General features: G+C 50.3%; 10 protein-coding genes and 2 pseudogenes across 42 annotated transcripts; 10 read left to right on the top strand and 2 right to left on the bottom strand.

Annotated features, from left to right (window-relative positions):
• Positions 1-36,888: 36,888 nt before the first annotated feature.
• Positions 36,889-36,949, top strand: LOC112429166 (small nucleolar RNA U13; annotated as a pseudogene).
• A 19,279-nt stretch (positions 36,950-56,228) lies between these two features.
• On the top strand, positions 56,229-90,717 carry LOC105495388 (F-box protein 27). Of its 12 annotated transcripts, none has more exons than XR_011617533.1 (8): positions 56,234-56,707; positions 57,113-57,508; positions 57,967-58,078; positions 58,164-58,259; positions 62,763-62,898; positions 75,122-75,239; positions 79,468-79,641; positions 90,193-90,321. XR_011617533.1 is itself a non-coding variant. In XM_071086672.1 (7 exons), the coding sequence occupies exons 2-7, from the start codon at positions 57,139-57,141 to the stop codon at positions 79,497-79,499; spliced, it is 864 nt and encodes a 287-aa protein (XP_070942773.1). In that variant the 5' UTR covers positions 56,234-56,707; positions 57,113-57,138; the 3' UTR covers positions 79,500-79,937. The 12 variants fall into 12 exon arrangements, 7 of the variants coding, with proteins under 7 accessions (XP_070942769.1, XP_070942773.1, XP_070942775.1 ...); XR_011617532.1 differs by lacking the exon at positions 90,193-90,321 and adding an exon at positions 89,353-89,472; XR_011617531.1 differs by lacking the exon at positions 90,193-90,321 and adding an exon at positions 89,350-89,470.
• On the top strand, positions 76,852-79,457 carry LOC139360256 (putative uncharacterized protein CCDC28A-AS1; annotated as a pseudogene).
• Positions 90,718-106,310: 15,593 nt separating the features above from the next.
• LOC105495387 (F-box protein 17) lies at positions 106,311-142,528 on the top strand. The gene is made up of 6 exons (XM_071086678.1): positions 106,311-106,910; positions 132,382-132,747; positions 134,386-134,497; positions 137,462-137,557; positions 138,518-138,653; positions 141,218-142,528. Exons 2-6 carry the CDS (start codon positions 132,399-132,401, stop codon positions 141,359-141,361), a joined length of 837 nt encoding a protein of 278 aa, XP_070942779.1. The 5' UTR covers positions 106,311-106,910; positions 132,382-132,398; the 3' UTR covers positions 141,362-142,528.
• Positions 142,529-144,418: 1,890 nt separating this feature from the next.
• On the bottom strand, positions 144,419-146,648 carry LOC105495386 (mitochondrial ribosomal protein S12). Of its 3 annotated transcripts, none has more exons than XM_011764844.2 (3): positions 146,251-146,648; positions 146,080-146,147; positions 144,419-145,107 (listed from the first exon to the last, which is right to left on the bottom strand). In XM_011764844.2, the coding sequence occupies exons 2-3, from the start codon at positions 146,126-146,128 to the stop codon at positions 144,737-144,739; spliced, it is 420 nt and encodes a 139-aa protein (XP_011763146.1). In that variant the 5' UTR covers positions 146,129-146,147; positions 146,251-146,648; the 3' UTR covers positions 144,419-144,736. The 3 variants fall into 3 exon arrangements, with proteins under 3 accessions (XP_011763146.1, XP_011763147.1, XP_011763148.1); XM_011764845.2 differs by having other exon boundaries at positions 146,424-146,648; XM_011764846.2 differs by having other exon boundaries at positions 146,438-146,648.
• On the top strand, positions 146,648-163,996 carry LOC105495384 (seryl-tRNA synthetase 2, mitochondrial). 2 transcript variants are annotated; one of them, XM_011764843.3, is made up of 17 exons: positions 146,648-146,952; positions 151,610-151,705; positions 156,342-156,371; positions 156,534-156,610; positions 157,017-157,086; positions 157,167-157,221; positions 158,425-158,488; positions 158,706-158,811; positions 159,802-159,849; positions 160,090-160,198; positions 160,487-160,532; positions 160,618-160,705; positions 160,794-160,903; positions 162,948-163,041; positions 163,133-163,225; positions 163,357-163,422; positions 163,514-163,996. In XM_011764843.3, exons 1-17 carry the CDS (start codon positions 146,686-146,688, stop codon positions 163,655-163,657), a joined length of 1,563 nt encoding a protein of 520 aa, XP_011763145.2. In that variant the 5' UTR covers positions 146,648-146,685; the 3' UTR covers positions 163,658-163,996. The 2 variants fall into 2 exon arrangements, with proteins under 2 accessions (XP_011763145.2, XP_011763144.2); XM_011764842.3 differs by lacking the exon at positions 156,534-156,610 and having other exon boundaries at positions 156,946-157,086.
• A 121-nt stretch (positions 163,997-164,117) lies between these two features.
• Positions 164,118-170,406, top strand: LOC105495389 (coiled-coil glutamate rich protein 2). The gene is made up of 6 exons (XM_011764852.2): positions 164,118-166,433; positions 166,934-167,014; positions 167,243-167,283; positions 167,442-167,529; positions 168,011-168,528; positions 170,057-170,406. Exons 1-6 carry the CDS (start codon positions 166,403-166,405, stop codon positions 170,144-170,146), a joined length of 849 nt encoding a protein of 282 aa, XP_011763154.2. The 5' UTR covers positions 164,118-166,402; the 3' UTR covers positions 170,147-170,406.
• A 66-nt stretch (positions 170,407-170,472) lies between these two features.
• LOC105495392 (NFKB inhibitor beta) lies at positions 170,473-182,642 on the bottom strand. Of its 6 annotated transcripts, none has more exons than XM_011764858.2 (6): positions 182,522-182,642; positions 175,357-175,462; positions 174,941-175,274; positions 172,053-172,141; positions 171,703-171,963; positions 170,473-170,636 (listed from the first exon to the last, which is right to left on the bottom strand). In XM_011764858.2, exons 2-6 carry the CDS (start codon positions 175,381-175,383, stop codon positions 170,535-170,537), a joined length of 813 nt encoding a protein of 270 aa, XP_011763160.1. In that variant the 5' UTR covers positions 175,384-175,462; positions 182,522-182,642; the 3' UTR covers positions 170,473-170,534. The 6 variants fall into 6 exon arrangements, with proteins under 6 accessions (XP_011763160.1, XP_070942776.1, XP_011763161.1 ...); XM_071086675.1 differs by having other exon boundaries at positions 175,357-175,406; positions 182,522-182,540; XM_011764859.2 differs by lacking the exon at positions 182,522-182,642 and adding an exon at positions 182,459-182,500.
• Positions 182,588-209,277, top strand: LOC105495391 (sirtuin 2). Of its 7 annotated transcripts, XM_071086666.1 has the most exons (17): positions 182,596-182,755; positions 183,342-183,466; positions 183,834-183,880; positions 188,396-188,444; positions 188,731-188,844; positions 192,348-192,389; positions 192,530-192,636; positions 192,746-192,802; positions 193,337-193,405; positions 204,116-204,245; positions 206,381-206,440; positions 206,716-206,771; positions 206,969-207,045; positions 207,129-207,180; positions 208,146-208,216; positions 208,332-208,398; positions 208,521-209,277. In XM_071086666.1, coding segments are annotated over exons 4-17 (1,059 nt in total). In that variant the 5' UTR covers positions 182,596-182,755; positions 183,342-183,466; positions 183,834-183,880; positions 188,396-188,443; the 3' UTR covers positions 208,677-209,277. The 7 variants fall into 7 exon arrangements, with proteins under 7 accessions (XP_011763158.1, XP_070942767.1, XP_070942768.1 ...); XM_011764856.3 differs by lacking the exon at positions 183,342-183,466 and having other exon boundaries at positions 182,588-182,755; XM_071086667.1 differs by lacking the exon at positions 183,834-183,880.
• Positions 209,278-209,356: 79 nt separating this feature from the next.
• LOC105495390 (Ras and Rab interactor like) lies at positions 209,357-221,226 on the top strand. 4 transcript variants are annotated; one of them, XM_024797128.2, is made up of 13 exons: positions 209,358-209,597; positions 211,100-211,188; positions 211,392-211,551; positions 213,921-214,023; positions 216,335-216,407; positions 216,494-216,558; positions 216,978-217,127; positions 217,213-217,457; positions 217,554-217,635; positions 217,941-218,258; positions 218,520-218,651; positions 218,814-218,977; positions 219,058-221,226. In XM_024797128.2, exons 1-13 carry the CDS (start codon positions 209,514-209,516, stop codon positions 219,118-219,120), a joined length of 1,728 nt encoding a protein of 575 aa, XP_024652896.1. In that variant the 5' UTR covers positions 209,358-209,513; the 3' UTR covers positions 219,121-221,226. The 4 variants fall into 4 exon arrangements, with proteins under 4 accessions (XP_011763155.2, XP_024652896.1, XP_024652897.1 ...); XM_011764853.3 differs by having other exon boundaries at positions 209,357-209,597; positions 217,213-217,635; XM_024797129.2 differs by having other exon boundaries at positions 209,368-209,653; positions 217,213-217,635.
• A 13,558-nt stretch (positions 221,227-234,784) lies between these two features.
• LOC105495393 (heterogeneous nuclear ribonucleoprotein L) lies at positions 234,785-251,124 on the top strand. Of its 4 annotated transcripts, XM_071086660.1 has the most exons (13): positions 237,174-237,515; positions 239,784-239,902; positions 240,812-241,049; positions 241,170-241,257; positions 243,423-243,517; positions 243,606-243,678; positions 246,946-247,017; positions 247,129-247,409; positions 248,496-248,617; positions 248,909-249,110; positions 249,846-249,903; positions 250,014-250,109; positions 250,716-251,124. In XM_071086660.1, exons 1-13 carry the CDS (start codon positions 237,249-237,251, stop codon positions 250,772-250,774), a joined length of 1,770 nt encoding a protein of 589 aa, XP_070942761.1. In that variant the 5' UTR covers positions 237,174-237,248; the 3' UTR covers positions 250,775-251,124. The 4 variants fall into 4 exon arrangements, with proteins under 4 accessions (XP_070942763.1, XP_070942762.1, XP_070942760.1 ...); XM_071086662.1 differs by lacking the exon at positions 237,174-237,515 and adding an exon at positions 234,785-234,912 and having other exon boundaries at positions 246,946-247,409; XM_071086661.1 differs by lacking the exon at positions 237,174-237,515 and adding an exon at positions 236,100-236,120 and having other exon boundaries at positions 246,946-247,409.
• Positions 251,125-255,272: 4,148 nt separating this feature from the next.
• On the top strand, positions 255,273-265,458 carry LOC105495395 (enoyl-CoA hydratase 1). Of its 2 annotated transcripts, none has more exons than XM_011764866.2 (10): positions 255,273-255,419; positions 255,624-255,807; positions 255,951-256,039; positions 263,327-263,451; positions 263,538-263,586; positions 263,773-263,837; positions 264,381-264,451; positions 264,549-264,620; positions 264,879-265,029; positions 265,163-265,458. In XM_011764866.2, the coding sequence occupies exons 1-10, from the start codon at positions 255,368-255,370 to the stop codon at positions 265,265-265,267; spliced, it is 963 nt and encodes a 320-aa protein (XP_011763168.1). In that variant the 5' UTR covers positions 255,273-255,367; the 3' UTR covers positions 265,268-265,458. The 2 variants fall into 2 exon arrangements, with proteins under 2 accessions (XP_011763168.1, XP_011763167.1); XM_011764865.2 differs by having other exon boundaries at positions 255,346-255,533.
• The last annotated feature ends 2,073 nt before the right edge of the window (positions 265,459-267,531 follow it).

Here is a 267,531-nt window from a genome sequence, read left to right as displayed (position 1 = left end):
GCTGGGACTACAGGCGCCCACAACCGCGCCCGGCTAATTTTTTGTATTTTTAGTAGAGACGGGGTTTCACCGTGGTCTCGATCTCCTGACCTTGTGATCCGCCCGCCTCGGCCTCCCAAAGTGCTGGGATTACAGGCGTGAGCCACCGCGCCCGGCGAGTTTTTTTTTTTCTTCCCACTCCCAGAGTCTCCATTACAGCCTAAAATATAACGAAAGTAGCTCTCATAGCCAAACTTGAATACCTGCCACTCCTGTGGCCCCCAATTATAACCTCCCCTTATTCTTAATTCTTCCAGAATGGGAGGTTCCTAAGCTTTTTTATCCTAAAGATGCCTCTGGCAAGCTGGTCAAGCCCTTCTCAGAATCATATTGTTACATGTATAAAATAAATACACAGAAATACAAAGGAAACCAGTGTTATTGTGATATAAGGTGTAGCGGTGTGTGTGTGTGTGTGTGTGTGTGTGTGTGTGTGTGTGTGTGTGTGGTTTTTGTTTTGAGACAGAGTCTTGCTCAGTTGCCCAGGCTGGAGTGCAGTGACACGATCTCGGCTCACTATAACCTCTGCCTCCTGGGTTCAAGCGATTTTCCAGCCTCGGCCTTCCAAGTAGCTGGGACTACAGGCATGAAACACCGTGCCTGGCTGAAAACGACAAGTTTTAAAAACACACGAATATACATGCATATATTTCTATTAGCCATCAGAGTGATGACATTATCACAGGTCAGGTAGTCACTGGAGAATGAAAAGGACAAACATCTTAGTATAATTATGAAAATACTTTTGACCTCACTAACCCCCTGAGAAAGGTCTTGGGGACCCACAGGTGTCCCCAGACCCATTTTGAGAACTGCTAGATTAAAGCGTAGTAAAAGGAGAGGTAAAAAAAATTTCCCCTATCCTTCACATAGCTCCTGAATTTCCAACCACCAGCCCAGGTGAAAAAAACCCACTGGAATTGCCTCTGGTTGGACCCTGACTGGCAGATGAGGGCTTATAGCTCAGGTATAAGCTTGTGGTGGGGAACGGAGCATTGACTCTGGGGCTAGATGGCCTGCTTATAAATGGATCTTCAGCATTGACTAACTTAGACAAGTGATTTAACCGCAAGGTGCCTCAGTTTCCCCATCTGTGAAATGGGAACAATAGTAGCGCCTTATAGGGTTGTTGCAAGGATTAAATAATAAACCCCTTAGAACAGTGCCTAGCACAGAGCAAGTGCCCCCATACAATCTTCTAATTATCATTATCATAATTATCATTATAATAATTAGAAGATTATTATCAATAATCTTCTAATTATTACCAAGACATCTAGTCTGCCCAGTTAGTAAGACAGAGTTTTAATAAGCCTAGTTTTCTAAGTCACTTTACTCTGTGCCCCAGGCTGTAGTGCAGTGGCGCGATCTCGGCTCACAACAACCTCTGCCTCCCAAGCTCAAGTGATTCTTATGCCTCAGCCTCCTGCGTAGCTGGGATTATAGGTGTGTGCCATCACGCCCGGCTAATTTTTGTTTTTTCTTTTTTTAATTTTTTATTTTTATTTTTTTTTGGAGACAGAGTCTCACTCTGTCGCCCAGGCTGGAGTGCAGTGGCGCAATCTCAGCTCTCTGCAAGCTCCTCCTCCCAGGTTGTTGCCATTCTCCTGCCTCAGCCTCCTGCGTAGCTGGGACTACAGGCGCCCGCCACCACGCCTGGCTAATTTTTTGTATTTTTAGTAGAGACAGGGTTTCATCGTGTTAGGCAGGATGGTCTCGATCTCCTGACCTCGTGATCTGCCCAGAGATGGGTTTTCATCGTGTTAGGCAGGGTGGTCTCGATCTCCTGACCTCATGATCTGCCCGCCTCGGCCTCCCAAAGTGCTGGGATTACAGGCGTGAGCCACTGCACCCGGCCTTGTATTTTTAGTAGAGATGGAGTTTCGCTGTGTTGGCCAGGCTGGTCTTGAACTCCTGGACTCAAGTGATCTCCACATCTCGGCCTCCCAAAGTGCTGGGATTACAAGTGTTAGCCGCCGTGCCCCGTCAATTTAAACCTTTTAAATTGTGAAATGTGATATACATGCAGAAAAGTACATGAGACATAAATGTCCCACTGAATCAATAGGACAAAGTGAACACACCTGTGTAACCACCAATCGGGTGGAAGAAAAATAATCTTACCGGCTTCCCCCAAGCCCCCTCCTGCTTCCTCTCCAGCATAGCCTTCCTCCTTCCCGGGAAGGAATCCACTTAACTTTTACCTGACTTTAGTTTCCCCACCTGAGTATGCCTCCCTATACACAGTGGTTTCATTTTGCCTATTTTTGCACATGGCGTAACTAGAAATATACAGGATTAACTCTTTCACTCAACTTTATGATAGGGAAATTTATCTGAGTTGGGCGTATAATTGCAACCCATTTTCATTCTCATTGCCAAGTAGCCTCCATTGTGTGAATGCACCCCAATTTATGTATCAATGGTGGGGTTTTGTTTTTGTTTTTGTTTTTTGAGACGGCGTTTCATTCTTGTTGCCCAGGCTGGAGCGCAATGGGGTGATCTCGGCTTATTGCAACCTCTGCCTCCCAGGTTAAAGCGATTCTCCTGCCTCAGCCTCCTGAGTAGCTGAGATTACAGGCATGCGCCACCACACCCAGCTAATTTTGTATTTTTAGTAGAGACAGGGTTTCACCATGTTGACCAGGCTGGTTTCGAACTCTCGATCTCAGGTGATCCGCCTGCCTTGGCCTCCCAAAGTGCTGGGATTACAGGTGTGAGCCACCGCGCCCAGCCTTCAGTGATTTATTTATCAATTTGTTTATCAGTTGGTTTATCTATCAAAACCAATTGTCAATGGAAATTTGAGTTACTTCCTTTTTTTTTTTTTTTTTTTTTTGGCTTTTGCAAATAATGCTGCGATCAACATTCTAGTACATATTTTGTTAAACATATATATACATTTCTCTTGGATGTAAACCAGGAGTATAAGATGGCTGGATCATAAGGTGTCTATATATTTATGTTTGGTAGATATAGCCAAAGAGGTTTCCAAAGTGATCATAATAATTTCTTCTCCTCTCACCAGCCACGTTAGAACATTTCCATTGTTCCACATCGCTGCCAACACCTAAAACCAATAAAGCATTGTCAAGTGCTTTATTTTTAGTCATTCTTGTGGGTGTGTAGTGGTAACTCATTGTAGTTTTAATTTGCATTTCCCTGCTGAGTAATGAAATTGAACATCTCTTCATTTGCATATCGGTCTTTTGGATATCCTTTTTGTGATGTGCTTGTTCAAGTGTCTTGTCCGGTTTTCTATTGGGTTGTCCATTTTTATTGGTTTATTTACTTTTATTTTATTTTTTTAGAGATAGGGTCTTGCTCTGTCACCTAGGCTATAGTGCAGTGGCATCATCATAGCTCACTGCAGCCTCTACCTCCCTGGCTCAAGCAGTCCTCTCACCTCAGCCTCCCAGTAGCTGGGACCACAGGCATGCACCACCACCATGCCTGGCTAATTTTGTTTATTTCTATTTCTATTTTTATTTATTTATTTATTTGAGACAGAGTCTCACTCTGTTGCCCAGGCTGGAGTGCGATGGCATAATCTCGGCTCACTGCAACCTCTGCCTCCTGGGTTCAGGCGATTCTCCTGCCTCAGCCTCCCGAGTAGCTGGGATTACAGGCACCCGCCACCACACCTGGCTAATTTTTGTATTTTTAGTAGCGACGGGGTTTCACCATGTTGGCCAGGCTGGTCTCGAACCCCTGACCTCAGGTGATCCACCTGCCTCGACCTCCCAAAGTGCTGGGATTACAGGTGCGTGCACCACGCCCAGCTAATTTTGTTAATTTTTTTGTAGGGACCAGGTCTTGCCATATTCCCCAGGCTGATCTTGAACTCCTGGACTCAAGCGATCCTCCCGCTTTGACCTCCCAAACTGTTGGCATTACAGGTGTGAGCCACCGCACCTGGCCTCTTCTGTTACTTTCCAACAGCTTTCTCATTGGAGTTACCCTAGGTTGTCAATCTATCTGGAACTGATTTTTGTGTACGGTGTAAGTTAGGGTTTTAAATTTTATCAAAGTAATGCACATAGCTAATAAAATAAAAACAAATGAGTCTACTTCCTTAAGGAGACTTCTTTTTAAAAAACTATTTCTCCATTATGAAAATAGTAACATCATTGGAGACAGCTCACGCCTGTAATCCCAGCACTTTGGGAGGCCGCGGTGGGCAGATCACGAGGCCAGGAGTTTGAGACCAGCCTGGCCAACATGGTGAAACCCCATCTCTACTAAAAATACAAACATTAGCCAGGCATGGTGGTGAGCGCCTTTAATCCTAGCTACTCGGGAGGCTGAGGCAGGAGGATCACTTGAACCCGGGAGGCGGAGGTTGCGGTGAGCCGAGTTCACACCATTGCACTCCAGCGTGGATTTTAGCTGGGTGCGGTGGCACACACCTGCAGAGCCAGACTCTGTCTCAAAAAAAAAAAAAAACTACTAAAAATGAAAATATTCGCATCTCATTACTGAAAACTTAAAAAGAGCCACGGAGGTTTCATGGCTCAAGGAACTAACCACCTTGGGTTTCGTTCTTGTTTTTGGAGACAGGGTCTCACTTTGTCACCCAGGCTGGAGTGCATTGGTGCAATCATGCAATCACAGCTCCCTGTGACCTCAAACTCCTGGCCTCAAGCAATCCTCCCACCTCAGCCTCCCAAAATGCTGGGATTATAGGCGTGAATCACTGCACGTAACCACAAACCTGGGTTTGAATTCTGGTTCTGCCACCTTATGACTGGGTAACCTTGGGTGAATGTCTACTCTTGTGTTAGCCTCAGTGACCTAATATCTAAAACTGATATACAGCGCCTACTTTGCAAGTGCTTGGAAAGATACAGCAAGTAAAACATGTAACACGGGGTGGGGCTGATCAAGAAAGAGCTCCATAGATAATAGCCACAATTATTTACAAAAGATTTCATTCAATCACTCAGTGGCCATTGAGAATGCTTGGAGCATTTTTTCTTATACACAGGAATTGGGTTGAATCACAGTCATACCACAGTCTGACGTTATTTTTACTGGACTGTTCTAAACATTCTTTGATACTGGCTCATAATATTCAATTGTGTGGTTTACTTTACCCAATCTGAGAGACTGCATCCATGGAGAAAAGCCAGAGCTTTGGAGACAGACAGCTTGCGTTTAAACCCAGCTCCGACATGGAGCAGCTGTGAGCCATTTGCCTCTCTGTGCCTCAATTTCTCCATCTGCAAAATGGGGATAATAAACCATGCTGTATATTTGACGTATTTTAGAGAGTTGTGAGAATTAGATGAGTGAATGAATGGATGTAATGAACTAAGACCTGTGGTAAAAACAGCACTTGGTGTAAACCAAGTCCTTAAAAATCTTAATAGAAATATTTCAAGGTTTTAGCTGGGTGCGGTGGCACACACCTGCAGTCTTAGCTACTTGGGAGGCTGAGGCAGGAGGGTTATGTGAGCCTTGGAGTTCAAGACCAGCCTGGGCAACATAGTGAGACCCCCATCTCTAATTTATATATGTATAGTTGTATATTTTATATATATATATGCATAAAGAATAGTAAGATGTGGGCTTTTTGGGTTTGGTTTTGTTTTTGTTTTTGTTTTTTGTTTTTTGTTTTTTTTGAGACGGAGTCTCGCTCTGTCGCCCAGGCTGGAGTGTAGTGGCCGGATCTCAGCTCACTGCAAGCTCTGCCTCCCAGGTTTACGCCATTCTCCTGCCGTAGCCTCCTGAGCAGCTGGGACTACAGGCGCCCACCACCTCGCCTGGCTAGTTTTTTTTTTTTTTTTTTTTTTTTTGTATTTTTTTAGTAGAGACGGGGTTTCACTGTATTAGCCAGGATGGTCTCGATCTCCTGACCTCGTGATCCGCCCATCTCGGCCTCCCAAAGTGCTAGGATTACAGGCTTGAGCCACCGTGCCCGGCCTGTTTTTTGTTTTTTGAGTCAGGATCTTGCTCTGTTCCCCAGGCTGGAGTACAGTGGTGTGATCTCCACTCACTACAACCTCGACTTCTTGGGCTCAAGCAATCCTCCCACCTCAGCCTCCCGAGTAGCTGGGACTACAGGCTCACACCGCTATGCCTGGCTAATTTTTGTACTTTTTGTAGAGACAAAGACTTGCGATGTTGCCCAGGCTGGTCTCAAACTCCTAGGCTCAAGGAATCCTCCCACCTTGGCCTCCCAAAGTGCTGGGATTACAGGCGAGAACCACTGTGCCCGGCCAATAGTAAGATGTTAATGATAGAATCCAGTTGGATATATGGTGGATATATGTGTGTTCCTTGCAAAGGTCTTTCAATTTTCCCGTGCATTTGAAAATGTTCATAATAAAATTGGGGAAAACGCTTGGGGACATCCACACAGTTGCTTTTGTCGACAATCATGGTGAAGCCAGAGCAGCAACTGATTCCCAAGTGATTGACACACCCTGTATGTTCATTTAATGACCCTGACAATCTTTAATGCAGACTTTAGAAATTTTACAGATGAGGACCCATTTTACAGATGAGGAAACTGAGGCTCAGCAAGGCAAAGCACCTTGTTGTGTGACCTTCAGGTCACTGACTGGGTGGGGAGCAGACAGGGTGAACTGTAGAAGGACAACTCCTTTTCAGAAGGAAGGGCGGCATGCACCTGGGGACAGGGACCTGGGCTAACAGGTCTTGGGGTCTGCCCGGGAATGATCCCCGTTATTGCAGCTTCCCTGTATGGAGTGCTTGGCTGTGTGCCAAATGCTCTGCATGAATAATCCCATTGATACTGCATGCTCCTTATTAAGCCCATTTTATAGATGGAGAAACTGAGGCTAAAGACATTGAGTAATTTACCTAAAATCACACAGCTGTTGTGTGGCAGAGAGACGCCAGGACTAGAGCCCCGGTGTGTCTGATTTCAAAGCCTGGTGTGTGATTTTTTTTTTTTTTTTTTTTTTTTTTTGAGACAGAGCTTCGCTCTTGTTGGCCAGGCTGGAGTTCCATGGCACAATCTCGGCTCACTGCAACCTCCGCCTCCCAGGTTCAAGCGATTCTCCTGCCTCAGCCTATGGAGTAACTGGGATTACAGGTGTGCGCCACCATGGCTGGTCAACTTTTTGTGTTTTTAGTACAGATGAGGTTTCACCGTGTTGGCCAGGCTGGTCTCAAACTCCTGACCTCAGGTGATCCACCCGCCTCAGCCTCCCAAACTACTGGGATTACAGGCGTGAGCCACCACACCTGACCGTGTGAATACTTTTAGGAGCGACTCTTCCCTGCTTAGAATATTATCCAGTGTGAAATGCTGTCAGCTCCACCTTCCAAACTATCCAGGACCTGCCCACTTTTGCAGCTCCTACCCATCCTCTCCTTCCTGGGCTGTCTCAGCAGACCCTTCCCTGGTCTTCCTGATCCCATCCTGTCACCCTTCTCACCCCTGCAGTCTGTTCCTCACATGCAACCAGAGGGGTCCTGTGAACACCTCAGTTAGATCACGTCTCTCATCCACTCAAAGTCCTTCTGATCCTCTCACTCAGGGGAAAGCCAGAGACCTCCCCATGGCCCACGAGACCCCACGTGACCTGCCAGTCACTTCTCTTTCCTTATCCCTTACTACTTGCCCCTCACCCACACTGGTTCAGGCATGAGGCTTCTACGCTGTTTTTTGTTTTGTTTTGCTTTTTTTTTTTGGAAAAAAGCCCAGGCTGGAGTGCAGTGGCACAATCTGGGCTCACTGCAAGCTCCGCCTCCTGGGTTCACGCCATTCTCCTGCCTCAGCCTCCCGACTAGCTGGGACTACAGGGGCCTGCCACCATGCCCGGCTAATTTTTTGTATTTTTAGTAGAGACGGGGTTTCACTGTGTTCACCAGGATGGTCTTGATCTCCTGACCTCGTGATCCACCCGCCTCAGCCTCCCAAAGTGCTGGGATTACAGGCGTGAGCCACCGCGCCTGGCCTGTTTTGCTTTTTTGAGACAGAGTCTTGCTCTGTTGCCCAGGCTGGAGTGCAGTGGTGGGATCTCAGCTCACTGCAACCTCTGCTTCCTGGGTTCAAGCGATTCCCCTGCCTCAGCCTCCTGAGTAGCTGGGACTACAGGTGCCCGCCACCACGCCCGGCTAATTTTTGTATTTTTAGTAGAGGCAGGGTTTCACCATGTTGCCAAGACTGGTCTTGAACTGCTGACCTCAAGTGATCCGCCCACGCCGGCCTCCCCAAGTGCTGGGATTACAGGTGTGAGCCACTACGCTTGGCCTCTACATTGTTCTTTGAACTGTTAGTCATGTCCCCACTTCAGGGCCTTCTCATTGCCTGTTCCCTCGATCTAGAACATTCTTCCCCGGTCCCGGTACACATATAGCCCCTTCTCTCCTACCTTCAGGCCTTACCCAGATGACACTATCTCAGGGAGTCCTCCTCTTGACTAATACAAAATTATAATCCACCTCCACACTCTACTCCCCATCCGCCAAGCCAGGAGTCTGCAAAAGTTTTTTGGTAAAGGGCAAGATATTAAATATTTTAAGATTTGCAGGCCACATAGCCTCCATCACAGCTACTGGACTCTGTTATCACACAAAAGTACCTATAGACATTATGGAACCCAATGAGTGTGAGTGTGTTCCAGTAAAACTTTATGGAGGCCAGGCGCAGTGGCTCATGCCTGTAATCCTAGCACTTTGGTAGGCTGAGGCAGGAGGATTGCTTGAGGCCAAGAGTTCAAGACCAACATGGCCAACAGAGTAAGACCTCATCTCCAAAAACCAAACAAACTTATAGACACTGAAATTGGAAATTCATATAATTTCCTTTTCTTTTCTTTTTTGTTGAGATGGAGTTTCTTTCTTGTTGCCCAGGCTGGAATGCAATGGCGCTATCTCAGCTCACTGCAACCCTGCCTCCCGGGTTCAAGCAATTCTCCTACTTCAGCCTCCCGAGTAGCTGGGATTACAGGCGCCCACCATCACATCAGGCTAATTTTTGCATTTTTAGTAGAGACGGGGTTTCACCATGTTGGCCAAGCTGGTCTCGAACTCCTGAACTCAGGTGATCCACCCACCTCAGCCTCCCAAAGTGCTGGAATTACAGGCGTGATCCACCACGCCTGGCCAAAATTCATATAATTTTCATATACCAGAAAATATTATTTTTATTTTGTTTTTGTTTTTCAACCATTAAAAAATGTAAAAATCAACCAGGCATGGTTGCTTATGCCTGTAATCCCAGTGCTCTGGGAAACTGAGGCAGAAGGATCACTTGAGTCTAGAAGTTTGAGACCAGCCGGGGCAATACAGCAAGACCCCATCTCTTAAAAAAATACTAAAATTAGCAGGGCGTGGTGGTGCACATATATAGTCCCAGCTACTTAGGAGGCCGAGGTGCAAGGATTATCTGAGCCCGGGAGGTTGAGGCTGTAGTGAGCCATGATCACACCACTGCACTCCAGCTTGAGTGAGAGAGGTGAGATTCTGTCTCAAAAAAAAAATTTTTGTAAGGTTAAAACCAGGCCAGGCGTGGTGGCTCATGCCTGTAATCCCAGCACTTTGGGAGGCCAAGGCAGGTGGATCACTTGAGTTCAGGAGTTCGAGACCAGCCTGGCCAACATGGTAAAACCCTGTCTCTACTCAAAATACAAAAATTAGCTGGGCTTCGTGGTGTTTGCCTGTAATCCCAGCTATTCGGGAGGCTGAGGCAGAAGAATCGCTTGAACCTGGGAGGCGGAGGCTGCAGTGAGCTGAGATCGCACCGCTGCACTCCAGCCTGGGTGACAGGGAAAGATTTGGTCTCAAAAAAAAAAAAAAAAAAAAAAGTAAAAATCATTCCTAGGGTATAGGCTGTATAAAAACAAATGACAGGCTGGATTTGGCCCCCGACTGTAGTTTGCTGACCCCTGCCCTAAGCTTATCCTGGCTAATACTTGTTTCATAGCATTCATCACCTTCTAACAGACTGTAATATTTACTTGTTTATTATGTTTATCGTCTAGCATCTCCCCTGGAGCTGTCAGCTCCAGCTTCCTAGCAGCTCCAGGAAGGCAAGGATGTTGGCTGTCTGGCACATAGCAGGTGTGCGGTAAGGATTTATTAAATGATCAAATACATGGATGAATCCTAATGACTGTTGCGATCATGAACCATTCTTGCTGCCTGGCTAAGTACTGGACCCTAGAATTTGAGATTGAAAAGAGGAGGCGAGCACAGAACCATTTTCCCCTTCCTTCCTCCCTCCCTCCCACCCTCCCTCCTTTCCTTCCTTCCTTCTTTTTTTCTTTTCTTTTTTTCCGAGTCTTACTCGGCTCACTGCAACCTCCGCCTCCCGGCAGAACCATTTCCTTTTTTTTTTTTTTTTTTTTTTTTTTTTTTTTGAGACGGAGTCTCGCTCTGTCACCCAGGCTGGAGTGCAGTGGCGCGATCTCGGCTCACTGCAAGCTCCGCCTCCCGGGTTCACGCCATTCTCCTGCCTCAGCCTCCCGAGTAGCTGGGACTACAGGCGCCCACAACCGCGCCCGGCTAATTTTTTGTATTTTTAGTAGAGACGGGGTTATCACCGTGGTCTCGATCTCCTGACCTTGTGATCCGCCCGCCTCGGCCTCCCAAAGTGCTGGGATTACAGGCGTGAGCCACCGCGCCCGGCCGAACCATTTCCTTTCATCCCCAACTTTGAACTCCATGATTTCATCCTGACTGCGTGTGATATCACACGTCAGGGGACCTGTGAGCCACCGGAGGTGAGCAGCACGCCCAAGGCACAGCTCACCTCCCGAGAAATGCCACCCTGCTTCAGATTCCAGCAGGAAGGAAGAGTGACTCAGCCTCTCAGATGTGGAGACTTCCTGTGACGGACCCAGGACAGCCCACCCCAGGCTTCACCTCGTAATCATGGCTGTAGCCAGTTTGCTGGAGGCTCCCTGTGAACCGTGTATGATTGCATGGATTCCTCACCGCTTCACATAGTCCCATTTTCTATTACAGAAGAGGAAACTGAGGTTCAGAGGAGTGAGCTCACTTACCTGACATCACACTGCCAGTACGAAAAACAGCTGAGCCAGGTGCGCGGCTCATGCCTGTAATCCCAGCACTTTAGGAGGCCGAGGCAGTTCGATCGCCTGAGGTCAGGAGTTCGAGACCAGCCTGGCCAACATGGTAAAACTCTGTCTCTACTAAAAATACAAAAATTACCTGGGCGTGGTGGTGGACGCCTGTGTTCCCAGCTACTCAGGAAGCTAAGGCAAGAGAATCTCTTGAGCCTAGGAGGTGGAAGTTGCAGTGAGCTGAGATTGCACCACTGCACTCCAGCCAGGCCAACACAGCAAGACTCTGTCTCAAAAAAAAAATAAAAATAAAATAAAGAGTTGAGATTCATTCCCTTATGCCCTCTTGGCCTTAACCACCAGGTCCCACTGTCTCCAGTTCATCCCTCTGCCATCTCGTCCTGGATTTCAGGCCTCAAGTCCTGTGTCATCTCCCAGCATGGTTTTGTTTTGTTTTTGTCTTTTTTTCTTTTCTTTTCTTTTCTTTTCTTTTTTTTTTTTTGAGATGGAGTTTTCCTCTTGTTGCCCAGGCTCGAGTGCAATGGCACGATCCCGGCTCACTGCAATCTCCGCCTCCTGGGTTCAAGCAATTCTCCTGCCTCAGCCTTCCGAGTAGCTGGGATTACAGGTGTGCACTATCACGCCCAGCTGATTTTGTATTTTCAGTCGAGTCGGGGTTTCTCCATGTTGGTCAGGCTGGTCTCGAAGTCCTGACCTCAGGTGATCCACCCGTCTTGGCCTCCCAAAGTGCTGGGATTACAGGCGTGAGCCACCGTGCCTGGCTATGTATTTTGTTTTTTTGTTGTTGTTATTTTTTCTTTTTTTGAGACAGCATCTCCCTCTGTCGCCTAGGCTGAAGTGCAGTGGCGCGATCTCAGCTCACTGCAACCTCCACCTCCCAGGTTCATGTGATTCTCCTGCCTCAGCCTTTCGAGTAGCTGGGACTACAAGGCGTCTGCCACCACTCCCGGCTAATTTTTTTATTTTTAGTAGAAACAGGGTTTCACAGGCCGGGCGCGGTGGCTCAAGTCTGTAATCCCAGCACTTTGGGAGGCTGAGGCGGGTGGATCACGAGGTCAGGAGATCGAGACCATCCTGGCTAACATGGTGAAACCCCGTCTCTACTAAAAATACGAAAAACTAGCCGGGCGTGGTGGTGGGCGCCTGTAGTCCCAGCTACTCGGAGGCTGAGGCAGGAGAATGGCTTGAACCCGGGAGGTGGAGCTTGCAGTGAGCCGAGATCGCACCACTGCATTCCAAGCCTGGGTGACACAGTGAGACTCCGTCTCAAAAAAAAAAAAAAAAAAAAAAAGAAACAGGGTTTCACCGTGTTAGCCTGGATGGTCTCAATCTCTTGACCTCGTAATCTGCCTGCCTCAGCCTCCCAAAGTGCTGGGATTACAGGCATGAGCCACCGCGTCCGGCATATTTTGTTTTTTTAAGACAGGTTCTCATTCTGTTGCCCAGGCTGTAGTGCAGTGGCATGATCATAGCTCACTGCAGCCTCGAATTCCTGGACTCAAGTGATCTTCCCACTTCAGCCTCCCTAGTAGCTGGGACTGCAGGTTCACGCCACCTCACCCAGCTGATTTTTAAATTTTTTTGTAGAGACAGAGTCTTGCTTTGCTGACCAGGCTGGTCTCAAACTCCTGGGCTGAAGTGACCCACCTGCCTTGGCCTCCCAACGTGCTGGGATTACAAGTGTGATCCACCATGTGTGGCTTCTAAGCACAGCTGTATCATGGGGTGGACATGACAGTTCCATTAAATCCAGAATTGAGGCCAGGGACAGACTAAACCCTCAAACAAACATGAGCTCTTGTAAATATTGGCCCAACTATTTATTTTTATTTTATTATTATTTTTTTGAGACAGTCTTGCTCTGTCACCCAGGCTGGAGTGCAGTGGTGTGATCTTGGCTCACTGCAACCTCTGCTTCCTGGGTTCAAGTGACTCTCCTGCCTCAGCCTTCCAAGTAGCTGGGACTACAGGCACATGACACCACACCTAGCTAATTCTATTTTTTTTTTTTTTTTTTTTTTAGAGACTGGGTTTTACCACATTGGCCAGGCTACTCTCAAACTCCTGACCTCAAATGATCTGCCCACCTCGGCCTCCCAAAGTGCTGGGATTACAGGCGTGAGCCACCATACCTGGCCCCAACTATTTATTGTACCATTGTTGGGTACACCATTTTCCACTGGAGTCACGTTGAGGAGTGTTGGAAGATTTTAAAGTCCTACAGGGGTGTGCTCGGGAGGCTGAGGTGAGAGGATCACGAGATCCCAGGAGGTTGCAGTGAGCTGTGATGGTGCCACTGCACTCCAGCCTGGGCAACAGAGCAAGACCCTGTCCCCCCAGAAACATTGCCTTAAAAAATATCTTATTAGTCTGGATGTAGTGGCTCACGCCTGTAATCCCAGCACTTTGGGAGGCCAAGGCGGGTGGATCGCTTGAACCCAGGAGTTTGAGACCAGCCTGGCCAACATGGCGAAACCTCGTCTCTACAAAAAATACAAAAATTAGCCCGGTGTGGTGGTGCGCACCCGTGGTCCCAGCTATTCGGGAAGCTGAGGTGGGAGGATCAGTTGAGCCTGGGAGGGAGGCAGAGGTTGCAGTGAGCCAAGATCTCACCACTGCACTCTGGCCTTGGTGGAGCCTGTCTGTAAACAAATAAATAAAAACCCACTAGAGAGCAAGGCTCATCTTTCTGTATCAGGAAAGGGCAGCCTGGCCGCTGTTGTATGAAGGATGAGCTGGGTCATATCAAGGTCAAATCTGGTGTGAGCTTCCCTGAGGGTCTACACAAACCCCTCCTCGTGAGTTCAGTGCGTGAAAACAGGAGTTGAGTCCTAGAGGGCACATGACCGACCACCAACCAGGGGATCTGTCAGGGCTGAAGCGTGGGTCACGCTGTGCATTGTGGGCAGAAGGGCGGTCAGCTCTGTGTATGCTACCTCCAGGAACACCCCAGCCCTCCACAGGCTCCCAGGCGTGGACCAAGCAGCACAGTTACTAGAAGGAAATGAGTATATCCCCGGGTCCACGGCAGGTCACGCAGGGAGAACAGGATCTCTGCCACAGTCAAGGCAAGTCACGTGTAGACAGGAATGTGGGCCGGGTGTGGTGGCTCCCAGCACTTTGGTAGGCTGAGGTGGGAGGATCTCTTGAGCCCAGGAGTTCAAGAGCAGCTTGGGTAATATAGTGAGACCCTGTCTCTAGTTAAAAAGAAAGAAAGAATGTGGTTCATGTTCAGCCAGCCATACTCTCCTCAACTTAAAAAACAAAACAAAGGCCGGGCACAGTGGCTTATGCTGCAATCTCAGCACTTTGGGAGGCCACGGGGCAAGGTGGTCAGATTGCTGGAGTTCAGGAGTTCAAGATCAGCCTGGGTGACGTGGTAAAACCCCATCTCTACAAAAAATACAAAAACTAGCTAGGTGTAGTGGTGTGCTCTTGTCATCCCAGCTATGTGAGAGGCTGAGGTGGGATGATCATTTGAGCCCAGGAGGTCAAGGCTGCAGTGAGCTGAGATCATCATACCACTGCCCTCCAGCCTGGGCAACAGAGTGAGACACTATCTCAAAAAAACAAAACACAAACAGTACAATAGCAGTTGACATGCTGGCGATGATTGCCCTCACCATGTCGGCCCTCATGAGTCACACGGTCCTATCTGGACTGGTTGCCCTCTAACCTTTTCTCTTTTATTTTTATATAATATAAATCAATAAATAATTTGTATATTATATAATTATAGAAATAATTTTATATAATAGACATAAATATTATATATTTATTTTTATACAATATTTTTACATCTATATTAGAGAAAGGGTTGCTCTCTGTCACCCAGGCTGGAGTGCAGTGGTATGATCATGGCTCACTGCAGCCTCGAGCTCCTGGGATGAAGTGATCCTCCTGCCTCGGCCTCCCCAGTAGCTGGGATCACAGGCACACACCACCATACCTGGCCTGCCCTCAGACTTTGATGCCCTGCTGCCATGCTGGGACCTCCTTTGGTGCCATCCCGAGGTGCCCCTTCACTTCTCTCCTGTGTCAGGTCCCGTGTGTCCTGGATCCCAGTGCTCCCCTTTGTCTTGGTGGTGCTCTCATTTCAGTGGAGCGCATCCTGGAGCTTTTTTTTTTTTCGTGAGACAGAATCTTGCTCTGTCGCCCAGGCTGGAGTGCAGTGGTGCAATCTCGGCTCACTGCAACCTCCGCCTCCCAGATTCAAGCGATTCTCCTGCCTCAGCTTCCCAAGTAGCTGGGATTACAGGCATGCACCACCATGCCCAGCTAATTTTTGTATTTTTAGTAGAGACAGTGTTTCACCATGTTGGTCAGGCTGGTCTCGAAATTCTGACCTCGTGATCCACCCCCCTTGGCCTCCCAAAGTGCTGGGATTACAGGCATGAGCCGTGTAATCCGTGCCTGGCCATCCTGGAGCTTCTTGAGCAAGGTCATGGGAGGTAAATGTTTGAGACTTTACACATCTGAAAATGTCTTCAACCTCCCCTCTGACTTGATTGACAGTTGACTGGTCACAGAATTCAGGGACCAAAATTCATTTCTTTCAGAATTTTAAAGGGATTGTTCTCTCATCTTCTTGTTTGCAATATTTTTCTTGGGAAGTCTGGGCTTTTTGTTGTTGTTGTTTGTTTGTTTTGTTTGTTTTTTGTTTTTGAGACAGAGATGATAGTGGCAAAGTAGAGAGTCAAGAGGCCAGTCAAGGGGTGGTGACAGAGAAGGTGGTACATGGAGGGGGAGGCATAAAAGAGGTTGATGTGGCCGGGCGCGGTGGCTCAAGCCTGTAATCCCAGCACTTTGGGAGGCCGAGATGGGCGGATCACAAGGTCAGGAGATCGAGACCATCCTGGCTAACATGGTGAAACCCCCTCTCTACTAAAAATACAAAAAACTAGCCGGGCGAGGTGGCGGGCGCCTGTAGTCCCAGCTACTCGGGAGGCTGAGGCAGGAGAATGGCGTAAACCCGGGAAGCGGAGCTTGCAGTGAGCTGAGATCCAGCCACTGCACTCCAGCCTGGGCGACAGAGCGAGACTCCGTCTCAAAAAAAAAAAAAAAAAAAAAAAAGAGGTTGATGTGAGGGGAGGAAAGGCATGGCAGGGTCCACCGGCTGTGGACCATGCCAGGCTGAGAAGTCTGGTCTTTAAAATTCTGTTTTATTTTTCTCTCTGTTTCTTTTTTTAAGAAACAGGGTCGGCCGGGCACGGTAGCTCATGCCTGTAATCCTAGCACTTTGGGAGGCCGAGGCGGGCAGATCACCTGAGGTCAGGAGTTCGAGACCAGCCTGGCCAATATGGTGAAACCCTGTCTCTACGACAAATACAAAAATTAGTCGGGCGTGATGGCAGACGCCTGTAATCCCAGCTACTCAGGAGGCTGAGGCAGGAGAATCACTTGGACCCGGGAGGCAGAGGTTGCAGTGAGCCGATATCATGCCACTGCACTCCAGCCTGGGGGAGGAGAGCGAGACTTCATCTCAAAAAGTAAAAAGAAAAAAAAAAAAGAAACAGGGTCTTTCTCTGTTGCCCAGGCTGGAATGCAATGATGCAACCATGGGTCACTACAGCCTCAAACTCCTGGCCTCAAGAGATTCTCCTGCCTCAGCCTCCCGAGTAGCTGGCATTATAGGTGTGCACCACCATCCCCAGCTAATTTTTGTATTTTTAATAGAGACGGGGTTTCACCATGTTGACCAGGCTGGTCTCAAACTCCTGACCTCAGGTGATCCACCTGCTTTGGCCTCCCAAAGTGCTGGGATTACAGGTGTGAGCCACCGTGCCCGGCCCTATTTTATTATTTTATTTTTAGAGACAGGATTTCATTCTGTCACCGAGGCTGGAGTACAATGGTGATCTCAGTTCACTGCAGCCTCATCCTCCCTGGGCTCAATCCATCCTCCCACCTCAGCCTCCAGAGTGGCTGGGACTACAGGTGTGTGTCACCACACCTAGCTAATTTTTTTTTGAGACAGGGTGTCACTCTGTTACCGAGGTTGGAGTGCAGTGGTACGAACATGGCTCACTGCAGCTTGACCTCCTGGGCTCAAGCAATCTTCCCGCCTCAGCCTCCCAAGTAGCCGGGACTCATTTTTAATTTTTTGTAGGGAGAGGGTCTCACCATGTTGACTAGGCTGGTCTGAAACTCCTGGGCTCGAGCGGTCCTCCTGCCTCAGCCTCACAACTGAGATTTCAGGCATGAGCCACTGCAGCCAGCACAGTGAATTAAATTTTAAATACAAGGTACTATTATTAAGGTTCTTTTTTTAAAAAAATTTCAAATATTTTAGAGACAGAGTCTCACTGTGTTGCCCAGCCTGGAGTTTAGTAATTTGATTATGGCTCACAGCAGGTTGAAACTCCTGGGCTGAAGTGATCCTCCTATCTCAGCCTCCCAAAGTCCTGGGATTGCAGGAGCACCACAGTGCTGGGCCAAGAATTCCATTTTCACCATGTTAATCTGGAGACATGTGTCGGTCATTCACACGGAGATATTTAATAGGCAGTTGGATAAGGGGTCTGTAGTTCAGGCTGGGGAGATAATTATTTAAGTATTTAAGGCCATGAGACTGAATCTGAACACCCCTGGGAAGAGATGAGGACCAAGGACTGAGCCCCGAGAGACAGAGAAGGAAGAAACGCTTAACCATGTCCAACGCTGCTGGTGGGCCAAAAATATGGAAAATAAGAATGGAGGCCAGGCACGGTGGTTCACGCCTGTAATCCCAACACTTTGAGAGGCTGAGGCGGGCAGATCACCTGAGGTCAGGAGTTCGAGACCAGCCTGGCCAGCATGGAGAAACCCCATCTCTGCTAAAAATACAAAATTAGCTGGGAGTGGTGGCGGGCGCCTGTAATCCCAGCTACTCAGGAGGCTGAGGCAAGAGAATCGCTTGAACCCAGGAGGCGGAAGTTGCAGTGAGGCGAGATTGTGCCATTGCACTCCGGCCTAGGTGACAAGAGTGAGACTCTGTCTCAAAAAAAAAAAAAAGAAAAGAAAAGAAAATAAGAATTGAGGCTGGGCGTGGTGGCTCACGCCTATAATCCCAGCACTTTGAGAGGCCGAGGTGGGCAGATCACTTCAGGTCAGGAGTTCAAGACCAGCTGGCCAACATGGTGAAACCCCGTCTCTACTAAAAACACAAAAATTAGCCAGGTGTGGTGGCACATGCCTGTAGTCCCAGCTACTCAGGAGGCTGAGGCAACAGAATCGCTTGAACCTGGGAGGCAAAGGTTGCAGTGAGCCGAGATCACACCACTGTACTCCAGCCTGGGTGACAGAGAGGGATTTCATCTCAAATAAATAAATAAATAAATAATTGAACTTTGGATTTGGCATCATGGAAGTCACTGATGACCTTGATAAGCTGTTGGATTTGTTTTTCATGACTGCACATTATGCTTTAGGTCCCACGGCTGATACAGTCTGGGTGCTATCACCACCAATCTCATGTTGAATTGCAATTTCCAATATTGGAGGTGGAGACTGGTGGGAGGTGATTGGGGGTGAATCCTTCATGAATGGCTTAGCACCATCCCCTTGGTAGTGAGTGAGTTCTCAAGAGATCTGGTCATTTAAAACTGTGTGACAGCTGGGTGTGGTGGCTCACACCTGTAATCCCAGCACTTTGAGAGGCCGAGGTGGGCAGATCACTTGAGGTCAGGAGTTCGAGACCAGCCTGGCCAACATGGTGAAACCCCACATCTATTAAAAGTACAAAAAAATTACCCGAGCATGGTGGTGGGTGCCTGCAATCCCAGCTACTTGGGAGGCTGAGGTATGGGAATTACTTGAACCTGGGAGGCGGAGGTTGCAGTGAGCCAAGATCTTGCCACCGCACTCCAGCTTGGGCGACAGAGCGAGACTCTGTCTCAAAAAAACAAACAAAAAAATATGTGTGTTATCGCCCCACTTCTCTCTCTCTCTTCGCCATGTGAAGAGGTAAAGTGTCTGCTCCTGCTTCACCTTCTGCCACGAGTCAGAGCTCCCTGGGGCCTCCCCAGAAGCTGAACAGATGCTGGTGTCATGCCTCCTGAACAGCCTGCGAAACCACGAGCCAATTAAAACCTCTTTTCTTTATCAGTTATCCAGTCTCAGGTATTTCTTTACAGCAACCACAAGAATGGCCTAAAACAATGGCTGTTGTTGTTTTTCTTTTTTTTTGAGGCAGAATTTCACTCTTGTTGCCCAGCTGGAGTGCAATGGCGTGATTTCGGCTCACTGCAACCTCCGCCTCCCGGGTTCAAGTGATTCTCCTGCCTCAGCCTCCCGAGAAGCTGGGATTACAGGCGTGCACCACTGCACCTGGCTAATTTTTGTATTTTTAGTAAAGGCGGGGTTTCACCATGTTGGCCAGGCTGGTCTCAAACTTCTGAACTCGTGATCTGCCCCCCTCGACCTCCCAAAGTTTTGGGATTACAGGCGTGAGCCACCGCGCCTGGCCTGAGGGTTATTTCAATTGTTGCCGATCTTTTGCTATTTCATACAGTATGGCAATGAAGAACCTTGTAACACACTAGTATTTTTGTACTCAATACAGGTGTATTTCTTCTAGGTGTGAATTTCTAGGTCAGAAAGTGGGTGCGTTTCTAATTCTGACAGATGTTAGAAATTGTTTACCATAGATACTGCTCCAGTATATCCTCCCACTAGCAACCTGTGCCCTTTCCCCCCAGGTCCTGCGAGTACAAGATACTGCCGATCTCTTTGTGCTTTTCCAGTTTGATTTACTAAACACTGGTATCTCAGTGTTGGTTGAATCTGCATTTAACTTCAAGTCAGGTCTTACATCTTCTCATATACTTAAGAGCCATTTTTTCTTTTTTTTTTTTTTTTTGACAGTCTCACTCTGTCACCCAGGCTGGAGTGCAATGGTGCAATCTTGGCTCACTGCAACCTCTGCCTCCTGACTTCAAGCAATTCTCCAGTCTCAGCCACCTGAGTAGCCAGGATTACAGGCGACCACCACCATGCCTGACTAATTTTTGTATTTTAAGTGGAGATGGGGTTTCATCATGTTGGCCAGGTCTGGTCTCGAACTCCTGACCTCAAGTGATCCACTCACTTCAGCCTCCCAAAGTGCTGGGGTTACAGGCATGAGCCATGGTGCCCGGCCTTAAGAACCATTTTTATTTCCTTTTCTATGAACTATTTGTTTACATTCTCTGTGCATTTTTCTCCCCTGATGAGATTGTTCCTTTTCTTATTCATTTGTGGGAAATCTATTAAAATTAACCTTTTGCATGTGATGCAATTTGGAAGTATTTTTCCAGGTTTGTTCATGTTAATTCTGGATTGATCAAATATAGACATCATTATGAACGATGAGCATTCAGCTCTCACCCCAGCACTCTTTTTATTCCCCATCCCTGTGATTTCTGTTATTAGAACTCACTCTACCACATTTAATCCTCTTTCAAACACAAGCTTCTGACTGTTAATCTTCTCAGATAAAATCATGATGATCTAATCATATCTCAGACATTGCTGCAAAAGAAGTAAGAGATCTGTTTGAAAGTCTGGCGAGTACCATTTTAGTTTTTCCAATGTTTTTGACTACAATTCAAAATAAGACATGTACTTACATCACAACCTAGCACACATGCACATATGTATATCTATTACATAATTAAAAGTTTATATAACTTGGCCAGTTGCAGTGGCTCACACCTGTAATCCCAGGACTTTGGGAGGCCAAGGCAGGTGGATCACTTGAGGTCAGGGGTTCAACACCTGCCTGGCCAACATGGTGAAACCCCGTTTCTACTAAAAGTACAAAAAAATGTAGCTGGGTGTGGTGGCACACACCTGTAATCCCAGTTACTCGGGAGGGTGAGGTAGGAGAATCTCTTGAACCCAGGAGGCAGAGCTTGCAGTGAGCTGAGATCGTGCCACTGCACTCCAGCCTGGGTGACAGAGTGAGACTCCATCTCAAAAAAAAAAAAAAGGTTTTACATAACTTGTGCAAGACTCACAACGTGGGCAGTGCCAGCCTCTAATCTCTTCTGTTTTTGCTTTTGTTTTTAAATGCTAGTCTAAATCCACTTAATTGATTTCAAAGCCTTAGCAGATCTCTATCTGCTTTCTAGAACAAGCCTATGTTTTTTGTTTTCTGTTTTTTGAGACAGGGTCTTGCTCTGTTGCCCAGGCTGGAGTGCAGTGGCGAAATCTTGGCTCACTGCAACCTCCGCCTTCTGAGTTCAAGTGCTTCTTGTGTCTTAGCTTCCCAGGTAGCTGGGATTACAGGCACCCGCCACCACACCCAGTTAATTTTGGATCTTTAGTAGAGGTGGGGTTTCTCCATGTTGGCCAGGTTGGTCTTGAACTCCTGACCTCAGGTGATCCATCCACCTTGGCCTCCCAAAGTGCTGGGATTACAGACCTGAGCCACCACGCTTGGCCAAGTCTATGTTTTTAAAGTTTCTGTGCAGATATTTTAAAATTTGTTTTATTCCACTCGAGTGAGGTATAATTTACATTATAATTACAGTAAAACGCGCCCACTTTAAGTGTGCAGTTGGATGAGTTTTGACAATTGTACACCACCTCAATCAAGGCAGAGAACATTTCTATCCAGAACATTCCTTTGTGCCCTTTTGCAGTCAATCCTCTTACCGCCCACCCCCCACCTCCAGGGGTAACTGCTGTTTTGATTTTTAGCATAGATTAGTGTTATAATAAATATTTTATATGCTCCTTTTACCACCCCGAAATAAAGTTTATGGATAATATAACCCACCCACGTATAAAAAAATGTTTTTAATCAAGGTAATGTCCTTACTATAATAAAGAAAGAATAAGTGGAAAATAATTTATAGTAAAAAGTTCAAAAGGCTCAGACTTAAGCTATAAAACATAATAAAGGGTTAGGGGTGTGCCAGGGGCAGAAGCTTTGCAAATGCCTTCTGGAGAGCCACAAATGAAGACACAGGTGCGTTGGCTTTGTGACTCAGGCACCAAATGGTGAACAATGAACACACATCCCTGGTGACATCACAACTACCCAGTAGTTGCATTCCTGAAAAATTTTAAACTGTTTACAGGCCCGGTGCGGTGGCTCACGCCTGTAATCACAACAGTTTGGGAGGCCGAGTTGGGAGGATGGCTTGAGCCCAGGAGTTTGAGGTTACAGTGAGCCATGATCGCACCACTGCACTCCAGCCTGGTGATGGAGCGAGACCCTGTCTCTAACAACAACGACAACAAACCTGGTTATGAGTATAATGGAATTCCAGGCAGGGCATAGGTAATTTTGTTTTTTTGTTTTGAGACAGGGTCTTGCCCTGTCACCCAGGCTGGAGTGCAGTGACATGATCATGGCTCACTGTAATCTCAAACTCCTGGGCTCAGGCAGTCCTCCCACCTTGGCCTCCCAAAGCGCTGGGATTACAGTCATGACTCACTGCATCCACCCCAGGGCACGCACCTTCCTTCCTTCCTTCCTTCCTTCCTTCCTTCCTTCCTTCCTTCCTTCCTTCCTTCCTTTCTTCTTTCCTTCCTTCCTTCCTTCCTTTCTTCCTTCCTTCCTTCCTTCCTTTCTTCTTTCTTTCTTTCCTTCCTTCTTTCTTTTCTTTTCTTTTTTTGAGACAGAGTCTCACTCTGTTGCCCAGGCTGGAGTACAGTGGCTCGATCTCAGCTCACTGCAACCTCAACCTCCGCAGTTCAAGAGATTCTCCTACCTCCGCCTCCCAAATAGCTGAGACTACAGGTCCCCGTTACCTCGTTTGGCTAATTTTTTTTTTTTTTTTTTTTTTTTTTTAGTAGAGACAGGGTTTCACCATGTTGGCCAGGCTGGGCTTGAACTCCTGACCTCAAGCAATCCACCTGCCTCAGCCTCCCAAAGTTCTGGGATTACAGACGTGAGCCACTGCGCCACCTGGCCTGGTCACATTTCTTTTTGTGTTTGTTTGTTTTTGAGATGGAGTCACTCTGTCACCCAGGCTAGAGTGCAGTGACGCGATCTCGGCTCACTGCAACCTCTGCCTCCTGGGTTCAAGCGATTCTCCTGCCTCAGCCTCCCGAGTAGCTGGGATTAGAGGTGCCTGCCACCACAGCTGGCTAATTTTTTGTATTTTTAGTTGAGACCCGATTTTGCTGTCTTGGCCAGGTTGGTCTTGAACTCCTGACCTCAAAAGATCTGCCCGCCTCGGCCTCCCAAAATGCTGGGATTACAAGCATAAGCCACCATGCTGGGCCTCTCAGATATTTCTTTTTTATTTTTATTATTTTTTGTTTGTTTGAAAAGGAGTCTCGCTGGCCGGGCGCGGTGGCTCAAGCCTGTAATCCCAGCACTTTGGGGGGCCGAGACGGGCGGATCACGAGGTCAGGAGATCGAGACCATCCTGGCTAACACAGTGAAACCCCGTCTCTACTAAAAATACAAAAAAAACTAGCCGGGCGTGGTGGCGGGTGCCTGTAGTCCCAGCTACTCGGGAGGCTGAGGCCGGAGAATGGCGTAAACCCGGGAGGCGGAGCTTGCAGTGAGCTGAGATCTGGCCACTGCACTCCAGCCTGGGCGGCAGAGCGAGACTCCGTCTCAAAAAAAAAAAAAAAAAAAAAAAAAGGAGTCTCGCTTTGTCGCCTAGGCTGGAGTGCAGTGGTGCAATCTTGGCTCACTACAATCTCCGCCTCCTGGGTTCACGCCATTCTCCTGCCTCAGCCTCCTGAGTAGGCACCCGCCACCATGCCCGGCTAATTTTTTGTATTTTTAGTAGAGATGGGGTTTCACTGTGTTAACCAGGATGGTCTCGATCTCCTGACCTCGTGATCTGCCCACCTCGGCCTCCCAAAGTGCTGGGATTACAAGCATAAGCCACCATGCTGGGCTTCTCTGGTATTTCTTTTTTATTTTTATTATTTTTTGTTTGTTTGTTTGAAAAGGAGTCTCAATCTGTCACCCAGGCTGAAGTGCAGTGGCGCAATCTTGGTTCACTGCAAATTCCACCTCCCAGGTTCACGCCATTCTCCTGCCTCAGCCTCCCGAGTAGCTGGGACTACAGGCGCCCGCCACCTCGCCCGGCTAGTTTTTTGTATTTTTAGTAGAGATGGGGTTTCACCGGGTTAGCCAGGATGGTCTCGATCTCCTGACCTCGTGATCTGCCCGCCTCAGCCTCCCAAAGTGCTGGGATTGCAGACGTGAGCCGCTGCGCCCGGCCCTCTCAGATATTTCTTTATAGCAATGCAGGAACAGACAAATACAGGTAGCTTGTCTGATATTACAGCTTGTAACTGGTCTGGGTCTCTCCCAGTCCGCAGCTTCACCCAAGACTCCGAACTCCGCCCATCCTCATTCTCAGCATTAAAACACACAGGTGTTTTAAAACACACAGAGATTTCCTAAAAGCCTCAGTTTATTTTAAATCACTGCAAGTGTAGCCTTTTTTATATTTTTTTAGACGGAGTTTTGCTCTTGTTGCCCAGGCTGGAGTGCAATAGCGCGATCTTGGCTCACCGCAACCTCTGCCTCCCAGGTTCAAGCGATTGTCCTGCCTTGGCCTCCCAAGTAGCTGGGATTACAGGCATGCGCTGCCATGCCCAGCTAATTTTGTATTTTTAGTGACGGGGTTTCTCCATGTTGGTCAGGCTGGTCTTGAACTCCTGACCTCAGGTGATCCGCCCTCTTCAGCCTCCCAAAGTGCTGGGATTACAGGTGTGAGCCAACGCACCCGGCCAAGTGTAGCCTTTTTAAAGACTCCCAGTGGAGAGACATCGCTGCTTGGTGACAACCCTCAGCTCTCATGTTGGCCGGCTGAGTGCCCTGCTCTGTACATTTGAAAAGAAAACCCAAGAAGGAACAGTGAGTCTCGCCCCCAGGCCAGACAAACGGGGGACCATCGCTGGGGGCAAAAATAGTGCAGGGTTTCTCTAAAACCAAGTTACCCAAACTTCAGTGGCTCACATACCACTTGAGATTTTTTTGTCCTATTCAAGGACTACTTGAACTCTCATTTACTTAATTTCTTTAAATAATGTTTAGACTTAATTCATTTTGAAGGCAACATTGTATCACCACTATAAAGATAAAACCAAAATCACTTAATCCTTTTTCAAAGAAAATAGAGACTGGGCGCAGTGGCTCACGACGCTAATCCCAGCATTTTGGGAGGTCGAGGGGAGTGGATCACCTGAGGTCTGGAGTTCAAGGCCAGCCTGGCCAACATGGTGAAACCCCGTCTCTACTAAAAATACAAAAACTTAGCTAGCATGGTGGCAGGTGCCTGTAATTCCAGTTACTCAGGAGGCTGAGGCAGGAGAATCTCTTGAACCTGGAGGCGGAGGTTGCAGTGAGCTGAGATCAAGCTATCGCACTTCAGACTGGGCAACAAGAGTGAAACTCCGTCTCCAAAAAAAAGGAAATACATACAGAGCTGGGTTGGGTGTAGTGGCTGATGCCTGTAATTCCAGCATGTTGGAAGGCCAAGGCAGGAGGATTACTTGAAGTCAGGAGTTCAAGACCAGCCTGGGCAACATAGCAAAACCCCATTACTATGAAAAAAAAAATTTTTGAATTAGCTAGGCACTGTGGTGTGCGCTTGTAGTCCCAGCTACTTGGGAAGCTGAGGTGGGAGGATCACTTGAACCCAGGAGGCCGAGGCTGCAGTGAGCCAAGACTGCACCACTGCACTCAAGCTTGGGTGACTGTGTTTCCCTATCTCTTAAAAAGAAAAAAAGAAAGCAAACACAGAGCTATTCACATAACGAATGTTTTGTGTACTACCTAAATGTGTAAAATCCCACCAGCATATTCCACTCTTTGGGAAATGCTGTTCTAAGTAGAAATTAGTGACAATTTCCAGAGAGATCTCAGCACGTTTGAACAAGCAACATCTTGGAGTCACCTGTCAATCAGACCATTGGGCTCAACTTCCCAGAGATCTGTAGCATGGGGTAGGGAAAGAGGCCTTGTTGGAGAGAATACTGGCTTAAGGGGCTCAGAAGTGGGAGAGAGGCCTGAAAAAGCACTAGTAAAAACAGCCTATGTTCAGAAGTCTCAGAAACCCCCCAGTGCTTTCGGGAGAACATTTCACACACACAGACACACATATACAAACTCCATATATGAATGCTTTGGGCTGCAAGTAATAGCAAACCCACAGAGATGTGTAGTCTGTCCAGATGCTCACTGATGTCACTGACATCCTGGGTTCCTGTTTCTCTGCTCTGCGATCTCTATCTAGTTTTATCTTCATCCTGAAGATAAGGTTGTTAGTGAAAGGCTGCCAACACCACTGCGACATGCTTGCTTATTTGAGTTCAGCAGAGGCAAGGGAGAGAGAAAGACAGAATGAGAGAGAGAGAAGCTGTCTTCCTGGGGGACTCCCTCGAGAGTGCAGAGGGAGCTGTGGGGTGTTTGAGGGGAACGAACAGTAATGATACTGATCAACAGTTACATGCGACTTTCTGTGCTGCAAGCACTGCTCTTAGCCTTCCCGTGCGCCCTATTCCACCAACTCTAAGGTGCTCTGTGCATAAGAGCCATCTCAGAAAGAAAAAAAAGCAGCCAGGTGCAGTGGCTCATGCCTGTAATCCCAACACTTTGGGAGGCCCAGGCAGGCAGATCACCTGAGGCCAGGAGTTTGAGACCACCCTGGCCAACATGGTGAAACCGTGTCTCTACTAAAAATACAAAAATTAGCTGGGCGTGGTGGTGGGCACCTGTAATCTCAGCTACTCAGGAGGCTGAGGCGGGAGGATTACTTGAACCTGGAAAGCGGAGGTTGCAGTGAGCCGAGATCGTGCCACTGCACTCCAGCCTGGGTGACAGAGGACAACTCCATCTAAAAAAAAAAAAAAAAAGCCTGGCGTGGTGGCTCACACCTGTAATCCCAATACTTCGGGAGGCAGAAGAGGGCAGATCACCTGAAGAGTTTGAGACCAGCCTGACCAACATGGAGAAACCCCATCTCTAATAAAAATATAAAATTAGCCAGGCATGGTGGTGCATACCTGCAATCCCAGCTACTCAGGAGGCTGAGGCAGGAGAATTGCTTGAACCTGGGAGGCGGAGGCTGCAGTGAGCCGAGATCGCGCCACTGCACTCCAGCCTGGGCAACAAGAGCGAGACTCCATCTCAAAAAAAAAAAAAAAAGCAGAAAAGACCACTGTTGATTAAACCGCAACAGATCGTCTATTTTAACACCCATCCCAATTCCATGGATCAGTGAAATACCCCATAGTAGCTCATTCGATCCTCTCCACAACCCTATGAGGTAGGTAGCATTATCATCCCCATTTTATACAGGGGGAAACGCAGGTCAGAAAGACTGAGCGGCATGCCCAGAGTCCCCCAGTGAGCCAGAGGTGGAGCCTGGATTTGAACCCGGGCAGTCTGGCAGCAGAGCCCTGGCTCTCATCTGCTCTCCACACTGCCTCTCTGCTTCCAGTCTGAGTTTGGAGAAGTAGGCCCAGGAATCACACAGACAGCTCAAAGTATCTGCCTATTGGCATATGAAAAGGTGCTCAACATCACTGATCATCAGAGAGATGCATATCAAAACTACAGTGAGATACATCATCTCACCCCAGTTAAAGAGCCTTATATCCAAAAGGCAGGCAATGACAAATGCTGGCAACGATGTGAAGAAAAGAGAACCCTCGGCCGGGTGCGGTGGCTCAAGCCTGTAATCCCAGCACTTTGGGAGGCCGAGACGGGTGGATCACGAGGTCAGGAGATCGAGACCGTCCTGGTGAACACAGTGAAACCCCGTCTCTACTAAAACTACAAAAAACTAGCCGGGCGAGGTGGCGGGCGCCTGTAGTCCCAGCTACTCGGGAGGCTGAGGCAGGAGAATGGCGTGAACCCGGGAGGCGGAGCTTGCAGTGAGCTGAGATCCGGCCACTGCACTCCAGCCTGGGCGGCAGAGCGAGACTCCGTCTCAAAAAAAAAAAAAAAAAAAGAGAACCCTCGTACCCTGTTGGTGGGAATGTAAATCCGTACAAACACTATGGAGAACAGTTTGGAGGTTCCTCAAAAAACTCAAAATTGAGGCCAGGCGCAGTGGCTCATGCCTGTAATCCCAACACTTTGGGAGGTCCAAGCAGGTGGATCCCGTGAGGTCAGGAGTTCAAGACTAGCCTGGCCAACATGGTGAAACCCCATCTCTACTAAAAATACAAAAATTAGCCAGGCGTCATGGTGCATGCCTGTAATCCCAGCTACTCCAGAGGCTGAGGCAGGAGAATCACTTGAACCTGGGAGGCAGAGGTTGCGGTGAGTGAGATCACACCACTGCACTCCAGCCTGAGGGACAGAGCTAGATTCTGTCTCAAAACAAAAACAATGACAACAACAACAAAATCCACCCTAAAATTGTGCTACCATATGATCCAGCAATCCCACTGCTGGGTATATATCCCAAAGAATGGAAATCAGTGTATCTGTTAAGGAAATATCTGCACTCCCATATGTATTGCAGTACTGCTCACAATAGCCAAGATTTGGAAGCAACCTTGTCCATCAGCAGAGGAATGGATAAAGAAAATGTACATATGCACAGTGGAGTACTATTCAGCCATAAAAAAGAATGAGATCCAGTCATTTGTAACAACGTGAATGGAACTGGAGACCATTATGTTAAGTGAAATAAACCAGGTTCAGAAAGACAAACATCACATGTTCTCACTTATTTGTGGGAGCTAAAAATCAAAACAATTGAACTCATGGACATAGAGAGGCTGGGAAGGGTAGGTGGGGGTTGCGGGGGAGGTGAGGATGGTTAATGGGTACAAAAAAAATAGAAATAATGAGTAAGACCTACTATTTGATCACACAACAGGGCGCCTATAGTCAATAATAACTCTCTATTTTAAAATAACTAAAGCAGTATAATTGGATTGTTTGTAACACAAAGGATAAATGCTTGAGGGGATGGATGCCCCATTCTCCAGGATGTGGTTATTATATATTCTGTGCCTGTATCAAAACATTTCATGTACCCCATAAATAAGGACAACTACTATGTACCTACAAAAATTAATAATTAAACAAATATGTATCAGCCTATTGGTCAAGGCTTAGCTGGGTGGCCACAGTGCGCTTCCCAATACCCCCAAATGAACTTACTGTCTAAAATGGAGGCTCCTTGGCCAGGCGCGGTGGTTCACGCCTGTAATCTCAACACTTTGGGAGGCCGAGATGGGCAGATGACCTGAGGTCAGGAGTTCGAGACCAGCCTGGCCAACATCGTGAAACCCCGTCTCTACTAAAAATAAAAAAAAAAAAAAAAAATTAGCCAGGCTTGTTGGCACACGCCTGTAATCCCAGCTACTTGGGAGGGAGGCTGAGGCAGGAGAATCGCTTGAACCCGGGAGGCAGAGGTTGCAGTGAGCCGAGATTGTGCCACTGCACTCCAGCCTGGGCAACAGATAGACTCTGTCAAAAAAAAGAACAAGGTGGGCGCGGTGGCTCAAGCCTGTAATCCCAGCACTTTGGGAGGCCGAGACGGGTGGATCACAAGGTCAGGAGGTCGAGACCATCCTGGCTAACATGGTGAAACCCCATCTCTACTAAAAAATACAAAAAAAACTGGCCGGGCGAGGTGGCGGGCGTCTGTAGTCCCAGCTACTCGGGAGGCTGAGGCAGGAGAATGGCGTGAACCCGGGAGGCGGAGCTTGCAATGAGCTGAGATCCGGCCACTGCACTTCAGCCTGGGCGACAGAGCGAGACTCCGTCTCAAAAAAAAAATAAAAAAATAAAAAAAAGAACAAGGAAGTGGGCAGCCTGGATTGACAACGGCCACTGTCCTTGCTCAACAGGGAGACCAGTGCAGAATGGACCTGACCCTGTAAATGACAGGTGACCACAGGTAACAATATAAGTCACCATTTTGTCTCCACATATTGTGAACCACCAGTGCTCCCTTAACCGTGGCAACAGGGTTGATGATGCTCTTAAGCCCTCCAATTAGAAAACCGGCTGCAGATGCCCTTCCCTAGGGCTCTGTTCCCCTAGAATCACTATCAGTCAGGAACTGATTATCAGTAGGCTGAATCACGGCCCCCAAATATATTCAGGACGGCGATGGTCTCTTTTTTTTTTTTTCTTTTTTTTTGAGATGAAGTCTCGCTCTGTCGCCCAGGCTGGAGTGCAGTGGCCGGATCTCAGCTCACTGCAAGCTCCGCCTCCTGAGTTTACGCCATTCTCCTGCCTCAGCCTCCCGAGTAGCTGGGACTACAGGCGCCCGCCACCTCGCCCGGCTAGTTTTTTGTACTTTTTAGTAGAGATGGGGTTTCACCGTGTTAGCCAGGATGGTCTCGATCTCCTGACCTCGTGATCCGCCCGTCTCGGCCTCCCAAAGTGCTGGGATTACAGGCTTGAGCCACCGCCCCTGGCCGCCAGTGATGGTCTCAATGTTTGTATCCCCTCTGAAATTCACATACCGAGGCCGGGAGCAGTGGCTCACGCCTGTAATCCCAGCACTTTGGGAGAGCAAGGCGGGAGGATTGCCCGAGCTCAGGAATTCAAGGTCAGCCTGGCTAACATAGTAAGATCCCTATCTCTACAAAAAATTGGCCAGGCATGGTGGGATGCACCTGAAGTCCCAGATACTTGGGAGGCTGTGGTGGGAAGATCACTTGAGCCTGGGCGGTCGAGGTCGCAGTGAGCTGTGACTCCAGCCTGGGCAACAGAGAGAGACCCTGTCTCAAGAACAAACCCCAAAATTCATATATGGAAATCCCAACCCCCAGGGTGATGGTATTAGGAGGTGCAACCTCTGGGAGATGATTGGGTCAAGAGGGCAAAGTCCACATGAATAGGATTAGTGCCCTTATAAAACACGCCACAGGGAGCGCCCTTGCCTCTTCCACCATGTGAGAACCCAGGGACAAGACCCCCTCTATGAGGAAGCGGGGCGCTTATCAGACACCGAATCTGCCAGCACCTTGATCTTGAACGTCCCAGCCTTTACAACTGTGAGAAATATATTTCTGTTGAGTTTAAACCTCCCAGTTTATGGTATTTTGTTACAGCAGCCTGAACAGACTAAGACGGGAACCCAATCCCTGGAACCTATAAATGTTATGTTATACAAAAGAAGCGTCTTTGCAGATGTGAGAAAGTTAATGATTTTTTTTTTTTTTTTTTTTTTTTTTTTTTTTTTTGGAGATGGAGTCTTGCTCTGTCACCCAGGATAGAATGCAGTGGCGCAATCTCAGCTCACAGCAACCTCCGCCTCCTAGGTTCCAGCAATTCTCCTGCCTCAGCCTCCTAAGTAGCTGGGATTACAGGCGCATGCCACCATGCCTGGCTAATTTTTGTATTTTTAGTAGAAACAGGGATTTGCTGTGTTGGCCAGGCTGGTCTCGAACTCCTGATCTCAGGTGATCTGCCCACCTTGGCCTACCAAAGTGCTGGGATTACAGGTGTGAGCCACTGCACCCGGCCAAGTTAATGATTTTGAGATGAGATTATCCTGAACTACTTGTTAAGCCATATATGCCATCACAAGTGTCCTTATAAATGAGAGGCAGAAGGAGGTTGCACACAGAAGAGGAGAAGGCAAAATCACTCCAGCGGCAGAGATTGGAGTGATGCAGCCACAAGCCAAGGAATGCTGGCAGCCTCCAGAAGCCAGGAGAGGCAATGAATGGCTCCCCCTTGCCTCCAGAAGGCAGGCAGTCCTGCCACTCCTTTGACTCCAACCCAATGAAACTGATTTTAGACTCTGGCCTCCAGAGCAGCAAGAGAATAAATGCCTGTGTTTGAAGCCATGAAGTTTGTGATAATTCGTTACAGCAGCAATGGGAAACTAATACAGGACTCCAGCAGAGAGGCTGAGCTGACCAGCCCTCCTGGAGCCTGCATACAGTTAACAAGTCACAGTGACAGGGAAGGTGGCCATGACCAGTCGCTGGATGAGTGGGACGGTGAGAGGGAGCTGTGAAGTCTATGGAAGGTTTCTGAGAAAATCAGAGTAGGCAAAGGGGGTAAAAGGGGCAGGGTGGTGGCCAGGTGTGGTGGCTCACACCTGCAATCCCAGGACTTTGGGAGACTGAGGTGGGAGGATCACTTGAGGCCAGGAGTTTGAGACCAGACTGACAACATAGTGAGACCCCATCTCCATAAAAAATTACAATTATAGGTGCTGTGTGTGCACCTATAGTCTCAGCTCCTTGGGAGGTTGAAGTAGGAGGAATTGCTTGAGCCTAGGAGTTCAAGGTTGCAGTGAGCCACGATCACGCCACTGCACTCCAGCCTGGGCAACACGACTAGACCCTGTCTCAAAAAATAAAAATAAAAATAAAACACTAGGAGTTCAAGAAAAGACAGGGTGGTTAAAGGCAGTGGTCAGGGGAAGCCTGACTGGGAAGGCAATATTTGAGCAAACTTTGGAAGGAGGGTAGGGAGTGACCCACAGGGAGGGACAGCCAAGCAAAGGCCCTGTGGTGGGAACAGAATAATAAGCAGCAGCTGGGCTGGGTGAGCAAGGAGCCCATGGGAGGCCACAGAGTCAGAGCAGGGCGGGGCAGATCATGTGAGACCTGGTGGGCCCTGGGGGAGGACTTTGCCCTTTACTCGGGGCAGGATGCCACCCCAGGCGGATTCTGGGCAGAGGAGTGACACAGGTGTTCACAGGCCCCCTATGGCTGTGGAACAGATTGCAAGGGTGGGGTGAGGAGGAGCAGGGAGTCTGTGGATGGGAGTGATGGTCCAGATGGAGACAAGGGTGGACGGATCCAGGGTGGTGGCCATGGTTGGGGGAGAAGGAGCAGGTGCTACACTGGTTTTGTGCAGCTGGAGCTGCCTGGGTTTGCTGAAAGGTTGGGTGTGGGCGTGAGAGATGGACTCGGCCTGGGCACCGCAGGATGGAGCTGCCTGGTACTGCCCAGGGCACAGGCCACAATGAGGCTGCCTGTGCCAGCCCTGTGGGGGCCGTGCTGCCTTCTGGTTCCAGATTGTGAGCCAGGATGCAGCATGGTGTCCTGGGTGTGGACCGGCTGAAGATGACTGTTTGCCACTGTCCCCAGGTGGATGGCAATTTCCCAGCCTCTCCCACAGGCCTTTGTATGGGGACCAAGCAGGGCCGGCGGCACCTGGGCTGGGTGGGGCTGTGGCCAGCTGGGTTACAGCAAGGCACAGAGGCAGGAATGGATGGGAATGACTCCTGTGGCCCCTTGGGGGCAGGCAGGAAGCCCCCAGTGCCCTGACTCCTAGAAGGAGGAGGGAAGTGGGCAGAGGGAGGCTCGGAAAAGCCTGGCCTGGGGCAGGAAGGGGTTAAGGTGGTTCTGTGAGCCTAAAGTGGGCTTGGGCTCAGAGCACACTAAAATCTGCCTCCTCCTCTGTCTAACACCTCGGCAAGGTCTTTCTAAGCCTCCCTTTGTTCCCCCTAAACAGGATCAAAATGCCCATTGTTGTTGAGACTAAATGAAGTCATTTATGAAAATGTTTAGCATCATCAATGCTTTACAACCTCGTGTGGAATTGGGGCAGGCAACACCTGGGGGTTATGAGGGAAATGGTTTCACATCCTTGCTCTGTGCTTCTGGGCTTTCCTGAGCCTCATTTTCCCCAAAATTAAGCCCCGATTTTCCTTTTCCTTCCCCTAATCCTGCCCCATTCCCCTTCCCAGTAAATGGCAACATGGCTGGAAATCTTGGAGAACTCCCGAGTCTGGAAATGCTGGACTTCGCTGTTTCTCTCACACCCACCAGGAACATCCTTGGACCAGGCAAGTGGGGGTCCTGCACTGTGTGGTACTTTCCTCTAAGTCCCTCTCCAGTAGCTGGCGCCAGCCAAGCGACAGTGCTCTCAGGGCAGGGCACGCCCAGTTCAGACCAGGACCTGTGCAGGCCCGTCCCGTTTCTCCCCTTTAGGGTGCTCTGCAGAGATCTAGTGCCACCTCCACCACCGCCCCTGTGGGCATAGGCTGGAAGCCGCCAGGAACTCTAGGACTCTTGCTCTGTGGCTGGACCCCAGTTCCAGGACTGCTGCCTTGCAAGCACATGGCGCCCCCTGGTGGCCACCAGACTGGTGCCGCCACGAAGATTCTGGACGTCCCTGGGCACAGGACACATTCAGGGCATTGGGTCATCAATGGTCCATGACCATCTCTTAGAGTGGAGCCAGGTAGATGGGTCCATGTATCAACTTTCTTTTTTCTTTTTTTGAGACAGAGTGTTACTCTATCACTCAGGCTGGAGTGCAGTGATGCGATCTCGGCTCACTGCAACCTCTGCCTCCCAGGTTCAAGCGATTTTCCTGCCTCAGCCTCCCAAGTAGTTGGGATTACAGCTGCGTGCCACCACGCCCAGCTAATTTTTGTATTTTTAGTAGAGATGGGTTTTTGCCGTATTGGCCAGGCTGATCCCGAACTCCTGGCTTCCAGCAATCCACCTGCCTCGACCTCCCAAAGTGCTGGGATTACAGGCATGAGCCACCATGCCCAGCTAAAATACAGATTATATACACATAGGATGTCTTCTGGTACTTCATATTTAAATAGCCTATTATCTCAGAATTGTACTTTCCCCAGTGTTTAGACTGAGGCTAGTTACTTCGTAAACTTTGGATTTACAATAAGGCAATGCCCCTATTTTATTTTATTTTATATTTTATTTTTTTTTATTTTTTATTATTATTTCTTTTGAGACAGAGTCTCACTTTGTTGCCCAGGTTGGGGTGCAGTGGCATGATCTCCACCAACTGCAACCTCCGCCTCCCGGGCTCAAGCAGTCCTCCTGCCTCATTCTCCCCAGTAGCTGGGATCACAGACGGGTGCCACCGTGCGCAGCTAATTTTTGTATTTTTCTGTAAAGACAGGATTTTTGCCATGTTGCCCAGGCCAGTCTTGAACTCCTGAGCTCAAGCGATCTGCTTGCCTTGGCCTCCCAAAGTGCTGGGATTACAGGCGTGAGCCACCGTCCCTGGCAGGCAATGTCCTTTTAGAAAGGAGCTATTTTATTTCCTTGCTATCTGCGAAGATTCCTTTGTTTCTCCCGCAGAAACTGGTATTCATGGCCTGTAACTCCTGCTGCCGGGAAGAGAGACATCAGGCTCTTGAAGAACTGGCCAGTTTCTTCTCCATAATGGGCAAATTGTGCCTCTTCCCTCCCCTGGGCCAGATGCTGTTCGGTCAGTCACAGCTGGGCTCCAGGAGGGACAGACACGTGGTCACTGTATCCGCTTTGCTTATTTATCCCGGCCCGCGGGATAGTCAGTGTAGGCCCTGGAGGAGGGAGTGGGAACTTGGGGAACAAGAGACACGAGAAACGGAGACAAGACAGTGCTCTGATCAAGTCTCGTTTAATGGCGGTAATGCAATGCCTTATATACATTTGGAGGGGAAGGGGTTGGGCTAAGGCGGAAATGACCTAAAAAAGGAAGGCGTGGCCAGATAGGTTTCGGTTTCTCCGGTCGGACGTCATGCTGCGCCTGCGCTGTCAGGTAGTCTTTTCGCGGGCGCGGGAAAAATGAATGAAGAAGAAGCGGGAAGAGCGCCATCTTTTAATGGCGGTATTAATACAGGGAAGAAGGTAAATCTAGGGAGAAGGTGTGGGGTGGAAATGAATATAGCTCAGGCGTTTAATCCTTAATTATTATTCGCTATGGCCGGGGCGTGCAGCTCCGGACACTTATTCTCACAGGTTGAAGGGGTATTGAAGGCTAAGACAAGGTCCGTGTTGAAGGACTCTAGTGGCCAGGCACGATGGCTCACGCCTGTAATTCCAACACTTTGGGAGGCTGAGGCAGGAGGATCGCTTGAGCCTAAGAGTTCGAGATCAGCCTGGGTGACATACTGAGACCTCAGCTCTAAAAATAAAATTGTAAAAAGTTTTTAAAATCTTGGCTGAGTGCAGTGTCTCCCGCCTGTAATCACAGCACTTTGGGAGGCCGAGGCAGGCGGATCACTTGAGGTTGGGAGTTTGAGGCCAGCCTGGGCAACATGGGGAAACGCCATCCCTACTGAAAATACAGAAAAATTAGCCAGGCGTGGTGGCGTGCACCTGTAGTCTCAGATACTCAGGAGGCTGAGGTGAAAGAATCACTTGAACCTGGGAGACTGAGGTTTAGGTGAACTGAGATCGCTCCGCCTGGGCGACAGAGTGAGACTCTGTCTAAAAAAAAAAAAAAAAAAAAAAAAAAAACTTTATGAATGCAGGGATGATGGCCTAAGGACAGACTTGGGTGGAAGGTGTGTGGTTCTACATTTCTATCAGGAAATTCCAAATATGGTCATTTAACATGACCAGAAATTTCTTGCTCACATTACTCTGGTTAAAACTTTTTGGGGCCACGTATGGTGGCTCACATCTGTAATCCCAGCAGTTTGGGAGGCCGAGGTGGGCAGACCACGAGGTCAAGAGTTCAAGACCAACCTGGCCAACATGGTGAAATCCCATCTCTACTAAGAATTCAAAAATTAGCTGGGCGTGGTGGTATGTGCCTGTAATCCCAGCTACTCAGGAGGCTGAGTCAGGAGAATCACTTGAACCTGGGAGGCGGAGGTTGCAGTGAGCCGAGATCACGCCACTGCACTCTAGCCTGGGCGACAGAGCAAGACTCTGTCTCAGAAAACAAACAAACAAAAAACTTGCGTTACGCTGGGTGCAGTGGCTCATGCCTGTAATCTCAGTACTTTGGGAGGCAGAGGTTGGAGGATTGCTTGAGGCCAGAAGTTCAAGGCCAGCCTGGGCAACATAACAAGACCTCGCCTCTGCTTAAAACATCTTTTTAAAATTTTTAAAAGATGCTGAGGCAGGAGAATCGCTTGAACCCGGGAGGCGGAGGTTGCAGTGAGCCAAGATCGTGCCTCTGCACCCTAGTCTGGGTGACAGAGTAAAATTCCATCTCAAAAAAAAAAAAATTTTAAGAGACTTGCATTTGATCCTTTTGTAGTTCGTAAACTCGATGATTGGGTTTTCACACTCTTATGTGAGATGCGTGAAATGGTTTGGCTGTGTCCTCACCCAAATCTCATCTTGAATTGTAGCTCCCGTGATTCCCATGTGTTGTGGGAGGGATCCAGTGGGAGATGACGGAATCATCCAGATGGTTTCTCCCATACTGTTCTCATGGTATTGCATAAGTTTCATGAGATCTGATGGTTTTGTAAGAGTTTTTCCCCTTTCACTTGGTTCTTATTCTCTCTCTTCTCTGCTGCCGTGTAAGACGTGCCCTTTGCCTTCCGCCATGATTGTGAGGCCTCCCCAACCACGTGGAACTGTGAGACCATTAAACCTCTTTTTCTTTATAAATTACCCAGTCTCAGGTATGTTTTTATCAGCAGCGTGAAAACGGAGTAATACAATGTGCCTCCCTTTTAAACCCTGTTATGACATTGGCACATTACTGTCTGACAAGAAGAATAAAGATTGGCATTGGCGTTTGTGTTCGTCATCCACCCAGCCCAGGAAATCCTCTGACAAAGTCGCCAGAAGCCGGTACTCATGGATGTCACAACAGATGAAGCAGCCTCCTGAGGCAGTGTCATGAGGAACGATGTGACCAGTGTTAAACAGATAGCCGTACAGATCAGCAGAGGTGGCCAGGGGCAGTGGCTCATTCCTGTCATCCCAGCACTTTGGGAGGCTGAGGTGGACAGATCACCTGAGGTCAGGAGTTCGAGACCATCCTGGCCAACATGGTGAAACCCCATCTCTACTAAAAATACAAAAATTAGCTGGGCGTGGTGGCACTTGCCTGTAGTCCCAGCTACTCGGGAGGCTGAGGCAGGAGAATCACTTGAACCCAGGAGGCAGAGTTTGCAGTGAGCCAAGATTGGACCACATCACTCCAACCTGGGGACAGAGCAAGACTCCATCTAAAAAAAGAAAAATAGGCATAGATAAATAAAAAATAAATAAAAATAAAATAAATAAAAAATTAAAAAATCAGCATAGGCAAGGATGTTGAGTGTAACAGCAATGCTGCCTCTTTTGCATGCTGAGGGATATTAAGTTAGCCCAAAATGACACAGGATGACAAAAAAGGAATATGAGGAGATGGTACCTGGACACTCTGGAGGATTTCATGGCCATGGGTTCAACAAAAAGTAAGTATCTAAGTATCCCTTCTCTATGCATTATTCTATGTCATTGATAAATCACTATACCTCACTTGGGTCCATGAATTTGGTAACAAATTTTTCTTTTTTTTTTTAATTTTCCCTTTTTTTAGGGTGCTGGTAATCCCAGCACTTTGGGAGGCCAAGGCGGGCAGATCCCAGCAGTTCCAGACTATCCTGGGCAACATGGCTAAACCCTGTCTAGTCAAAAAAGAAAAAGAAATTAAATTGTTTTTTCCTTTTTTAAAAAAAATAGAGATGGGCTCTCTTCGTGTTGCCCAGGCTGGTCTCAAGCTCGTGACCTGAAATGATCCTCCCACCTCATCCTCCCAAAGTGCTGGGATTACAGGCGTGAGTCACCACACCTGGCCACATCTTTCAATCAAATTGTTGCTATAGACAGGGACTTCACAAAAAACATCACCTGATATCCTGAACATGTTCTGTGTGGCCCAGTATCTCATGCCCAATTCTTCAGCAAATGCTCTGGGCACCTTCAAATCTATCCAGAATTAGCCACTTCTCCTGGCGCCTGTGCCCTGGTCCTGGACTGGTCCATCCTTCTGTCTCACCTGTCTCTGAGCAGAGTCCTTCTTTCTCTGTTCCTTACTTCCTCCGGCCCCCACACACAAGAAAAACAAACCTGGTTTCTCCTGCTGCATTCTCACAACACAGAATACTTCAGGGACTCTGGATGTATAGGGGGGTTTTCTCTTCCACACCAAGTAATTCGACAGCAGACACCAGTTGGGTGTCTTCTCATTCAGTTCAGTTCTGACACTCGCTGGGTGTGGTGGCTCATACCTGTAATCCCAGCACTTAGGAAGGCCGAGGAGGGCGGCTCACTTGAGGTCAGGAGTTCGAGACCAGCCTGGGCAACATAGCAAGACCCTGGCTCTACAAAATAATTAGTTAATTAAAAAAATTTCAGGCCGGGTGCTGTGGCTCACTCCTGTAATCCTAGCACTTTGGGAGGCCAAGGCGGGAGGATCAGTTGAGCTCAGGAGTTCAAGACCAGCCTGGGCAAAATAGTGAGAACCTATCTTTGTTGGATTTTGAAGTGAAGGTGAGGGTTAAAGAAAGACACACGCACAGAAGGAGGGTGGCTCGACAGCAAATACAGGCTCTATGTCCAGCATAAAACCAACAGAAGTGGGGGACCAGCCTAATGCCAGAGCCCATCGCTATTTACAGGCTGGGGCAATTTATAGGTATGGGTGGGAGGGGTCTGGGCAGTCTGGCTTGCTGCCCGGCAGGATATTGTATTGATAATATCTTCCAGTAGGATGTCATCATGGTGTTCCTTGGACTTTTGTCCAGCAAGATATGATAAGGATGCTTTTTTTTTTTTTTTTTTTTTTTGAGACGGAGTCTTGCTCTGTCACCCAGGCTGGAGTACAGAGGCATGATCTCAGCTCACTGAAACCTCTGCCTCCCGGGTTCAAGCAATTCTCCTGCCTCAGCCTCCCAAGTAGCTGGGACTACAGGCATGCATCACCATGTCCAGCTAATTTTTGTATTTTTAGTAGAGACGGAGTTTCACTATGTTGGCCAGGCTGGTCTTGAACTCCTGACCTCAAGTGATCACCCTGCCTTGACCTCCCAAAGTGCTGGGATTATAGGCATGAGCCACCAAGCCCAGCCGACTGTACATACATCTTATTGTAAATCACAATATCACAATGCCTGAATCAGATCACATCCCTCCTTCAAACCCTCCCATGGCTGCATCTCACTCACAGGACAAGTAAGTTCCTACCACAGCCCACAAAGCCCCCACAGTCTGCCCCATCACCTCTCAAAGTGCATTTCCTACCACTCTCCCCTTGGCTCTAGCCCCACGGCCTTCTTGCCCCTTGCTCCTGCCTCATGGCCTTTGCACTTGCTGTTCTCTCTTCTAAGAGCACTCTTTCCCCAGATAGTGATCTTGATGCTGGACAGGAAAGCATCAGAATTGGGGCTTAGCCTGGGAGGGATCTTGTCTTCACTCAGGAAGGAATTCAAGGATGAGCCCGTGGTGTTTGACAGCAATCTTTTAGAGAACAGTGCTGCTCCTTGCAGAACAGAGCTGGCTCATAGGCAGTGCACCCAGACTAGACAACTTATAGGCTGTTGGCAACTATTTATACTCACTTCTATCCACTTTCAGTGACATGCAAATTAGGGGGCGGGTTAATGCAAATTGAGAGGGTGGGTCATTTAGAACTGTGTGAAATGGGAGATAACTTCCAGGTAGCAAAGGGGCGGTAACTTCCAGGTCGTTGCCATGGCATTTGTAAACTGTCATGCTCTGGTGGGAGTGTCTTAAGCTAATAGACAATGAGAGCAGCTAGGGATTCCTGCCTAGGGGTTGGCTGGTTTCTGCCAGTTTCTTTACTTCATCCCGTCTGGACCAGATCCTGTTTTGGTCAGCAGGGTTGTGACCAGAAAACAAGTCCTGCTGGTCTCCTATCTCAATCTGGCTTAATACTTTATCCCCTCCAGATCTCAGCTCAAAGGTCAGCTTCTCAGAGAGACCTTCCCTGGGTGCCCTGCCTGAAACTTACAGCTCCCTCCCGCTCTTCCTACCGCCTCCCTGGCTTAGTTTGTTTTCTGCCTCCACAGCACTTACCACCCTCGTAGGTTCTATTTATTTACATCCTTCCTTACTGCCTGTTTTACGCTATAGAACGTCAGTTCCTGGAGGGCAGACATTTTACCCCTCTCTTTTTTTTTTTTTTTTTTGAGGCGGAGTCTCACTCTGTCGCCCAGGCTGGAGTGCAGTGGCGCGATCTCGGCTCACTGCAAGCTCCGCCTCCCGGGTTCCCGCCATTCTCCTGCCTCAGCCTCCCGAGTAGCTGGGACTACAGGCGCCGCCACCACGCCCGGCTAATTTTTTTGTATTTTTAGTGGAGACGGGGTTTCATTGTGTTAGCCAGGATGGTCTCGATCTCCTGACCTCGTGATCCGCCCGTCTCGGCCTCCCAAAGTGCTAGGATTACAGGCTTGAGCCACCGCGCCCGGCCTTACCCCTCTCTTTCACTGCTGTGTCCCCAGTGCCTAACCCAAAGCCTGGCAAACAGCTGGTGCTCAGCAAATGCTTGCGAAATGTGAGTGAGGATGGCACTTCCTCACGGGGCCATGGTTTCATGTTAACTAGCTTCTGTGTGGGGCTGCCACATGAGGATGGTTACGAGCCATGTCAGGAAATCATTGCGTGGCTATGGGAATAAAGGTGCCAGCCCATGTTTAATTCAGGAAGAAATTTGTTTGTTTATTTATTTATTTATTTATTTATTTTGAGATGGAGTCTCACTCTTGTCACCCAGGCTGGAGCGTAGTGGCATGATCTCGGCTTACTGCCACCTCTGCCTCCTGGGTTCAAGCGATTCTCCTGCCTCAGCCTCCCAAGTAGCTGGGATTACAGGCACTTGCCACCACACCTGGCTAAGTTTTGTATTTTAGTAGAGATGGGATCTCACCATGTTGGCCAGGCTGGTCTCAAACTCCTGACCTCAGGTGATCCACCTGCCTCAGCCTCCCAAAGTGCTGGGATTGCAGGAGTGAGCCACTGCACCCAAATTTCTACTTGATTTCTTTTTTTCTTTCTTTTTTTTTTTAATGGGGGTCTTGCTATGTTACTGAGGCTGGTCTCGAACTCACAGGCTCAAGTGATCCCCTTGCCTCAGCCTCCCAAGTAGCTGGAATTACAGGCACACACCACCACATCATGCTGCCAGCTGGAAATATCTGATGGGCAGAACTAATGATTCCAAAAGTCCTTATTCCCTTCTGCCTCATCTGTTCTTGCTTCAAAGGTCAGTTCAGCCTTGCTGGGAAGACTCTCTTCTCCCATAAATGATACACATTGGAAAAAAAAAAAAAATGATACACATTGGATTATTTTCTCCTTTTTCTACAGATTGTTGTTCCAAAATTATTACACTGTATAGCATTATTTTATGTGCTTTTTGTTTTGTGTTTTGAGACACAGTCTTGCTCTTTCACCCAGGCACGAGTGCAGTAGCATGATCTTGGCTCATTGCGGCCTCAACCTTCTGGGCTCAAGTAATCCTCTCGCCTCTAGCTGAGACTACAGGCACGTGCCACCACACCCGGCTGATTTTTATATTTTTTTTTTGTAGAGAGGGGGTCTTGCTATTTTGCTCAGGCTGGTCTCAAACTCCTGGCCTCAAGCAATCTTCCCTCCTCAGCCTCCCAAAATGCTGGCATTACAGATGTGAGCCACTGTGCCTGGCCAAGGTTGTGGTTTTTGCAGAGTCTTTCGTGATAGTTTTGTGATCAGGCACACAAGTGTGAGAACCCTATCTTCATGGCCTTCCCCAGCTCTGTTTTTCAGGGTTTTCTTAATCTTAGTGACTCCACAGTGACTCTGACAACTTTCACATTTCTCCTTTTTGATTAAGATCTTTCTCCAAAAGCATCACTGATTGATCATCCTGTATTTGGGTTTTGATGTATCTTGGTGCTGTGATGTACCTGTCCCAGTTGCAATTCATGTTGTGGGGAAGTGACTGGTGTCCAGAAGTATCAAAACTGTAGCAATCCCTCCTCCTTTTTTTTTTTGGGACAGAATCTCACTCACTCTGTCACCCAGGCTGGAGTGAAGTGGCGTGATCTCGGCTCACTGCAACCTCCATCACCCAGGTTCAAGTGATTCTCCTGCCTCAGCCTCCCAAGTAGCTGGGATTACAGGCACACACCACCACACCTGGCTAATTTTTGTAATTTTAGTAGAGATGGGGTTTCACCATGTTGGCCAGGCTGGTCTCGAACTCCTGACCTCAAGTCACCCACTTCGGCATCCCAAAGTGCTGGGATTATAGACATGAGCCACTGTGCCCAGCCTCAAAACACTTTTAATCTAAAGCCTGAGAAGGAACTGGAAAAAACAATGTATTTGAACAACAAGGGAAGTGTGACGGGAGTGGCTCTCAGACTAAGTCTTCATGGCATCTATTATTAAGTTCAGTTTTATCTGTTCTGTAGTCTTTTATTAACATCTCAAAATGCTGGGCCAACGTTATTTTGTTAGGAGTTGTACTGAATGCAAAAATTTAACAACATACAAAGTTGTTTTGTTTCGTTTTGTGTTTTGTTTTTTAGAGACAGGATCTTGCTTTGTTGCCCAAGCTGGACTGCAGTGGTACAATCCTAGCTCACTGCAGCATCCACCTCCTCGGCCCAGGTGATCCTCCTGCTCGTCTGCCAAGTAGCAAGCGTGGGAAATGTGACTGGGGGCTACATGCATCAGCTAACGGAACAAAAAGTTTTACAATGCTTTTTTTCATACAGTGTCTGGAATTTACAGATAACACAAGTAGTTTAGGTCAGGAGTTGATGTTATTATTATTACTTTTTTTAACTCCTAGGGCCAGGTGGTGGTGCCAAGGTTGTCTGGCTGTTTATCTTACTTTTGTTTCTTTCTAACTTTTTGCTCTCTCTCTTTCCTCATGTCTTGTGAACGAAGCAAGGTAGGGGGAGGAGGGCAGCAGGAGTAGCAGTGGTCTCCTTCCTTACTGCCAAATGAAAAGGATAGCATTAAGGGGGTAAAAATCTTATTATGAGTTAGTCTTGTTCCAAATGTCTTGGGAAAAGCCGTCTGCAGTGTGAAAACATCAACTTCTCCTGATTTTCAGTTTGTACGTCTTTGGTCATGATGTCAGACAGTTTGGTGAGCTTTTGTGTGGCCTATACATTGGGCACAAGGTTTGTTCCTTAAAATTGGTCTCATTTCAGTTTATAGAGCTTTGGAAACAGAGCAGCTTTTACTTTATTTATTTATTTGTTTGTTTGTTTGTTTGTTTGTTTATTGAGACAGAGTCTTACTCTGTTGCCCAGGCTGGAGTGCAGCAGAGCAATCTCAGCTCACTGCCACCTCCACCTCCCAGGTTCAAGCAATTCTCATGTCCCAGCCTCCCGAGTATCTGGGTCTACAGGTACATGCCACCAAGTGCGGGTAATTTTTGTAATTTTATTAGAATGGGGTTTCACCGTGTTGGCCGGGCTGGTCTCGAACTCCCAACATCAGGTGATCTACCCACCTCAGCCTCCCAAAATGCTGTGATTATAGGCATGGGCCACCTTACCCATCCAGCTGTTGCTTTTAGTTGGAGAGCTGTAGCAATACATTGGAGGAAGTCAGGAGAATTCAGGAACTCGTCCAGTCTATAGGTAGATAACAAGAACTTAAAAACAATGCACAGGGCTGCAATCTATTAATAGGTATATTATAGTTTTTCTTTAGAAACGTAAATTTTTCTCTCCACATTTATCATATAGGAATCTCAGATTTAAAAACCTCTTGAGGCTCAGAAGCCAAACCAAGGCAGACTTTAGATTTTACCAATAGGTTCTTAAGGTTCTTAAGGTCCTTGGGCCTGCCAGAAATGGGCCATTTTTACTCATTCACTGTAAGACTGAGAACTCTTGAAGCCAGGCATTTTATGTATATTTTAAAATACAATATTTCAGGCCAGGCATGGTGGCTCACACTTGTAACCCCAGCACTATGGGAGGCCGAGGTGGGTGGATCATCTGAGGTCAGGAGCTCGAGACCAGCCTGGCCAACATGGTGACACCCTGTCTCTACTAAAAATACACACACAAAAAAATTAGCTGGGCATGGGGTGCACACCTGTTATCCTAGCTACTCAGAAGGCTGAGGCAGGAGAATCACTTGAACCTGGGAGGCAGAGGTTGCAGTGAGCCGAGATCACACCACTGCACTCCAGCCTGGGTGACAGAGTGAAACTCGGTCTCAATAAATAAATTAATTAGTTAATTAAAATAAAATATGACACTTCAGTCAGAGCCTTGTGATATAGCCAGTGTTTTCTGTTGTATCTTGCTTATAAAGAAAGGGCAGACTTTTTCTGAACTTACATAAATAAAAATAAGAATACTCACAAATAGTTTCCAGATTTTGGAGGAATCAAGTGAGGGGAAAAAGCAAATGCTTTACCTTTGTTTTTTTGGTTTTGTTTGTTTGTTTGTTTGCTTTTTGAGGAGTCTGGCTCTATTACCTGTCACCCAGTCTGGAGTGTAATAGCAAAGTCTCAGCTCACTGCAACCTCCATCTCCTGGGTTCGAGCAATTCTCCTGCCTCAGACTCCCAAGTAGCTGGGATTACAGGTCTGTGCCACTATGCCTGGCTAATTTGTGTATTTTTAGTAGAGACAGGGTTTCACCATTTGGCTAGGCTGATCTCAAATTCCCAATCTCAAGTGATCTGCCTGCCTTGGCCTCCCAAAGTGCTGGGATTACAGCCATGAGCCACCACGCCTGGCCAAGATCTGATGGTTTTATAAGGGGCTTTTCCCCCTTTGCTCAGCACTTCTCTCTCCTGCTGCCCTGTGAAGAAGGGCATGTTGCTTCCCCTTCTGCCATGATCGTAAGTTACTTGAGGCCTCCCTAGCCACGCTGAAGAACTGTGAGTCAATTAAAACTCTTTCCTTTATAAATTATCCAGTCTTGGGTATTTCTTCATAGCAACTTGAGAATGGACTAATACAGTAACCTTAAATTTTAGTGAAAACCTGGGAAGTAAGAAATCTTGAATTGTCTGTCACATATCAGTATTTTATAAATGAAAGTCATTTAATAACTTTACAAACATGTTTTCCCATAATTTTTATATGTATTAATAGACTCCAAAATATTTAGTTTTTATAATTATAAGAAGCCAGCTGGAGCTGGGCATGGTGGCTCATGCCTGTAATGCCAGCACTTTGGGAGGCTGAGGTGGGTGGGTCACTTGAGGTCAGGAGTTCGAGACCACTCTGGCCAACATGGTGAAACCCCATCTCTACTAAAAATACAAAAATTAGCCCAGCATGGTGGTGGGTGCCTATAATCCCAGCTACTTGGGAGGCTGAGGCAGGAAAATCTCTTGAGCCCAAGAGGTGGAGGTTGTAGTAAGCTGAGATCATTCCATTGAACTCCAGCCTGGGAGACAGAGCAAGACTCCATCACAAGAAAAAGAAGAAGAAAAAAAAAAGAAGCTAGCTGGGCACAGTGGCTCATGCCTATATTCTAGCACTTTAGGAGGCCAAAGCAGGCAGAACACTTGAGCCCAGGAGTTCAAGACCATCCTGGGCAACATGGCAAAACTTTGTCTCTATAAAAAATAAAAAATTTAGCTAGGCATGGTGGTGCACACCTATAGTTCCAGGTACTTGGGAGGCTCAGCTGGAGGATCACCTGAGCCCAGGGAGATTGAGGCTGCAGTTAGCTGTGATCATGCCACTACACTTCAGACTGGGTGACAGAGTAAGACCCTGTCTCAAAAAATAAATAAATAAAAATTTAAAAATATAAGAAGCCAAGAACAAACATATATATTTCAGCAATTTGTTTCTGTTTATCTTATTTAAAAATGACCCAGAAATTTAATGAATATCTATTATTTAATTTACCATAACATAATTTAGAGATTTCAAGTTATATAAAAAGTTCATTTTTAAGCATATATCCCATTTACACTTACCCAAATTTTTTTAACATTTACCTAGATTCCTTAGGAAAATTTAGATATTAGACAAACCTAGCAATCACTTTGTTATTTCTCATTTCACAAAATTTGTAGCCTGTAAATATATGATTATTTTGCCAATATCTCAGAAGACACAGGTATTTTTATTAAACCAACCTTACTTTAAAAAATTACACCAGGATAATTCTATTTTAGACTAGGTTTATAGCTTTATAAACTTTGTGCCAAATCCTGTCATATTATAATATCTAGCAGTGACAAATATAAAACTGACCATTAAACCCAGGAAAAAAAGTTTATACTGACAATTTTGAAGATGTTTATGTTTTTAATTTTACCAATAATTTAAAAACCAGCTTATTTATTAAAGATTTACTTAACTTACATGAAATAAAAGGCATTTGGGTTATTATATATTTTATATTTTGTATTTTATATGAGCACTCTTTTTTTTTTTTTTTTTTGAGATGGAGTCTCACTCTGTCTCCCAGGGTGGAGTGCAGTGTCATCCCAGCACTGTGGGAGGCCGAGGTGGGCGGATCACTTAAGGTCAGGAGTTCGAGACCAGCCTGGCCAACATGGTGAAACCCCATCTCTACTTAAAAAATACAAAAATTGGCCGGGCGTGGTGGCTCAAGCCTGTAATCCCAGCACTTTGGGAGGCCGAGACGGGTGGATCACAAGGTCAGGAGATCGAGACCATCCTGGCTAACATGGTGAAACCCCGTCTCTACTAAAAAAATACAAAAAAAAAAAACTAGCCGGGCGAGGTGGCGGGCGCCTGTAGTCCCAGCTACTCGGGAGGCTGAGGCAGGAGAATGGCGTGAACCCCAGAGGCGGAGCTTGCAGTGAGCCGAGATCCCGCCACTGCACTCCAGCCTGGGCGACAGAGCAAGACTCCGTCTCAAAAAAAAAAAAAAAAAACACAAAAATTAATTGGACATGGTGGCTCATGCCTGTAATCCCAACTACTCAGGAGGCCGAGGCAGGAGAATTGTTTGAACCCAGGAGGCAGAGGTTCCAGTGAGCCAAGATCAAACCACTGCACTCCAGCCTGGGCAACAGAGCGAGACTCCATCTCAAAAAAAAAAAAATGTGCACAAGAATAGGCCATAATATGTGCCAGCTGGAAACCGCCCCCCCAACAGAAAACCTGACATGCCTTAATGTTTGAGAATCCCTTTCCACTTCGTATTAATCTTCCAAGAGCAAAGAAAATCCTGTAAATCCTGTCAGGGAACGTCAGGAGTTTAGACAGGTATTTTAGATAATGGTGACCACCCTGGTGGCTGTTAATTAGCCATCACACACCCACCATTTAGAAGGTTTATTTTTCACATGCCTATAATCCCAGCTACTTAGGAGGCTGAGGCAGGAGAATCGCTTGAACCTGGGAGGTGGAGGTTGCGGTGAGCCGAGATTGCGCCATTGCACTCCAGCCTGGGCAACAAGAATAAAACTCTGTCTCAAAAAAAAAAAAAAAAAAGAATTTTTATTTTTGCTCTTGAAAGATTTTTTGGAAACAAGCGAGTGAAGGGTCAAACCAAATCAAAAGAAACCAAGATAAAAGTGTTCACAGAAATGTTAACTGAGGTGTGCAGATCAAACAAAATATGAAACTAGGTGCACAAACCAGAAGAGGCGTGCCTCACAGATAGAACGCAAACTCTGCAGAAACCAAGAGTACGCAATTCACAAAGACACTGCTCTCTATACCGGGAAGGGCTTACCAGAAAAGACAAAAAAGTATTTTATCATTTCAGGAAGGATGTATGGTCCTTTACTAAGGTGGTCTTGTCCAAGCCGGGCACGGTGGCTCACGCCTGTAATCTCAACACTTTGGGAAGCTGAGGCAGGTGGATTACTTGAGGTCAGGAGTTCGACACCAGCCTGGCCAACATGGTGAGACTCCATCTCTACTAAAAATACAAAAATTAGCTAGGCATGGTGGCTCACCTGTAATCCCAGTGACTTGGGAGGTGAAGGCAGGAGAATCACTTGAACCCAGGAGGTAGAGGTTGCAGTGAGCCAAAATCGTGCCACTGCACTGCAGCCTGGGTGACAGAGGGAGACTCCATCTCAAAAAAAAAAAAAAAGGCGGGGGGTCTTATGTAAACCAGATCTCAAATAATACCAAAAAGACTCTAACAAAATAAATCAAAAAGCCTCTTAACAAAAAGAAGGGAGGCTCAGCCTGAGATGGGACTCACCATGGTAGAAAAGAAGAGCCATCCATGTAAGGAGAGAGCTCAGAGAGCCCAAGTGAGCTGCACAGCAATTCCAAGAACCACCAATTCCTTCAGATAGTAATCTCATGCAGGTCCCATTTCTGACACCATATATATCAACTTAATCAACAAACAGAAGAGGTTCTATAAAAGAAGAGATGTTTGCCTCAGGCCCGTTGGCTCACACCTGTAATCTCAGCACTTTGGGAGGCTGAGGTGGGCAGATCACCTGAGGTCAGGAGTTCGAGACTAGCTTGACCAACATAGTGAAATCCCATCTCTACTAAAAATACAAAAAAAGTAGCTGGGCGTGGTGGTGGACGCCTGTAATCCTAGCTACTCAGGAGGCCAAGGCAGGAGAATCACTTGAACTGGGGAGGCAAAGGTTGCAGCGAGCTGAGACTGCGCCACTGCACTCCAGCCTGGGCAACAGAGCCAGATTCTGTATCAAAAAAAAAAAAAAAAAAAAGAGAGAGAGAGAGAGAGGAGAGATGTTTGTTTGGGAATACAGGATTGCAATGAGAATCTGCATGCCATAGTGAACTATGTGCAGATTCAGGCAGGTAAAGGAAGACAAAGGCTCTTACAAGAAAAAATGAGGAGGAGTTTTGAAATAATTATCCTTGGCTACAAAGATCAAGATCAAGGGTGATGCCAATTCGAGGTCAGACAGGCAGTTCTTCCACAGAAGGCTTTGTAGAACCATTTTTTGTGTAAAGTTGTAATGCCCTTAGGGCAAGTTTATGGTTTCTGTAGAGTCTTTTGTAATTGTTTTTGTTATCAGGTGTATAAACGTGAGAACTCTGTCTTCATGGCGTTCCCTGGCTCTATTTGTCAAGGTTTTCTTTTTCTTTCTTTCTTTCTTTTTTTTTTGAGACGGAGTCTTGCTCTGTCGCCCAGGCTGGAGTGCAGTATGACGCCATCTCGGCTCACTGCAACCTCCATCTCCTGGGTTCAAGTAATTCTCCTGTCTCAGCCTCCTGAGTAGCTGGGACTTCAGGCACACACCACCATGCCCGGCTAATTTTTGTATTTTTAGTAGAGACGGGGTTTCGCCGTGTTGGCCAGGCTGGTCTCGAGCTCCTGATCTCAAATGATCCGCCTCCCCCTCAGCCTCCCAAAGTGCTGGGAATAAGGCATGAGCCACTGCGTCCGGCCCACCCAGGAAAAAATTCAAGGGCAATCCAGAGGTAGGAGAAACAGCTTTATTGAAGTGGCAGTGTCACAGCTTGGTGGCCGCTACTGCAGAGCAGGGCTATTCATAGGCAGGCAGTAGCAGCCCAGGGCAGTTCCGCAGTCATATTTATACACACCTTTAATTTTGCATGTAGATTAAGGGGCGGTTCATGCAGAAATTTCTAGGGAAGGGGGAGTCATCATTGGGTCATTGCTACAGAAAGGGGCAGTAACGCTACGGTGTTGCCATGGCAATGGTAAACTGACATGGCATACTGGTGGACCTGTCTCATAGAAAGCTGCTTCCAGCTGAGCGCGCTGGCTCACACCTGTAATCCCAGCACTTTGGGAGGCCAAGGTGGGTGGATCACCTGAGGTCTGGAGTTTGAGACCAGCCTGGCCAACATGGTGAAACCCCGTCTCTACTAAAAATACAAAATTAGCCAGGTGTGGTGGCGGGTGCCTGCAATCCTAGCTACTTGGGAGGTTGAGGCAGGAGAATCACTTGAACATGGGAGGCAGAGGTTGGAGTGAGTTGAGCTTGCACCATTGCACTCCAGCCTGGGCGACAGAGCAAGACTCCGTCTCAAAATAATAATAATAATAATAATAATAATAATAATAATAAATAAAGCTGGTTGGGTGCAGTGGCTTACACCTGTAATCCCAGCACTTTGGGAGGCTGAGGCAGGTGGATTGCGAGGTCAGGAGATGGAGACCATCCTGGCTAATAGGGTGAAACCTCGTCTCTACTGAAAACACAAAAAATTAGCCAAGCATGGTGGCACACTACTGTAGTCCCGGCTACTTGGGAGGCTGGGGCAGAAGAATCGCTTGAACCTGGGAGGCAGAGGTTGCAGTAAGCCAAGATCGCACCACTGCACTCCAGCCTGGCAACAGAGTGAGACTCCATCTCAAATAAATAAACAAATAAATAAAGTAATAAAGCTGCTTCCCACCCTCCCACCCTCCCGCTGTCCCCCACCGCCCTGTTTTACCAAGTCCTCAGTCTGATCTGGTGTCCGAGCCCCACCTCTGGAGTCAAGTCCCGCCTCCTACCTCACTCTAATCTTGTTACAATGGCCTCTAGGGAGAGCTGTAGTCAAGAAAGTCACATTGGTGGAACCTCTAACACCCTTGGAATTATTTGTGCAGCCCACTTCTCTGTACCCGGAGGTCCATGACATTTCTACTTCTGCAAACCGGACCAGCAGGACTTTCCCCAGCTTCCCACCCACACCCCAAGCAGAGAGAGAAGCTTGCAGCCCCTACTCACCTCTTGCTTTGCATCAGTGTTGCTCAGCCTCATCAGAGCCAATGCCCCTGATTTATAGCAAATAACTTCTCATGCCGCCTTTATTACCTTGAAATGAAATACTTAGGTAATAAAACCTAGCTCCAAAATGCCCTAACTATAATGTAAAGGGGAAATAAAATGAGAGAAATTTAAGTTAGCTGGGCGTGGTGGCATGTGCCTGTAATCCCAGCTACTTGGGAGGCTGAAGCAAGAGAACCACTTGAACCCAGGAGGCGGAGGTTGTAGTGAGCCAAGATCGCGCCACTGCACTCCAGCCTGGGCAACAGAACGAGACTCCATCTCAAAAAAAAAAAAAAAAAAAAAGAATACGTGTATCAACATGCAAGGGATGCTTGGCTTGATTCCTGTAAGATTCAGCTACTCAGTGCTTTGTCCTGGAAGCATCAGCTTTGGCATCTTCTGGGAATTTGTCACAAATGTGGACCTGATGATTTGGAATCCCCAAGGGGTTTGGTATAGCTCTAGAACATTTCCCCCTCTGTGTGGAGTCTCTGAAGCAACAGCTCCATAAAACCCACAGCTGGCCCTCCTAAATTAAGAGATTTTCTGGTTTGCTGAACTGAAGAACAACTCTGCTTTATCCATTACAAAGAAGGTAATTTTGAAAGTACCAATCTGTTTTTTTGTTCTCTGTTTCTGCTCTCCTCAGCCCTTTTCTTTCTATAAAGTATAGAGACAAGGCCAGTGTGATGGCTCACACCTGTAATCCCAGCACTTTGGGAGACCAAGGCAGGAGGATTGCTTGAGGCTAAGAGTTTGAGATGAGACTGGACATTGTAGCAAGACCCCATCTCTGCAAAAAATTTTTTTAATTACCCAGACATGGTGGGACTATAGCTGTGCCTATAATCCCAGCTATTCGACAGGATCACTTGAGGCTGGGAGGTCAAGGCTGCAGTGACCTGACTCAAGCCTGCAATCCCAGCACTTTGAGAGGCTGAGGTGGGAGGATGGCTTCAGCCTGGGAGGTCAAGTCTGCAGTGAGCCAGGATCACACCACTGTACTCCAAACTGGGTGACAGAGTGAAACCTCATCTCAAAAGAACTTTTTAAAATTTTTAACAAGTGAAGGGACAGGTGAAACTTTCCATCCACCATCTCTGAAGGCTTGATCATTTGAGTCTCTGAAATAAACTTGACAGTAGACAAATTAACCAGAGAAAAGGCACACAAATCCATTATGTGCACACACAGAGAAACCCCACAAAGTATGAGATTCAAAGACAGGCCAGATGGTTGAAGCTTAAATAGCATTTTGAGATACAGAAATAGATAGGGGCTAGGAGGCTTCTGGACCATGGCGGTGATAAGCTAAGGTAGGGTGAGGGGCAGAACTGCACTGAGAACAAAGGTCATCTTATTTGCAGATAAAGTCTCTCAGGTAGCAGTCCTTAGAGGGATCGGTGAAAGTCTGTCTGGGTGTGGTGTCTTTGGGGTGGAGTCCAAAAGTCTTGCCCTTGGGAGGAGAATTGGGGACTGGAAAAAGACACTGACTTTTCAGTATCTGCCCTTTTGACCTACTTGGATTTTTTTTTTTTTTTTTTTTTTTGAAATGGAATCTTGCTCTGTTGCCCAGGCTAGAGTGCAGTGGCGCAATTTCAGCTTACTCCAACCTCTGCCTCCCAGGTTCTAGCAATTCTCCTGCCTCAGCCTCCTGAGTAGCTGGGACTATAGGTGCATGCCACCACACCCAGCTAATTTTTTATTTTAAGTAGAGATGAGGGTTTCACCATGTTGGCTAGGCTGGTCTCGAACTCCTGACCTCAAGTGATCTGCACGCCTCGGCCTCCTGAAGCGCTGAGATTACAGGCATGAGCCACAGTGCCTGGCCAATGTACTTGAACTTTTTAAACATTTTAACTGTTTAAAAAAAATCAGGCCAGGTGCAGTGGTTCATGCCTGTAATCCCAGCACTTTGGGAGGCCAAGGTGGGAGGATCACTTGAGGTCAGGAGTTCGAGATCAAGCCATTGCACTCCAGCCTGGGTGACAAAGTGAAAAAAGTTTAAAAAAAAAAAATCAAATACTTGGGTCATCATATCTCATTATCAACAAGATTCCCATGCTTACACATTACATTAAAACTAATATATTAGTTTTAGTGGGCACAGTGGCTCATGCCTATAGTCCCAGCACTTTGGGAGGTAGAGGCGAGAGGACCACTTGAGCTCAGGAGTTCAAGACCAGCCTGGCAACAGGAAGACCTTGCCTCTCCTTTAGTCCCAGCTACTCAGGAGGCTAAGGCAGGAGGATTGCTGGACTCCAGGAGTTTGAGGCTAAAGTGAGCTATGACAGAGTGAGACCTGGTCTCAAAAAATATATATAAAAGATTTTTTTTTTAGACAAATTTTCACTCTTGTCGCCCAGGCTGGAGTGCAATGGCGCGACCTCAGCTCACTGCAACCTCTTCTTCCTGGGTTCAAGCCATTCTTCTGCCTCAGCCTCCTGAGTAGCTGGGACTACAGGCACACACCACCACACCCAACTAATTTTTGTATTATTATTATTTTTAGTAGAGATGGGGTTTCACCATATTGGCCAGGCTGGTCTCGAAATCCTGACCTCGTGATCTGCCCACCTCAGCCTCCCAAAGTCCTGGGATTACAGGCGGGAGCCATCGCGCCCAGGTTTTTGTATTTTTAGTAGAGACGGGGTTTTACCATGTTGATGAGGCTGGTCTCAAACTCTTGACCTCAGGTGATCCACCTGCCTCGGCCTCTCAAAGTGTTGGGATTACAGGCATGAGCCACCGTGCCCAGTTGAAACGAAATTTTTAAAATGAAAATATATGTATTGAGAAGAAATTAAACCAGCACAATAGTTCATCCATCTCTCCTAATTCAGGGTCTGCCTCTCCTATCCACTCAACCCAACCTCATTATGCCCCATTTTCCCTTGTCTGCTCTAATTTTTCATAGCACTAATCACTGTTTAACACACACACATACTTATTATGTTTACTGTTCATCATGGCAGATGCACATTACAGGCTCGTTTAAAGTGTATGCACTAATACAACTGTTTCATTCTTTTTTTTTTTTTTTTGAGACAGGGTCTCGATGTGTAGCCCAGGCTGAAGTGCAGTGGCAGAGTGCCAGCTCACTGCAGCCTCAACCTCCCGGGCTCAAGCCATCCTCTCACCTCAGTCTCCCAAGTAGCTGAGACTACAGGTGCACACCACTATTTGCAGCTACTTTTTAAATTTTTTTGTAAAGACGGGGTCTCACTGTGCCGCCAGGGCTGGTCTCAAACTCCTAGGCTCAAGAGATCCTCCTGCCTCGGCCTCCCAAAGTGCTGGGATTACAGGCGTGAGCCCCCATGCCGGGCCCCATTTATTTCTTTTCTGCATTTGTGGAGAGGATTCTAAGAGGGTCAAAACGAGGTTTTATTCTATTTATTTATTTATTTATTTAAGACAGCATCTCACTCTGTCACCTAGACTGGAGTGCAGTGGCGAGGTCTCGGCTCACTGCAACTTCTGCCTCCCTTGTTGAAATGATTCTCATGCCTCAGCTTCCCAAATAGCTGGGATCACAGGCATGTGCCACCACACCCGGCTAATTTTTGTACTTTTAGTAGAGACGGGGTTTCACCATTTTGGCCAGGCTGGTCTCGAACTCCTGACCTCAAGTGATGTGCCTGCCTCAGCCTCCCAAAGTGCTGGGATTACAGGCATGAGCCATCCTGCCTGGCCTGGAGGTTTTATATTTAATTATTTCCCTGATACTATGTAATTTGCTCATTATGCCAACAGTTTATCATGTCTGTCCCTCTAGAAGGTAAGTTCTTTGTAGGGAAGAATCCATGTCTGGTTTTGTTTGTTGAGGTCTTAAATTATGTATACGGCTCACAGTATGTCGAAGCCAAATAAAATATAGAGATATAGAGACAAATCTCTAAATTTAAAATGTTTTATCGCGGTGGCTTATGCCTGTGACCCCAGCACTTTGGGAGGCCGAGACGGGCAGACGACCTGAGGTCGGCAGTTTGAGACCATCCTGGCCAACATGGTGAAACCCTATTTCTACTAAAAATACAAAAATTAGCTGGGCATGGTGGCGCGCACCTGTAATCCCAGCTACTCGGTAGGTTGAGGCAGGAGAATCACTTAAACCCAGAAGGAGGGGGTTGTAGTGAGACGAGATTGCCCCACTGCCCTCCAGCCTGGGCGACAGAGCGAGACTCTATCTCAAAAACATAATAAAACGTTTTATTTGGAAAGCAAGAATTGAAATTCGAGGCATCCACACAGACCAGGTGGTCTTCAGTACTTTCAAAGAACAAAGAGGTTAGAGGTTTTCATAAGAAACAGAAATGTTAGGTATTGTTTTGCAAGAAAGATCATTGACACTGGCAACGTTGTGGGGAGCTGGCAAGTTCTGATTGGTAAGTGACAGCAGAGGGAAAAACCAGTCTTAAGAGTCGCAGCAGGCTGTTTCAGTACCAGTTAGACTGCTTCCAGGTTACAACAGGCAATTTTAACAGCCAGGCTTGCAGAGAATCACATTCTTGGGGCAATGGTATCTGCCCTAAGTGTTTTTTTCCCCCTGGTCTCTCAACTTTGTTTTAGTTGGATATGACAAGAAGGATCCAATTCATATGATCAACTCTCACAATAGTTTTTTTCCTGTTTGTTTTTTGAGACAGAGTCTCACTCACTCTCTTGCACAGGCTGGAGTGCAGTGGTGCAATCTCTGCTCACTGCAACCTCCGACTCCTGCGTTCAAGTGATTCTCCTACCTGAGCCTCCAAATGAGCTGGGATTACAGGTGCGAGCCACCACGCCCAGTTAATTTTTGTATTTTTAGTAGAGATGGGGTTTCACCATGTTGGCCAGGCTGGTCTCGAATTTCTGACCTCAAGAGATCTGCCCGCCTTGGCCTCCCAAAGTGCTGGGATTACAGGCATGAGTCACCGCACCCAGCCACAATTGTATTTTTATTGGACAGAGCTGATCTAGAGGTTAAAATGAGGTGTTCCGGAGCTAAGCTGGCTGGATTCAAGTCCCTACTAGCTGGTGATCATAGGCAAGTCACCTGGCCTCTGCTGGTCTCAGTTTTTTCACCTGTGAAGTAAGGGGCGTAACAGCACCTACTTCATGGGGTTGCCAAATTGGCTGTCAGCAAAACCGTCCATAAAAGTTGGCTGGTGTTACTACTGGTTGCAGCATTCATTTTTAGCAGCTGGAGCCTGTTTTCTCCTGTGAAGATAACCATGCCCGACCTTATAGGTGATGGAAATTTTTTAACACGTTAACGGATATGAGGCCTCCCACTCAGAAGCCTGACCAAAATAACAACGGTTGCTCGGAGCCAGACGTCTCATTGCCACTAACGAATTAGGGACATTTCAAGGGGCCGGCTGGAGGGGAAGGCAGTGAGCGGCAGACCCTGGATCCCCACCTGGCCCCCTCGCAGGAAGCAGGTTGGGTCTGGAGAAGGGAAGGGAGTAGGTGGGAGGGGCTGGGGAGTAAGAAAGAGGATGCAGGGGTGGGTGACGCTGGCTAGTAAGAGGGGAGGGGCGTGGGGAGCTTGCAACACAGCTAGGGTATCCCGGGTAGGAGCGCCGCCAGGCCCTGGGGTAGGATTTGGGGTGGGGTGTCGGTGGGGCCGCCGAGGGGGGCTGATTGCACGCAATTCGGGGCATACACACAGACCGCGGGGTCTCCGAGATATCGGGGCTATCAAGGACGGGCTGGGGGAGGGGGATTCGGGGACGGAGCTCTGGGATGGTGAAGGTAGGGGTGCGGCTGGCTGAGTCAGGGCAGGCAGAGGCTGCGCGCCGCGGAGGCTGCTGGTCCCTGACGCCTTGACCCTTCCTCTCCCGCAGCCACAGCCGGGCCTGGCGGGGGGACCATGGGCGCCTGGGCCTCTAGGGGCCGGGCCGCCCGGGTCCCCGCGCCGGAGCCGGAGTCGGAACCCGAAGAGGCGCTGGACCTGAGCCAACTGCCCCCGGAGCTGCTGCTGGTGGTGCTGAGCCACGTCCCCCCGCGCACGCTTCTCGGGCGCTGCCGCCAAGTGTGCCGGGGCTGGCGAGCCCTGGTGGACGGCCAGGCCCTGTGGCTGCTGATCCTGGCCCGCGATCACAGCGCCACCGGCCGCGCGCTACTGCACCTCGCCCGCAGCTGCCAGTCTCCCGCCCGTAACGCCAGGCCTTGCCCCCTTGGCCGCTTCTGCGCGCGCAGACCCATCGGACGCAACCTTATTCGCAACCCCTGCGGCCAAGGTGGGATCTCGAAAGAGGAAGTCCAGGATGCTGGGCCACGGTGGGAGCGGTGGAGGGGCCGGAGGGGCGGGGCCGCAGTGGAACCGGTGGGAAGGGCCGGAAGGGCAGGGCCGCAGTCGGACCGGTGGGAGGAGTCGGAGGGGCTGGGCAGCATCGGGAGCCGGTCGGAGGTGTCGGAGGGGTGGGGCAGCATCGGCACGCCGGGTGCGGGGCTGGCTGGGCAGAGCTTCACTGGTTGCCTGTGGGAGGGGTAGGAATGGGGCAGTTCTGGGAGCCAGAGAGAGGGGCTGGAGGGGCAGGGCTTTGCTGCAAATGGGTGAGAAGGGTCAGAGGAGCGGGGCTTTGAGTGAGCTGGTGGGAGGGGCAGGGGGCGGGGCCTCGGTGGGGGGCCAGGAGTCTCACTAGGAACCAACAGGCGGGCGACTGGAACTTGGGCACAAGCCTTTTTTATTTCACAGAAGGCCTCCGAAAGTGGATGGTGCAGCACGGTGGGGACGGCTGGGTGGTGGAGGAAAACAGGACAACCGTGCCTGGGGCCCCTTCTCAGACGTGCTTCGTGACCTCATTCAGGTGAATGCCCCTGCTATCCTAAGGTCTGGCGCCTTGTTGAGAAAGGCCTGCCTGTTCTCATTACCCTGTCTCCTGCATTTCCCAGCTGGTGTCGCAAGAAGCAGGTCTTGGACCTAGAGGAGGAGGGTCTGTGGCCAGAACTGCTGGATAGTGGCAGGATTGAGATTTGTGTCTCTGACTGGTGAGTGTGACGATTAAAATAGCCCCTTGCTAAGCACTGACCACATGTGACATGACCTTTTTATGGGTGACTTAATTTAGGCCTCCTAACCCCTCCTTACAGATAAAAAATCTGAAGTTCCGGCCGGCCATGGTAGCTCACACCTATAATCCCAGCACTTTGTGGGGTCGAGGCAGACAGATCACTTGAGGTCAGGAGTTTGAGACCAGCCCACCCAGCATGGCAAAACCTCGTCTCTACTAAAAATACAAAAAAATTAACCAGACCTGGTAGTATGCACCTGTAGTCCCACATACTTAGGAGGCTGAGGGAGGAGAATCGCTTGAACCCAGGAGGTGGAGGTTGTACCACTGCCCTCCAGCTTGGACAACAGAGTGAGACTCAGTCCTGGAAAAAAAGAATAAAAAGAAAAGAAACTGAAGTTCAGAGAGGTGAAGTGACAAACATACTCACAGTTCTAGTGATTAGCAGAGTACACGCCCTGAACCTCTCTGCTCATGCCCAAAGGGATGTGGATTGGAAAACGGAAGATGAGAGGCCTCGGGCCCAGCTCAGTCTTGTCGGTAAATGAATGAGATGCTCCTTGCCTTAGGAGGAGAAAACATAGCATAGTTGGCCAAGAGCTTAGGTTCTGGAGCCAGACCTCCCAGATTCAAACCCTAGCCTGTGGCTTTGTAGCCTTGGGCAAGTCACAGCATGCCTCTGTTTTCCCTGTTTACAAGATAGGGCTTTTGCAGTGACAATTATTACATGGCAAGCACATAGCAAGTACTTTATATGAGCACCTTTTTTGAACCTTGATCCTGTGGGAAGGTGTATTTCAAGCCCTCAGATCATTCAGAGCTTCGCAGGAAACTGAGAGGTTGAGAACGGGGAGAGGTTCGGCTCACTGCAACCTCCGCCTGCCAGGTTCAAGTGATTCTCCTGCCTCAGCCTACAGAGTAGCTGGGACTACAGGCACATGCCACCAACTGAGAGATTGGGACAGGCTGGGCATGGTGGCTCACCCCTGTAATCCCAGCACTCTGGGAGGCCGAGGTGGGCGGATCTCTTGAGGTCAGGAGTTCGAGACCAGCCTGGCCAACATGGCAAAACCCGTCTCTACTAAAAATACAAAAAATTAGGCAGGAGTGGTGGTATGCGTCTGTAATCCCAGCTACTTGGGAGGCTGAGGCAAGAGAATCACTTGAACCCGGGAAGTGGAGGTTGCAGTGAGCTGAGATGGTGCCACTGCACTCCAGCCTGGACAACAGAGTGAGATGCCACCTAAAAAAAAAAAAGAAAAGAAAAAAAAAGGAGGAGATGGCTTGCCTGGGTCACACAGCCTGGGCTTAGCAGAACCTGGTATAAGGCCCAGACTCATCTGACTCCGGAGCTTGTCCTCTGTGTCGATGGTCTTGAAACTGGGGTGCATGAAGACTTTCCAGGGGGTATATGACCCAGATGGTTTTATGGGAGTCAAATTTCAGGTCCACTACAGCCAGAAACCCCCTATTATACAATTAATCTGCTATAGATTACATCTGTGTGGGAAGCATCATATGGTTCTCCTTCCCCAATCTCTTTCTCAGTGTCCCCCTTCTCTAGTTTTATAGGAAAAAAGCCCCTCACTAAGGTGTCATCCCCAGATGTAAGGACTACTAGGGAGCCAGGCAAAGTGGCCATTGGAAATTTGGGGCCTTAGCAAATCAATTTTTTTTTTTTTTTTTTTTTTTTTTTGAGACGGTGTCTTGCTCTGTAGCCTGGGCTGGAGTGCAGTGGCCAGATCTCAGCTCACTGCAAGCTCCGCCTCCCGGGTTTAGGCCATTCTCCTGCCTCAGCCTCCGGAGTAGCTGGGACTACAGGCGCCCGCCACCTCGCCCGGCTAGTTTTTTTTTTTTTTGTATTTTTAGTAGAGACGGGGTTTCACGGTGTTAGCCAGGATGGTCTCGATCTCCTGACCTCGTGATCCGCCCGTCTCAGCCTCCCAAAGTGCTGGGATTACAGGCTTGAGCCACCGCGCCCGGCCTACTTTTTTTTTTTTGAGACAGTCTTACTCAGTGGCCCAGGCTGGAGTGCAGTGGTGCGATCTCAGCTCACTGCAACCTCTGCCTGCCAGGTTCAAGGGATTCTCCTGCCTCAGCCTCCCAAGTAGCTGGGATTATAGGTGTGCACCACCACACCTGGCTAATTTTTGTATTTTTAGTAGAGATAGGGTTTCACCATGTTGTCCAGGCTGGTCTCGAGCTGCTGATCTCAGGTGATCTGCCTGCCTCAGCCTCTTAAAGTGCCAGGATCACAGGCCTGAGCCACCTTGTCTGGCCAGCAAATTCACTCTTAATCAAGGCACCATAACCCTACTCCCCAACTCCATCTCATTAAGAGATACATCTCCAATAAGATTTTAATTTTTATTTTGTATTTTTTTTGGAGAGAGAGTCTTGCTCTTTCACCCAGGCTGGAGTGCAGTGGCATGATCTCAGCTCACTGCAATCTTCACCACCCGGCCTCAAGCAATCCTCCCACCTCAGCCTCCTGAGTAACTGGGACTACAGGTGCACACTGGCTAATTTTACGTGCCTGGCTAATTTTTGAATTTTTTGTTTTTTTGAGACAAAATTTCAGTGGTCGCCCACGCTGGAATGCAATGGCACCATCTCAGCTTACTGCAACCTCCACCTTCTGGGTTCAAGTGATTCTCCTGCCTCAGCCTCCAAAGTAGCTGGGACTACAAGGATGCACCACCACACCTAGCTAATGTTTGTATTTTTAGTAGAGACGGGGTTTCACCATGTTGGCGAGGCTGGCCTCGAACTCCTGACCTCAGGTGATCTGCCCGCCTCTGCCTCCCAAAGTCCTGGGATTACAGGTGTGAGCCACCGCGCCTAGCCATATTTTTTGTAGAGACAGGGCTTTGCCATGTCACCCAGGCTGGCCTTGAACTCCTGGATTCAAGCAATCCTCCCACCTCTGCCTCCCGAAGTGCTGGGATTACCAGTGTGAGCACCCACACCTGGCCAGATTTTATTTTTTATTACTATTCATCAAACTATGTGATGTATTTGTGTTGTTTTGATCAGTGGGGTACTATTTGATTGTGATAATCAGTGGCTCCCAAAGTTTGCTGCACATCATAAAGGTAACTTTTAAAACATACAGTGCCCAGGGACCAGTCATACCAATTAAATCTGAGTGTCTGAGGGTGAGAGCCAGGCACCAATATTTTTTTGGGTTTTTTTTTTGAGTTTTGAGACAGGTTCTCCCTCTGTCGCCCAGGCTGGAGTGCAATGGCACGATCTCAGCTCACTGCAACCTCCACCTCCTGGGTTCAAGAGATTCTCCTGCCTCAGCCTCCCAAGTAGCTGGGATTACAGGCAGCCACCATGCCTAGCTAATTTTTGTATTTTTAGTAATTTTTGTATTTTGTATTTTAGTAGAATATTTAGTAAATTTTGTATTTTGACCACGTTGGCCAGGCTGGTCTCGAACTCCTGACCTCAAGTGATCCACCCGCATTGGCCTCCCAAAGTGCTGGGATTACAGGCATGAGCCACCATTCCCAGACAGGCATCAATATTTGTGAGAAGTTTAGAGCTCATTACAAAGTTTGGGGATGGAATCCCTTAGACCATCCTCACTTCTGACACAATATGTCACAACAATACAAATATGTAGTTTGATGAGTAATAATTAAAAACAAAATCTGATTGGGCATGGTGGTTCATGCCTGTAATCCCAGCACTTGGGGAGGCAGAGGCAGGAGGATCGCCTGAGTCTAGGAGTTCAAGACCAGACTAGGTGACATGGCAAAACCCCATCTCTACAACTCTACCAATTGCAAGTTTGGAGGACTTCCAAACCACCTTCACAATTCAATAATTCATTGGAAGAACTCACAAAAAGCTACTACACACTTCTGGTTTATTACAGGGAAAAGATACAGATTAAAGTCAGCCAAGGAAAGGAGGGCATAGAGCAGCATCCAGGGAAAAGATCAAACACAGAGCTTCTGTTATCCTTCTCCCATGGTGTCAGGACGTGTTACCATGCTGGCACTGATGTGTGACAAGATGCATGGAATTTTGTTGACCAAGGGAGTTAACTTGAGCCTCGGTGTCCAGAGTATTTCTTAGGTTCATTACATAGGCGTGATGGATTGATCAATTGCCCACATGGTTAATCTCAGTCTCCAGGTCAACTGATGTTCCCTGACTCCCAGCCCCCACAGAAAGTCACATGGTGGGTCTTTCTGGAGACTCCCCACTGCGACTATTTCTATGAGTGTGACTGGCCCCTGCCCTAAATCACATTGGTAGACTATCCAGTACCACCCGGGTCACCATTAAAGACACTCCTGTCTGACACAACATTCCAAGGGTCCAGAGATCACCTCCCAGGAGTCCCTTTAGAGGAACTGGATTTGCATACATGGGAAGGGCATTCGGACAAGGCAGGACAAGGTAGGCAGATACCCAAAGAGATGGGGTGGCAGGTCCAGCCTTCATGGCCTCCTTCCTCCCACAGGTGGGGAGCCCGACACGACAGTGGCTGTATGTATAGACTACTTGTCCAACTTCTAGACGCCAACCAGACTGTTCTAGATAAATTCTCTGCTGTGCCTGATCCCATCCCACAGTGGAACAACAATGCCTGCCTTCACGTGAGTCTCCTATGGGGGTTTGGGGAAAGGATGTTGGGGTCCTATTGCTGTGAAATAAATCACCCCAAAACTTAGTGGCTTAAAATCAATGACAGTCTGGCTGGGTACAGTGGCTCACACTTGTAATCCCAGCACTTTAGGAGGCCAAGGCGGGCAGATCACGAGGTCAGGAGTTTAAGACCAGCCTGGCCAACATGGTGAAACCCCATCTCTACTAAAAATACAAAAATTAGCTGGGCGTAGCAGCGGGCGCCTGTAGTCCCAGCTACTCGGGAAGCTGAGGCAGGAGAATCGTTTGAACCTGAGAGGCAGAGGTTGCAGTGAGCCGAGATCACGCCACTGCACTCCAGCCTGGGTGACAGGGTGAGACTCTGTCTCAAAAAAAAAAAAAATTAATGATAGTCATTTGACTACTTCTCGTGATTTCTATGAGTTAGTAATTTCAGGAGGGCTCACCTGGGCAGTTCTGGCTCCTGACTTTCAAAGTTCAGACAGTGACATTCTGACGATGTCTGGAGCTGCAGGCCAGGGCGGTGGGTGGTGTGTGTGTATAGCAGTTGGTGGCTGGCCAAACATCTCTTTCTTCATTTCGTCTCAGAGCTTCTCCATGGGATCTCTCTGCTTGGGCTCCTTTGGGCTTCCTCACAGCATGGCGGCTCCTAGGCAGTCAGAATGCTTATGTGGTTGCTCAGGGAGGAGGGTTCTAGAGAAACAATGGAAGCTGCCTTGCTTTTTCTGACCTAGCCTTAAAAGTCACTTGGCCAAAGTCACTGAGCATAATTTTCACCACATTCTTGGTGACAAGCAAAGCCACCTAGATTCATGGGGAAGCGAATTAGATTCTACTTTTTTTTGAGGCAGAGTCTCACTCTATCATCCAGGCTGGAGTGTAGTGGCGTGATCTCGGCTTACTGCAACCTCCGCCTGCCAGGTTCAAGTGATTCTCCTGCCTCAGCCTCCTGAGTAGCTGGGACTACAGGCACATGCCACCAAGCCTGGCTAATTTTTTTTTTTTTTTTTTTTTGTATTTTTGGTAGAGACGTGGTTTCGCCATGTTGGCCAGAATGGTCTGGAACTTCTGGCCTCAAGCGATCCACCTGCCTCGGCCTCCCAAAGTGCTGGGATTACAGGCGCGAACCACACCGCGCCCATCCAGATTCCACTTTTTGATGAGGGAGTGGAAGATTCTATAAGATTCTAGAAGAACATGTGGCCCAATGGGAGATTTTATAGCCATCCTTGGAAAGTAACCATCTGCCAGAAGGCCCCAACCTCAGCTTTAGAGGGGAGGCTGTGGCACAACGGGGCTGAGCCCCTCCTCTGCCTACAGGTCACCCACGTGTTCTCCAACATCAAGATGGGCGTCCGCTTTGTGTCTTTCGAACACTGGGGCCAGGACACACAGTTCTGGGCTGGCCACTATGGAGCCCGTGTGACCAACTCCAGTGTGATCGTGCGAGTCCATCTGTCCTAGTTCAGGACTATCCTTCTTGCAAGACAGCCTGACTGTGCCTTCCAGGGCCCAGGACCATTGGCTGGGACTCACCATTAACCAATTGACCACTTGTACCTCCCTGGCATACTGAGAATTCCTGGGTCCAATCAAAGGCCCTGACGGGCCCCGTCTTCAGGTTCTAGAAACTACCAGAAGAAGCTTCTTCCATCTTATCTACCTACTGTAGCTGCTGCTTTGGGGGGGCCTACTCTACTGAGGGGAACCCACAGGTGAGCCTGGGGGAACGCCCATCTTGGAGAAGAATTCTTGCCCTCCCCTCTCTTCTCTTCCCACCCAAAACCCTCCGATCCAGCCCCAGACCCCTCTGTCCCATCCCCTCCCCTCCCCGCCATTGACCTCTTGTCTCCTATTGTTTCTGCCATAGGGACTTCTTTGGTCCCTTCAGAGAAGCCCTCTACTCGTCTCTGAACTTAGAGCCTCATCCTTAGGGCTCAGAAAGTCCTAGCCCTAAGGGTGCGAACCTCACCTCCTGGGGCTTCCGAGCTGCAGGGCTGGGACCAGGTCATGCAGCTGAAAATCCACGTTAAAAAAAAAAAGTCTGGGCCGAGCACAGTGCCTCATGCCTGTAATCCCAGCATTTTGGGAGGCCAAGGCAGGCGGATCACCTGAGGTCGGGAGTTCAAGACCAGCCTGGCCAACATGGTGAAACCCCGTCTCTACTAAAAATCCAAAAAATTAGCCGGGTGTGATGGTGGGCGCCTGTAATTTCCAGCTACTCAAGAGGCTGATGTAGGAGAATCGCTTGAGCCTGGGAGGCGGAGGCTGCAGTGAGCCGAGATCACGCCACTGCACTCCAGCCTGGGCAACAGAGCGAGACTCCGTCTCAAAAAAAAAAAAAAAAAATTGGGCCGGGTGTAGTGGCTCACACCTGTAATCCCCGCACTTTGGGAGGCCAAAGTGGGAGGATCCCTTGAGCCCCAGAGTTCAAGCCCAGCCTGGGCAATGTAGTAAGACCCCCATCTCTACAAAAAATACAAAAGTTAGCCAGGTGCGGTAGTACACACCTATAGTCCAAGCTACTTGGGAGGCTGAGGTGGGAGGATCATCTGTGCCCAGGTTGAAGCTATAGTGAGTCATGATCATACCACTGCACTCCAGCCTGGGTGACAGAGCGAGACACTGTCTCAAAAAAATAAAAATAAAAAATAAAAAAAGAATTTGGAGATGGATCTGCCCACTCTGATTTCTCTGAAAAACGAGGTAATTCCCTGAGCCCAACCCCGATCCTCAAGGACCTGTAATTGTGTGGTATTTAAAATTAAAATAACATTATTTTTCATTTTGACTTTTTTTTCAAACAGTAAGAATAATATATCAGCAGCATGTATCTGCCAATCATATGTAATAAATTTCTTATTTTGCCAAAACTGCTTCAGATCTTTTTAGTAGAAATGCAGTGTTGCTGCCTTGGTTGAGAATCGTAAGTAGTCCCAGTTGAGGAGGGAAACCGTACAAAAGAAAACACCGGCTGAGGCTGGGCGCGGTGGCTCACACCTGTAATCCCAGCACTTTGGGAGGCCGAGGTGGGTGGATCACTTGAGGTCAGGAGTTCAAGACCAGTCTGGCCAACGTGGTGAAACCCCGTCTCTACTAACAATACAAAAAATCAGCTGGGCGTGGTGGCAGGTGCCTATAATCCCAGTTACTCGGGAGGCTGAAGCAGGAGAATCATTTGAATCCGGGAGGTGGAGGTTGCAGTGAGCCAGGATCGCATCACTACACTCCAGCCTGAGTGAAAGAGCGAGACTCTGTCTCAAAAAAAAGACAATAGGCCAGGCGCGGTGGCTCAAGCCTGTAATCCCAGCACTTTGAGAGGCCGAGACGGGCGGATCACGAGGTCAGGAGATCCAGACCATCCCAGCCTACACGGTGAAACCCCGTCTCTACTAAAAAATACAAAAAACTAGCCGGGCAAGGTGGCAGGCGCCTGTAGTCCCAGCTACTCAGGAGGCTGAGGCAGGAGAATGGCGTAAACCCAGGAGGCGGAGCTTGCAGTGAGCTGAGATCCGGTCACTGCACTCCAGCCTGGGCAACAGAGCGAGACTCCATCTCAAAAAAAAAAAAAAAAAAAAAGACAATAGGTCCAGCCTCTGGAGAGCTGACTCCCTGGATCCCCTGGCTGATTTTGGTGAGTGCTGGCTACAATAAGGAAACAAAAAAGCATGGCCCGGCCGGGCGCAGTGGCTCACGCCTGTAATCCCAGCACTTTGGGAGGCCGAGACGGGCGGATCACGAGGTCAGGAGATCGAGACCATCCTGGCTAACACGGTGAAACCCCGTCTCTACTAAAAAATACAAAAAACTAGCCGGGCGAGGTGGCGGGCGCCTATAGTCCCAGCTACTCGGGAGGCTGAGGCAGGAGAATGGCGTGAACCCGGGAGGCGGAGCTTGCAGTGAGCCGAGATCCGGCCACTGCACTCCAGCCTGGGTGACAGAGCGAGACTCTGTCTCAAAAAAAAAAAAAAAAAAAAAAAAAAAAAAGCATGGCCCAAGTGACACCTTTGGCTTTTTTCCCTCTCTTCTGTGGGCTGCAAGAGAAAGGGCCAAGACTTTCCCAAAATGAGTTTTTGGTGGGTCAAATACAGTTAACAGTTTATAGGTACCGTCTCCTCCAAGTGGGAGTAAAAGAGATTAAATCCATTGCCGGCCAGCTCAAAGCTTTCGATAAGCCAGATGGAAAAAAAAAAAGAATAAGAAAAACATACACAGTTGGCCGTCTGTGTGGGTGACTTCTGCATCTGTGGATTCAACCAACTGTAGATTGGAAATATTCGAGAGGCTGGGCACGGTGCCTCACGCCTGTAATCCGAGCACTCTGGGGGACCGAGGCAGGTGGATCACCTGAGGTCACTTCGAGACCAGGCTGGCCAACATGGTGAAACCCCGTCTCTACTAAAAATACAAAAATTGCTGGGTGTGGTGGCTCATGCCTGTAATCTCAGCACTTTGGGAGGCTGAGGCGAGCAGATCACCTGAGGCCATGAGTTCGAGACCAGCCTGGCCAATATGGCAAAACCCCATCTCTACTAAAAATACAAAAAAATTAGCCAGGCATGGTGGTGGGCACCTGTAATCCCAGCTACTTGGGAGGATGAGGCAGGAGAATTGCTTGGACCTGGGAGGCGGAGGTTGCCTTAAGCCAAGATCATGCCATTGGTATCCAGCCAGGGCAACAAGAGCAAAACTCTGTCTCAAAAAATAAGTAAAATAAAAATGCAAAAATTAACCAAGCGTGGCAGCGGGTGCCTGTAATCCCAGCTATCTGGGAGTCTGAGGCAGGAGAATTGCTTGAACCTGGGAGGCAGAGGTTGCGGTGATCCAAGATCGCACCACAGCACTCCAGCCTGGGCGACGGAGACTTTGTCTCAAAAACAGACAAACAAACCAAAAAATTAGCCAGTAATGGCAGCACACATCTGTAGTCCCAGCTACTCAGAAGCCTGAGGTGGGAGGATCACTTGAACCTGGGAGGCAGAGGTTGCAGTGAGCCAAGATCACACCATTGCACTTCAGCCTGGGTGACAGAGCAAAACTCTGTCTCAAACAAAAGACGATATTCGGGAAAGACTGGATATGGTGGCTCACACCTATAATCCCAACGCTGTAGGAAGCCTAGGCAGGAGAACTGCTTGAGCCCAGGAGTTCAAGACCAGCCTAGACAACATAGTGAGACCCATCTCAACAAAAAATTTTTTAATTAGCTGGGCGTGGTGGGGGGGTGTGTGCCTGTAGTCTCAGCTACTTGAGAGGCTGAGGTAGGAGGATCACTGGAGCCCTGGATATTGAGACCACAGCACTCCAGCCTAGGAAATGGAGTGAGACCCTGTCTCAAAAAATAAATAAATAAATAAAAATAGAAAATACTTGGGGAAAAAAACTTCTACAAAGTTCCAAAAAGTAAAAACTTGAATTTGCCCCATGCCAAGTACTATGTTGAATCCATGAGAATGAAGTGATGTGCGAACATTACACGGTTGATCCACACATTATACAGTTAACCCATGAACAACGTGACGGTTGGGGTGCCGACCCTCCTTGCTGTTACAAATCTGAGGATAGCCAGGTGTAGTGGCCCACACCTGTAATCCCAGCGCTTTGGGAGGCTGAGGTGGGTGGATCACAAGGTCAGGAGTTCAAGACCAGCCTGGTCAACATGGTGAAACCCCGTCTCTACTAAAAATACAAAAATTAGCTGAGTGTGGTGGCGCAGACCTGTAATCCCAGCTACCCGGGAGGCTGAGGCAGAAGAATCTCTTGAACCTGGGAGGCAGAGGTTGCAGTGAGCCAAGATCACGCCATTGCACTCCAGCCTGGGCAACACAGCAAGACTCCATCTAAAAAAAAAATTTTTTTGAGTATAAATTTTGATTCCCCTAAAACTTAACTACTAATAACCTACTGTTGACCAGAAGCCTCACTGATAGCATAAATGGTCAATTAACACATACTTCATATGTTATTATATTATATACTGTATTCTTACACTAAACTAAAGAAAAGAAAATGTTGGGCAAATTGTAAGGAAGAGAAAGTACATTTACTGTTCAGTAAGTGGAGGTGGTCATCATAAAAGTCTTCATCCTCGTCGTCTTCACAATGAGTAGGCTGAAGAGGAGGAGGAAGAGGAGGGCTGGTCTTGCTGTCTCAGAGGTGGCAAAAGTGGATGAGGTGATGGAGGTGGAGGGGGAGGCAGGAGAGGCAGGTACTTCACAGAAATACGTCATAGTTTCTGTCTGACTTTTTGCTTTTTCATTTCTCTAAAAATGTTTCTATATGGCACCAAACCTTCTTCCACGGTTTGCTTTAGTGTCAGTTCCTGTATCATAGAAGGGTCCATGTCATGAAAGAAGTCAAAAACATCTTCAATTAACATCTTCTGGCCGGGCACGGTGGCTCACGTCTGTAATCCCAGCACTTTGGGAGGTGGGTGGATCACCCGAGGTCAGGAGTTTGAGACCAGCGTGGCCAACATGGCAAAACCCTGTCTCTACTAAAAATACAAAAATTAGCCGGGCATGGTGGCAGGCGCCTGTAATCCCAACTACTCGAGGCTGAGGCAAGAGAATCACTTGAACCTGGGAGGTGGAGGTCGTAGTGAGCCGAGATTATGCCACTGCACTCCAGCCTAGGTGACAGAGTGAGACTCCATCTCAGAAAAAAAAGAAAAAAAAATATTCTGTTAATTCCTCTGGTGTAGAATCTATTAGCTCTTGAATTTCCCCAAGATCCATAGCTTGAAACCCTTCACCCCTTACTTTTTTTTTTTTTTTTTTTGCCATATCCACAATCTCTTTAATGATTTCCTTGATTGGCTCTGTTGTAAATCCGGTGAGGTCATGTACAGTTTTCTCCTGCAGGAATTTATTATTTTCACTCAACGGCATTCATAGCTTTTCTCTAACAAGGACGGCATCTTCAGTGGCGTCATCCTTCCAGACTTTCCTAATGTTCTCTATATCAGTCTTCTCTTCCATGGTGTTGACAGTCCTTTCCACAGTGTGTAATGAGCCTTAAAGCTCCTTATCACCCCCTGATCTAGAGGCTGAAGTAGAGGCATTGTGTTTGGGGGCCATGAGATCACTTTGACACCGTCAGTGTTGAATTCATGAGGTTCTTGGTGGCCAGGGACATTATCTAGTATCAAAGTAACTTACTGGCAAGGTACTTCCTAACTTCAAGGACAAAGCGTCGGTGGAACCAACCCAGAAGAAGGGTTCTCGTTGTTCAGGCCTTCTTGTTGTACAACCAAAAGACTGGCAGCCTTATCTTTGAAGGCTTGGAGGTTAGCAGTTTTCTGTGTAAGGGCAGCCTGATCATAAATCTGACAGCATTTGCACACAACGGTAGGGTCAGCCTATCCCTACCTGCCTTAAGTGCTCACCTCTCTTCCTTACTAATAAATGTCCTTTGAGGCATTTTTTTTTTCCAGAATAGGGCACTTTAGTCTGCATTACAAACCTCTTCATGACGGAGCAAGGTGTGGTTCATGCCTGTAATCCCAGCACTTTGGGAGGCCAAGGCGGGCGTATCGCTTGAGGTCAGGAGTTTGAGATCAGCCTGGCCAACATGGTGAAATCCCATCTCTACTAAAAATATAAAAATTAGCTGGGTATGGTGGCGGGTACCTGTAATCCCAGCTACTCAGAAGGCTGAGGCAGTAGAATCGCTTGAACTCAGGAGGTGGAGGTTGCAGTGAGCTGAGATTGCGCCACTGCACTTCAGCCTGGGCAACAGAGTGAGACTCTGTCTCAAAAACAAAACAAAACAAAAACCCCTCTTTAGGCAGATATCTTTCCTCCTCAATGATTTCCTCACTAGCACCTGGGAACTCATCTGCTGCCTTTTGGTTGACAGAAGCTGCCTCTCCTGTTACCTTGATATTTTTTTAGCCAAACTCTTTAGAATTATCAAACCATCCTTTGCTGGTATTAAATTCTCCAGCTTTATATCCTTCACCTTCTTTTTTCTTTAAGTTGTCATATAATGACTGCACTTTTCCTAGAATTATATTAGAATCTATAGGTATGTCTTTTTTACAGCAATTCTGCACCCACAGAATTTTCTTTCTTTCTTTCGTTTGTTCTTTTTTTTTTTTTTTTTTTTGATGGAGTCTTGCTCTGTTGCCCCAGCTGGAGTGCAGTGGCGTGATCTGGGCTCACTGCAACCTCTGCCTCCCAGGTTCAAGCGATTCTTGTGTCTCAGCCTCCCAAGTAGCTGGGATTACAGGCACCTGCCACCATGCCCAGTTAATTTATGTATTTTTGGTAGAGACAGGGTTTCGCCATGTTGGCCAGGCTGGTCTCAAACTCCTGGCTTCAAGTGATCTGCCCACCTCAGCCTCCCAAAGTGCTGGGATTCCAGGCCTGAGCCATCACACCTGGCCTTGCATTTTCAGTATGAGATAAAAAGATATTTCACAAAAAGTGCAAGGATTTCCTGCCTGCCAGCATAACTGCGACCACTTCGGGAATGTCATTTTCTTTTTTTTACAATGCTCCTCAATGCTGAATTCATCTTGAAATATCAGGCACCTGCAGCTGCAGACCTCAATCTATGATACATATCAAGCAAATCAACTCTTTCTTGTAATGTCATGACTTGTCTATTTCTTGGGAGCACTTTCAGTTTCACCAGTGGCACTCTGTATGGGTCCTGTGGTGTTATTCAGGGTTTACGATATTGCACTCAACAAGATGAAAAATGAACGAGAACCAGAAGAGATCGCTGTATACTGGCTATGCAATTTGCTGGAGAAACGGACTCCTTGGAGACGATTAGCATCACATGGTGTTTAAGCTAATACTCACAACACTTCAGGTCACTGCAACAACAACAGGAGGTGGCTACGAAATTATTACAGTAGCGTTACTTCAGTTAATTTCGTTCAATTATGATTTCACACTGCATCTTTGCATTGGTTTACATTTCTCTCAACTGCAAATAGTACCATGCAAAGTCTGTGTTTATGTGTGTAAGTTTCGGCCAACATGGTGAAACCCCATCTCTACTAAAAATGCAAAAAATTAGCTGGGGGTGGTGGTGGGCGCCTGTAAGCCCAGCTACTTGGGAGGCTGAGGCAGGTGGATCGCTTGAACCTGGGAGGCTGAGGTTGCAGTGAGCGAGATCACGCCATTGCACTCCAGCCTGGGTATCAAGAGTGAAACTCCATCAAAAAATAATAATTAATAAATAAAGTATATGGGAGGATGTGTGGAGGTTATATGCAAATATCACTGCATTTTATATAAGGACTTGAGTATCTGTGGATTTTGGGATCTGTAGGGGTTTCTGGAACCAATCCCATGGATACCAAAGGCTGCCTGTAGATTCTATCCATATCTTTAGCCTACAGGTTGCAGCAACCCTGCCTTCTATTCCAACTATTAAGTGTTTAATTTATTGATAGACATTTGAGTAGATTTGCAATGAGAAAAAAAAAATGGAGAAATTTGAAAAGCTCCTTTGTATTTTGTGACTGTTTCATCTAGATGTATGATTTTATTTTATTTTATTTTATTTTATTTATTTTTGAGACAGTGTTGCTGTCACCCAGACTGGAGTTCGGTGGCTCAATTTCAGGTCACTGCAACCTCCACCTCCCAGGTTGAAGTGATTCTCAGACTCCCAAGTAGGTGGGATTACAGGCACGTGCCACCATGGCTGGCTCATTTTTTTGTATTTTTAGTCAAGACAGGGTTTCACTATGTTGGCTGGGCTGGTCTCAAACTCCTGACCTCAGGTGATCCACCCGCCTTGGCCTCCCAAAGTGATGGGATTACAGGCGTGAGCTACCACACCTGGACTAAATGTATGATTTTTAAAAAAAATCAATGTAAAATGTTTATGCTTGCAATATACACTATGGAGATCATCTGAATTAGAGAAAGCTGCAAAAGTCGTTGTGTGTATATAAAACAACTCCCTTGCTTTTTGCCAACAATGGGAGGATTGGAATTTTAATTCCGAGTATTGGAAACAGAACAAGTAGAGTCTCTGTAAATGATGATTTTTGCCATGATTTTGGCTTACTGAAGGCTTTGGAGAAAGCAAGAAGCAGTAAAAAGAGCGACGCAATCTCTGGATGGAAATAAACTTTTGGAGTTTCACTTTAAAACAAAAATTTATTTTTTGAGACAGGATCTCACACTCTCACCCAAGCTGGAGTACAGTGGCGCGATCATGGCTCACTGCAGCCTCGACCTCCTGGGCTCAAGTGATCCTCCTGCTTCAGCCTCTGAGTAGCTAGGACTACAGGCACGTGCCACCACACCCAGCTACTTTTAGAGTTTTAAAAAACACTTTTTAGTCTGCTAATAAGCCCTTGTTAAAATCAAGTGCTGGACCCTTAAAGGCAGCTGATGGGGCAGCCTGGTGTGCATATTTTTTTGTATGTCTGAAAAAGTTTTGTTTCTTTAATATACTTTTTGTTTTTTGTTTTTTTTTTGAGACGGTCTCACTTTGTTGCCCAGGCTGGAGTACAACAGTGCGATCTCGTCTCACTGCATCCTTGACCTCCTAGACTCAAGCAATCCTCCCACCTCAGCCTCTTGAGTAGTTGGAATTACAGGTGTGTGTGCCACCACACCCAGCTAATTTTTTGTTTACTTGTTTGTTTGTTTGTTTTGACAAATTAGAGACAAGGTCTCACTATGTTGCCCAGGCTGGTCTCGAACTCCTGAGTTCAAGTGATCTTCCCACCTCAGCCTCCCAAAGTGCTAGGATTACAGGCGTGAGCCACCGCACCCAGCCTAGACTTTATTTTTAGAGCAGTTTTAGGTTCACAGTAAAACTGAGCAGAAAGTATATAATTATCCTATATCCTCTGTTTCCCCCAGCCCCTCACACACACACACACACACACACACACACACACACACACACTCCCGTCCCCTATCAACATCCCCCACCAGAGTGGTACATGTTATAATCAATGAACCTATGTTGACACATCCTTATCACCCAAAGTCCATCGTTTGCATTAGGGTCAAACTTGGTGTTGTACATTCTCTGGGTTTGGACAAATGTGTAACGACATGTACCTACCACTGTGGTATCACACAGACTAGTTTCACTGCCCTAAAAGTCCTCCATGCTCTACCGATTCACTCCTCCCTCCCTCAACACCAGATGACCACTGGTCTTTTGTTGGTTTTGTTTTGTTTTTGTTTTGAGATGGAGTCTTGCTCTGTCACCCAGGCTGGAGTGCAGTGGCACGATCTTGGCTCACTGCATCCTCTGCCTCCCGGGTTCAAGAGATGCTCCCACCTCAGCCTCCCGAGTAGCTGAGATTACAGATGCCCACTACCACGTCTGGCTAATTTTTTTGTATTTTTAGTAGAGATGGGGTTTTACCATTTGGCCAGGCTGGTCTCGAACTTCTGACCTCAAACGATCCACCAGCTTCAGCCTCCCAAAGTGCTGGAATTATAGGCATGAGCCACCCTGCCTGGCCAACCACTGATTTTTATATTGACTCCATAGTTTTGCCTTTTCCAGAATGTCATATTGTTGGAATCATACAGTATGTATCCTTATCAGATTGGTCTCTTACTTCTTGATATGCAGTTAAGGTTCCTCCAGGTCTTTTCATGGCTTGAAAGATCACTTTTAGAGACAGGGTCTCACTCTGTTGCCCAGGCTGAAGTGCAGTAGCATGATTAGACCACGGCTCACTGCAGCCTAAAACTCCTGGGCTCAAGTGAGCCCCCTGCCTCACCTCCCGAGTAACTGGGACTACAGGCGTGTGCCACCACACCTGCCTCTTTTTTTTTTTTTTTTTTTTTAAGATGAGGTCTTGCATTGTTACCCAGGCTGGTCTGAAACTCCTGGGCTCAAGCGATCTGCCCACCTTGGCCTCCCAAAGTGCTGGGATTACAGGCATGAGTCCCCAGACTCAGCCTTTTTTTAGAGACAGAGTCTTGCTCTGTCACCCAGGCTGGAGTGTAGTGATGTGATCATGGCTTACTGCAACCAGTGCCTCCCAGGCTCAAGCAATCCTTCTGCCTCAGCTTCCCGAGCAGCTGAGACCACAAGGGCACACCACCACATTCAACTGTTTTCTATTTTTTGTAGAGATGGGGTTTTGCCACGTTGCCCAGGCTGGTCTCAAACTCTGGGATTCGAGCAATCCACCCACTTTGGCCTCCCAATGTGCTGGGATTACAGGTGTGAGCCACTGCACCTAACCTCTTTTTTTTTTTAAGACAGAGTTTTGTTCTGTTGCCCAAGCTGGAGTGCAATGGTGCGATGTCAGCACACTGCGAACTCCGTCTTCCAGGTTCAAGTGATTCTCCTGCCTCAGCCTCCCAAGTAGCTGGGATTACAGGTGTGTGCCACTCCTATTGAGTTTTAAGAGTTCTTTGTACATTTTGAATAACAGTCCTTTATCAGATATGTCTTCTGCAAATACCTTCTCCGAGTCTGTGGTTGTCTTCTCTTTTTCTTGAAGGTATGCATTTTTGTTTGTTTTTTTTGTTTTTGAGACAGGGTCTCACTCTGTTGCCCAAGCTAGAGTACAATGATGCAGCCATGGCTCACTGCAGCGTTGACCTCCCGGGCTCAAGCAATCCTCCCATCTCAGCCTCCTAAGTAACTGGGACTGCAGGTGCCCACCTCCATGCCCAGTTAATTTTTAATTGTTCTGTTTTTTTTTTTTTTTTTTTTTTTTTTGGTAGAGACACAGTTTCACTATGTTGCCCAGGCTGGTCTTGAACTCCTGTACTCAAGCAATCCTCCCCGCTCATCCTCCCATAGTGCTGGGATTACAGGCACGAGCCACTGCGTCCAGCCCGTGCATGTCTTTGAGTGCATCATTTCCAACTCTAAGACTGACAAGGGAAAAGGGCTCAGGAAAGCCTTGTTTGTCACTTGCACTTGAAACAGAACCTTCTAGCCTGCATCGTCTTGGCTTTGCTGCAGCCAAAGAACAACCACTGATTTGTGGCTTCTTGAATGCACAGATCCTAATGGCCTGGACCTGACTGTAAGCCAAAACCTGATACTGCTCTCTGTTCTGTGCTGTTTCAGTCTCAGCATGTGCTGTGCTAAATTGAAAACGGGCACACACTCCAGGAACAGGACTTTGACTGTGAGACCATTGCAGACTTAGGGCACCCTCTGTGGGACCTAAACTGAAAACATCATGGATGCTGGCTGGACCATCTGGATCACATACAAATGCCCACAGGAAAGGGCTTCTTATTCTTCTTCTTCTTTTTTTTTTTTTCCTAGACGGAGTCTCACTCTCTCACCCAGGCTGCAGTGCAGTGGCCAGATCTCAGCTCACTGCAAGCTCCGCCTCCCGGGTTCACGCCATTCTCCTCCCTCAGCCTCCTGAGTAACTGAGACTACAGGCACCCGCCACCACACCCAGCTAATTTTTTGTATTTTTAGTAGAAATGGGGTTTCACGGTGTTAGCCAGGATGGTCTCGATTTCCTGACCTCGTGATCCGCCCACCTTGGCCTCCCAAAGTGCTGAGATTATAGGCTTGAGCCACCGCACTGGGCCAAGGAAAGGGCTGCTTCTTTGAGGAAACCATCTACAATCAACTGATTTCTTGACTTTTTGGCTCTTTATTTATTTCTTTTCTTTTTTTTTTTTTTTTTTTTTGAGGCGGAGTCTCGCTCTGTCGCCCAGGCTGGAGTGCAGTGGCGCGATCTCGGCTCACTGCAAGCTCCGCCTCCCGGGTTCCCGCCATTCTCCTGCCTCAGCCTCCCGAGTAGCTGGGACTACAGGCGCCGCCACCACGCCCGGCTAATTTTTTTGTATTTTTTTTTTTAGTGGAGACGGGGTTTCATTGTGTTAGCCAGGATGGTCTCGATCTCCTGACCTCGTGATCTGCCCGTCTCGGCCTCCCAAAGTGCTGGGATTACAGGCTTGAGCCACCGCGCCCGGCCTTTTTCTTTCTTTTTCTTTTCTTTTCTTTCTTTTTTTTTTTTTTAGACAGAGACTCCCTTAGTCGCCCAGGCTGGAATGCGGTGGTGCGATCTCGGCTCACTGCAACCTCCGCCTCCTGGGTTCAAGCAATTCTCCTGCCTCAACCTCCCGAGTAGCTGGGATTACAGGCATACACCACCATGCCTGGCTAATTTTTGTATTTTTAGTAGAGACAGGGCTTCACCGTGTTGGCCAGGCTGGTCTCAAACTCCTGACCTCAGGTGATCCTCCCACCTCAGCCTCCCAAAGTGCTGGGATTACAGGCGCAAGCCACCACGCCCAGCCATTGAATGCATTTCTAACCTGTGATTCCTGCCAAAAGCTGTAAGTTCAAGGAGGGCACCTCTCAGGGACTGTGACCTCTCTGGCTGCTTCTGACAGGTTGGACACTTGGGAGATGCCTCATTTCTGTTGCCTTGTGCTCAACTTTCTGGATTGGTTGCAGTTTGCAACCGTGGCCTGTAGCCTGACTCTACTTCCCCACTTCTCTCCTGCTACACACACCTTAGGAAGGCAGTTTGATTACTGAATGCAGCTGTCCCCAGAAAGGGACTGAGCTTTTGCAGGAAGCTCATTGGATGATGATCAGTTAAGAGGTTGTAGGAAACCATTTTGAAAATTTAGGATTTTTGTGGGTTTTTTTGTTTTTGTTTTTTGAGACAGGGTCTCACTCTGTTGCCCAGGCTGGAGTGCAGTAGTGCCATCTTGACTCACTGCAACCTCTGCCTCCCAGGTTCAAGCAGTTGTCCTGCCTTAGCCTCCCAAGTACCTAGGACTACAGGCCCACGCCTCCACATCTGGCTAATTTTTGTTTTTTTTTTTTTTTTTTTTGTAGAATCGGGTTTTCACCATGTTGGCCAGGATGGTCTCAAACTCCTGACCTCAGGTGATCCAGCCTCCTTGGCCTCCCAAAGTGCTGGGATTACAGGCATGAGCCATCGTACCCAGCCTCTGTTCTTGATATATAAGCTGGTAACAAAAAAAAAAAAAGAAGAAGAAAATTTAGAATTTCATCCTGACCAATTCCTGGACACGATGTGTCTTTCTAGTCAACCTGTATAAAAATGTTTTTTCTGTGAAATGCTTCCATCCCTTTTGTACCCAACCCTTCTGGATGAAACATTTAGATGAGAATTTAAAAATGAGGCTTGGCGCGGTAGCTCACGCCTGTAATCCCAACACTTTGGGAGGCTGAGGCGGGTGGATCTCCTGAGGTTGGGAGTTTGAGACCAGTCTGGCTAACACAGAGAAATCCTGTCTCTATTAAAAACACAAAATTAGTAGGGTGTGGTGGCAGATGCCTGTAATCCCAGCTACTCAGGAGGCTGAGGCAGGAGAATTGCTTGAACCTGGGAGGCGGAGGTTGCAATGAGCAAAGATCGTGCCATTGCACTCCAGCCTGGGCAACAAGAGCGAAACTCTGTCACAAGGGAAAAAAAAAAAAAAAAAAAAAAAAAGAGTTAATAAATTCAGGAAAGTTTTGGGATACAAATCAATATTGAAAATCAGGGCTCAGCTCAGTGACTTATGCCTAGAATTCTCAATACTTTGGGAGGCGAGATGGGAGGATTGCTTGAGGCCAAGAGTTCAAGACCAGCCAGGGCAACAAAGGGAGACCCCCCCCCATCTCTGCGAAAAATAAGAAAAGAAATTAGTTGTATTTCTATACACTAGCAATGCCAATCTGAAAATGAAATTAAGAAAACAATTCCACCTGTACACTGAAAACTACAACATTGCTGAAAGAAATTAAATAAAAGCTAAATAAATAGATACCCCATGTTCATCAATTGGAAGACTTTTTATATATATATTATATAATATATATATTATATATATATTTATTTTATATATATATTATATAATATATATTTTTTATATTATATATATATATATTTTTTTTTTTTTGAGACAGAGTCTCACTCTGTCACTCAGGCTGGAGTTCAGTGGCGTGATCTCGGCTCACTGCAAACTCTGCCTCCCAGGTTCACACCATTCTCCTGCCTCAGCCTCCCAAGTAGCTGGGATTACAGGCGCCTGCCACCACGCTCGGTTAATTTTTTTGTGTTTGTTTTTTTTTTAGCAGAGACAGGGTTTCACTGTGTTAGCCAGGATGGTCTCGATATGCCGACCTCAGGTGATCCTCCCGCCTTGGCCTCCCAAAGTGCTGGGATTACAGGTGTGAGCCACCGCGCCCAGCCTATATTTTTAAGATGGCAATACTCCCTAAATTGATCTACAGATTCAGTTGCAATGCCTATCAAAAAAAATTTTTTTTGAGAGAGAGAGTTTCTCTCTGTTGCCCAGGCTGGAGTCCAGTGGCACAGTCTCAGCCCACTGCAATCTCCACCTCCCAGGTTCAAGCAACTCTCATGCCTCCGCCTTCCAGGTAGCTGAGATTACAGGCAAGTGACACCACACCCAGCTAATTTTTTGTATTTTTAGTAGAGATGGGGTTTCACCATGTTACCCAGGGTGGTCTCAAACTCCTGACCTCGGGTGGTCCACCCGCCTCAGTCTCCCAAACTGCTGGAATTACTGGCATGAACCAAATTTTGATAGGTGCCTGGCCACCTATCAAAATTTTAAGAGCCTTTTTTTTTTTTTTTTTTCCAGAAATGGGCAAACTGATCACAAAATTCACATAGAATTGCAAGAGCTTCCAAATAGCCAAAACAATCTTGAAAAAGAAGAACAAAATTGGAGGATTCATACTTTCCAGTTTCAAAACTTACTACAAAGCTACAGTAATCAGAACACTATGGCCCTGGCATAAGTGATGCTGGACAGGTGAGCCCCAAAGTGGGACTTAGCCCATGAGGTTCTTGGCTTTGCCCAGGAAGGAATTCAAGGCCAAGCCAATGGTAGAAGAGAAGAGCTTTACTGAAGGGGCAGTGTTACGGCTCCAGCCCTGTTACAACTCTGACTACTCCTGCACAGCAGGGCTGTAGGCAGAGACTAGCAGCTCAGGGCAGTTTTGCAGTCATTTATATCTACTTTTAACACATGTAAATTAAGGGGCGATTTATGCAGCAATTTCTAGGGAATGGGTAATAACTTTTGGGTCATCGAGTCATTGCCATGGAAGAACGGGGGATAACTCCCTGGTGGTGTGACGGCAACAGTAAACTGACATGGCACACTGATGGGCGTGTCTTATGGAAAGCTCCTTCCACCCCAGCCCTGTTTCAGCTAGTCCTCAATTTGGTCCAGTGTCAGAACCCTGCCTCTGGAGTCAAGTCCCACCTCCTACCTCATAGGGAGAGACGTAAATCAATGGAATAGAATCTAGAGTCCAGAAATAAACTCACACACCAATGATCAATTGATTTTTAACAATGGTGCCAAGACCGTTCAATGGGGGAAAGAATCATATTTTCAACAAATGGTGCTGGACAGTCACATCAAAGGAGTGCAACTGGGTCCCTATCTCACACCATATACAGCAATTAACTCAAAGTGCCTCAAACACCTAAATGTAAGAGCTAAAACTATAACATTCATAGAAGAATACAGGGATACATCTTTATGACCTTGATTTGGTGATTGATTCTTAGATAATACTAAAAGCACAAGCAACAATAGAAAAAAAAAAAAAAGGAAATTTGACCTCATCAACATTTTAAACTTTTAGGCTGGGTGCAGTGGCTCACACCTCTAATCCCAGCATTTTAGGAGGCTGAGGCAGGAGGATCACTTGAGCCCAGGAGTTCGAGACCAACCTGGCCAATATGGTGAAACCCTGCCTCTACAAAAAATATAAAAATTAGCCGGGTATGGTGGCAGCCACCTGTAGTCCCAGCTACTCAGAAGACTGAGACCTGAGAATCACTTGAACCTGGAGGGCGGAGGTTGCAGTGAGTTAAGATCACGCCACTGCACTCCAGCCTGGGTGACAGGGTGAGACTGGGTCTCAAAAACAAACAAACACACAAACAAACAAAACCACAACTTTTGTGCATCAAAGGATGCAACAAAATAATGAAAAGACAACCCACAGACTAGGAAAGAATGTTTTGCAAATTATATATCTGATAAGGGTCTAGTATCCAAAATATATAAAGAACAACTCAACAAAAACAGACAAGCAACTCGATGGTGGTGATGGTTGTACAACATTGTGAATGTACCAAAGGGGCAAAGGACTTGAATAGGTATTTTTCCAAAGAAGATATACCAATGTTCAGTAAGTACATGAACAGATGTTCCACAGCATTAATCCTTAGGGAAATGCAGATCAAAGCCACAGTGAAATACCACTTCCTACCCACTAGGATGAATATGAGTAAAAAGAAAAAAGAAAATAAGTGTTGGTGATGATATGGAGAAATCGCAATCCTCACACATTGCTGATGGGAATGTAAAATGGCGCATCTGCTTTAGAAAGCTGTTTGTCAGTTCTTCAAAAAGCTAAACATAGAATTCTACTGTATGACACAGCAATTCCACTCCTACATATATACCCAAGAGGATTTAAAACAGGTGTTCAAATAAAATCTTGTACACGAATGTTCGTAACTGCATTATTCATAAGAGACAACGAGTGGAAACAGCCAAATGTGCTTCAACTGATGAATGGATAAACCAAAAGTGCTCCATCCATACAATGGGAAATTATTCCATCATAAAAGCAATAGGCCAAAACACAGGCAGGGTGCGGTGGCTCACACCTGTAATACCAGCACTTTGGGAGGCCGAGGCAGGCAGATTTCTTGAGCCCAGGAGTTCGAGCCCAGCCTGGGCAACACAGGGAAACCTCATCTCTACAAAAAATGCAAAAATTAGCCAGGCGTGGTGGTGCGTGCCTGTAGTCCCAGCTACTTGGGAGGCTGAGGTGGGAGGGTCACTTGAACCTGGGAGGCAGAGGTTGCAGTGAGCTGAGATTGCACCACTGCACTCCAGCCTGGGTGACAGAGCGAGACTCCATCTCAAAAAAAAAAAAAGAAAAAAGAAAGAAAAAGAAAAATAGCTCAAACACAAACTTGGCATCTGAGGAGGTGCAGTTAGGGGTGGGCAGTAGTGACTTTTGTCTTTCAGAGCTACTCCTGGAAGCTTTCCCCTCCTCCCAAAGAAAAATAATAAGAAACACCCTGTCTTGCCTTTCCAAGCGGCTGGACTGCTTTGAATTCAAATTGACTGTGACCCTCCGCTTGACCCCTATCCTTCCACCTGCTCACCTGCTGCCTGGGGCGGCCCAGCTCCCGGATATTCCACCAGAACGCCCACCTGGGGTTGCTGTGCACACCCCTCAGGCAAAGATACTGTTGTGATGGACATGCAAAACCCGTCTGGAATTGACTGCCTTGGGCATTCCCTCTGACAGCAAGGACTGAGCAGAACGGTTTGGACTAGTCTGGCAACTTTAGGGCTGAAGGACCCAGGCTGCAAGACCACACTGGGGCCCCTGAGCCTCTAATGGATGCACCTCTGGCCTGGAGTTCCCTAAAAACTGTCAACTCTCCGTCTCCAGGGGGCACCACGTGTGCCCTCTGGGATTGTACTTTTCTCTCACCTTTGTTTTTTTTTTTTTTTTTTTTGAGACGAGGTCTCACTCTGTCACCCAGGCTAGAGTGCAGTGGTACGATCTCAGCTCACTGCAACTTCGAATTCCTGGCCTCCAGTGATCCTCCTGCCTCAGCCTCCCAAGGAGTTGGGACTATAGGTGCGCACCACCATGCCTGGCTAATTTTTGCATTTTTTGTAGAGATGGAATTTCTCTTTTTTTTTTTTTTTTTTTTGAGACGGAGTCTAGCTCTGTTGCCCAGGCTGGAGTGCAGTGGCCGGATCTCAGCTCACTGCAAGCCCCGCCTCCCGGGTTCCCGCCATTCTCCTGCCTCAGCCTCCCGAGTAGCTGGGAGTACAGGCGCCCGCCACCTCGCCCGGCTAATTTTTTTTGTATTTTAGTAGAGACGGGGTTTCACCGTGTTAGCCAGGATGGTCTCGATCTCCTGAACTCGTGATCCGCCCGTCTCGGCCTCCCAAAGTGCTGGGATTACAGGCTTGAGCCACCGCGCCCGGCCGAGATGGAATTTCTCTATATTGCCCAGGCTGGTCTTGAACTCCTGGGCTCAAGTGATCTTCCCGCCTTACCCTCCCAAAGACATAGGCATGAGCCACCACGCCTGGCCTGGGATTGTACTTCCTGTGCTTATTGTCCCCTGATTATTAGGACACTGTCTCAGCCCTGAACACTATTCAGATCAACTTCAACTTAGTGGACAGCTGTATCTGCTGTGCCTGAGTCAATGTCTTGAACCATATAATTCATACAGAAACAGGAAGCCACCTGGCTTTCGAAGACAGATCTCTATGGTTACTGGGATGTGCATTTTTTTTTTTTTTTTTTTGAGACGAAGTCTTGCTCTGTTGCCCAGACTAGAGAGCACTGGCACAAACTTGGCTCACCGCAACCTCCACTTCCCAGGTTCAAGCAATTCTCCTACCTCAGCCTCCCGAGTAGCTGGGATTACAGGCATGCACCACCGTGCCCGGCTAATTGTTCATATTTTTAGTAGACACAGGGTTTCTCCATGTTGGTCAGGCTGGTCTCAAACTCCGAACCTCAGGTGATCTGCCCACCTCGGCCTCCCAAAGTACTAGGATTACAGGCATGAGCCACATGCCTGGCCAGGCCAGTTTTTCTTTGTACAATGTCTCTCCTTTTGCTTTTGTCTGATGTTTCTTTGTAATTAGATTCAGATTATACCTCTTTGGCAAGAATATCACAGAAGAGACTTTTTTGTGTGTCCCCACTGCATTTTTCATGTGCTGCAAGGTTTCAGTTTGTCCCAGTATTGATGACATTTCACTTTGATCACTTGATTTAACCATCACTGTCAAGCTACTTTCCTCTTTGTAATTAGTGTTTCGTAAGTTCTTTAAAACAGTGTAAATATCCCATTCTTCATCAACCTTTCCATTCATTCATTTATCTATGTATATCAGTATTTGACTTGTGGTTTCCTATTTTATTCAGTGGGTTAAAATGTTATTCTCTGTATCCATTGGCCGGGGCTCCCGGAACAAAATTCACAGACTTGGGGGCTTCAACAACAGAAATTTACTTCTCACAATTCCAGAAGCTGGAAGTCCAAGATCGGGTGTTGGCCTGGCCAGGCGCAGTGAGTGGCTTATGCCTGTAATCCCAGCACTTTGGGAGGCCGAGGCGGGCGATCACTTGAAGTCAGGAGTTTGAGACTAGCCTGGCCAACATGGTGAAGCCCTGACTCTACTAAAAATACAAAAAATTAGCTGGGCATGGTGGCTCATGCCTGTAATCCCAGCCACTTGGGAGGCTGAGGCACAAGAATCACTTGAACCTGGGAGGCAGAAGTTGCAGTGAGCCAAGATCATACCACTGTATTCCAGCCTCAGCCTGGAGGACAGGAGACTCTGTCTCAAAAAAAAAAAAAAAAAAAAAGAAAGGTGTTGGCAGGTTGATGTCTTTTGTTTCTTTTGAGTGTCATGCTCTATTACCCATGCTGAAGTGCACTGGTGTGACAATAGCTCACTGCAGCCTCAACCTTCCGGGCTCCCTGGGCTCAAGCTATCCTCCTGCCTCAGCCTCCCGGAGTAGCTGGGACTCCAAGGCGTGCACCACCACACCTGGCTAATTTTTTTTTTTTTTTTTTTCTTGAGACGGAGTCTCGCTCTGTAGCCCAGGCTGGAGTGCAGTGGCCGGATCTCAGCTCACTGCAAGCTCCGCCTCCTGGGTTCACGCCATTCTCCGGCCTCAGCCTCCCGAGCAGCTGGGACTACAGGAGCCCGCCACCTCGCCCGGCTAGGTTTTTTTTTGTATTTCTTAGTAGAGACGGGGTTTCACCGTGTTAGCCAGGATGGTCTCGATCTCCTGACCTCGTGATCCGCCCGTCTCGGCCTCCCAAAGTGCTGGGATTACAGGCTTGAGCCACCGCGCCCGGCCACGCCTGGCTAATTTTTAAAATTTTTTTGTAGAGATGGGATCTCCCTTTGTTGCCCAGGCTGGTCTAGAATTCCTGGGCTCAAGTAATCCTGCTACCTTACCCATGAGCCACGGTGCCCAGCCTGGCAGGCTTGCTTCCTCTTAAGGCCTTTCCTTGGCTTGCAGATGGCCGCCTTCTGGCTGTGTCCTCTCTCTCTCATGGCCTTTCCTCTGTGGCACACATCCTTGTTCTCTCCTTCTTACAAAAACATAGCATAATTGGCCGGGCGCTGTGGCTCACTCCTGTAATCCCAGTATTTTGGAAGGCCAACGTGGGCAGATCACCTGAGGTCAGGAGTTCAAGACCATCCTGGCCGACGTGGCAAAACCCTGTCTCTACTTAAAAATACGAAAATTATCCAGGCATGGTGGCGCATGCCTGTAGTCCCAGCTACTCGGGGAGTGAGGTGGGAGGATCATTTGAGCCCAAGAGGCGGAGGTTGCGGTGAGCTGAGATCAAACCACTGCACTCTAGCCTGGGTGATGGAGCGAGATTCCATCTCAAAAAAAAAAAAAAAAAAAACAGTGCCGGGCGCGGTGGCTCACGCCTGTAATCCCAGCACTTTGGGAGGCCGAGGTGGGCGGATCATGAGGTCAGGAGATCGAGACCATCCTGGCGAACACGGTGAAACCCCGTCTCTACTGAAAATACAAAAAAATTAGCCGGGCGTGGTGGCGGGCGCCTGTAGTCCCAGTTTCTAGGGAGGCTGAGGCAGGAGAATGGTGTGAACCCGGGAGGTGACAGAGCTTGCAGTGAGCGGAGATCGCACCACTGCACTCCAGCCTGGGCAACAGAGCGAGACTCCATCTCAAAAAAAAAAAAAAAACCCAAAGCATGATGGAGTAGGGTTCCATCCTGATGACCTCATCTGATCTTAATTACCTCTCTAAAGACTCTGTCTCTAAATACAGTCACTCTAGAGATTAGGATTCAACATATGAATCCGGGACAGAGGCACAATTCCGTTCATCACACTCTTCTTATTTATTTTGGTTCTAAAATTAGCCGAGAGTGGTGGCTCATGCCTCTAATCCTAGCACTTCGGGAGGCCGAGGAGGGCGGATGACCTGAGGTCAAGAGTTCAAGACCAGCCTGGCCAACATGGTGAAACCCTATCTCTACAAAAATACAAAAATTAGCTGTGCATGATGGTGGATGCCTGTAATCCCAGCTACTCGGGAGGCTGAGGCAGGAGAATCACTTGAACCCAAGAGGTGGAGTTTGCAGTGAACCAAGATCATGCTATTGCACTCCAACTTGGGTGACAGAGGGAGGCTCCATCTCAAAAAAAAATAAATAAATAAAATTGCCCCAGATTCGGCCATTTAGAGATCCTTCAGGCTGATTCCTGTGTCCTTTTAATACGTCCTCATCATTCTTCAAGCACTTCCTTACTTTTCTGGCACAACAATACGTGCCAGGTTCCTCTCATACTTCCATAGTGGAGGGATGTAGAAGCCAGTATCTGGGTGCTTGGTGTGTTCATTACTACTGGGGTGTCATCGCTCCCAGACCCTCTCAGTGGACAGAACTAGGGAGTGTGTGTATGTGTATATGTGTGTGTGTGTGTGTGTGTGTGTATAATGTTGATAGATGAATACGTGGATAGATGGAGATAAACACACATTCTATCTATATTTATTTTCATTTTTTCTTTTTAATTTTTCTTGCCTTTTAACAGTCCTACTGCAGAATATATTTATTTATCTAAATCTTTATATACATATATTGACAACCATAAGTTGCCACTGCCCTGTAGTAGAGCCAGAGATGTGCCACTCAGATCCCATTCCAAGAAAGAGCTTGCAGTGAGGTGTGATGGCTCACACCTATGATCCCAGCACTTTGGAAGGCTGAGGCAGGAGGATCGCTTGAGCCTAGGAGTTCAAGACCAGTCTGGGCAACATAGCAAGACCATATCTCTACAAAACATACACAAAATTAGCCAAGCATGACGACACATGCCTGCGGTCCCAGCTACTCAGGAGGCTGAAGTGGGAGGATCACCTGAGCCCAGGAAGTTGAGGCTTCAGTGAGCTGTGATTGCGCCAGTGCACTCCAGCAAGACCCTGTCTCAAAAAACACAACAAAACAAAACAAAACAGAAAAAGAGAAAGAAAAAAGCACTAGCCCCTCAGCTACATGGAGTTTGCTAAACAATGACCTTCTTCCAGTGGCTCCTTCAGGGTCTGCTTTGGCTTGGAGCCAAGTCAAGCTCTACTTGTGGTGGTTTCCAGTCAATGAATGAACAAGGTGGTAACAGCTGAGCTGTGGCAGCCAAGCCATTTCCACACAATGCCAACTCCTCTAACAGGCAGCCTTTGCTCCAGAGCTCCCCGCCTGGCTGCCAGAGATGTCCTCAAGTTTGCATCACGGCCTGATAGCTTCCCTTCCCTTCCCTTCCCTTCCCTTCCCTTCCCTTCCCTTCCCTTCCCTTCCCTTCCCTTCCCTTCCCTTCCCTTCCCTTCCCTCCCCTTCCCTCCCCTTCCCTCCCCTCCCCTCCCCTCCCCTCCCCTCCCCTCCCCTCCCCTCCCCTCCCCTCCCCTCCCCTCCCCTCCCCTCCGCTTCCCTTCGCTTCGCTTTGCTTTGCTTTGCTTTTTTTTCTGAGGCAGAGTTTTGCTCTCGTTGCCCAGGCTGGAGTGAAATGGCGCCATCTCAGTTCACCACAACCTCTGCCTCCTGGGTTCAAGCAATTCTCCTGCCTCAGCCTCCTGAGTAGCTGGGATTACAGGCATGCACCACCACGCCCAGCTAATTTTTTGTATTTTTAGTAGAGACAGGGTTTCACCATGTTGGTCAGGCTGGTCTCAAACTCCTGACCTCAGGTGATCCGCCCACCTCGGCCTCCCAAAGTGCTGGGATTACAGGCATGAGCCACTGCACCTGGTTAATACTTTTCATTTCACAAGTGTTACTCCTTGAAAATGCTTTTGCACTTTTTTTTTTTTGGAAGCAAGGTCTTGCTCTGTCACCCAGGCCCAGGAGTACAGTGGCACAATTATAGCTTGCTGCAGCCTCAACCCCCTGGGCTCAAGGGATCCTCCTGCCTTAGCCTTCTGAGTAACTAGGACTACATGTCAACCACTATGCCCAGGTGATTTTTTATTTTTTGTAGATACAGGGTCTCACTATGTTGCCCAGGCTGGTCTCAAACTCCTAGCCTCACATGATCCTCCCAAAGGGCTGGGATTATAAGTGTGAGGCACCGTCTCTGGCCTGCACTTCAAAATCCAACTCAGGATTGCTTCTTAGTGAAGCAGAACCACACAGCTTCTACCAGGAGTGGTCTGAGAAGGCAGATGGTAACATGAGGCTTGGGAACCAAATCTCTCGGCGCCTGGCTGACAATGAGAACACCATCCCAGGGGCTAGGGGAAGCACAGTCCCTGGCACAGGCGACAGTACAGTTGTTCAAACTGTCACCAGTGGAGGTTTAGGAGAATGTGCTGGTTGAGGAGATGCATGGGCAAATGAGTTGATTCAGCCTTTTGAGATATACGACAGGAAAACTAAATACAAGGAAAATGGAACTGGATGATTATTACCACATTGCCTGATATCCTCAGGCATCAAATGAAAGACTGGGGGGTGAGGCTGAGCACAGTGGCTCACACCTATAATCCCAACATTTTGGGAGGCTGAGGCGGGTGGATCACTTGAGGTCAGGAGTTCAAGACCAGCCTGGCCAACATGGCGAAACCCCATCTCTACTAAAAATACGAAAATTGGCCAGGCATGGTGGCTCACGCCTGTAATCCCAGTACTTTGGGAGGCTGAGGCAGGGGGATCACCTGAGGTCAGGAGGTCGAGACCAGCCTGGCCAACATGGAGAAACCCCATCTCAACTAAATATACAAAAATTAGCCGGGTATGGTGGCACGCACCTGTAATCCCAGCTACTCAGGAGGCTGATACAAAAGAATCGCTTGAACCCAGGAGGCGGAGGTTGTAGTGAGCCAAGATTGCACCACTGCACTCCAGTCTGGGTGACAGAGCAAGATTCCGTCTCAAAAAAAAAAAAAAAAAAAAAAAAAAAAAAATTAATGATTAAATGAGTTATCACGGAAGTGAGTGCGTTATCACTACAGTGGGTTTGGCATAAAAAGCCAGTTTGGCTCTCAGTGCGCCACTCTTGGCCGTGATGCCTTTTGCCATATTATGACGCAGTACAAGACCCTCACCAGAGGCTGACCAGAAGTAAACCCTCAGCCTTGGACTCCCCAGCCTCCAGAAGTGTAAGAAATAAACCTCTTTTCTTTATAAATTACCCAGTCTCAGGTATTCAGTCACAGCAACATAAAATGGACTAAGACAGTTCTTTAAAGGTAATTTTTCTTTTTTCTGTTTTTTTTTTTTTGTTTGTTTGTTTGTTTTAGACAGAGTCTCGCACCTTCACCCAGGCTGGAGTGCAGTGGCGCGATCTCGGCTCACTGCAAGCTCCGCCTCCTGGGTTCACGCCATTCTCCTGCCTCAGCCTCCCAAGTAGCTGGGACTACAGGTGCCCGCCACCACCCCAGCTAATTTTTTGTATTTTTAGTAGAGACGGGATTTCACTGTGTTAACCGGGATGGTCTCAATCTCCTGACCTCGTGATTCGCCCACCTCGGCCTCCCAAAGTGCTAGCATTGCAGGCGTGAGCCACCGCGCCTGGCCTAAAGGTAATTTTTCTAATTAAGTTGGATACGTGTTACAGGATTTTGGTAGGTTCCTTTTATCAGATTGAAGACTATTATCATGGCTTATTGTAGCCGCAAACTCCTGGACTCAAGCAATCCTCCTGCCTCAGCCTCCTGATTAACTGGGACTACAGGAGTGTGCCTCCACACTTGGCTAATTTTTTAATTTTTGTAGCAACAGGGTCTTGCTTTGTTGCCCAGGCTGGTTTCAAACTCCTGGCTTCAAGTGATCCTCCCACCTTGGCCTCAAAAAGGGCTGGGATTAGAGGTGTAAGCCACTGTGCACAGCCTAGAGTGTCAAATTTTATCAAATGATTTTTATCCTTTCATCTGTTAATATGATGTATTACATGAATATATTTTCTTTCTAAATTTTTTTTTTTTTTTTGAGATGGAGTCTCTCTCTGCCACCCAGGCTGGAGCACAGTAGCAAGATCTCGGCTCGTTGCAACCTCTGCCTCCCAGGTTCAAGTGATACTCCTGTATCAGCCTCCCAAGTAGCTGGGACTGCAGGCCCCCGCCACCACATCCGGCTAATTTTTGTATTTTTAGTAGAGACGGGGTTTCACTGTGTTGGCCAGGCTGGTTTTCAACTCCTGACCTCAAGTGATCTGCCCACCGCAGCCTCCCAAAGTGCTGGGATTACAGACGTGAGCCACTGCGCCTGGCCTCTTTCTAAATTTTTGTTGTCAAATACATCGTAGGTACAAAGGCGTGCTGGATGCTGTAATATGCCACCCACATCCGCCTCTTCAGGACTGAGGCATTCTTTCTGCCAGCTGCCTGGGGTGTTGGTAGCTGATGGCTTACAGCTGCACCTGTCTTGGGGACTTCAACTGAAGAAAGCCATCTGGCTCAAGGTTATCCCCAATCCCCAGGGGCAGCCCACATTCTACATCTGGTTCATAAGGAAGTACAAAGGCCTGGCCCCATGCCTCAGCCAGGGATCCCTCGGACAGGCCACCCCAGCTCCGCATTCTCTGCTGTCCTGGCTGAGGCTCTGGTGGCAAGCACATCACGCTTCCATGTGTCCCTCTGCCCACCTTGCCCTCCTCGCTTCCTTAGATGTTTCCCCCCACAGAGCACTCCCCCAAAACCATCTGCCTGCAAATCTCCACCTCACAGTCTGTTTCCCAGGAAACCCCACATAAGTAAAAAAGTATGTGTGCTTGTATATTTATTTTTAAACGATAATAAAATACTTATCTGTCTACCAACTAAGTTCTGAAATGGAATATTACCAGTGCTTTAGGAGCCTGCTTTCCTTTCCCTTCCATTGTACTCAGAGATCATCAATAATCTGATTTTTTTTTTTTTTTTTTTTTTTTTAAGACAGGGTCTTGCTCTGTCACCCAGGCTGGAGTGCAGTGGTGCAATCTCTGCTTGATCTTGGCTCATGGCAACCTCCGCCTCCTGGGTTCAAATGATTCTCCTGCCTCGGCCTCTCGAGTAGCTGAGATTACAGGCATGTGCCACCACGCCCAGCTAATTTTTTGTATTTTTAGTAGAGATGGGGGTCTCACCACGTTGGCCAGGCTGGTCTCGAACTCCTGGCCTCAAGTGATATGGCCACCTCGGTCTCCCAAAGTGCTGGAATTATAGGTGTGAGCCACTGCACCTGGCCTGATTTGTTTTTTTAGAGAGGTAGAACTGAGAATGATAACTTTCAATTTTTAGGTCATGACCCATGGATAAAAGTCACAACCAGCACAATTTTTTAAAAATGAAATTCAACAGGAAATATCAGATTGCACCGCACACAGCAAGGGGTAAATATTGCTGCAGAAATTCTACTTTTAGGTGTATTGATTGTTGTGTAAAATACATTTCTGTTTTTGTTGTTGTTGTTGTTGTTTTGAGATGGAATGTTGCTCTGTCACCCAGGCTGGAGTGCAATGGCGCGATCTCGGCTCACTGCAATCTCTGCCTCCCAGGTTCAAGTGATTCTCCTGCCTCAGCCTCCCGAGTAGCTGAGATTACAGGTGCCCACCAACACACCTGGCTAATCTTTGTATTTTTGTAGAGACGGGGTTTCACCATGTTGGCCAGACTGGTCTTGAACTCCTGACCTCATGTGATCCACACCGCCTCGGCCTCCCAAAGTGCTGGGATTACAGGTGTGAGCCACCGTACCCGGCCAGAATGCATTTCTTACTCAGGTTATGGTTACAAAATTTAGAGAAACATTGGCCTGGAAGTTCATAGCACGTGCCCAGAAAAAACTGATTTTGCAACCTTCTGAACCTATTCCGATTCCGCACGCTATCTTCAGGGAGCGGCACTCTGATTTCACCAGCTGCCAGACCCAAGAGCCTGGCTTGTCCTGGACTCCTCTCTCTCCCCATTTCTCACACTAAATCCAGTCCAGCAGCAAATCCTTTTGTCTTTCCTTCAAAGGACATTCAGAACACGCCTGACTTCTGCCATCACCCCTCAGACAGGATCACCGCACAGCTGGGTTATCACTCCTCCACCTTGGAGACAGCAGAACCCTGAGAGAGCGCCCTGCACATAGCAGGTGTTAGGCTGGGCGTGGGGGCTCACACCTGTAATCCCAGCACTTTGGGAGGCTGAGGCAGGAGGATCACTTGACCCGGGAGTTCAAGACCAGCCTGGGCAACATAGCAAAACTGTTTCAATTTAATTAAAAAAAAAAAAAAAAAGGCCGGGCGCGGTGGCTCAAGCCTGTAATCCCAGCACTTTGGGAGGCTGAGGCGGGTGGATCATGAGGTCAGGAGTTCAAGACCAGCCTGGCCAACATGGTGAAACCCTGTCTCTACTAAAAATACATAAAAATTAGCTGGGTGTGGTGGCGGGCACCTGTAGTCCCAGCTACTTGGGAGGCTGAGGCAGGAGAATGGCGTGAACCCAGGAGGCAGAGCTTGCAGTGAGCCGAGATCGCGCCACTGCACTCCAGCCTAGGGGACAGAGCAAGACTCCGTCTCAAAAAAAAAAAAAAAAAAAAAAAAATCAAAAAATTAGCTGAGTATGGTGGTGCACACCTGTAATCCCAGTTACTTAGGAGACTGAGGCAGTAGGAATGCTTGAGTCCAGGAGTTAGAGGCTACAGTGAGCTATGATGGCACCACTGTACTCCAGCCTGGGCAACAGAGTGAGACCCTGTCTCAAAGAAAGAAACAAAACAAAACAAAAAGGTGATGCATGCAGTAGGCGCTCATCTCTGGATTGACTGGTGTCAGGGCTGGGCTTGGAGGCTGCTTGGCCAGCCTCCTCCTTCCATCCTCCTCCAGCCTGCCCAAAGCCTGTTATCTGACCTGACCGAACATGGGCTCCTCGCCCAAGCCTCCAGCCTCTGAGGTTTGTAATCTGAGCCTGGCAGCTGCACACGGTGCCGCCCCTAGGCTGGTAGATGACAGATGAGTTGCATCCCCCTTGCACTCTGTCGACATTGTGAGAGCCGATCCCTCCCAGGAACAATCTACAGCGTCCCCAAGGGGCCCTCTGAGACCTGCCTGTTCATCTCTGGGTCACAACCCCAACATCAGCCTGGCCAGGAGGAAAGCCGGCCAAAGGGGTGACAGGGAGTATCATCTGCACGCCAGGCATCATGTAACTACTCTCAGGGGCCGTGGCCAGGCCAGACGGTCAGATGGAATGCAGAAGGAATGTAGAATAGAGCTGGGCGACAGAGAGACCGGCTGACGCCAGTCCAGCCTCAAGCCACCTGGGTAGCTACAGACATCCCTCTAATGTCACTGGTTAGGAAAGTGAGCTGATGGTACACCATGAACCCAGATCGAAGGCCAGAGGACCAAACCTTTGTAGCCCACGAAGTCCATTTGTTATGGTAACAATTTTAAAAGGGCTCAGCAGGGTTTTTGAAAAGGTTGTTTTTTTTGTTTTGTTTTGTGACAGCGTCTTGTTCTGTTGCCCAGGCTAGAGTGCAGTGGTGCGAACACAGCTCACTGCAGCCTTGACCTCCTGGGCTCAAGCGACTCTCCCACCTCAGCCTCCCACATAGCTGGGACCATGGATGCGTGCCACCACACCCATCTAATTTTTTAAATTTTTTGTAGAGATGGGGGTCTCCCTAGGTCGCCCAGGCTGGTCTCGAACTCCTGGGCTCCAGTGATCCTCCTGCCTCAGCCTCCCAAAGTGCTGGGCTTACAGGTGTGAGCCACCATGCCAGGCTAAGGTTTTTTTCCATAATTAGAAAGTCAAAACTCCCTTTCCAATAATAAATTATCTGGCCAAGAATTAATCTCACCTCGCTAGCAACATTGTTATCTTTTCTCTTTTTTTTTTTAAGAATAGAGGCAGGAGGCCAGGGACAGTGGCTCACGCCTATAATCTCAGCACTTTGGGAGGCCGAGGTGGGTGGACCACTTGCGGTCAGGAGTTCTAGACCAGCCTGGGCAACATGGCAAAACCCTGTCTCTACAAAAAATAGAAAAATTGGCTGGGTATGGTGGCACGCACCTGTAGTCCCAGCTGTTCGGAAGGCAAAAGCGGGAAGATGGCTTGAGCTCAGGAAGTTGAGGTTGCACTGAGCCATGATTACACCACTGCACTTCAGCCTGGGCTGCAGAGTAAGACCCTGTCCCCACCACAAAAAAAACAATAATAAATAAGAGGCCAGGTGCGGTGGCTCACACCTGTGATTCCAGGACTCTGGGAGGCCAAGGTGGATGGATCATTTGAGGTCAGGAATTCAAGACCAGCCTGGCCCACATGGTGAAATCCCATCTCTACTAAAACTACACAAAAAAATTAGCTGGGCGTCGTGGCAGGTGCCTGTAATCCCAGCTACTCTGGAGGCTGAGGCAGGAGAATCACTTGAATCCGCGAGGCGGAGGGTTGCAGTGAGTTGACATCACACCACTGCACTCCACACTCTAGCCTGGGCAACAGAGCAAGACTCCGTCTCAAAAAATAAATTAATTAAATAAAATAATAATAATAATAAATAAGAACAGAGACAGGGTCTCCCTTTGTTGCCCAAGCTGATTTCAAACTCCTGGCTTCCAGTGATTCTCCTACTTTGGCCTCCCAAAGTACGGGGATTACAAGCGTGAGCCACTGTGTCTGGCCAGTAAAATTGTTTTCTTATGTGTGTCTTTTCATGTTCAGCCAGGAAGGCTTAAAATCGAATAGAGAGATGAAGGAAATCAAAGCCCCAGAATTAAGACTTTTATGTTATATTTAAGAATCCTCAGGCTGGGCACGTTGGCTCACACCTGTATCCCAGCACTTTGGGAGACTGAGGCGAGTGGATCACCTGAGGTCAGGGGTTCAAGACCAGCCTGGCCAACATGGAGAAACCCCGTCTCTACTAAAAATATAAAAGCTAGCCAGGAGTGGTGGTGTGCACCTGTAATCCCAACTAGTTGGGGGGCTGAGGCAGAAGAATCATTTGAACCCGGGCGGTGGAGGTTGCAGTGAGCCAAGATCGCACTACTGCACTTCAGCCTGGGCGACAGAGCAAGACTCCATCTCAAAAAAAAAAAAAAATCATCTGGGCTATTTGGTATTTTAAGTATTTGTAATGTTTAAAAGAGTTTGGGTCAGGCACAGTAGTTCATGCCTGTAATCCCAGCACTTTGGGAGACCGAGGTAGGCTGATCATGAGGTCAGGAGTTCGAGACCAGCCTGGCCAACATGGTGAAACCCTGTCTCTACTAAAAATTCAAAAATTAGCCTGGCATGGTGGCACGCACCTGTAATCCCAGCTAGTCAGGAGACTGAGGCAGGAGAATCGCTTTAATCTGGGAGGCCGAGGTTGCGGTGAGCCAGGATCACACAACTGCACTCCAGCCTGGGTGACAGAGTGAGACTGTGTCTCAAAAATAAAAAATAAAAATAAATTTAAAAATAAAAGAGTTTGGAGGCCAGGCGTAGTGGCTCACACTTGTAATCCCAGCACTTTGGGAGGCCAAGGCAGGCAGATCACGAGGTTAGGAGTTGGAGACCAGCCTGGCCAACAACTTCATCACTATTAAATATACAAAAATTAGCTGGCCATGGTGGCGGGCGGGCACCTGTAATCCCAGCTACTCAGGAGGCTGAGGCAGGAGAATCGCTTGAACCCGGAAGGCAGAGGTTGCAGTGAGCCAAGATAGTGCCACCGCACTCCAGCCTGGGCGACAGAGCTAAACTCCATCTGGGGAAAAAAAAAGAGTTTGGCATATTAGGAAATGTGACACGTTTATCCTGTAAATTTAAGTCTTCCAAGGTAAAATGTAATTGTATAAATTCACTGCTGTGGACTTGTAATTTTTCACCGAAGCGTGAGTAAAAGAATTTTACTCTAGGTAAGTAAATGCTACTGGGATGTTTTAAAGATTTTGATATGTTTAATTTATTATAAGAGTTAAGTACTGGCCAGGCGCGGTGGCTCATGCCTGTAATCCCAGCACTTTGGGAGGCCAAGGTGGATGGATCACACGGTCAGGAGATTGAGACCATCCTGGCTAACACAGTGAAACTCCATCTCTACTAAAAATACAAAAAATTAGCCAGTATGTGGCTGTAGTCCCAGCTACTCGGGAGGCTGAGGCAGGAGAATGGCGTGAACCCAGGAGGCAGAGCTTGCGGTGGGCCGAGATTGCGCCAGTGGACTCCAACCTGGGCAACAGAGCAAGACACCGTCTCGGAAAAAAAAAAAAAAGTTAAGTACTTGGAAAGGTTTTGCTTCTTAGAAGCGTCTGTTGAGCTTCCCCAAAAAATCGAACCGTCTAAATTTGTGAAAGCAGAGCACTGAACAGAATGTAATTAAGATTCTAAATGGAATGTGAAGCTGCTGCAACTGGAATTGGTTGGACATTAATCAAAGGCCTCCCTAAAAGTGACTGCTAAAATGTATTAGGTTTATAAATAGAATAGTATCTGTAAGTAGAACTTTGAAGCTTAAGGAAAACAATGTTTACATTGGTAGCTTTAATACATTGAAAATTAATTTAAGGGCTGGGCGCAGTGGCTCATGCCTATAATCCCAGCACTTTGGGAGGCCAAGACCGGTGGATTGCCTGAGGCCAGGAGTTCAAGATCAGCCTGGGCAACATGGAGAGACCCTGTCTCTAAAACATAAAAATAAAAATGAAAGAAAATTAACTTAAAACAGGAAGTCATACAAAATACAAAAGTGAGCCAGGTGCGGTGGCTCACGCCTGTAATTCTAGCACTTTGGGAGGCTGAGGCAGGCGGATGACCTGAGGTCAGAAGTTTGAGACCAGCCTGGCAAATATGGTAAAACCCTGTCTCTATTAAAATACAAAACTTAGCCAGGGTCTGAGGCAGGAGAATCGCTTGAACCCGGGAAGCAGAGGTTGCAGTGAGCCGAGATCGCATCACTGCACTCCAGCCTGGGCGACACAGCAAGACTCTGTCTCAAAACACAAAACAAAACAACAACAACAACAACAACAACAACAACAAACACCAGGAAGTCATTGGTCTTTTTTTAAATATATATATAGAGTCTCACTCTGTCACCCAGACAGGAGTACAGTGGCGAGATCTCTGCTCACTGCAACCTCTGCCTCCTGGTTACAAGTGATTCTCATGCCTCAGCCTCCCAGGTAGCTGGGATTATAGGCATGCGCCATCACACCCACCTCATTTTTCTATTTTTAGTAGAGACAGGGTTTCACCATGTTGGCCAGGCTGGTCTCGAACTCCTGACTACGGGTGATCCACCTGCCTCAGCCTCCCAAAGTGCTGGGATTACAGGCGTGAGCCACCGTGCCCAGCCTCATTAGTCTTTTCTGTGCACAAATACCTTCCCCAGTGCCCCCAGAAAGTTCACAGAGACACTCTGTCCTCCATTGGTGTCTAGAAGCCATCCCCTCACCAGTATAAGTTTAACTGCCCTTCCCCTTAGAGATGCAGCGCTAGACACAGTGAATTGTCCCCAGCCTCCATCTCCTCTTTGTCCTGAGTTGTGGGAGGCAGCCTCTGGGATGGCCTCCGATGGGCCTTGCCTCCTGGTGTTCACAGTTCTGTGTAATCCCCTTCCCTCGAGTGTGAGTGGAACCTAGGGATTCACTTCTAGCAAACAGAAAATGGCAAAAACGAGCTGGGCAAGGTGGCATGCGTCTGTAATCTCAGCAACTCAAGAGGCTAAGATGGAAGGATCCCTTGAGCCTAAGAGTTTGAGATAGATGAGCAACATAATAAGACATCATCTCAAAAAGAAAAAAAAACCGAAGGAAGGGAAGGGAAGGAAGGAAGGAAAGAAGGAAGGAAGGAAGGAAGGAAGGAAGGAAGGAAGGAAGGAAGGAAGGAAGGAAGGAAGGAAGGAAGGAAGGAAGGAAGGGAGGGAGGGAGGGAGGAAAGGAAGGAAGGAAGGAAGGGAGGGAGGGAGGGAGGAAAGGAAGAAAGGAAGGAAGGAAGGAAGGAAGGAAGGAAGGAAGGAAGGGAGGGAGGGAGGGAGGAAAGGAAGGAAGGAAGGAAGGAAGGAAGGAAGGAAAGAAGGAAGGAAGGAAGGAAGGAAGGAAGGAAGGAAGGAAGGAAGGAAGGAAGGAAGGAAGGAAGGAAGGAAGGAAGCCAGGCATGGTGGCTCACATCTGTAATCCCAGCAAGACTTAATATATACAAAGTCTTAGGAAACCTCTGCCCAGAGAAGGGGGCATCTAAGTGTAACTGTGGTTCTTTTTTTTTTTTTTTTTTTTGAGACGGAGTCTCGCTCTGTCGCCCAGGCTGGAGTGCAGTGGCCGTATCTCAGCTCACTGCAAGCTCCGCCTCCCGGGTTTACGCCATTCTCCTGCCTCAGCCTCCCGAGTAGCTGGGACTACAGGGCGCCCGCCACCTCGCCCGGCTAGTTTTTTGTATTTTTTAGTAGAGACGGAGTTTCACTGGGTTAGCCAGGATGGTCTGGATCTCCTGACCTCGTGATCCGCCCGTCTCGGCCTCCCAAAGTGCTGGAATTACAGGCTTGAGCCACCGCGCCCGGCCAACTGTGGTTCTTGTGCTTGTAAATGGGGTATCCTGGGGTGGTGATTAAGGGCTCCGGGGTCAGACCAGACTTCACTGTGGTTTTTTCTTTTCTTTTTTTTTTTTTTTTTCTTTTTTTTTTTTTTTTTGAGACGGAGTCTCGCTCTGTCACCCAGGCTGGAGTGCAGTGGCCGGATCTCAGCTCACTGCAAGCTCCGCCTCCCGGGTTCCCGCCATTCTCCTGCCTCAGCCTCTCGAGTAGCTGGGACTACAGGCGCCCGCCACCTCGCCCGGCTAGCTTTTTGTATTTTTTTAGCAGAGACGGTGTTTCACCGTGTTAGCCAGGATGGTCTCGATCTCCTGACCTCGTGATCCGCCCGTCTCGGCCTCCCAAAGTGCTGGGATTACAGGCTTGAGCCACCGCGCCCAGCCTCTTTTCTATTTTTTTTCTTTTCTTTTTTTTTTTTTTTTTTTTTGAGATGGAGCCTCACTCTGTCACCCAGGCTGGAGTGCAGCGGCACAATCTCAGCTCACTGCAACCTCTGCCTGCCCGGTTCAAGCAATTCTCGTGCCTCAGCCTCCCGAGTAGCTGGGATTACAGGCATATGCCACCACGTCAGGCTAATTTTCAGAGCCTCACTTTGTCACCCAGGCTGGAGTGCAGTGGAGCAATCTCAGCTGACTGCAGCCTCCACCTCCTGGGTTCAAGCGATCTTCACACCTCAGCATCCCAAGTAGCTGGGATTACAGGAATGCGCCACCACGCCAGGCTAATTTTTGTATTTATATTTGTATTTTTTAATACTTATTTATTTTTGAGACAAACACTTGTTCTGTCATCCAGGCTGGAGTGCAGCGGCACGATCTCAGCTCACTGCAGCCTCTGCCTCCCGGGTTCAAGCGATTCTTCTGCCTCAGCCTCCCAAGTAGCTGGGACTACAGGCGCCCGCCACCACACCCAGCTAATTTTTGTATTTTTAGTAGAGACGGGATTTCACTATGTTGGCCAGGCTGGTCTCAAATTCCTGACCTCGTGATCTGCCCGCCTTGGCCTCCTAAAGTGCTGTGATTACAGTCGTGAGCCACCGTGCCTGGCCTAATTTTTATATTTATAGTAGAGATGGGGTTTCACCATGTTGGCCAGGCTGGTCTCAAACTCGCAAGTTCAAGTGATCCACCTGCCTCTACCTCCCAAAGTGCTGGGATTACAGGGATGACCCACTGTGCCTGGCCCATTGCACCATGTTTAAAACACAGCACCTGACCAGTAAGTACAGAAAAATGGGCAAAGGTGACTAACAGATAAATTATGGAGAAATCAATGCAAATAGCTCTTAAACACATGAAAAGATGACCAATGTCCTCACCTTAGGAGACATGCGAAGGAAGATACCAGGACAATACCTCTTTTTGTTTTCTTTTCACTTCTTAGATAGGCAAAGATGTAAACTTTGTTTGTTTTTGTTTGCTTGTTTGCTTGTTTGTTTTGAGACGGAGTCTCGCTCTGTTGCCCAGACTAGCAGTAGCACAATCTTGGCTCAGTGCAACCTCCGCCTTCCGGGTTCAAGCGATCCTCCTGCTTCAGCCCTCCTAGTAGCTGGGATTGCAGGCACACGCCACCACATCTGGCTAATTTTTGTGTTTTTAGTAGAGACAGGGCTTCGCCATGTTGGCCAGGCTGGTCTGAAACTCCTGACCTCAGGTAATCTGCCTGCCTTGGCCTCCTAAAGTATTGGGATTATAGGCGTGAGCCACTGACCCGGCCTGTTTGTTTGTTTCGAGACAGAGTCTTGCTCTGTCACTCAGGCCTGGAGTTCAGTGGCACGATTACAGTTCACTGCAGCCTTACCTCCCAGGCTCAGGCGATCCTCCTGCCTCAGTCTCCCGACTAGCTAGAACCACAGTCACGCACCATCATAACCAGCTAATCTTTAAATGTTTTGTAGAGATGGGGGGTCTCACTATGTTGCACAGGCTGGTCTTGAACTCCTGGTCTCAAGTGATCCTGCTGCCTCCCAAAGCACTAGGATTACAGGCATGAGCCGCTGTGCCTGGCCAATGTAAACATCTGATAACACATCAGATTGGCAAGTGTCAGGGCCTCCTAGTTCAGTTCTTCATGGTTGACGGGAATGACAGTTGGGGTTTTATTGTGATGGAAGGCTTTAGATTTAACTGGGTAGAAACAGGCCTTGCTTAGCAGAAAGAGCTGCAGAGTAAGCACATCAGCCTGCACCACGTGAGGAGATACCAGGAACAAATGTGACTCCGAGGGAAAGCACGACCGAGACCATAAATAAAACCTCCCTTCCTGTTCAGATCCAAGCATGTGGACAGGCTCGAGTGACAACCACATTCAGTGGGCTGCCCTGCTAGAGGCTCCCCAGGCCTCGCCACTGGCCCTGAATCATCAGCCTTCCTGACATTGGCTCCGACCTACAGCCGAAACCTCAGCAAGTCCGAGGCAGTAACCGGGGCTCCTTACGTTGGGTGAGTCAAATCACACTCCCTGCATGAAAGGAGCCTAAAAGCTAGAATAGCAATAATAAAGAAACAAGGCCAGGTGCAGTGGCTCATGCCTGTAATCCCAGCATTTTAGGAGGCTGAGGCAGGTGGATTGCTTGAACTCATGAGTTCAAGACCAGCCTGGGCAGCATGGCAAAATCCCATCTCTGCAAAAAATACAAAAATTAGCCGGGCGTGGTGGCGTGCCCCCTGTAGTCCCAGCTGCTTGAGGGACTGAGGTGGGAGGATCACTTGAGCCCAGGAGATCAAGGCTGCAGTGAGCTGTGATCGTGCCACTGCACTCCAGCCTGGGTAACAGAGCCAGACCCTATCTCAAAAATAAATAAATAAATGAAAAATAAACAATTCCACTTTTTGTAATAATAACAATAATAAAGAAACAAGCTCAAATCCATGGGTATCAGCACACTGGTGACACGTGTCAGCACAAGTATGCATTAGCTTTGTAATCATTATAATAACACACAATTGCTTTGTCTATTTGTTAAGGTATTTACAACAATCGCAAACATCTGACATTAGATTTGTGAACGCTTTAAGCGATGGCCTTTGGAAGGAATGTTGAAATAATTAGGGAAGTCTGGTTTGGAGGAAGATTTAGAGGAACAACTGTTTAATGATTTTATCAAAGAACAAAGATTAGTTAGTACTCTTGTCCTTACATACGCAAGCCCCTGGATGTTAGATGATTGAGCAGCATGAAGAAATGGCTACTTATGGCCGGGCGTGGTGGCTCACACCTGTAATCTCAGCACTTTGGGAGGCCAAGACAGGAGGATCACCTGAGGTCAGGAGTTCAAGACCAGCCTGGCCAACATGGCCAAATCCCCTGTCTACTAAACATACAAAAATTAGCCGGGCGTGGTGGCACGTTCCTGTAATCCCAGCTACTCAGGAGGCTGAGGCACAAGAATCGCTTGAGCCCGGGAGGCAGAGATTTCACTGAGCCAAGATCCAGTCACTGCACTATAGCCTGGACAACAGAGCAAGACTCTGTCTCAAAAATAAAAAAGAAATAATAAAATTAATTAATTAAAATAAAATAAGGAAGCTCCCTATGTAGTGATATGGAAAGAGCATCAAAATGTATTAAATGGCCAGGTGTGATGGCACACACCTGTAATCCCAGCACTTTGGGAGGTTGAAGCAGAAGGATCTCTTGGGCCCAGAAATTCAAGACCAGCCTGGGCAACACGGCAAAACCCCATCCCAACAAAAAATACAGTGCTATGGTCCCAGCTACTCAGGTGGCTGAGGCAGGAAAATTGCTTGAACTGGGGAGGTCAAGGCTGCAGTGAGCTGAGATCACACCACTGCACTCCAGCCTGGGTGGCAGAGCGAGACCCTGTCTCAAAAAAAAAAAGAAAAAAGGCAGAGAGGATGGGCTCAGATGAGAGTCTGTCTGTCTGAGCCTCCTGTGCCCTCTTCTCACCCTCCTCCCCAATGAACAGGCCACCCAACATTCATGTGTAGGAAAAACAAGAACTGAAGGGTGGTTCCCTAAAGAGATCCAACTCTGACAGCTTGAGGTGGTAATTACGGTAGATGCTGGCATCTGAGATGGAAAAAAAAAAACAAAAAAAAAGCAGCCAGTCCTACCCTGGCACTTGGGGCAGAGGGGAGGGGAAGCTGGAAGTGGGGTTCCTGGACCCTTCTCTGCCCACAAGTGAGACCAGCCTGTCAGCAAGCCCCCCAGCCCGAGACACAAAGCTCCATTCATGCTCTAATGCAGGCCCAAGATGGCGGGAAAATTGTCTGATATTTAGAATAGGAAGTGCACCCCTATCACCTACAAACACCAGCTTATCCCTTGTTTGGGAAAGTCAAGAGACAAGCAAGTCTGACCAAATAGGAAGAGAAAAATCAGCACCCAGCAATGGAACCCAAAGTCAACAGCTAATTCAAGACCCAATCAAGGTGCAACTACTGCACTTGGTTGTGAAGATCTCTTTGGTCTCTTTTGTGATTATTCATACACTGACTTTTTGAAAAGTCCTGGCCAGTTATCTTGGGGATAGCCCCCATTCTCAACGCATGATGATTTGCCTTTTTGTTCGTTTGTTTGTTTTTGTTTTTGAAACAGGGTCTTGCTCTGTTGCCCAGGCTGGAGTGCAGTGGTGCAATCATAGCTCAGTGTAACCTCGACCTCCTGGGCCCGAGCAATTCTCCCATGTCAGCCTCACAAGTATTAATAGCTGGGACTATAGGTGTGTATCACCACACGTGGCTAGTTTTTTTTTTTTTTTTTTTTTTTTAGAAATAGGGACTCGCTATGTGACCCAGGCTGGTCTCAAGCTCCTGGGATCAAATGATCCTCCCGCTTCAACCTCCAAAAGTGCTGGGATTACAAGCATGAGTCACCAGGTCCGGCCTATTTCCTCATTATTAAATTTAGGTTCAAAGTTTAGGTCAGGCCAGGCGAGGTGTCTCACACCTGTAATCCCAGCACTTTGGGAGGCCAAGGCAGGAGGATCACCCAAGGTCAGGAGTTTGAGACCAGCCAAACCAACATGGCTAAACCCCATCTCTATTAAAAATACAAAAAATTAGCCAGGCGTGGTGGTGGGCACCTGTAATCTCAGCTACTTAAGAGGCTGAGGCAGGAGAATCCTTTGAACCCGGGAGGCAGAGGTTGCAGTGAGCCAAGATCATGCCACTGCACTCCAGCCTAGGCTATATAGCGGGACTCCATCTCAAAAAAAAAATTAGGCCTAACACTTTTTTAAAATAAGAATTGCATATAGAACCTGGGCAACTTGGTGAAACCCCATCTCTCCAAAAAGTACAAAAACTTGCCAGATGGAGTGGTGCACACCTATAGTTCCAGCTACTAGGGAGGCTGAAGTGGGAGGATCACTTGAGCCTGGGAGGTCGAGGATGCAGTGAGCTGTGATTACAGTACTGCACTCTAGCCTGGGTGTCAGAGAGATACTCTGTCTCAAAAAAAAAAAAAAAAAAAAAAATTTATATAGGCAATTTTGTGTCACATCACGAGACATTGACATCACAATGTTCCATTATTGGGATACTGTTCTATCACTCGGTTAAGAAGTTGCTTTCAGCTGGGCACAGGCAAGGTGGCTCACGCCTGTAATCCCAGCACTTTGGGAGGCCGAGGTGGGCAGATCACAAGGTCAGGAGATCGAGACCATCCTGGCTAACACGGTGAAACGCTGTCTCCACAAAAATACAAAAAATTAGCCAGGCGTGGTGGCGGGTGCCTGTAGTCCCAGCTACTCGGGAAACTGAGGCAGGAGAATCGCTTGAACCCGGGAGGCGGAGCTTGCAGTGAGCCAATATTGTGCCACTGCACTCCAGCCTAGGTGACAGAGCAAGACTCCGTCTCAAAAAAAAAAAAAAAAAAAAGAAAGAAGAAGTTGCTTTCCAGAGTTCCCCCACCCCACTGAATAGGTACATTTTTTTCCCCTTTGTAATGAATAAGGCGTCTATTGGGTGATAGTTTTGGACTACTCCCCAACAATCTCTTACCAATCCTTTTGCATCCCTTGATTATCCAAATTATTTAACTTCAGACCCCCTGTGCTGCTTCTAATTTATCTGTAATAAACAGATACTATCTGTAGAAGTAAATTGTTTCGTGCCTGTAAAAGTATGTAGGCTGCATCACAGCAGTCGCTTAATAACAGTATTGATTTTAAAAATCATCCCAGCGCCAGGGCTAAAATCTCTTATCTGCAAACCTACGGTTTCTTCATAAATTAGGCCCCCAACTCTTCAAATAGTGAGACCTGCCTGCACCCACATTAGGCTATTTATACCGTCTCTTCCACTGAGTGCGTATTTCTCTCCACACAGCTTTTATTTTTTATTTATTTATTTATTTATTTATTTATTTTTGAGACAGAGTCTTGCTCTGTCACCCAGGCTGGATGCAGTGACACAAGATCTCAGCTCACCACAACCTCTGACTCCCGGGTTCAAGCAATTCTGCCTCAGCCTCCTGAGTGGCCGGGACCACAGGCGCGCACCACATACCCGGCTAATTTTTGCATTTTTAGTAGAGACAGCGTTTCACCATGTTGGCCAGGCTGGTCTCGAACTCCTGACCTCGAGTGACTCACCAACCTCGGCCTCCCAAAGTGCTGGGATTACAGGTGTGAGCCACTGCTCCTGACCTCCACACAGACTTTGAAGCAGAAATATCATGCACTTTGGAGTACTGCCCCCAACCCAGGGGGATATTGCAGAACTCTGTATGGATATCTGAACTGTATTTTAAAATCCAGGCCTGGCTCATGCCTGGAATCCCAGCTACTCGGGAGTCTGAGGCAGGACGATCCCTTGAACCTAGGAATTCAGAGTTGCAGTGTGCTACGTTCGAGCCACTGCACTCCAGCCTGGGTGACTGAGCGAGACCCTGTCTCAAAAAAACTAGATAAATAAAAAATAAATAAAATAAGACCGGGCGTGGTGGTTCACGCCTGTAATCCCAGCAATTTGGGAGGTCGAGGCGGGTGGATCACCTGAGGTCAGGAGTTCGAGACCAGCCTGGCCAATATGGCGAAACCCCATCTCTTCTAAAAAATACAAAAATTAGCTGGGCGTGGTGGTGGGCACCTGTAATCACAGCTACTCGGGAGGCTGAGGCAGGAGAATTGCTTGAACCCGAGAGGCGAAGATTGCAGTGAGCCGAGATCGAGCCACTGCACTCCAGCGTGGGCAAAAGAGCGAGACTCCGTCTCAAAAAAATAAAATAAAATAAATAAAACCCCCAACATCCGGAATGCAAAACGAACTAGGCCTACGCCTTTCACATAAGGAACTGCGTGTGGATCTGTGCTAAAAACTCTACCAATAATACAGTAATTTTACAACTCACGGCAGAAAATGCTTTCAAAGGCGGTTGGTACAAATAATAACAATAGTAGTCAAATTAGCGTTGGCTCTGAGCCCAGCACTGTGCTCCGCGCTGCACACGCAGACTCTCACGCCGTCCTCACGATGGCGCTGTGGGGCCTGGCTGAGGTTTCTAGGGGAAGGGTCCTTGGGGAATCCAGACTCTCTGGCTGTGTGACCCCTCCAAGCTAGCGACTTGGACTACGTGCAATAGACCAGATATCTCTGGACTTCAGTTTCTCAGGAGAGGCGTCCATGAGGAGGTCATGCATGTAAAGCATGTAGCACAGTGGCAGATACGAGCCAGTGGGTCTGGAGAATGATTTACCAGCGTGGGCAAGGCCTGGCTTCCAGAAAACTAGCTCTGGGGTGTCTGAGATCAGTCACCTTGAGGTCCCTGCTGCAATCTAGGGCCATCAGAAGGGACTGCAAAGGCCCAAGGGCAGAGGTAAAGGGAGAAAATGGGTGGTGGCCCCAGCCGGATTAATTCAGTTGTCTATAGCTGGTGGGGATGGGGAGGACGGGGGAGTCCTAAGGTGGGAGGGTGCAGAAAGTGTGTGTGCTGAAGGGATTTAATTTAAGATCAGGCCCGGGCTGTGAGAATCTAGCCCTGGGAAGCAACGTAAATACAAGAAAATCCCTGTGACCAGGGACTTTGATCCAAGTGTTTCGAATCAGGCCCTGGGTCGGGATCACAGCTAAGCGGTTTACCAACTGTGGACCTGGGCAGGATCCCATACATGTGAGGGGTGGAGACGGCCGCAAGCAGGAGGCCAGAACCAGAAGGAAACGGAATTTGAATGGGGGTGGGGAGCTAGGACCAGTCCCTCCGCGGCAACTAGGCCTCCCGCTTGCCGCACGCAGCCCTCCCAGCTCCCCGGCCCGCCCTCGCTCCCGCCCGGCCCAGCCGCCGGAGGAGGGGCGGCCTCCCGCACCCGCCCGCGGGATCTCAGAGTCACCGCCCCCGGCGCCGGGCTGCAGCCGCCACGCCCCGGGAGAGGACCGACTGCCTAGACCGCGGGTCCCGGGGCTCCCTAGGCCACGCCGATCACGGGAGGCCCCCGACTGCCTCCCAGAGCAAAGGGAGGAAAGGAGCTTAGCCCTCCGCTGCAGCCTCCGAGCAGCCCGCCGGTGAGCGCCGGGACAGGTAGGGGACCCGGGTCGGGACCCAAACGTCAGTCCCATTCTCGCCCACAGCTGGGGCGCCCCGGGAAGGATTCCCGCGCCAGGGCCTACCCGGAGGGGCGGGTCCCTGAGAGTCCCATAACCCGCAGCGTCCCTTCCCCGGGCCCTCCCTCGGCCCGAGGCTCCTTTAAACCCAAAGTTATACAGATGCACGTTAGAAAGTCCCAAATCTGGAAGGGCTTTGCTTTGAACGTGGGTGTTCGAACGCCCAGGCCTCTCCACCCCTGGCGCGCGTCCGCGGAGGCTACCATCTAAAACCCCTGCCAAACGCTGCAAACCAACACGTGGGCGCAACAGCCCGGGGAAGGCCTGGCCGCTTTTTACCGTTGCTTGATTTTCTGTCTTCTGGCCGTCAGTCCCTTCGCAGAATCTGTGAATCAGAAGCCTCGGAGGGCGGTTTCTTGATTTAGCTACTTGGGCACATTATGTGTTTCGCTATGGCCCCAACTCTCAATTTAAATTTTGTTCTGCCAAGTTACTTTTGCAATGTTCAGCGGTATGTTCTAAAGCTCTGTATACTGTCTCTTCGACTTTAGACAGCGTCTATTTACTCCATATTTTGAAAGACAAATATTACGGGAGTCTAGTTGTAATTAAATGATACTTCTTTAAAAATGTTCCAGTAATACACGACACTCAGACACGTAGGACAGGACAGAGCTTTGCATGGAAAACAACCCGCCTTTAAACAACAGCCTCTCCCTCACCACTGCCCCCAACCCCTGTCGGCCAGATACATTTTTTTGTAACTACATTGCTTTTCAAAAATGGCAAAAAGTAACTCGTGATCGCTGGTGCCTTGTTTTTAACGTTTTCCACCTTTTATTCCTTTGGTATCTATTTCCAAATCTTTAAAGCAGATTTTTGGATTGTTATTTCTTATTTCATCAACTTTTAGAGGACGCGTCCATGGATCCCTTGCTAAAAATAGCAGACAACTTTAATCATCTCCATGGTTTTCCTCCTCCCTATATAATCACCTCCCTGTATAGTCAGGACATTACTTTTGGCTTCTCTATTGGCTACTTTTCTAACATAAAATATTTTTTTAACTTGAATTTATTGTTCCATTAAATATACCTAGTATCCGTTGACTCTCTCTTTTTTTTTTTTTTTTTTGAGACGGAGTCTCGCTCTGTCCCCGGGCTGGAGTGCAGTGGCCGGATCTCAGCTCACTGCAAGCTCCGCCTCCCGGGTTTACGCCATTCTCCTGCCTCAGCCTCCCGAGTAGCTGGGACTACAGGCGCCGCCAGCGCGCCCGGCTAGTTTTTTGTATTTTTTAGTAGAGACGGGGTTTCACCGTGTTAGCCAGGATGGTCTCGATCTCCTGACCTCGTGATCCACCCGTCTCGGCCTCCCAAAGTGCTGGGATTACAGGCTTGAGCCACCGCGCCCGGCCATGACTCTCTTTTTGTAAGTCTTGGCTAAGGAACTTCTTTCTAAAAAATACATTTTTAGGCCGGGTGCCGGCGCGGTGGCTCACGCCTGTAATCCCAGCACTTTGGGAGGCCGAGGCCGGGAGATCACCTGAGGTCAGGAGTTAAAGACTAGTTAAAGACTAGCCTGGCCAAGATGAAACCCCATCTCTACTAAAAGTTCAAAAATTAGCCTGGCATGGTGGTGGGTGCCTGTAATCCCAGCTACTCAGGAGGCTGAGGAAGGAGAATCTCTTGAACCCTGGAGGTGGAGGTTGCAGTGAGCCAAGATTGCGCCATTTGCACTCCAGCCTGGGTGATAAGAGCGAGACTGTCTCAAAAAAAAAAAATATACACACACACACACACACACACACACACATATATATATGCATTTGAGACCCCATCTCAGTCAAATCAAATCAAATCAAAACTGTGTTGCCCAGGCTGGAGTCCCGTGTCTTAATCATGGCTCACTGCAGCCTCGACCTCCTGGGCTCAAGAGATCCTCCCACCTCAGCCTCCTGAGTAACTGGGGCTACAGGTACATGCCCCCAAACCCCACTACTTTGTGTATTTTTTGTGGATACGGTTTTGCCATGTTACCCAGGCTGGTCTCGAACTCCTGGGCTCAAGCCATCCACTCATCTTGGCCATCAAAAGTCCTGGGATTACACGTGTGAGCCACCGGCGCCCAGACAAAAAGATAAATTTTTAAAATAACATTTTTGTATTTATGTAAATATTAATTTCTTCAATTCCAATCAAGTTCTACATATGGCTTACAAATCAGATAGAAAAGCTTGCCTTAATTTTTTTCTATAATAAAAGTAATAGAATCTCTTTTAGAAAAATGGAAAACGAAGTGTTTTAGATTAAAAGAGATGAAACCTGCCACCCCCAATGGTGTTTGAGCCCCCATGGGGATCTTGTTAGGAGGAAGCAGCCACAGAAGACCTGCTAGAGACAGTAGGGGAAATTGTTCACGGAGTGGGTGTTGACAGCAGAATGGATTTTTTTTTTTTTTTTTTTTTGAGACGGAGTCTTGCTCTGTCGCCCAGGCTGGAGTGCAGTGGCGCAATCTCGGCTTACTGCAAGCTCCGTCTCCCGGGTTCATGCCATTCTCCTGCCTCAGCCTCCCATGTAGCTGGGACTACAGGCGCCCACCACCGCACCTGGCTAATTTTTTGTATTTTTTAGTAGAGACGGGGTTTCACCGCGTTAGCCAGGATGGTCTCGATCTCCTGACCTTGTGATCTGCCTGTCTCGGCCTCCGAAAGTGCTGGGATTACAGGCGTGAGCCACCGCGCCTGGCCTCAGAATGGATTTTTGAGACGGAATCTCATTCTGTCGCCCAGGCTAGAGTGCAGTAGCACAATCTCGGCTCACTGCAACCTCCACCTCCTGGGTGCAAGCGATTCTCCTGCCTCAGCCTCCTGAGTAGCTGGGATTACAGGCATGTGCCACCACGCCCAGCTAATTTTTTTTGTAATTTTAGTAGAGATGGGGTTTCACCATATTGGTCAGCCTGGTCTCGAACTCCTGACCTCGTGATCCACCAGCCTTGGCCTCCCAAAGTGCTGGAATTACAAGCGTGAGCCACCACACCCGGCCAGGTTGCCCTTAATCTTAAGAGATTCATTAGGAAGTACTGAAGAGTAGTTCATCAAGGCCGCCAGGTGCGGTGACTTACGCCTGTAATCCCAGCACTTTGGGAGGCCGAGGAGTTCGAGACCAGCCTGGCCAACAGAGTGAAACCCTGCCTCTACAAAAATAAAAATTTAGCAGGGCGTGATGGCAGGTACCTGTAATCCCAGCTACTCCGGAGGCTAAGGCGGGAGAATCGCTTGAACCCGGGATGTGGAGGTTGCAGTGAGCCAAGATCACACCATTACACACCAGCCTGGGTGACAAGAGTGAAACACTGTCCAAAAAAAAAGAGAGGCAAAATGTGGAGCGTATAGCAATGTTCATTTGATTACTCTTTCAACTTGTCTGTATAATGAAATTTCTTTTTTTTTGTTTTTTTTTGAGACGGAGTCTTGCTCTGTCGCCCAGGCTGGAGTGCAGTGGCCGGATCTCAGCTCACTGCAAGCTCCGCCTCCCAGGTTTACGCCGTTCTCCTGCCTCAGCCTCCCGAGTAGCTGGGACTATAGGCGCCCGCCACCTCGCCCGGCTAGTTTTTTTTGTATTTTTTTAGTAGAGACAGGGTTTCACCGTGTTAGCCAGGATGGTCTTGATCTCCTGACCTCATGATCTGCCCGTCTCGGCCTCCCAAAGTGCTGAGATTACAGGCTTGAGCCACCGCGCCCGGCTATAATGAAATTTCATAGTAAAAATTGAGAGAAAATAAAGTAAGATGATTTTGAAACAAAGAAAGAGACAGAAGACATGTATACAGTAGCACAGACTATGGAGTCCTGTATACCCCCCAGCAGGTTTTTTTTTTTTCTTTGAAATGGGGTCTCACTCTGTCGCCCAGGCTGCAGTGCAGTGGCACAATCACAGTTCACTGCAGCCTTGACCTCCTGGGTTCAAGCAATTCTCCTGCCTCAGCCTCCTGAGTAACTGGGATTACAGGTGTGCGCCACCACACCCGGCAAATTTTTGTATTTTTAGTGGAGATGGGGTTTCACTATGTTGGCCAGGCTGGTCTCGAACTCCTGACCTCAGGTGATCCACCTGCCTTGGCCTCCCAAAGTGCTGGGGATAACAAGAGTGAGTGAGCCACTGTGCCTGGCTCAGTTTTTTTGTTTTTTGTTTTTTTTTCTTTTTTTCTATTATTCTTTTCCCTTGGTCCCACCTTACAAAACCCACCATTCTCTTACTACCCAGTGGGGGTCTCAGTCTGTTTTGTAGAATGGAGGCTGCCCCATTCAGGAATCTTGAATAAAAACCCATTAGATCTATAACTAAATTTGTTGTAATTTTGTCTTTTGACGTGGCTCTGTTGCTTCTTTGCTGGGTGACCTTGGGCATGTTGCTTTCATCCTCCAAGCCTCAGTTTCCCCATGTGCCTACTTCATGGGGTGGTTTGAGGCTTCTGTGAGGTTTTGTAAAGCAATTCCCACATGCCTAGAGCAAAATAAGTGCTCAGTTAACAGTAGCTGTTAGTATTTTGTGAAGGTATTTCCTTAACTATTATAGCCTGTTCACCTATGACTGACACTGTTAACTGCTGCAGCTGAGCCCTTTCTTTCTCTTTTCTTCTTTTTGTTTTTTAATTGAGACAGGGTTTCATTCTCACCCAGACTGGAGTGCAGTGGCACAGCCTTGGCTCACTGCAACCTCAACTTCCTGGGCTCAAGTGATCCTCCCACCTCAGCCTCCCGAGTAGCTGGGACCACAAGCGCACACCACCATGCCTGGCTAATTGTTAAATTTTGTTTGTAGAGACAGGAGTCTCACTATGTTACCCAGGCTGGTCTCAAACTCTTGGGCTCAAACCATCCTCCTGCCTTGGCCTCCCAAAGTGCTGGGATTACAGGCGTGAGCCACCGCACCCAGTCACCACTCATTTTTCTAGGGATAGATTTGGAACTTTGTATTTTGTTTTTCCTTTTGCAAATTCATCGAACGATCGTGCCAGAGGTTCAGTTTTTGTCCTACTGTGTTTCGCCTTGTTTTTTCCTAAGCACGTCTGTCCTTATCCCACATTCTTCTAGTCTCTGATGGGAGCATATGGAGGTGCCCACGTGAACTCCTCCAATCCCATAGCTGGGCATTTGCTGCTAATCATAGTAACTCTTCACAGTGGCAGCAAACATTTGTCGAGGGCCAGGCCCTGATCTCATGAAATTTCCCTACAACTGTGAGGGGCAGGGATTATTAGAGGTCCATCATCTCTGATCCAAAACTCTTGGGCCACATGCATTTGGGAATCTAGACTTTGATTTTTTTTTAAATTTTTTTTTTGAAGACAGACTCTCCTTTGTCACCCAGGCTGGAGTGAAGTAGTACAATCTTGGCTGACTGCCACCTCCACCTCCTGGATTCAAGCCATTCTCCTGCCTCAGCCTCCCAAGTAGCTGTAATTATAGGTACACACCACCACGCCCAGCTAATTTTCATATTTTAGTAGAGACGGGGTTTCACTATGTTGACCAGGCTGGTCTCGAACTCCTGACCAAGTGATCTGCCTGCCTCAACCTCCCAAAGTGCTGGGATTATAAGCGTGAGCCACCATGCCCAGCCTAGACTTTGAATAGTAAGCAAGTCGTACAGAGCCTATTTGGTATGTTACGTAAGTCCCCTAGTAGGGCTGAGGAGAATTTGTGTAATCAAACACTAATAGGCCTTCAGTGAAATGCACGTTCATTCTCAGGGGAGTAACTAAAGACTATACAAAACCTCATGACAGCTTGAGTCAGCTCCTGCCACCAAATGGGTCGGGGAAAAACTTTTGGTTTTCTGAGCTTTTAAACATGTAGATTGTGGATGACAGATGTGGACCTGCATATTTCCCATCTTGCAGAGGGGACATTCTCACACACAAATAAAGGACCAGGCGTGGCGGCTCATGCCTATAATCCCAGCACTTTGGGAGGCTGAGGTGGGCAGATCATTTGAGGTCAGGAGTTCAAGACCAGCCTGGCCAACATGGTGAAACCCCATCTCTACTAAAAATACAAAAATTAGCCAGGCGTGGTGGTGTGTGCCTGTGGTCCCAGCTCCAGAGGAGGCTGAGGCAGGAGGATCGATTTAGTCCAGGAGTTGGAGGCTGCGAGCTATGATTGCACCCATGTACTCCAGCCTGGGCAACACAGTGAGACCCTATCTCAAAAAAATTTTTTTTTTTTTTTTTACTTTTGATAATCATTCATGTTCTGGGTACTTGTGGCTTAGTCCTTATTTTGTATTTGTATTATTTATAATACTTGTATTTGTGCTATTTGTATTATTGTGCTATATAGTAGTCCATCTTACCTTATTAATGACTTATTTGTATGTGCTACAGTGGACGGGCATCTGGGACTTTTTCAGTCTGAAGCTGTTAGGAACAAGACTGCCATGAATATTCTTGTATGTGTTTTCTGGCTCTGGGGTGGAGTTGCTGGGCCGTGGGGCAGGCACATTTTCATTTTTACTTCAGATGTCCAATGGGCCAGGCACAGTGGCTCATGCCTGTAATCCCAGCACTTCGGGAGGCCAAGGCAGGCGGATCACTTGAGCTCAGGAGTTTGAGACCAGTCTGGCCAATATGGTGAAACCCTGTCTCTACTAAAAATACAAAAATTAGCCGGGCGTGGTGGCAGGCGCCTGTAATCCCAGCTACTTGGGAGTCTGAGGCACAAGAATCACTTGAACCCAGAAGGCAGAGGTTGCAGTGAGTTGAGATCGTGCCACTGCACTCCAGCCTGGGCGATAGAGTGAGACTCAGTCTCAAAAAAAAAAAAAAAGTACAGCGGTTTCCAAGGTGATTCCAAATGGATTCCACCAGGAATGTATGGGAGTTCTCTTTGATAGTATTTTTAGTGAATTGCAGTAACATTGCACTGTTTCGTTTGCTCATTTTCTTTTCTTTTCTTTTCTTTCTTTTTTTTTTTTGGAGACGGTATCTCACTTTGTCACCCAGGCTGGAATGCAGTGGCGGGATCTCGGCTCACTGTAGCCTTGACTTCTGGGCTCAAGCAATCCTCCCACCTCAGCCTCTCAAATAACTGGGACTACACACACATGCTCCATGCCCTGCTAATTTTTTTGTAGAGATGGGGGTCTCGCTATGTTGTCCAGGCTGGTCTTGAACTCACAGACTCAAAGGATCATCCCGCCTCAGCACTAAATCCCAAAGTGCTGGGATTACAGGCGTGAGCCATCACATGCAGCTGTACATTTGCTTTTACATTGTTAAGGGGGAAACATCTACATTCTGTTCTGTTTCCATATTTAAGCCCTACATGCTTTAACTGCAAAGTTTGCAGTGTTTTTTTAAATCAGCTTTTTTGAGGTGTAATTTACACACCGAAAACTTCAGCCCTGTTAAAGTGGACAACTTCGTGGTTTTTAGTGACTTTGTTACAGAGTTGTGCAACCATCACCACTGTGACAAAGCATTTTCATCAGCCCCAAAATATCCCTTGTGCCTATTTGTAGTCAATCTGTTCCCAGCCTAGCCCAGGGCAACTACTAATCTACTTTATGATCAAATAGATTTGTCTTTTCTGGTCATTTCATAGAAGCACATTATATAATATGTGGCCTTTTGCGTCTGGCCTCTTTCATGTAGCGTGTTGCTTTGGGGTTTATTCATGCTATAGCGTGTTTATTCTTTTTTATTGCTTAACAATATTCTATTTTGTGGATATGGCACATTTATCCATTCATCAGCTGATAGACATTTGAAGTATTTCCAAATGTATAATGCTGCTGTGAACATTAGCATACAAGAGTTTGCATGGAGGTAGGAGGTATGTTTTCATTTCTCTTGGGTAATCTAGTTGTAGAATTGCTGGGTCTGGTCTCATGTAAGTTTATGTTTAACTTTTTTTTAATTTTTATTTATTTATTTATTTTTTTTTTAGAGACAGGGTCTTATTCTGTCTCCCAAGCCGAAGTGTGGTGGCGCATTCGTAGCTCACTGCAGCCCAGAACTCCTGGACTCAGGCGATCCTCCTACCTTGACCTCCCAAAGTGCTGAGATTACAGACATGAGCCACTGCACCCAGCCGTGTTCAACTTTTTCTTTTTTTTTTGGAGACAGAGTCTTGCTCTGTTGCCCAGGTTAGAGTGCAGCGGTGCAGTCTTGGCTCACTGCAACCTCCACCTCCCAAGTTAAAGTGATTCTCCTGCCTCAGCCTCCCGAGTATCTGGGATTACAGGCGCCCACCACCATGCCCGGCTAATTTTTGTGTTTTTAGTAGAGACAGGATTTTACCATGTTGGCCAGGCTGGTCTTGAACTCCTGACCTCAGGTGATCCACTTGCCTCAGCCTCTCAAAGTGCTGGGATTACAGGCGTAAGCCACTGTGCGCAGCCTTTTGTCCATTTTTTAACTGGTTTATCTCGTTGAATTTTATGAGTGCTTTATATATTCTGTACACAAGCGCTTTATCAGATCTATAATGTGCAAGTACAAAAGTTTTAACTTATGATAATGTCTAATTTATCCATTTTTTCTTTTATGAATCATAGTTTTTGGTGTTGGATCTAAAAAATCTCTGCTTAACGCAAGATCATGAGATTTTCTCCTGTTTTCTTCTCAAAGTTTTATAGTTTTAACTCTTAAATTTAGATGTATGATTAATTTTGAGTTGATTCTGGTATGAGGTAATGGTCTAAATTCATCTTTTTGCGTATAGATTTCCAGTTGTTCCAGCACCATTTTGTTGAAAAGAGTCCTTTTCCCAAGAAAACCCATAGGTAAATCCAATGTAAAGAGAATGCCCCTAGCCTCCAGGTCAAAAGGATTCCTTTTTTGTGAACTTTATCAAATAGCTGTAACACGCATACAGTTTTATGTTTTTCCTAGAGTTTCTCATAGCTTTAATTTTTCCCTTTTGAAAGAAGTGTTTTTCTGTTAGTAACTCATCCAATCCTTTTATTTGAATTTCTTTTTCTTCTTGTAGACATTCTTCCTTTTATAGTATCCTGTTCTTACTCTGTTTAGAACATCTTTGCAAATCTAAGTGTTCCCAGGACTAGCTACATAATTTGCACGGCCGATTGCAAAATGAAAAGGCAAGGCCACTTGTTCAGAAATAATTAAGAATGTTGAGGCCAGGCTCAGTGGCTGAGGCCTGTAATCCTAGCACTTTGGGAGGCTGAGACGGGAGAATCATTTGAGGCCAGGAGTTGGAGACCAACCTGGGCAACATAGTGAGACCCCGTCTCCACACACACATACACACAAAATTTTATTTTATTTTATTTATTTATTTTTTTTTTTGAGACAGAGTCTCACTGTGTCTCCCAGGCTGGAGTGCAGTGGCGTGATCTCGGCTCACTGCAAGCTCCGCCTCCCGGGTTCACGCCATTCTCCCGCCTCAGCCTCCCAAGTAGCTGAGACTACAGGCGCCCGCCACCACGCCCGGCTAGTTTTTTGTATTTTTAGTAGAGACGGGGTTTCACCATGTTAGCCAGGATAGTCTCGATCTCCTGACCTCGTGATCCACCCGCCTCGGCCTCCCAAAGTGCTGGGATTACAGGCTTGAGCCACCGCGCCCGGCCACAAAATTTTAATTTAAAAGAATGTTGGCCAGGTGTGGTGGCTCACACCTGTAATCCCAGCACTTTGGGAAGCTGAGGTGGGTGGATCACCTGGGGTCAGGAGTTCGAGACCAGCCTGACCAACATGGTGAAACCCCGTCTCAACTAAAAATACAAAAATTAGCCAGGCCTGGTAGCGCGCTCCAGTAGTCCCAGCTACTCGGAAGGCTGAGACAGGAGAATCGCTTGAACCCAGAAGTGGAGGTTGCAGTGAGCCAAGATCATGCCACTGCACTCCTACCTGGGTGACAGAGTAAGACTCCATCTCAAAAAATAAATAAATAAATAAATAAATAAATAAAAATAAAAAGAATGTTGAGGCTGGGAGCCACAGTTCATGCCTGTAATTCCAGCACTTTGAGAGGCTGAGGCAGGCAGATTGCCTGAAGTCAGGAGTTCAAGACCAGCCTGGCCAACACAGTGAAATCCCGTCTCTACTAAAAATACAAAAATTGGCCAGGAATGGTGGCTCACACCTGTAATCCAAGCACTTTGAGAGGCCAAGGCGGGTGGATCACCTGAGGTCAGGAGTTTGAGACCAGCCTGGTCAACATGGCAAAACCTTATCTCTACTAAAAATGCAAAAACTAGCCTGGCTTGGTGGTTCATGCCTATAATCCCAGCTACTCAGGAGGCTGAGACTGGAGAATCACTTGAACCCAGGAGGTGGAGGTTGCAGTGAGCCGAGATCACGCCATTGCACTCCAGCCTGGGCAACAAGAGCGAAACTCCATCTCAAAAAAAATAAAAATAAATAAAAATAAAAACACAAAAATTAGCCAGGTGTGGTGGTGGGCACCTGTAGTCCCAGTTACTCAGGAGGCTGAGGCAGGAGAATCACTTGAACACGGGAGGCGGAGGTTGCAGTGAGCTGAGATTGTGCCACTGCACTTCAGCCTGGGAGACAGAGCAAGACTCCATCTCAAAAAACAAAAAAAGGAAAGAAAAAGAATGTCGAGATGGCCACAGTGGAGCACTGAAAAGAGGGTGGGCCACATGTGAACGCACAGGTTGCATGCCCATGAAGCCAGCCCTGGCTGGCTTCCTCCATGTTCTTTTGGTCTTGTGAATTGTCTCTGTTTCCTCTGGGGTCAGTTCACTTTCCTTCTGCTTGTTTACTTTAATGTTTCTCTTTCAGGCTGCTAGTTCTTTTTTATTTTATTTTTTTATTTTTTGAGATGGAGTCTCGCTCTGTCACCCAGGTTGGAGTGCAGTGGCCAGATCTCAGCTCACTACAAGCTCCGCCTCCCGGGTTCCCACCATTCTCCTGCCTCAGCCTCCCGAGTAGCAGGGACTACAGGCGCCCGCCACCTCGCCCGGCTAGTTTTTTGTATTTTTTAGTAGAGACGGGGTTTCACTATGTTAGCCAGGATGGTCTTGATCTCCTGACCTCGTGATCCGCCCATCTCGGCCTCCCAAAGGCTGCTAGTTCTTTTAAACATCTGATGGTCCTTGCTATCCCGTCACTTTTTCAAACAAGAGGCTGGATGACTGATTGTGGTTTTTTGTTTGCTTGTTTTTAAGTCAGTGGTATGAGATTTGGGGCTGTTATAAATACACTCGTTTCCCACTGGCCTCTTGGTCAAGTTGAATGGATGACTGTGAACTCTGTGTTCTGTAGGCAGCACTTGTTCATGTTAGCAGGGAGGAAAACAGTCTTTGTGCTCAGAGCTCACTCCCAGATGCCAGATGGGGAGGGCTTTACTCAGTAACACCAGCAGCTTCCCAGGGGCTGCATGCAATTTTTTTTTTTCTTTTCTTTTTTTCTTTGAAATGGGTTCTCACTCTGTCACCCAGGCTGGAGCACAGTGGTGTGATCACAGTTCACTACAGCCTCCACCTCCAGAGTTCAAGCGATCCTCCCACCTCAGCTTCCCAAGTAGCTGGGACTACAGGTGCTTGCAACCATGTCTGGTTAATTTTATATTTTGTAGAGATGGAGGTCTTGCTGTGTTGCCCAGGCTGGTCTGGAACTCCTGGCCTCAAGCAATCCCCCTGCCTCATTCTCCCAAAATGTTGGGATTACAGGCATGAGCCACCGTCCCTGGCCAAAAGAGTTAAAAATTAATAAGGGACAGGAGGCTGAGGCAGAAGAATTGCTTGAACCTGGGAGGCGGAGGTTGCAGTGAGCCGAGATCATGCCGCTGCACTTCAGCCTGAGTGACAGAGTGAGACTCCGTCTCAAACAAACAAACAAAAAAATTAATAAGGGAATTGGGTAGAGGAAAGTATACTGAAGGAATGAAAAGGAAACCATTCTGTGTAAACTTTTTAAAAGATTGATAGTACCAATACCAGGTGCTGGCAACTGCAACGCATACAGAATTTTTGGGAATGCAGATGGTACAGTCATGCTGGAACTGCGGGCATTTTCTTGTAACGTTAAATATACACCTGCCATGTGATCCAAAAATTCTACTCCTAAGTATCTACTTAAGAGCAATGAAAACGGCTGGGCGCGATGACTCATGCCTGTAATCCCAGCACTTTGGGAGGCCACGGCAGGCAGATCACTTAAGGTCAGGTGTTCAAGACCAGCCTGGCCAACATGGTGAAACCCCCGTCTCCTACTAAAAATACAAAAACTAGCCAGGCGTGATGGCGCACACCTGTAATCCCAGCTACTTGGGAGGCTGAGGCAGGAGAATCGCTTGAACCCGGGAGGCAGAGGTTGCAGTGAGCCAAGATCGCGAGACTGCATTCCAGCCTCGCCTGGGCAACAGAGTGAGAGTCTGTCTCGAAAAAAATAAATAAATAAGGCTAGGCGTGGTGCCTCACGCTTGTAATCCTAGAACTTTGGGAGGCTGAGGTGGGCGGATTGCCTGAGCTCAGGAGTTTGAGACCAGCCTGGGCAACACGGTGAAACCCCATCTCTACTAAAATACAAAAAATTGGCCATGCATGGCAGCATGTGCCTGTAATCCCAGCTACTTGGGAGGCTGAGGCAGGAGAACTGGCTTGAACTCAGGAGGCGGATGTTGCAGTGAGCCGAGATTGCACCACTGCACTCCAGCCTGGGTGACAGAGCACGACTCTGTCTCCAAAAAAAAAAAAAAAAAAAAGCAATGAAAACATATGTCCACACAAACACTTCAAACACTTGTACATGAATATTCATAGCAGCTTTATTCATAATACCCCTAAGCTGGAAACAACCCAAATGTCCATCATACTGAGTGGATAAACAGGTTGTGGATTATGCATTCAGTGGACCATTACTCAGCAACAAAAAGGAATAGACTACTGGTTGATACACAACAAGTGGATGGGCCAGGTGCAGTGGCTCATGCCTGTAATCCCAGCAATTTGGGAAACCAAGCTGCGAAGATTGCTGAGCCCAGGAGTTCAAGGCTAGCCTGGGCAACATAGCAAGACCCTGTCTCAAAATAAATTAAAAATTAGCCAGGCATGGTGGGGTGCACCTGTGGTCCCAGCTACTCTGGAGGCTGAGATGGGAGGATTGCTTGAGCCTGGGAGGTCATGGCAGCAGTGAGCTATGATGGCGCCACTGCCCTGTAGCCTGGGCAACAGTGAGACCCTGCCTCAAAAAAATACATATATATACGAATGAATCACATTATGTTATGTTGCATTATGTTAAAGGAGAGGACAAATAACCCTAAGCCATGCCTACAACTCAAAGAATGTTACAGGCATGAGCCACTGCGCCTGGCCCAGATGCCTTCTTCACAAGGAGACACATATTGTGTGTATCAGAATCCAACCAGGAGACAAACCACACAGTAATTTGAACAGCGATTGTTTAATATACAGAATTGTTAACTATAATAGGGGATTAGAGTAAGAGGAACTGGTTACTAAGAAATAAAGAGAATACTAACAAATGTAGAAATAGACCGGGCACAGTGGCTCACACCTGTAATCCCAGCACTTTGGGAGGCTGAGGCGGGTGGATCACGAGGTCAAGAGATCAAGACCATCCCAGCCAACATGGTGAAACCCCATCTCTACTGAAAATACAAAAACATTGGCTGGGCGTGGTGGTGGGCGCCTGTAGTTCCAGCTACTCAGGAGGCTGAGGCAGGAGAATCGCTTGAACCCAGGAGGCAGAGGTTGTGGTGAGCCGAGATCGTGCCACTGCAGTCTAGCCTGGGTGACAGAGAGAGACTCCATCTCAAAAAAAAAAAAAAGAAAAAAGAAATAGCAGATACAAGGAGCAGCCACTCCTCCTAAGTCTAAGAGAGCCCCAGGCTGTGACCCCGACCTTGCTGGAGTAGGTTTGCCATGGCTCACCGAAGGACAAAGGATCCCTGTGGTGCGGCACCAGTAGAATAGGGCAGAAATCCATCCAGTAAGATGGTGGGGAAAGCAGCTGACAGGGAAGTGTCTCAGCTGAGGTGGGTGCTGCTGACTGCCATATTTCAGGAGCCATGTGCCAGAGAAACTTCCTGACACTAAAGAAACCGCACGCATGTAGGAGTCAGAGGCTGGAGAAGCGTGCTCGCTGAGGGAGTAACTGCGCTGCAAGAGCCAAGTCTGGAAACTGGAAGCCAAACCCTTTCCTCCTACGTCTCTCCAGCGCCCTCTACTGAAAAAAATGTAGCATCATGTCAGTCAGCAAAGGAAGAAGATTTAAAGGGCCAAACTCCAATTTTTTTTATTTATTTTTTATTTTATTGTATTTTTTTTTTTTCATTTTTTTTTTGAGACGGAGTTCCGCTCTTATCCAGGCTGGAGTGCAGGCGTGAGCCACCGTTCCCGGCGCTTTTTTTTTTCTTTTTAACAGCGTCCCTGGGTGGGTTAGAACCAAACTCCAGTTTCGCAGCTTAGAACAATGAGGTCATAGATTGATAGCCAACACACTATATGATTCCATTTACGTGAAATTATAGAAAAGAAAAATTGAATTTATAGTAACAGAAAGCAGCCAGGCGAGGTGCCTCACACCTGTAATCCCAGCAGGTTTGGGAGGCCGAGGCAGGTGGATCAATTGAGCTCAGGAGTTCAAGACCAGCCTGGCCAACACGGTGAAACCCTGTCCCTACTAAAAATACAGAAATTAGCCGGGCGTGGTAGTGCGTGCCTGTAATCCCAGCTACTCCGGAGGCTGAAGTAGAAAAATCTCTTGAACCTGGGAGGCGGAGGTTGCAGTGAGCCAAAATCGCATCACTGCACTCCAGCCTGGACGACAGAGCAATACTCTAAAAAACCAAAACAAAAACGAAAAAATAAATAAATAAAAACAGAATAGTAGTTGCCGTTGGGTGGGAGTGGGGAGGTTGGCTGGGAAGGGATAAACCTTTTGGGGCAATAGAAATGTTCCATATCGGCTGGGGGCGGTGGCTCACACCTGTAATCCCAGCATTTTGGGAAACCGAGTTGGGTGGATCACCTGAGGTCAGGAGTTCGAGACCAGCCTGGCCAACGTGGTGAAACCCTGTCTCTACTAAAGATACAAAGCTTAACCAGGCGTGGTGATGCACACCTGTAATCCCAGCTACTCAGGAGGCTGATGCAGGAGAATCCCTTGAACCTGGGAGGCAGAGGTTACAGTGAGCTGAGATCGTGCCACTGCACTGCAGCCTAGGTGACAGAGCAAGACTCTGTCTCAAAAAAAAAAAAAAAAAAAAAGATATTATTTGGTTTCTTTCTGAAAGTAGCTGGACAGGCCAGGTGAAAATAGAAAGCAATGTCTAAGGAGCGCCAGCTATGCGGGTCTCCTCACTTCAGCTGCCAGACTAGGATGGAAGAAACCTCAGATGACCCAGCCCCATCCATCTGATGGCAAAGGCACAAGTTCCCTAAGTGAGGACCACATAGCTGATCCCAGTCCCCAGAGCCATAAAAAAAAAGAAGAAGAAGAATGGATTATTATAAATATACTCTGGCAAAAGTATACTGTGGACAAACCAAAAACAAACTGGTATCATGATTCACAGAGGTATTTTTTGTGCAGAATTTTCCAGTCAGTATAAAAAGGTCTCGGCCTCAAAAAAACTATACAATTTGAGAATCTGCTGAGGAAATACTTATAAGCTAACACTTAATCATTTTCACAGATTCTTCTATTTTAAACTAGTCACATCTTTCGTTTGATGACTTTGAGCAAAGTTTTTGGACATCTTTTTGTTCCTTTCCATGGACTACCATATCTGTTTTTCTTGTTTTCATCATTTTTTGCAAACGTTGAGGGTTTTGGGTATGTGTTCTGTTTTGGTGATGGTGGTGGTGTTTTGTTTTTGTTTTTGGAGACAGTCTCACTCTGTCACCCAGGCTGGAATGCAGTAGTGCAATCATAGCTCACTGTACCCTCGAACTCCTGGCCACAAGTAATCCTCTCACCTCAGCCTCCCTAGTATCTGGGACTACAAGTGCACACCACCAGGTCCAGCTAATTTTTTAATGTTTATTTTTTGTAGAGATGGGGTTTCACTATGTTGCCCACGCTGGTCTCGAACCCCTGGGTTCAAGCCATCCTCCCACCTCAGCCTCCCAAAGTGCTGGGATGACACACGTGAGCCATGGTACCCAGCCCATTTTTAGCAAACCTTTTATAGAAAGTGCACAAATTGGCCGGGCGCGGTGGCTCAAGCCTGTAATCCCAGCACTTTGGGAGGCCGAGACGGGCGGATCACAAGGTCAGGAGATCGAGACCATCCTGGTTAACACGGTGAAACCCCGTCTCTACTAAAAAATACAAAAAACTAGCCGGGCGAGGTGGCAGGCGCCTGTAGTCCCAGCTACTCGGGAGGCTGAGCCAGGAGAATGGCATAAACCCAGGAGGCGGAGCTTGCAGTGAGCTGAGATCTGGCCACTGCACTCCAGCCTGGGCAACAGAGCTAGACTCTGTCTCAAAAAAAGAAAAAAAAAAAGAAAAAAGAAAGTGCACAAATTGCACAGCCTAATGAATCCCAGCACTTTGGGAGGCCGAGGGGGGCGAATCACAAGGTCAGGAGTTCAAGACCAGCCTGGCCAACATGGTGAAATCCCGTCTCTACTGAAAAAAAAATAATAATAATAATACAAAACTTAGCCAGGCATGGTGGCATGCGCCTGTAATCCCAGCTACTCGGGAGGCTGAGGCAGGACAATTGCTTGAACCCAGGAGGCAGAGATTGCAGTGGGCCGAGATTGGGCCACTGCACTCCAGCCTGGGCAACAGAGGAAGACTCCATCTCAGAAAAGAAAGAAAGAAAGAAAGAAAGACAGTCAAGCAGAGGCTGCATACTCTTTTATGATCCAGCCTCAGAAATCCCTAGCAGGCCTGGCACAGTGGCTCATACCTGTAATCCCAGCACTTTGGGAGGCCAAGGCAACAGGATCACTTGAGCCCAGGAGGAGACCAGCCTGGGCAACATAGGGAGACTCCTCATTTCTAGAAAAAAAAATATATACATATATATATATATAAAAAACACACTTAGCTGGGCATGGTGGCATGTGTCTGCAGTCCCATCTACTCAGGAGGCTGAGTTAGGAGGATCGCTTGAGCCCAGGAGTTCGAGGCTTCAGTGAGCCATAATCACACCACTACACTCCAATCAGGCGACAGAGTGAGACTTTGTCTCTTAAAGAGAGAGACAGAGAGAGAATGAAATCCACTTCTGCAGTGCTCTGAAAGTTGAGGCAGTTGCAAAGGCCCGCACATGCCCAGAGGAGCAATGTGGACCCCACAGCTTCATGAGCAGTGGTGAACTTAAAGAGCATGTCAGATAGGAAATGTTATCATAGCAACTTTTGAAAAATACAGTCTGCCATAGCATCCTGGGTCTCTTTGGGTAGCTGAATACCAGTAGCATTCCCTGGTCACTCTGACAGCCAGTAACTTTCCTTCAAATACACACTCTCCCAAAAACCCTGGAAGCAGGCAGTACCAGGCCCTACTTGTCCTATTATGACCCAGCCAGTAGTTGGCATTCAACCTTGCAGTGGGTACTTTTCAACCTTTCCCAAAAAACAAAACAAAACAAAACAAAACAAAAAAAATCCTCCAGAAGCCCCTCTCAGGCTTATTCTCCAAAATAAACCTATCTTTGACTGTTGAGCCACTTTTTGTGTTTCTTTCCTCTTTCCTTTTTTTTTTTTTTTTGAGACAGTTTCACTGTTGCCCAACCTAGAGTGCAGTGGCTTACCACAACTTCTACCTGCTGGGTTCAGGCAATTCTCTCACCAGCCTCCCAAGTAGCTGGGACTATAGGAGCATACCACCACACCTGACTAATTTTGTATTTTTAGTAGAGATGGGGCTTCACCATGATGGCCAGGCTGGTCTCGAACTCTTGACCTCAGGTGATCTGACCGCCTTGGTCTCCCAAAGTTCTGAGATTGCAGGCATAAGCCATCCTGCCCAGCCACAAATTTTTTTTTTTTTTTTTTTTTTTGAGACAGGGTCTCATTCTATCACCTGGGCTGGAATATAGTGGCCCCTTCACGACTCACCACAGCCTCAACCTCCCAGGCTCAGTGATCCTTCCCCCTCAGCTCCCAAGTAGCTGGGACTACAGGTACGTGACACTATGCCTGACTAACTTTTTTGTATTTTTTTTTGTAGAGATGGGGTTTCGCCAGGTTGCCCAGGCTGGTCTTGGACTCCTAGGCTCAAGCGATCCTCCTGCCTCAGCCTCCCAAAGTGCTGGGATTACAGGTGTGAGCCACCACACCAGGGCCCCACACAAGCATTTAATATGGTTCGTGTGGTATAGATGAGGGCTCATTCAGTATGTTTCTTGAACATCTCTGCTCCTTGGTGAAGTCTGGCTGTCTTTGTTGGGCGAGGGGTCCACCCCCAGCCCCAGAGATCCTCCTTTTGCCAGTGGGAACACACTCCTAAGAAGAGTGGGAACCAAGAACTCCTCCTAAGAAGAACTCCAGGGAACTAAACTCTGGTGAGCATCACATCCATGCCAGGCAGGCTGGTAGACTTGTTTATAAACCTCAGGGAATTATTTATTTATTTTTGAGACAGAGTCGCTCTGTCACCCAGGCTGAAGTGCAGTGAGTGGTGTGATCTCAGCTCGCTGCAACCTCTGCCTCCTGGGTTCAAGCACCGGGCCTCAGTGAACTATTAATGCAACTCAGAACCACCTGGAGAAAAGCACAGCTTGGTCTTTGTAAAGTCTGTCTCCACAACTTCATTCTTTCTGCAGTAGGAATAAAGATGATGTCGGGGCTGGGCATGGTGGCTCACACCTGTGAAAATTAATATTAATATTTTAAAAATTAATATGAAATACTAAATTATGCTAGTTGCCATGATTATGACACATCATTTTTAAAAAGAGACAGCAACTATTTTATTTTATTTATTTATGTATTTATTTATTTATTCATTTTGAGGCAGAGTCTCGCTTTGTTGCCCAGGCTGGAGTGCAGTGGCACAATCTTGGCTCACTGCAACCTCTGCCTCCCGGGTTCAAGTGATTCTGCTGCCTCAGCCTCCTGAGTAGCTGGGATTACAGGCTCCCACCACCACGCCCGGCTAATTTTTGTATTTTTAGTAGAGACAGGTTTCGCCTTGTTGGCCAGGCTGGTTTTGAACTCCTGACCTCAAATGATCCACCTACCTCCGCCTCCCAAAATGTTGGGATTACAGGCATGAGCCACCGCGCCTGGCTGACACAACTATTTTATTTTATTTTATTTTATTTTTTATTTATTTATTTTTGAGACGGAGTCTCGCTGTGTCTCCCAGGCTGGAGTGCAGTGGCGTGATCTCGGCTCACTGCAAGCTCCGCCTCCCGGGTTCACGCCATTCTCCCGCCTCAGCCTCCCAAGTAGCTGAGACTACAGGCGCCCGCCACCACGCCCGGCTAGTTTTTTGTATTTTTAGTAGAGACGGGGTTTCACCATGTTAGCCAGGATAGTCTCGATCTCCTGACCTCGTGATCCACCCGCCTCGGCCTCCCAAAGTGCTGGGATTACAGGCTTGAGCCACCGCGCCTGGCCAGACACAACTATTTTAGCTGTGACATTTTGATTTAGTGGCATTTATTGGCCCTTATTAAGCCACTGTGCTAAGCATTTAAGCTGGATCAGCTCGTGAATTCCATCATCTTGTTTAATGGGCAAAACTCTCCTTTGAGCGTGCCCTTTTTAAGAGGCTTTAATGATCTAATGCTTGTTATCTGCATGTGCCCAATAAGTGCTCAATTCATGTCAACTGTTGTCATTTTTAAACAAATTAAGGTTTTATTTTAAAAAAAGAAATAAGCCTGTGTCAGGAAAGTAGTCCATGAATGTAGCAAATATTCCTGACATCATTTTTTTGAGACAGAGTCTCCCTCTGTCACCCAGGCTGGGGTGCAGAGGCGCGATCTCAGCTCACTGCAACCTCCACCTCCTGGGTTTAAGTGATTCTTCTGCATCAGCCTCCCGAGTAGCTGGGATTATAAGCACCCACCATACCCTGCTAATTTTTGTCTTTTTTGTAGAGATGGGGTTTCGCCACGTTGCCTGGGCTCCTGACCTCAATTGATCCGCTAACCTAAGCCTCCCAAAGTGCTGGGATTACAGGTGTGAGCCACCACGCCTGGACTAATATTAAATTAATATCACTCTTATTTAGGAGCCTGCAGGGGCTTTTCTTAAGTGCTTTAAAATACTCATTTCATCCTCACTACAGCCCTATGATGGAGGCACTGTTAGCCCCATTTTCAGAAAGGGAAACTGAGGTATAAAGAGATTAAGTGACTTGCCATTGCTTATATAATTTATAGCAAGAAGTGGCGCTGGAGCCGGGCACAGTGGCTCACACCTATAATCCCAGCACTTTGGGAGGCCAAGGCAGCAGGATCCTTGGAGCCCAAGAGTTCAAAACCAGCCTCAGCAACATGGTGAAACCCTGTCTCTACTAACAACACAAAAATTAGCAAGGCCTGGTGGCATGCACCTGTAGTCCCAGCTAATCGGGAGGCTGAGGCACAAGAATCACTTGAACCTCGGAGCCGGAGGTTGTAGTGAGCTGAGACTGTGCCACTGCACTCCAGTCTGGGTGACAGAGGGAGACTCTGTCTCAAAAAAATAAGAAAAAAAAAAAGAAAAGGTTTTAGGAAGAATGGAAGCAGAAAATACTGGGTAGATTGCTTTTTTGAGAAGTTTTACCACAAAGAGAAACAAAGACGCTGGATGCGGTGACTCATGCCTCTAATCCCAGCAGTTTGGGAGGCTGAGGTGGGAGGATCACTTGAGCCTGGGAGGTCAAGGCTGCAGTGAGCCGTGATCACACCACTGCACTCGCACCTGAGTGAAGAAGCAAGTGCTGTCTCAAAAAATTAAAAATAACACATTCTCAGGCCAGGCGCAGTGGCTCACGCTTGTAATCCCAGCACCTTGGGAGGCTGAGTTGGGCGGATCACCTGAGGTCAGGAGTTTGAGAACCACCTGTCCAACATGGTGATGTCTCTACTAAAAATATAAAAATTAGCCAGATGTGGTGGTGGGTGCCTGTAATCCCAGCAACTCGGGAGGCTGAGGCAGGAGAATTGCTTAAACCCAGAAGGTGGAGGTTGCAGTGAGCCAAGATCACGCCATTGCACTCCAGCCTGGGCAACAAGAGTGAAACTCTGTCTCAAAACAAAACAAAACAAAAAAACACATTCTCAGCCCGGCGTAGTGGCTCACACCTGTAATCCTAGCACTTTGGGAGGCTGAGGCGGGTGGATTACCTGAGTTCAGGAATTCGAGACCAGGCTGGCCAACATGGTGAAACCCCGTCTCTACTAAAAATACAAAAATTAGCCAGGCGTGGTGGCAGGCGCCTATAATCCCAGCTACTTGGGAGGCTAAGGCAGGAGAATCGCTTGAACCCAGGAGGTAGAGGTTGCAGTGAGCTGAGATCGCGCCACTGCACTCCATCCTGGGTGACAGAGCGAGACTCTGACTCAAAAAAGTAAATAAATAAAAAAGAACACATTCTCTGCACACACCCTTGCCCCCTTTGGCTTCTTCCTGCATGAGACCCCGGTTAAATCCAGCCTTCCTCTCCACCGTGCCTGCGCCCACACAGCTCAAGTGGGCTAAAAAACAACACAGCCCCCTGGCCAGGCTAACTTCAAGTCTGTGAACCTGACCCTCAGGCAGACTCCAATGCTGCCTGGCAGCCATATGACATTTCTCTGATCCCCTCCTTCCTCCTCTCTTCTAGACAACTAATTCATACCTTTTCACTTCTCCCCTAATACTTTCCAACACCTCCTCCCCTAATCCTTTCCAACACCTCCTCCCCCCGCTTCACTCTCCCTTGGCTTCTTATTTTGCAGAGAAAATGCAAGAGATGAAAAGTGAACTTCCACAGCCGCCCCTGCCTCTACCACCTACCTGCACCATGCCCACACCCGTTTTCCTGCTGTGACTGTCCCATCACCTGCTCCCACCTTCCCACCCACTTCCAGCCACGGTCCCTGGTTCTCACCTCTCTCTGCTGCTCATTCAGTTTCCCCCAATGCACTGGATCTCCTGTCAGCCCACACAGCATCCTGTCTCCCATCTCAAAACAAACCTTCTCATTTTTTTTTTTTTTTTGCTTGTTTGTTTTTGTTTTTGTTTTTGTTTTGTTTTGTTTTGAGATAGGGTCTCACTCTGCTACCCAGGCTGGAGTGCAATGGCGCGATCTCAGCTCACTGCAACCTCTACCTCCTGGGTTCAAGCAGTTCTCCTGCCTCAGCCTCCTGAGTAGCTGGGATTACAGGCATGCGCCACCACACCCAGCTAATGTTTGTATTTTTAGTAGAGATGGGGTTTCACCATGTTAGCCAGGCTGGTCTCAAACTCCTGACCTCAAGTGATCTGCCCACCTTGGCCTCCCAAAGTACTGGGATTGCAGGTATGAGCCACCTCGCCCAGCCCAAACCCTCTCTCGACCTCACCTCCCCTTCTAGCAACAGCCCCACTTTTTTTGCTATTCTTTTCATTTTATTTTATTTAGAGACAGGGTCTCACTTTGTTGCCCAGGCTGGAGTACAGCGGTATAATCATAGCTCACTGCAGCCTCCAACTCCTGGGTTCAAGTGATTGTCCCACCTTAACCTCTGGAGTAGCTGGGACTACAGGTGTGCACCACCACACCTGGCTAATTTTTTTAATTTTTTGTGCAGATGGAGTCTCGCTCTGTTGCCCAGGCTGATCTCAAACTCCTGGCCTCAAGCAGTCCTCCCACCTTGCCCTCCCAAAGTGCTGGGATTACAGGCATGAGCCAGCATGCCAGATCAAGAATGTTTTTAATGATTAACCATGGAATTTAAGCTGGCTAAGGAAGAAATGAGGGCATGGGAGGTGAGGGGGAGTGAAAAATGAAAAGGACAAAGGATGAGAGATCACAGTGGGTTGGAAGGATCATGCGAGTTGGGCACTGGAGGGAATGAGGTGGAAAGAGAAAGTGATGGGTGGAGAGTGAGTGTGTGAAATTGAGGTTCTGAAGAGGCTGCTGTTATTGGACAAGGCTTGGGTGTGACCATGAGAGGGAGAGGTTGGGGAAGGATAAAGCCACTAGAGGGAGGTCAGGGAACAGAGAGGTTGGGACTGCGGAAGAACTATCTATCTGGTTATGGAAATCACTGAGAATGATGCTAAGAGCAGCGGGAGCGACCGTGAGCCCAGAGCTAAAATTAGGGAGAAGACAGGAGTCATGATCTGGGTCAGCAGATGACGCAGGAGACAGGGTAGTGATGAGATTCATCGCCGGGGGTTTTGGGGAGGGTGGAGGGAGAATGGTCAGGAAGCAGCTCCCAGGAGCACAAAGACCTCCCCACTTGGAAGGCCCACAAGAGAGCTGGGTTCCAGTTAGAGCAAGAAGATAGTAGGAATGTTCAGAGAAGTAACTGAGGCAAGAAGAGATTTTGCCGAAGATGGGTCATGGGTTCCAAAGGTTACAGTAGTTGGAACACATTGGGGTATGGGGTGGAAATGGTTTCTTCCACAGTGGGTTTCCTTGTGGGTCTGTAACCCAACCCAGGTTTGGAGGCTTGACACTCGAAAGCCAAACTCAGGCCAGGCATGCTGGCTCATGCCTGAAATCCCAGCATTTTGGGAGGCTGAGACAGGTGGATCACTTGAGGTCAGGGGTTCGAGACCAGCTGGCCAACATGGTGAAATCCCATCTCTATACAGAAATTACTGGCTCAGTGTGGTGGCACACACCTGTAATTCCAGCTACTTGGGAGGCTGAGGCAGGAGAATCGCTTGAACCCGGGAGGTGGAGGTCGCAGTGAGCTGAGATCGTGCCACTGCACTCCAGCCTGGGCAACAGAGTAAGACTCAGTTTTAGAAAAGAAAGCCGGCCGGGCGTGGTGCCTCACGCCTCTAATCCCAGCACTTTGGGAGGCCAAGGCAGGCGATCACAAGGTCAGGAGATCGAGACCACAGTGAAACCCTGTCTCCGCTAAAAATACAAAAAATTAGCTGGGCGCGGTGGTGGGCACCTGTAGTCCCAGCTACTCAGGAGGCTGAGGCAGGAGAATGGCGTGAACCCGGGAGGCAGAGCTTGCAGTGAGCCGAGATCGTGCCACTGCACTCCAGCCTGGGCGACAGAGCAAGACTCCGTCTCAAAAAAAAAGAAAAGAAAGCCAAGCTCAGGCCGGGCGCAGTGGCTCATGCCTACAATCCCAGCACTTTGGAAGGCCGAGGTGGGTGGATCACCTGAGGTCCAGAGTTCGAGACCAGCCTGGCCAACATGGTGAAACTGTCTCTCCTAAAGATACAAAAATTAGCCAGGTGTGGTGGCGCATTCCTGTACTCTCAGCTACTCGGGAGGCTGAGGCAGGAGAACCACTTGAACCTGGGAGACAGAGGTTGCAGTGAGCCAAGACGGGCCACTGCACTCCAGCCTGGGTGACAGAGTGAGACTCTGCCTCAAAAAAAAAAAAAAAAAAACCAAACTCAAGAGAGACGACAGCTGGTGGGAGGAAAAGCAAGTTTATTTGGAGAGCCAGCAAACCGAGAACACAGTGGACTATCATCCTAAAGTACCATCTTAAATCAGGACAATTTTTTTTTTTTTTTTTAAGGGCAGAGGGAAGAGAAGAGCATTGTGATTAAGAGGTGACCAACAGGCCAGGCGCAGTGGCTCATACCAATCCCAGTACTTTGGGAGGCTGAGGCAGGAGGATCACTTGAGCCCAGGAGTTCAAGACCAGCCAGGGCAATGCAGTGAGACCCCATTTCTACAAAAATATATATAAAATAAAAAACTAGCTGGGCATAGTGGCGTGCACCTATAGGCCCAGCTACTTGGGAGGCTGAGGCAGGAGGATCACTCGAGCCCAGGAGGTACAGGCTGTAGTCCTGGTTTCTAGCTCCATAAAAAAGTAATAATAAAATAAGGAGGTGACCACTGCAGACATCTGGGTGCCAGCTAGGGTCCGAGGAGGTTGGTGACTTCTTTGTCCTTGGTTGGGTCACAGTGCTCCTATAAATCTTTGACAAAACATAGTTGTTTACATACTTCTTTAATCCCAGAGTTAGTTTTAAAAACTACATGATTGCTGTTTTTGCATATTATCTCAGCGCTCTAAAATTATCCTAGCCTATGTGCAGGAATGGGTAAAGTCCCCTTAAACAAAAATGGGGTTAGTTATGTTAGTTATTTTGCCGTTTCACTTGTGATATACGTGAAGCGCTTAGCCCGACACAAGTGAACGCCAGACGGAAGCCGTGATCAGCGGTCCTGACGGGGGTCAGAGTCTTTTGCCCAAGGTGGAAAGATGGGGAGAGGCCCAGAATCAGAGGGGAATGGGTCGCTGGTTGCCCATGGACCTAATGGGGTTTCTCGAGCTGCAGGGGCCTTGCGCCCTGGGAGGCAAAGTAGGGAGGGGGTGGCCTGGCTGCGCTGACCCGCCTACGACCCCTCTCTACCTGCAGGACTCCGGCTGCTAGAGATGGGCGCCCGGCTCTCGCGGCGACGGCTGCCGGCGGACCCGTCCCTGGCCCTGGACGCGCTGCCCCCGGAGCTGCTGGTGCAGGTTCTGAGCCACGTGCCTCCACGCGCCTTGGTCACGCGATGCCGTCCAGTGTGCCGCGCCTGGCGCGACATAGTGGACGGGCCCACCGTGTGGCTGCTGCAGCTGGCCCGCGACCGCAGCGCTGAGGGCCGCGCACTCTATGCAGTGGCCCAACGCTGCCTGCCCAGCAACGAAGACAAGGAGGAGTTTCCGCTGTGTGCCCTGGCGCGCTACTGTCTGCGCGCGCCCTTCCGCCGCAACCTCATCTTCAACTCCTGCGGAGAGCGTGGGTGCAGGGAGTGGTGCCCATGAGGCTGGGGGAGGGGGCCGGGGTGAGCGAGACAGGGGCGGGGCCGGGACAGAGTCTGAGACAGATGTAGCCAATGGGCGAGACCCCTGGAGGAGCCAGGGGGCGGGGCTGAGGGACGCAGTGCCTGGGCTGTAGGTCCGGTAGGCGGGGCTGAAGACCGTGGACCCAGGAATCGGGACGAGTGGACTGGGCAAGGGAGGAAGACCCTGGCTGGGCCAGGGGAGAAAGCAAGCAGTTTGATATGCAGAGGGGGTGCAGAACAGGGCAGAGGCCGAATGGCAACGCTTTGGGAGGCCAAGGCAGGAGGATCGCTTAAGCCTAGGAGTTCGAGGCTGCAGTGAGCTATGATCGTGCCATTGCACTACAGCCTGGGTGACAGAGAGAAACCTTGTCTTAAAAAAAAAAAAAAAAAAAAAAAAGGGTGGGGCGCAGTAGCTCACGCCTGTAATCCCAGCATTTTGGGAGGCGATGGTGGGAGGATCGCTTGAGGCCAGGAGCTCGAGACCAGCCTGAACAACAAAGTGAGACTGTCTCTAAAAATTTTGAAAATTAGGCCGGGCGCGGTGGCTCATGCCTGTAATCCCAGCACTTTGGGAGGCTGAGGCGGGTGGATCACCTGAGGTCAGGAGTTCGAGACCAGCCTGGCCAACATGGTGAAACCCCGCCTGCACTAAATATAGAAAAATTAGCCAGGCATGGTGACAGGCATCTGTAATCCCAGCTACTGAGGAGGCTGAGGCAGGAGAATCGCTTGAACCCTGGAGGCAGAGGTTGCAGTGAGCTGAGATCCCGCCATTGCACTCCAGCCTGGGGGACAAGAGGGAGACTTCGTCTCAAAAAAAAAAAAAAAAAAAAAAAAAAAAGGTTAAAAAAATTTTTTTAATTAGGCCAGGCGCAGTGCCTCATGCCTGTAATCCCAGCACTTTGGGAGGCCAAGGCCAGCGGATCACCTGAGGTCAGGAGTTCAAGACCAGCCTGACCAACATGGTGAAACCCCATCTCTACTAAAATACAAAATTAACCAGGTGTGGTGATGCACACCTGTAATCCCAGCTACCTGGGAGGCTGAGGCAGGAGAATCGCTTGAACCTGGGAGGCAGAGGTTACAGTGAGCTGAGATCATGCCATTGCACTCCAGTCTGGGCAGCAAGATCAGAACTCCGTCTCAAAAAAAAAATTAAAAAATTAAATTAGCCAGGTGTGGTGGCATGCACCCGTGGTCCTAGCTACTCTGGAGGCCGATATGGGAGGATCGCTTGAGCTCAGGAGTTAGAGGCTGCAGTGAGCCATGATGGAGCCACTGCACTCCAGCCTGGGCGACAGAGTAAGACCCTGTCTCTCTCTGTCTAACACACACACACACACACACACACAGTGAAGAGCACAACTGAAGGAGAAAGAGCAAGTAAGGGTGACTGAAGAGAAGCTGAGTGGATGGGCAAGGCTGAGAGTCACAGTTCTGGGGTAGGACCAGGAATACAGGATAATGGGAGGAGGAGTCGGTAGGAGAAACCAGGGAGGATTGGAGCACAAGAGGGACAGGCTGGTGGTTGCTGGGTCTCTGCTGGGCAGGCTGGCAGGTAAATCATATGTTCAACTCTTGTTTTCCCACAGAGGGCTTCAGAGGCTGGGAGGTGGAGCACGGTGGGAACGGCTGGGCCATAGAAAAGAACCTAACACCGGTACCCGGAGCGCCTTCACAGACCTGCTTCGTGACCTCTTTCGAGTGAGTGGCCCAAGTGAGAGGCCCCGATCCCTGGGGCAGGGGCCCCAGAGAGAGAAAGGGACCCTACCCCCACACTGTTCTCATCGCCACCTTCACGCTCTCTTTCCCCCATTTATTCATTTTTTTTTTCTTTTTTTTTTTTTTTTTTGAGACAGAGTCTCGCTCTGTCACCCAGGCTGGAGTACAGTGGCCGGATCTCAGCTCACTGCAAGCTTCGCCTCCCGGGTTTACACCATTCTCCTGCCTCAGCCTCCCAAGTAGCTGGGACTACAGGCGCCCGCCACCACGCCCGGCTAATTTTTTGTATTTTTTTTTCAGTAGAGACGGGGTTTCACCATGTTAGCCCGGATGGTCTCGATCTCCTGACCTCGTGATCCGCCCGTCTCGGCCTCCCAAAGTGCTGGGATTACAGGCTTGAGCCACCGCGCCCAGCCTTATTCATTGATTCATTCCATCAATCAACAAATTCTTGGCCAGGCGCGGTGGCTCAAGCCTGTAATCCCAGCACTTTGGGAGGCCGAGACGGGCGGATCACGAGGTCAGGAGATCGAGACCAGCCTGGCTAACACGGTAAAACCCCGTCTCTACCAAAAAAATACAAAAAACTAGCCGGGCGAGGTGGCGGGCGCCTGTAGTCTCAGCTACTCGGGAGGCTGAGGCAGGAGAATGGTGTAGACCCCGGAGGCGGAGCTTGCAGTGAGCTGAGATCCGGCCACTGCACTCCAGCCTGGGCGAGAGAGCAAGACTCCGTCTCAAAAAAAAAAAAAACAAACAAACAAACAAATTCTTGTTGAGGGTACTGTTTTATATGCCAGAGATACAAGGAAAAATCAGGAAGGTTAGCAACCACAGGCAGTAATGCTCTGTGCATCATCGCCTGCAGTTTGTGAGACAACAGCAAGACCAGTTTGATCTAAAGACAGGGTTTTGGGCCAGGCACGGTGGCTCTCGCCTGTAATCCCAGCACTTTGGGAGGCCAAGGCAGGCAGATCACTTGAGGTCAGGAGTGCGAGACCAGCCTGGCCAACAGGAGGAAACCCCGTCTCTACTAAAAAGACAAAATTAGCTGGACGTGGTGGCACGCACCTGTAGTCCCAGCTACTGGGGAGGCTGAGGCGGGAGAATCGCTTGAACCCAGGAGGCAAATGTTGCGGTGAGCCGAGATCACGCCACTGCACTCCAGCCTGGGCGACAGAGTGAGACTCTGTCTCAAAAAAAAAAAAAAAAAAAAAGTGAACATGGCAGATTAGCATCCAAGATGGAGTCACTCTTGCCTCCACAAGGGGTTACTCTGTACTAGACACTTTACATATAATTCTGGCAACAATCCTGTGACATAGATACTATTATTGCCCCCACTTTATAGTAGGAAACTGAAGGTCGGGCATGGTGGCTCATGCCTGTAATCCCAGCACTTTGGGAGGCCAAGGTGGGAGGATCTCTTGAGCCCAGGAGTTCGAGGTTGCAGTGAGCTAGGATCATGGCACTGCACTCCAGCCTAGTGACAGAATAAGACCTTGACTCAAAAGAAAAAAAAAGAGAGAGAGAAATAATCTGTTCCCCATGGAATGATGATGCCATCTCTACGGTTTATTAAGTTTCTGTGCATACCTAGGTCTATCCCTGGCACTCTGATTTTCTTTGTTTTCATTTTTTGAGACAGAATCTCATTTTGTTGCCCAGGCTAGAGTGCACTAGCGCAATCTCGACTCACTGTAGCCTCTGCTTCCTGGGTTTCAGTGATTCTCCTTCCTCAGCCTCCTGAGTAGCTAGGACTACAGGGGTGCGCCACCATGCCTGGCTAATTTTTTTTTTTTTTTTGAGACGGAGTCTCGCTCAGTCGCCCAGGCTGGAGTGCAGTGGTGCAATCTCGGCTCATTGCAAGCTCGCCTCGCCATTCTCCTGCCTCAGCCTCCCAAGTAGCTGGGACTACCGGCGCCCGCCACCACGCCCGGCTAATTTTTTGCATTTTTAGTAGAGATGGGGTTTCACCGTGTTAGCCAGAATGGTCTCAATCTCCTGACCTCATGATCCACCTGCCTCGGCCTCCCAAAGTGCTGGGATTACAGGCATGAGCCACCTCACCCAGCCTAATTTTTGTATTTTTTGTAGAGAAGAGGTTTCACCATATTGGCCAGGCTGGTCTCGAACTCCTGACCTCCAGTGATCCACCTGCCTTGGACTCTCAAAAGTGCTGGGATTACAGGCCTAAGCCACCACGCTCGGCCAGTTCCTGGCACTCTGTTCTATTCCGTTGGTCAACTTACCTGTCCTTCCACCAATACTGCACAATGTATGTGATTATGGCACATTCTAATTTGAGGTGAAGGACTGTTTACAAAGTTGTTGGCAGGAGTCCCTGAGCTAGTAACAGAGAAGGAACATTACCACCCCTAGATTACTAGAGGTGAGGGGAGGAAACAGTTACTGAAAAATGAGAAGAGCGTGCTGTGGAGCTGTGCTTTTTCCTTGGGGGACAAGGCAGTCCCTTGAGAAGGACCCAAGAGGATATATACCCTGATTTTAGTCACCTCCTTCACTTCCATCCCCTGCTGGAGCATCCCATTGGCTGATCCAACAGGAAGCAATAGGTGACAGAGACCAGGCCATCCAGCTTTAGACCCGGGGCCCTCGCACTTTAGGAGGCCCACCACAGAGCTCCCCGCTCAAATGTCTAGTATGTGGCCTTCATTTGTACTCATGTCTTGTCCCACATAGATGAGGGTCAGGCTTTCATAGAGGTCAGCTGCCTGGAGCCCGCAGCAGGGTGGAGAATGGCAAAGGGAATCCAAGAGGCCAAGGAGAGATGTATAGCCCATCATAGATCTTCAGGTTTGCTAGAGCAAACCCTGAGGGCTGCTTTAGAGAGGGTTATCAAGGGAGGCTTCTTGGAGGAGGTGGTTTCTGACTGCGCCTTGAATGCCGGGACTGTTTGCCCTGCCCATTGCCATCTCTCCTTCCCAGATGGTGCTCCAAGAGGCAGCTTGTGGACCTGGTGATGGAAGGTGTGTGGCAGGAGCTACTGGACAGCGCCCAGATTGAGATCTGTGTGGCTGACTGGTGAGTGAGGAGCGGCACCCTGCTCTGGAGCAGCAGCAGGCTTGGCAGCGGTTCTGCAGCAGGGGCTCATTTCCCGCCCCGTCCACCCCATGGGTAGCGGCTGTCACTGTGCACCCTTTGTGATGACACTGAGAGGCGAAGTGATGCGGAGCCGGGGAGGATACAGCTTTGGAGAAGCCAGAGCCCCCGCTCTGTACTCCTGCTCACCCTCATCTCAGCAGGCTGGGGTGGTCCACAGGGGGCCACTGACTGGCTTGATACCCCTCTGAAACGAGACACCTCCCCCGACCCCTTTGTGGATGCCTCTGAAGGGGTGGGAGCACGGTGCCCTGTGAGCTGAGGCTCAGGGAGCATAGCTGGGACAGGACTGGCTTCAGAGCCTGCAGGCTTAGGATGAATGCCTTCTTCGCAAAACACCCAGGTTCTGCCCAAAGCATTCCAGCTCCTCCTTCAGGCTGTGGCTCCTCCATAGAAAATCTGGTCTCTTCCCCGGGGCTCTGGCTCCTCCCTGAAGTCATCAGGCACCTGCCCTGCATTGTGGTTCTTCCCCAGAGCATCCTTTCTCGTCCCCCAACTACCCACCCAAAAGCCTCCAGAATCAACCCCAGGACCACCCAGGCTCCTCCCCTGCTCTGGCTCCATCTAGGACCACTCAGGCCCCTCCCCCAGGCTCAGGCTCCTCCTCTAGGTTCTGGCTTCACCCCAGGACCACCCAGACCCCTCCCCCAGACTCTGGCTCCACCCTCGGATCACCCAGGCTCTTCCCCCAGGTTCTGGCTCTACCCCAGAACCACCAAGGCTCCTCCCCTAGAGGTTCCCAGGCCAGGACGTCTCCAAATGTGGTCCAGATGTGCAGAACCCTCATCAAGATGCGGGAAGGCCCAGCCTTCAGCCTCCCACCCTGAAACCCAGAATGCTGGCTGGGTGACGGGGACATAGAGGCTGACTGCTGCCTGGCAGGTGGGGTGCTCGAGAGAACTGCGGCTGCGTCTACCAGCTCCGGGTCCGCCTTCTGGACGTGTATGAAAAGGAAGTGGTCAAGTTCTCAGCCTCACCTGACCCGGTCCTTCAGTGGACTGAGAGGGGCTGCCGACAGGTGGGTCCAGACTACCTTCCAGCTCCCCCCGACCCCCTAGAGGCACACACACCCAGCCTCTCATCTGCGTGGTTTCTCTTCTGTCACCGCTGGATATCTATAATAACAGCTAAGAAGTATTGAACCCTTCTTACATCCCAAGCCCTGTGTCAAGAGGCTTACATACTGATTCATTTCACTAGCACAATAGCTTAATGTTCAACAAACACTGATTGAGCACCTACTGTGTGCTGGGCACCACTCTAGGTGCTGGAAATGCAGCGGTGAACCAAAATCCTATCTCCATTCTAGAGTTTAGGAAACAGAGGCACAGGGAGGTTATGTGACTGGCCCAGTGCAGAGCCGGACTCAAGCCCAGTCTGGCCCCGAGACTATGCTGTCTTGATCCTCACACCTCAGTTACCAAAGTAAATGTTTCGGCTGGGCACGGTGGCTCATACCTGTAATCCCACCACTTTGGGAGGCCAACATGGGAGGACAGCTTGAGGGCAGGAGTTTGAGGCCAGCCTGGGCCATATAGCGAGACCCCCATCTCTACAAAGAAATTAAAAATTAGACCAGCATGGTGACTTGAGCTTGTAGTCTCAGCTACTCAGGAAGCTGAGGTGGGAGGATGGTTGGAGCCCAGTTGGTCGAGGCTACAGTGAGCTATGATCTTGCCACTGCACTCCAGCCAGGACAACAGACAGAGACCCTAACTAAAACTAATAATAATAATAATAATGAGTCAGATCGGCCGGGCGCGGTGGCTCAAGCCTGTAATCCCAGCACTTTGGGAGGCCGAGACGGGCGGATCACGAGGTCAGGAGATCGAGACCATCCTGGCTAACACGGTGAAACCCCGTCTCTACTAAAAAATACAAAAAACTAGCCGGGCAAAGTGGCGGGTGCCTGTAGTCCCAGCTACTCGGGAGGCTGAGGCAGGAGAATGGTGTGAACCCGAGAGGAGGAGCTTGCAGTGAGCTGAGATCCAGCCACTGCACTCCAGCCTGGGTGACAGAGCAAGACTCCGTCTCAAAAAAAAAAAAAAAAAAAAAAAAATGAGTCAGATCACAAGTCTCCCTGCTTGTAATGCTCCTGTGGCTACATCTCACAGTAAAAGCCAAAGTTATGCGGCCACGGAAAAGAAATGAAGCACCAATTCACGCTGCAACGTGGATAAACTTTGAAAACACGATGCTGAAAGAGGCCAGACATGAAATGACAAATACTGTATGATTCCACATATATGAAATGTACACTAAGAAGACTGGTGACTGCCAGGGGTTGGGGGAGGGAGGACTTGGAAGTGACAGTTCACGGATGCAGAGTTTCTTCCTGGGGTGACGGGAATGCTCTAGAATTAGGTAGTGGTGATGGCCACGTAACATCGCAAATCAACTAAAAACCACTGAATTGTACACTTTAAAAAGTGAATTTTGGGCCAGGTGTGGTGGCTCATGCCTGTAATCCCAGCACTTTGGGAGGCCAAGGCGGGTGGATCACTTGAGGCCAGGAGTTCAAGACCAGCCTGGCCCGTGTGGTGAAACCCTGTCTGTACTAGAAATACACAAATTAGCCAGGCATGGTGGTGAGCACCTGTAATCCCAGCTTCTAGGGAGACTGAGGCAGGAGAATCTCTTGAACTGGGGGAGGTGGAGGTTACAGTGAGCTGAGATCATGCCACTGCACTCCAGCCTGGGCGATGGAGCAAGTCTTGGCCTCAAAATAAATAATTAAAATAAAATGGTAAATTTTGGCCGGACCCAGTGACTCACACCTGTAATCCCAGCACTTTGGGAGACCAAGGCAGGTGGATCACCTGAGGTCAGGAGTTCAAGACCAGCCTGACCAACATGGAGAAACCCCATCTCTACTAAAAATACAAAAATTAGCTGGGCGTGGTGGTGCGTGCCTGTAATCCCAGCTACTCGGGAGGCTGAGGCAGGAGAATCGCTTGAACCTGTGAGGCGGAGGTTGCATTGAGCCAAGATCGTGCCACTGTACTCCAGCCTGGGTGACAGAGTGAGACTCCATCTCAAAAATAAATAAATAAATGAAAAGTTTGTTTTATGAAAATTTTATCTCGACTCTTTTAAATTGAAAAAATAAATAAATAAATAACCGAAGTCCTCCTGTGGCCCACAAGACCATGATCTGCCCATGACCTCCCTGACCCCTCTCTTCTCCCCTCACTCAGCTCCAGGCATGTTCCCACCTCGGGACCTTTGCACAGGCTGTTCCCGCTGCCTGGGACACCCTCCCTCCAGAGCCCCTCCTGGCTCCCTCCCCTCCTTCAGGTGTCACCTCTGTGGGGCCTTTGCTAACTCACTCTACTCACATTCCTGCCACCTTCCTGGCAGGATGCCCCAGCCCCTCGCCCCCACCTAGCCCCAGTGTCCAGGCCCCCCTGCTAGAATGGCAGTTCCACCAGCGCGGGGTCCTTTTCCTGCTTTCTTCGCTGCTCCATCCCCAGCACCTAGTGCAGGACTGGCACCTCCTCAGTCCTTGGGGCCTATCTGTTAAGGTGGAGGAAGAGAAGGGGCCCGCAGGCCCTCACCCTCTCACTCCCCTTCCCCCTGCAGGTCTCCCACGTCTTCACCAACTTTGGCAAGGGCATCCGCTACGTATCTTTTGAGCAGTATGGGAGAGACGTGAGTTCCTGGGTGGGGCACTACGGTGCCCTTGTGACCCACTCCAGCGTGAGGGTCAGGATCCGTCTGTCCTAGCGACTGGACTACCGCCTGACGTCGTCAGTCAAGACCAGCCTTGAAGCCGGGTGCGGTGGCTCATACCTGTGGAATCCCAGCACTTCAAGAGGCCAAGGTGGGAGGATCACTGGAGCTCAGGAGTTCAAGACCAGCCTGGGCAACATAGTGAGGCCCTGTCTCCACAAATAATTTTTACAAAATTCGCCAAGCATGGTGGTGCCGCCTGTAGTCCCAGCTACTCGGGAGGCTTGGGTGGGAGGATTGCCTGAGTCCAGGAGGTTGAGGCTGCAGTGAGCCGTGATTTCACCACTGCACTCCAACCTGGGCGAAAAAGCAAGACCCTATATCAAAGAAAAAAAAAAAAAAAAAAAACACCAGCCTTGCAGCCAGAAGCCAGAGGATACCCAGGCACAGTAGGGGGTCCCATGTGGCTGGTTCTCAGTACACCTTCCATGAACCCGCTTGCTGCTGCTTCAGCGTGGTGGCCAACATGCTGTGTGACAAACCAGGCTGTTCACAGCTTCCTCGGCCCCCCAGGAGGGGGGTGTCAGGAAAGAGACATTTAGTTCATTTGCCTGCAAACTGTCTTCTCCTGCAAGGATCTCAGTAGACTCAGTCACAAAACAAAGGCTAACCCAGGCTTTGTACGAGGGGGAAGGCCGCCGATGCAGGGAGCAGAGACTTGCCGGCATGTTTTGGGGGTAATGGTCACTGGCAGGGAGCAGAGGTCCGCTGAGGCAGTCTGTCCTTGAGACCAACAGGATCATCCGCTGCTTGGGGAATCTCTGGTGTTGGGAACAGTCTCCCAGATCTGGTCATAAACAGAATCTCTGCAGCACTGTGACAGGTTCATGATGGCCATGACCCCAACGCTGAAAGTTGTGGGTTTACCAGAATGAGGGCAAGGAACACCTGGCCCACCCAGGGCGGAAAACCGCTTAAAGGGGTTCCTGAACCACAAACAATAGCATGAGCGATCTGTGCCTTAAGGACATGCTCCTGCTGCCGATAACTAGCCAGAGCCCATCCCTTTATTTCCTGTAAGAAATGCTTTTAGTTAATCTATAATCTATAGAAACAATGCTTATCACTGGCTTGCTGTTAATAAACATGTAGGTAAATCTCTGTTCAAGGCTCTCAGCTCCGAAAGCTGTGAGACCCCCCGATTTCCCACTCCACACCCTATATTTCTGTGTGTGTTTTTAATTCCTCTAGCGCCACTGGGTTAGGGTCTCCACGACCCAGCTGGTCTCGGCACTGTGGGATCCCACCATGGGGCTGTGTAACCAGCCATCTCTGTGCAACATGCCCAGCACTGCCCGTCAGCATCTCCTGTTTGGGTCAGGCTGGTCCCTCTCATCAGAATTCCAGAATTCCATCAGAGGCCAAGTTCCCCACCCCCACCTCCTGCTTGCTTTAGGGGCAACTTCCTGCAAGGTAACACTTCCTTTTGTCCACACTCCTGTATACAGACTCCTGGAGCAAGGTGTGCCATGAGGAAAAGCTCTCCTGTCCCCCCATCTCCCTCCACTTCTCTATCTCTCAGCTAGGCATGGCCAACAAACTAGCTCAATAAAACTGGTGCTAAATATGAGGGGATGGGCAATTTTTATCTGTAATCAGTGCACTTGTCTGCCACCAGTTCTGATCCTAAAAGACCTTGAGGCCTCATGTTTACAATCAGGAGACCCTCAGGAGGCTGTGTTGAGCGCCATGAGGAACTCGGAGACAGCTATGATGAGACAGCTATGATGCGCCTAACAGCTCTCAGGCATGCACCCTTATCAGCGCCATTTGGTGCAGGCTCAAAGTGTAAACAACCTGCCCAAAGTCACCCAGTCAGTAAGCAGGGGAGGCAGGGCTTGGAGCAGTGCTGGGCTCCAGAGCCCAATGGTATGAACACAGTTCCCACATCTTTTTTTCTTTTGTTGAGACAGAGTCTCACTCTGTCACCCAGGCTGCAGTGCAGTGGTGCTGATCTTGGCTCACGGCAACCTCCACCTCCCAGGTTCAAGTGAGTCTCCTGCCTCAGCCTCCTGAGTAGCTGGGATTACAGGCACATGCCACCATGCCCAGGTAATTTTTATATTTTTAGTAGAGACAGGGTTTCGCCATGTTCGCCAGGCAACAAAGCCAGATTCCCACTCTAAAAAAACGGAAAAATTAGCCAGCTCTGGTGGCACACACCTGTGGTCCTGGCTACTCAGGAGGCTGAGGCGGGAGGATCATTGAGCCCAGGAGGTCAAGGCTGAAGTAAGCTTTGATCATACCACTATACTCCAAGCCTGGACAAGAGTGAGACTCTGTCTCTCTCTCTCTCTATACACACACACACACACACACACACACACAAGAACAGCTCCCAGGTGTGGAGCAGCACACCCCATTGAATCCTTTCTACACCCCTTCCACATCAACATTACAATTACTGCCATTTTCCAGATGTCCATGCTTGAGGGCAGATCAACATTACAATTACTGCCATTTTCCAGATGTCCATGCTTGAGGGCAGAGTTTATGTGCCCAGAACCCATGACCTACAGGAAGGAGACCTGGGCCCCCCGTGCCACCTACCTGACTCCTAAGCTTAAAATAGAGTAGCCCTCTGCTGGGCGTGGCGGCTCACGCCTGTAATCCCAGCACTTTGGGAGGCCAAGGTGGGCAGATCACCTGAGCTCAGGAGTTTGAGACCAGCCTGGCCAACATGGTTGAAACCCTGTCTCTACTAAAAATACAAAAATTAGCCAGGCGTGGTGACGGGCACCTGTAATCCCAGCTACTCGGGAGGCTGAGGCAGGAGAATCACTTGAACCCAGAGGGCAGAGGTTGCAGTGAGCTGAGACTGTGCCACTGCACTCCAGTCTGGGCAACAGAGCAAGACTTTGTCTAAAAAAAATAAGATAAAATAACAGTAGCCCTCCCATGCGTGTTATGCACATAGAGCATCGAATTTAATCTTCAACAAGCCAAATAAAGGAGATACCACCAATGGAGCTATTATTTTCTGGAGGAGGAAACTGAAGCTCAGAGATGTCCGTTGCCACAGCCACAAGGAGGGCAAATACTCCACAAGGGTTCACATCGCAAGGGCCAGGATGTTTATTAAAACCCCTTCCCAGCAGAGGGCAGTACAGTGTCTTGTCCCAGCAGAAAAGGTCCTTCATCCCACCCCTCTAAACACAGGAGCCAAGGGTGTTGACAGAGGGGCACCCTTTGTACCCCCACAACTCCTATGGCTTAACAGTGGTCCTGATGGAAGAGGCGGAGCCAGAACTTGAATTCATGAGTGGCTGCCTCTAGAGGCGCAAAGGCCAGCATCAGAGGACCCTGTGGTAGCCGGGAGCGGAAGGTTCATGTTCTGCAGGGGTGCCCAGCCCACCATGGCCCCAGCTGTCACTTCTTCTTCTGCACGTGGCCACAGTCGTACTTGCCACGCACAACGGTGAGCTTGACGCCCGGCAGGTCCTGGGTGCGGCCGCCCTCCACAAGGACAATGTGGTGCTCCTGCAGATTGTGACCCTCCCCGGGGATGAAGCAGACGGCCTCGCGGCCCGTGCTGAGCCGTACTCGACAACACTTGCGATTGGCCGAGTTAGGCTTCTTGGGCTTGAGGGTGAACGTGGACAGGACCACACCCTTTAGCTGCGGCCGGCCTTCCGTGGGGCCCAGCTTCCGAGGCGGCCGCTTGGGAGGCCCCAGGCGGTGCATCTGGTTCAGGGTAGCCATGGAACAGGTGGCCCAGAGCCGGGGAACCAGAGCTGGGCCTGGAGAGGGCCGAAAGCGGTTATTATGGCAGAGAACAGATCTTAGTGTAGTATCAACTCAATTTTGGTGTCTTAGGCATTGTTTCAAGCACTTTACAAGGATGCATTTGTTCACGTCTAGTGTTATTTACAGACAAAACTCTTCTTTATTATTCAAGGAAGCATTCCTTTCTTTTTGTTTTTTTGAAACGAAGTCTCGCTCTGTTGCCCAGGCTGGAGATCAGTGACTCAATCTCAGCTCACTGTAACCTCTGCCTCCTGGGTTCAAGCAATTCTCCTGTCTCAGCTTCCCGAGTAGCTGGGACTATAGGCACCCGCCACCACGCTCGGCTAGTTTTTGTATTTTTAGTAGAGACGGGGGTTTCACCATGTTGGTCAGGCTGGCCTCGAACTCCTGACCTCGGCCTCCCAAAGTGGTGGGATTACAGGCGTGAGCCACCACGCCCGACCAGGAAGCATTACTTTTAGTGCTGTTTAAAATAATAGGCTCAGTGGCTCATGCATGTAATCCTAGCACTTTGGGAGGCTGTAGAGGGATCACTTGAGCTCAGGAGTTAAGGCCAGACTGGGCGACACAGGGAGACTTCCGTCTCTACAAAAAATCAAAAAGTTAGCTGGTTGTGGTTCTGCAGGCCTGTGGTCCCAGCTACTTGGGGGACTGAGGCAAGAGGACTTGAGCCCAGGAGGTCAAGACTGCAGTGAGCTGTGATCACACCGCTGCACTCTAGCCTGGGCGACAGAGGGAGATCTTAAATAAATAAATAATAAAACTGACCGAAACTCCGCTTGACACGCAGTAGCCCTCCATGCAGCTGCTTCCCACCTCTTGCTCTAGCAGCCCGAGCTCCGCCAAAACCCCACCGTGTTTTTCCACCCCCGTTTCCCTCGGGGCTCCGACGGAAGCACACAAGTCCCAGAGCGAATAACCCTCCTCCTCTAGCCTCGTCCCTGAAGTCCGAGTCCCCCACTTACCACAAGTTAGGGACGTGTTGAGGCCACGGAGAAGGCCAGACCAGGACATCCTGCCGCCTGGGCCGTCCCTGTGGTAGGGATAAAAGATTCAGAAAGGAGGGAAAAGTGGCCGATCTGCAAATGCTGGCCGATCCGCTCTCAGGACCTTCTGGGTTAAATCAAAAGAAATACCTCTATAGGTCTAACCAAAGGCCTTCATGCTGCTAATAGAAAGTGCCTCCGTAAATTTAGCCTCGCTCTGAGTGGGCTCCCGAGAACCCAACCACTCTCGCCCGCACACAGCAAGAAGTGGGAAACTGGGGAGAGGGCCTGGTAGATTTGGAGGACCCCGGGATTCCACCGACCTCACGGGCCCTACCGGTGAGGTCGCGGACACGATGAATCCTGCCTCCAGCCTCTTCCGGGCGCTATCGTGCAGGGATTGGCTGGTTCTGCCTTCGCGTCACTGAAGAGGCGGGACACAGACGACGATTGGGTGACGACCGACTCTATCGCGGTCGACCATCCTCAGGATCTGATTGGCTCGTCGCGATCAGGATCGCTGCTTTGCAATTGGTCTAAACGCAGAGTGGGGGGGACGAAGTGCCGCCTTGTCCCCGGTCCAAAATGGCTGCGTCCATGGTGCGGCGCTTGTGGCCTTTGCTGACTCGTCGGGGGCTCCGGCCCCATAGAGGCTGGATCTCCAACGGCAGTCCAAGGAGAAGTTTCGCTACAGAGAAACGAAACCGGAACCTCCTGTACGAGTATGCGCGCGAGGGCTACAGTGCACTCCCTCAGCTGGACATAGAGTGGTTCTGCGCATGTCCAGAAGAAGCCGCACGCGCCCTGGAGCTCCGCAAGGGGGAGCTGCGCTCGGCGGACCTGCACGCGATCGTGAGTGTGCCTGCGCCGGCCGGCGGGAACAGGCTGTTTGTTTTGCGGAAGAATTGGGTCTGCAAGATGCCCTCCGGCAGGGGGCGAACCTATTGTAGGAATTTTAGTTCCTTCCCAAGTTAGCCAACGTCTTGTGCATGGCACCCACTTATGTGCCAGTTGTCCAGTGAGTGCTGAGGCTTTACTGTGTGCCAAGAATGCCTACTGTGTCCTAGACACGCATTATGCGCTTGTTTCTTACTGCTCACTGGGTACCTACTGTCCTCTAGGAACTTGCGATGTGACATTGCCCTCCGTGCTCCAGCTTCATGGCAGCCTTTCCCTAAGACCACAAAGGAAAATGGGGAGCCGAGTGTGAATCGGACGGGGTCAGGGCTGGGGTGTGATGGAGCTCTTGCCTTTGGAGAGTGAGATAGAGTTCTGCATCTCCGCCACACATAGCAGGCAGTTAAATAGAGTTAATGATGAATGAATGAATCCATTAGTGGATGGTTCTATTAACCTGATACTTAAGGTGCAACTGCTATGTTGAATTATGTGGTGAATAATAATAAAATTGCTACCACTTATAAAAGGGAATTAGGACCGGGTTCACGATATCTCTGTTGAGGTGCTAAGGATAGTGGGGTCCCCACTTCTTCCCATTCCTCTCTTAGACTCCCCTACCAGCCTGTTTGAAGTGCTTTATTCACTTTTACCTCGTTTAATTTTCACAACAACTCTATGAAGTCGGTGCCATTATTTCTCCCATTTTATCAGAGGAACTAAGGCTCCTAGAAGCTAATTCACTTGCGCTAGGTCATGCAACTGGGAAGTGGCAGAGTGGGAATTTTAACCTGTGCTTTCTGGCCCAGAATCCACTTTTTTTGGTTGTTTTTTTAAGAGATAGGGTCTTGTTCTGTCGCCCAGGATGGAGTACAGTGGTACAATTCTAGCTCACTACAACCTTGAACTTCTGGGCTCAAATAATCCTCCCACTCAGCCTCCCGTGTAGCTGGGACTACAGGCAGATACCACCACGCCCGGCTAACCTTTTGTATTTTTTGTTGAGACAGGGACTTACTATGTTGCCCAGGCTGGTCTTGAACTCCTGCGCCCAAGTGATTTTCTCACTCTGGCCTCACAAAATGCTGAGATCACTGGCATGAGCCACCACACCCAGACCCCACAATCTTAACTACCCCCCTGTGCCCTGTCATGATCTGAGTTCACAGTCTAGCAAAAGACTTTTTTTTTTTCTGAGATGGAGTTTTGCTCTTGTCTCCCAGGCTGGAGTGCAGTGGTACGATCTGGGCTCACTGCGACTTCCGCTTCCCAGGTTGAAGTGATTCTCCCACCTCAGCCTCCCGAGTACCTGGGATTACAGGCACGTGCCACCACACCTGCCTACTTTTTGTATTTTTAGTAGAGATGGGGTTTCACCATGTTGGCCAGGCTGGTCTCAAACTCTTGACCTCAAGTGATCCACCTGCCTTGGCCTCCCAAAATGCTAGGAGTACAGATGTGAGCCACCATGCCCTGCTAAAACATACATACCACTATACATATATACTAATTACAATCTCTACATATATACATACAACTTTGCATATATACTAATTACAATCTCTGGTAAATTTGACTACCTAGAGTAATCGAATTCATAGAGACAGATATATACTCATTATAATCTGTGGTAAATGCTGTGAAGGCAAAGTGGAGGACAGCCTGGGAGGACTTCTCAGAGGAGGTGGCATTAAACAAAGATCCGTGGATTGAGAAATTGCCAGGGAAGAGGGGAGAAGAGTATCCCAAGTAGGGGACCAGAATATACAAAAGCCTGGAGGTAGGATGGAAAATTCCATTTGATGGCCATGTAGATAATTTAGAGCGTCACATCCTTTAGCAGGGTTTTTCAAACTTTGTGGCCAAGAGTAAGAAATACATTTCACATCCTGATGCAGACACACACCCAAAATTGAAACTAGTTTCATTAACAATCCTTGCTCTTACCATGTGTGATGCGTTCTTGTTCTTTAATTATATTCTCTTTCATTTGTAAAGTGCTAGTTGTTTTTTTTTGGGGGGGAGGGGTTTTTTTTGTTTGTTCTTTTGAGACTGAGTCTTCCTCTGTCGCCCAGGCCTGAGTGCAGTTGTGCAATCTCGGGTCACTGCAACCTCCACCTCCTGGGTTCAAGCGATTCTCGTGCCTCGGCCTTCCAAGTAGCTGGGGTTATAGTCGTGCACCAACACACTGGACTAATTTTTGTATTTTTAGTAGAGAGAGGTTTTGCCATGTTGGCCAGGCTGGTCTCGAACTCCTAACTTCAAATGATCCACTTGCCATGGCCTCCCAAAATGCTGGGATTACAGGCGTGAGCCATCGTGCCTGGCTACTCTCTTCATTTTCAAAATGGTAGTTTAGACATGCATTTGAGTAGCTACTTGTTTTTTGTTTGTTTGTTTGTTTGAGATGGAGTCTTGCTCTGTTGCCCAGGCTAGAGTGCAGTGGCACAATCTTGGCTCACTGCAACCTCCGCCTCCTGGGTTCAAGCAATTCTCCTGCCTCAGCCTCCCAAGTAACTGGGATTACAGGTGCCCGCCTCCACCCCCAGCTAATTTTTGTATTTTTAGTAGAGACAGGGTTTCACCATCTTGGCCAGGCTGGTCTCGAACTCCTGACTTTGTGATCCACCCGCCTCAGCCTCCCAAAGTGCTGGGATTACAGGTGTGAACCACTGCAACCGGCCTCAAGTAGCTATTATTAAAAACAAAGCAGAAAATGACAAGTGTTGGCAAGAATTGTGTTGTGGAAACGTCGGAATCGTTGTGCATTGCTGTTGGGAATGTATATACAAAGTGGTACAGCTGCCATGGAAAAAAGTATGGCAGTTCCTCAAAAACAAAATTTTTTTTTTTTTTTTTTTTTTTTTTTTGGAGACAAAGTCTCACTCTGTCACCCACGCTGGAGTGCAGTGGCATGATCTTGGCTCACAGCAGCCTCTCAGGCTCCGTGAGACTTCCCAGGCTCAAGCACAAGCAATCCTCCCACCTCAGCCTCCTGAGTAGCTGGGATTACAGGCATGTCCCACCACAGCTGCCTAATTTTTGTATTTTTAGTAGAGATGGGGTTTCACCATGTTGGCCAGGCTTGTGTACCAAGTTTCATGGCAGCTGTACCACTTTATATACACTCCCAACAGCAGTGCACAAGTAGCTGGGATTAGAAGCGTGTGCCACCATGCCCAGCTAATTTTTGTAGAGACAGGGTTTCTCCGTGTTGCCCAGGCTGGTCTCGAACTCCTGGGTTCAAATGATCCACCTGCCTCAGCCTCCCATATTATGTATATTTTAACCGTTTTTTTGTTTTTGAGACAGGGTGTCAATCTGTCACCCAGCTAATTTTTTTTAGAATTTTTTTGGTAGAGGACGGGTGCTATATGGCTCACACCTGTAATCCCAGCACTTTGGGAGGCCAAGACAGGCAGATTGCTTGAGGCCGGGAGTTCCAGACCAGCCTGGCCAATATGGTGAAACCCTGCCTCTATTAAAAAGTACAAAAATTAGCCAGGTGGCAGTGGCGCATACCTGTAGTCCCAGCTACTCAGGAGGCTAAGTCAGGAGAATCGCCTGAACCTGGGAGGCAGAGGTTGTAGTGAGCCAAGATCGTGCCACTACACTCCAGCCTGGGTGACAGAGTGAGACTCTGTCTCAAAAAAAAAAAATTTTTGTAGGCCGGGCGCGGTGGCTCAAGCCTGTAATCCCAGCACTTTGGGAGGCCGAGACAGGCGGATCACGAGGTCAGGAGATCGAGACCATCCTGGCTAACACGGTGAAACCCTGTCTCTACTAAAAAATACAAAAAAACTAGCCGGGTGAGGTGGCGGGTGCCTGTAGTCCCAGCTACTCAGGAGGCTGAGGCAGGAGAATGGCGTGAACCCGGGAGGCGGAGCTTGCAGTGAGCTGAGATCCGGCCACAGCACTCCAGCCTGGGTGACAGAGCGAGACTCCGTCTCAAAAAAAAAAAAAAAAAAAATTTTTTGTAGAAGCAGGTCTCCCTATGTTACCCAGGCTGGTCTGGAACTCCTGCACTCGCTCAAGCAAGCCTCCCACCTAGGCCTCCCAAAGTGCTGCACCCAGCCATGATTTTTTAAAGTGCTAGTTGAGAGATTTTTTTTTTTTTTCTTTTTTGAGACAGAGTTTCACTCTTGCTGCCCAGGCTGGAGTGTGTAGTGGCATGATCTTGGCTCAGTGCAACCTCTGCTTCCTGGTTTCAAGTAATCCTCCTGCCTCAGCCTCCTGAGTAGCTGGGATTACAGGTGCCTGCCATCACGCCTGGGTAATTTTTGTATTTTTAGTAGAGATGGGATTTCACCATGTCGACCAGGCTAGTCTTGAACTCCTGATCTCAAGTGATCCACCCACCTCAGCCTCCCAGAGTTCTGGGATTATAGGCATGAGCCACTGTGCTCGGCCAATATGTCTGAATTCTGGGCACTGTGTGGCCAGCTGAACCTCAAGGCATTCCAGTACTGAAGGGGAGGAGGGGAGGATGGCCACTGAGGGCTAGGTAGGGATCTCTGCCTCACTCCACCGCAGGTCCGGATGGCCAGTGGGCTCCAGAGAGAAGGTTGGGGCGATGGCTGCTTCACCTCCTTTCCTCTTACATCCACCCCAGATCTCGACATGGCAGGAGCTGAGGCAGCTGCGGGAGGAGATCCGGAGACTGGAAGAAGAGAAGGAGGCCGTGACTGAGGCAGTGCGGGCCCTGCTGGTGAGCATGGGGACCTGAGTAGGTGGGAAATGGCCACCAGGGTGTCTCTGGACACAGGTAACAGGAAACTGAATTTAAAGAGCTTGCACAGGCCGGGCGCGGTGGCTCACACCTGTAATCCCAGCACTTTGGGAGGCCGAGGCGGGCGGATCACAAGGTCAGGAGATCGAGACCACGGTGAAACCCCGTCTCTACTAAAAATACAAAAAATTAGCCGGGCGCGGTTGTGGGCGCCTGTAGTCCCAGCTACTCGGGAGGCTGAGGCAGGAGAATGACGTGAACCCGGGAGGCGGAGCTTGCAGTGAGCCGAGATCGCGCCACTGCACTCCAGCCTGGGCGACAGAGCGAGACTCCGTCTCAAAAAATAAAAATAAAAATAAATAAATAAATAAATAAAGAGCTTGCACAGGCTGGCGCGGTAGCTCACGCCTGTAATCTCAACTACTCGGGAGGCCTAGGTTGGTGGATCAACTGAGGTCAGGAGTTTGAGACCAGCCTGGGCAACATGGTGAAACCCCATCTTTACTAAAAATACAAAAATTAGCCAGCATGGTGGCGGGCACCTTTAATCCCAAGTACTTGGGATGCTGAGGCAGGAGAATCGCTTGAACCTCGGAGGCGGAGGTTGCAGTGAGCCGAGATGGCGCCACTGCACTCCAGCCTGGGCCACAGAGTGAGACTCCATCCATGAATAAATAAATAAACAAACAAACAAGCGTGAACAACATGGACATGCATTACCTCACATAGCGAGCCGTGCAGGACCCTGGCATCCCTAGGGTTGATTAATTAGCGGTTCTTCCAGCATCCCCGGCCCAGGTCCTTTCCTTCTCTCTGCACCGGCAACTTCACTGCACTGATCTTTCCTCAGTTTCCCCATCAGGGTTTCCAGATGGCTGCTGTAGTCCAGCATCTCCTCACATGACTCTGCCAGGGGAAGGAGACAGAGATTTCTCTGGCTTGAGTTCCTTTTTCAGGAGCAAGTACACCTTTCCTGAAGCATCCAGCAGAGTCCCCTCGTGTCCCCTGGGCCCAGACCCCCACCCACTCCAGCTGTCAGCCAGAGGAGTGGAGTTCCGGCAGCCAGCACAGGCTGATCAGAGGCCAGCGTCCAGCTGGGCCCACTTCCCCTGAAGGGTGAACTGAGTCAGAGTTGTGTGGGGAGGGAGGAAGAAGGGATCTTTATTTGATTTTTATTTTTTTGAGACCGAGTCTCACTCTGTTACCCAGGCAGGAGTGCAGTGGCATGATCTCGGCTTACTGCACCCTCCGCCTCCTGGGTTCAAGTGATTCTCCTGCCTCAGCCTCCCATGTAGCTGGGATTACAGACATGTGCCACCACGCCTGGCTAATTTTGTATTTTTAGTAGAGATGGGGTTTCACCGTGTTGGCCTTATGACCTCGAACTCATGACCTCAGGTGATCCGCCTGCCTTGGCCTCCTAAAGTGCTGGGATTACAGGTGTGAGCCACACGCCCGGCCTGGAAGGAGGGATTTTGGGTTAGACAACCAACAGTGTCTGCCACAGAGGGCTTAAAAACAATCATAAAAACAACAGCAGACCTTTATGTAGACATCGCTATGCACCACACCAGGTGCTTTCGGTACTCTTAATCCTCACAACTATTTGTGACATAGGAACAATACAAACCCAGTTTTACAGCTGGGAGAAAGTGAGGCCCTAAGAGTTTAAAACGGGCCTAAGTGGCCGGGTATGGGGGGTATGCGCCTGTGGTCCCAGCTACTCTGGGGCTGAGGCAGGAAGATCGCTTGAGTCCGAGAGTTTGAGGCTGCAGTTAGCTATGATCGCACCATCACGCTCCAGCCTGGGTGACAGAGCGAGACCCTGTCTCAAAGAAAAAACAACCAGAGCGGGGCGCGGTGGCTCACGCCTGTAATCCCAGCACTTTGGGAGGCTGAGGCAGGCGGATCACAAGGTCAGGAGATCGAGACCATCTTGGCTAACACGGTGAAACCCCCGTCTCTACTAAAAATACAAAAACTTAGTCGGGCGTGGTGGAAGGCACCTGTAGTCCCAGCTACTCGGGAGGCTGAGGCAGGAGAATGGTGTGAACCCGGGAGGCGGAGCTTGCAGTGAGCTGAGATCACGCCGCTGCACTCCACCTGGGCGACAAAGCGAGACTCCGTTTCAAAAAAAAAAAAAAAAACCAACAAGAAAAAGTACCAACAAGAAAAAGTACCAACAAGAAAAAGTACCTAAGTCTCACAGCCAGGAAGTGGGAGAGGCAAGGTTCACACCCAGGCAGTTGGTTTTTACCACTCTGTTTGGAGGCCTCTCCCACCCTGAATCACATCTCCCAGCACCTGCTGAGTGGCCAGCCTCGGGCTGTCTACGTCCTGGACAGTCAATGGAAGCAACACAATGGATCATTTAATGTTCTTTGAGTGCTAACTCATCTTCTCGGGGAAGCTGCACAACAGCCCTGCCCAGGGAGGTCCTGTTATCATCCCACTTCACAGATGGGGATACTGAGGCTCAGAGGGGGCAGAGATTTGCCCAAGGGCTCACAGCATGTAGGTGCCCAACATTCAGACCCAGGCTGTTGGATTCCCTCAGCTGCTTAGGATCATGGAAGGTTCGGAATGTCAAGGGGGCCTTGGGTGCAGGCCCTCGAATGCACAGACAGACTTTACCTCTCCGAGCCTCCATTTTCAAATCTACAGACAGGGTATATTAGTCCATTTTCTTCTTCTTCTTTTTTTTTTTTTTTTTTTTGAGACAGAGTCTCACTCTGTCACGCAGACGGGAGTACAGTGGCCTGATGTTGGCTCACTGCAACCTCCACCTCGCAGGTTCAAGGGATTCTCGTGCCTCAGCCTCCCGAGTAACTGGGATTACAGGCATGTGCCACCATACCCGGCTAATTTTTGTATTTTTAGTATAAGGTTTTAGAGACGAGGTTTCTCCATGTTGGCCAGGCTGGTCTCCAACTGCTGGCCTCAGGTGATCCGCCCACCTCAACCTCCCAAAGTGCTGGGATTACAGGCGTGAGCCACCACGCCCGGCCCCATTTTCACACTGCTATAAAGAATACCTGAGACTGAGCTGGGCGCGGTGGCTCACGCCTGTAATCCTAGCACTTTGGGAGACCAGGGTGGGCGGATCATGAGGTCAGGAGATCGGCCGGGCGCGGTGGCTCAAGCCTGTAATCCCAGCACTTTGGGAGGCCGAGACGGGCGGATCACGAGGTCAGGAGATCGAGACCATCCTGGTTAACACGGTGAAACCCCGTCTCTACTAAAAAATACAAAAAACTAGCCGGCCGAGGTGGCGGACGCCTGTAGTCCCAGCTACTCGGGAGGTGGAGGCAGGAGAATGGCGTCAACCCGGGAGGCGGAGCTTGCAGTAAGCTGAGATCCGGCCACTGCACTCCAGCCTGGGTGACAGCGCGAGACTCCGTCTCAAAAAAAAAAAAAAAAAAATGAGGTCAGGAGATCGAGACCATCCTGACTAACACGGTGAAACCCCGTCTCTACTAAAAATACAAAAAAAAAAAACTAGCCGGGCGAGGTGGCGGGCGCCTGTAGTCCCAGCTTCTCGGGAGGCTGAGGCAGGAGAATGGCGTGAACCCGGGAGGCGGAGCTTGCAGTGAGCAGAGATCGCGCCACGGCACTCCAGCCTGGGGCACAGAGCAAGACTCCGTCTCAAAAAAAAAATAAAGAGGCCGGCGCAGTGGCTCACACCTGTAATCCTAGCACTTTGGGAGGCCGAAGCGGGCGGATCACGAGGTCAGGAGATCGAGACCATCCTGGCTAACACGGTGAAACCCCGTCTCTACTAAAAATACAAAAAATTAGCCGGGTGTGCTGGCGGGCGCCAGTAGTCCCAGCTACTCGGGAGGCTGAGGCAGGAGAATGGCGTGAACCCAGGAGACGGAGCTTGCAGTGAGCTGAGATTGCGCCTCTGCACTCCACTCTGGGTGACAGAGCGAGACTCCGTCCCCCCTCCCCCCCCCAAAAAAAGAAAGAAAGAAAGAATACCTGAGACTGGCTAATCTATGAAGAAAAGCGGTTTAATTGACTCACAGTTCCACGTGGCTGGGAGGCCTCAGGACACTTACAGTCTTGGCAAAAGGGGAAGCAAGGCACTTTCCCTTCCATAGGGTGGCTGGAGACAGCCAGAGGGGGTAACTGCCAAACACGTTTCAACCATCAGATCTCGTGAGAACTCACTATCACGAGAACAGCATGGGGGAAACCGTCCCCAGGACCCGATCACCTCCCACCAGGTCCCTTCCTCAACAGGTGGAATTACAATTTGAGATATGATTTGGGTGGGGACACAGCCAAACCGTTATCACAGGGTTTCCATGAATGCCTACCTCCTAAAGTGGATTATGAAGAAATCATGGCATGGGAGAGCCCTGTGCATAGAGCCTGGCATGGAGGCAGCACTTCCTACACGGAGCTGCAGCTGTGATTACTGTTAATTATCTTGCCTCCTTGTAGTGTTAGCAATAGAGAAATGGAAGCAGAGTTGCAGAGGGACCCAGCTAGGCACTGACAGAGCAAGAGACTAAGATCCTCTGGCCTTGTTTTGACCTTTCACTCTTTTTTCTCTTCCCCACCCTCAACTTTATCAACCTAATCGCCCACCCTGTCTCTTTTCTACCAGGCAAACCAGGACAGTGGTGAAGTGCAGCAGGTACTGTGGAGAGTTGATGTCCTATCCAGGGTTGGGGGTGCACAGGGAGGATACCCTGCCAGTCACTATTCCACTTTTGTAACAGAAAACAGCTCAAACAGGTCTAAGGGAAAAAAAAAAAAAATAGGCTGTATTGATGCATGGAACTAAGACTGGCTTCAGGTACGGCTGGATCCAGGCGCTGGCTCCATGTTTGGTCCTGTGTTCCTCCCATTCCCAGGCCAGCTTTCTGTCCTTGTGTAAGTGGGAAGCAAAGTCAAGCACTTTCCTGATAGCTCCGGTTAAAGTCCTGGGGCTGATTCTCATGAGTTCAGCTGGCATCCGGTGCCTGTCTCTGAGCCAGTCATTGTGGCCAAGGCAATAGAACGTTCTAGCTGGCCAGGCCTGATTCTTTTCCCCACGAACCTGCCATGTGATGGTGAGGGAAGTTCCTGCAGAGACATTCAGGATGCTGGGTCTGGAGAAGAGGTAGGAATGTCCACCACAGGGGCTCTGCCAGTCAGGGTGAAGGTCTCACACTGGTTGAGGGAGTCCTGACCCTCTCCCGGGCTGACCCCACCCGTGCTGCCCCCAGGACCCCAGGTACCAGAGTCTGCGGGCACGCGGCCGGGAGATGCGGAAGCAGCTTTTCCCCCTGTACCCCAGGGAGGCCCAGCTGGAGGAGCAGTTCTATCTGCAGGCTCTGAAGCTGCCCAACCAGACCCACCCAGACGTGGTGAGCACCGTGCTGGGCGGCAGGGAGGCCCGGGGCCCGCCTAGCGCCGCCTTCCCGTGACTCCCGCTGTCTCCCTGCAGCCCGTCGGGGATGAGAGCCAGGCTCAAGTACTCCACGTGGTCGGAGACAAGCCAGGTGGGCCACAGCCCAGGCCTGGGAGCTGACAAGCCCTGTGGTGTGGGGGTTCTGGGGTCTCGGGGTGGGGGCCCCTGGGGTCTGGGAACATGTCTGGAGCCTGGAGAACTCCTGGCGGTACAGGAGGTGGCTCCAGCTTCCTGCCTTGGCCGGGCTCGAGCTGTCTCTGAGAGGCGGTCCTTGGGTTTTCATTATCTCCCGCTTCACCACTGAGCAGTCTCACCCTGTGTTGTGTGATTGTATTGTATGTGTATGAGTATGTGTTGTGTATGCTATGTGTTGTGTGACGTGTGCCGTGTATCTGTGTGCGTCTGTATCTGTGTGTGTCTCTGTCTGTATCTGTGTGTGTGTATATCTGTGTGTGTGTGTGTGTGTGCCTCTGTATCTGTGTGTGTGTCTGTGTCTGTATCTCTGTGTGTCTGTGTGTGTGTCTCTGTGTCTGCATGTGTGTGTGTGTGTCTATATCTGTGTGTATCTGTGTGTCTTTGTGTGTATCTGTGTGCGTGTCTGTCTTTGTGTGTGTGTGTCTGTGTGTCTTTGTGTGTGTGTATCTGTGTGTGTCTGTATCTGTGTGTGTGTATCTGTGTGTCTTTGTGTGTCTGTATCTGTGTGTGTATCTGTGTGTCTTTGTGTGTATCTGTGTGTGTGTGTATCTGTGTGTGTATCTGTGTGTGTGTGTATCTGTGTCTGTACTTGTGTGTATCTGTGTGTGTGTCTGTCTCTGTGCGTGTCTGTGTGTGTATGTGACTGCCTCTGTGTGTGCCTGTATGTGTGTGTGTGAGTGTGGGTGAGTGTGTGTGTGTGTCTCTGTCTGACCCCCTGCTTTGGTCCGTGTCTCTGGGGCTTTTTCTCCCCAACTCTGTGCCTCCTTCTCTCTGATCCTCCTCCCTTCCTCGGGGTGTTCCCTTCTCCTCCGGCCTCTCTCCTGTTTCTAACTCTGCCTTCCCCACCCCTCCTCTTATTCCTGTCTCTGCCTCCTCTCATTTCCTCTCCCTGTCTCTGCTTTTCTCTCCCTCTCTCCGTCTCTCTTTTCTTCCCTTTGCTCACTCCCTTTCCCTCTCTTTCCATGTCTTCTCCCTTCTCTCCTGCCCCTCCTTTACTTTCTCTCACCATCCCTCCTCCCTGCTGTCTCTGGAAGCTTCTCTCTGGGCCCCGTCCCTCTCCCCCCACTGCCTTACACCGGTGCTTTTCACCCACATCCAGCTTTCTCCTTCCAACCCCGAGGCCACCTGGAAATTGGCGAGAAACTCGACATCATCCGTCAGAAGTGAGGCCCTCCCCTGGCTCCCAGCGCCCCTCTCCCAGCTGCCCGCACCCAACAGCTGGCTCCTGCCTCGTTGGCCTCAGCGTGAGATGTGGAAGTGCCATGAATCTTTGATGCCCCAGCCCCACCCAGTAGCTGGGCCTCTTCCCCCGGGTGTTTGCGTCCCCACGTTCCCTGCCAGCCTGGCCCATGTGCATCCACCTGTCTGCTTGTCTCCTAGGCGCCTGTCCCACGTGTCTGGCCACCGCTCCTATTACCTGCGCGGGGCTGGAGCCCTCCTGCAGCACGGACTGGTCAACTTCACATTCAACAAGCTTCTCCGCCGGGTATGGGCCAAGATAGGAGGGCTGCCTGGAGGGGGTGGCATCGAAGCTGAGCTCAGAGGGCCCAGCGGGGATGGGGATGACCTCTTCTCTGCCCTAGTCACTACTCTCAGGGCTTCGTGTGCATCATTGACACATTTAGTCCTTACGACAACTTTATGAAGTGGGTGGTGGCATCATCCCCACTTTAGAGAGAGGGCTTGAGGCCCAGAGAGGGGAGGTACCTGGCCCAAGGTCCCACAGCCAGTCTGGAGCTGGGCCTGGAGCCTGTGCTTAGAATCGTTGCACCTCACTGCCTGCTTGTGGTATAAAGGGAGCATTTGGGAATCACAGCATCCATTGAAACATGGCAGGGACTGGTTACATGGAGCACTGGTCACGGCGAGGGACTCAAACATTTCCAGAGGGTACTAGGGAGCCATGGGAGGCTTTTAAGAAGGGGAGGGTGTGGCCAGATCTGTACTTTTTGTTTTTGTTCTTTTTTTTTTTTTGAGATGGAGTCTCACTGTGTCACCCAGGCTGGAGTACAGTGGCGCAATGTTGGCTCACCGCACTGCAACCTCCACCTCCTGGGTTCAAGCAGTTCTCCCGCCTCAGCCTCCCGAGTAGCTGGCATTACAGGCACATACCACTATGCTGGCTAACTTTTTTTTTTTTTTTGACGGAGTTTTGCTCTGTCGCCCAGATTGGAGTTCAGTAGCACGATCTCCATGCCGGCTAATTTTCATCTTTTTCGTAGAGACAGGGTTTCGCCATGTTGGCCAGGCTGATCTCAAACTCCTGGCCTCAGGTGATCTGCCCACCTCAGCCTCCCAAAGTGCTGGGATTACAGGTGTGAGCCCCTGCGCCAGCCCCTGCCTCAGTTTCGTCTGAGGAGGAAGGGGCTTTGGAAGCTGCTGGCTCCCTCTGCAGCGCCCCTTCTTCGGGGCTGAACTTGGGGTCTGGGTCTGGTAGGGGTCCCAGCTCTGCTCACTCATCCTCTCCCCTGAACAGGGCTTCACCCCCATGACGGTGCCAGACCTTCTCCGAGGAGCAGTGTTTGTGAGTGAGGCCTCTGCTCCGCTCCCCTCACCCACCTGGGTGTCAGGCCCTGTCGTGGGTGCCCGAGGCAGGGAGACCTGAGGAGACCGCCCTGGGGCCAGGCTGAGGGGGCCGGGCCATAGCAGGGAGGCCAGGGTGGCTCCAGATGTGTGCAGGGGAGGAGCTGGGGTTGTGACTGTAAAACGAGAGAGGCCAGGGTTACCTGTCTCCTGACCCCTGTGGCCTGGCCGCCTCCCCCAGGAAGGCTGTGGGATGACACCAAATGCCAACCCATCCCACATTTACAACATCGACCCTGCTCGCTTCGAAGATCTCAACCTGGCTGGAACAGCGGAGGTGGGGCTTGCAGGTGAGGATTGGGTGGTGGGTGGGTGGTGGGGAGGAGCAGGACGGATGTGGAAGGACAACTGGGAGCATCCAGGGAGCGCTGGGGGTGACCACCTGCCCAGAGCAGCTCAGCAGCCCCAGGGCCAACGTGTACGGTTGTGTAGGTTGTTAACTGCACAGCAGTACAGTGACAGTCCAGCCCTGGGCCTTGACCTGGGGTTGCATCCACCAGAGGGAGTGCCTCTTACTCTCCCAAAGGCTTCCTCTGGGCACTGGCAGCCCTGGCTCACCCTGTGGTCTCTCCTCCCAGGCTACTTCATGGACCACGCCGTGGCCTTCAGGGACCTGCCAGTCAGGTGACACCTGGTTTCCTTAGACCCTGACCCTACTTGTGACAATCACTCTTCCCCCCTTGACCCGACTTTCCCTGCTCTCTGCCAGGATGGTTTGTTCCAGCACCTGCTACCGGGCGGAGACAAACACGGGACAGGAACCCCGGGGGCTGTACCGAGTACACCACTTCACCAAGGCTGGTGTCGCTGGGACTAAACGGGGCTGGGGTGGGGGGGTCACCCCAAGAGCTCAGAGCCTCCTGACTCCTGTGCCCTCTGTCCCAGGTGGAGATGTTTGGGGTGACAGGCCCCGGGTTGGAGCAGAGCTCACAGCTGCTGGAGGAGTTCCTGTCCCTTCAGATGGAGATCTTGACGGAGCTGGGCTTGCACTTCCGGTGCGGAGAGGGGCTGGGGTCCCAGGGATGGTGGGGGTCGGGTAGGGGAGGGATGAGGGGCTGGCTAGCTGCTCCTCGATCTGGAACCACCTCTCCAGCCCCCTCGTTGCCCCCATTTTCCTGTACAAGGATTACAGGAGCATATACAGGATCCCAGTCTGTCTGCCATGGGCCAGTGGCCCCTCACAGGACTGTAATAGAAGCAGGAACAGCACACAGTGTGCCAGAGTGGAGACCAGGCTTCTTTCCTCCTGCGCTCCCCCTCTCTGTGGGCCACTGCCTCTTCTGTGTAGCCCAAGATGCTTTTTCACCTCCCAGTGGGAAGTGGGGGTGGGAAAAGGGGGAGCCAGAGGTTGTGACCTCCACTTCCTCTCACCCTGTCAGTCACACGCAGCTCTCAAGAGAGGCTGACAAATGTGGACTTCTTTTCTGGGTGACCCATTGTAAAAAACTGGGAGCATAGGCTGGCTGTGGGGTCTCACACCTGTAATTCCAGCACTTTGAGAGGTCATGGCAGGAGGATTGCTTGAGGCCAGGAGTTAGAGACCAGCCTGGGCAACATAGCGAGAGCTAGTCTTTTTTTTTTTTTTTTTTTTTTTTTTTTGAGACGGAGTCTCGCTCTGTCTCCCAGGCTGGAATGCAGTGGCCGGATCTCAGCTCACTGCACGCTCCGCCTCCCGGGTTTACACCATTCTCCTGCCTCAGCTTCCCGAGTAGCTGGGACTACAGGCGCCCGCCACATCGCCCGGCTCGTTTTTTGTATTTTTTAGTAGAGACGGGGTTTCACTGTGTTAGCCAGGATGGTCTCGATCTCCTGACCTCGTGATCCGCCCGTCTCAGCCTCCCAAAGTGCTGAGATTACAGGCTTGAGCCACCGCGCCCGGCTGAGAGCTAGTCTTTACAACGTTTTGTTTTTTGTTTTTGAGATGGAGTCTCGCTCTGTTGCCCAGGCTGGAGTGCAGTGGCCGGATCTCAGCTCACTGCAAGCTCCGCCTCCTGGGTTCACGCCATTCTCCTGCCTCAGCTTCCCGAGTAGCTAGGACTACAGGTGCCCGCCACCTCGCCCGGCTAGTTTTTTGTATTTTTTAGTAGAGACGGGGTTTCACCATGTTAGCCAGGATGGTCTCGATCTCCTGACCTCGTGATCCACCCGTCTCGGCCTCCCAAAGTGCTGGGATTACAGGCTTGAGCCACCGCGCCCGGCTACAACGTTTTTTAGAATTAGCCACGTATGGTGGCACACACCTGTGGTCCCAGCTACTTGGGAGACTGAGGCAGGAGAATTGCTTGAACCCAGGAGGTGGAGGCTACAGTGAGCTGTGGTCATGCCATTGCACTCTAGCCTGGGCAACAGAGTGAGACCCTGTCTCTAAAAAATAAATAAAGGCCGGGCATGGTGGCTCACACCTATAACCCCAGCACTTTGGGAGACCAAGTCAGGCGGATCACCTGAAGTCAGGAGTTCGAGACCAGCCTGGCCAACATGGTGAAACCCCATCTATACTAAAAATATAAAAATTAGCGGGCCGTGGAGGCACACACCTGTAATCCCATCTACTCAGGAGGCTGAGACAGGAGAATCACTTGAACCCGGGAGGTGGAGGTTGCAGTGAGCTGAGATCACGCCACTACACTCCAGTCTGGGCAGCAGAACCAGACTCTGTCTCAAAAAAAAAAAAAAAAGAAAAAAACCGAGGGTGCCTAGAAGGTGCACATGTGTGAATGGCCGCTGTGAACAGCCGGTGGACCCTGCCACGTGCCTTTCCTCCGCTCCCGTCAACCTCTTTTGTGCCTCCTCCTCCATATACGACCTTCACCATCACCACCCCTGGCCTCACAACTCTCTCCTTTGCCACTATCATCTCCTCCTTTTTATTTGTTTGTTTTTTGGGTAGATGAGGTCTCCCTATGTTGCCCAGGCTGGCCTCAAACTCTGGGGCTTTTTCCTAGTTTTTGGCTGCTTTCTCTTCCATTGTTTCCATTTCTTTCTCCTGCGCCTCCTTTCACCCGCTGACCTTCCCCACGCCTTTGTCCTTGGCTGCAGGGTCCTGGACATGCCCACCCAGGAACTGGGCCTCCCTGCCTACCGCAAGTTTGACATTGAGGCCTGGATGCCAGGCCGAGGCCGCTTTGGAGAGGTGAGCCCTGTGCCGCTGGGGACGGGGTGGGCAGGAGGACAGGCCTGCCCCCGATCCCTGATCCACTCAGCCTGCCGCTCCTCCACGCCAGGTCACCAGTGCTTCCAACTGCACGGATTTCCAGAGCCGCCGCCTCCACATCATGTTCCAGACCGAGGCTGGGGAGCTGCAGTTTGCCCACACGGTGAGACCCACGTAGCCTCCTGCCCGCGTGCCCTCGCCCGCAGCCTCTGCCACCCTAAACCCACCCACCTTGGCTCCTCCCCGGGCCCGGCTTGGGGTGGGCGCCTGGTTCCGAGCATGGCTGTCTCGCAGGTGAACGCCACCGCCTGTGCTGTTCCCCGCCTCCTCATCGCGCTCCTGGAGAGTAACCAGCAAAAGGTGAGGGGTGGAGGGTCCCACTAAGAAAGGCAGCTCAGTGTGGGGGAGGGCTGGGGCATCTGCAGTGTCCTGAGGTCTGCTCTGTCCCCAGGACGGCTCAGTGCTCGTGCCCCCTGCCCTCCAGCCGTACCTCGGCACCGATCGGATCACAGCCCCCACCCACGTGCCTCTCCAGTACATCGGCCCCAACCAGCCCCGGAAGCCTGGGCGGCCTGGCCAGCCTGCTGTAAGCTGAGAACCCACCCTCGGCAGCCCTAGAGGGCGTCACTGCTTCCTGGAGCTCAGGAGACCCCGGACACCTGGGACCTGTGTTCCTGAGCCTGTCCTGACATCTGCGTTCCTCCCGTCAGCTCCACGCCCAGGCCCCTGGACCCTGGGGTCCACCTCTCCTCTGTCTTTGCTGCCTCAGAGTCAGTCACTGAGCCTGTTATCATTGAGGGGTCCCAGTGGGAAACAGGACCTCTGGACTTGATGGTTCTAGGGACAGGAGAAGCAGAGGAAGAGGCCTCCATCCCTCCTTCCTTCCCTCCCACAGTGCTGAGCAAAAAGTCCCCAATAAATGGTCAGGACAAAGGCCTCTATGGATCTGTGCACAAGGGAGATGCCCGGCTTTCCAGGAGCTGCTGGGCAGCTGCTCAGAGGCGCTGTCCTCAAAGGGTCTGTGGCTGCAAAGACCATGGCTGGAAGTGCCCAGCCACCCCCCAGTGCACATGGAGGCTGGTCTGGGGGCCACCAGGGAGCTGAGAGGATGCCAAATTCTCTCCCCTTCCTCCGGGACAACCCAGAACAGAGTCACCCTCTGAGGGTCCCTTCGAGCTGACCCCAGCCCCAGCCTCACCCCTCAGTCCCCAGCTCCCCACACAGCTGTCCCTTCTGCAGCTCCAGGTAGGGGCCCAGTGGGCATCGCAAACTCAGAGAAGCCACCTGGTCCTCTGATCACTTTGCCTGCACCGGCTCCTCCTCAGGCACGCCCATCCCAGGACATTTTCCTGGCTGCCCAGGCCATAACCCTTCAGGTTAGCCTCGACTTTTTTGTCATCCATATCCACTTCATTAGCAACCCTGGCAACACTGCCTTAGGAATATTTCCAGAATCTGGCAAGGCGCAGTGGCTCATGCCTGTAATCTCAGCACTTTGGGAGGTCAAGGCAGGCGGATCACCTGAGGTCAGGAGTTCAAGACCAGCCTGGCCAACATGGTGAAACCTCGTCTCTACTAAAAATACACAGAAATTAGTCGGGCGTGGTGGCGCATGCCTGTAATTCCAGCTACTCGGGAGGCTGAGGCAGGAGAATCGCTTGAACCTGGGAGGCAGAGGTTGCGGTGAGCGGAGATCATGCCACTGCACTCCAGCCTGGGCGACACAGCGACACTCGGTCTCAAAAAAGGTTTCCAGACTCTGCCCACTGGTGTCTCCTCCCTGACCCCACCTTGGCCCTGCTCCCCAATTCCTCCCCTTTGGTTAACCCTGGAAACCTCCTCACTGGCTCCCTGCTCTCCATCCTTGCCACACAGCCAGAGGGACCTGTGAGCGCCTCAGTTTGGTGACCCACCCCTCCTCAGAGGTCTGTGGCTTCAGGGTAAAGTGGTCATCAAGGCCCCTAAGACCCCGCCTGAGCCACTCCGCCTTCCTCTTTGGCCCATCTCTCTGTCTTGTTTGATCCACCCGACCCGCCTTGCTGTTGAAACTCTCCAGACTCCTTCCTGCATTTGCATGGGTGAGTCTCCCTCGCTGGCTGTGTCTCCCCTAGATGGTGTGTGCTGGCCTCCATCTTATCACTCAGGCCTTAGCTCAAATGTCATCTCTTCCAAGAAGTCTTCCATGACCACAGTGAAACCCCCGCAGCACTCTATCCACATCTGAGATACTTTTTTTTTTTTGAGATGGAGTCTCACTGCCCCAGGCTGGAGTGCAATGGTGCGATCTCGGCTCACTACAACCTCTGAGAGATTCTTGTGCCTCAGCCTCCCGTGTGGCTGGGATTACAGGCAAGTGCCACCACGTCCGGCTAATTTTTTGTATTTTTAGTAGAGATAGAGTTTCACCATGTTGGCCAGGCTGGTCTTGAACTCCTGACCTCAGGTAATCCGCCCTCGGCCTCCCAAAGTGCTGGGATTACAGGCATGAGCTACCATGCCCGGCCTGAGATACTGTATTTTTTATGCATTTCTGCCTTCCTTAATATGTATTGATGTGTGTCAGATACCAGCTCCAGGAGGGCAGGGGTACCCACCAACTGGCTCACTGCTGTAGCCTCAGGTCTAAAAGAGGACCTGGCGTGTAGTAGAGGCTCAATAAAAATGACTGGACTGAAGGTGCTTGGATGTGCGCAGTTCCCAGTACCAGGCACTTCCCTAAATACCATACACACAACTATTTAATCCTCACTGTCCACCTGTGGAGTAGGTTGTCACCCACCCTATTTACAGTGAGGAAACAGGTCTCAGAGAAGTTAAGTGGATATCCTGGGCTGCACGGCCGGCACGTGGTGGAGCTGGGGCTTAGGCCAGAAGCCAACTGCAACCTCTGAGGAGGCAGGTTTATGAGACCCACTCAGCCAAGCATAGTGGCTCACTCACGCCTGTCATCCCAGCACTTCGGAGGCCCGGGTGTGGGGATCATTTGAGGTCAGGAGTTTGAGACCAGCCTGGGCAACATAGCAAGAACCCCTCTCCACAAAAAATGAAAAAAATTACCCTGGCCTGATAGTGCAAGCCTGCAGTCCCAACTGCTCTGGAGGCTGAGGTGGGAGGACCCCTTGAGTCTGAGAGTTTGAGGTTGCAGTGAGTTTTGATTGCGCCACTGCACTCCAGCCTGGGCAACTAACAAGACCCTGTCTCTTAAAGAGAAAGACCTGCTCTCTGGATGAGAAAACAGGCCCAGGAAGGGAAGGAGTTGCCTGAGGTCTGTCTGTGAGTGGCTGCCTCTGGGTCCCCATCCAGGTCCACCTGCCAGCATGGAGGGCGAGTGTACCAGACCATGCTGCTCTGGGAAGAGACCCCCAGGCCAGGTATGGCAACTCAGGCCTGTAATCCCAGCACTTTGGGAGGCCCAGACGAGAGGATCACTTGAGCCCAGGAGTCTGAGACCAGCCTGGCCAACAAAATGAAACCCTGTCTCTACAAAAAATAAACATTATTAGCCAGATACAGTGTGCACGCCTGTGGTCCCAGCTACTTGGGAGGCTGAGGTGGGAGCATCAGTTGTGTTCAGGAGCCTGCAGTGAGCTGTAATGGCGCCACTGCCCTCCAGCCTGGGCGACAGAGCCAGACCTTGTCTCAAAAAAACAAAAAGGGGAGGCCCCCACCCTCCGTGCTGCGCTCCTGGCCAGAAGCCTCGAGGGGAGTGCGTGCAGGACAGAGGCCTCATGAATAATTGAGGGTCTCAGGCAGGCGGCCGCCCTGCAGATGTCACCCCACCGCGGGTGGGGAGGGGGCGGCGGTGACATCACTTCCTCCCCTGCGGAGTCCCCGCGTGGGTTATAAGGCGCTGCAACCCTGGCCCGCACAGTGCCTTGGACCCGTGGGACGCCCACCATGCCGCCCCGAGGGCCAGCCTCTGCGCTGCTGCTGCTGCTGCTGCTGGGGACAGGTGAGTGTGGGACCCGCCAGGGGCTGGGGAGCAGGGACTTGGGTGGGAGGGAGTGGGCAGTGCAGCCAGCAGAGGCTTCAGGGGCCGAGCCTCCAGCTAGGGACGCTGCACCTGCCAGATGGGATGAGGAGGGGATGTGTGGGGACTGGCACGTCCATGGGGCTGGGGTTGGTACCGGGGACAGCAGCCAGGGCGGCCAAGCCCAGTGCCAGTCTCCTTTCTCCACAGCCACCGCTGCTCCCCTGGCACTGAGACCCTCCAAGGAGGAGGTGAGGAGTGTGGAGCCCTTGCCCTGCCTCACCTAGCTGGGGCCCCGCCCTCCCTGCACAGCCTGCCCCATGATCCCCATTGCCCTCAAACCAGCCGCGCTCCTCCCCATCTCCCCTGCCCTCAACTTCCCCTCTGACCCGGCACCCCTGCCCCCCAGCTGACCCGCTGTCTGGCAGAGGTGGTCACAGAGGTGCTGACCGTGGGCCAGGTCCAGAGAGGACCCTGCACTGCTCTTCTCCACAAGGGTAAGGAGGACCCGGGCCACACTTGCCCTCCGGAGCCCCATCGGACCTGACCTCACCCCACCCAGGGTCCTGCCCGGGTGCCCACATGCTCTCCCGCCCGGGCTACCTGGAGGAAGGGGTCCTCATCCCCAGAGCCCGCTGCCTGGGCCAGCAGGGCACTGCCCAGCGTTCACACCTGACAGAGTCTGGCCACCAGCTCCACCCTTGTGGCTCCCTGCAGAGGGACCGGACGGGGCAGGGAACGTCCCCTCCCAGGTAGGATGAAATAGGACCCTCCCCTTCCAGTCTGGGCAGCGCCCCTGTGAGACTTCGGGCAGGCCCCAGAACTCTTTAAGACCTCAGTTTCCCAATTCGAACCCCTGACCTGAGGTGATCAGCCGTCTCGGCCTCCCTAAGTGCTGAGATGACAGGCGTGAGCCTCCATGCCCGGCCTCAGTTTCCCAACTGGATGCTTGGAGAGAGTCCTTTCCGTTTCTGCCAGAGATGTGCGGCACAGAGCCCCATGGCTGTGCATCCACCGAGGAGAAAGGCCTGCTGCTTGGGGATTTCAAGAAGAAGGAGGCTGGGAAGACGAGGTCCAGCCAGGAGGTGAGGGATGAGGAAAAGGAGGAGTTGGCAGAGAGGACCCACAAGTCCGAGGTCCAGGAACAAGCCATCCGTGAGCAAGGGCACCGCCAGCTCCACCGGGAGGAGGACGAGGAGGACGAGAAGGAGCAGAGGAAGAGGGGGCCCATGGAGACCTTCGAGGACCTGTGGCAGCAGCATCTAGAGAATGGAGGGGACCTCCAGAAGCGAGTGGCAGAGAAGGCCAGCGACGAAGAGACGGCCCAGTTCCAGGCAGAGGAGAAGGGGGTGCGGGTGCTGGGTGGGGACCGCAGCCTGTGGCAGGGGGCCGAGAGAGGCGGAGGAGAGAGGCACGAGGACTCACCCCACCGCCACCACCACCACCAGCCAGGGGCTGAGCCCAGGCAGGAGGAGAAGGAGGCTTTGGAGAGTGAGGTGAGTAGGGGGATGGAGGAGGAACACCAAAACAGTGTAGAGGCAGGGCTGACAATGGTCAGTGGAGTTACAACTCAGCAGCCACCCGTGCTGGCCCTGCACCACCAGATCCATCACTAGTGGATCTCAGTGGCCAAGACCGACACCAGGACTGGGTAACAACTTCCGTGCAAGGCCTCTGCCTCATACTTCCATACTACCGTATGGACTACAGCAACCAAGATGGTGCCATTATTGCACAGAAGCAAGCCACCGTCACTAGCAAGTTGGCCACCATGAAAAGTGGCTGCTGTGCCTGCTTCACTAGGTGACAGATAGATACCATTGCTGGGTCATGGTAAACAAGGTGTCACCATGATTGGTGGTACCGATAACAGGCTGGGCATGGTGGCTCACACCTGTAATCCTAGGGAGGGGAATCCTTTCAGAGGCCAAGGTGGGAGAATCCCTTGAGGCCAGGAGTTCGAGACCAGCCTGGGCAACATAGTGAAACCCTGACTCTACAAATAATTTTTTTTTTTTTTTTTTTTTTTTTGAGACGGAGTCTCGCTCTGTCGCCCAGGCTGGAGTGCAGTGGCACGATCTCGGCTCACTGCAAGCTCCACCTCCCGGGTTCACGCCATTCTCCCGCCTCAGCCTCCGAGTAGCTGGGACTACAGGCGCCCGCCACCACGCCCGGCTAGTTTTTTGTATTTTTAGTAGAGATGGGGTTTCACCATGTTAGCCAGGATGGTCTCGATCTCCTGACCTCGTGATCCACCCGCCTCGGCCTCCCAAAGTGCTGGGATTACAGGCTTGAGCCACCGCGCCCGGCCCTACAAATAATTTAAGAAATTAGCCAGGCATGGTGGCACATGCCTGGTCCCAGCTCTCAGGAGGCTGAGGTGGTACGATCGCTTGGACCCAGGCAGTTGAGGCTGCATTGAGCCATGATTGTGCCATAGCACTCCCGCCTGGGCAACAGAGCAAAACCATCTTTAAAAATAAATAAGGCTGGGCCTAGTGGCTCACGCCTGCAATCCCAGCACTTTGGGAGGCTGAGGCGGGTGGATCACCTAAGGTCAGCAGTTCGAGACCAGCCTGGCCAACATGGTGAAACCTCATCTCTACTAAAAATACAAAAAATCAGCCAGGCGTTGGTGGTGTGTGCCTGTAATCCCAGCTACTCGGGAGGCTAAGGCAGGAGAATTGCTTGAACCCGGGAGGTGGAGGTTATAGTGAGCCAAGATCGTGCCACTGCACTCCAGCCTGGGTGACAGAGCGAGACTCCGTCTTAAAAATAAAGTGCCGTCACATCACAAGGTGCCCATCCCAGGCACCTTTGCGAGTCCCAAGCCACTGCTGTTGGCTGTGGTCACATTAGCCAGCACCTCTTCCGGGGTTACAGCAGTCAGGATGGTCACCATCGCAGTCCACGACGATCAGAACGACTGCTGCTGGATGCCACTATGAGAACCCACATGGCCCACAATCACAGTGGCCTGCCTTTGAAGGTGGGTGCTGACCACCCCATTTCTGACCCCACCAGGAACAGGAGGTGGAGCGGCTGGAGCACTTGAGAGACGAACTGAAGAAGGTGACAGAGACGCTGCGGGAGCAGCTCAGGAGGGAGGGCTGACCCCTGCCTCAGGCCCTCCTTCCTCCCGACACACCGTGGCTTAGGACTGTTGACCCCAAAGCCTCCACCTCACCTGGCACCTCACGCCACCCCTACCCAAGCAGGGGAGGAGATGGGCGTGCCTTGGAAACACACCCAAGGAGGCGAGTCTGAGCTGGGCTCAGCCCCAACTGAGGAAGCACCCCCACACCTGCGCACTCCCACCCCAACCCTTCTGAGTGAATAAAGCACAAAGAAACGCAGCCTGCCTCCGTGAACAGCACTTGATGTGACAGGGACGGGCCCCAGAAGGACCCAGAGGATGGGAAGACGAGATCAGTCTGGCCTCTGGTTGTCAGAACGGGGGTTTTATTTATTAAATGGAAAGTTATATTAACAATGAAATGAATCAGACGGGGCCGGGGTCGTCAGGAAGAGGTTTTGAGGCTGGGGTGGGAGGCAGCCGGGTGTGGCTGCGGCCGCTGTGAACCACAATGTCGTCGTATTCATCCTGGGGGCAAAGGGGACCAGGCAGAGGGGCTCAGGTGGCTGTCACTTTGCCTGCCACCCATGTCCTCATAGAGCACCCTAAGAATTGGGTCTTGCCTCAAAGCCCAAGTTTCCCTGCTCCTGGCTAAACCTCCCCGTTTCCTAGCTCTCAGAACTCCATTTTCTTTTCTTCTCTCTTTTTTTTTTTTGAAATGGAGTCTCGCTCTGTAGCCCAGGCTGGAGTGCAATGGTGCGATCTAGGTTCACTGCAACCTCCGCTTCCCAGGTTCAAGCGATTCTCCTACCTCAGCCTCCCAAGTAGCTGGGATTGCAGGCATGCGCCACCACGCCCAGCTAATTTTTGTATTTTTAGTAGAGACGGGGTCCTGCCACGTTGGCCAGGCTGGTCTCGAACTCCTGACCTTGTCATCCGCCCGCCTCGGCCTCCCAAAGTGCTGGGATTACAGGCGTGAGCCACCACACCCAGCCAGCACTCCATTTTCAAGGTCACTTCTACAGACCAATTTCTAGCTCAGCCGTCACTCCAGTGTTTCGGCAACTGAGGTGACCCTCCTCCACCCCTTCTCTCTGCCTTTACCCAAATTCCTCCACACCCATCATTTAGCACCGCGCCTTGCCCAAGGTTGCATCCATATAGCTGGGTTCTCTGACTCTCTCTCTCCCCACCGCTGGCGTGGGTCCTGCCCCACCACTGCTGGTGTTCAAATCACTGCCACGCAACGTTGTCTTTTCACAGCCTGAGATCTCCAACTCCTGCTCCCTAAAATCACCCCTGGTGCTGCCACCCACCCCTGCCTGTGTTCACCAATCACTGCGACCAAGGTCTTTTCTCCACCCCTGCCTGAGTTCTACCTTTGCCACTGTCTTAGTTTTTCAGTCACTTCTGCCCAAGCTCTTCCCACCACCCCTGTCCAGGTCTCTCCTGACCAGTGCCCCGTGTCACTGGCCGCTGCTGCCTGAGTTCTCTAACAGCAGCCCAAGGTCGGTGCCTAATTATCTTCTCCGGCTTCTTGCCTGCCGGTCTATCCTGAACCCCCAGCTGGGCTGCCCTGCCTCTCCTGACTCACGCCCTCGTCTCCGCTGTCGCTGTCGCTACTGCTGCTGCAGGGGCCGGGTTTGTCGTCCTCGCCCTCAGGCTCAGGGGCTCCGTGTGCACGGAGGAGGCGGGCGAGGATGGGGCTGGGCCGGAGCATGGCACTGCCCAGTGGGGTGCGGCCACCATACATGCGGGCAACAGGGTTTGCGCCTGCCCTCAGGAGAAGCTCCAGCACATCGGCCGCCTGGGCCTCCACTGCCAAGTGCAGAGGGCTCCGGCCGCACGTGGGCTCCTGTGGGGGAGCAGCAGAAAGGTCAGAGGGCCCGAAGACGGGATAAGCCCCCTCCCGCCGACGGCACCTTCCCCCAGGTTGGGGCTCACCGGTTTGTCGAGGTCAGCTCCAGCATCTCGGAGCAGCCGAACCATCTCCACATCTTTGTGGATAACGGCCACATGGAGTGGGGTGTGGCCTGGGGACAGAGTGATTGGTGTCAGATGAGGTGAGGGGTCCCCCCTGTGCTTTGATCCTGAGGGAGGGTCACGTGGCCTGAGGGTGATCAGGTTTGGGGGCTGGTTCCTGAATTCGTGGGTATGGCAAAGAGGTACCTGGGTCCTGTCTCGGATGGCCTGAGCTTGCTGGCAAGTGCTAGGCCTGGGTTGTTCGAAGCCTGGGGCCCGTGGGTAAAGAGCCTGGGTTCTGTGGACAGGGGGTCTGGATTTTGGGGCCAGGTGTAGACCCAAGTCTCTGCTCTTACTTCACAAAGGACCTGAGCTGGCATGCTGGCTCACACCTGTAATCCCAGCACTTTGAGAGGCCAAAGCAAGAGGATCACTTGAGCCCAGGAGTTCAAGAAGCAGCCTGGGCAACATGGCAAGACCTCGTCTCTACTAAAAATAAAAAATAAAGGCTGGGCACGGTGGCTCACGCCTGTAATCCCAGCACTGTGGGAGGCCGAGGCAGGCAGATCATTTGAGGTCAAGAGTTCCAGACCAGCCTGGCCAACATGGTGAAACCCTGTCTCCACTAAAAATACAAAAATTAGCTGGGCCTGGTGGCACATGCCTGTAATCCCAGCTACTCAGGAGGCTGAGGCAGGAGAATGGTGTGAACCCGGGAGGCAGAGCTTGCAGTGAGCCGAGATAGCACCACTGCACTCCAGCCTTGGTGACAAGCAAAACTCCATCTCAAAGAAAAAAGAATAGGCCCGGCATGGTGGCTCACACTTATAATCCCAGCACTTTGGGAAGCTGAGGCGGGAGGATCACGAGGTCAGGAGACTGAGGCCATCCTAACATGGTGAAACCCCGTCTCTACTAAAAATACAAAAAAATAGGCCGGGCGCAGTGGCTCAAGCCTGTAATCCCAGCACTTTGGGAGGCCGAGACGGGCGGATCACGAGGTCAGGAGATCGAGACCATCCTGGCTAACACGGTGAAACCCTGTCTCTACTAAAAAAATACAAAAAACTAGCTGGGCATGGTGGCGGGCGCCTGTAGTTCCAGCTACTCGGGAGGCTGAGGTAGGAGAATGGCGTAAACTCGGGAGGCGGAGCTTGCAGTGAGCTGAGATCCAGCCACTGCACTCCAGCCTGGGCAACAGAGCGAGACTCTGTCTCAAAAAAAAACAAAAAAACAAAAAAATAGCCAGGCGTGGTGGCACCAGGCATGGTGGCACATGCCTGTAGCCCCAGCTACTCAGGAGGCTGAGGCAAAAGAATCGCTTGAAACCGGGAGGCAGAGGTTGCAGTGAACTAAGATCACACCACTGCACTCCAGCCTGGGCAATACAGCAAGACTCCATCTCAAAAAAACAAACAAACAAAAAGAATAAACAATAAATAAAAAATTAGCCAAGTGTGGTGGTGCACACCTGTAGTCCTAGCTACTTGGAAGTCTGAGACCAGAGGATCATTTAAGTGCAGATCAAGGGTGCAGCACACTGTGATGGTGTCACTGCACTCCAGCCTGGGTGACAGTGAGATCATCTTTAAAACAAACTTAAATTGGCCGGGCACAGTGGCTCACGCCTGTAATCCCAGCACTCTGGGAGGCTGAAGTGGGCAGATCACGAGGTGAGGAGATCCAGACCATTCTGGCTAACATGATGAAACCCCGTCTCTACTAAAAATACAAAAAATTAGCTGGGTGTGGTAGTGGGCACCTGTAGTCCCAGCTACTCGGGAGGCTGAGGCAGGAGAATGGCATGAACCCGGGAGGTGGAGCTTGCAGTGAGCCAAGATAGCGCCACTGCCCTCCAGCCTGGGCGACAGAGCGAGACTCCATGTCAAAAAAAAAAAAAAAAAAAAAAAAAAAAAAAAAAAAAAAAAAAACCTTAAATTAAGGTTGCTGCCCAGGCACGGTGGCTCACACTTATAATCCCAGCACTTTGGGAGGCCGTGGCGGGCAGATCACCTGAGGCCAGGAGTTGAAGACCAGCCTGGTCAACATGGTAAAACCCCGTCTCCACTAAAAATACAAAAATAAGCTGGGCATGGTAGCATGTGCCTGTAATCCTTGTAATCCCAGCAACTCAGGAGGCTGAAGCAGGAGAATCACCTGAACCTGGGAGGTGGAGGTTGCAGTGAGCCAAGATGGCGCCACTGCACTCCAACCTGGGCAACAGAGCGAGACTCTATCTCAAAAAAAAAAAAAAAAAAAAAAAAAGGTACCAAGTAGCTGAAAAGCCTGTGACCTGGGGCTGAGAGGTAGGCCCTGAACACTGGGTCCTGAATGACCTCAGTCCATCTGAGGAGGGGTCTGGTCTCAGGTGGCTGGGCTTATAGGCAGGGGAACAGAAACTTGGATGTTAGGGCTGTGGGCAGATAAGCCCTTCTTCCCGTGAGGCTAAGGAGGGCTGTCTCTGAACCCTGCTGCCCATCGCTGGGAACCTGGGGTGCCAGAGTTTCACAGAGGGCCTGAGCTCTGCATTCCCTGGTCCTGGGTGGGGTAGGGATCCCAGCTGCAATGCATTCTGCAGGTGGGGAGCCTGGGGGCCCAACAACTGGATCCTGGCAGCTCTGGGTCTGTGGGTGACAGGTCTGCATCCCAAGTGACCTGGGGCCTCCAGGTGGGGGTCCTGGGTCCTACATATCCAATTCTCAATCATCTGGACCCTGAGTGGAGGTCCCTGGTCCCAATGTCTGGGCTCCTGAAGCCTAGGTATGATTTCCCAAGGAGCTCGGTCTCGAATCAGGGAAGCTGAGCCCAGGGCCAGGTGCTCTCGCCTAGCCCAGGAGCTGAGTCCTTCCCTGATGATGCACGACCCTCACCCTCGTAGTTTTCAGCCTCCAGCTGCAGCTTCCAGTCCTCCTCACTCTCCTCTTCTTCCTTCTCCAAGTCGGAATCGGGGTACAAGGCGACAGGGGTGTGGTTGGTGTCGGGAGTATGGTCAGGGCCCTGAGCGAGGGAGGTGTCGGGGGCTTCCCTGGGGCGCCGGGGGCGGGGCTGAAGCAGGGCACGGGCACAGGCGTGTGCTCCCACACGGCAGGCCAGGTGCAGCGCCGTGTGGCCCCTACGCTCCGCCACGCACAGCCCGGCGCCTGCTGCATACAGCTTCTCCACCGTGGATGCCTCCCCCAGGATGGCTGCCAGGTGCAGGGCCGTCTGCAGAAGCAGAGGACAGGCGGTAGGGAGTCACACTGGGGACCCTGGACCCCAAGCCCTACACCATCCCCTCGTGGCTCACCTGGCCTAGGTCATTCTGCAGGTCCATGTACTCAGTACCAGCTGAGAAGCCTAGAAGAAAATCCAGGAAGGGTTCATGCTGATGAATCACGGCCAAGTGCAGTGCCCTGGGGACAAAGACCGGGGTCAGAGGGCAAAGTTCAAGTCCTCTTGCATTCCTTCATTCGACAAACATGGGGCGCCTCCTGTATGCTAGGCCTTGTGACCACAGTTCCCAGAATCCCCTGTCAGCTAGCTGGGAGGTCAGAGGTCAGAGTTTCATCAGCAAATTCGTGGAATCAATGTTTATTCACTGGGATTTCCACTTCTGCCCAAGATGAAGTAACATGGACCAGAATCCCCTCCCAAGTGAAACAAACAAGCAAACAAGAATCAGACGAAATACAGTATATGAAGTAACAGTGTTGAAGACACCGGACATCGTGCAGTGAATCACAGTGACCCCTGAAAGACAGGAAACACGAGGTGGGGCCCACACTTGACTGCCACAGTTTATTGTCTTGAGAGAGAGTCAAAGCCATGGTGCAGAGAATCCAAGCAGAGCCCATCAGGCTGTCTGAGGTCAGGAGATGGACATGGAGGAAGAGTGTGTGGAGACCAGGGTGGCTAGTCACAGGACAGGGTACAAAACAAAGACAGTTGCCAAAGGAGAGACTCCTGGGGGAGGTTCTCTTGCGTATTCGGGAGAATACGGACCAGCCATGCCCGTGAGTCTGTGGGGATGGGAAAACCATCCAAAAGGATTTCAGAAAAGTGCTTGTTACTCACACGGGGCCAGGAATCGTGAGTGTTCCCACCAGCCAGGCTGGAAAAACATAATCACAGGCTATTGGGTGGGATACTTGCCTCAATAGTGGGGAATTAATTAGCTGTAGATGGGGTACTGCTCAACACCCACCTAACAAACCATAAAAGCAATAACTTGAAAGACTCAAACTACTACTTCTGAGTAATTTAATTCCACCCCAGAATAATATTCAAGAATATTTATAGGAATACACAACTATCCAGACTAACAAGGTAAAATTCACAATGTTGGCCGGGCGCGGTGGCTCACGCCTGTAATCCCAGCACTTTGGGAGGCCAAGGTGGGTGGATCGTGAGGTCAGGAGATCGAGGCCATCCTGGCTACCACGGTGAAACCCCGTCTCTACTAAAAATACAAAAAATTAGCCGGGCGTGGTGGCGGGCGCCTGTAGTCCCAGCTTCTCAGGAGGCTGAGGCAGGAGAATGGTGTGAACCCAGGAGGCGGAGCTTGCAGTGAGCAGAGATCGCACCACTGCACTCCAGCCTGGGCGACAGAGCGAGACTCTGTCTCAAAAAAAAAAAAAATTCACCATGTCTGGCACCTAACCAAAGATTATCAGGCATGTAAAGAAGCAGGAAAACATGATCCATAATAGGAACCATCAATCAATTGAAACTGACCCAGAAATGACACAAATGTTAGAATTTGCAAACAAGAATATTAAAACAGTTCATTATGCTGGGCACGGTGGCTCACACCTGTAATCCCAGCACTTTGGGAGGCTGAGACAGATGGATCACTTGAGGTCAGGAGTTTGAGACCAACCTGGCCAACACGATGAGACCCTGTCTCTACAAAAAACACACAAAAAATTAGCCAGGCATGGTGGCACGTGCCTGTAATCCCAGCTACTCAGGAGGCTGAGGCAGGACAATCATTTGAACCAGAGAGGTGGAGCTTGCAGTGAGCCGAGATCGTGCTACTGCACTCCAGCCTGGGCGACAGAGTGAGACTCCATCTCAAATAATAATAATAAAATAAAATAAAGTTCTTTTACTCTATGTGGAATGGCATAATTTCACTTTAAGGTAGCCCATGATAACTTAAAGTTGTAAACTATCAACCCTACAGCAGGAATCAGCAAATTTTTTCTGTAAGGAGCCAGATAACTATTTTAGTCTTTACAAGTCAATAGTTTCTCTTTCTGTTTTTTGTTTGTTTGTTTGTTTCTGTTTTTGTTTTGTTTTTTTGAGATGGAGTCTCATCTGCTGCCCAGGCTGAAGTGCAGTGGCGTGATCTTGGCTCACTGTAACCTCCGCCTCCTGGGTTCAAGCGATTCTCCTGCTTCCCAATTAGCTGGGACTACAGGCGCCTGCCACCATGCCCGGCTAATTGTTTGCATTTTTAGTAGAGACAGGGTTTCACCGTGTTAGCCAGGATGGTCTCGATCTCCTGACCTCGTGATCTGCCCGCCTCGGCCTCCCAATGTGCTGGGATTACAGGCGTCAGCCACTAAGCCCAGCAGTCATATGGTTTATTTTGACTACTCGACTCTGCTGTGTCAGTATGTAAATGAATGAGCTTGCTTGCATTCCAAAAGAACTTTATTTATGGAGCTTGAAATATGAATTTTATATATTTTCACTTGCCATATAACATTATCCTTCTTTTGATTTTTAGAAACTGTTTAAAAATGTAAAGACCATTCTTAGCTCATAACCATACAAAAGCAGATGGCTGGCTAGATTTTGCCTGGAGGCCATAGTTTGCCAACCCCCACCTTAAAGCAACCACTAACATAACAAAAAGAGGAATATCCAATAAGCAAACAAAAAAAAAAAATGAAAAACACTATTCAGAAGGAGCAGGATTGAAAAAAAGTAACAAAAACTATACCCAATAAAAGGCAAAAAGGAGGAAAAAGAAAACATAGATAAATAGAATATATATAATAGAAATGGGATAAATTTACACAATCATATCAATATCAAATTAAATGTAAATGGTCTAAACACTAATTAAAAGGCAGAGACTGGCTGGGCACAGTGGTTCATCCTTGTAATCCAGCACTTTGGGAGACCAAGGTGGGAAGATTGCTTGAGCTCAAGAGTTTAAGACCACGGCTGCACACAGCGGCTCACACCTGTAATCCCAGCACTCTGAGAGGCCACAGCGGGTGGATCACCTGACGTCAGGAGTTCGAGACCAGCCTGGCCAACATGGTGAAACTGCTGTTGCTACTAAAAATACAAAAATTAGCCAGGTGTGGTGGCACACGCCTGTAATCCCAAATTTAGGAGGCTGAGGCAGTAGAACTGCTTGAACCCCGGAGGCAGAGGTTTCAGCGAGCAGAGACAGTGCCACTACACTCTAGCCTGGGTGACAGAATGAGACTGTGTCTCAAAAAAAAAAAAAAAAAAAAAAAAGAGTTTGAGAACACAGGGGGACCCTGTCTCTACAAAAAAATTTAAAAGTTTGCCAGGCATGATGGCATGTGCCTGTGGTCCTAGCTACTCAGGAGGCTGAGGTGCAAGGATCACTCGAGCCAGGAGGTCGTGGCTACAGTAAGCCATGATCATGCCACTGCACTCCAGCCTGGGTGACAGAGCAAGACCTTGCCTCAAAAAAAAAAAAAAGGGTAGAGATTGTTAGATTGAATAAAAAAGCAAAGGCCAGGGGTGGTGGCTCATGCCTATAATCCTAGCACTTTAGGAGGCTGAGGCAGGTGGATTGCTTGAGCCCAGGCATTCAAGATAAGCCTGGGCAACATAGCAAGATCCTGTCTCTATTAAAAAGAAAGCAAAACCCAATTATACATGGTCTACAAGAAACACCCTTTAGATATAAATAAATTACCCAGACATGGTGGAGCAAACCTGTAGTCCTAGCTACTTGGGAGGCTGGGGTAGGGGGATGGCTTGGTAGGAGTTCAAGACTGCAGTAAGCCATGATTGAGACACTGTATCCAGCCTAGGTAAGACCCTGTCAATAGGTAGGCAGGCAGGCAGGCAGGCAGGCAGGTAGGTAGGTAGATAGATAGATAGAGATAGACAGAGATAGAGATAGAGATAGAGATAGAGATAGAGATAGAGATAGAGATAGAGATAGAGAGAGAGAGAGAGAGAGAGATACAGATGATAGATAGATAGACAGACAGACAGAAATACAAATATTTTTAGGCTGGGTGTGGTGGCTCACACCTGTAATCCCAGCACGTTGGGAGGCCGAGGTGGGTGGATCACTTTAAGTCAGGAGTTCCAGACCAGCCTGGCCAACATGGTGAAATCCCATCTCTGCTAAAAACACAAAAATTAGCCGGATGTGGTGGTGCATGCCTGTAATCCCTGCTACGCGGAAGGCTGAAACATGAGAATTGCTTGAACCTGGGAGGCAGAGGTTGCAGCAAGCTGAGATCATTCCACTGTACTACAGCTTTGGTGACAGAGCAAGACTCCAGTCTCAAAAAAAAAAGAAAAAGAAAAAAAATACTGAATTAGGCCGGGTGTGGTGGCTCATGCCTGTAATCCCAGCACTTTGGGAGGCCAAGGTGGGCAGATCATTTGAGGTAAGGAGTTTGAGACCAGCCTGGCCAACATGGTGAAACCCTGTCTCTACCAAAAAAATTACAAAACTTATCCGGGGGTGGTGGCACACCCCTGTAATCCCAACTACTCGGGAGGCTGAGGCAAGAGAATCACTTGAACCCAGGAGGACAAGGTTGCAGTGAACGGAAACTGTGCCACTGCACTCCAGCCTGGGGAACAGAGTGGACTCCAACTCAAAAAAATAATAAAGCATACTGAATTAAATGAAAATAAAAACACAACATACCAGAATTTGAGAGATATTGCTAAAACAATATTGCTAAACAATAGTCAGGAGCAAATTTATAGCACTCAATACCTATACTGGAAAAGAGGAAAAAAGAAAGGTCTCAAATCAATGATCTCAACTTTCACCTTAAGAAACTACAAAAAGAAGAACAAATTAAAGCCAAAGTAAGCAGAAGAATGAACATAATAAAAGTCAGAACAGCCTGGCATGGTGGCTCATGCCTGCAATCCCAGCACTTTGGGAGGCTGAGGCAGGCAGATCACGGGGTCAGGAGTTTGAGACCAGCCTGGCCAACATGGTGAAACCCCATCTCTACTAAAAACACAAAAATTAGCCAGGCATGGTGGTGTGCACCTGTAATCCCAGCTACTCAAGAGACTAAGGCAGGAGAATCGCTTTAACCTGGGAGGCGGAGGTTGTGGTAAGCTAAGATCGCGCCATTGCACTCCAGCCTGGGTGACAGAGCGAAACTCCATCTCAAAAAATAAATACATACATACATACATATTTAAAAAATTAGCCAGGCACGGTGGTGGGCACCTGTAATCCCAGCTACTGGGGAGGTTGAGGCAGGAGAATTGCTTGAACCCAGGAGATGGAGGTTGCAGTGAGTCAACATGGTGCCACTGCACTCCAGCCTGGGCGACAGAGTGAAACTCCATTTCAAAAAACAAAACAAAACAAAACAAAAAAACCGGCTGGGTGCGGTGGCTCAAGCCTGTAATCCCAGCACTTTGGGAGGCCGAGATGGCGGATCACGAGGTCAGGAGATCGAAACCATCCTGGCTAACACAGTGAAACCCTGTCTCTACTAAAAAAAAAAAAAAAAAAAAAAAAAACTAGCCAGGCGAGGTGGCGGGCACCTGTAGTCCCAGCTACTCGGGAGGCTGAGGCAGGAGAATGGCTTAAACCCGGCAGGCGGAGCTTGCAGTGAGCTGAGATCCGGCCACTGCACTCCAGCCTGGGCGACAGAGCAAGACTCTGTCTCAAAAAAAAAGCCAGGACAGAGACTAATTAAATAGAAAGTAAAAAAAAAAAAAAAAAAGAAAAGAAACCAAAATTAAGTAATGAAATGTAATGAAAATTAACAAGATTATAAAGCTGGTTCTTTGAAAAGATAAATATTTCTTCAGTGCCTCCTGGGTCAGGCACTGCTTGCATCACTGGGCATACAGCAGAAAACATAACAGACAAAAAACCCAGTACAGTCCCTCATCTGGGCTTTGCAACTGCAGTTCCTTCTCCCTGAAATGCTCTTATCCTGTTTATCTATTGCCTCATTTTCCTGCTTTATTTTTCTCCAAAGTACTTACTACCTCTGACTTTATTTCCTTCTCTTACTTTCTATGTTTCTTTCTTTCTGCGTGTCTTTCTTTGTTTCTTCCTGTCTTTCTGTTTCTTTCCTTCCTTGCGGTCTTATCTGTTTATTTAGCTCCACTAAAATGTATGCTCCACAAGCGCTTAAGTTTTTGTCTGTTTTCTCCACTGCCTTTATCACTAGCACCTAAAACGGAGCCTGGAATGTTGTACTGTGTAAATAATATTTGTTTAACAGATGGATCCTTGGTCTCGTGGAGCTTACATTCTTTTTTTCTATTTTCCTATTTTTTTTTTTTTTTTTTACTTTAATTAGGAATTCAACATAGAAGAGCTTACATTCTCTCTCTTTGAATTTAAGATTTGAAGAACACTGCTCAGATGACAGGATCTTAGAGTAAGGGACCAAGCATTAATTTTGGAAATCAAACTCTAAGGCTCAAATCAGGAACTAAGAATCAAAGATCATATTTGGAGGTTAGAAGTCAGGAGAAGCCACAGTTCTAACAAAAGTCTCAGGACTGGAGTCAGGTTTGGGTATCAGTGGATACAACGTGGATTCCAGGAGCTGAGAATCACAGTTCAGGAAAAGGTCAGAAATGATTGGGTGAGGATCATAGCTGGATAGAAGATTGGTTTTGTTAAAAGTTAGGACTCGGGGGTTAGAGGTCAGGAAGTTCAGCATCGGAAGTCAGATTTAGGAGTGTGAGGTTAGGAAGCCTCAGGGATCAGACACTAATGGGGAATCAGATGCCGGGTCCTAAGGCTCCGTTTGGCAGCCTAAAGTTCACTCACGTGTCCCCATCCTCAGTGACGTAGCCGAAGACGAGGGGAGCCCACGACAGCCCCGGGCCCAGCTCCGCGCCCAATCCCGGTCCTCCGGGGGCCGCTGCGTCCGGACCCAGGGAGCCGAGGCCGCTGTCGCACCATTCATCTGCGTCGGCAGCTTTTCCCAAGCACGCGACCCCAGCCATGGCCCCCGCCACCTCAGGGGCCCCTCGCAGTGGCCCGCCTGTAGCTGGGCTTTGCCGGGAGTTCTGGCGCTTCCGCCCTGCGGGAAATTCCCCACCACGCCCCCTGATTCATCCAATGATAATATGCTGAATCGCTCACACCCCGCCCCCGTGCCTCATGCTGACCAATCAGAGTATTCGAGAGGACTACGACTCTCTAGCCGTTCCCACATTTTCCGGGCGCCCTTTACCAACATGGCTGCTGACGCCATGACTTCTGGGACTCGTAGTCCGGTCCTCGCGCGCTTTCTTACCTAACTGGGGCGCTCCGGGTGTCGTAGGAAAGCGCGTCTGCGGCCGCAATGTCTGCTGGGAGTTGTAGTTCAGTGCCCTATCCCGGCCACTCCCATTTCTGGTGCCGTCACGGGACAGAGCAGTCGGTGACAGGACAGAGCCGTCGGTGACGGGACACAGTGGTCGGTGACGGGACAGAGCGGTCGGTGACAGCCTCGAGGGCTTCAGCACCGCGCCCATGGCAGAGCCGGACCGTGAGTCGGGAATCCGGGTGGGAGGGACGGGCCGCGCCGGGGCCTGATTGAAGGCTGCAGGCCCCGGGGCCCAAGGGCGGCCGCAGTGGGGCGGGAAGTAGGGAGCGCCTCGGGGAGTGGGGTTCTGAGGGTTGTTGCTAAGCGATCTATATCGCCAGGCTGGTGGGTTTCTGGGTCGCAGGGTGTTCAGGGTTCGTTTACCACATCCACTTGCCAAGTTTCCAATGATGCGTGTTTCTCACACCTTGGTTGCTAAGGACCCTCGCTGCAAAGAACATAAGTTGCCCTGGTCCCGGCTGCTAAGGGTACCTGATTGTTAGAGGCAACCAGAGGATGCTGAGGGACCCCTGCTGTCCCCTTCTATGGCTTCCCCTTGTTCCGCGCCTCTCCTAAACCTACCGCTTCCACTGCACCACTGCACCTCCCTCCTAAACCTGCCTCCCAGCCAAAGCGTCCCTTCCCTTCTCTCTTCCTTTCTAAACTTCCCTCTGCCGTGTAAATCTAACCCTTCCCGCACACACACTGACACACTGTCGTGTCCTTCCTAACTCCTCCTGAGTGTTCCTTCATGCCCTGAATCCCTTAGGTAGGAGGAGGAGGATCGCTTGAGCCCAGGAGTTTGAGGCTGCAGTGAGCTATGATCGCACCATTGCACTCCAGCCTGGGTGACATGAGCGAGACCCTTTCTCTAAAAAGTAAAAAAGAAAGAAAGTAAGTCAGGGCCAGACACAATGGCTCATGCTTGTAATCCCAGTACTTTGAGAGGCCAAGGTGGTTGGATCGCTTGAGCCCAGGAGTTCAAGATCAGCCTGGGCAAAAGCCCCTACTTTCTCCCTCTCCTTCTAAATCTTCCTCTCCAGCCTCTCTGCCCCTCACTAATCACCTCTCCTGGCATCACTTTGCATGCTGATAAGATTTTTTCTCCGCCCCCTCCCTCCCTGTGCTCCATTTTTACCACCATCCCATCCCAGTGTAACTCGGTTGGTGGGTGTTCTGGCCCCTCACTGACCATTTGAATCCCTTTATTCCCCACTTAATCATTCTCCCCACTGTAACCACCTCTGCTCCCCTCCCTCAGCCTCTCACCCTCTGGAGACCCAGGCAGGGAAGGTGCAGGAGGCTCAGGTGAGATGGGCGAAAGGGTGGAGGGGAGGAGAGAGATGGACTTGTTCCACAGCCCGCAGGGGGGGAGGTGGCAAAGGGGAGACAGTCACCCCACGGCCCTCGGCTCATTGCCCCAATCCCTCACACCACCCAGTGCAGCTTTCTGGGGAAAGGCGGATTCTGGGGATTGTCAGAGAAGCGTTTCCAGCCTCAAGTCCAGGCCTGCCCTCCCAAACTTTCCTCCTTCCTCGCCACTGCCTGCCATCCCTTCTGAACCAAATTTGTCCTGGGCCTGGAAGAGACAGGTATCCCATTTGGTCTTGGAACGCACAGATCTCGTGGACAAGTGATGGGAAAAAATTATCTCACAGTGTGATGATAAAAGTAACTCAGGGGGCCAGGTGCAGTGGCTTATGCCCGTAATTCCAATAACTCAGGAGGCTGAGGCGTGAGGATCGCTTGAGCCCAGGAGTTTGAGGCTGCAGTGAGCTATGATTGCATCGTTGCACTCCAGGGTAAAACAGCAAGACCCTTTCTCTAAAAAGTAAAAAAGAAAGAAAGTAACTCAGGCCAGACACAGTGGCTCATGCTTGTAATACCAGTACTTTGGGAGGCTGAGGTAGGAGGATCGCTTGAGCCTAGAAGTTCCAGACCAGTCTGGGCAATGTAGGGAGGCCCCAAAAAATCTAAAAGTTAGCCATGTGCAGTGGTACATGCCTGTAGTGCCAGCTACTCATGAGGCTGAGTTGGGGAAGGATTGCTTAAGCCCAGGAGTTTAAGGCCGTAGCATGCCATGATTGTGCCACTGTTCTCCAGCCTGGGCGACAGAGCAAGACATGGTCTCAAAAAAAAAAAAAAAAAAAAAAAGGAAGAAAAGTAAAGAAACTCAGGGCACTGTGGGAGCACAGAGAAAAACTTTCTGGGTCAAAGAAGATTCCAGCCAGGCCATTCCCTGGAGGAATCCACAGGCTGGTCTAGCTGTCAGACCAAGATACAGACACAGTATAAGTGAAGAGTGACTTAGAATTTTCTTAGACAAGGTGAGAAATGGTGATCCACACGACAGGTATCGCTTGTGCAAAGACCTGGGGGCATGAAGGAGTGTGATGTGTTCCGTAACTGGGTGGCTGGTAGGGGTCAGCTCATTATAGTCACGGTTAACATTTACTGATGGCTTACTCCAGCTGTGCACACTGTTTAGTGCCAAACTTGCCTCATCTCACTTCATCTTTCTGGCATCCCTGTGAAGAGAAATGCCTATCATGGCCATTTTACAGAGGCAGAATTTGAAACAGAGGTGTTAAGTCACTTGTCCCCTGTCCGTCGGCTAGAGGAGCAGGGAAAGGTTTGAGTCCCCCAGCACTGGGCACACCGCCTGCCAGAGGCTGCCAGGAGAGGTGGACAGGCAGTCTCACAGGAGTTTGAAGGCCCCCCATCAGCACCTCCAGCTCTCCCTTAGGCCAAGCTGCCGATACATGCTGGGCACAGGCCTTCCACACAGCCTCACTGTGTACAGCCTGCAAGAGTGCCAGCCCACCCACACCCCCAAGATTGCCTTTCAGATGTGGGGTGGTGCAGAAGCGGGCATCAGAATACCTCACAAATGCACAGTGGAGCCTTGCTGAGGATATAAGAGCCTCCTGTTAGGCTGTGGCAACTCACTCGCCTGGCCCCCAAAGCACGACCAACGTCAGATAAAAAGGTTGAATGTTAAAAAGGATCCTCAGTCCCAAAGAGAGAGATGCGAGGATGTAAAATGCAGCATTGTCCGTCACAGGGCAAAACTGGAGACAGTCCAAATGGCTGTTAGTGGATGGGTTAAATGAACTATGGTTCATCCATACAATCTAATACTATGTAGCTGCTCTGAAAAAGGAGGTGAGGCTGGGCACGGTGGCTCACACCTGTAATCCCAGCACTTTGGGAGGCAGGAGGATCACTTGAGCCCAGGAGTTCGAGACCAGCCTGGGCGACATAGCAAAATGCCATCTCTTTTTTAAAAATTATCTTTAAAATTAGGTAGGTCTGTAGCATATCGTTCTGCAGAAAACTCAAGATGTTGTACTATGACCTATTTCTGTAGAAATAATTAGTTTTATGCAGAGGAAACTGGAGTAATTACCATTAAGCTTAGCTAACAGTAGTTATCTTTATAAGGGTGGGCTTGGGTAATTACAAGGCATGTGCCCCAAGTCATATGTTGTTGAAGTACGCGCGAGTGTGGTCAAGGTTTTTGCAGAGGTTGTCCAATCTCTCTCTCTCTCTCTCTCTCTCTCTCTCTCATTTTCACTCTCTTTTTTCTCTCTCTCTTTTTTTGAGACGGAGTCTCACTCTGTCACCCAGGCTGGAGTGCAGTGGCGCCATCTTGGCTTACTTCAACCTCTGCCTCCTGGGTTCAAGCAATTGTCCTGCCTCAGCCTCCTGAGTAACTGGGACTACAGGCGCCTGCCACCACGCCTGGCTAATTTTTTGTATTTTAGTAGAGATGGGGTTTCACCGTGTTGGCCAGGATGGTCTCGATCTCCTGACCTCGTGATCCACCCGCCTCAGCCTCCCAAAGTGCTGGGATTACAGGCCTGAGCCACCACGCTCGGCCTCTCTCTCTCTTTTTAGATAGAGACAAAGTCTCACTGTGTTGCCCAGGCTGGTCTTGAACTCCTGGCCTCAAGCAATCTTCCTGCCTCAGCCTCCCAAAGTGTTGGGATTACAGGCATGAGCCACCACGCCCATCTGGAGTTGCACAGTCTTAAAAAGCAATTTTTTTAATTGTCATATGTTTGGAAAGGAGGGTCTTATTCAAAAAGGCTTGGACGCAGAGCAGTGAGTGGCCGGGGAAGGGGTTGTCTGAGGTGGTGGCTTGGTCAGAACTGCATTTTGGTGAAATCTCTTGCAGGGCCCAGCCGTGGTCCAGCCTGAAGCAGGCATTCATTCCGAGGTGGAGGAGCTCCTGGAGCTCCTGCCAGGAGCCAGACCCTGTTCTCAGTGCTGGGCACCCAGGCAAAGTCCCTGCCCTTGTGGACATCCTGGCAATTCCATAGATGTCCGGGAAAACTGGAGAAGCCAGAGAGAAGGGCCTTTCAAGTGGAGCGGGGCGAGCTGACCCAGACAGCCTCACATGCAGGGCAGCAGGGTGGATGGGAGGTGGAGATTGAGGCTGAGAGGCTGGGGGAGGAGGCTGGGGCAGGACCCCCGGAGGAGAGGACAGGCTGGACCAGGTGGAGCCCCGGGGAGGGAAAAGGGGTTGGCGGACAGCCCCTTAGAAGACTAAGCGTACGTGCTCTGGACCTGAAACACTGCAGCCGGAGGGTGAGGAGGGAGGCGGGGGCACGAAACATCTGGCTGACTGGGGGACAGGACAATCACGTTGAGATGAGACCTGGGAGGAAGATGGGTTTGGGGGAGATGCCAGGATCCGTTTGGGACATGGTAGGAGTGAGAGGCTGGAGGGCACCTAGGGCAAGGTGTCCAAGAAGCCAGGGAACCCCAGATCTGGGGGCAGAGAGATGGTGTCATGAGTGACGAGGCAGAGGCCATTGGCATGGATGAGGCAGGTAGCCCCAGGAAGCTGGAAAAAGAAAGCAGAGAGGCCCTGGACAGAGTCCCAGAGACCTGCCAGTCCAGAGCTGGGCTGAAGGCAGGCTTTGAGGAAGGACTCAAAGGTTGCTGGAGAGGTTGGCAGAGAGTGTCTGGGGCCTCGAGCAGGAGGGGGCACATAGGTCCTTGCAGTGAGCACTGAGGCTTTGCATTGGAATCATTCCCAGAGTGACTTGGGACATTATTCAGAGGTCCCCAGAGCTGCTGGGAAGGGACAGCAGGCCCATGCTCCAGGGGACCCAGGGACAAAGGGAAGACCCCAGGCTGTGATAATATTAACAGCAACAGCCAGCGCTTACCGAGCACCTTCCCCGCTCCTGGTGCCGCACCCAGCACCCACATTCCCTTTCCAAGGTGAGGGACACCCAGACTTAGAAAATCAGAGTCACAGCCAGGCACAGTGGCACACGCCTGTAATCTCAGCACTTTAGGAGGCCGAGGCAGGAGACTTGCTTGAGCCCAGGAGTTCAAGGCCACCCTGGGCAACACAGGGAGACCTTGTCTCTACAAAAACACAAACAAAACAAGATTAGCCTGGCGTAGTGCATGCGCCTGTGGTCCCAGCTACTTGGGAGGCTGAGGTAGGAGGATCCCTTGAACTTGGGAGGTTGAGGCTGCAGTGAGCTGTGACTGCGCCAGTGCACCCCAGCCTGGGTGACAGAGCGAGACACTGTCTCAAAAAAAAAAAAGAAAGAAAGAAAGAAAAGAAAAGCGAAGCCACTCCCATGAGGTTGTGCTCCTGGGGACTGGCATGGCCAGGACTCCAACCCAGGCAGCCTGTCCCAGAGCCCTCGAGCTAGCCCCAGTGCAGTCTCTCCACCACCCCACACTTCCTCAGGCCACCTTCCTGCCACAGCCTTTTCCCCAAACCTGGTATCACCCCCTCCCCTCCCTCCCTAATCCCACCTCTCGGGCCTGGCCACCCCACCCCACCCCTTCCAGGACTCAGATTCAGACTCTGAGGGAGGAGCCGCTGGTGGAGAAGCAGACAGTGAGTATCGAAGGACGGGGAGCAGGGTTCTGGGGGGCGGGGGGATTTCAGGGCAGGGGTGTGGGTGATACCTCCTCAACTCCATCAGGAGTGACATTCAAAGTATGTAACAGTGGGTCGGGTACCAGTGCCAGAGCAGGCTCCTGGAGGCTCCTGGCTGGGCCAGGCCTCGTGCCTTTAGATGTGGGGAGGCCGGGGACCCCAGGGCTGGGGCCAGGGTGCTGGAGACATCCATGCCCCCTGGCTGAATGCCCGTCCTGCCGCTGTGTCTCTTCTCTCTGGCCAGTGGACTTCCTGCGGAACTTATTCTCCCAGACGCTCAGCCTGGGCAGCCAGAAGGAGCGTCTGCTGGACGAACTGACCTTGGAAGGGGTGGCCCGGTACATGCAGAGCGAACGCTGTGAGTCCCCTGTCAGGATTGGGCCACTGTGCCCAGCTCCTGGCCTCAAGTGACCTCCCATCCCCAGCCACTTGAACCATGTATTGAAACCTTTTCTTTACAAGTAGCAAGAAACACAACTGGAACCGGCTTAAGCCAAAGAGGAGTGTGTTGGCTCTAATCCAGCTTGAAGCACGGCTGGGCCTAGGTGCTTCCACTTTGTTAAAAATCATAACTCTCTCTGATGCTGCTTTTCTTGTGTCGGGGTAAAGGTAACTCCTGGCAGTTCCAAATGCAGGTTCCACCAACCTAGGAGCTGCCACTGAGAGAGCACCTTTTCCCAGTAGTTCAAACCAAACAGCAGAGATTCGCTCCCACTGAGCCAGGTTGAGTCACGTGCCTGCCCCCAAGTCTCCGATTGGCCAGACCTGGGTCGCTTCTCCATTGCTGAGTGAATTACTGTACGCTGACTGACCAGGCCTGTTTCATAAAATGGGGATAATGATTATGGTATCTAACTCATAAGGTTATTGGGGGACTAAATAAATTAATATAGGACCAGGTGCAGTGGCTCATGTATGTAATCTCAGCACTTTGGGAGGCCATCGTGGGAGAATCACTCAACACCAGGCATTCAAGACCAGCTTGGGCAACATAGTGAGACCCCCCCCATCTCTACAAGAAAAAAAATAGCCAGATGTGGGGGCGTTGCCTGTAGTCTTAGCTACTCAGGAGGCTGAGAAGGGAGGATTGTTTGAGCCCAGGAGTTGGAGGCTGCAGTGAGCTATGATGGCACCACTGCACTGCAGCCTGGGCAACACAGTGAGACCCTGACTCTAAAAAATAAATAAATAAATAAAATTTTAAAAATAAATTATATGGTGAAACCCCGTCTCTACTAAAAATACAAAAAAAAAACTAGCCGGGCGAGGTGGTGGGCGCCTGTAGCCCCAGCTACTCGGGAGGCTGAGGCAGGAGAATGGCGTAAACCCGGGAGGCGGAGCTTGCAGTGAGCTGAGATCCGGCCACTGCACTCCAGCCTGGGCGACAAAGCGAGACTCCGTCTCAAAAAAATAAATAAATAAATAAATAAATAAATTAATTAATAAAAATGCAAATGCTTAGAGCAGAGTCTGGAACATAGCGAGAGCTGTGGCAGCGTGTGCCGTGGTTATTACTACAGGAGGCTTGTTTCAGATATGGTGGATAGGTGTCTACTTACTGAGTCACCATGAAATTTATATTTCTTTTTTTTTTTTTTTTTTTTTTTTGAGATGGAGTCTTGCTTTGTTGCCCAGGCTGGAGTGCAGTGGAGTGGCACAATCTCAGCTCACTGCAACCTCCGCCTCCTGGGTTCCAGCAATTCTCCTGCCTCAACCTCCCAAGTAGCTGGGATTACAGAAGCACACCACCACGCCTGGCTAATTTTTTTATTTCAGTAGAGACGGGGTTTCACCATGTTGCTCAGGCTGGTCTCGAACTCCTGAGCTCAGGCAATCCACCCTCCTCAGCCTCCCAAAGTGCTAGGATTACACGCGTGAACCACCCCGCCTGGCCTGAAATTTATATTTCTTGCCACGAGTTGAGGTCACCGAAGTCTGAGAAACCAGGCCCTCAGCAGTCCTCAACTAGAACAATCGACCCTTTGTGGTTCCTGAGCAGCCTTTTGTTGAGGACGTCTTCTCCAGTGTCCCTGTCCTCCAGCTGCCACCATCTCTCTCCTCGGGCAGCCAGGCCTGCTGCCCTGAGCCTCCCTCTCCTGCGGCAGGCGAGCAGCTGTCTGCAGCCATCTTTTAGCATGGGCAGGCCCCAAAGACAACACAGGCAGTGGCTACAAAGCATTTGTTCCTTGTGTCCTCCTGCTCCTGGATTCTGGGGTAATTGGCTCATGAGGGTGCCCATGAGGAGATAGTAATGAACAATAACAATTAATTGAGGCTGGGCGTGGTGGTTCAGGCCTATAATCCCAGCATTTGGGGAGGTAGAAAGCAGGAAGATCGCTTGAGGCCAGGAGGTCAAGACCAGCTGGGGCAACAAGCAAGACCCCTTCTCTGCAAAAATATAAAGGTGAGGCTCCAACCCTCACCTAACCGCTCTAAAGCTTTATTTACTTATGTATTTATTTTTTTGAGACAGAGTCTCCCTCTGTTGCCCAGGCTGGAATGCAGTGGCGCTATCTTGACCCACTGCAACCTTCGCCTCCCAGGTTCAAGCAATTCTCCTGCCTTAGTCTCCCAAGTAGCTGGGACTACAGGCGCCCGCCACCACGCCCAGCTAATTTTTGTACTTTTAGTAGAGGCAGGGTTTCAGCATATTGGCCAGGCTGGTCTTGAACTTCTGACCTCAGGTTATCTGACCCCCTTCGGCCTCCCAAAGTGCTGGGATTACAGGTGTGAGCCACCAGGCCCAGCCCTAAAAATTTCTTTTTAACTACTTAATTGAGCCTTCACTATTTGCCAGGCACTGGGCTCAGCACTTTACAAGTGTCCTATTATTTGATCTTCACATTATACCCGTAAGACCATTATGGAAGTGATCTGGACACAGGAGGAAACGGAGGCACAAAAAGGTAGTGACTCAGTGCAGGGTCAAACAGCTGCCAAGTGGCAGAGGCAGGATTTGACCCCAGGTCCCCTGAATCCAGACCGTATATAGCCACCACTGGATTCAACCAGGCCTGGCCCGATGGCATCTCAGAGTTAAAGCTCAGGGCTGAAGCTGTGGCAGGCTTTGTGCTCTGTTCACCTTTGCTGTCCTCCCTTGGACAGGGTATCCCAGAGGCATCTGACCCACAGCATGTCACACTTGTGCCTGTCTATCAGCTGATGGGCAGATGCCAGAGTACTATGGCCTGGTGGCTAATCACCAGCCACCAGCTATTTCTGTTTAGCCCTGGGCTCTTATCCTCAAGTGGCCTTTTCTCAAGTCTAAGTTGGTATAATTTCCAACAGTGGATTCTTTTTTTTTCCCCCTTTTTTTGAGATGGAGTCTTGCTCTGTCACCCAGGCTGGAGTGCAATGGCATGATCTTGGCTCACTGCAACCTCCACCTCCTGGGTTCAAGTGATTCTCCTGCCTCAGCCTCCCAAGTAGCTGGGATTACAGGCACGTGCCACCACTCCCAGCTAATTTTGTATTTTCAGTAGAGACGGGTTTTCGCCATGTTGGCCAGGCTGGTCTCAAACTCCTGACCTCAGGTGACCCGCCTACCTCAGCCTCCCAAAGTTCTGGGATTACAGGCATGAGCCACCGCACCCAGCCAAACACTGGATTCTTTATCCTCTGGCTGGCTCTTCCGCAGTCCATTGTGTGACTTCTTCCCCTATCTGAGCCCCAGTTTGCTCGTTTAAAGAATGGGGATGTTAACACCATCCCTCTCTAGATGATTGGAAGGCCCATCATGCATCTGAGATGCTTGCCCCAGGGCCTGGCATGGAGTAAACGGTGTCAGGGGCCGTGATGGGTGGTGCTATTATAGGGACTGAGCAAACAGTGTCATATGGTGCATAAGTTCCTCTCCTCCAGGTCGCAGAGTCATCTGTTTGGTGGGTGCTGGAATCTCCACATGTAAGTAACCCTACTCCCCAGCAACCACCCCCAGGAATTGGGGAGTCCCTCCCAAGGGCTGGGGAGGAGCCCTGTCTGAGGCCTGTCCTGGGAGAGTTAGTAGGGTATAGACCAACTGCTCCCTGACCCCCCTCTCCCAGCTGCGGGCATTCCCGACTTTCGCTCTCCATCCACTGGCCTCTATGACAACCTAGAGAAGTACCATCTTCCCTACCCAGAGGCCATCTTCGAGATCAGCTATTTCAAGGTTTGTGTTCCCCCAGGAAGGGGCGTCTGTGAGGGGTGGGATGGGGGTCACCTGGCTCCAACCCTCGTCCTACCTGGGGCATCTGGCCCTCTGGCTGTCTCTCCTACAGAAACATCCGGAACCCTTCTTCGCCCTCGCCAAGGAGCTCTATCCTGGGCAGTTCAAGGTGAGATCTTTTTTTTGCAGGGGGCAAAACAGGAAAGGTTGGGGGAGGGCACGCATGGGAAGCGCCCCCAGGGCCCTGCAGACAAATATTACGTAGCCATTAAGTACATGGGTGCTGGCCCCAGACTGCCTGCATTCGTGTCCTGGTTCCTCATGTCTTCATCTTACGACCTTGAGCCTCCGATTTGCCTCCTGTGAAGCGAAGCTGATGGTACTGTCTGAAGAGGGCTGCTGCGAGGCTTAGCTGCACCCATGATGCGGTGGAGAGCCCGGGACCCTGCAGCCAGGCTGCCTGGGTGCGAATCGCAGCTTTGCAGCTTACCCACCATGTGACTTTGGCGACACAGTCCCCTTCCCTGTCCTTCAGTTTCCTCATCTGTGATCTGGGGATAGTCGTGGTCTCTCCCCAACACGGCTGCTTTGCTTATTCCCTGGGGGTAAGACAGTCGCAGTGCCTAGAACAGTTCCTGGCGCATGGTAGTGGCCTGTGGCTGTTCCCTGCAATGATCAGCAGTGCTGTCGTTCTTCCCTGCAGCCGACCATCTGTCACTACTTTATGCGCCTGCTGAAGGACAAGGGGCTGCTCCTGCGCTGCTACACGCAGGTAGGCGGATGCGAGCATCCTGGGAAGAGGATGGGCGGGTGGAACAGGCATGGTGTCCTCAGCGGAGGAGCAGAGCTGCGTGCCCAAGAGCTCAGGCAGGGACTCCAGCAATGCAGGGCCAGGGCTTGGCCTACTGCGTCCTTGCTGCATGACCTGCAGTGAGTCAGGTCTTCTCTGCCTCAGTTTCCCCTTCTGTCAAACAGGGTTTGCCCTCTCAGGTCTGCAGTGAAGTGGCAGTGACCTCCTCTCAGGGCCATCCCGTGTGTGATGTGAAAGGAGCCCATGGCTGAAGGGACTCTGTGTGCACTATAGGCACCCCAGATTTCACACTGGTTATGAGGGTGTTTCCAAAGTGACTTCATCTAAGAAAATCCATACACTATGACAGGCGTCCAACAAGTAGATGTCTGCCTTAAGGAAGGGGCACCTTTTTATACTTTTTTTGTGCTTTGCCCAATTATAAACATGGCTCGGACATGTCAGGTGCTTAGCCGAGGGCCTCTCCCTGGGGCATTCAAGCAAGGATGGCTCACATTGTTGGAGAGTCTCACAAACCCTAACAGTAAAAAAAATCTTGATGGGCTGGGCACAGTGGCTCACACCTGTAATCCCAGCACTTTGGGAGGCCAAAGCGAGAGATCACTTGAGCCTAGGAGTTCGGGACCAGCCTGGGCAACATAGGGAGACCCTGTCTCTACAAGAAATACCAAAATTAGCTGGGCAGGGTAGTGTGTGTCTGTAGTGCCATCTACTCAGGAGGCTGAGGTGGAGGGACTGCTTGAGTTCAGGAAGTCAAGACTACAGTGAGCCGTGATGGTGCCACTGGACTGTAGCCTGGGAGACCTGGTTTGAAAGAAACAAAAAACAAATCAAAACAACAACAAAATGTTGCTGCCTCTACCTGTTTTATGAATATGTATAGAAATTACATGATGCACTACAACAGTATTCATTCAAGCTCTAGATCACACCTCAGAACCCTGAATTACAAAACAGGTGGCTGGACACAGTGGCTCACACCTGTAATCCCAGCACTTTGGGACGCTGAGGTGGGCAGATCACGAGGTCAGGAGTTCGAGACCAGCCTGTCCAACATCATGAAATCTCGTCTCTATTAAAAATACAAAAATTAGCCGGGCGTGGTGGCGCCTGTAACCCCAGCTACTGGGGAGGCTGAAGCAGGAGAATCGCTTGAACCCAGGAGGCGGAGGTTGTAGTGAGTCAAGATTGTGCCACTGCATTCCAGCCTGGGTGACAGAGCGAGACTCCATCTCAAAAAAAAACCAGAGGGGTAACATTGAACATAAATAAGTGTTCTAGTGTTTCTCCCTGCACCTGGCAGTTCGGCACCTGCAGCCCCGAAAGCTACCACCAGAGGGAGGAACAACTCGCTTTAGATTCAGAGTTCTCAGGTGGGCCAGGTGTTCCCGCCTGGGGCTGCTGGGAGGCAGAGGGCAGGGGAGGCCTCCTTCTTCCAAGAGGAGGAGTCCTGTGATCCCAGCACTCGGGGAGGCCAAGGTGGGAGATCGCTTGAGCCCATGAGTTCAGGACCAGCCTGGGCAACATAGGGAGACTCCGGGCTCAGAATAAACCTTCCCAGAGAGTCACCATTATTCCAGGACGTGGCTCAGATATGATAACAGCTCACTCGAAGCCAAGTGCTTTCTGTGGTTGATGTCATGACACCCACCCCAAGACCCTGCTGGCCCTTGTTTGTCAGCTTGTGTCAAAGTAAATGTTCACTGAGTTGATTCCCTGTTGCAGGGAGGGAGATGATGGACGAGATGGAGATGCCACATACCGAGTATATAAGATGGCCGTGGGACCCTGGAACACAGTTAGGCTGGAAGGGGAGTCAGAAACAGTGTATGTGTTTGGGAAAGGGGGTGCTGATGTAAACCCCATCTCTACTAAAAATACAAAAATTAGCCAGGCGTGGTGGCATGTGCCTGTACTCCTAGTTACTCGGGAGGCTGAGGCATGAGAGCTGCTTGAACCTGGGAGGTGGAGGTTGCAGTGAGCCAAGATTGCACCACTGCACTCCAGCCTGGGTGACAGAGAGGCTCCGTCTCAAAAAAAGAAACACAAATGACATATTGCATACAAACTATTATATAAAGGCCAGTCACGGTGGCTCACGTCTGTAATCCCAGCACTTTGGGAGGTCGAAGTCAACGTCAGGAGTTCAAGATCAGCCCGGACAACATGACGAAACCCGTCTCTACTAAAAATACAAAAATTAGCTGGGTGTGGTGGCGCGCCTGTAATCACAGCTACTCGGGAGGCTGAGGCACAACGTTCACTTGAACCTGGGAGGCAGAGGCTGCAGTGAGCCGAGGTCGCACCACTGCACTCCAGTACTCCATCTGGGGTGGCAGAGCAAGGCTCCATCTCAAACAAAACAAAACAAAACAAAAACCAATATATTATATAAAGGTGGAAAAAAATGTTCCACTCTCATATTTCATGAAACCTTTTTTTTGTTTGAGACAGAGTTTCGCTCTTGTTGACCAGGTTGGAGTGCAATGGCGCGATCTTGGCTCACTGCAACCTCTGCCTCCTGGGTTCAAGCAATTCTCCTGCCTCAGCCTCCCAAGTAGCTGGGATTACAGACGCCTGCCACCATGCCCGGCTAATTTTTTATATTTTTAGTAGAGACGGACTTTCACCATGTTGGCCAGGATGGTCTCGATCTCTTGACCTCGTGATCCGCCCACTTTGGCCTCCCAAAGTGCTGGGGTTACAGGCGTGAGCCACCGCGCCCCGCCTCATGAAACCATTTTATTCAAACATGTCACACCGTTCTTCAACCTCAGCCACTTTTGTCACCGATCCAGTTTTCAGGAACACAATGTCTTTGCTCGTTTTTGAATTGTGAGGATGCAGCACTTTTGAAGCTATGTAGGATGCTATTTTTCTCTCAAGACACAAGTATCCATTCAGACATTTAAACAGGTGTCTTGGTCAGGGGAGGCCTTTCTGAGAAGGTGACATTTAAGCAAAGACCTGTAGGAAGAGAGGGAGAGCACCTCGGGGGAAGAGTGTGTTCCGGGAAAGGGATGGTCAGTGCACAGGTGCTGAAGGGAGCCTGTATTCCGCTAGTTACGAGCTTGTTTTCCACTAGTTTTGAGCCTGTATTTGGCTAGTTCAGAGAATCCCAAGAAGCAGGATGTGAGTGAACGATGAGGAGACGGCAGGGGAGAGTGGAGGAGCCAAGGTCAGGGAGGTGACAAAGATGGATCCTACAGGGCGTTTGCAGGCCACAGGGAGGGACTTGGCCTTTACGCTGAGTGAGATGGGGCCACGGGTGGGTTCTGAGCACGGGAGGGATGTGACCTGACTCAGGCATTCCCAGGCTCCTCTGGCCGTGTTGGGGACAGACTATGGGGGCAGTGAGGAGGGAGCTACAGAGACCAGACAAGAGGCAGCCACGACGGTCCAAGCAGGAGAGGGTGGAGGCTGGACCAGGGCAGGGGTCATCACCGTGGGGAGAAGTGGTCAGGTTATGAATCTGTTTTGAAGATGGAGCAATAGGACTTCCGGATAGAGGGGCCGTGGCCGTGAGAGAAAGAGCCCAGGACCACCTGAGAGCTCGCAGCCTGGTGCCGGCTGCTTTGTTCTGAGATGGGGGGAATGGGGCAGGGAATGGTGCTGGGGGTGCGTGAGGAATTGTCTTGTGGAGGCTGAGAGGCCTGGTTGACCAAGGAGAGAGCTGGACTCAGGAGTCTGGACAGAGGATGAAACTGGGGCACAAAAAGGTTGTGCGTTCATGCAGGGTCACCATCCACTCGGTGAGCAGAAAGATCCCAGCTCTGTTCCTGTGTGAGTTTGTTGCTAATTTGTGAGATGATGATTAAACTCACCAGACAGGATGAGAAACTTAGGCCTGGGAAGAAGTACTCTGGCAGGATGCTCACCGTGGTCACTGTCCAAGTCTGTCAGAAGAAAAACCCATGCCCTTAACAGTGATGGTGCTTCAACAGTGAGCCATTGTCACACCAAAACCAACATAGCTATGTTCTGGGGTCAACGTGAAGTACCCACGCATCTCTCCGCTACTTGTGATATTTAATGTATGGATTTAACTACACATACATATTGAAAATGGCATATTGCTGGCTGGGCAAGATGGCTCATGTCTGTAATCCCAGCACTTTGGGAAGCCAAGGCACACAGATCTTTTGAGCTCAAGAGTTTGAGACCATCCTGGACAACATGGTGATATCCTGTCTCTACCAAAAATATAAGTTAGTTGGACATGGTGAAAAACGCCTGTAGTTCCAGCTACTTGGGAGGCCGAGGTAGGATGATTGCTGAAGTCTGGGAGTTCGAGGCTGCAGTGAACTGTGGTCACACCACTGCATTTCAGCCTGTGTGACACAGAGTGATCCTGTTTAAAAAAAAAAATGGGCCGGGTGTGGTGGCACACATGTGTAATCCCAGCACTTTGGGACGCCAAGGCAGGTGGATTGCGTGAGGTCAGGAGTTCGAGACCAACTTGGCCAACATGGCAAAACCCCATCTCTACTAAAAATACAAAAACTAGCTGGGCGTGGTGGCACGTGCCTGCAATCCCAGCTACTCAGGAGGCTGAGGCAGGAGAATCGCTTGAACCCAGGAGGCGGAGGTTGCAGTGAGCCGAGATCGCACCACTGCCCTCTAGCCTGGGCAACAGAGTGAGACCCTGTCTCAAAAGAAAAAAAAAAAGGAATATTGTATGCAATATAAAGGTGGAAAAAAATGTTGCACTCTCATGTCTCATGAAAGCACTTTATTCAAACTTGTCACCCTGTTCTTCAACCTTAGCCACTTTTTGTTACTGACCCAGTTTTGGGGAACACACTGTCTTTGCTCCTTTTTTTTTTTTTTTTTTTTTTTTTTTGAGACGGAGTCTCGCTCTGCCGCCCAGGCTGGAGTGCAGTGGCCGGATCTCAGCTCACTGCAAGCTCCGCCTCCCGGGTTCACGCCATTCTCCTGCCTCAGCCTCCCGAGTAACTGGGACTACAGGCGCCCGCCACCTCGCCCGGCTAGTTTTTTGTATTTTTTAGTAGAGACGGGGTTTCACTGCGTTAGCCAGGATGGTCTCGATCTCCTGACCTCGTGATCCGCCCGTCTCGGCCTCCCAAAGTGCTGGGATTACAGGCTTGAGCCACCGCGCCCGGCCTTTTGCTCCTTTTTGAATTGTGAGGATGCAGCACTTTTGAAGCTATGTATGATGCTATTTTCTCTTAAGATACAAGTATCCATTCAAACATTTGGATAGTTGTCTTGTCACTCAAGTTGCTGTAGTGTCCACAGCAAAAAGGTTTATAGTTCTTTTAAATTATATACATGATATTTAGGCCAGGCGCAGTGGCTCACGCCTGTGGTCCCAGCACTTTGGGAGGCCAAGGTGGGCGGATCACTTGAGGTCAGGAATTCGAGACCTACCTGGCCAACATGGTGAAACCCCGTCTCTACAAGAAAATACAAATATTAGCTGGGCATGGTGGTGCGCACCTGTGGTCCCAGCTACGTGGGAGGCTGAGACATGAGAATCGCTTGAACCCAGGATGCAGAGGTTGCTGTGAACCGAGTTTGTGCCATTGCACTCCAGCCTGGGTGACAGAGTGAGACCCTGTCTCAAAAAATAAATAAATAAGTTATATTCATGATATTTATACTATACAAGAGGTTCTGTATTTGGCTTTTTTTTTTTTTTTAAACTTAACCTTATCTGGAAGACTTTCCATCTCACATCCATATCGCAGCTTCGTGTTTTTTTTTTGTTTATTTTTGGGTTTTTTTTTTTTGAGATAGAGCCTCGCAATGGTGCAATCTCCGCTCACTGCAACCTCTGCCTCCTAGATTCAGGCGATTCTCCTGCCTCAGCCTCTCAAGTAGTTACAGGTGCCCGCCACCACACCTGGCTAATTTTAGTACAGGGTTTCACCATGTTGGCCAGGCTGGTCTCGAACTCCTGACCTCAGGTGATCCATGCACCTCAGCCTCCTAAAGTACTGGGATTACAGGCGTAAGCCACTGCGCCTGGCCCTCTTCATACTTTTTAAAAGCTTAGTCTGATTCTATTGTAGGGACTTCACTTTCGTTTTCAGGTTTAAATATAAATGTCACAGCTGGATAGGGTACCCCAGCCCGCCTCACCACCACTTTACTCTTCTCAGCTTAAAGATAGTTCAGTGAGGCCGGGTGCAGTGGCTCACGCCTATAATCCCAGCAATCTGGAAGGTTGAGGTGGGCGAATCACAAAGTCAGGAGTTCAAGACCAGCCTGACCAACATGGTGAAACCCTGTCTCTACTAAAAATACAAAAATTAGCCGGGTGTGGTGGTGCACGCCTGTAATCCCAGCTACTGAGGAGGCTGAGGCAGGAGAATCACTGGAATCGGGGAGGCGGAGGTTGCAGTGAGCCGAGATGGCACCACTGCACTCCAGCCTGGGTGTCAGACCGAGACTCCGTCTCAAAAAAAAAAAAAAAAAAAAAAGATAATTCAGTTAGAAGAAAAAAAAAAGAGAAAAGAAAGCATTGTTTGAGAGGAACATACTTATTTTTATAACTATACAGAGAATGTACTCAGGAAGTTGTGAATGGCAGCTCGTGGGTTGGGTGTCCTGTAGAAGGCTGGACCCACCAGGGCATCAGCCAGCCCAGGGCCATGAGCCGAGCTGTGTGCCTTGATATGGGGCGGCCACATTCACCCAGAGGAAGTGCCACCTTCCATCTGCACCCATGCACCATTAGGCCTGGGGCCACCCTGCCAGTGATGGTTTTTCTGTTGGCGGCACAATGCTTCAAGACAAAAAATAAGCTAAGGTTTAAAAATCAAGCCTGGACTGGGTGCAGTGGCTCACGCCTGTAATCCCAGCACTTTGGGAGGCCAAGGCGGGCAGATCACCTGAGGTCAGGAGTTCAAGACCAGCCTGGCCAGCATGGTGAAACCCCATCTCTATGAAAAATACAAAAATAGCTGGGCATGGTGGCGGGCACCTATAATCTCAGCTACTTGGGAGGCTAAGGCAGGAGAATCACTTGAGCCTGTTAGGTGGAGGTTGCAGTGAGCCAAGATCGCACCACTGCATGCCAGCCTAGGTGACAGAAGGAGACCCTGTCTCAAAAAATAATAATAATAATTAAAAATAAAAGTAAATAAAAATCAAGCCTGGGCAACACAGCGAGATCCCATCTCTACAAAAAATATTTAAAAATCAGCCAGGCATGGGCCAGGCATGGTGGCTCACTCCTGTAATCCCAGCACTGTGGGAGGCTGAGGCAGGCCGATCACGTGAGGTCAGGAGTTCGAAACCAACCTGGCCAACATGGTGAAACTCCATGTCTACTAAAAATACAAAAAAATTAGCCAGGCATGGTGGTGGACACCTGTAATCCCAGCTACTTGGGAGGCTGAGGCAGGAGAATGACTTGAGAATCAACCTCTGGGAGGCAGAGGTTGCAGTGAGCCAAGATTGTGCCACTGCACTCCAGCCTGGGCAACAGAGTGAGACTCCATCTCAAAAAAAAAAAAAAAATAGGCATGGTGGTGCACACCTGTAGTCCCAGCTACTTGGGAGCCTGAGGGAGGATTGCTTGAGCCCAGGATTTCGAGGCTACAGTGAGCTATGATCAAGCTACTGCACTCCAGCCTGGACAGTAGAGCAAGATCCTGTCAAAAGAAAAAAGAAAAAAAAAACTGTGTTGTCAAAGAATAACACAGAATGCAGAGGTACTTCGGTGGTTCTCTTCCATGCTGTTATTTGCTTACTGTTCAGCTATTTGCAAATTCCTTACTCACATGTGAGGGAGTCAGTGGGTAGATTGAATCAAGTACCAAAGGCAAAACCAAGATTTAGAATAGAGGGCAAGGGAGGAAAGTTACAGGGCGTGTAGGAACAGTGACAAAGACTCTTGTCTGTAGGTTTTGGAGATAAGATGGTTGTTGGTAGGGAGCCCAGAAGGCAGAGCATTCATTCTGCCCTTGAAGGGAAACAAACCCTTCCCGTTGTTCTTCCTGGAGTCTCTGGGAAACGCCGTCAGTTTGAGCCATCTGTGCGTAACCTCTGCCGGTGTCCTCTGTCAGCACCAGCTTTAGCAGCGTTCCTCGCAGGCAAACAAAAGCTGCTCCAAAGGGGCTGGCTGTTTTAAGAAAAATGAGGGCGCACAAACGTCTGTGCAGAAAAGAACATTCCCACCTGTTTAATATGGAAAGTATCACTGTCTTAAAAGAAAACAGTGGCCGGGCACGGTGGCTCACGCCTGTAATCCTAGAACTTTGGGAGGCTGAGGCGGGCGGATCATGAGGTCAGGAGATCGAGACCATCCTGGCCAACATGGTGAAACCCCGTCTCTACTAAAAATACAAAAATTAGCTGGGCATAGTGGCGCGCGCCTGTGTTCCCAGCTACTCAGGAGGCTAAGGCAGGAGAATCACTTGAACCCGGGAGGCGGAGGTTGCAGTGAGCCGAAATCACGCCACTGCACTGCAGCCTGGGCAACAGAGCAACACTCTGTCTCAAAAAAAAAAAAAAAAAATAGCCAGGCATGGTGGTGGGTGCCTGTAATCTCAGCTACTTGAGAGGCCGAGACAGGGAGAATTGCTTGAACGCAGGAGGCAGAGGTTGCAGTGAGCTGAGATCGCGCCATTGTACTCCAGCCTGGGCAACAATAGTGAAACTCCATCCGAAAAAATAAAAAAGAAAAAGAAAAGAAAACGGTGGCTGGGCACAGTGTCTCGCGCCTATAATCCCGACGCTTGGGAGGCTGAGGTGGGAGGATCACTTGAGCCCAGCAGTTCAAGACCGGCCCAGGCAACATAGACCACCCCACCCCCGATCTCTACAAAAAAAATTAAAAAGATAAAAAATTAGCCGGGCATGGTGGCATTTGCCTGTAGTCCCAACTACTCAGTGGGTTGAGGTGGGAGGATAGCTTGAGCCCAGGAGGTTACAGAAGGCTACAGTGAGCCATGATCAGACCACTACACTCCAGCCCGAGTGACAGAGCAAGACCCTGCCTCCAAAAAAAGAAAAGAATACAGGTGAATATGCCATCTATGAAACAGGCCATAGTAAGAAAGGACCCTGGCTACTAAAGAGGAAGACAGTGATTAAAGTCAAGGAAGGGCCAGGCATGGTGACTCACACTGTAATCCCAGCACTTTAGGAAGCTGAGGCAGGAGGCTCGCTTGAGCCCAGGAGCCCTAGACCAGGCTGGGCAACATAGTGAGACCCCATCTCTACAGAAAATTTTAAAAATCAGCCAGATGTGGAGGCTGCAGCGGGAGGATCGCTTGAGCCCAGGAGTTGGAGGCTGCAGGGAGCTATGATTGAATCACTGCACTACAGCCTGGGCAACACAGTGAGACCTTGTCTCAAATAATGTTTTTTATAAAAACATGGCCGGCGCGGTAGCTAATGCCTATAATCCCAGCACTTTGGGAGGCCGAGGCAGGCAGATCACAAGGTCAGGAGTTCGAGACCAGCCTAGCCAACATGGTGAAACCCCCCATCTCTACTAAAACAAAAATTAGCCGATCATGTTGGCACATGCCTGTAATCCCAGCTACTTGGGAGGCTGAGACAGGAAAATCTCTTGAACCTGGGAGTCGGAGGTTGCAGTGACCCGAGATTGTGCCACTGTACTCCAGCCTGGGTGACAGAGCGAGACTCCATCTCCAAAAAAAAAAAACAAGTGAGCCCTCCTGATTCATTTATGTTAATGCTTGCCCGTAGCTGCCACATGCAGCTGTGCAGGGTGCGCACTGCACAAGGATGCCACATCTGAGTGGGGCTCCATTTACAACACAGACATTGTAAATTTATGTTAATTTCAATAATTAATGACAGGGCCGGGCGCGGTGGCTCAAGCCTGTAATCCCAGCACTTTGGGAGGCCGAGATGGGCGGATCACAAGGTCAGGAGATCGAGACCATCCTGGCTAACATGGTGAAACCCTGTCTCTACTAAAAATACAAAAAACTAGCCGGGCGAGGTGGCGGGCGCCTGTAGTCCCAGCTACTCGGGAGGCTGAGGCAGGAGAATGGCGTAAATCCGAGAAGTGGAGCTTGCAGTGAGCTGAGATCCGGCCACTGCACTCCAGCCTGGGCAACAGAGCGAGACTCCGTCTCAAAAAAAAAAAAAAAAAAAAAAAAAATTAATGACAGATGGCAATAAAGCATCTGGCTCTAATAAAACAACTTTTTTTTTTCTGAAAAATTGAAGCAAATGGCCTGAATTTGCAGAATAAAAGCTACACGGGCTGGGAGTGGCTGTGGGCCTGGCCTCATAGATATTTAGGTTTGGGCCCTTTTTTTTTTTTTTTTTTTTGCTTTTGTGTGTGTGTGTGTGTGTGTGTGTGTGTGTGTGTGTGTGTGTGTGTAGAGACGGGGTCTTGCTATGTTGCTCAGGCAGGTCTTGAACTCCTGGCCTCAAGTAATCCTCCCACCTCAGCCTCCCAAAGTGCTGGGATTACAGCCGTGAGCCACCACGCCCAGCCTGGCCCCTGCCTTTAAGCAGCCTTGACTGTCACCCTTTGAGTGGCACCATTGGGATGAACAGACGTCTTCAGATACACCCTGCCACTTGTTTCTCCTCCCTCCCTTCTCCACCTGTCCCCACCACCTCACTGCTTCTCATGGCCTCAACTCCCTACTGTACCTTCTGGCCTACAAGGGGTGGCTCACTCCTCACCTCTCACCCCTTCATCTCTCCCTCTAGAATATAGATACCCTGGAGCGAATAGCGGGGCTGGAACAAGAGGACTTGGTGGAGGCCCACGGCACCTTCTACACGTCGCACTGCGTCAGTGCCAGCTGCCGGCACGAATACCCGCTAAGCTGGATGAAAGGTGAGGCTGGAGGCCATCCCAAGGGCAGGCCTCCCCTCAGCACCAGGAGCAGTGTCTCCATGCAGTGGGCACCCATTCTGTCCCGCTCAAGTCTTTGTTTTTTGTTTGTTTGTTTGTTTGTTTGTTTTTGAGACAGAGTCTCACTCTGTCCCCCACGCAGGGAGTTCAGTGGGGTGATCATGGCTCACTGCAGCCCCAACTGCCTGACTGATCTCCTGTCTTTAGCTGTTTTTAATAGAGGATAGTAGGCCAGGAGCGGTGGCTCACGCCTGTAATCCCAGCACTTTGGGAGGCCAAGGCGGGCGGATCACCTGAGGTCAGGAGTTCAAGACCAGCCTGGCTAACATGGTAAAACCCTGTTTCTACTAAAAATACAAAATAAAAACAAACAAAAAAATTAGCCGGGCACGGTGGTGTGCACCTGTAATCCCAGCTACTCAGGAGGCTGAGGCAGGAGAATCCCTTGAACCTGGGAGGTGGAGGTTGCAGTGAGCTGAGATTGCACCATTGCACTCCAGCTTGGGTAACAAGAGCAAAACTCTGTCTCAAACAAACAAACAGACAAAAGAAAAAAACAAGAAGTCACTTATTCCACTCATGGAAAGCCATTTCTGACATTCTTTATGCTGATTTAACAAAGCCTCTGGTGTCCCTGAGAGATAAGGACAGCTGCAGCATTTGCAGAAGGGCCTCTGGAGTGTGGCCGTTCTGATAAAATGCCAGCTGAGCGCCCCTAGGCTGAGGATTCCTGAATAGCCCAACTGCAAGCAGCTGGGGGCAGTGTACAATTCACATTACCCCCATTATGTGTCATTGACAGCAGCGTCACAGACAGCACCCACGGTATCATGCTGTCCATGCAGAAATATTTTTTTAAAAATTACCAACTACTGACATTGAAACAATGTTCTATAAATGGGTACTGAATGAATGAATGAACAGTTGAACAAATGACAGAATTCAGTGGGTTGCAAGTGACAGAAATGCTTTCTTTTTTTGTTTTGTTTTGTTGTTTGTTTTTGTTTTGTTTTTTTGAGACGGAGTCTTGCTCTGTCGCCCAGGCTGGAGCACAGGGGTGCAACCTTGGCTCACTGCAATCTCCGCCTCCCGGGTTCAAGCAATTCTCCTTGCCTCAGCCTCCCGAATAGCTGGGATTACAGGCACGTGCCACAACCCCTGCATAATTTTTGTATTTTTAGTAGAGACAGGGTTTCACCACGTTGACCAGGCTGGTCTCAAACTCCTGACCTCAGATGATCCACCTGCCTCAGCCTCCCAAAGTGCTGGGATTACAGGTGTGAACCACCACGCCTGGCCAGAAATGCTTTCAAGCTTCCTAAATCAATAAGCAATAAGGCCAGGCACAGTGGCTCATGCCTGTAATCCCAACACTTTGGGAGGTCGAGGTGGGTGGATCACTTGAGCCCAGGAGTTTGAGAACAGCCTGGGCAACATAGGGAGATCCCATCTCTACAAAAAATAGAATGTAGCCAGGTCTGATGGTGCATGCCTGTGAGCCCAGCTACTCGGGAGGCTAAGGCAGAAGGATCACGTGGCCTGGGAGGTCGGTGGTGCAGTAAGCCATGATTGCACCACCACACTCCAGCCTAGGCAACAGAACGAGACCCTGTCTCAAAAAAACAAACCAATAAGGCCGGGCGCAGTGGCTCACACCTGTAATAGCAGCACTTTGAGAGGCCAAGGTGGGCAGATTTGCTTGAGCCCAGGAGTTTGAGACCAGCCTGGGCAACATGGCGAAACCCTGTCTCTACAACAACTACAAAATTTAGCCGGGCGTGCTGGCATGCACCTGTAATCCCAGCTACTCAGGAGGCTGAGGCAGGAGGCTCACTTGAAGCTGGGAGGTCGAGTCTACAGTAAGCCATGATCGTGCCACTGCACTCCAGCCTGGGCAACAGAGTGAGACCTTGTCTCAAAAAAAAACCAAAAAAACAAAAAAAGAGAGGTCTTTTCTGAGCAGAGTGGACACCCTAGGAGACACCCATCACACTCCGAGTGACAGTGACCGAGGTGTGTTCATGTTAACAGTGGAATAGGGATGGGGGTGCTGCACCTCCAGACTCCAGCCCAGATCCTCTTACCACCTTCTCTCTCTTCCCCTTCCCCACACCCAGAGAAGATCTTCTCTGAGGTGACGCCCAAGTGTGAGGACTGTCAGAGCCTGGTGAAGCCTGGTGAGCCTCGGGCCAAGGACCTGCCCGGGTGGATTTGGGTGGGGGTCCCCTCCTCCCCCAGCCCCTTCCCAAAGGCCACACCCCCACACATCTGGCCACCTCTGTCTCTCTGAACGGTGCCCCAGATCCATCCTGGGGAGAATTGGGTTTGTGCCCTTGGCCGGTCCCCACTGCTCCCAACTCCCACCGCAGCCTCCAGGTCTGCCCTTGCTCCCACCTGTCCTCTCTGCCTCCCCATGTCACTGTCTCTGTCCGTCCATCTGTCTCCGCCTCAGATATCGTCTTTTTTGGTGAGAGCCTCCCAGCGCGTTTCTTCTCCTGTATGCAGTCAGTAAGTGGCCCCCTGCCCTCCCCGCATCCCCAGCCACCGCCTCCACCTGTGCTGGGCCCCATGGGGCAGCCTGGGGCCTGCCTTAGGAAACCTCCCCAGCTGTGTGGGGCGGAAGGGAGATTTGCTGCTGGGGGGCGGGGGAGGGAGCGGTGGCGAAGCCTGGGCAGAGGCTCCCAAGCTCACGCCCCTCCCCACAGGACTTCCTGAAGGTGGACCTCCTCCTCGTCATGGGCACCTCCTTACAGGTGCAGCCCTTTGCCTCCCTTATCAGCAAGTAGGTTGGGGGCTGTGGCTGGGAGGGTGGCTGGGCACCCAGGGCCAGAACAGACCCTGACCCCTCAGCTCCCCCTCCCCCAGGGCACCCCTCTCCACCCCTCGCCTACTCATCAACAAGGAGAAAGCTGGCCAGGTAAGAGCCCTTCCTCACGCCTCCCTCCTCACAGGCTCCCCCTTCCCTCCCACCAGCTTCCTCAGAGGGAACCCCCACTGTGGAACCCCAGCACTTTGGATTCCTGGGCTCAGACCCTGGAGCTCTGGAATCCAGAGGGGTGGGGTTCCAGGCCTCTGAGACATTCACCGCCCTTTTGAGCAAGTGATAGAATTTCAATTCAAACCAGTTGAAGCCAGATAGGAAGGCCAGGCTTCCAGGGACTGAGGAGGTGGGAGGAGGTGCGGGGGGTCAGGGGAGGCAGTGCAGGGGGTGGTGGGTGGGTCCACACTCCGGGTCTCTCCGATCTCTTTTTCCCAGGCAGCCTCACTCTAGGGTAGGTGCTCCCTCCTGGGTGTTCCCCTCAGGGGAAATAGGCAGGGTCACCAGGCAAGCAGCACACACTGTAGGCAGACACTGTCCCAAGCCTTAGCCTGCGTGAACCCACTGATGCCACAACCTCGTTGCGGTTTTGTGATCACCCTAATCTACAGATAAGGAAACTAAGACACAGAGAGGACAAGTCACTTGACCAAAATCACAGAGCTGGCCGGGCGCGATCGCTCACGCCTGTAATCCCAGCACTTTGGGAGGCCAAGGAGGGTGGATCACCTGAGGTCAGGAGTTTGAGACCAGCCTGGCCAACATGGTGAAACCCCGTCTCTACTAATAATACAAAAATTAGCCAGGCATGGTGGCTGGCACCTGTAATCCAAGCTACTTAGGAGGCTGAGGCAGGAGAATCACTTGAACCCAGGAGTTGGAGGTTGCAGTGAGCCGAGATCGCGTCATTGCACACCAGCCCGGCCAACAAGAGCGAAACTTTGTCTCAAAGAAAAAAAAAAAAAATCCCCAAAGTCACAGCGCTAGGATAGAAACCCAGGGCACCTGGCTCCAGGGTCTGTGCTCCTAGCTCTCCCTTCCCTGCCCCACCCCCTTCCTGGCAGTCGGACCCTTTCCTGGGGATGATCCTGGGCCTCGGAGGAGGCATGGACTTTGACTCCAAGAAGGCCTACAGGTGAGGCTCCGCCTGGGGCTGGGGGCAGCCTAGAAGGGACAGGGTGAGGTGGGAGGGAGGGCACGAAGGCAGGGGCGAGCCCGCCTGGGAACTCTGATCTCCTGCCGCACCGCAGGGACGTGGCCTGGCTGGGTGACTGCGACCAGGGCTGCCTGGCCCTTGCTGAGCTCCTCGGATGGAAGGTAAGGAGCCGGGCGACCCCAGCCTGTCCTGAGCCCCGTCCCTGGACCCTCTCCCCACCCCACGGATCCTCAGACCCCATGATGCACAGTGACCTTTGACTTCTGTGACCTTTCTCCTGCAGAAGGAGCTGGAGGACCTTGTCCGGAGGGAGCACGCCAGCATAGATGCCCAGTCAGGGGCGGAGGCCCCTAACCCCAGCACTTCAGCTTCCCCCAGGAAGTCCCCGCCACCTGCCAAGGACGAGGCCAGGACAACAGAGAGGGAGAAACCACAGTGACAGCTGCATCTCCCAGACGCGACACCAAGCTCCTCAGGGACAGCTGAGCCCCAGCCAGGCCTGGCCCCGTCTTAACCGGCAGTTCTTATCTGGGGAGCTTAGAACATCCCCAATATCTTACCACTCCCTCCCCAAAACTGGGGTTCCAGCAACCCTGCCCCCCCAACCCCAGCAAATCTCTAACACCTCCTAGAGACCAAGGCTTGAACAGGCATCTCTACCAGCCCCACTATCTCTAACCGCACCAGGGCTAAGGAGTAACCTCCCTCATCTCTAACTGCCCCCCCGCCCCGGGGCCAGGGCTACCCCAGAACTTCTAACTCTTCCAGGACAGGGAGCTTCGGGCCCCCACTCTGTCTCCTGCCCCCAGGGGCCTGTGGCTAAGTAAACCAAACCTAACCTACCCCAGTGTGGGTGTGGGCCTCTGAATATAACCCACACCCAGCACAGGGGGAGTCTGAGCCGGAAGGGCTCCCGAGGCTCTGCCTTCAGCTCCCAAAGTGGCTGGCGGGCCCCCTTCACATAGGACCCACTTCCCACACTGAGCAGAAGACATTGCTTATTGGAGACAAATTAAAAACAAAAACAACTAACAATCCGGTCTGGCCTCCTGTTTCTTTCTGTGGGCACCCAGGGAAATCTCTGAAGGGAGGGGGTTAGATCTTGGGCCACTAAGGAACCAGAAAGTCTCCAGGATCCAGAGTGAGGGGTGACAGGAGGGTCCTCACAGGGGCCCCTCATGGCTCTGACCCCTGGACTTCCAGCCTGCCAGTGTCCCTTCCTCTAAGCCCTAGGAAGGCCTGAGGCCCCAGAAAGAGGGAGGAAAGTTGACTTCAGATGCCCCAGCCCCGCCTCTTCCCCCTGCCTGCTCAGCTTCCTCTCTCCACTTCCTGCTACTGCAGGCCTCTCCTCCGAGAACAGGTAGGGCCCCCGGGGACCGAGCATCTGGCATCTTCAGCCCCTGCTGCCTTCCTTTGGTATGAGGCAGCTGCCCTGAACCACCCCTGCCATGCACTGCCCACAGCCTCCTCCCCTGCCACGGTACCCAAGCAGGCATCTGCCTCCCTCTCCCCTCCCCTCCCCTCCTTCCTGCTCTTGCCTGGGCAGGGCACCTGCGCCTCCCTCCCCCACCTCCCTCCCTCCTAATAGCACCCTGGGCTTCTGGTCAATGGGCTAATGTATTTGTTTAGCTGCTTATTATTCATACGCTATACCTGTCCCAAACAAGAATGGCAGGCCCTGAGGGGAGGAGCCTGTCCTGTTCATCGCCCTCTCTCTAGGGCACAGGCACCTAATTCCAGCCTGTATTCAATAAATATTGGATGGATGGATGGAAGGAAGGAAGGAAGGAAGGAAGGAAGGAAGGAAGGAAGGAAGGAAGGAAGGAAGGAAGGAAGGAAGGAAGGAAGGAAGGAAGGAAGGAAGGGTCCTCCCCAGACCCAGGCCTCCTGCTCCTGGGACTGCTGCAGGGACAAGTGCCACCCCAAAATGATAACCTACATAGGACTCTGTACCTGGTTAGGAGCTGGGGCCTGATGGGTGGATGGAGAGATAGAGGAACAGATGTGTGATAAAGCAAGATGAGTAAAATATTCATGGTAGAATCTCAGGAGTGGACATATGGATGTTTCCCGTATGCTTCTTTCAGCTTTTCTCTATGTCTGAAATTTTTCATAATAAAACACTGGGGAAGAGATTCAGCGGCCCCTCCATGGTGTGGGAAGGGAGGAAGAGGGGATGTTACTACCTTTCCGGATATATGGACTGCCTACTGTGGGCCAAGAACTTTTCCAGGCACTGACTGGGTTTTGCCAAGGGCTGGTCCACATTCACACAGCTGCCATGGCTGTTAAAATCTTAAAAATATTTCCTACCACCTAGTAAAGAGCTATTGTTTTGAGTCGTCTCCCCGCACCACAAGACACACTGGTCTCTCTCCTGGGACCCCCAGATTCCCCACCATCCAGTACTAAAGAATTAACCCCTGCCAGCCAGGCGTGGTGGCTCACGCCTGTAATCTCAGCACTTTGGGTGGCTGAGGTGAGGCGATCATTTGAGGTCAGGAGTTTGAGACCAGCTGGGGTAACATGGCGAAACCTTGTCTCTACTAAAAAATACAAAAATTACCCAGGCGTGGTGGTGCGCGCCTGTATTCCCAACTACTCGGGAGGCTGAGGCACGAGAATCGCTTGAACCGAGGAGGCAGAGGTTACAGTGAGCTGAGATTGTGCCACTGCACTCCAGCCTGGGCAATACAGTGAGACTCCGTCTCAAAAATAAAGAATTAACCCCTGCCACAGCAAGCGGCCTCTGGGGTCCATTCTGACTGGTCGGGGTCTCTGCCATATTGATTGTAAATACCTTGAACATGACCCGGGGGCTGGAGCAGCCTTCTCCCTGAGTCTTACCTTTCTCCCTGCCAGAGGCCAGGTCATGACTCACTGGTTTCCTGCATCCTGAGGATGGCCCAGCCAGAGGACAAGGCACCTGAAGTCCCCACAGAGGGGGAGAGGTGAGGGCTACTGGGGCTGAGGCTATGCCCTCCTTCCGCTACATCTAGAAACCCTTTCCATCCAACACCTCCCTCACTACAGAACCCTGAATCGCATCTCTGAGCCTCTGTCCTGGGCCTGCCCCTTCCTATACCTTTGACCTCACCTCAATGTCCCACTGCCCACCTCTGACCCCTGACCCCCTGGACACTGTCCATCCCAGGCTGGTCCCACCACAGGTGAAAAAAGCAGACAGGACCCCTCTAGGGGTCCTCAGCACCCTAGAGCCACTTCTTCGCCTGCAGAGAACATCGGGGGTATGGCATGTGCCAGAGCTGGATATCCAGGATGCGGAGGCCCTCGTGGGGCTGTGGCCAATGGGGGTGAGTACTCACAGCTGGGGGCCCGTCCTGACCCCCATGACACCCTAGATTAGGACTCTGCTGGTTACTAGCAACAAACACGACACAAATTGGGCAAACCAAAAAGGCTATTCATTGCCAGGTGTAATGGCTCATGCCTGCAGTCCTAGCTACTCAGGAGGCTGAGGTGGGAGGATCATTTGAGCTCAGGAGGTCAAGGCTGCAGTGAGCTGAGATCATGCCACTGCACTCCAGCCTGGGTGATGGAGCAAGACCCTGTTTAAAAAAAAAAAAAAATGTAGTTTCAAGAAGGTCTGGATGCTGAACTTCAGAACACTTAGAAATTTCTCTTCATCCCATTTCTTGGCTTTGCTTTCAACTGTGGGGAATTTTGGGTATTTGGGACAGAAAATAACAAACACCTGTCCTACAGTGGCTTAAACAAATAGGAATTTATCTTCCTAACATAACCAAAACGGCGGCTGCTGGCTTTAGATCAGCAGCTCAGTGACATCAAGGCCAGCATAACTATAATTCTCTTGGACTTCCCTCACACCTGCCCTGGGGCTGCCCCACGCCCAAGCACCTGTGTTCATTCCAGGCCGGAAGCACGGATGCACCACTTGCATCTGTTTATTTTACAGGAAAAATAAAGGTTTTCTTTTTTTCTTTTTTTTTTTTTTTTTTTTTTTAATTTTGAGAGTTTCACTCTCGTTGCCCAGGCCAGAGTGCAATGGCATGATCTCGGCTCACTGTAACTTCCGCCTCCAGGGTTCAAACGATTCTCCTGCCTTAGCCTCCTGAGTAGCTGGGATTACAGGCACCTGCCACAACGCCCAGCTAATTTTTTGTATTTTTAATAGAGATGGGTTTTCACCATATTGGCCAGGCTGGTCTTGAACTCCGGATGTCAGGTGATCTACCAACCTTGGCCTCCCAAAGTGCTGGGATTACAGGTGTGAGCCACTGTGACCGGCCAAAATAAAGGTTTTCACAACTGATTCAGAAAATATAGATGGCTGGCCGGGTGCGGTGACTCATGCCTGTAATCCCATCACTTTGGGAGGCTGAGGTGGGAGGATCGCTTAAGCCTAGGAGTTCAAGACCAGCCTGGGCAACACAGCAAGGCCCTGTCTCTATTTAAAAAAAAAAAAAAAAAAAAATAAGGATGGGGCCCAGGTAGCAATATTTTTTAAAATTTTTATTTATGTTTTATGTATTTATTTATTTTTTGAGATGGAGTCTCCCTCTGTCACCCAGGCTGGAGTGCAGCAGCACGATATTGGCTCACTGCAACCTCTGCCTCCCAGGTTCAAGCGATTCTCCGGCCTCAGCCTCCCGAGTAGCTGGGATTATAGGTGCCCACCATTAACACCGGCTAATTTTTGTATTTTTAGTAGAGACCGGGATTCACCACGTTGGCCGGGGTGGTCTCGAACTCCCGACCTCAGATGATCCACCCGCCTCGGCCTCCCAAAGTGCTGGGATTACAGGCGTGAACCACCGTGCCTGGCTGTAGCAATATTTTTTAACAGCTCTCTTGGGACGTACACAGCCAGAGCTAAGAACCACCACCTATAGCAATCATAATCCATATATCAGTCATACTCATGGCTGGGTATATTGATGCCATGAACAAGGAATTCTGCAGCGAATGTGGAATAGATTTGAGGGGACAGCAAACAGGGGCTACCACAGCTTCCTCCTCAGGAGGGTACTGCCCTTCCCAGCTCAGAGCTGTCTCCCACCAGTTTAGCAACACCAGTGTAACAGATGAACTCTTTCCAAAAGAGCTCCGGCATGCAGTGGCTCACGCCTATTATCCCAGCACTATAAGAGGCCGAGGAGGGCGGATCACTTGAGGTCAGGAGTTCAAGACTAGCCTGGCCAACGTGGTGAAACCCTGTCTCTGCTAAAAATACAAAAATTAGCCGGGCATGGTGGCAGGTGCTGTAATCCCGGCTAGTTGGGAGGCTGAGGCAGAAGAATCGCTTGAATCCAGGAGGCGGGAGTTTGCAGTGGGCAGAGACTGTGCCACTGCACTCCAGCCTGGGCAACAGAGCAAGACTCCGTCTCAAAAACAGAAAGAAAAAAGAAAAAAAAAATCCTGTGGAAGATGTCCACTGGCTGAACTTGAGTCACATGACCGTCTCTGAACCAAACAGTGGGCCGAGAGCACCGTCCTCCTATTGGCTAGATCAGGTCATGGGCCCACCCTTGGGGCTTGGGGGAAGTCAGCCCCATCCACATGGACTGACAGTAGGGAAAGTGTTCCCCTAAAGGAAATTTGGGGTGTGGAACCCAAAATAAGGGAAATGGATGCTAGTCAGGCAAAAGTAACAGATATCTGTGCGCACCTTTGTCACGCCGGCCTTTATCTCTATCCCCAGAGTTTCTTGGTCATAGGACATGACCCCAGCCAGGTCCTGGTGTTGAGGACAGGACTATTACCAGGAGAAGTCAACAGTTACCAGATCCAGAAGATTGCCAGAGGTAAGGCACCTCCCCTGAGTCTCCAGCCCAGAGTCAATTGATCACTAAGAACTGTCAGCTGGATCGGCGCGGTGGCTCACGCTTGTAATCCCAACACTTTGGGAGGTCAAAGCGGGTGGATCACCTGAGGCCAGGATGTTGAGACCAGCCTGGCCAACACAGCAAAACCCCCATCTCTACAAAAAATACAAAAATTAGCCAGGCTTGGCGATGCGCGACTGTAATCCCAGCTACTTGGGAGGCTGAGGCACGAGAATAGCTTGAACCCAGGAGGCGGAGGTTGCCACGAGCCAAGATCACACCACTGCCCTCCAGCCTTGGCAACAGAGGGAAACCCTGCCAAAACACAAAACAAAACAAAAACACCTGTCAGCTTTGCTTCCAAAATATCTGATGAATATTTCTAATCCTATCTCCCTTTCCTTCCCGCAATCCATTCTGAGCCCAAGGTATTTTTCAATATTAATTAGATGTTATACACCCCACCCCAAATCCCGCAAAGAACATGCAACACCCTTAGATACAAATGCAAACTCCTTGTCATGATCTATAAGGTGCTGTGTGATGTAGTTCCTGCCTGTCTCTCCATCTATTACCCCTTATTCACTCCACCCGAGACACACTGTTCCCCTCTGTGTGTCTTTTTCTTTTTTGAGACGGAGTCTTGCTCTGTCCCCCAGGCTGGAGTGCAGTGGCGCGATCTCGGCTCACTGCAAGCTCCACCTCCCAGGTTCACGCTATTCTCCTGCCTCAGCCTCCTGAGTAGCATGGACTACAGGCGCCCGCCACCACGCCCGGCTAATTTTTTTTTTTTTTTTCTGTATTTTTAGTAGAGACATGGTTTCACCGTGGTCTCAATCTCCTGACCTTGTGATCTGCCCACCTCAGCCTCCCAAAGTGCTGAGATTACAGGCGTGAGCCACTGCGCCCGGCCCTCTGTGTGTCTTTAGCATGCTAAGTGTGTTCCAGCTTCAGGACCTCTGCTTGGGTTCTTCCTGTATGAATGCTTTCCCTGAAGGGGCTGGTTTAGTCTCCATCCTCCAGGCCTCTGCAGAAATGTAACCTTTCTTGACCATCATAGTTAAAAGATGGTCCCTTGGTCACTTTTTCTTTTTCTTTTTTTAGACAGAGTCTCACTCTGTCGCTCAGGCTGGAGTGCAGTGGCCCAATCTCCACTCATTGCCACCTCTACCTCCCAGGTTCAAGCAATTCTCATGCCTCAGCCTCCCAAGTAGCTGGGATTACAGGTGCACACCACCACATACGACTAATTTTTTTGTTTATTTTTATTTTTATTTATTTATTTTTTATCATACTGTAAGTTCTGGGATACATGTGCAGAACGTGCAGGTTTGTTACATAGGTATGCAGGTGCCACGGTGGTTTGCTGCACCCATCAACCCGTCATCTACATTAGGCATTTCTCCTAATGCTATCCCTCCCCTAGGCCGCCACCCCCTGATTTTTTGTATTTTTAATAGAGATGGGTTTTGCCATGTTGGCCAGGCTGGTCTTGAACTCTGGACCTCAAGTGATCCACCCACCTCAGCCTCCCAAAGTGATGGGATTACGGGCATGAGTCACCACACCTGGCCTCCTGGTCACTTTTAATCACTCCATTTCCTTCATAGCACTCAATACAATATCCACTTTGTTTACTCATTTTTTAACATTTTGTTTATTTATTTATTTATTGAGATAAGAGTCTCACTTTTGTTGCCCAGACTGGAGTGTAATGGCTCAATCTCAGCTCACTTCAACCTCCACTTCCCGGGTTCAAGCAATTCTCCTGCCTCAGGCTCCCAAGTGTCTGGGATTACAGGCGCCCACCACCATGCCCGGCTAATTTTTGTATTTTTAGTAGAGACGGGGTTTCGCCATGTTGGCCAGGCTGGTCTCAAACTCCTGACCTCAGGTGATCCGCCCACCTCGGCTTCCCCAAGTGTTGGAATTACAGGCGTGAGCCACCGTGCCCCGACTGTTTACTCATTTATATTCTGCCTTTTCCCCCTCCGCCCCCCACTAGAAGGTAAGCTACAGGAAGGCAGTGAACTTGTCTGTCTTTTGATAACTATATCTCCAGTGCCTGGAAATGACTAAGGGCTCAGTAAGTGTTTGTCTAATGAATGAATCCTTGTTGGTGGCATAAGTGGTATGCAAGAGTAAAGATGGGGACTCCAAGGAGTGGGAGCTTCCCTGTTCTGAAGGTCCCTGGGGGGATTCTGAAGGAATGGGGGAGCAAGAGCATCCCAGGGGACAGAAGACAGCCACCACTCAAGTTTACTTTCTTCTTCTTCCTCCCCCACCCCAGGTGTGTCCCTGGAATCCTCCAACCTCTGCATGCCAGACCTACCCCATCTCCTGGCCTTTCTATCAGCTAGCAGGTACAGGTCACCCATCTGAAGCACTAAGGGGGACCCTTCCCTAAGACACCCCACTGACACTGGGGCTCCCACCTCTCTATTCTCAGGGACATTCTGCCCAGAAGCCTGCTCTTGCCCCCTCCCACCCTAGGGCCCAGAGATGAACACACAGGTGAGGCATGGTTCTCTAAAGAGGGCACAGCCAACCTGCCAATTTCCTTGCTCCAAGGGAATGAATGGGGCTTTGGGGCCCAGACTACTGGGTTGGAGGGGAATATAGAACTGGGGGCTAGAGAGAGCTCGGGGTCTGGACTTTGTAGTCCCAGAGGGAAGAGGGGATGGGGGCCTGTATTCCTAGGTCCTAACAGAGGAGAGGATTGGAGGTGGAAGGAACTAGGGGGACCGGATTCCTGGGTCTAAGTGAGAAGGCGACTGGGGACTTGGACTCCTGGGTGTGACTGAGGAGGGGCCATGAGCTAAGCCTCAGCACCTCCAGCAGTGAAGCTGGGAAGTAAGTCTCCTGGTGCCTTGAAGGGACCAGAGTTGGTCCCTTGAACACCTAGGACACCTTCTCACTTCTGCTGGCCTCAGATCCTCTGCAGATTGGCAGGGTCCAACAGGTCACCCCAGGGAAGGTGCTTTGCATTGTGAACCAGCTCTACCTGGAGACCCACAGAGGCTGGGGGAGGGAGCAGACCCCTCAAGAAACAGAGTCAGAGGCTGCGCAGAGACATGATCCAGGTTAGCTGGGCAGGGCCCTGGACCTCTGAGGGAGGAGGGAGCTGCTGCCCTGTTCTAGGGGACCGAACCCCCTCCTCACTTCCAGCCCCCAGGAACCCTGCACCTCACGGGGTCTCCTGGGTAAAAGGCCCGCTCAGCCCGGAAGTGGACCATCCTGGGCCGGCTCTCGACAGCCTCCTGGAGGAGGAGGAAGAAGACCCTGAAGGAAGGGAGGAAGGAAGGGAGGACGACCCTGAAGAGGAAAGCCCCGAGGAAGTGCTCACCATTCACATCCAGTCTCTGGTCAGGGCCCGGAGCAGCTACGTGGCCAGGCAGTACCGAAGCCTTCGGGTGCGCATCGCCTCAGATTCTGGGGGTCCCCACGGGTCTGGGGACCCGGCCACGGAGCTGCTTCAGGATGTGCGGCACCTCCTTACTGACCTCCAGGATCACCTGGCAAAGGACTCCTACATCAGGGCTGTCTTTGGGAGCAGGGGTCCTGGGGTCCCCAAGAAGGACAAGGATCCAGGTAATGGGAGGACGGGAAGGGAGCCCCCACGGGTTCTAGTGTGCAACTTCGTCCTCTCCATCGGCGCACAGACGTTTCCCTCTGCACCCACATGCCCTTCCTACACATCCCACGCCTTCTATCGCCCACATGTGCGCGCAAGTTCACACCCAGGCTCACTCTTCCACATGTGTTCACACCCATGTCTGCACTCACAGGGGATCATAGCTAGGCAGGGGTGGCGGTGTGCCAGGGTGAGTGGATTCCATAGGTGGGCGTGGGGCAACTTGGCAGCCCTGTGCTCACCCGTCCCCCACCCCCCGCAGGCCCCGCGCTGGAGATGGCCGTGTGCCAGGCGGTGTTGGCGCCCCTGAAGCCGGCCCTGTGGACGCGACTCCGCACACTCCGAGCACCAGAGCTGCGACTGCTGCGGCGGCGACAAACAGCCCTGCGGGCGGGGGCGGGGCCTCCGGGAGCACAGGGGGCGGGGCCGGAGGGGCAGAGCCCCGCCCCCGCCTTGCGGAGTCGCATCCACGAGCGCCTTGCACATCTGCACGCTGCCTGCGCCCCGCGCCGCAAGGTGGCGCTTCTGTTGGAGGTGTGCAGAGATGTCTACACGGGCCTGGCTCGGGGCGAGAACCAAGGTAAGGGAGGGGTCAACATCTAGCGTGGTGGGGAGCACCTTGAGGGTTGGGGGAACCAGACAGCAAGCGAGTATGCAGCCGCACTTCGAGGGAGGGGGCAGCACTGGTGGGAGTCGTCTACGCGGTCCTGGGGATTCTGGTAGGAGGCGTTGTCATGCCCGACAAGGTGGAGGAGCAGCCAGCCCTCACGGTCCTGGGGATCAGATGGAAGGTGTCTGCGCACCCGCATCCATCTCAGGACCTTTCCTCGGGCTTTCCCAGATCCCTTGGGGGCCGACGCCTTCCTGCCGGCGCTGACTGAGGAACTCATCTGGAGCCCGGATATTGGGGAGACACAGCTGGATGTGGAGTTTCTTATGGAGCTCTTAGATCCAGACGAGCTGCGGGGAGAGGGTGAGCCCCTAACTCCAGAATGCTGGAACCCAACGATCCAGTACCTCCGGGATCCCAAACAGCCTCCCCCCGCAGCAGGAGGAACGGCAGGCAAACTGTAGGGGTATTTGAGGCGACCAGGGAAGCCTAGAGGGCCGAGTTGACCTCCCTTTCTGTCCCCAGCTGGGTACTACCTGACCACGTGGTTTGGGGCGCTGCACCACATTGCCCACTACCAGCCCCAAACAGACCGTGCTCCCCGGGGGCTCAGCTCCGAGGCCCGCGCCTCCCTGCACCAGTGGCACCGCAGGCGGACTCTGCACAGAAAGGATCATCCTAGAGCCCAGGTGACTGCCCATCTGGCTGCGAGTAGAAGGGAGGGTGAGACCTGACGCCTTTCTGACCCAGCTCCCGCCTCTCCCCACAGGCCAGCCTGCCCTTTAAGGAGCCATGGGCAGAAGAGACTGTGCCAGGGACCAATGACGATTAGGGGTTTCACACCGCTCCGCACATCCCTCCGTTCATGCCTGTAATCCCAACATTTTGGGAGGCCAAGGTGGGAGGATCGCTTGAGCCCAGGAGTTTGAGACCAGCCTGGGCAAAATAGTGGGACCCCCCAACTCTACCAAAAGAATAAACAAAAATTAGCAGGGCGTGGTGGTGTACTCCTGTGGTACCAGCTCCTCAGGAGGCTTTGCAGTTTTAGACAGGGGTATCAGAGAAAGCCTCACTGAGGTGACATCTGCAGAAAGGCCTGAAGGAGGGGAGGGGAGGAGCAGAATGGATATTAGGAAGAGCATTCTGGAAGCAGGATGAGCCAGTGCAAAGGCCCAGAGGAAGGCTGTTCCCTTTTCCTGGGACCCCTCCCTCCTCCTTGCTGCTCCTAAACCACATGGGTCAGGAGTCTGGACTGACCCAGGTACATCTGGCATCTTGCTTGAGGAACAGGGGTTTTGTTTTGTTTTGAAAGAAGGTCTCTCTCTGTCACCCAGGCTGGAGTGCAGTGGCATGATCTCAGCTCACTGCAGCCTTAACCTCCTGGCTCCAGCAATCCACCTGCCTGTGCCTACCAAGTAGCTGAGACTACAGGTACCTACCACCATACCTGTCTAAGTTTTAAAATTTTTTATAAAGATGGGGTCTCTCTTTGTTGCCAGGCTGGTCTCAAACTCCTAATCTCAAGCAATCCTCCCATCTCGGCCTCCCAAAGTGCTGAGATTATTGGTGCGAGCCACCATGCCCAGTCCTGATGGTTTTTCCCAAAGAATGTATCACTCGCTAACATACCATATATTTATTTATTTCATTGTTCATAGTAACTACAATTTTAAAAAGTAAAAACAAACAAGTGAGGCCGGGCATGGTGGCTCACGCCTATAAACCCAGCACTTTGGGAGGCCGAGGCGGCAGATCACCTGAGGTCGGGAGTTCGAGACCAGCCTGACAAACACAGAAAAACCCCGTCTCTACTAAAAATACAAATTTAGGCCGGGCGCGGTGGCTCACGCCTGTAATCCCAGCACTTTGGGAGGCCGAGACGGGCGGATCACGAGGTCAGGAGATCGAGACCATCCTGGCTAACACGGTGAAACCCCGTCTCTACTAAAAATGCAAAAAATTAGCCGGGCGAGGCGGCGGGCGCCTGTAGTCCCAGCTACTCGGGAGGCTGAGGCAGGAGAATGGCGTGAACCCGGGAGGCGGAGCTTGCAGTGAGCCGAGATCGCGCCATTGCACTCCAGCCTGGGCGACTAAGCGAGACTCTGTCTCAAAAAAAAAAAAAAAAAAAAATTTAGCCAGGCGCGGTGGCTCACACCTGTAATCCCAGCTACTTGGGAGGCTAAGGCAGGAGAATCGTTTGAACCCGGGGGGCGGAGGTTGCAGTGAGCTGAGATCCGGCCACTGCACTCCAGCCTGGGCGACAGAGCGAGACTCCATCTCAAAAAAAAAAAAAAAAAAAAAAAGAAGTTAACATTAATAATAATATATTTGATTTAACACAGTGTATCCCAAATATTATCACTTCAACATGTATCCATATTAAAAAGTTACTGAGATATTTAAACCTTTGTATGTTTGTATGTGTGCGTGCTAAAGCTTTGAAATTTACTGTGCATTTTGCACTTAATCACATGACAGTGTGGACTAGTCACATTTCAAGTGCGCACTAGCTACATGAGGTTTCTAGCTACCATTTTGGACAGCACAGCCTTAGAATGTCAGCTCCAGGAGGTTGGGGATCTCTGTTTTGTTTACAGCTGCATCTTCCTGAGTGCCTAGACCAGTGCCTGGTACACAGTTCAATAAATACTTGCTGGATGGGCCAGGGGTGGTGGCTCATGCCTATAATCCCAGCACTTTGGGAGGCCGAGGCAGGCGGATCACAAGGCCAGGAGATCAAGACCATCCTGGCTAACACGGTAAAACCCCGTCTTTACTAAAAATACAGAAATTAGCAGGGTGTGGTGGCGGGCACCTATAGTTCCAGCTATTCATGAGGCTGAGGCAGGAGAATGGCGTGAACCCGGGAGGCGGAGCTTGCAGTGAGCCGAGATAGTGCCACTGCACTCCAGCCTGGGCGACAGAGTGAGACTCCGTCACTCTGTCAAATTGGCCAGGCATGGTGGTGAGCACCTGTGGTCCCAACTACTCAAGAGGTGGAGACAGAAGGATCACTTGAGCCTAAGAGGTCGAAGTTGAGGCTGCAATGAGCTGTGTTCATGCCACTGCGCTCTAGCCTGGGTGACAGAGCAAGACCCTGTTTCCAAAAAATAGAATAAAATACAATAAAATGATATAAAATTCAAGTTGAGCACAGTGGCATATGCCTGACCTGACATTTGAGATAGCTATATCTATATAGATAGATAGATAATGTACAACAATAATAATGTATATATATTAAAATATTTATTAATTTATAATTATATAATAATTATATTAATTTATAAAATAATATAAATATAAAATGATAATATAGTATAATAATTTTATATATAACTTTTTTGATTTGTAAATAAATTGGACAGCCTCCAAACCAAAATAGGTTCAGAGAGGCTCCTGATGTTGGCTTTTTTTTTTCTTACCTCGCATCTGTAGCAGCTGGACTGGCCCTGTCTGTTTGAAGAGCCCTGGCCAGTTGTCCTGTGGACAGTTCCAGTTTCTGGCCTTGTCTGCTGCTTCCTCATGATTAAAATCTGGTCTTGCAGCTGTGGGGAAGAATACTCCGCAGGGACGCTGTGTCCTTCTTGGTACCTGGATCCCATCAGGGGCCGAGATTGGTAATGCTAACTTTGACCATTGAGCTAAGGAGATAGGCTAGTCGGCTAGGGCTGCCATCAAAAAGACCACAGATGGCCAGTCGCGGTGGCTCACGCTTGTAACCCCAACACTTTGGGAGGCCGAGGCGGGTGGATCACGAGGTCAGGAGTTCGAGACCAGCCTGGCCAACATGATGAAACCCTGTCTCTACTAAAAATACAAAAAAAAAAAAAAAAAAAAAATTAGGCATGGTGATGTGTGCCCATAATCCCAGCTACCCACCTACTCAGGAGGCTGGGGCAGGAGAATTGTGACAGAGCGAGACTCCGTCTTAAAAAAAAAAAAAAAAGATCACAGACTGCGCGGCTTAAACAACAGAAATGTATTTCTTCACAGTGAAACTGCATTTGCAAAATTATGGCTGAGACAGTGAAAGAGATCTAACATAGTTGACTCCATCTTGCTTCTAATCTCCAAGCTGTCCTTGTTCATTCCTAGATGCAGGCTGAACTAACTTTGAGAGAAACCTAGTTTATAGTTTAAACAAAGATGATAACAGCCCTCTCCCAAAGCAGACCTCCTGCTTTTGTGTGTGTGTGTGTGAGACAGAGTCTGACTCTGTTGCCAGGCTGCAGTGCAGTGGCCGGATTTCGGCTCACTGCAACCTCCGCCTCCCGGGTTCACGCCATTCTCTTGCCTCAGCCTCCCTAGTAGCTGGAACTGCAGGCGCCCACCACCGCGCCAGCTAATTTTATGTTTTTAGTAGAGACGGGGTTTCACCGTGTTAGCCAGGATGGTGTCAATCTCCTGACCTCGTGATCCACCCGCGTTGGCCTCCCAAAGTGCTGGGATTACAGGCTTGAGCCACCGCGCCCGGCCAATTTTTTGTATTTTTAGAAGAGACAGGGTTTCACCGTGTTAGCCAGATGGTCTGGATCTCCTGACCTCGTGATCTGCCCGCCCCAGCCTCCCAAAGTGCTGGGATTACAGGTGTCAGCCACCGCACCTGGCGAATTACTCTTTCTCTATTGCAATTCCCCTGTTTTGATGTATGGGCTCTGTCTAGGTAGCAGGAAAGGTGAACCCCTTGGATGGTTACAATAGTTCCAGAGGCCAGAAGTTCAAGTTCGAGGTGTCAGCACAGTAGACTTCCTTCTGAGGCCTCTTTCCTTGGCTTGCAGGTGGCCATGTTCTCCCCTTGTTTTTTGTTTTATTTTTTGTTGTCGTTTGTTGGGTTGTTTTTGAGACAGGGTCTCACTCTGTCACCCAGGTTAGAGTGCAATGGCGTGATCTAGGCTCACTGCAACCTCCACCTCCCCAGCTCAAGTGATCCTCCCACCTCAGCTTAGTAGTACTGGGAATACAGGTGCACACCACCACCATGCCCAGCTAATTTTTTGTATGTTTTGTAGAAACGGGGTTTCATCATGTTGCCCAGGTTTGTTTTGAACCCCTGACCTCAAGTGATCCACCCGCCTCGGCCTGCCAAAGTGTTGAGAGTACAGGCGTGAGCCTTTGAATTCTTGCATCATCTGTGGGTGTCACCTTGAGACCTGGTGACCAACCCGTTCCCCAACACCTTTCACCCAGTGCTTTTAGCACTTCTCTGTTGTTGCTGAATCTTTGGATTTATTTGTACTATTAGAGTCTGTGTGTGCCAACCGATACTGATTTTCCACTTCCTGGAGTGAAATGACATTTCCTGTTTAAATAAATGTGTTGAATTAAAAACAAAAGAATGGGTTGATTTAAAGAAAATTATTAAGCAGCGAAGTGGACAGGTGATGCATGAATGTGCGGCAAAAAAAAAACAATGGGAAGTGAAACTTAAATGTCAGCTGTTTGGGTTATCACTGGTTGAGGGCTTAGGGTCAAACTCAAGCTCCTATTTGCTGTGGCACTCTGGGCTTCATGCTAGAGGGCTCCCCTTGGGCTCTCACTCCCATCATGGAAAACTAATTTTTAATAAAGGAAGTGGGCTGGGCATAGAAGCTTATGTCTGTAATCCCAGCACTTTGGGAGGTCAAGGTGGAATGATTGCTTGAGCCCAGGAGGTCAAAGGTGCAGAGCTGTGATCACGCCACTGCACTCCAGCCTGGGCTACAGAGCAAGACCCCATCTCAGGAAAGAAGAAAAAAAGAAAAAGAGAGGAAGTGAACAAAGGAAGTTGTCATACCAAGCACACGGGGATTTTTATTTTCGGAAAAAAAAAAAAAGTTCTAGTCCATGAAAAAAGATTCAAAGAGAAAAGTCAGAAAGGCCTTTTAAATATATATATAACTTAGATATCAGCTTTTGATTAAGCTGACTTCTAACTATAGAGCTCTTTAAAATAAATACTCTTAAACTTATTATTACCAGATTTTATTTATTTGTTTTATTTTTGAGATGGAGTCTCAGTCTGTTGCCCAGGCTGGAGTGCAGTGGTGCAATCTCAGCTCACTGCAACCTCTGCCTCCTAGGTTCAAACAATTCTTTTGTCTCAGCCTCCCAAGTAGCTGGGACCACAGGCAGACACCAGCATGCCCGGCTAATTTTTGTATTTTTAGCAGAGACGGGATTTCACCATATTGGTCAGGCTGGTCTTGAACTCCGGACCTCAGGTGATCCATCCGCCTCGGCTTCTCAAAGTGCTGGGATTACAGGAATGAGCCACAGTGCCCAGCCATATTACCAGTTTTTAGCTGAGACAAACAGCTGGTATTCCTGGCTTTTGAACTTCTTTACCACAAGTACTCTCTCAAGTGAAATCTATAAGCCTTAACCAAGGTTATGACTTTTTTTTTTTTTTTTTTTTGAGACGGAGTCTCGCTCTGTCACCCAGGCTGGAGTGCGGTGGCTGGATCTCAGCTCACTGCAAGCTCCGCCTCCCGGGTTCACGCCATTCTCCTGCCTCAGCCTCCCAAGTAGCTGGGACTACAGGCGCCCGCCACCTCGCCTGGCTAGTTTTTTGTATTTTTTAGTAGAGACAGGGTTTCACCGTGTTAGCCAGGATGGTCTCGATCTCCTGACCTCGTGATCCACCCGTCTCGGCCTCCCAAAGTGCTGGGATTACAGGCATGAGCCACCGCGCCCGGCCCCAAGGTTATGACTTAACCAAGGATGCAGGAGATCTACAGCCGTCCTCCCAAAATCTAGAACCGCTCCAAAGACAGCTCAAAGAAAGGAAAGTTTTGCTGGCTGCAAATGGAGTACAGTTCATATTTCTCTCTGGCCATATTCTCCAGGATCTCAGCTCCACAGAGTTGACTGTCTACACACAAAGGCCCAAAAGCCCTGAATACCCTCAGATGGAAGATAGCAAATCAAAAGTTGTCCGCGGAAGCAAAAAGAATCAATAACGAGACCGGGCGCGGTGGCTCACGCCTGTAATCCCAGCACTTAGGGAGGCCTAGGCGGATAGCTCACTTGAGGTCAGGAGTTTGAGACCAGCGTGGCCAACATGGTGAAACCCCATTTCTACTAAAAATAATCCCAGCTACTCGGGAGGTTGAAGCAAGAGGATCGCTTGAACCTGGGAGAAGGAGGTTGCAGTGAGCCGAGATCGCACCACTGCACTCCAGCCTGGGCACAACAGCGCAAGACTCTGTCACAAACAAAAGAAAAAGAAAAGAATTTCAGGAACTGGCCTTAGGAAGTAACCAAGGATGTGAGTGTCCCAACTCCGGAAGGAAAGCTGAACGATTGATTTACAGCCTTGTTGCACCGGCCAGAACACCATGTGGCCCATTACTCAAGATAACCATCGCAGCCAGACAAGTGCCCACCTGAGTGCCCTGCTCCTCACATATTTTGCCCAGCCCAGCCTGTATATCCTCCCGCTAATGTCAATTCCAGAGCTTTGCCTGATAAAAAAAAGTCCTACTGGCTCATTTCCAAGAGTCAGCCAGCGAATTCGCTCCCTTTCTCTTGTGCTGTCTCCCTCAATACCCAGGCATAAACTCCAATGAGGTCTTGTCTGGGAAAACTCTTTTGGCCTCAAGTCAATTTCAGTTGCATTCGGGTCCCAAGAACTTGTGGTCTGTAACACTGTGTGGGGAACAGTGAAAAATAGAGGGTTTACAAGGAGGCTTAGAAAAACTTCTGCAGGCGTGGTGGTTCGCACCCATCCCAGCACTTTGGGAGGCCGAGGCAGGTGAATCACTTGAGGTCAGGCATTCAAGACCAGTCTGGGCAACATGTTGAAACCCTGTCTCTACTAAAAATATAAAAATTAGTGACTGGGCGCGGTGGCTCATACCTGTAATCCCAGCACTTTGGGAGGCTGAGGCGGGCGGATCACCTGAGGTCGGGAGTTCAAGACCAGCCTAATTAACATGGAGAAACCCCGTCTCTACTAAAAGTACAAAAAAATTAGCCAAGCATGGTGGCACATGCCTGTAATCCCAGCTACTCAGGAGGCTGAGACAGGAGAATCGCTTGAACCTGGGAGATGGAGTTTGCGGTGAGCCGAGATCGCACCACTGCCCTCCAGCCTGGGCAACAAGAGCGAAACTCCGTCTCAAAAAACAAACAAACAAACAAAAATAGCTGGGCATGGTGGTGCATGTCTGTAATCCCAGCTACTAGGGAGGCCGAGGCAGGAGAATCCCTTGAACTCAGGAGGTGGAGGCTGCAGTGAACCGAGATCATGCCACTGCACTTCAACCTGGGCGACAGAGCAAAATTCCAGCTCAAAAACAAAAAGAAAACTTCTGTGGGTGTGGTAGCTCACTTCTATAATCCCAGCACTTTAGGAGGCTGAGGCAGGAGGATTGCCTGAGGCCCGGAGTTTGAGATCAGCCTAGGCAACATAGCAAGACCCCCGTCTCTACCAAAACAAAACAAAAAAACAACTCTCTTTCTCTCTCTATATATATATAATGGCCGTGGGGTGGCAGGAACCTGTAGTCCCAGCTACTTGGGACTAAGCCACAGTGAGCTATAATCACACCACTGGACTCCAGCCTGGATAGCAGAGCAAGACTATCTCAAAACAAAACCAAACAAAACTTCCTGGGGATGATGAATACTGTTTTTACCTTGTGGTCACTCTCTTTATTGGTGGTGATGGTTTCCCAGGTGTATATATAAGTTAAAACTCATCAATTGCACACTTTGAAGGTCTGGTTTCTTGTGTATGAGTTAGACCTGATTTAAGCTGGGGGTGGGGAAAGGTAGGGAAAGTATCAGAACTGTGTAATGCAAATGAGAAACTTTCCTCTAATGGGTGGCTTTCCCCACTGGTCCCTGAGGGTGTCTAAGTTTTCAATCTGAAGCGCAGTAGACCATGAAGCTTTTTCTGCTTGGAGCGGGAGGAGGCTTAACAGCAAAAAAGAAGAAAGCAGGCTGGGCACGGTGTCTCATGCCTGTAATCCCAGCACTTTGGGAGGCCGAGGCGGGCAGATCATGAGGTCAGGAGATCGAGACCATCCTGGCTAACACGGTGAAACCCCGTCTCTACTAAAAAATACAAAAAACTAGCCGGGCGAGATGGCGGGCGCCTGTAGTCCCAGCTCCTCGGGAGGCTGAGGCAGGAGAATGGCGTAAACCCGGGAGGCGGAGCTTGCAGTGAGCTGAGATCCGGCCACTGCACTCCAGCCTGGGCGACAGAGCGAGACTCCGTCTCAAAAAAAAAAAAATAATAATAATAATAAATGTAAAATATTAATTTAATTTAAAAAACATGGGTGAACCTTGAAAACATGCTAAGAGAATCAGACAGAAAAAGCCACATACTATATTTTTCCATTTATATAATGTGGGCGAAAGATTACCTAGGTGCTGAGGCAAGAGACTGAAGGCACAAACTGTTTCAGTATAATAAAGAATATAGTTAAAATAAGAATAGTCATAACACAAATTAGATATAGAGATGATCATGGACAATTATCAATCATTATTATAAACATTAATCATTAGCTTTTAATATTACTCGTTGTTGAATTACTAATATAACCTAGGATTAACCGGCAGGTATAGGGTCAGGTGCTGAAGGGACGTTGTGAGAAGTGAGCTAGAAGGCAAGAGGTAAGCCTTCCGTCATGCCTGCATGAGGGCTGCTTGAGGGCTCCTTGGTCAAGCGGTAATGCCGGTGTCTGGAAGGCACCCATTACTTAGCAGACCGCAAAAGGGAGTCTCCTCTCCTTGCAGGAGTCAGCGAACACTCTGCTCCACCAGCTTCCTGTGGAAGGCTGGATATTATCCAGGCCTGCCCGCAGTCATCTGGAGGCCTAAACCCCTCCCTGTGGTGCTGTGCTTCAGTGGTCACGCTCCTTGTCCGCTTTCATGTTCCTCCCATGCTCCTGGTTCCTCTGACGTTCGTAGTAGACAGTGGTAGAAGAAATAGTAAGTCTTAAAGTCTTTGATCTTCCTTGTAAGTGCATAGAAGAAAACGCTGGCATACACTGCCTTCTCTCTCTGCTTCGGCTGCCTAAAAGGGAAGGGCCCCCTGTCCTATGATCACGTGAGTTGCTTCACCTTGTCAATCACTTAGAAGATTCACCCTCCTTACCCTGCCCCCCTTGTCTTGTATGCAATAAATAACAGTGCGCCCAGCCGTTCGGGGCCACTATCAGTCTCCACGTCTTGATGGTAGTGGTTCCCCGGGTCCAGCTGTTTTCTCTTTATCTCTTTGTCTTGTGTCTTTATTTATTACAATCCCTCATCTCCGCACATGAGAACACCCGCTAAGTCCCATAGGACTGGACCCTATAATATGAAATGTCCAGAATAGACAAATCTATAGAGACAGAAAGTAAATTGGTGGCTGCCAGGGGCCGAGGGGAGTGACTGCTAAAGGGTATGGAGGCCGGGTGTGGTGGCTCACACCTGTAATCCTAGCACTTTGGGAGGCTGAGGTGGGCAGATTGCCTTAGCTTGGGAATTTGAGACCAGCCTGAGCAACGTGGGAAAACCTCGTCTCTACTAAAAATTCAAAACATTAGCTGGGTGTGGTGGCGGGCGCCTGTAATCCCAGATACTACAGAGGCTGAGGCAGGAGAATCACTTGAACCAGGAGGGGGAGGTTGTAGCGAGGCGAGATCATGCCGTTACATTCCAGCCTGGGTGACAGAGCAAGACTCTGCCTCGAAAAACAAACAAAATAAAGGGTATGGAGTTCCTTTTGAGGGTAATATTCCAGAATTAGACAGTGATGATGGTTGCATGACTATGTGAGCATACTAAAAACCACTCAACACTCAATCATACACACACACACAAAAACAAACAAAAAAAACCCCTCCTCCTCCCAGATTCAAGTGACTCTGGTGCCTCAGCCTCCAGAGTGGCTGGGACTACAGGCATGCGTCACCATGCCTGGCTAATTTTTTTAGTAGAGATGTGGTTTTGCCATGTTGACCAGGCTGATCTCAAACTCCTGACCTCAAGTGATTTGCCCACCTCGGCCTCCCACATAGCTGGGATTACAGGTGTGAACCACCAGCCCAGCCAATCATACACTTTAAGAGAGTTAACAGTTGACTGGGCATGATGGCTCACGCTTGTAATCCCAGCACTTTGGGAGGCTGAGGTGGGCAGATCACCTGAGGTCAGGAGTTCGAGGCCAGCCTGGCCAACATGGAGAAACCCAATCTCTACTAAAAATACAAAAATTAGCCGGGCATTGTGGTGGGTGCCAGTAAGCCCAGCTACTCCGGAGGCTGAGGCAGGAGAATTGTTTGAATCTGGGAGGCGGAGGTTGCAGTGAGCTGAGATTGCATCACTGCACTCCAGCTTGGGTGACAGAGTGAGAATGCATCTCAAAAAAATAATAAATAAATAAATAAATACTTAATATTATGGTAAATAAATTTAGCTTAATAAAGTTTTTTTTTTTTGTTTGTTTGTTTGTTTGTTTTTTGAGACGGAGTCTCGCTCTGTCGCCCAGGCTGGAGTGCAGTGGTGCAATCTCAGCTCACTACAAGTTCCGCCTCTCGGGTTCACGCCATTCTCCTGCCTCAGCCTCCCAAGTAGCTGGGACTACAGGCGCCTGCCACCATGCCCGCTGCTTTTTTGTATTTTTAGTACAGACGGGGTTTCACTGTGTTAGCCAGGATGGTCTCCATCTCCTGACACCGTGATCCCCCCACCTCGGCCTCCCAAAGTGCTGAGATTATAGGCGTGAGCCACCGCGCCCAGTCAAGATGATATATATATATATATATATATATATATATTTTTTTTTTTTTTTTCTTTTCTTTTCTTTTTTGTTTTGAGACGGAGTCTCACTCTATCACCCAGGCTGGAGTGCAGTGGCTCGATCTCGGTTCACTGCAAACTCTGCCTCCCAGGTTCACACCATTCTCCTGCCTCAGCCTCCTGAGTAGCTGGGACTACAGGCGCCGCCACCACGCCCGGCTAATTTTTAGTAGAGATGGGGTTTCACCGTGTTACCCAGGATGGTCTTGATCTCCTGACCTCGTGATCCGCCTGCCTTGGCCTCCCAAAGTGCTAGGATTACAAGCGTGAGCCACTGTGCCTGGCCAGATGTTATATTTTTTAATCCAAAAAAAATCTGATCTTATCATTCCTTTGTTTTTTGTGAAGTTTTTTGGAAAGAAGTTCTCACTCTGTTGCCCAGGCTAAAGTGCAGTGGTGTAATCATCGCTCACTGCAGCCTCAAACTCCTGGGTTCAAGTGATTCTCCTGCCTGAGTCTCCTGAGGACCTGGGACTAGGGGCATTACACCATGCCCAGCTAATATTTTTACTTTTTTTTTTTTGTTTGAGACGGAGTTTTGCTCTTGTTGCCCAGGTTGGAGTGCAATGGCACAGTCTTGGCTCACTGCAACCTCTGCCTCCTAGGTTCAAGCTATTCTCCTGCCTCAGCCTCCCAACTAGCTGGGATTACAGGCACCCACCACCATGCCCAGATAATTTTGTATTTTTAGTAGAGATAGGGTTTCGCCATGTTGGCCAGGATGGTCTCGAACTCCTGACCTCAGGCGATCCACTAGCCTTGGCCTCTCAAAGCGCTGGGATTACAGGCATGAGCCACTGCACCCGGCCTTTTACTTTTTTTGTAGAGATGGTGTCTCACTATGTTAGCCAGGCTGATCTAAAACTCCTGGCCTCGGCTGGGCACGGTGGCTGAAGCCTGTAATCCCAGCACTTTGGGAGGCCGAGACGGGCGGATCACGAGGTCAGGAGTTCGAGACCATCCTGGCTAACACGGTGAAACCCCGTCTCTACTAAAAAATACAAAAAACTAGCCGGGCGAGGTGGCGGGTGCCTGTAGTCCCGGCTACTCGGGAGGCTGAGGCAGGAGAATGGCGTAAAAACCCGGGAGGCAGAGCTTGCAGTGAGCTGAGATCCGGCCACTGCACTCCAGCCTGGGCGACACAGCGAGACTCCGTCTCAAAAAAAAAAAAAAAAAAAAACTCCTGGCCTCAAGGGATCCTCCTGCCTTAACGTTCCCAGAGTGCTGGGATTACAGGCTTGAGTCACCATGCTCAGCCTGTCATTCTGGTTTTTAACTCTCTCATGGTTCTTTTCTCACTTAGTAGTAAGACCAAAGTCCTCATCCTCAGCCTGTCCCAGCAGGCCCCACATAACGTACCCCCATCACGTCTCTGACCTTGTCCCCTCAGACTTACCCTGTAACTCCCTCTGCCCAGCCACAAAGGTCTTCAGTTCTCACTTCAGAGGTTTTTTTTTTTTTTTTTTTTTGTGACGGAGTTTCACTCTTGTTGCCCAGGCTAGAGTGCAGTGGTGTGGGATCTCAGCTCACTGCAACCTCAGCCTTCTGGTTTCAAGTGATTTTCCTGCCTCAGCCTCCCGAGTAGGTGGGATTACAGGCAACCACCACAACGCCCAGCTAATTTTTGTATTTCTAGTAGAAACGGGGTTTCACCGTGTTGAACTCCTGACCTCGTGATCTGCCCGCCTCGGCCTCCCAAAGTGCTGGGATTACAGGCGTGAGTAACCGCGCCCGGCCGACTTCAGAGGTTTTGCATTTGCTGTTTCTTCTCCTTGGGATGTTTTTTCTCTAGCTGTTCCCATTCCCATGTGAGCACATATGGTATGCATTCACACACACACACACACGAGTCATTCAATAAGGTAAATATAAAGTAAATGAAAATTAAAACCAGTTTTTACCTCAGATTGACAAATGTAAAAAAAAATGTGCAGTATTTTGAGATAGTGGGGAAAATTCCTTTTTTATATAGAAATGCTGAGAACTCAAATTGTTACAGTGCTAATGGAGGGTAATTTGGCGAAATCTTTCAAAATGCAAAATGTACCAACTTGAAAGTATTTTAGCAATCCACAACAAGATAAGTTAAAAATGCCATCTGTTTGAGAGAAATTAGAATGGAAGTTCCAAAACACCTTTCTGTAAAATGCAGCCAAATTAAAATGGAGAGGGAAATTGAGAGCCTCAGTGCTTATATTGGACAAGGAGAAAGACCTATCAAAATTTAAGAAGTTTTGGAAAAGAACAGCAGGAGAAACGTAGGCTTGGTGCCATGGCTCACACCTATAATCCTAACACTGTGGGAGGTTGAGGTGGGAGGATTGCTTGAGCCCAGGAGTTCAAGATTACCCTGGGCAACATAGTGAGACTCCGGCCTCTACCAAAAAAAAAAGAAAAAAGAAAAAAAATTAGGGTGGCTGGGCACTGTGGCTCACGCCTGTAATCCCAGCACTTTAGGAGGCCAACGTGGGCAGATCACTTGAGGCCAGCAGTTGAGACCAGCTTGGACAAAATGGTGACACCCCATCTCTACTAAAAATACAAAAATTAGCCTGGTGTGGTGGCGTGTACCTGTAATTCCAGCTACTCAGGAGGTTGAGGTAGGATAATCGCTTGAACCTGGGAGGCAGAGGATGCAGTGAGTGGAGATCACCCTCCTGCACTCCAGCCTGGGCAACAGAGTGAGACTCCATCTCAAAAAAAAAAAAAAAAAAAATTAGGGCTGATGGCATGTGCTTGTGGTCTCAGCTACTCACCAGGCTGAAGTGGTAGGATCACTTGAGCCCAGGAGGTCGAGGCTGCAGTGAGCTGTGTATGCATCACTGCACTCCAGCTTGGGGGACAAACTGAGACTCTTGTCTCAAAAGAAAAAAAAAAAAAAGAATGAGACCTTCTCATATACTGCTGGTGGGAATATATGGTATAGATACATCGGAAAACAATTTGTTACTACCCAATAATGTTAAAATATGTTAGGTGACCCAGCAATCCCACTCCTACCTACATGCCCTGAGAACTCTCACACATGGACACAAGAAGATATCACTAGGAATGTTCACAGCAGCATTATATTTATTTATTTATTTATGTATTTATTTAAGGCGGAATCTTGCTCCGTCGCCCAGGCTCGGTCGCCCAGGCTGGAGTGCAGTGGCATGATCTCGGTTCACTGCAAACTCCGCCTCCCGGGTTCACGCTATTCTCCTGCCTCAGCCTCCCGAGTAGCTGGGACTACAGGCACCCGCCAACACGCCCGGCTAATTTTATGTATTTTTTTTTAGTAGAGAGAGGGTTTCACCGTTTTATCCAGGATGGTCTCGATCTCCTGACCTCGTGATTGGCTCGCCTCGGCCTCCCAAAGTGTTGGGATTACAGGCGTGAGCCACCACACCCGGCTTTTTTTGAGACAGAGTCTCACTCTGTTGCCCAGGCTGGAGTGCAGTGGCACACACAATCTCGGCTCACTGCAACCTCCACCTCAGGGGTTCAAGCAATTCTCCTGCCTCGGCATTCTGAGTAGCTGGGATTACAGGCGGCTGCCACCACACCAGCCTCATTTTTGTATTTTAAGTAGAGACCGGGTTTCGCCATGTTGGCCAGGCTGGTCTCAAACCCCTGACCTCAAGTGATTCTCCTGCCTCGGCCTCCCAAAGTGCTACGATTACAGGCGTGAGCCACGGTGCCCAGTCTTTTTTTTTTTTTTTTTTTTTTTGGTGTCGTTTGTTTGTTTCTGAGACAGGGTCTCGCTTTGCCAGCCTCCACCTCTTAGGCTCAAGTGATCCTTCCACCTCAGCCTCCTCAGTAGCTGGGAATACAGTTGCACGCCACCATACCCAGCTAATTTTTTGTATTTTATGTAGCGAGAAGGTTTCGCCATGTTGCCCAAGCTGGTCACGAGCTCCTGGCCTCAAGCCATCTGCCCACCTCGGCCTCCCAAGTGCTGGGATTACAGGGGAAGCCACCGTGCCCGGCTGGCATGGGTTTACAGGGATCTGCAAGGGTCAGATTAAGCTTTGTGTGGATTAAGAACGGGAGCGACTTGCTCTTTCAGAGGCTGCCCAGCTGTGGTAATTTTCCGTGCTTCTTCCACCCTCTGGGTCATTTTTACTTCAACTGTGAAATGCGGGTAGGCCTCTAAGGTCCCGTTTCCATTCTCTGCATTCCTCATGACCATCCAGACAAAGCTGCTACCGCCATCCCAACGGATGAGGAAGGCTAAGTTACTTTCCTAAGGCCACAGACAGTAAATGCAGCTTCCACGTTGGAACCCCGGTAGGGTGGCTCCAGTCCCCTGCTCTGAACCCCCCAACTCTACAGCCTACCCCATCACCCTAATAGGCCTTGCAGTGCAGTGGTGATGCGTCTGCTCCGGCGTCAGACCAGCCCCGCCATGCCACTTGCAAGCTGTGGCATCCTGGGTTAGTCACTTGTGTCCCTTCAGCCCATTTCCTTATGTGAGCAATGTACACCCCAAACACTTGCCTCAGCCAAAACAACACTTGCCTGACCAGGAGGAAAGATGCGCGAGTCTCAAACAACTGCGTGACTTTCCGTCTGCGGGGGGCGGGGTGGATTTTTGGGGAAAAGGGACGCGGAGCCCGAACACCGCGGCTCCAAGGTCTTCCCGCTCCTTTCTTGCCTGATTTCCTCCATTCCCCCGCGGGGCGACCCTCGGTCTCCTACCGTGTCCCCGCTCCCGCGCCCCCTGCCCCCAGTTTTTCTTCCTCCCACGGGGCTGAAAAAAGGTCGTGGTCCCTTTAAGGCCCGCCCCTCCCTCTCCCAAAACTTCCCAGTGTCTGCTCTTTTCGATCCGGGACGGCCGGTCAGGCTCGCCGCCGAGCTGGTAGGGGCTGGGGGCGAGGGGTGCGGGAGGGTGACCGGGGCACTGGCGGGCGTCGCCGCGCGCGACCAGGGGCCGGGGTCCGAGCAGCGGGGTGGGGGCGGGGCGGCGGCCGGGAGCGTTGGGGTTGCGGGTCACCAGGCCGGCCGGGCGGCCTGGAACGTGCGGCGCAGGGGACACCGTACCGCCGCGCTCCGGCCGTGCGCGCCGGCGCGAGGGGCGTCCGGGCCGGGCGCGGGGGCGGGGAGGGGAGGGGCCCCCTCTCTCCCCCTCCCCCCACCGCATTCCTCTGACGTTGGGCCCGAGCGACCCCGCCCTTCGTCGCGACCGGCCCCGCCTACTCCCGTCACGCGGGTCACGTGCTTCAGACGCTGCCCCGCCTCCGTCTCTGTTCAGTCAGCGTGTTCGGATCTTCCCGGCGTCCGGGAGAGCTGACCGAGGTCCCCAGCAGGGCCCCCTCCCCCAACTTTATTTTCCCTCGCCAGCAGAGCCACCACGCCTGTCCCCCTCTTGTATTGCCATAGACCCCATTTTTTCTGAGATTGGGTCTCGCTCCGTCGCCCAGGCTGGAGTGCAGGAGCGCCATCACGGCTCACTGCAACCTCGAACCCCGGGGCTCAAGCGAGCCTCCCGCCTCGGCCTCCCTAAGTGCTGGGATTACAGGTGTGAGCCACCACACACGGCCTCCATTTCAAACTTAGTTTCCACCCGGACCTCAACTCGAAAGCCCCCATCAGCCAGGCGGAAAGGTCCTGGAGCACTTTTGAGGCGCCCCCCGCATTTCTCACGACGCTAGCCTCGCTATTTTTTTCCCCCTTTGGCGACATCGTCACTTGCCAATAGCTTCGATAAGGTGTTCCCCCCGCCAACCCGGCGCGGGCAGCCCCATAATGTTATGTTCCGTAGGACAGGATCCCGGGTTAATCCCCGTTTGACCCCTCCGCTTGCGCGTGATAACTGGGGCGCTTGTCTCCCCCACCCCCAGGCTTCGCCAGTTGGGTTTAGTTGGAGTCGAGATACCCTCCGACATTCTCTCGGGGCAGTGCGGGTGGTCTTACCCCGCCCTTGAGGAAGAAAGGTCTGACGCAAGCACAGATCACAAGAACGCCTCCCCTGTGCAGGGGGCTTGCACTGGGCGCTTGGTAGGTGGCCACCCTCTCCAAGGTCGGGGCCAGGGCCTCCTGTGGTGCTCATAGGGGTCGAGCTGTCAGGTAAAAATCACTGGCCCGAGTTACGGCTGGGGGTCTGGGATGGCAGGGGCCTGTGAATTTAGATCGCACAGACTAGATGACTTGGCCCTTAGCTCCTGCAGGAGGGGTAGTGGAGGGACTATCCCAGGTGGAAGGGACTGCACGGGCACAGATCGAGAGTGCTCGGAAGAGCCTTCTCCCAAGGGAAACCGAAAGGCGTTGCGGCTGAATTTAGAACTGGATAGGGTCCGAAGACAGTCGGCAGCAGCGAGTGGTTTTATACTGAGGAAAAGGCTCAGATTTGGGATTTTAAGAATTCTTCCTAGAGGTAGAGAGGAACAGGGTATAGTGATGGCGACAGAGATACCCTGGGAGTTCCTGTCAATCTTGGTCTAGCCTTCCGGCGCACACACAGTGGCCGCTCGGTAAATACTCCGAGTATTCCAGGCCGTCACTCTCTAGAGGGGTGGCCCCGCCTCTGGGCGGTGCCTGAAAGCATATTTGCGCATGCCTTCTCGCCTTCGCTGGTTTCGTAGACCGCACCAAAGAGCGCCTACCCTGGGGTGGGGCTCCCCATTTTATCCAATCAGAGCGTATCAGTAGTCCTACCATCTAGTGAGAGGGTGCGCTCCACTCTCCATTGACCAATCAATGGAGACGCAGAAGAATGGGCATCTGTAGTAACCACTGGAGAGAGACCAAAAAAGGGCGGGGCTTCCTTGTCTCCTTGCGAAGTGGCGCGGGAAGGTAGTCTTTGTGACTGGGTACTGACGGATTAGCGAAGAGACCAATGAAAGTGGGAGGGAGGCGGGGATTCTTGGGAGGTTTAGAGCGCCGCTCCTATCAGGTGCTTTTAGGGAGGCCACCCGCGCCAGAAATCCGACCTATGAAATTGGATTTTATTTTAAGGCGGCGGGGTCGACGGAATGACTGGCAGGAAGCGATCACCTATAAAGAGTGTCTCAGACAAACAAGGGCGGGCCCTCCTGCAGAACGGCGTGGGCAATGTCCAATAAGCGCGCAAGGCGTGTGGAGGCCTACCCTTCCCCCGCGGCGGGACCAGTGGCTCCCCCTATCGGGTGGGGGCGGCGGGTGACGGGCGTGTCCCTCCCCCAATGAGAGGCGGGGGGAGGCGGGTTCTGCGCCGCCATGTCGCGGAGGCTGCTGCCCCGGGCGGAGAAGCGGCGTCGGCGGCTGGAGCAGAGGCAGCAGCCGGACGAGCAGCGGAGGCGGTCGGGAGCGATGGTGAAGATGGCGGCGGCGGGCGGCGGAGGCGGCGGTGGCCGCTACTACGGCGGCGGCAGTGAGGGCGGCCGGGCCCCTAAGCGGCTCAAGACTGACAACGCCGGCGACCAGCACGGAGGCGGCGGCGGTGGCGGTGGAGGAGCCGGGGCGGCGGGCGGCGGCGGCGGCGGGGTGAGGCCAGGGCCCTAGGAGCCGGGAAGGCCGGAAAGTGCGGGACAATTTCCCACCTTGAGGGCATTTTATTTTTTGAGGGGGCTTCTGCGCACGCGCTCAGGCCATCGCGCCGTTGACGGTGTGGGGGAGGGGCGGCCGTTGGGCAAACGGCGGGGTTTGCGAGAGGACAGGCGCCTGCGCGTGCGCGCGGTCCGGAGCGGGGGGGGGGGGGGGCGCGGAGGAAGTAGCTCGTGAGGCGAGCGGCCCAGGGCGCAGGCGCCGCGGGCTGGCGTGTGGGGGCCGGGCACGAGGCCCGGCCGGTTTTTTTCCCCTTTTCTTCGCTGGCCCCATGCGCAGGCGCAGTTCTCCCGCCCGGCCTCGTGGGTGGTTGGGGGAGCGCCTCGTGAGCGGGAACGGGTGGGCGGCGGCCTTGTCCTCTGGAGTGGGGAATTACGTCCGATGGCAGCTTAATCTCTGAGGCCCAGCCTTGTTTCTATACAGCAATGGATGTGTTTAGTTTAAATATTAGAACAGTATCTCCGTTATTTTTGTAGACTTTGAAAATGGGAAGAGGATTTGTTAAATGCACTTTCAGCCTTTTAGGAGTTGAGCGAAGCTTTGAAACTATCACAAGTTCCGGGGATTCATTGGGTACCGAGGATTTGATAAACGAAACTGTTCCCTGGCCGTGCTGGAATTTCGATCCCTTGTAATCACTCCCTCCGAAAACACTAGTCGTTGCTTTTGGAGTGGGGCCCAGTCCCCACTCCTTCCAAGATCTTGAAGTCTTCCAGTGCAGCCCATTTGCAGGGTTTTCTGGGATTTAGGGGTTATGAGTTTCTAGCGTTTTAATCTTTGTCAGGCCTTGTCCCACACGTTTTAAAGACATCTTAATTGAAAGTCCTTAACGCTCCTCCGTGAGGTTGGGAGAGATACTGGGATTCCCGATTTACAGAGGAGGAAATTGGCCAAGAGAGAGATGAGGTGAATTACTGTAGGTGGCACAACTAGTGAGGGGCAGGGCTGGAGTTAGAACTCCCATTTGTGGGAGCTGCTAACCTGGCGGGAGTGCCTCCCCCTGTGGTTCGGGTGGTTCATTCCTGAAATAGAATCCAATTCTACCTCCATTCCACGCTCTTCTGCCCAGTGATTCTCAGACAGGGGGCTGGTCCTAGAGCCCAGGAGAGGTGAAAGAGAGTTAATTTTCCTCCTGATGACCAGAGGCTTTTGTCTGTGGATGAGTGTAAGATACTTCTAGGAAGGAGCAGTCTTGGTTTTTAATGGTATGGATTGGAGTTTCTGGTCTTTCTAAAAGACCTTCCGTCTGGGTGTGGGGGCTCATGCCTGTAATCCCATCACTTGGGAGGCTGAGGCAGGCAGATCACCTGAGGTCAGGAATTCAAGAACAGCCTGGCCAACATGGCTGTTTTAGTAGAGACCATCTCTACTAAAAATTCAAAAAAATTAGCCGAGCGTGGTGGCAGGGGCCTGTAATTCCAGCTACTTGGGAGGCTGAGGCAGGAGAATCGCTTGAACCTGGGAGGTGGAGGTTGCAGTAGACCAAGATCACGCCATAGCACTCCATCCTGGGTGACAGAGTGAGACTCCATCTCAAAAAATAAATAAGAGACCTTTCTTGTCCTGTTTTTCCTTGGTCTGACCTAGGCAGTAATTTCCAAAGCAGATTTTGGTGGGAGGGTGATTCAAGACTAGAAGGGGTCAAGACTGGCCTGGCTGCCCCAGTTTCTGGGGCACATGTTGTTTTTTGCCCTGACTGAACCTAGGTGTGAGTGGTGGCGAACAGGTGTACTTAGCTAGGTGATGGTGGCTGAGCCAGTGAAAGGGCAAGGAATTTGGGGCACATGCAAAGGGGATGTCCTCATTCAAACTGTAGCAGATAGCCGTTAGAGCCCTTCCTCCCAGTGTGTCTCCTTCTCCAGCTACTCTTTTCCCATGTTTCCTTGGTCAAGTGGACCAGTGGGAAGAGAGGGGGGTCCCTGGAAGAACGTAATATTTGGAACTTGTGTGGTCCTCTCTCCATCTGCCTTCCTCAGAAGCTACAGCAAGAGCCAGAGGGCAAGTGACCACCCACTCAGGACCACTGTTCTGCTGACCCAGAATCCTTTTGGGCTGATTGACTTCAATGCTGCCCTTCGTTTGTTCTGTGCATCCTTCCTGGATGACATCCAACTGTCTTATCTGACTGGGTCTTCAACAGCACAAAGGCCAGTGGGCCGTCATCTTGTACAGCAAGAAAAGAATTCTTGTTTTTGCTTCCTTTCTTAGGAGAACTACGATGACCCGCACAAAACCCCTGCCTCCCCAGTTGTCCACATCAGGGGCCTGATTGACGGTGTGGTGGAAGCTGACCTTGTGGAGGCCTTGCAGGAGTTTGGACCCATCAGGTACTGGGCTTGGAGGCCAGGAGTTGGGCTTCCAGAGTTGACTTCTTGGTGCCCTTGTGTGTCCACGATTTCTGGTTGGAAGTAGTGATTTCGTTGCCATACTGGTCTGGGTTCTGTGGCCCCTCTGCTTTTGGGTTGGCCATTGTACTTTTTGTCAGATTACAGCAAGTTCCATGATCCTTTTTCCTTCCTTCCTTTTTCCTTTGCCTTGTAGTTTCTCGTCAGTGTCCTATTTTTTTAAGACAGAGTAAGGTCTCGCTCTATGGCCCAGGCTGGAGTGTAGTGGCGCAGTCTTACCCAGGTTCAGGCAATCCTTTTGCCTCAGCCTTCTGAGTAGCTGGGACTAGAGGCATGCACCACCATGCTTGGCTAATTTTTATATTTTTTTGTAGAGGCATGGTTTTGCCATGTTGGCCAGGCTGGTCTCAAACTCCTGGGCCCAAGCAATCTGCCCACCTAGCCATCCCAAGTTTTAAGGTTAGTGGCATGAGCCACTGCTCCTGGCCAGTGTTCTTTCATTCAGCAAGTAGTTACTGAATATTTGGTGCATGCTATATACTGCAGATACAGTAGTGAGCTGTATCTGGATTCCTTCTCTTAGAAAGTTGCTCACCTAGAGTGATTTACACTGTGAGAGCGTAAGCTCAAGAAGCCATCCTATGGGCAGCATCTGTTAGTGTGGTGAGGAGAGGTCAGGAAGGCTTCCCAGAGGAGGTCTAGCTCAGTTAGACCTCTTTGGCCTTTGGTACTACTTGTGTCTTGGGGTGTTCAGGTTGGGGAACCATAACCATGATAGGGCCGCAGAGGAGTCCAGAGGCTGTGGAGGAGTCAGTTCTCAAAAAATCAAATGATACCCTCCTCCTGTCTCCATTTTCCTGAGAGGATTGAAACCTGTGTTCTCTTTGCCAGCTATGTGGTGGTAATGCCTAAAAAGAGACAAGCACTGGTGGAGTTTGAAGATGTGTTGGGGGCTTGCAACGCAGTGAACTACGCAGCCGACAACCAAATATACATTGCCGGTCACCCAGCTTTTGTCAACTACTCTACCAGCCAGAAGATCTCCCGCCCCGGGGACTCGGATGACTCCCGGAGCGTGAACAGTGTGCTTCTCTTTACCATCCTGAACCCCATTTATTCGATCACCACGGTGCGTGCCAGCAGGCATTTCTTGTGAGGTGTCCCTTCTTCCTTTTCTCCCCTCATTCCCTCCCCTAAGCCAGACTGACCTGGCAGTGCCTCTTCATCTTGCCTGTGTTTACTTTTGCAGGATGTTCTTTACACTATCTGTAATCCTTGTGGCCCTGTCCAGAGAATTGTCATTTTCAGGAAGAATGGAGTTCAGGCGATGGTGGAATATCCTTTGCTGGAAAATAGGTATTCCTTAGGGTAGGGACTCTTGCAGGGCTTGACAGTGGTCATTCTTTGAGCCAGCATGTGTCTACTGACCATGGGAGTGGCTGCCATGTACCAGATACCTTCACAGAGCCCAGTGACTGAGTGGGGAGGCTGTTAAAGAATAAGGCATATTGGCCAGGCGCGGTGGCTCAAGCCTGTAATCCCAGCACTTTGGGAGGCCGAGACGGGCGGATCACGAGGTCAGGAGATCGAGACTATCCTGACTTAACACGGTGAAACCCCATCTCTACTAAAAAATAGAAAAAACTAGCCGGGCGTGGTGGCGGGCGCCTGTAGTCCCAGCTACTCGGGAGGCTGAGGCAGGAGAATGGCATCAACCCGGGAGGCGGAGCTTGCAGTGAGCTGAGATCCGGCCACTGCGCTCCAGCCTGAACGGCAGAGCGAGACTCCGTCTCAAAAAAAAAAAAAAAAGAATGAGGCATATTGTGCCGGGCGCGGTGGCTCACGCCTGTAATCCCAGCACTTTGGGAGGCCGAGGCGGGCGGATCACAAGGTCAGGAGATCGAGACCACGGTGAAACCCCGTCTCTACTAAAAATACAAAAAATTAGCCGGGCGCGGTTGTGGGCGCCTGTAGTCCCAGCTACTCGGGAGGCTGAGGCAGGAGAATGGCGTGAACCTGGGAGGCGGAGCTTGCAGTGAGCCGAGATCGCGCCACTGCACTCCAGCCTGGGCGACAGAGCGAGACTCCGTCTCAAAAAAAAAAAAAAAAAAAGAATGAGGCATATTGTGTGGACGTGCAGATCTTAGGGGAGAGAGCATGTATTAGGAGATACAAAGGAATTTATTTTTGTTTTCTTTTTATTATTATATTTTGAGATGGAGTTTAGCCCTTGTTGCCTGGGCTGGAGTGCAGTGGCGCGATACTGGCTCACTGCAACCTCTGCCTCCTAGGTTCAAGCAGTTCTCCCGCCTCAGCCTCCCTAGTAGGATTATAGACCCCCACCACCATGCCCAGCTAGTTTTTTCTATTTTTAGTAGAGATGTGGTTTCACGTTGGCCAGGCTGGTTTCGAACTGACCTCAGGCAATCCACCTACCTCAACCTCCCAAAGTGGTGGGATTACAGGCGTGAGCCACCGCGCCAGGCTAGGAATTTATTTTTAAAGATGTTTATTCTAAGCCAAATACAAGTGACCAAGATATGGGGAACGTAGTCTCAAGAGGTCGTGAGAAAATGTACCCTTGGGAAAAGGAATTTATTTAAAAGGGGATGTGGGGCCGGGTGTAGTGGCCCATACTTGCAATCCCAGCACTTTCAGAAGCTGAGGCGGGCGGATCACCTGAGGTCAGGAGTTTGAGACCAGCCTGGCCAACATGGTGAAACCCTGTCTCTAATAATACAAAAATTAGGCATGGTGGTGAATGCATGTAATCCCAGCTACTCTGGAGGCCGAGGCAAGAGAATCGCTTGGGCCTGGAAGGCGGAGATTGCAGTGAGCCGAGAGTGTGCCACTGCACTCCATCCTGGGCAACACAGCGAGACTCCATATCCCAAAAAAAAAAGGCGCAGCATGTGTGAAGGTTTCTGAGGAGGTGATGTCCTATTTCTATGAGCAAATAGGAGCTGATACTCAAGGTGAAGGAAACAGCCTCTGCAAAGGTTGTAAAGTCAGAAGGAGCTTGTGTTGGATGGAGAAACTGAAAGATCTGAGGATCGCAGAGTAGCTGGCAAGCAGACGGGTTTGGAAGAAGTTTTTAGGGCATCCTAGACAGCGATATGATGCTTGGGGCAGAGGCAGGAAAAAGCCACTGATGGATTTTCAGGGCAGAGCTGTAGTTGGGTGGTTGTTTCAGATTTAGTCGAAGGGCCAGAGGGCTGAGATGGAGAAGGTGGTGTGGCAGAAGAGGTTGCTAGTAGCCATGGGTGGGGGTGCAGATTATGAGAGAACTGGCCAGTAACTGCTCACCCAGGGCAGCATTGAGTCCATCAACACCATTTTGGTCTCTCAACCTGAGGCTAGTGACTGGGCAGTGAGCTAATCCCAAAGCCTCCACCTGTACCACAGTCTTAGGATACCACCTTGTCCTTATCCCTCTCTGGGGTAACTTGAAGTCCTTCTCCAGGATCTCCTGTGATGCGACTTTCCTTAACTTGACTCACATTTGACTCTGTTCAAAGTGCCCAGCGGGCCAAAGCCTCTCTCAATGGGGCTGATATCTATTCTGGCTGTTGCACTCTGAAGATCGAATATGCAAAGGTACGTCTGGGAGGTGACTGACTGCCCCTCGTCAGCTTCCAGGTGAGCTGGGGCATGGCTGACCTCAAGCCTTGTCTTGTCCTTGCAGCCTACACGCTTGAATGTGTTCAAGAATGATCAGGATACTTGGGACTACACAAACCCCAATCTCAGTGGACAAGGTAATCTTGATGGCCACTTTGTTCTAAACATACCTGCCTTGCCTTCACTCGACTAGTGCACTTCATAGGTCTGGGCTCAGGGTTATGTAATGCCATTGGGCTCCCCATGAACATGGGAGGGCCTTGGGGTCAGCTCTTGGACATCCTAGTGGGATAAGGGGCGTGAGAGGCCTCCTTGGGTCTTCACTGCTGCTTGGGGCCTTCCGGTGCTGCCCAGGATACAGAGGCAAGGCAGAAGCCTGGACGGGTGGGGAGCAGGGCCTCACTGAGGATGAGGCATGGGGGTGGCCTTAGAAATCAGCAGTGGCTCCTTTGAGAGTCTGGTTAGGGTCACTGACTCCATTCTTGCTGGGCCAGGAATTGTCCTCTTGTTCTGCGTTGTTGAGAGGGTCTGATTTGGGGGAGTGGCAGTGTGGGGGGCAATGAGATCTCCCGGGCTCTTGCAGCGAGCCTTTGAGCAAGCTGACCCTGTGGAGGTGAGACACTCTGGATTGGACCAGGGCGGACATGCCTCACATCATTTGTAGAGGGGACGCAACATCTCTGCAGGTGGCCCAAATGGACAACCCCCTTCCTAGTGTCTGTCAAGAATGGTTTGCCTTTGGTAGCAGGGAGAGGTGGAGGATTGCCTGTGAGAAACAGCGGCAGCCCCCCAACAAGACCATCCATCTCTGTGTCTGTCTTGGTCTGATACGTCGGACCATGGGCTGAGGGAGGAGGCTCGATGCTGACATCGCACAGGCCCTGAGAGGCCAAAGCCCCCCATTCATAGGCAGGCCTGTCTTGCTTGCCCTTGCATCTGGGAAGCAGTGGGCAGGGTGGGCTAGACTCTCCCCAGGATCCTCACAGTGGGCCCTGTGGGCCTGGCTGCTCCCTCCAAAGGTCAGAGGCAAATTGGTGACCAAGTGAATGTACCAGAGCGGGCAATGGCATTACATGACTGCTAACAGAAACATGGCAACAACCATTTCTTCTCCAAGGAACATAAATAGAAGATGTGCAGACCGGCAGGGGCTAGTGGCAGGGGGCTGGCTGTGCATTGGTTTTGATGCCTCTCAGCTTTGGCAGCCCCAAGGCTGGGGCCCAAAAAAAAACGAGGGCTGATGAGGTGACCTGGAGTGAGGGCGGTGCTTCGCCACCCCTCAGGAACCATACTTCAGCGGCTCTGCCTCTGCACATTGCTCACCAACACACAGGGTAGAAAACCACTAGCTCTTCCTGGAGAGAACAGAACATGCAGCCTCCACCACGTCCCCAGAAACAGCTGCAGACTTGAGCTCACTACATCAAGAACACCACACCGCGCTCCAAGGAACAGCTACAAGCACAGAGACAGAGGCATACAGAGACAAAGAGAGAAAGAGACGCAACATGGCAGCAGACACTGCTTTTTTTATTAAACATTAAAAAAGTCAAAATCCAAGCAAACTTGAACCCGAGAATGTACACAGAAGTAGGAAACACAGAGAACAGAGCTGTCCCAGCCAGCCAGCGAGCGGTGCTCTTTTCGGAGAACGTTTCATAGACGGAAGTAGATTCCATGGGCCTCCAAGACAATAGGATCCTCTCTCCATTCCTCGCCATATGGGTTTTGTTTTTTAAGTCCTTTGGTTTGGGGAGGGCCTTCTTTTTTTTCTGTTTTGATATTTTTATTTTTTCTGCAGTCACCGGCTGCCAACATAATCTGCACCAACTGGAGATCAGAAACAAAAAAATTTAACCACAACAAAAAAAATCAAAAAAAAAAAAAAAAAAACAGACCTAAAACCAGACAACCAAACAGCTCAGAGGCACACAGTTACCTGCTGCCGGGTAACCAGGTGCGCTCCCAAGGCCAAAAGCGCGAGCGTAGTGGGGCCACTGGCACACCTCATACCAGGAGACACGCACACGGAGCGCTACACAGCCAGAAGCACCGCACCACCGCACTGCAGCACATATGTGAGGAGGTGACAACACGGAGGGACACTACCCACTTCATACACCTTTATTTCCACTTTTCTGATATCTTCTGAGGACAGAACATCTGTGAGCCATTTTTGATTTAATCAAAATACTGACTTTTAAAACAATTCTTTAAAAAAATTGTAGCGGATGTGTACCGTGACTTGTATTTATGACTGTAAAACCATGTGATGCAGGGTCGCAGTGTATGTTTGATGGGACGCCATCTTTCAGAACTGTGCTAACTCACTGTTGAAGCGTCCAATGGTAAGAGAAAATACAGATTTGTTTTTTGTGACAAATGGACATTGTACTCTGTACTTCTGCTGTAAGTAGTCCTTTTCCATCTTTGTAATGACTGGTAACAAAACCCAGGCCGGGTGGCAGGAAAGGGCAGTGGTTTCGAGCCCTGGGTTTTGGAGTCAGCCAGACCTGGGTTCAAATCTGGTTCAGTCACTGACTTGCTTTGTGACTTTGGGCCAAGCGTCTTTTAACTGCTCAGTTAAAAGTTAATGACTCAGTCTTCTTATCTGTAAAATGGGGCTGAAATGTCAGAACCTACCTCATAGGGTTGTTGTGAGGAATTTGAGAAGCTGTGATGTCTGTAAAGCGCTTAGCCCAGTGCCTGCCACTTAAGCGCTAAGTTAACGGCAGTGATTACAAACTGCTGGGGTCGGGTGGATCTGCGCCATTGTTGGGTGTGGGAATGTCGGTACCTTGTACATGATTGCTGCTTTGAACTGATTTTGCCATTGCCCTGCTTGTCAGCTCCTACAGTCAGTCCCTCTTGGGCTGGCGGGACTGGGAGGGAGGGGGGACTGGGATTAAGAAAGAAGGGATCTACAGAGACAGTCTGGAGCTCCTAAAACCTTGGGGGCTTTGTGGGGCAAGCTTGCTTGCTTCCCTCCTGGGTTATTTTCCTGTTTTTAATCTACTCTCCCTTTATTGGGAGTCAGTTTAGAAAGCTGCTTTTGGTTCTCCATAATATATCACCTTCTGTAGCAGCTGCAGGTTCCCCAGAGGGCCTGGGAGCTAGGCTTTCTCCCAGGGTCAGGGCAGGTGAGAGCACAGAACCTGGCCTTGTCCTTCACAGAACAAGACCAACCCTTTGGTGTGAGCGGGGGAAGGAGTGGGCACCAGCTTTGAGGCTCGGGCTTCATGCCCGCCATAGGTCAGATCACAAAAGGAGGCCCCGCAGCCCTTGAGGAAGGGGGGGCTTGCAGTTTGCAGGAGCTGGGGGACTCTCATCAGCCTGTGCAGTCAGGAGGGAGGGAGAGAGGCCAGTTTCTGAGTGAGACTCCTAACTGTTTTCTCTGTCCACAGGTGACCCTGGCAGCAACCCCAACAAACGCCAGAGGCAGCCCCCTCTCCTGGGAGATCACCCCGCAGAATATGGTGAGGGCAGGGGGTTCCCCTCCGTGGACTCCCGTGGCTCATGTGCCCCTGCCCGCCGCCCGCCGTGCAAATTCTCACCCGTCCTCCCTCTCTTTCCTTCCCACCCCCCAGGAGGGCCCCACGGTGGGTACCACAGCCATTACCATGATGAGGGCTACGGGCCCCCCCCACCTCACTACGAAGGGAGAAGGATGGGTCCACCAGTGGGGGGTCACCGTCGGGGCCCAAGTCGCTACGGCCCCCAGTATGGGCACCCCCCACCCCCTCCCCCACCACCCGAGTATGGCCCTCACGCCGACAGCCCTGTGCTCATGGTCTATGGCTTGGATCAATCTAAGATGAACTGTGATCGAGTCTTCAATGTCTTCTGCTTGTATGGCAATGTGGAGAAGGTGAGCTGCTGCCAGGCCCGCTGGGTTCCTCACTGAGCCTTGTATCTTGCCAGTCAGCACAGGGGGAAGAACCAGGGGGAGCCTGGCGTGGCGCCGGGCGGGCAGGCCCGGAGTGAGTGACTTAGTGAGCCCAGGCAGCCTGCTTGCAGATGGGCTTTGTTTGGTCCTCACTGCATGTGGGTGTTTTGTTTTTGAATTACGAATGTTTAAAAAAAAATGTCTTTATCACATAAAAGTACTAATACTAGTACATCAGTATAGATTTATAAAACATAAAAATGAATCCATCATAGTGAAACACTATCGTTTAAGGATTTCCTCCTGAAAACTTGAAGACCTGGCAACACTAGGCCTTCTGCCTTCCCGTGGGATAGTTGACTGTGGCTGGTGGTGGCTAAGTGTCTACCTGAAACCATGTGACGTTTTCCTTATATTAAACCCATCTGGGTCTTGGGAGCCTTTGTGTAGCTCCTGACTTGGCCTGTTACTTAGAGTAGTTCATAACACAGGTGAAGTGTTGTTAGTTACCAGGTACTGTTAAAGGTGCTTTACATGTAGTGACCTGTGTAATTTCTCACATTAGTCCTTAATGAGATGGACGCGGGAAGTGGAGGACGGGGGCCTCAAATAACCCACCCGGGTTCACATAGCCTTTAAGTGAAGTGGGACTCAGAGTCAGACCGCCTGGCTCCAGAGCCGGCACTGCTCCATTGTAACCTAGCTGAAGGAGTATTTGACCTTGTGACCGTAGACACAGCCATCCATAGATCACACGTGTGTGTAACAGGCAGAATGGTGAAAATGGCTGATGTGATTTCTCATTCCTGCACAGTTTTCTGTCGTGCTCCACTAAATGACTTAGTGTTGGGTTATGTCCCACAGTTAAAAACATGACCCAGGCTCTGCTGCTCACCTTGAGCTGAGTACTTGGTATGGGCCAGGCACATTTTTCTAGTGGTCCCGATTCACTGTGAGGACATGGGAGCCCAGAGCTAGAGCAGGGGTTATTATTACTAACTTGGGAGGGGCAGGAGAGGGGATCCTGGCAGCTGGACGGAGGTGCTGACGGCAGCTACTCTCCCCAAGGTGAAATTCATGAAAAGCAAGCCAGGGGCCGCCATGGTGGAGATGGCTGATGGCTACGCTGTGGACCGGGCCATTACCCACCTCAACAACAACTTTATGTTTGGGCAGAAGCTGAATGTCTGGTAGGTGCTCAGGCTAGGGAGGGTGGCAGAGGTACAGGGGAAAAGGAGGGGAACGGGGCCCAGCAGAGGAGCACGGTGAGGCCAAGGTGTTGACTCACACAGAAATGGGGTGTGGCAGGTGTGTTCCCAGATGTTTCTCTGACACCACAGGAGAAAGTGGGTCAGCCTTGCCTCAGCTGTAGAGCAATGCCCCAAGGCACACAGGGCAAGCTGAGCCTCTGGAGGCCACAGGGGAAAGCTTGGGGGACAATTTTGGGTATGACCAAGGCTCCCCTTTCTTCCCTCTTGCAGTGTCTCCAAGCAGCCAGCCATCATGCCCGGTCAGTCATACGGGTTGGAAGACGGGTCTTGCAGTTACAAAGACTTCAGTGAGTCCCGGAACAATCGGTTCTCCACCCCAGAGCAGGCAGCCAAGAACCGCATCCAGCACCCCAGCAATGTGCTACACTTCTTCAACGCCCCGCTGGAGGTGACCGAGGAGAACTTCTTTGAGGTTTGTGCTGTGGAACTACGCGGGCAGTCGGGTCCTCACCACGGCCGCCTGAGTAGGCCATTCATTTCAGTTTTTTCTGCAACTAGCTCCTATTTGCAGAGTTGTTGAACTCCTGTGCTGCCTGGCCCTGGGTTGAGTGCTAGGGACACAGCAGAGGCCAGGACAGATACAGATCCCTGCTCTGAAACCGGAAAGGGTGAGAATGGCACCAAGTTCCTAGCAATACCGTTTGCCGCGTTCCTTCCTTGCATTTTTGGCAAGCAGAGCAACTCCTCATTTGCTGGGAAAGCTGCTTCCTAGGCCCAGTGATGAGGGCCCAGTTTCACAAGAACCGCATTGGCAGAGCCTTGGGGTGCCATCACCCTGATACCATCAGAAGGTGGGGCCCTGTAAAGCTCAGTCAGGCAACTGAGGCAGCAGGAAGGGAGGAGGAACTCAAGTGGATCTGGCTGTGGTGTGAAACGTTGGCTTTGCGTTCAGCAAATAGCCCAGTGCGGATGCCCAGATAGCTGTTGAGAATGGGAGATGAAAAAAAGAAAAAGCAGCCTTGCAGTCTCAGGCAATTTAATAATTAAAGAGCATTGTTGCTGGGATGCCTTTAGGGTGTGTGATAAAATCTACAAGCCTTTTCTCCTGAAAACTTCAAATACTGAGTCATGCAGGGCCTGGTCTGCTTGAATCCTGTGTGACGGCCCTTTTGTTCCAGAGTTCATTTACTACCTATTTCTTTTGCAGATCTGCGATGAGCTGGGAGTGAAGCGGCCATCTTCTGTGAAAGTATTCTCAGGCAAAAGTGAGTCGAGTGCGCCCATATCCTTCCCCTAGTTACTTGGTGGTTGGTGGGCAGCTGCCTAGTTCCCATTGGGTCAGTCTAAAACCGTTGCTTTTCCCCTTTGCAATCAGGTGAGCGCAGCTCCTCTGGACTGCTGGAATGGGAATCTAAGAGCGATGCCCTGGAGACGCTGGGCTTCCTGAACCATTACCAGATGAAAAACCCAAGTGAGTATCTTTGAGTCCTGCAGGCATCAACCTGGTGACCTAATGGGTTGGCTGGCTTCAGGCCAGGGATGTCTTTCCTGCCCTTAAGATAGGACCCCGGGGATCTTCTCACTGCTGGTGACACGGGCAGGTGGGACCTGCTCACCTGGAGAGCAGCCTGTGCTCCTCATGGGAGAGAGCCAGCGTGACTACCTGCTGCCACTCTGCCAGCTTGGGAGTTGCTCAGGCTTGTCCTCCAGGGAGGTGGCATTCTCTCTTTGCATCAGAGACTGGCTTAGGTAGGAAAGCCACTCTGTTACCTAGGAAAGAGGCAACACTATCCAGCAGGTAAAACTTGCCCACCTACTTGCTGGGAGAGGCCCACTGCCTTGGGCTGGCAAGGGAGATAGGAATGGAATTCTCTATGGGAATGAGGGAAGAGAAGGAGAAATGCCGTGCATAATTGATAATAAAATTGGCTCATCTTGAAGCCTTACGTTGGGCAGTCACTTCCTAGACCCCTGCAGTTGACCTGCAGAAAATGGGAGATGGGTGCAAAATTGAGGGGACCTGGGTTTGGGGAGCCTCCAAAGACGGGACCCAACCAAACTTCTCTCTCCTTTTCAGATGGTCCATACCCTTACACTCTGAAGTTGTGTTTCTCCACCGCTCAGCACGCCTCTTAATTAGGTGCCTAGGAAGAGTCCCATCTGAGCAGGAAGGCATTTCTCTTTCCTTTATGCCATTTTTTGTTTTTTGTTTTTGTTATTTGCAAAAAGATCTTGTATTCCTTTTTTTGTTTTGTTTTGTTTTTTTTAATGCTAGGTTCTTAGAGGCTTAACCTTAATGGAAACGCTGAAAGTCTGCAGGGGGAGGGAGAAGGGAACTGATATCTCCCAAGATTAACCTTCACTTTTAAAAAATTACTGTACATGTGATTTTTTTTTTTTTTCTTTTTCCTGTTCATTCATTTGTGCTGCCCATGTACTCTTGGCACACACATTTCAATAAAATTGTTTGGAAAATAAACACAGCACTTGCTGGCATTCCAGGATGTCTGCTTTCCTCCCTGTCTGTCCTGAAGAGACATGAGCAGGCCTGGGCACAGTCGCAGGCCCTCTGGAGGCATACAGAGACCTGAGAGGAGTAGGGTGGGCTGCAGACTGAGAATGGTGCTAGCAATTGAGTCTTTGAGGAAAATCCAGCAGGCTTAGTGGCATTCTTAGTGGGCCCTGCCCAGGCAAGCTCTGTCGGGTGCAGTGGGTCTTCACACCCATAATCACAGCACTTTGGGGAGGCCAAGGCGGGGCAGATAATTTGAGCTCAGGAGGTGAAGACCAGCCAGGGCAGCATGGTGAAACCTTGTCACTACAAAAAAAGTTGAGGTGGGTTTTGCAGAACACCTGTAGTCCCAGCTACTCAGGAGGCTGAGGCAGGTGGGTCAGTTGAGCCTGGGAGGTTAACGCTGCAGTGATAACACCACTGCACTCCAACCTGGGTGACAGCAAGATGCTATCTCAAAAATAAAAGTTTCCAGCCCTGCCGTCATAGTGAAACCCCGCCTCTACTAAAAACACAAAAATTAGCTGGGCACGGTGGCGCGTGCCTGTAGTCCTAGCTACCTGGCAGGCTGAGGTGGAGCACCCCAACCCAACGAGAGGGTAAGGCTGCAGTGAGCTGTGACGGCGTCACTGCACCCCAGCTTGGGCAACGGGGTGTCAAAAAAAACCCCAAAACCTTGGTGTTCTGTATCATTTCAGAGTGATTTGTCTTTGCCCTTAGTGTCATTGTGTGGGTGTGTCATGATTTACTCAACCTGGTCCCAAAGAGTAATTTCCAGGTCTATTTTTGCTATTGTAAACAGCACTGTAACACATATCTTTACACAAATATCTTAGTCAACTTCACTGATACTGATCAGGAGGTAAATTCGTGCCAGTGGAATTGCTGAGTGGCCCATGCTTGTAATCCCAGCACTTCGGGAAGCCAAGGTGCAGACCACTTAAGGCCAGGAGTTTGAGACCAGCCTGGGCAACATGGCAAAACCCTGTCTACAAAAAATACAAAAGTGTGCCGGGCGCGGTGGCGCAAGCGCCTGTAATCCCAGCACTTTAGGAGGCTGAGGTGGGCGGATCACCTAAGGTCAAGAGTTCGAGACCAGCCTGACCAACATGGTGAAACCCTGTCTCTGCTAAAAGAATAAAAATCAGCTGGGCATGGTGGCACGTTCCTGTAGTCCCAGCTACTCAAGAGGCTGAGGCAGGAGAATCGCTCAAACCTGGGAGGCAGAGGTTGCAGTGAGCCGAGATTGTGCCATTGTACTCCAGCCTGGGCGATGAAAGTGAAACTCCATCTCAAAAAAAGAAAAAAAAATGTGGGCATGGTGGCATGCACTGTGCCTATAGTCCAAGCTACTCATAGGGGCTGAGGCAGGAGGATCGCTTGAGCTGTGATGGCACAACTACACTCCATCCTGGGCGAAAGGGCCAGACCATGTCTCAAGACATAAAAGGATCTATATAATTGCAACATATGGTAGATAACTTCCCACTTGTATAGATGCAAACCTGTGAAGATGCCTTGCAATGGGGGGTACCACCTGGAAGGATCCTGGTTGAAGGATTTTGACTGCTACTGGAGGGAACAGGTGACTTGCAGAGGAGCAGTTCACAAACCTTGAAGTTTATGCATGTGTGCTTCAGAATAACCCACATTGGGAATTTACTGTGAATAAAATTTTCTTTTTTGAGATGGAATCTTGCTGTCACCCAGGCTGGAGTGCAATGGCACAATCTCGGCTCACTGCAACCTCCGCCTCCCAGGCTCAAGTGGTTCTCCTGTCTCAGCCTCCCAAGTAGTTGGGAATTTTTTTTTTCCCCCAGAAAGTCTTGCTGTGTCGTCCAGGCTGGAGTGCACTGGCACGATCTTAGCTCACTGCAAACTCTGCCTCCCGGTTCAAGCAATTCTCCTGCCTCAGCCTCCCAAGTAGCTGGGATTACAGGCACATGCCACCATGCCTGGCTAACTTTTGTATTTTTAGTAGAGTGGGTTTCACTATATTGGCCAGACTGGTCTCAAACTCCTGAGATCCACCGGCCTCGGCCTCCCAAAGTGCTAGGATACAGGCGTCAGCCACTGCGCCCGGCCTTACATTGTTAACATTTAATGACGTCACAAAAGCGTCATTTAGCAGATAAACAACTTTTGCTTCACTATGGAACTTTCAATCTCTAGACAAGGAAAAACTACACTCATCTTGCAGCCATAAATAAAATCAAGTAGGGTTTATTGTTTTTAAGCCAGTCAAGGTGATAAGAAGTTAATTTTAGGCCAGGCGCGGTGGCTCAAGCCTGTAATCCCTGCACTTTGGGAGACCGAGACGGGTGGATCACGAGGTCAGGAGATTGAGACCATCCTGGCTAACGCAGTGAAACCCCGTCTCTACTAAAACATACAAAAAACTAGCCGGGCGCGGTGGCGGGCGCCTGTAGTCCCAGCTACTCGGGAGGCTGAGGCAGGAGAATGGCCTAAACCTGGGAGGCGGAGCTTGCAGTGAGCTGAGATCCGGCCACTGCACTCCAGCCTGGGCGACAGAGCGAGACTCTGTCTCCAAAAAAAAAAAAAAAAAGTGAATTTTACCAGTTTCTCTCCTAGCATCCAATTTCATTTCCTGTTAACAGTTTGAATCTTCTTCCAGAGATATTATATACATATGCCGTATTCTGTGCATGTCCAGCATGTCCAGCTATACTTTTTTTTTTTTTTTTTTAAGACAGAGTCACTCTCTCACCCAGCCTGAAGTGCTGGAGCGCAGTGGCATGATGTTGGCTCACTGCAACCTCTGCCTCCTGGGTTGAAGCAATTCTTCTGCCTCAACCTCCCAAGTAGCTGGGATTACAGGCACCTAACACCACGCCCCGCTAATTTTTTTTTTTCTTTGAGACCAAGTCTCTCTGTCTCCAGGCTGGACTGCAGTGGCGCTATCTAGGCTTACTGCAAGCGCCGCCTCCCAGATTCACACCATTCTCCAGCTTCAGCCTCCTAAGTAGCTGGGACTACAGGCGCCCGCCAACACGCGCGGCTAATATTTTGTATTTTTAGTGGAGACGGGGTTTCACCGTGTTAGCCAGGATGGTCTCAATCTGCTGACGTGATGCACCCGCCTCGGCCTCCCAAAGTGCTGGGATTACAGGCGTGAGCCACCGCTCCCAGCCAGCAGTTTTAAAGTACTTTTTATGCCTTCGGATAGCTGGCTTTTACCAAGGGAGTTTCGCTTTTTTTTTTTTTTTAAGAACATGAACTTTTTTTTTTTTTTTTGAGACGGAGTCTTGCTCTGTCACCCAGGCTTGAGTGCAGTGGCGCAATCTCTGCTCATTGCAATCTCCGCCTCCTGGGCTCAAGCCATTCTCCTGCCTCAGCCTCCCGCTGGGATTACAGGTGCCGGACACCGCACCCAGCTAATTTTTGTATTTTTACTAGAGACGGGATTTCGCCATGTTGACCAGGCTGGTCTTGAACTGACCTCAGGTGATCCGCCTGCCGCGGCCTCCCAAAGTGTATTACAGGCGTGAGCCACGCGCCGGCCTAAGAATATGAACTCTGGAACCATGTAATCCTACTTTAGCCCTTCTGAAGCCCAGAGACCTTGAACCTCGTGTCTTCCCGTGCCTGAGTCAGTTTCCTCTGCATATAGTGGGAAACAGTACGACCTCCCGGTGGGAGTTCATATACAGTCAGCGCTTAATGTTGGCCCGTCTGTACTCATTCCTTTACGTGGGTAAACTCACAGTAATGCAAGTTTTATTTTTAGTTAACATGATATATACACATGCATGATGACAAGCTCTGCTGCCATTAAGTCCTTGGACGTTTCAGCTGTCGCCAATTATTCCACCATTATGAAACAGCGGTGTCATGAACTTTAGCAGGAGCTATTTTCTTTTCCTTTTTGGACTGAGTCTCCCAAGCTGGAGAGCTGGAGAGCAATGGCTCTATCTCGGCTCACTGCAAGCTCCGCCTCCCGGGTTCACACCGTTGCAGGAGCTATTTTCTCAGGCCAGGTTCCCACTGGGGCAAAGGGTCCTTTTCTGAGCTTGGCTCTAACTATGTAAGGCAACCGGAACTCGGCTGCCCTTAGTAAAGATGGCGGGGAGAACGGCGTCTTTGCCTGTCAGGCTGCGGCATCGGTGCCCTCGCTCAACATGGCGGCCGTTTGTGCCCGCCCCTTCCGCTAACTGGTGGGTTACTCGGTCCCAACGCTGTAGACGAAGGCGGCGGCGATGGCGGCGGGGATAGTGGCTTCTCGCAGACTCCGCGACCTACTGAGCCGGCGTGAGTCACCTCTTGACTTATGGTGGTGTATCGCGCTGTCGTGCTGTTATAGCAGCTGTAGGACGGGGAGGCCCATCCGGGGTCACGAAGGGCCCGAGTCCCCTAAATTCAGGGGTGCGTGTGCTCCCTTTTGAAGGGCTCCCTAATTCTATAGGCCTGTGTCTTGGAGTCTGGGGTCATCAAAGGCTCTTCCTTTCTCCGCAGGATTGACAGCCTCCAACTACTCGGGCCTCAGTATTAGCCTTCGCCTCACTGGCTCCTCTGCACAAGAGGAAGCCCCAGACCACAGCTATGAGTCCCTTCGTGTGACATCTGCGCAGAAACACGTTCTGCATGTCCAGCTCAACCGGCCCAACAAGAGGAATGCCATGAACAAGGCCTTCTGGAGGTGTGACCTGCAGATCCTGGAGGCCTGCCTGCTGGGGGAGGCGGGGGCTGCGGGACTGAGCCAGAGTGGAACCTTGTGGGGAGATGGACATGAGGGCAGGGTATTCCCACCCCATTTGTAGCCCTTCACTCGTTGCTTCACAGAGAGATGGTAGAGTGCTTCAACAAGATTTCGAGAGACGCTGACTGTCGGGCGGTGGTGATCTCTGGTGCAGGAAAAATGTTCACTGCAGGTACCAGACGCTCTTCACACACCCTACCAGCCTTCCCAGCTCCTGGCAATAGACAGTGGAGCAGTGCTTCTTAATTAGGATTTTAAGCAGCTTCTAACTTACACTTTTTTTGCTGTTCGTTTTGTTGTGTTTGTTTGTTTGTTTGTTTTGAGGCAGGGTCTTGCTCTGTTGTCAGTCTGGAGTGCAGTGGCGCAAACTCAGGTCACTGCAACCTCTGCCTCCCGAGTTCAAGCAATTCTCCTGCCTGGGACTACAGGTGCGGGCCACCACGCCCAGTTAATTTTTGTGTTTTTAGTAGAGACGAGGTTTCGCCATGTTGGCCAGGATGGTCTCGCTCTCCTGACCTCATAATCTGCCTGCCTCAGCCTCCCAAAGTGCTGGGATTATAGACGTGAGCCACCACTCCGACCCCTACCTTACAGTTTTATCTGTTTTTTGTGTGTGTGTGGTTTTTTTTTGGGGAGACAGGATCTTGCTCTGTCACCCAGGTTGGAGTGCAGTGGCCTAATCATAAATCACTGTAACCTCAAATACTTGAGCTCAAGCCATCCTCCCACCTCGGCCTCCCAAAGTGCCAGGTTTACAGGCAGGTGCCACCATGGCCAGCCCTATCATTTTTTTTTTTTTAAAGGCCTAATTTAAAACACTCAAATATGAAAATTAGTCCAACAGAACATGACGGGATCATAGGCTCTGAAGTCTGGGTTTCCATCCTGGATCTATGGCCATGAAGAACATGCTTAACCTCTCAGTCTATAGCTGTGTCAGCATATAATATAATAACATGCTTTCATGCAACTCTGCAACTCACTCATTGATTTCCAGTTACAGGTCAGTTGGATCTTTGGATTGACCCACTGACCTGTTCTTCAGATGGGAGAATTTCCACTGATCACAGTTACTGACTCTTTCCTCATCTCTGTCCTCCTGTAAAGCCCACCCAGATTTTTTTGTTTTGTTTTGTTTTGTTTGAGACAGAGTTTCGCTTTTGTTGCAATGGCACAATCTCAGCTCACTGCAACCTCTGCTTCCTGGGTTCAAGTGATTCTCCTGCCTCAGCCACCCGAGTAGCTGGGATTACGGGCGTCTGCCACCATGCCCAGCTAATTTTTTGTGTTTCTAGTAGAGATGGGGTTTTACCATGTTGGCCAAGCTGGTCTAAAACTCCTGACCTCAGGTCATCCATCCGCCTAGGCCTCCCAAAGTGCTAGGATGACAGGTGTGAGCCACTGCGCCCAGGTACCACCCACTGATTTTAAATTTCAGATATTGTAGTTTTCAATTCTCCAATTCCCATTTGGTTCATTATTTATTTATTTATTTTGAGACAGAATCTCGCTTTGTCACCCAGGCTGGAGTGCAGTGACACAATTCTGCTCATTGCAACATCTGCCTCCTGGGTTCAAGCAATTCTCCTGCCTCAGCCTCCTGCGTAGCTGGGATTACAGGTGCCTGTCACCAGGCCTGGCTAATTTTTTTTTTTCTTTTTTGTAGAAGGACTCTCACTCTGTTGACTAGCCTGGAGTGCAGTGGCACAATCTCGGCTCACTGCAACCTCCACCTCCCAGGTTCAAGCCATTCTCTTGCCTCAGCCTCCCGAGTAGCTGGGATTGCAGGCAACCGGCACCATGCCTGGCTAATTTTTATATTTGTGGTAGAGACAGGTTCTCACTATTTTCGCCAGGCTGGTCTTGAACTCCTGGCCTTCAGTGATCTGCCCACTTCAGCCTCCCAAAGTGCTGGGATTACAGGAGTGATCCATTGTGCCTGGTCATTTATTTATTTTTTGTCATGCATGTTTATCTTCCTGCCATTGAGCATAGTTATAATGACTGATTTAAAATCCTTGTCTTCTGGCCGGGCGCGGTGGCTAACACAGTGAAACGCCATCTCTACTTAAAAAAAAAAAAAAAAATCTGGGCGCCGTGGCTCACGCCTGTAATCCCAGCACTTTGGGAGGCCAAGGCAGGTGGATCACGAGGTCAGGAGATTGAGACCATCCTGGCTAACACAGTGAAACCCCGTCTCTACTAAAAATACAAAAAAATTAGCTGGGCGTGTTGGCGAGCTCCTGTAGTTCCAGCTCCTCGGGAGGCTGAGGCAGGAGAATGGCGTGAACCTAGGAGGCAGAGCTTGCAGTGAGCCGAGATGGCGCCACTGCACTACAGCCTGGGTGACACAGCAGGCCTCGGCCTCAAAAAAAAAAAAAAAAAAAAATCCTTGTCTTCTAATCTCAACATCTGGTCATCTTGGGGTCAGTCTCCTTATTATCTTTTTTCTTGAAAATGGCAGGCCGGGCTCAGTGGCTCACACTTATAATCCCAGCACTTTGGGAGGCTGAGGCAGGTGGATCACTTGAGGTCAGGAGGAATTCAAGACTAGCCTGGCCAACATGGTGAAACCCTGTCTGTGCTAAAAAATACAAAAATTATCCAGATATGGTGGTGCGTGCCTGTAATCCCAGCTACTGGAGAGGCTGAGGCAGGAGAATGGCTTGAACCCAGAAGGCGGAAGTTGCAGTGAGCTGAGATCACGCCATTGCACTCCAGCCTGGCTGACAAGAGCAAGACTCTATCTCAAAAAAAAAAAAAAAAGAAAATGGCTTCACTTCCCTGTTTCTTTTTATTTTGAATTAGTTTGGATTGTTTCCTGGATGTTGGGATATAAGAATAAGATGTGGATATTCTGGATTCTATCATATAAGTCCAAAGAATGTTGAATTTCCTGTTTTGGTAGCTAAGTTGGAATGAGTTTTTTTGGTTTTTCTCTTTTTTATTGTTTTGTAGAGGTGAGGACTTGCTATGTCACCCAGTCTGGTCTTGAACTCTTGAACTCAAGCGATCCTCCTGCCTCGACCTCCCAATGTGCTGGGACTGTAAACGTGAGCCACTATGCCTGGCCTCTTGCTGATTTACAAACCATACGTGCACCCCCAGCAAAAGATTAAAAAAATAATTCTTCAGCCTGGACGACAAACTGAGACCTCGTCTCTAACAAAAATTAGCTGGGTGTGGCCGGGCGCGGTGGCTCAAGCCTGTAATCCCAGCACTTTGGGAGGCCGAGACGGGCAGATCATGAGGTCAGGAGATCGAGACCATCCTGGGTAACACAGTGAAACCCCGTCTCTACTAAAAATACAAAAACTTAGCCGGGCGAGGTGGCAGGCACCTGTAGTCCCAGCTACTCGGGAGGCTGAGGCAGGAGAATGGCGTGAACCCGGGAGGCGGAGCTTGCAGTGAGCTGAGATCCGGCCACTGCACTCCAGCCTGGGTGACAGAGCGAGACTCTGTCTCAAAAAAAAAAAAAAAACAAAACAAAAATTAGCTGGGTGTGCTGCATGACCACACTCCCAGCTACTCTGGAGGCTGAGGTGGGAGGATGGCTTGAGCCAGGGAGGTCAAAACTGCAGTGAGCTGTGATCCTGCCACTGCACTCCAGCCTGGGCGACAGAGCAAGAGCCCATCTCAAAACAACAACAACAAAAACATAAATCTCCCAGCAAGAGATTAGGACAGAGGTGATACACAGAATTCGGGACTCCTCGCTCTGGCTCTGCCCTTTTTGGAATATCCCCCCTCACTTCCCGGCAGCTGTGGTCCCCTCCGACTCTATCCTATGGCTCTTCAAGCCCAACTTCAGTCTGGCCTCAGGCTGAAAGCTTTCAAAACCGTTTTCAAAAACACCGAGGGAGTGTTCTGCCCCTCTCCCAAGCGCCACTCCCTCCAGAATCTGCCCCGTGCCTTCAGATAATTGTTTGTCTTGTCCAGCCAGAGTATGTAGTTGTCCGTGGGAGGGTCGGCCCTTTAGGAGTGAACCAGAAGCAAAATATTTCCCACACTGATTTCTGCACAGGGCCCAGAGCCCAGTGCTGGGAACCCAGTCATGACTGAGACAGTCCCAGGCCCTGCGGTCATGGCGTTCCCAACTCAGTGGGGAAGACAGACAGTCAACTCTTTCTTTCTGTTTTGTCCATTAACATCTTCCCAGGTCCCTTTCTTTCTTTCCCTCCCCTTCCTACCTCCTCTCCCTCCCTTCCTTCCATCCTCTCCCTCGACTACCTCTCCTCCCTCCCTCCCTCCCTCCCTTCCTCTTTCTTTCTTTCTTTCTCTCTCTCTCTCTCTCTCTCTTTCTTTCTTTCTTTTGAGACAGGGTCTCCCTCTGTCACCTGGGCTGGAGTGCAGTGGAACAATCTCAGCTCACTGCAGCCGTGGTGTCCTGGGCTCAAGCCATCCTCCCACCCCAGCCCCTCAAGTAGCTGGGACCACAGGTGTGCACCACCATGCACAGCTAGTTTTTGCATTTTTTGTAGAGGCGGGGCTTGCTCTGTTACCCAGGCTGGTCTCGACCCCTGATCTCCAGCGATCCTCCTGCCTCGGCCTCCCAAAGTGCTGGGATCACAGGCATGAGCCACCGCGCCCAGCCTCCTCCTTTCTTTCTGCATCTTGCTCTGTTCCTCCTTTTGTTCATTTGTTCATTCATTTGACAAACATTCAGTGACACAGTCCAGGGCCAGAGCCCCCTCCTGGGTGCTGGAGATGTGGAATCGGGAGGCAGCCCCCATTCCTGACCCCTTGCTCTCATAGAGGTCATGTCTGAGAACAGAAAGATGAGGCTGTTTTCTGGCTGTGCCGGGCCCAGGTTCTCCATCTTTCAGCTCCCAGCTGAATGCGGCCGTCTCGTCTTTTTTTTTTTTTTAGCAGCAAGACCCCGAAGGCCAGAAAGAAGAAACAGCGGGTCATGCCGTGACCCAGTGATAGAGTAGAACTACTAAATAGAGAAAGAAAAAGTTGGCCACAATTATGTAGCACTCACGGTGTGTCACGCCCCTTTCTAAGCACTTTAAACATATCAATTAATTCCAATCAGAGTCCACAAGACAGGTTTCGCTATAAGCCCCGTTTAAAGGTGAAACAGATCCAGAGAGAGCAAAAATCTTACCCAATTCTCACAGCTTGTAAGTGGCAGAGCTGGGATTTTGGAACTCAGGCTGCCTGGCCATAGAGTCCTTGCTCTTTAACTGCTAAATGTCTGTCATCTCAGTAGCTGGCATGCTGGTTAAAAGTAAGGGGGACTTTGGCCTCAGGCAGTGATCTGGCTCCTACCACCGCTTGTCTTTTCACCTCTCTGTCCTGCCATATTCTTTTCTTTTTACTTTTTATTTTGGAGCCAGGGTCTCGCTCTGTCGCCCCGGCTGGAGTGCAGTGACGCGATCATAGCTCACGCATCTTAGCCTCCAATTCCTGGGCTCAAGCGATCCACCCACCTCAGCCTCCGAAAGTGCTGGGAGTACAGGCGACCACGCCCAGCCTCATGTGCAGCTAATTTTTTTATTTCTTGTAGAGAAGAGGTCTTGCAATGTTGACCCAGGCTGTTCTCAAAATCCTAGCCTCAAGCGATCCTCCTGCCTCTGCCTTCCAAAGTGCTGGGATTACAGGTGTGAGCCACTAAGCCCAGCCCCAAAATATTTGTTTATTCCTTTGCCTCCCCACGAGGACGGGGACTGTTGTCTATATTGGTAACCTATTCAGCAGCTCATGTGTGCCATGCCCTGTTCTAGGCACAGAGGATCCAGCAGTGGACAGAAAGACAAAAACTCCTGTGTTCTCAGAGCTCACATTCTAGAAAGGGAGTCAGGCCCTCAAGCAGATAAGGACATAGCGATAAGATAGGGAGCCATGCAGCCCAGAGGTAAGGCGGGATCAGGATGCAGGGGATGCTGCCACTGTTTAGCTAGGTTGGCCAGGGAGGGCCTCTCTGAGGAGGTGACCTTTGAGCTGTGGCTGAAGGAAGTGAAGGAGTCGGTGTGTGGCTGTTGAAGAGGGAGGGATAGTTGTCAGCCCAAAGGTCCTTGGCTCCCTCCCTCTCCTCCTCTGGATATTTACTCCAGGTCACCTCCTATTACTCCAGGTCACCTACTCACCGAGAAGATCCTGTAACACTGCAGCAGCCCTGTCCACGCATGCATGTGCATACACACACACACACACACACACACACACAGTTGGAGGGCAGTGTGCCCAAAGTACTAGGTTGTGAACGATGTTCACGCAGGGTAGTCATAACAAGGATGTTCCATTTTGTTCTAATAGCGACAGGAGGGAAAAAGAGGGTCTGGGCCAGGCACAGTGGCTCAGGCCTGTAATCCCAGCACTTTAGGAGGCCGAGGCGGGTGGATCACAAGGTCAGGAGTTCGAGACTAGCCTGGCCAACATGGCAAAACCCCATCTCTACTAAAAATACAAAAATTAGCTGGGCGTGATGGTGGGCGCCTGTAATCCCAGCTACTCCGGAGGCTGAGACAGGAGAATCGTTTGAACCGGGAGGTGGAGGTTGCAGTGAGCCAAGATCATGCCACTGCACTCCAGCCTGGGCGACAAGAGCAAGACTCTGTCTCAAAAACAAGAGCATCTGACCCAAGAAGGTGTCCCCTGGCTCCCCCTGGCTGCGTGTGGGGACAGACTGGGGACACAGGTGGAAACGGAGAGCAGGGCGGGCTCATGGAGAACAACTGATGGAGGAAAGGTCAGATTCGGGATCATCTTGAAGTTGGAGCCACAGAAATTGCTGCATCCTGAGATGTTTCTCATCTCAGGAAACAGCAGCACCATTGACTGCATCGCTCACGCCGCAGACCCTGAGTCCCGGGTTGTCTGGCATCTTGGGGAAGAGCATGGTCTCTGGAGCCAGCTGCATGGTCCAGATTTTAAAATCCCACTCTGGCACGGCATGGTGGCTCACGCCTGTAATCCCAGTGCTTTGGGAGGCCGAGGCAGGAGGATCACTTGAGCCCGGGAGTTCAAGACCAGCCTGGGCACAGTCCCAACCACTCAGGAGGCTGAGGTGGGAGGATTGCTTGAACCTGGGAGTTGGAGGCTGCAGTGAGCCATGATCATGCCACTGCACTCTAGCTGGTGTAACAGAGTGAGACCCTGTCTCCAAAAACATTAATGAGTTAATTTAAATAATTCACACTACTCACCAGCCAGTGTGACCCCTTGGGCAAGTGTTTAACCTCTCTGTGCCTTAGTTTACCCATCGGTAACACAAATAGTAATAGGACCTAGCTGGTAGGGTTGTTGTGAGGATTCAGTGATCAATGACTCCACAAATGCTGGCTTTTATTTCCTTCCCACTCCACATGCAATCCCTCACCAAGTCCTGTGTGAGTTGTTTTTTCTGCCTTGGTGGTTTGGGGGTTCGAACCTGCTGTGCCTGGGTTCTGACCCCTGGTTGGGGCAATGGGTGGGGCCTGGGGGCCTGGGTGAGCTCTCCACGCCTTCTCACCAGGTATTGACCTGATGGACCTGGCTTCGGACATCCTGCAGCCCAAAGGAGATGATGTGGCCCGGATCAGCTGGTACCTCCGTGACATCATCACTCGATATCAGGAGACCTTCAGCGTCATCGAGAAGGTGACTCTAGGGGGCTGGAGGGCATCCCCCTCCATGCCCGCCTCCCCTGGGCCAGCCCTGACCCCACTCTTCCTGTTCCCTCTCAGTGCCCCAAGCCTGTGATTGCTGCCGTCCACGGGGGCTGCATTGGCGGAGGTGAGTCTGTGGCTGTCCTCCTGCTCGGGTGCTCCCCGGGTCGGGCTGCTGCCCCAATGCTGCGGCCACTGGCCTCCAGCCTCAGCTCTGTCATGGGCCAGACTCTGTCCCAAGAGGCAGCCACATGTCCTGGGGGGCGGGGTTGGTTCTGGTGGTCATTCAGCGTCCCTGGCCTCTACCTCCTAGGTGTGGACCTCATCACCGCCTGTGACATCCGGTACTGTGCCCAGGACGCTTTCTTCCAGGTGAAGGTGAGCCATCCTCCTGAGCTCCTGCTTAGAGCTGGGCAGTGGGGTGGGGTTGGGAGGCCTGGAGTGAGCCCCGAGGGCTTCATGGAAGAGTCGGAGTTGAACGTGACAAAGTAAGACTTGCCCGTAGAGGAAGTCAAGAGGTGAAGTTGTGAATGGGTTAGATATGGGGTGGGGTTGAGGCTGGCAGGTGCCAGAGGCAGGGATTGCTCCTGGGGCCATACGGATGAAGGTGGGAGGCAGGATGGAGCCGCGGACACAGTAAAAGGGTCTCAGGTAGGGTGAAGAGGGCGCCTCTCTTATGATAGATGGAGCTGCCCTGAAGGGATGGGAGGGCGTGTGAGTGGGAAGGCGGGCTCTATTCTAGGTTGAAGGAACTTGCCTGAGCCAAGAAGCTGCCTGGGCAATGGAGTGGGACTTTGGAGGAAGTCCCTGGGGTGAAGGTGGGACGGGACTCTCCAGTAAACATGAAATTTCATGGACGTTGCCGTTGCGAGGGGCACAGTATTGGGCAGAAACCAAACACTGACCCGGTTCCTCCCCCAGGAGGTGGACGTGGGTTTGGCTGCCGATGTAGGAACACTGCAGCGCCTGCCCAAGGTCATCGGGAACCAGAGGTGGGTGCAGGGGGTGTGGGTGTGTGGGCGGGGCACCCCAGAGCATCTCGCAGCCCCGGGGTGACAGCCACCTCCTGATGCACGCTCCCCCTTGCAGCCTGGTCAACGAGCTGGCCTTCACCGCCCGCAAGATGATGGCTGATGAGGCCCTGGGCTGTGGCCTGGTCAGGTAGGGCCATGGCCCTGGTGGCTCAGTGCTGGGGGCAGCCAGGTCTGGAGGGGTGGAGGCCTCCTCGCTCGAGAATTCCAAGTGGCATCCTTTCTTGGCGAGGTCATTTCTTTAGTGTGGGTTCAGTCCCCTGCTCCCATTGGGCTGTTTCTCTGGGGTCTTGGGCCTTCCTCTGTGAGTGGCCACTTCTTCATCTATGGGAGGCTGGGGGAGAGAGCCCTTCCCAGCCCACCCGGTCCCTGATCTCTTTGGCTGCAGCCGGGTGTTCCCAGACAAGGAGGTCATGCTCGATGCTGCCTTAGCGCTGGCGGCCGAGATTTCCAGCAAGAGCCCCGTGGCGGTGCAGAGCACCAAGGTCAACCTGCTCTACTCCCGCAACCATTCGGTGGCCGAGAGCCTCAACTACGTGGTAAGGCGCTTGCTCCAACCAGTCACAGCCCTCCTCTAACCCCAGGGACTAACCAAGGCTCAGGGTGCCGCATGCTTCATCCTGATTGGCCCCTGCTAATCTGTCTCCTCTTTCCCAACACCCTCGGTACCAGGCGTCCTGGAACATGAGCATGCTGCAGACCCAGGACATCACCAAGTCGGTCCAAGCCGTGACTGAGAACAAGGAACTGAAAAGCGTCACCTTCTCCAAGCTCTGAGAGCTCTCGCATCCCGTTTCCCAGCCAGGGGGCTGGCCTTGTCCCACCTCATCCGCAGAAAGGGAGGATGGGCGATGACTGTTGTCTCTATGCCTTCTCACCCAGTCTCCCAGTTTATAACTATATGACAATGACTTCCTCAAGCCCAAGGCCTTATCTTCACCCCACGAACAATAAAGCAAAGTAAAGAACCCGGTGATCTTCTTGGAAAGAGGAGAGGTGGGAGGGGCTGGGATGCCCCTGGGGGCTCCAGAGACCGCAGTCCTGAAGGCTGGGGCTAGAGGTTGGATGCATGGGAATGGGTGGCATGGAGGTGATGGCCATTCAGACTGGCAGCGGGCAGGCGAGGGGCACAAGGGAGCCAGGGAAGGAGGGAGTGAGCAAAAGTCGCTGGGCTCCCCCTGGGTTGCAAGGCTTCCCGGTCTCCCTGCCTGCCCTGGGGTTGAGGGTGGCGTTTGTGCCCTGCCTGGCACCTCTCACTGCACAGCACATGGGATCTGGTGCTGGCATCTGGCTGGGATTCCCTTGTTACCAAATCTTGAGCCTCATTTCTTTAAAACTTTGGAGCGCTGGGCACGGTGACTCACACCTGTAATCCCAGCAGTTTGGGAGGCTGAGGCAGGTGGATCGCCTGAGTTCAGGAGTTCGCCACCAGCCTGGCCAACATGGTGAAACCCCGTCTCTACTAAAAATACAGAAATTAGCTGGGTGTGGTGGCAGGTGCCTGTAGTCCCAGCTACTGGGGAGGCTGAGGCAGGAGAATCCTTGAACCTGGGAGGTGAGGTTACAGCAAGCCGAGATCATGCTGCTGCACTCCAGCCTGGGCGACAGAGCGAGACTGTCTCAAAAAAACAAAAAAATGACAAACAACTTTGGGGTTTCTGGCCGGGTGCAGTGGCTCATGCCTGTAATTCCAGCCCTTTGGGAGGCTGAGGCAGGCTGATCACTTGAGGTCAGGAGTTTGAGACCAGGCTGGCCAACATGAGAAAACCTGGTCTCTACTAAAAATACAAAAATTAGCCGGATGTGGGGCATGCCTGTAATCTCAACTCTTCAGGAGGCTGAGGCAGGAGACTCGCTTGAACCCGGAAGGCAGAGGTTACAGTGAACCGGGATGGTGCCACGGCACAGCAGCCTGGGTGATAGAGCAAGACTCTGTCTCAAAAATGAACAAACAAAACAAACAAACAAAAACTTCAGGGCTTTTTATCCGTATATCTTCCCAATCTTCTGGATTTACGTTTGGAATGACTGCAAGAGACCAAGCATTAATGTAATGACTTCTATATGGCAAGTCCTGTTCTGAGCATTTATTATCTTAATGATCAAGGACTCTATGAAGTTGATACTATTATGATTATTAATATGACTATTATTGTTGTTAGTTTTAGAGACAGGGTCTTAGTCCGTCACCCAGGCTCGAGTGCAGTGGCATGATCATAGCTCGCTGTAACCTTGAACTCCTGGGTTCAAGCAATCCTCCTGCCTCAGCCTCCCGAGTAGCTAGGCATACAGCTGTGTGCTACCGTGTCCAGCTAATTTTTATTTTTATTTTTTAGACATGGGGTCTAGCTATATTTCCCAGACTGGTCTTGAACTCCTGGGCTCAAGCAGTCCTCCTGCTTCAACTTCCCAAAGTGCTGGGATTATAGGCATGAGCCACCACACCCAGCCCACTGTTGATACTACTCTTTTTTTTTTTTTTTTTTTGAGTAACTGTTGGACCCACTGCTAGATCTTCTTATTTGGTAGATTAACGACATACAGGCATTACTGGATCACAAATTCATGTTTAAAATATTTTGGGCCGGGCGCGGTGGCTCAAGCCTGTAATCCCAGCACTTTGGGAGGCCGAGACGGGCGGATCACGAGGTCAGGAGATCGAGACCATCCTGGCTAAAACGGTGAAACCCCGTCTCTACTAAAAAATACAAAAAACTAGCCGGGTGAGGCGGCGGGCGCCTGTAGTCCCAGCTACTCAGGAGGCTGAGGCAGGAGAATGGCCTGAACCCGGGAGGCGGAGCTTGCAGTGAGCTGAGATCAGGCCACTGCACTCCAGCCTGGGCAACAGAGCAAGACTCCGTCTCAAAAAAAAAAAAAGGCCGGGCGCGGTGGCTCAAGCCTGTAATCCCAGCACTTTGGGAGGCCGAGACGGGCGGATCACGAGGTCAGGAGATCGAGACCATCCTGGCTAACACGGTGAAACCCCGTCTCTACTAAAAAATACAAAAAACTAGCCGGGCGAGGTGGCGGGCGCCTGTAGT

This window comes from Macaca nemestrina, chromosome 20, assembly GCF_043159975.1.
Source record: "Macaca nemestrina isolate mMacNem1 chromosome 20, mMacNem.hap1, whole genome shotgun sequence".
Classification (NCBI taxonomy): Eukaryota; Metazoa; Chordata; class Mammalia; order Primates; family Cercopithecidae; genus Macaca; species Macaca nemestrina.
Note: the sequence above shows the minus strand (reverse complement) of the source record. Positions and strands in the feature narration are given on the sequence as shown.

What these genes read in the sequence shown, in the direction of transcription:
- LOC105495388 (XM_071086668.1), top strand. Translation starts at nt 57,139, where the DNA reads ATGGGCGCCTGGGCCTCTAGGGGCCGGGCCGCCCGGGTCCCCGCGCCG. An exon ending in GAGATTTGTGTCTCTGACTG is followed by an intron (nt 58,260 to 62,762) that starts GTGAGTGTGACG and finishes TTCCTCCCACAG; the next exon opens with GTGGGGAGCCCGACACGACA. An exon ending in ACAACAATGCCTGCCTTCAC is followed by an intron (nt 62,899 to 90,192) that starts GTGAGTCTCCTA and finishes AATACATCGTAG; the next exon opens with GTACAAAGGCGTGCTGGATG.
- LOC105495387 (XM_071086678.1), top strand. Translation starts at nt 132,399, where the DNA reads ATGGGCGCCCGGCTCTCGCGGCGACGGCTGCCGGCGGACCCGTCCCTG. An exon ending in GAGATCTGTGTGGCTGACTG is followed by an intron (nt 137,558 to 138,517) that starts GTGAGTGAGGAG and finishes GCTGCCTGGCAG; the next exon opens with GTGGGGTGCTCGAGAGAACT. An exon ending in CTGAGAGGGGCTGCCGACAG is followed by an intron (nt 138,654 to 141,217) that starts GTGGGTCCAGAC and finishes TTCCCCCTGCAG; the next exon opens with GTCTCCCACGTCTTCACCAA.
- LOC105495386 (XM_011764844.2), bottom strand. Translation starts at nt 146,128, where the DNA reads ATGTCCTGGTCTGGCCTTCTCCGTGGCCTCAACACGTCCCTAACTTGT. An exon ending in CAACACGTCCCTAACTTGTG is followed by an intron (nt 145,108 to 146,079) that starts GTAAGTGGGGGA and finishes GGCCCTCTCCAG; the next exon opens with GCCCAGCTCTGGTTCCCCGG.
- LOC105495384 (XM_011764843.3), top strand. Translation starts at nt 146,686, where the DNA reads ATGGCTGCGTCCATGGTGCGGCGCTTGTGGCCTTTGCTGACTCGTCGG. An exon ending in GGCCAGCTTTCTGTCCTTGT is followed by an intron (nt 156,611 to 157,016) that starts GTAAGTGGGAAG and finishes CCTGTACCCCAG; the next exon opens with GGAGGCCCAGCTGGAGGAGC. An exon ending in GAGCTGGGCTTGCACTTCCG is followed by an intron (nt 160,904 to 162,947) that starts GTGCGGAGAGGG and finishes CCTTGGCTGCAG; the next exon opens with GGTCCTGGACATGCCCACCC.
- LOC105495389 (XM_011764852.2), top strand. Translation starts at nt 166,403, where the DNA reads ATGCTGCTCTGGGAAGAGACCCCCAGGCCAG. An exon ending in GGAAGAGACCCCCAGGCCAG is followed by an intron (nt 166,434 to 166,933) that starts GTATGGCAACTC and finishes TGGCCCGCACAG; the next exon opens with TGCCTTGGACCCGTGGGACG. An exon ending in AGGAGGCTTTGGAGAGTGAG is followed by an intron (nt 168,529 to 170,056) that starts GTGAGTAGGGGG and finishes TGACCCCACCAG; the next exon opens with GAACAGGAGGTGGAGCGGCT.
- LOC105495392 (XM_011764857.3), bottom strand. Translation starts at nt 182,228, where the DNA reads ATGGCTGGGGTCGCGTGCTTGGGAAAAGCTGCCGACGCAGATGAATGG. An exon ending in GTCACTGAGGATGGGGACAC is followed by an intron (nt 175,463 to 182,049) that starts GTGAGTGAACTT and finishes CTTTGTCCCCAG; the next exon opens with GGCACTGCACTTGGCCGTGA. An exon ending in TGCAGAATGACCTAGGCCAG is followed by an intron (nt 175,275 to 175,356) that starts GTGAGCCACGAG and finishes CTGCTTCTGCAG; the next exon opens with ACGGCCCTGCACCTGGCAGC.
- LOC105495391 (XM_071086663.1), top strand. Translation starts at nt 183,916, where the DNA reads ATGGACTTGTTCCACAGCCCGCAGGGGGGGAGGTGGCAAAGGGGAGAC. An exon ending in TTTGCCTCCCTTATCAGCAA is followed by an intron (nt 207,046 to 207,128) that starts GTAGGTTGGGGG and finishes CCCCTCCCCCAG; the next exon opens with GGCACCCCTCTCCACCCCTC. An exon ending in ACAAGGAGAAAGCTGGCCAG is followed by an intron (nt 207,181 to 208,145) that starts GTAAGAGCCCTT and finishes CCTTCCTGGCAG; the next exon opens with TCGGACCCTTTCCTGGGGAT.
- LOC105495390 (XM_011764853.3), top strand. Translation starts at nt 209,514, where the DNA reads ATGCCCCAGCCCCGCCTCTTCCCCCTGCCTGCTCAGCTTCCTCTCTCC. An exon ending in GATCCAGAAGATTGCCAGAG is followed by an intron (nt 214,024 to 216,334) that starts GTAAGGCACCTC and finishes CCCCCACCCCAG; the next exon opens with GTGTGTCCCTGGAATCCTCC. An exon ending in AGGATCATCCTAGAGCCCAG is followed by an intron (nt 218,978 to 219,057) that starts GTGACTGCCCAT and finishes CTCTCCCCACAG; the next exon opens with GCCAGCCTGCCCTTTAAGGA.
- LOC105495393 (XM_071086659.1), top strand. Translation starts at nt 237,249, where the DNA reads ATGTCGCGGAGGCTGCTGCCCCGGGCGGAGAAGCGGCGTCGGCGGCTG. An exon ending in TGTATGGCAATGTGGAGAAG is followed by an intron (nt 247,410 to 248,495) that starts GTGAGCTGCTGC and finishes ACTCTCCCCAAG; the next exon opens with GTGAAATTCATGAAAAGCAA. An exon ending in CCGAGGAGAACTTCTTTGAG is followed by an intron (nt 249,111 to 249,845) that starts GTTTGTGCTGTG and finishes TTTCTTTTGCAG; the next exon opens with ATCTGCGATGAGCTGGGAGT.
- LOC105495395 (XM_011764865.2), top strand. Translation starts at nt 255,368, where the DNA reads ATGGCGGCGGGGATAGTGGCTTCTCGCAGACTCCGCGACCTACTGAGC. An exon ending in CGAGTCCCCTAAATTCAGGG is followed by an intron (nt 255,534 to 255,623) that starts GTGCGTGTGCTC and finishes CTTTCTCCGCAG; the next exon opens with GATTGACAGCCTCCAACTAC. An exon ending in AAGGTCATCGGGAACCAGAG is followed by an intron (nt 264,452 to 264,548) that starts GTGGGTGCAGGG and finishes TCCCCCTTGCAG; the next exon opens with CCTGGTCAACGAGCTGGCCT.